The sequence below is a fragment of the Onychomys torridus genome, chromosome 14 (genome assembly GCF_903995425.1).
Source record: "Onychomys torridus chromosome 14, mOncTor1.1, whole genome shotgun sequence".
Classification (NCBI taxonomy): domain Eukaryota; kingdom Metazoa; phylum Chordata; class Mammalia; order Rodentia; family Cricetidae; genus Onychomys; species Onychomys torridus.
The window spans coordinates 45069683-45336454 of NC_050456.1; the positions used below are offsets into that span (position 1 = coordinate 45069683).

Below are 266772 nucleotides of genomic sequence, written 5' to 3' on the forward strand. Positions count from 1 at the left end.
TTGTTAACAAAGGTTTTTTGTTTATTTGTATGTTTGTTTGGTTTTTCCAGACAGGATTTCTCTGTGTAGCCCTGGCTGTCCTGGAACTCCCCCTCTAGACCAAGCTGGCCTCAAACTCAGAGACCCACCTGCCTCTGATTCCTCCCAAGTGCTGGGATTAAAGATGTACACCACCAGTGCCCAGCTTGTTTCTTTTCCTTTCTTCCTTCCTTCCTTCCTTCCTTCCTTCCTTCCTTCCTTCCTTCCTTCCTTCCTTCCTTCCTTCCTTCCTCCCTCCCTCCCTCCCTCCCTCCTCTTCTTTCTTTCTTTCTTTCTTTCTTTCTTTCTTTCTTTCTTTCTTTCTTTCTTTCTTTCTTTCTTTAAGACAGGGTCTTATTGTATGTCCCAGACACTCCTCAAATTCTCTGTCTTTTTTTCCTGTGGTGGGGGTGGGGTGGGGTGAGGTTGAGATAGGGTTTCTCTGTGTAACCCTGTCTACCTGGAATTTACTGTGTGGACCAGGTTGGCCTTGAACTCACAGAGTTCCACCTGCCTCTGCCTCCTGAGTGCTGGAATTAAAGGTGTGCGCCACCACCAGGTCAAAAATACGCTTAAGAGAAGAATGGAAATCTACCAGATGTAAGACTACAGCTGCATGAAAATAGCTAACATACAAACAAATGTACAGATACTTTCTTCAAGTCAATAAGAAAAAGACAGCCTGTCTAAAAGAGCAAAAGCCATGACTTGGGTGGGGACATTTCAAGATAGAATGTCAAAGTGGCCAGTGAGTCCATAAAAAAAAAAAAAAAAATGCTCAGTAGTGTTAGTAATCAGGGACAAGCAAATTAACCACAAGGAATATCACTGCACCATACCAGAATGGCCAAAGGAACAGGGCAGACAACCAGGCATTGCCAAGTGTTTGGAGCAGTTGAAATTCTCATGAAGTACTTGCAGTGGGAGGGCATGCCAAAGTCTATGACGACTTTAGAAAACTGTTTGGCAGTGTGTGTTGATGCTTTATGTACGGGCACTTTATGACCCAGAAATTCTATTTCTAGGTACATGCTCAATAGAAATGTACAAAGAGGTTAACCAAAGGGTGTATTCACAATCACTTTTTGTTGTTGTTGTTGTTTTTGTTTTTCAAGACAGGGTTTCTCTGTAGCCCTGGCCATCCTGGAACTCACTCTGTAAACCAGGATGGTCTCGAACTCACAGAGATCCACTTGCCTCTGCCTCCCGAGTGCTGGGATTTGTGTGTATGGGTACTTTGTCTGTTTGTGGGCCACATCTGTGCCTGGTACCCTTGGAGGCCAGAAGAGGGCATCAGACCTTCTGAAACTGGAGTTCACAGATGGTTGTAAACTGCCATGCGGGTGTTGGGACTTGAACTCAGGTCCTATGGTAGAGCAGCCGGTGCTCTTTAACTATTGATCCATCTCTCCAGTCTCCAGGGTAGAATGGCACCAGCATTAATTACCTGAGGTCACCCACAGGGCCATACACAGTTGCATGAGAGCAGTGGGGAATGCGGGAGTATGCAGGAAAAGGTTATTAGCTGAGCCTGCAGTTTGAATGGTGGGTTTGTGTGTTACATGACTGAGATCCTGCCAAGTTGGCACAGAGGCATGCGGCTGATGCTGTTGGAGGAGAAAGTGCTCAGCTCCTGCAGCAGACAGGTAATAAGGGCCAGCTTCCATGGGTGCTGTGAAAAAGCACGGGGTGGGGGGTGGGGAGGGCAAGTCCTTTCTCAAAATATAAGCTCTGCCACCCATGATCCAAAATTAGGTAAGGACTCAGCCTTCCATTCAGGGAAGTTTCTCTGGAGATGTATGTGATTCTTTTCCGCTGACAACAAGGCTTATTGTTATTGTCTTCTCTCTGTATAATTACAGTATCTGCTCTTGAGAGAATTTATGGGGCCTGATGAATAGCTTAACTTTTTTTTTTTTTTTTCTCTCTTTTAAACTCCCAGATGTTCTGACCAGATTCCAACTTCCTGAGTTCCCAGTGCTTCACAGAGCTTCTGGTGATTTCTCGCCCTCCCCGGGACATTCCGATTTCCCACTGAGAAATAAGAAAACAACACCGCTTCCCTGAGGGCGGTGGTGCGCTCCATCCCTGATCCCTGGGATCTCCATTTTAGGAAAACTGTTTACAGGGTGTAAGACTCTGAAAGGAAAGGCGCCTGCGAGTCTCCCGGGAAATAAGACCCCCCCAACCAAAGGACTGACCACGGGGATCTGCTGTGTCCCTCAGCTTCTGGGAGGCCAGTTCCGATTAAACTCCAGTTTGAAATGAAAGCATGTGTGTACAAAAGTCAAGGAGGGAAATAATAGAGGAAAGAGTGCCCTGAGCCACCACAGACCTGTCACCCAGCTTCAATATTTTATCATTGTTATCAATAGTTTACTCATTGTTGCCACCTCTCACCTCTCCTGGTTGGTTTTATTTTCTTCAATAGAGCTGAGATCGGCGAACCATAATTCCCTGGGCCAAATGAAGCCTGCTTCCTGTTTTGTAAATAAAGTTTTATTGGAATACAGCCATGTCCGCTCACATGCATATCGTCTATATGTGCTTTTGTACAACTGCCGCAAAGCTGAAGAACTGTGGCAAACTGCAGCCCTTTCCAGAAAAGCTTGTCAACTCCCACACTCAAATTTTAAAGTGACTAGTGCGCATGACATCATCTCACAAACAAATATTTCAGTGTCAGTCTCTAACAGATAAGGACTTTAAGAAGGCTTGACCATATAGAACTATACTCAACAAAATGTATAGTCACATCTAATATCAAATCTGTGTCTAAAATTCAGCTCCATAGGGAAAATGTATTCTCCAAGTTGACTTTTTCATCCCATGATCTAAATAAGGTCCACATATTATGCTCAGTTAACATGTTTTCAGTATTTCTGAATCCGGTCACACCTCCTGCATACCCTTTCTTCTCTTTTCTCCTCTCTTTTCTTTTCTCCATGCTGAGGATCAAACCCAGGCCTTTGAAAGTGCTTGGTCAATGTGCTCTCTCACTGAGCTGTATGTCCAGCACTTGGTTTTGTGACAGGATCTCACTATGGATAGTCTAGGCCAACCTCAAACGAACTCCTTAGCCTACCAAGTGCCGGGATTCCAGGCACACACCACAATGCCTACTTGGCTTTTGCTTTCTTTTTGTTACTTCTATGTCTTGAAGAAACTGGACCGTTTCTACAGAATTCCAATCAGGATATGACTGTGTTTTCCCTGCGTATTCAACATGGTCACAATGCAACTAAATTTTAAAAAATTCATTTTTAAGAGACTAGCTGTGCTGCCCAGGCTGTTGCCAGACTCCTGGGCCGACATTTTCTTCCTGCCTTAGCCTACAGAGTAACTGTGCCCAGAGGCACACACCTAGGATTTAGAAGGGAAATCTAATGCCCTCAAGGCACAGCTACAGCACTGAAGAGGTGGAATGTGTCCTCCTCTCTCCATCCCAGAGAGTTCCCAGCTTTGGGCCAGGGTGTTCTTCGGGAGAAATACCTGGAAAGGAGGAACAAGACTGCAGGGGTACTGGACCCTAGTGACAGCAGCAATGCCTGCAGGGGACAGTGGCCTTTCAAAAACCATAAGCAGCATTTAGTGAGAAATAAAAAACCAGCACTCTGAGAACATAGTCAGCTCCTAAATATACCTATCTCCTTTCCTCTCATTCACAAACACTTTTTACTTTCCTATTTGGAGAGGATGGTAGCCTCATGCAAGTTCCAGGTAGATCTTGCTTTGGCATTAGAATCAAGAGCCAGTGAAACCTGGGGATTGCTGGGTCCTTATCGTACCCATGACTGGGATGGCTTGGCTACATCTGTGTAACCTCACTAAAGCTGGCTGTGTGATGCCCAGGGCATAGTGAACGACCCCAAAACTTAAAGATTTACAAGCAGGGTTAGCATTTGCCATCTCACACAATTCTGGCATTTTGGGAGTGGCTCAGTTGAGCAGTTCTGGCTCAAGAGTGTCAGGATATTACCACAGGATGTCAGTTAGAGCAATTAGGATCCACTTCTTGGCTGGGGCCAAAGGATGTCCTCACGGACTTGACGAGTACTCTGGCTATGGCGGGAAGGCTTGCTTGCTACGGCATGGACTTCCCTATAAGGCTGTTCGAGTCTCCTTAAAACACAGCAACAGACTCCCCTGAGGGCAGGTGACCCCATAGACCAAGGTGGAGGCGTGATGAGAATGAGAACCTCAGAATTCCCCACCCCCTTTCTGCAAACACCCGCTCACAACACCCCCCCTCCCCATTCAATGCAGAAGGGACAGTGTGCGAGAGCAGGACACTAGCAAGCAAATTCATCAGGGCTTTCTTAGATGCTAGCTTCGGAACAGTGTGGTATTGCACTCAAAAGACATAACCACCTGCTGTCTAGAGCGAGGGGTAAATCAACAGAAGGCTTTACCGAAGTCTCTAGCCGAGGTATGGGAGTAAGGAGCTATACGGCAGAGTGCCCGGTAATAGTTCGGAGCACATCTACCAGTTTCCCCAGTTCCCACTCCTCACAGCAATTGCCCCCCAAAAGTCCCCTTTCCGGGCCTGTGAAAATCTGAGGCTATCATCCTCATCATGACCTCCACTGCGGCCTATGGGATCTCTTGTTCTGAGGTAAGCCTGTCACTGTGTGGTGAGGAGACTCAGATAGTCCTCAGCCTCCCACCACAGCCAGCATAACTTGACAAGCATGTGAGTAGATCCACGAAGTGGATCCTTATGGCTCAGTGGGTAAAGAAAGGTGCTTGAGGCTGAGTCTGATGGCCCTGATTACTGAGATCCACACAATGGAAGGAGAGCAAGGCCTCTCCTAAGGTGTTCACACACACACCATGGTGCACATACAGACATACAGACAAATATACACCATGGTATGTACATACACACACATACACACATATGCACACACAGACACACATCCCTTGGTGAGCACACACATACCATAGTGAGCCTGTACACGTACACATGCTATGGTGATCACACATAGATGCACACACACACACACACACACACACACACCACGGTGTACACACAGACATACAGACTAACATTCACCATGGAGCATACATACATATATACACATGCACCATGGGGAACACACATATATACACACTAACAAAACTAAACTTGCTCTTAAACCTGGAGACCTAAGTTCAATCTGCAGACCCACATGCTATAAGGAAAAAAAGCAATATATTTTTGTTGTTTTGAGACAGTGTTTCTTTGTGTAGCCTTGGTTATCCTGGAACTCACAGAGATCTGCCTGCCTCTGCTTCCTGAGTGCTGGGATTAAAGGTGTGTGCCACCGCTGCCCGGCAAAGAGAACCACTTTTTTCAAGGTGTCCTTTGACCTCCACACATGGACCATGGTATGCATGCACCCACACACATGTGTACATCATCAATTAATAAATCAATGTAAAATAATAATAATAATAACAACAACAACAAAGCATAGTGACAGGGTCTATCAGGCTGCTTCTAGGGAAGGTTGTTAGTGTGCACCAGACACACTGAGGGAGAACAGTGAGGAAGCCCTGTACACCTCAAGAACACATCTAAGGTGACTCATAGGAGGGAGTGTCGGTCTCTTTGAGGAGTTTGACTTAGGAAAAGAAAATGTGGTAGGGAAGAAAAAAAAAGGCAGCCAGGCAGCGGTGGCCTACACCTTTAACCCCAGCACTTGGGGAGCAGAGGCAGATGGATATCTATGAGTTCAAGGCCAGCCTGGGCTACAGAGTTCCAAGGGCAGCCAGGGCTACACAGTGAAAGCCTGTCTCGAAAAACCAAGAAGGAAAAAAAATGGCAACTAACTAAATAAAGGCAAGCAGCTGTATTCATGTTAACATCAAAACAGAAGGTCAGCAGCTGCAGCAAGCAGCCTGTAGATCTGTCTCAGTCTGTGTCGACGCAGAGCTGGGTAAATCTCTGGAGAATGCAGGCTCCTTAATGGCTGCTAATACTGTGCTCACCCCCACCCCAGCCCACCCCACTCCAAGCCTGGCTGTCCTGGGATCACGTAGGCACATCTGGGTACTAATCCTTAAACAGAAATTTAAAAATCATCCAGGGAAAGCAGGAAGCGACGCTTCTCTCTGAGGAAGCAACTGATGGGAGACTTTCTAAAATAAGCCACACGGTTCAGCACCAGGATTTGTGACATTTCTCCCCATCACGGCTCATGCCCCACCCCACCCCCCTTGCTCAATAGTACAGAATAGTACTTTCAGCCTGCAGGAGCATAAGGCTGAGTAACTGCTAAGATACTTCAAAAAAAAAGGGGAAAAAAAGTGTCTTTCTGCGGCCAGTGTGTTTCCCAAACAAAGTCTGCATAGCTGAGACAAAGGGGAACATGTTGTGGAAATAAGGTCTGTAGGACTCAGATAGAATAGGGCTGGTGTGCAGTGGTTTGAATTTCAGACTGCTGTGTACACATTCGTGTCTTTCCACAGGGCATTTAACCGCTTAAGAGTCTTCCTTTTCTCTTCTGGAAATTGAGAAGGTTGCCCTAGAAACGTCTATGGGTTGCCTGGTCTGAGGCCTGCATGCAGGAGAAATGCTGTGGGGTTGAGATCAGGCTGCAGCTCCCACTTGGTTCAAGCATTTTGAGGCTGGTACAAAGTGTTCTGTCTGGAGAGGCAGTATATGGCTGATGAGTGGAAATAGAAGCCCCTGCAGAGGAAGCATCCTGTGGAAGGCGTTAACCGAACGAGCTTGATTTCCGGTGGATTGGATCAGCCTGATTAAACACAGGACAGAAAGGAATCTAAGTTCGGATCCCAGCCCCTCACCCTGCAGCTTACAGCTGCCTGTAACTCCAGCTCCATCCAGGGAACTGGATTCCCTCTCTGGCCTGATGGCACCTGCATGCATGGGGCCTACATTCACACAAACAGACACACGAACGCACAAATAAAAATAAAATAAATATTTAAAGTAAAAACAAAACAAATAAAACCCCCAAAGCAGAGCCCCCCCATTCCCACCCCCAGACAACCAGAGGGGCTAGCAGAAATTGTATTTCTATGGGTAGACCTACGAGAACCAACAGCAAAGACTCAACATCTGTTCACCCTCATTCCTAGCATCTGTGATGGCTAGTTTTAATTAGCAACTTGACACAATCTCAGATCACTCGGGGAAGAGAGTCTCGGAGCAGCAGATCAAGTTGGCCTGTGGCATGTCTGTCAGGATTGTCTTGATTACATTAATTAAAGTGGGAAGATCCACCCCGTCGTGAGTACCGCCAGTCCCCGGGTCCTGGACTGTGTAAGGGTAGAGACGGAGGAGGCTGAGGACAAGAAACAGGCACTCTCTCTGCTCGTGACTGTGGGTGTGTTATGATGAGCTACTTCAAGTATCAGCTCAGAGCGGCAGGGAGAAGGATGGGCAGGGGTCACCAGGCACTGGAGACAAGTGTCAGGGGATCCTCTCATGGGTCTGGAGTCTTTGCTGGGGGATAATGAAAGGTTTTAGGTATATGTAATCATAGCAATTACAAAACATGGTGAACATCTTTAGTGACCGTGAATTGTGCACCTATAAATGATTAAAATAATAAATGCTACATTGTTTATTTTTACCACAATTTCATGCAGCTGTTTATTTATTCCGACCTGGCTTGGAACTCCTGTTGAGTCTCACACCTCATCCTACCTGAGCACTGGGATTTCAGTCCTGTGCCCCCCAATTCTGGCATTTTACCACAACTTGTTTGTTTGTTTGTTTTCAGACAGTGTCTGTCCAGCCTGGGGCTGTCCTGGAACTCACTATGTAGACCAGGCTGGCCTTGAACTCACAGAGATCTGGAGTGCAGTTTTCATAACCATGCTTTGGGGGCAGAGGACGGGCAGGGAGAGGGAGAGCTAAATCTGCAGATAAATCTGTCAGAAGTCGCCAAAAAAGAGAATTGCCGTTTTTAACAGTGTTCAGTGCTCAGGATAGATGGACTAAGAGGGACTATCTGTCCATGTGGCGTTCTTAAATCGCTTTCAACGGTAGTTTGGTTTTCATCAGTATAGCAGTCTTGTGCTTTTTGTTTTTATTTATTTGTTTGCTTGCTTATCTATCTATCTATCTATCATCTAGCTATTTATTTATTTATTTATGTTTTTATTTGAAACTGGGTTTCTCTGGGTAGCCCTGGTTGTCCTGGAACTCGCTCTGTAGACCAGTTCACAGAGATCCACCTGCCTCTGCCTCTGGAGTGCTGAGCCAACAGGCTTTATCACAACTTGTATAACAAGAATTGTGAGCTGCTCAGTTTTGTGCTTCTGTTAAAATTTTGGTTTTGAGCCAGAGTCGCAGGCTCTGAGTCTTCCTGCCCGTGTAGATGCCTCTGCTTTCTTCCATTGTTCTTTGTCTGCCAGCTTCCTTTGGCTCGTTGGTTGCACACTTTCGGTGCGCCCTTCCTTCCCTCCTGCCCAGCTCCCTGCTCTCTTGCCTACTTGCGAAGGCTGTGTGAGGTCTGCCCTCCTCTCTGAGTGGCTTACTAAGGAATTCCTTCCAACCACTCAAGGCTACTCCTGGGAGAAGGCTACAGAACACGGGCCTTTCTGCCTGGTGCATTTCCAGAGCAACAGTGGCCCTCTCACACATTGTCTGTCCTCCATCAAGCTGGACCGCTATCCATAGTTTTAAAGAATTTGTTGAGGGACGGAATTCCCAGAAGTTGTGGTTTTCTTTCTCAATGCACAATCCCAAGTGCTTGGTTAAAAGTCTTCAGACATTCACCAGTAATGATCCTAATAGATGTCACCAGCCTCAGAACATGACACATCCACAAGACAGACTACAGAATCGCTTCTGTGGCATTCCTGCCAAAAATACAAAAATCATGAGGAAGCCATTAGATGACTTCAAACTGGGGCACGCGCACACACACACACACACACACACACACACACACACACACACACACACGTGCTCTGCAGAATGTCAAGGTCATGAAAGATGGGAAGGCTTGAAGGGCTGTTCTAACTGAAGGAGACTAAAGTCAACTGCAGCCAGATGCAGGCTGCAGCCTGGGATCCCAGCTGGGAGGTCGGGACTGTATGAACAGTGACATGTGAATGTGGTTTGTGGAGCAGAGGGTACGCTTGAGTCGGCGACCAGTTCATGCTGTGGTGGTTGTGCTGTGGCTGAGTGGGAACCTGTCTTTGTGTCTGGGAAATCACAAATAGTGTTAGCCTGTCCCTCTGCCTTTGAGTGTGGGATAAGGCTGAGGTAGACAGGAGAACAGGCTTTGAACCCACTGAACTTAGACCAGCATTGAAGGCCAAGGCTATTTCATCTATGTGGTCAAGTTCATCCCGTACCCACTTCAGAGGATGTTTTAAGAGTTCAGCCATATATATATATGGCTCAGTCTGGTTCCTGGTCCAGAGCAAGCTTTCCTCAACCTCTTGGCATCTTCTTTACCCATACATTATATAAAGTAGCTCTCCCAATTTGTGGCTCAGATCCCTGCAGGTCCCCTCCAGGTTGTTCTGTATCGAGGAGGATATGTCACCATCACCGTGAACGTTGTCTCTGGAAACAGCCACTGACAAGAATTATTTCCTTTGTCCTGCAGCCGGAGTCCTAGACTAAAGTGCTGAGGTGTGAAGGAAAGTCCCAGTCTGGGGTCTTCACTCATAGTGTGGCCCTCTAGTTCCTTGTGGCGTTAGCCAGAGGTGGCCTTTCTCAACTGCCTCGTTTGAAAAGACCTGGGAGGCAGCCAGCAATGCCAGGCCTTTTTGTTGCCCTCAAGATGTTGGCGACTAGATGGATGTCACTATGAAGAAGGAAAGGGACATCCATCCAAGCCAGAGTGATGTGGTTTGGGCCCTCCTCTGTCTGATTTACCGCAAGTTCAAGATAGGTGGGGTATGGTGGTGCACACCTGTAACCTCAGTACTGGAGAGGTTGAGGCAGGAGGATTGCTATGAATTCAAGATCAGCCTGGGCAACAGAAGTGAGATACTGTCTCAAAAAGAAAAGCAAACTGAAGTAAGACTTGGAACACATCTGCTTACTCATCTGTAATTTGGCTTCTGATGGGTAGGACCACACACCAAGGACAACTGACGGTTCTCTGTTCCATGATGTCTGAGGCTTGGAGTGGCAGAGGCTGATGGAGGCTGGTGACTGAGTCGATGGCTCCTACAAGTCCAGGGACTGATGATGTTTCCGGTTGGGGGCCTCACTGCTCTTTCCAGAAGTATACAGCCAGAAAGAAAGAAGCAGGAGGAGGCTGGGTTACATTTTATGATCCACAGGTATTAGTCAGAGTTCTTCAGAAAAACAGACCCAAGAAGGTGAGGGGTAGCAGCGGGGGGTGGGGTGGGGGGGTGGGGGGTGGGGGAGGGGGCAGGGAGGAAGAGAGGGGGGAGAGGGAAAAAGAGCAAGACTTACTTTAAGGAACTGGTTGATGCCATTCTGGAGGCTAGAGAGTGCACAGACCTTCAGTGTGAGCTGACAGGCAGCAGGAGACTCAAGGCACAGACTGTTAGCAGTCTTGAACCTCCTCAGGGAGGTCGGTCTCTGTTTTATTTATTCCTTCCGTTGACAGAACAGATGAGGCCCATGTAGTTGGATTTTTTTTTAACTCTTTGCTCTTTGGGGGCCCACCACCCAGCTCCCAAATAAATACACGGAGATGTATTCTTACTTAGGAGTGCCTGGCCTTAGTTTGGCTTATTTCTAGCCATCTTTTCTTAAATTATCCCATCTACCTTTTGCTTCTAGGCTTTTATTTTTTCTCTGTTCTATATTCCTTTCTTTCCTTCTTTCCCCTGGGGTCCCCTCTCCTCCTTTTCTCTCTCCTCCTCCTCTCATCCTCTCTGCCTGCCAGCCCCCCCTGTTTCTCTCTCCCGCCTAGCTATTGGCTGTTCAGTTCTTTATTAGACCAGTCAGGTTCCCCTTCCTCCTTTGGTTTTTCAAGACAGGGTTTCTCTGTGTAGTTTTGGAGCCTGTCCTGGAACTCTGTAGACCAAGCTGGTCTCGAACTCACAGAGATCCGCCTGCCTCCGCCTCCCGAGTGCTGGGATTGAAGGCATGCACCAACCACTGCCTGGCCCGATCAGGTGTTTTAGGCAGGCAAAGTAACACAGCTTTACAGAGCTAAACAAATACAACACATCATTGGATCATTAAACAAATAGCATAAAAAAACGTAACACATCTTTAACTAATATTCCACAACAGGCCCACCCATATTATGAATCTGTTTTACTTTAAAAAAAAAAAAAAAGTCTGCAGATGTCAATGTTCATTCCACCTCAAAATACCCTCATGGAAGCATCCAGCTGTGGTCCATCCATAAAGTTAACTATGTCACCTGGTTTCAGCAGCTGTATATCATAATTGTGCCAATTTCTATTACCAGGGCCAATTATAAAGGTGGACTCCACATTTGGAGGTAGGATGTAGATAGATTCCTTTTCTCAGAGCAGAAATGGCAGAGTCACGCGGTAACGAGTGATGCAGAATGGAGCACGTATGCTGTGACATCTCTGGGAAATGCTATCTGTCACTCATGCCCAGCAGCAGCATAAGAAGATGTTTATAATGAAATTTTAAGTCTTTTCTTTTTGTTTTTTTGAGATAGGGTGTCTTAATGTCGCCCTGGCTATACTGGAACTTGTTCTGTAGACCAGGCTGGCCTTGAACTCTCAGAGATCCGCAGTACTAAGTCTTTCAGTATGAGTGCTCCCCACTTTCCATGGTGGTTGCATTCCTACCAGAGCTGGGCAAGAAACAAAGTGTTTGCGTGTGTGTAATGTGGAGTTGGATTTTAAGGCTCGGAGCATCACAGTTAGATATACAAATACCATAGGGCAATTCTTGCAGAACTTAACTGTTGCCGAAGGACTCAGGTGTCCTGTCTCTCCCATCAGAAGCCCATGGCAGCGTGTGCTGGGTGGTAATAGCGAAAAGCCACCGTGGATTTCTAAACTGCTTCCACGGTGAGCCACTGCAAAAGGGCAGGGGATGCAAGCTCTGAAGATTCCCGTGGAGAAAACAGAGACCTGGGGAGGAGGAGCAGGAACCTGCCAAGGATGTAACAGCTGGAAGGCAAAACGCTCCAGGCCACATCTGCTAGGAAGGAACGGTTGAGTATGGTGAGGAAGGAGTCCTACAGTCCAGAGACCTCAGAGGAGGTCCCAACCTGTGGCCTCAGGAATCCTGCATGAGCCAGGAGCAGTTGATAAGAGGAGACCCTGACCAACACCTGCTGGCCTGTGTTCAATGGGACCCTCAGCTTGGTGGCATTTCCCACGCCATGGGTGAAGCTTGGGAAAAGGAGCTAGAGGCAATATACTGTTTCCTTTATTCCATTGTACCCCAGTATTTGATCCTCTTAAGGACCACTTTTTTTTTTTTTTTTCTTTTCAAGACAGGGTTTCTCTGTGTAGCCCTGGCCATCCTGGAACTCACTCTGTAGCCCAGGCTAGCTTCAAACTCACAGAGATCCGCCTGAGTCTGCCTCCTGTATGCTGGGATTAAAAGTATGTGCCACTACCACCTGGCAAAGGCAAACTTCAAATTGGAAACTTCAAATGCAAAAAAAATAACAATGACAACAAATGAATAAATAGATAAATAAATAAATACAAACAGCTTACCAAGTATGATAGTTCACGCCTTTAATCTCTGCACTCAGGAGGCAGAAGCAGGCAGATCTCTGTGAGTTCAAGGCCAGCCTGGTCTATAGAGTGAGTTCTAGGACAGCCAGAACTACACAGTGAGACCCTGTCTCAAAAAGACAAAAACCAACCAACCAAACGAAAATTGGCAGCTTTAACTTTCTGAGGCCAAACCAATGTTTCATGTCACTGGGAAATAGCTAACATTTTCAGACTCCCTCCTCCCTTTGATTGCTGCTTTACATGATGAATGCTGGGAACAGGTGTAGGGAACTACAGCCTCACAGGTCTCAGGATGGAGATGGGAGGGCCAGGAAGAAGGGAACCAATTCTCTTTGGCCTTAAAGAGATGTGTGGCCTGGAACCCTTCACAACAAACAACAGAGAGCATGAGAGGTTCTTCAGCTGACACCTTTGGCTGGAGTGTGTAGTTCAGTGGTAGAGCATAGCATATGCTTAGCATCCACAGGGTCCTGGGTTCAATCCCAAACACTGAAAATAAAACAGAATATAATAATCATTCATGCTTTGTACCCCATATGTCTAAATATTTCTATAAATTACTTCAAAGATTGCCAGAGCCCCTAGGTAGAGTTGTTGTGCCCTCATATGGTGGGAACTTTCTGGAAACCACTAAATTAGAAGACTTTGATGTTAGTTGATTGGGATTGTTTTGTTTGTTATGGCATCTAGCCTTGGGGCTGATATTTCCAGAGTGTCTTTGCATTTATCCCAGAACCCCATCTGTGCCTTTCAGTGTTTTGTTAACTTGACACAAACTAGAGTCATCTGGGAAGGTGAACTCTCAGTTGAGAAATGCTTCTATCAGATTGGTGGAGGCTAGTCCGTGGAGCATGCTCTCAATCAATGATTGATGTGGGTGGTGTTACCTCTGGGCAGTGGTCCTGGGTTGTATGAGAAAGCATGCTGAGCAAACCAGTACGCAGTGTTCCTCTGTGGCCTCTGCTTCAGGTCCTGTCTCTGGGTTCCTGCCTTGAGTTCCTGCCCTGACTGCTCTGCCAGTGGACTGTAAACTGTAAGATGAATTAAACTCTTTTCTCTCCAAATTCCTTTTCCTCGTTGGCTTCTCCCCAGGATGATCATGGACTAACCCTCTAAAATGGTAAGCAAGCCCTCCACTAGATGTTTTCTTTTATAAGAGTGGCTTTGGTCATGGTGTCTCTTCACTGCCATAGAACAGTGATGAAGACAATGTCCAAGAGAACTGAAAACATGTCTACTCAGGCACTCACCCACACATGCTCATCTCATCACAGCTAACAAGCAGAAACAACCCAAATGTCCATCAGCTGATGAATAAGTAAAATGTGCTGTGTGGACACAGTGGGATGCTATTTGGAAATAAGATATAAGGTAGTGCTAGTACATACACAAACATGAACAGACTTTTGAAATGTTGTGCCAAAGGAAAATAAGCCAGATGCAAAATATCACTTTTTTTTTTCTTTGAGACAGGGTTTCTTTGTGTAGCCCTGGCTGTCCTGGAACTCACTTTGTAGACCAGGCTAGCCTGGAACTCACAGAGACCTGCCTGTCCCTGCCTCCCAAGTGCTGGGATTAAAGGCGTACACCACCACCACCCAACTAATATCGCATATTTTATGATTGCATTTTCATGCAACTTCCAAACACACAACTATATAAAGATAGAAAGTAAGAGTACTGGTTGCCAGAGACTGGGGGAGGGAGGTACCAGGGAGAGACAGGAGGAAGTAGGGAGTGACTGCTCGTGGTTAATGGCTTCTTTGTGATGATGGAAATGCTTAAGAACCTGAGTGTGGTAATGTTGGTATGACAGATTGAACGTATGCAAAACATTGACTTACAAACTTTAAAATGATAAATTTTATATCCTATGAATTGTCTCCTAGTTAAGAAGAAAAAAAAAAAAAACCACTGCCATATGTGTGTATATATTGGATGACTGAGTGAGTGACTCATCTCTGGAAAAGATAGCTAATCAGCGGCTCTGGATCTGCTCCCAGCCTTCCTGGATTCTCCTGCTAGCTCTGGCTAGTGAGAAAAGTTTGCTTTAAAGGTTGCAGTGTTGGCACCCAGTGTGAGAAAAGGGTGTGGCTGTGCTTATCTGTGCCTCTGTAAGGGCTGCCAACATCCCCTGGATTTGGTCCACCACTGACACTTTTATTAACCTTCAGAGAGGAAGTCAGAGGTGAAGATGGCCACCTCTGCCCCAAAAATGACTTCTGGGAGTGTCAGACTAACAAAAAGACCTTACATCATTTTAACCCCTGTGTGTGTGTGTGTGCATGCATTTGTGTGCATGTGAGTGTGCATGTGTATGTATGTTACACGTCCCAGTTAGAATCCTGCTTTACTTTATTGGAAGTTTCTTTCACACGGTTACCTAAGAAACTAAAGGAAACATGCTGGTCCTCTGCTCTAAGCTGCCAAGCACACCCAACAGAATAGCTGTGTACAGATCCAGGCCTGGAATTACAGATGTAAGGGTGGGGGTGGTGCTCCCATGTGGATGTATTCAGAGGGCCTTGTTTGATTGGTTGACACTTTTAGGGCTTATCTATTTGAATGTCTCTGCTCCGAGGCAGGGTGAAGAGGATGGATCTGTGGTATGTAACCTTCCTGAGAAGCAAAGAAACCATGAGAAAGTCTTGGGAAAAAGACAAACAAGGTCCTTTGAGATGGCTCAGTGGATAGAGGCACCTACCTACAATCTTGAGGACCTGAGTTCTATCTTTGGACCCACATGGTGGAAAGAACAACCAATTCCCACACAAGTTGTCCTCTGATGTCCATGTGAGACCATGTGTGAGCGCACATGTGAATGTTTGTGAATATGTGTGTATGTGTGTTAGTTGATGTTTCTATTGCTGTGAAGAGACACCATGACCATGGAAACTCTTATAAAGGAAAATATTTACAGTTTCAGAGGTTCAGTCCATTATCATCATGACAGGACATGGCAGCCTGCAGACAGATATGGTGTTGGAGAAGGATCGGAGAGTCCTACATCTTGAGCAGCGGGCAACAGGAAGGGAACTGTCTACCACACTGAGTGTAGCTTGAGCCAAGAAGACCTCCAGGCCCGCCCGGACAGTGATGCACTTCCTCCTACTAGACCACACCTACTCCAACAAGGCCATTCCTCCCGCTTTGGGAGTCATTCTCTTTGAAACCTCCACAGTGTGAGTGTATTTGCGAGTGAGTGTGTGTGTTTACGAGTGTAAGAGTGTGTGAGTGTATTTGTGAGTGTGAGTATATATGTAAGTGTGTGTGGGTGTGATGATTTGAGATAGGTTGTTATATAACCCAGGATGACTTCAGATTCCTATGTCTCTCTCGGCTTTAGTCTCCCAAATGCTGGGTGGGTGCTCAGGATCTACAAATAGACACTCTGGAATCTGAGCAGAGAGGAAGCTTGGGAGTATGTGCCCACATCCACTGGTTATTACAGACAAAAACTAACTAACTAAATAATAATAAAAAATTCCTGAGGTCTGGAGAGAAGAAGTAAAATCCCACTGTCTGCAAGCACAATGTGGGTGTCCTGGTTCCCACAGCATTTAGACGTTGTTCTTAAGCCCATTCTGCAGATGATGAAACCAAGCTCGTAGTGGGTAACTTGTTCCCAATCACATGGCTGTTAAGTAACAGAGCCAGGGTTTGAAGCCTGGCTTGATGTACTCCAGATCTCAAGATTTCTGGGCTCTAGAAATCCACACACACACCCTTTTTCTTTTAAGACAAGATAGTCCTGGCTGTCCTGGAACTCACTCTATATACCAGTCTGGCCTCGAACTTACGAAGATGCAGCCGCCTCTTTGCCTTCCGAGATTAAATGTGTGCGCCACCACTACCTGCATTTTCCTTTTTCAGTCAACTCTACTTTCTCCCCGGGACTCCTCTGAAATGAAAGTCCGTGTTCCATCCCAGACAGCTTTGAAAAGAAGGTTTCTATGGAATGGCTGGGAATGCCAACGACAAGGACACCTGAAACGCTGAACCTAGGAGACAGGGAGGCCACAGTTTCCAGCAGCTTCTTGAATTTGCAGGTACTGTTTGGTAGGAGGCAAAACTGCATATATATATATATATAACTGTCATCACAGAGCCTTCATCCAGTAACTGATGGAGGCAGATGCAGAGATGCACAGCCGAACACCAGGCCGAGCTCCGGGAGTCCAGTCGAAGGGAGGGAAGAGGGATCATATGAGCAAGGGGGAGGGGGGCTTAAGATCATGATGGGGAATCTACTGAGACAACTGAACCAAGCTTGTAGGGATTCACAAACTTCAGACCGACAGCTATGGAGCCTGCATGGGACTGGATTAGGCCCCCTGCATATGGGAGTTGTGTAGCTTGGTCTGTTTGAGGCAGTAGGGTCAGGATCTATCCCTGGTGCATGAGCTGGCTTTTCGGAGCCCATTACCTCTGGCGGGACACCTTGCTCAGCCTTGATGCAGGGAGGAGGGGCTTGGTTCTGCCTCCCATGAGAGAGCCCCTAACTTTTGGAGGAGAGGATGAGGGTGGGTTGGCAGGGGGGGGGGGGGGGGGAGAGAGCAGGAGGAAGAATGATGAGAGGGGGATCTGTGGTTGGTATGTAAAGTGAATAAAAAAAATTCTTAAATAAAAAAAAAGAAAAAAGGGCCTTTAATCCCAGCACTCGGGAGGCAGAGGCAGGTGGATCTCTGTGAGTTCGAGGCCAGCCTGGTCTCCAAAGCAAGTTCCAGGAAAGGCGCAAAGCTACACAGAGAAACCCTGTCTCGAAAAACTAAAAAAAAAAAAAAAAAAAAAAGAAAAAGAAAAAGAAAAAAGGAACTGCATAGGTATGGAGAGCAGCATCCTAGGCAGGTCACCTGGACAAATTTCCCTGAGGCCTCCCTGGGGGAGGGGGAAGGTTTAGGTTCTGCAGATAGATTTGATTGGAGTGGGAAGGGGGTTTAGAGAGGGACGCTCCACCGGGCGTTGGTGGCGCACGCCTTTAATCCCAGCACTCAGGAGGCAGAGGCAGGTGGATTTCTGTGAGTTCAAGGCCAGCCTGGTCTACAGAGCGAGTTCCAGGACAGGCATCAAAGCTACATAGAGAAACCCTGTTTTGAAAAACAGAGAGAGAGAGAGAGAGAGAGAGAGAGAGAGAGAGAGAGAGAGAGAGACTCCCTGGTATTACAACCGAGGAAACTAGGTCTGAGCAGACAGCATGTACGTCTGTAAACACATTGTGGCTGATGGACTCCCACACCATCTTGAAAAATGAGCTCTTTTCTGAGTTAGTAAGCTAAGTCTCTCAATCGGGATAACTGACCCATCCTCACTGGAACAGGGACCTAGACTCAGCTCCCTCAGGTGCACCACAGGCTACACATAAACATGTAAGCATGTGGAGGAGAGGTGTTCTTGTAGCTCTTGTAGGATGAATGGATGGTGTGTGTTTGTTTCCCACACCTGCCCTGGTCTAAGAGTGTTGGAGAGCGGAGGGCCTGGAGAGATGGAGAGAAGGCTCAGGGCACCTACATGATAACTCAAAGCCTCTTTCTTAACTCCAGTTCCAGGGGATTCAGTGCCCTCTTCTGACCTCTGTGGGTCCCATGCACACACATGGTGCACATGCAAAGCCCACAAACACATGAAATAAAATAATCTTTAAAAAAGAAAAAAAGAAGAAGAAGAACCATACGGGGCTTGTGCTAAGATGATGCTCCCAATTGGATGGTAGTGGCGCACGCCTTTAATCCTACTGCTCAGGAGGTAGATGCAGTCAGGTTTCTGTAAGTTCAAGGCCAGGGCTACACAGAGAAATCCTGTCTCAAAACAAAACACAACACAACACCAACAGAAAGAGTGTTCCCTGTCTGGCTATGGGTCTACCCTGATGTAGTGTATAACCTCAACCTGCTTCCAGCCTGCCTCCCTCTCCTGGAGGAAATGATGGTCTCCTCAGATTGAGTGAGTGGTTTGTCCTTGTTTCTGTAGGGATCTCTGAGCACATTTTTAGCGCCCTGTTTCTTCCTCAGTGTCCTCCAGGGGGCAGAAGTGAGCCGCTTGTCCATTCTTCGGGGCTGATCCTTGAGACTTGCCCATACTTGTGTGAGGAAACAAATGCCCAGAGACAGTCAGAAAAGCAGATCCTACATGTGCTTTCTCTTTAGGTTGAAAAAACGATCTAAGGGCCAGCGAGGTGGCTCAGAGGGTAAAGGCATCTGCTGTCAGGCCCGGCAAACCTGGGTTCAATCCCCGGGCCCCACGTAGTGAAGGAGAGAATTGACGAATATGAGTTATCCTCTAACCTCCACTGTGCTGGTTAACACATGTGTGCCCCATCCCCCACACAAGTAGTAAATAAAACATGTGAGAAATGAAAACAATATGATCCAGGGCTGGCTGTGGGGCATACATTTAATCCCAGCACTTGGGAGGCAAGGGTAAACAGATCTCTGTGAATGGGAGGGTAGCCTGATGTACACTGTAGCAAGAATCCTTTCGAGACAAAGTATTGGTAGGAACTCAGGCTAATTCAGTCTCCAATGTCAAACAGATGTCAGAAGAGTGCATCCCAGCAGGCTACATACTTTGTCTCAAGGCAAAAAAGAAGAGAGAGAGAGAGAGAGAGGGAGAGGGAGAGGGAGAGGGAGAGAAGAGGAGAGGAGAGGAGAGGAGAGGAGAGGAGAGGAGAGGAGAGGAGAGGAGAGGAGAGGAGAGGAGAGGAGAGGAGAGGAGAGGAGAGGAGAGGAGAGGAAGAGGGAGAGGGAGAGGGAGAGGGAGAGGGAGAGGGAGAGATATTGAACACAGCGTAAATAGCCTATAGAAGTGGTTCTCAATTTGTGGGTCATGACCCCTTTGTAGGTTGAACAACCCTCTCATAAGGGTCCCCTAAGACCATCTACATATCAGGTATTTACATTATGATACATAACAGTAGCAAAATTACAGATATGAAGTAGCAACAAAAGTAATTTTATGGTTGGGTCAGCACAACGTGAGGAACTGTGTTAAAGGGTCACAGAATTAGGGAGGCTGAGAACCACTGGCCTAAGGTCTCTCTGTCAAGAAGTCAATAGCCCTGAGAAAAAGTTATCAAAGAGGGAGCCAGTATCCCCAAGCTATATCCTCTACCCTTTGTTACTCTCCCTTCCCTGGGCCTCTGCTCTTCTCTCCTAGACCAAGTTGTCTCTTTGGCAGAAACCCAAGGAGACCCAGATTGTGTTCCCAGGTTGTGGCCCTTTGAAACGCCCATGGTAGATGGAGAAGGGCTGTGTACCTCCTGTGGGACAGTCAGTTGCAAAGGTTTAACACACATATCAAGGCAGATAAGATACCCTCCAGGTCCTCATTGGTCAAACTGTGCCTTGTCCCTAAGCACAAACTGTTTCCTCTAGCTTATCTCTCCTCTTTATTTCGTTACCATTGTGGAGGCAACACTCACTGGGGAGTGTGAGAGCCAGTCCTTGTCCTGAAGATGTGGAATCTGTCAGGATCGAAATTCCAGTGGTGGGGCTTCTGGCTTCCTCCTCACCAGGGAGAGAAAACACTCAACCAACAACAAAACCCCAAACCAATTGAGCAAATGCTGTGGGAGGCTGATGGACAGGAGCAAGGTGGGGCGGAGGCAAATAAGGTCTCAAGATATAGCCGGGTGGTGGCGGCACACACCTTTGATCCCAGAAATCATGAGGCAGAGGCAGGCGGATCTCTGAGTTTGAGGCCAGCCTGGTCTACAGAGTGAATAAGGGCTACACAAAGAAACCCTGTCAGAGAAAAAAACAAAAACAAACTCAAGATGTTTCGGAGCACAGATACCAAGATGACAGGCATTAATGGATGAGGAGAGAACACATGTGTGCAAAAGAGAGGGCATGCTTGAAGCTCAGTGGGAAAGGGCGTTGTGCATGGTTGGATTCCTTAGGCACTAGGCTGCTGAGGCAGGGGAAGTGGAGGAGAAGAGAGCCTGTGTCAGGAGTGATCTGAAGGCGGAGTTTTAGTGTTCCTTAAGGTGAAAGGAAACACCTCCAGAAGAAAAGAAAATGTGGGGCTAGGCAGTATCTTAGTTGTATGCAAAAAGCCCTGAGCTAGATCTCTCAGCACTCCATAAAACTGGGCGTGTGGATGTGACTGAAATACCAGCACTCAGTAGTGGAAGCTTGGGGAATCAGAAGTTCAAGGTCAGCTTCTGCTATTTAATGAGATGAAGGCCAGCTTGGGCTATATGTGGCCCTGTCTCAGAAAGGAGGAGAAGGAGGAAGAGGAGGAATAAAAAGAAGAATGTGTGTGTGTGTGTGTGTGTGTGTGTGTGTGTGTGTGTGTGTGTGTGAGAGAGAGAGAGAGAGACAGACAGACAGACAGACAGACAGACAGACATGTAGTAGAGAACGGCAAGACTGAACGCTAACACCACAGTTCTATACCATACTCTGACCCTGGGGACTGTCATCATACAAACAGATCTAGGCAGGGCTTGGAGGAGGCTGTCCCTGATCCAGGACTTGTCCATATAAAGCAATTGGCAGAGAAGGCTGAGTGGAAAAAGAGGAGGAAGCTGAGGCTGTTAAGGAAGTGTGTTTAAACATTTAGTATAAAGAGCTCCATAATCTATGATTTCATGTCTATCACTGCATCCTGAAAAAGCAAATGACAGAGTCAGAAATCAGATCAATGGCCTCTGGATTGGGCGGCTGCGGCGATCCTAACCACCCTTTTGGGTGGTGGAACTATTTCAGATGTTAATTGGGGTGAAGGTGATCCAAGTGCACACACTTGTCAAAACACATTGAAGTGTGCACTTTGAAAGGGTTTTACTGTATGTAAATTATAACTCATAAACCTTACTTAAAGTAAAGCTGCAGGAGTTGTCCAGCATCACATGCCAGAACTAAGCTGATTCTAAAGAGGGAGAGCTCTTTATCTCCAGAAGGGATGCAAACATTGTGTGCCTTTGCGTTGGTAGGAAGTGGGAGAGATGTGTGTATGTTGGTTTAATATAATATCTTAACTAGTATTTTATCATATTAATACACACATTTGTTGCTTTTTTTGGTGGGGGCAGGTGTGTAACAATCCTGGCTATTCTGGAACTCGCTTTGTGGACCAGGCTGGCCTCAAACTCACAGAGATCCACCTGCCTCAGCCTTCTGTGTGCTGGGATCAAAGGCGTGCACCACCATCACCTGGCTACATGTTAGTTTTTTGAGACAAGGTCAAATGTAGTCCAGAACAGCCTCCACCTCACTACTTAGCTGAGGATGACCTTGAACTCCTAATCTTGCTTCCATCTCCTAAGTGCTGAGAGTGAGGGTGTGTCCTAACACACTGAGTCTTTACTGGGAGAGTTTAAGCTTGACAATCAAAGAGAACCAGTCTCCTCTACTGTAAATTGGTTCAAGAGTCCTGCTTTTCTGGACAGATAAGTAAACCTCTGCCTGGATTAACCTCTTCTCTATCTTTCCTCTCTGGCTTGCCCTTCCTGGGTTTAACTCTGGGCCGTGGAGGAGATGGCAGGTTTGGGTGCTCCCCCTACCCATGATCTCCTGCAGACCTCAGTGGCATCCATGAGGCATCTCTCTCACACCTGGTCTACGGGTAGCCACAGTTAGGCATTGGGGGCACCAGATGGTTCATACAGCTCCTGTGTTGTGTTAGTTAGGCAAACTGAACCCATTGAGGGTCCCACTCACTTCCCATCCTCCTCCAGGCTAGAGCTCTTGGCAGGTCCCAGCTCTCAACTCACACCCACCTCTGCATTCCTAGGGACGATTAGGGACTTCTGGGTTTCTCCTGGGCCATACTTGAGCCAGGGGAAATTTGGGTAGGGTTGGAGGATTTCTAACGTCTCTCCCAGACTCATCACACCATGCAGGGCATAAAGACGCACATTCAAGAGGAGCGACTGTCTTATTTTGCCTTTCACACCTTATCTATCCCCTGGTTATTTCTCCTCACACATCTTAGTCACTGTTCTATGGCTGTGAAGAGACCATGGCCAAGGCAACTTTTATAAGAGAAAGCATTTCATTAGGGGCTTGTTTGCTTGCAGTTTCACAAGTACAGTATATTATCATCATGGCTGGAAGCATGGTGTCAGGCAAACACCGGAGCAGTAGCCAGGAGCTACATCCTGACTAGTCAGAGAGAGAGAGAGACTCTGGGCTGGGCAAAGCCCACCCCCAGGGACACACTTTCTCCAGCAAGGCCACACCTCCTAAATCCTTTTAATCCTTTCAAATAGTGCCACTCAGTAGTGCCATTCAAATCTATGAGCCTATATGGCCATTCTCCATTCTTATCCAAACTACCACTCACCAGAAGTCTTTTTTGTTTTGTTTTGTTTTTGTTTCCTTTTTTGTTTTGTTTCCAGACAGGGTTTATCTGTGTAGCCTTGGCTGTCCTGGAACTCGCTGTGTGGATCAGGCTGGCCTCGAACTCACAGAGATCTGCCTGCCTCTGCCTCCTGAGTTCTGGGATTAAAGGCGTGCACCACCATCACCCAGCACACACCGGAAGTCTTGCATTGCCTCTTCTCCCTCCTTAGCTTATGCTTCAGTCTTTCTTGGTGGCTGAGGTCATTTTTGGATGAGTCTTTCTGTCTCAGAGAAGCTGTCTTGCTTCCTGACCCTCCACCATCTGCCAACCAGAGGGATGGTTCTGAACTCACAGCAGAAGTAGCCAGACTTGAATCTGCATCCATATCTACCCAAAAAGGTTGGCCAAGCAGCAGCTCCACCCTGGAGGGTACTTAAGGTCTGGCCCACGGACTTCCCCTTTTGGTTCCTCCTCTGGCTTCTCCTCCTTCCTGGTACTGCCCGGGAATGTTTTGCTCCGATTAAGCCTGGACTTATTAATTTGGCTTGATCTGATTTACTGCATCGGTGGAGAGGCTTAATATCGGGGTATGGAAACTTTTCACTGCTTAAACCCCCTCTAGGTCTAGAGTCCCCATACCTGTGTCCACCTCCCCAGCTCTGCCTGGCTCTAAAAGTTCCTCTCTTTCTCCTTCATGCGCAGTCTCTGCTCCAGTCACCTTGGTTGACTTACAGATGCCTGGCTACGGCATGCCTGCCGGTCCTTACCTCTGCCTTTGCACACCGTTCTGTACAGTCCAAAGAATGATGAGAACCACGTTCACGGTTTGGGATGAGCGAGTTTCCCAAACGTATAGCAAACAAAAGTAAAGTCGCAGACAGGCAGCAAAATACCACCAAAGCAGGCACTGTAAGCATCCAACGGGGACAACTGAGTACCCCCCGACCGAGAGAGTAAACATCATCAAAGGCAGCCTCATCAAAGAGCTGGCTTACAACATCCAGGAGAAATTGACTCGGGAAGTTGAAGCCGTCTGCTGGAGCTCCTAATTGAGCTTTCTCTCCACGGCTGAACCTCCTGGCTTCCTGTTCCCACTGTGGACACGTTTATACCATGGGGACAGTTTACCACCTTTCTGTTCTCAGGAATGCAGTGTTGTTAATACCCTCAGCTACTTGTTTTTCCCTCTCTTGGTGACAGAGTCAGGTGTGCAGGTGTGTGTGTGTGTGTGTGTGTGTGTGTGTGTGTGTGTGTGTGTAAGGGATGGGGTGGAGGGTTGGGGGGCAGCCTGACCCAGGACATGGGGTGTAGAGGAGAGGAAAGTTTCCTTGCTGCTGGAGTCTGCTCTCAACAAGCTTAAACAGCTCGAGACAACTCTCCAACGGAACTCCCTTTACACACATGCTGCTCCCTCTGACTCTGATCTCTTCTTATTTTCCTGTCAGTCAACATTCACTCAGATTTCTTTCTAGTCCCTGCAGCAAGAAAGCCACCTCTGGTTGACACAGTATCCACTTGCCGCCATGGGACACTTGCCCCCAGAATTGCTTGGAGCCAGCCATAGGCAGAGGGTACCTTAGTTTTCCTAGCAGGTGCCACAGCCGGTCGGTCCAGTGAATGAGTGATGACAAGCACAAGCCCAGGAGTTAGAAAGAGACCTTGACATCGTTGGGTTCAGTGTATTCTTCAGGGCTCTGAGAAATTCACTTGGTCGGCCTCATGTCAATACTGGTGATAGCTAGGCCTGGTCTTTGGACGCCAGAGCTCCGTCACTGCTCAGCAGGGCCCTTAGACACAGCAGAAAGAGCCAGGTAGGTCACAGGGAGCTGGGCATGCGGGCCAGGTGTGGACAGGGGTCAGGGAGAAGACTCCAGAGGCAGAAACTTAGCTCAGGGCCTGGGTTTTTAACTTAGTCTCAAGCTGGGAAATGGGTCAAGTTCACAATGGGCTTTTTGTGAACCCTCTTGTTTCTCTGCCCGTGTGACTCTAATGATGTACACAGGGTCAGCACCAGCTGCCGCACCTGGAGCCACGCTAACAATGCGGCGGAACACATTTAAACACAGGCCCCACTCTCTGCGGCTTTGTTTGAGGCCCAGAGATTCATCTAGCCTGCTCTCAGTCCCGACATCCCAGGGGTCATTTTGCTGTTTGTTTTCTTTTGAACAAAATGTATGTTTTGTGGTCTAGAAAGCAGATGTTCTGATTTATTAAAGCCTTACCCTTTCACCTCCTGGAACCTGAGTGTGGCGTGACGGAGACATTCTGGATCCTGGAGTCACACAGGCGAAGACTGAACCCTGGCAGTGAGACTTCCTAGGGACAAGCTATGTCCTGACCCTAAGCATCAAGAACAGAGGCCACCTCCAGGTTCCCCACGGCTGCCTCGGGAATAAACGCAAACACGAGAGCGCTGGCCACAGATCGGACAAACCTGGTCCAGGAGCCACAGAGCCAGGTTCTGATTCTTGTTCCACTCGTTGCAAGGTGTGTGACCTTGTAGGGTCCCTAGTATCTGTATGGTACTTGGGATGGTAGCAGGGACATAGAAAAACCATGTGGAGTTCCTTCCTTCTGCATTTTCCAGAGGGAGCCCATTATTCCGCTCCTCTGTACAAGATCACGTTCTCTTGGTCACTGGAGACATCAGATGTCCACTCCCCTTGACCCTTTCCATGAAGACCACTGTTCCATCCCACATCCTCTGTGTCCTCCATCCCAATGATCAACACCTCAGGAATGATCAAATACAAGCCCAACCCAGGTAGGTTCAGGACAGCATGGTCTCCTACTCAGCTCAATGCCAAGAGCTTTCTTTGTTCATCCAGCACCGTGGCCTGGCCCATGGCTCCTGAAGCCTCCCTGAGGCCTGTTTGGACCTGTTGGAATAGCTCTAAAGTTCATTAGTCTCAGCTTACTTGCTAGATTCTCAGCTCTGTGAGCCAACTTCATCACCCTCCCAGCTTGTCTGCGACACCCCCTCCCCAACCCCCACCTCCCCCCCAACCCCACCTCCACTCCCCCCCTCCCCCAACCCCAGGCTCTGAGAAGCTCTGGTCCTGGAACAGGTGAAAGGTCAGAAGTAGAGCAGGGGGTCAGACCCTGAGTTCAGAAAAACAAGAGCCAGAATTCTGCTGCTAATAAACCGAACACAGAGACCCAAAATCTGCAGATCCTGTGTATCTTCAAAACCTCCCACCAGTGACAGCTCCAAGCTCAGGATCCCAGACATACAAGGTCCAGAGTTCACTTAGGCCCACTCCCTTATTGACTTGAGGGTGTCTGTGCCCTAGACAGCCTTGCCTCACCATCGCCCGGTAGCCTGGGGCCAGGAATTCAGCTTCTGGAACCCCGGCCCCGGGTGTCTAGTCTCTTCACTGTGTAGTCCTACGCTTGCACTGTTACCCTACCCACGTCGGCTCCTCCAGGCTCAGCGTCCTCATGGTTGCTCACAGGATTCCCATACTCCTCATTCTCTCCAGGATGGCCCATCTCCTCTCATGTCAGGAGGAAAGCCAGAAATATAGCTAGGGAGTAGCACTGTGTACCCACTGTGGGCAGGATGGGGACACGGTGGGGGTGGGGGTGCCACACCTGGTCTCGTGGAGCTGACCACAGAGAGGAGGAGTAGACAAGCTCATGTTCACACTTGCAGGCCACCACCCCAGAATATCCTGTCTCCCTCTGTCTTAATGTCTAGCCATTAGGGTGATGAAAGAGCGTGAGGTTTCTTTCTGAGGTCACGAACACGCTCCTGATTGACCAGTGATGCCATGCAACTCTGTGACTATTCTAAAAACCACAGACTGACATACTGCAAGCGGGTGAACTAGACGGTACATAAATTAGTCCTCAAAAAGTTGTTTACACGTTTGAAAGTTTGGGGGCTGGTGGAATGGTTCAATGGATAGCGAGCGCGCTTGCCACTGAGCCCAACGACCTGAGTTCAATCCTCAGGTCCCACATGGGAGAAGGACAGACCGATTCCTGTAGGTTGTCCTCTGACCTCCTCTGGCCACACACTCAGGAGTCCCAGCCCTGGAACAGGTGGAATGAAGGAGGGAGAGCAGGGGCCAGACCCTGAACGTCACTGGTGGGAGGTTTTGAGGAGACACAGCATCTGGGTTTACAGGCCTTCGCCGTTTTCTGTGTTCAGTTTGTCATCAGCAGGATTCCCGCTTCTGTTCTGAACTGGAGGCTGGCCCCTGCTCTACCTCCCTCCTGTCACCTATTCCAGAGCCAGAACTCTGAGTGTACAGTCAGAGGACAACCTACAATAAACGATCCCCCGCCCCCCCCCCCCCCCACACAATGAACTCAACATATGTAACTGAAATGTTCCTAAAAGTTTGCGCCAGGCATGGAGGATCACACTTGCAATCCCCACAACTGAGAAGGTGAGGCAAGAGGATCGCCTCAAGTTCGAAGCCAGTTTTGGCTGCATAGTGAACTTTAGGATAGCCTGGGCTATCGGGTGAGACTCTGTCCCAAATTAGTTGACCAATTAATAGTCGAGTAATGAGTAAAATATGTTCTTTCTTCAGACCTTAAAAAGCAGTCTGTTCTAGTCTCCCTGGAAGGCTGGGATTGACGTTGGAGTTTTAGCATCCACAGAGTCTCATGTCCCACTGGACAGCACAGGCAGACTAGGTTGTTCCCTTTTCCATCTTCCCCGGGGTGTTCTGAACCTTAAGGGTCACAAGTCCCAGATCCATCCACAGACTGCCTTTGTCATCCTGGGGTGTTGGGGTGTGTACCCTAACAGTGGGTTATGGCCCTAGGAATTTAGGCTTAGGCCAGATACATCACAGATCCAAGTGAGCTAGTGTCGTTTGCAGAGAATTCTGGGTATTGGTCCAGGGCAATGCTATCCTACAGAATATTCTGGGGTGTTGGAGATGTTTTCTTTGTTTGATGTCCAGTGTAGTAGTCATTAGTAGCCCCTTGACATTTGGCCAATGCATCTGAGAAAATCAATGAATAAATAGATTAGTTTGTATATTCAGATACAGTCTCACTACGTGCCCCTGGCCGAAGCTGAACTGTTTCCTGAAGTGATCCCCCTACCTTAGCCTCCCAAGCAGCAGAAACTATAGGTATGCACCACTATGATCATCTGGAACTTAATTTTAATTTAAATATTTAACATTACACGTAAGCGGTCACCTGTGGTTAGTGGCTACAATGGCATCTAGAAGGTGGGGGGGGGGTCTCTACCCAGCGCAGCCTGGCATCTTTGCTGGCTCCACTGATGGGGAGGGGCCTGGCTAAAGAAGGCAGAAAACAGTGGAAAGGGAGATATCACTGCTCTCAGAGGACACTGCCATATAAGGCAGCATGCTCCTGGAGCCTGGACCCTCCAATTGCCGAGGAGAGGGAAGGCAGATGTCTGGAGGAGGGGAGCAATTGAGGCACCCTTAGATAGGTCCTCCTGAGATTTTCACAAGGACCTGTTTCTCATAAGAGACCCGCTTTGGTAACTAGGGTCTGCTAGGACTCTGGGTCTCGGCAGAGGGAGAAGGCGCTGTTATTTTTTCTTCTGAGGCCATGTGAACAGGGCAGGCCGAGCACATAGTTTCCATGGCATAATCTGACTATAAAGCCCTGTGTGTCTGTGGGGGAGGGATAAGGAGAGGCCCTTGGCCCAGCCTGGCTCAGGACTGGGCAGGAGCCCAGCAGGCACATTCCCTCCCAATTCCTGCAGAGTCTGGAGCCGCAGGAGGGAGAGGCTGTGCCTGGCTTCCTAGGGCTTTGGGAAGCTCATTTGGTTGACTGATTGGGATGAGGGTGTTGGCTCTTCCAGGCGCCTAGACAGGAGGTAGCGGGAAGATAATCTCCAGAGAACTGGGCCAGGCAGAGGCTCAGAGAGAACTCTGGGAGACAAAGCAGAGGCAGGCAAAGGAGGGTCTCCTTGCGTACACTTTGTGACCCTCTCCCAGTGACAGAGACGTGACCAAGGGACAATTCCTAGGAAGGGGGAAAAAGTGACAGGGTCATTGTCTGGAACGATTTTAGGCAGTGCACCAAATATCTTCATCTCCTGGTAAAGATTCTTGCTGCAGAGAAGGTACCTGTGTGGAAGAGGTTTCTCTCCTCGCTTCCTAAAACTGGCTTCTTGGATAGAAGACCAGGAACCGGGTACAGGCTACCTTTTTTTTTTTTTTCTCGAGACAGGGTTTCTCTGTGTAGCTTTGCGCCTTTTTCCTGGAACTCACTTGGTAGCCCAGGCTGGCCTCGAACTCACAGATCCACCTGCCTCTGCCTCCCGAGTGCTGGGATTAAAGGCATGCGCCACCACCGCCCAGCTCAGGCTACCTTTAGTAATGAGGAGGTACAGGTCTCCCCCTAGGCCAGTGGTTCTCAACCTTCCTAATGCTGTGACCCTTTAAGATAGTTCTTCATGTTGTGGTGACCCCCCTCCCCCAACATAGCTGTTTTCATGGCTACTTCATAAGTGTAATTTTGCTACTGTTGTGAATCGTGATGTAAAGATCTGACATGCAGCACCCAAAGGGGTCATGACCCACAGGTTTGAGAACCACTGTACTGTTTTGGTTTTCTTCCCACATGTGGAGCAGAACAGACTCCGGACCAGATTATCAGTGTACTCAATCTCCAACCCGCCCTGTCTTCAGTGTGAGGGAAACTATGCTTTATCTGCAGTTCTGCCCTAAATCGTTAGTGGTTACTGCCTCGGGGGAGACTTTAACGCAGGCGCCGTGGTTCTGGGTATGGGTGTGGGAGTCTCTCCACAGCACTGGAATGGTCCCACAGCTCTGACTTATCCACAGCATCTGCCCCAGCCTGCTTCTCTTTGCTGTCTTGACTCCTCAAGGCAGCTGAGGCTGGAGGGTCCCAGGGACCCTGTCCCCTGAGAGTGACTGTCTCTTTATACATTTTCTGTAATGTACTGGGTGGAAGCCCCAGGCTGTGGAGGTTACCCGAGACAATCAAGCCTTTCTGAGAGGCGAGCTATGCCACAAGTCTCTGGACGCAGCTGACAGACACAATGGCCTCTGTCTCCACCAGGGCAGAAAGGCGTATTATTGCAGGTCTGGTGACTCCGGCTGCACTGACTGAGATGTTTATGGTCTGCACATCCCCCCTAAAGGTACCTCCCTAGCCAGGAGTTAGGGCCAGAGGCCTGGCAGGCTCAGGGTGTCCTTCCTCTTAGGCCCCCACCTGGCCTTCCCTCTTAGGTTGGTCTTCTTATGGTCCATTCCCACCAGCCTTTTCCCTGGACCACATCTCATTCTCGTCAGACTTTTTGTGTTTTAGAGATTCATTTTTATGTTATGTATATGGGTGGTTTTGATTATATGTCTGTATACCATAAGTGTAGAATTCCTTCAGAGGCCAGAAGAGGGCACTGGATCCTCCAGAACCGGAGTTACAGGTGCTTGTGAGCTTCCCTGTGAGTGCTGGGAACCGAACCCGGGTCCTCTGAAAGAGCAGCAAGTGCTCTTAACCTCCAGCCCGACTCTTTTTGTTTGTTAAAGATACATTTTTATGCTGAGCAGTGGTGGCACACACTTTTAGTTCCAGCACTCAGGAGGCAGAGGCAGGCAGATCTCTGTGAGTTCGAGGCCAGCCTGGTCTACAGAGGGAGTTCAAGGACAGCCAGGTCGAGACAAAGAGAAAGTAGGTCTTGAAAACAAACAAACAAAACAAAACAAGATGCATTTTTAGTGTGTGTGTGTGTGTGTGTGTGTGTGTGTGTGTGTGTGCACGTGGCACATGTGTTTGGGTACCCAAGGAGGCCAGAAACAGGCATTGGATCTCTTGAAGCTGATGGTGGTTGTGACCCACCCAACATGAATACTGGGATACATAGAACTTGGGTCCTCTGGCAACTCTTAACCACTGAGCCATCTTTCCGGCCTATCTACAGCCTTTTTGGCAGCTAGTATTTAAACTACTTGAGAAAGCACAGGCTGGTGCCTGCCCAAAGGCTCCCCCTGTATGACCTTTCTTTTCTCTTTGCCCTCTTGCCATCTCCTGTTTGGACTCTGCAAGTTGGAGGAATTTGGTCATGAGGAATTTTGACAAAGACCCTGAAAATGGCTTTGTTCTTAGTAACAACTATAGCACGGGTTATTAAGTCCTCAGCATGTGCTGGCTCACAGCCAGATGCTCCCAACAGTCCCACAGTTCAGCTCACTACTGGACAAGCCCAGAATGGGAGGTCTGGAACTTGATGGCAAGGTCAAGTGGTAAAGCCCGAGTCAAGCTCAGAATGCATTTTTATCGTGGTATTCTAATGTCTCCACTGCTTCCCAGACTCCAAACCTGGGGTGCTTACAGCAATACATGTTGACTGTCTCAAAGAACCAGACGGCAAAAGTTCAATGTCAAAGATAGGATATGGGTGGATCCTTCTGAGTATGTGGGAAAATCTTTCCCTGGCCTATTCCTGGGTATTTGTTGGCATACTGATGCCCCTCACCTACCAATACCCAACTCTTCTGGTCTAGAAAGTTGAGAGAGACCTTACTTGTGCATAGGAAGGTTGTTGGGCCTGTGCCTGAGGCATACCAGCGTCAGCAGGGCCAGGCACAGGACTGCCTGTCCGGTTTCTCCGAGTCTCTGGCCTTCTCTCCAGGCATCCAAGCTTAGCTCCACCCTGCACCTGACCAGCCTTCTTTCTATGACCCACACAGGTTCCCGTACAACTTTCTGTCATATCTTTTCCTCATCACAGTGGTTGGGTTCCTCCAGGTAGGCATAAACTTAGACATGCTTCGTTCATGAGGCTACACATTCCGTTGCGCATGTATACTTTTACAGACAGTCCTTGTTTGCTTGTTTGTTTGTGTACTGGGTTTAGAACCCGGGGCCCTGCACATACTGGCAAACTATTTACCACTGAAATACAATACCAGCTGGCCTCTGGCTTCTGATGGTGTGACTTGGGGTTTCCAGCTTTACAATGCTACAAAAGTAATTCTCTTTCAGTAAAATCTAAACTTAGAAATGTGATTCCTGCAAACCTGCCAAAAGGCTTGGGGAGGTCCTAGGCTCTGTGTAGGGAGGGGACCTGTTACTTTGTTTTGCTAAATGGATATGCTGTCAAGTTGCCTTCAAAATATTTATTGCACCTATAGATTAGTGCTGCTCTCAGCGTTGGCCAGAAAAGCTTCTCTTTGTACAGGGGTGACAGTTAAAGCGAATACTTGTTCTGGTCAAATCACTGAGAATGAGTTGACTGTTGAGTGCTTGGCCCTACACAGAACATTGATATCACCCTCTATGGTGGCTTGTGGGAGAATGGACCCCCAGAGTCAACTATTTGGTTGGATACTTGATCCCCAGTCGGTGGAACTGCTTAGGAAGGATTAGGAGGAGGTGTGTCACTGGGGTGGACTTTGAGGTTTCAAAGGACTCTGAGTGCCATTCTGTGTCCTCCTCTCTCTGCCTTGTGGTTGTGTCTCAAGCTCTAAGCTCTTAGCTACTGCTCTAGCATCATTCTGCCTGCCTGTGTGCTGCCATACTTCCTGCTGTGATGACTGATCATGGACTTTGCTCTGAAACTCTAAACTCCAAATAAACTTTTCCTTATTATAAGTTGCCTTGGTCACGGTGTCTCTTCCCAGCAGTAGAAAAGTAACTGAGGCACACTTCTGGAAGGCTCAGAGAACATCAAGAAAGTGGGGGCAGAAAAAAGCATAAGATCTGGGGGATGGGAGTGAGTGCCGCTACCTGCTGTCTTCTTGACATGATGTAGTCATGCTAATGAGTTCACAGCAGCAATGGTTACCAGCATAGGATCTGCACATGACCAACCCTCTCCACATCCGTGGGAGAAGAAGGGACTCATCCCTAAGCCTCCCCAAGGAGGCTTTTAATGGTTGGCAGTTAATGGTTGCTGAGGATGAGGAGTCATTTTCTTCACCACTGCTAAGTTGCTCTTGCTTAATAGCCTCCCACCCAGGCAAATGCAAGCAATCCTGATTAAACACAGTGAGTCACAACTCAACAAAACACAGGACGTGAGAGTGGGTGGGGGCAGGGAGGAGGGGGTTCAGTGGGAGGGGAATGAGAGAGAGAGCAATGAAAATAAAAATGACCACAATATATTATATACGTGTATGAAATTGTCAGATAATTTTTATCTATTTTATTTTACAAGTATGGGTGTTCTGCCTGCCTTTATGTCTGTACACCGTGTGTGAACACAGTGGCTTCAGAAGCCAGAAGAGTGTGTGGAATCCTCTGGGACTGGAATTCCAGACAGTTGTGAGCACCATGGGGATGCTGGGACCTGGACCCAGGTCATCTGCAAGAGCAGTAAGTGTTCTTAACTGCTCAGCTACCCCAAAATATTTTTTTAAAAGATTTATTGGTTTATTCTATGTATATGAGTGCTCTGTCTGCATGTATGCCTGCACACCAAAAGAGGGCATCAGATCCCACTACAGATGGCTGTGAGCCACCATGTGGGTGCTGGGGATTGAACTCAGGACCTCAGGAAGAGCAGCCAGTGCTCTTAACTGCTGAGCCATCTCCCCAGCCCCCTAAATATATAGATACATATTTTAAGTATGTGCAGCCAAGTGCGGACCATCTCAGACACTGCACTCAGGCCTGTGGTCCAATCATCCTCTCTATGCAGACCTGCTGGGTAAAGCCATGAGGAACCTGAAAATGGGCTCCCACACCTGTACCATAGGCTGTGCTGCTAAGTATAATGGTTGTAGACTAGGGCATTAGATGACTTTTGACTTTATGACATTTTCAACTTAACCATGGTGTAGCAGGGTGTAATTTCATTCTAACCAAGGAGCATCTGTTCTTTAACATGGTCACACTCATAATACACTTTTCCATGGCTTCATACTCAGACGTGTGCTATAAAGGAGGAGGGGTACATGTTGACTCAGGGTTCAGAGGGTACAGTCCAGATGGTGGAGGAGGTGTGGAGACTAGGGTGGACCCGTCATTAACAGTGAAAGCTTTCATCATAGCATGATCATAATGTGTATAAATGGAGGTGGAGTTTTCTTGTCCTGGTCCCAAATAAACATGCAGAAGCTTATATTAATTACAAAAAGCTCAGCCAATAGCTTGGGCTTATTATTTAACTAGCTCTTACTTTTACATTAACCCATTTTTATTAATCTATGTATTGCCACGTGGCCTGGGGCTTTACTGGTCCTCTGGCATCCTGCTTCTTGGGCGGCTTGCTCATGTCTCTCCGGCCCTGCCCTGCTTCATCCCAGTCCTCAGTTCGATTGACCTGCCTGACTTTACCCATCCAACCCAGATCCTTGGAGATATTTTCTTTCTTTCTTTCTTTCTTTCTTTCTTTCTTTCTTTCTTTCTTTCTTTCTTTCTTTCTTCCTTCCTTCCTTCCTTTCTTTCTTTTTCTTTTCTTTTTTTTTAGAAAGGTTTCTTCTCTGTGTAGCCTTGGCTGTCCTGGAACTCACAGTGATCCTCCTGCCTCTACCTCCTGAGTGCTGGGATTAAAGGCATGCACCACCACCATCTGGTTGTTATTGTTGTTGTTCTTCTTCTTCTTCTGATGATGATGTATATGGGCATTTGGCCTGCATATATCTATGTACATGCCTGGTGTCTAAGGAGGCTATAGGAGAGTGTTGGATCTCCTGGAACTGGACTTACAGACAGCAGTTCACTATGTGGGTGCTGGGAACTGAACCCAGGTCCTCTGCAAGAACAGTACCGACCCATTTCTCCAGCCACCACCATCCTTTTCAATTTCTTCCTTTTTTCTTTTCTTTTTTTTTTTTTTGAGATGGGGTTTCTCTGTGTAGCTTTGCGCCTTTCCTGGAACTCACTCGGTAGCCCAGGCTGGCCTTGAACTCACAGAGATCCGCCTGCCTCTGCCTCCCAGTGCTGGGATTAAAGGAGTGCACCACCACTGCCCAGCCCTTTTCAATTTCTTAAGGCATTTATTTACTTGTGTGTGTGTGTGTGTGTGTGTGTGTGTGTGTGTGTGTGTGTGTGTAGGCATGCACATGTCACAGTATACATGTGGAGGTCATGGACAACTTTTAGGAGATGCTTCTCTCTTTCTGTCATTTGAGTACAGGGCTCAAACACAGGATTGCAGGCTTGGTGGCAGGCATGTTTACCCACTGAGCCATTTCTCCAACTCAGATTCCATATTTCTAATAGGAGACATTTTCACGTACACAGGACACACACTATTCTCCCTTTCTCCGGAGATGTCCAGGTACTCTAAAAACTGTCCTGTGCCTTACTTCCCCCTCCCATTGACCATGATTCTTGGAGAATGATTCATATCAGCAGGACCAAAGGCTTCCTCACTGTTTTATGGCCATATTGAATTTCATGTTGTGAAAGTACATACATCATTTGTAAAACCAGTTCTCAGTGGGTAACACATTTAGGCTATTTAAAAAATTTTTTTCTTTTTCTTTTTCTTTTTTTTTTTTTTTTTTGGATATTTCAAGCAAAGCTGCAGAGAAATTTAATAGACATTATTCCCTGTACAAGTGATTTTGCCCATTAACACTGTAAGTATCATACAATGGACACTGAAACAGCTAGCGACCACCAAAGAGCGCAGAAAGTCAAACTCTGGACCCTTAATGCACTCACTACCTGTTAAAAGGATGACATGCTTCCATCTTAGTTCCTCTCAACAACTTTGTCATAAAAACCGACATCACATCACAAAGTCAAAAGTTTTCAGAGTGGAAGTCCATGATGAGTAAGCTAAACCCAAACTCCTGGGGTTCAAGATGGCCACACAAGTGACACACAATGACAGGGAAATGTCACCAAACAACAGACACCTTAAATAAGCACTCTAGTTTCACTCAGACTCAGCTAACTTAACAATCATGGATTTTGGAGGTCCCCAAGCTAACGTGCATATTTTTAATTTTCCAGGCATTTCTCTTCAGATAACAGTATGTGGGTTATGATGACTAGCCAGGTTGCCTTCGAGATAGACTCTGCTGGGCTTTGCACAAAGACATGTTGATCATTTGAGAAAGTGTAATACAGGGCTACCTTGGCTTGCTACCCACTGAAGCACATTTGTGGGGTTGTTTCTCTCTGCTCTGTGTCTACTTGCCTGCTCAAACATCTTTAGTTCTTCAGTCTTATGCTAGGACATAAGCCAAACCATGAGGCTAGGATATGATGCCAGCAGTAGGGGAGACGCCATAGTTTCCAACAAAGTCTAAGAGCCCTTTGGTAAAAACAGCCACAGGTGGAACCTAACAGTTCCTGGGCTGTCATGCCCATTAGCCCACCAAGATGGTTGCACACAAGATCTTTTGAAACCAAGGCTATATGGTATGACTCACGGCAATTATCAAATTTTATTGCCCTCAGAAAAATTGATAAAAGTCTGTTGTTCCCCTTGCTAAGCCAGCAACCTGGTCGATTCTGGTTAGTGCTAGTTGATTTGAGGGGACCAGCTACAGTTGAAGAATCCATAGAAGACACGGGCTAGGTATGTTCTTAATGTGCCGCTTGGTTTTGTTTCTACTATTTCCAGGCCTCGAGATCCCACCATCTGGTATCAGCTCTCCTGCTTCTGGGTCTTTCATTTTTAATTTCTACAACCTCAGACAGCCAGAAGTCTGATGAGCAGCATTACTACATATATTAGGAGGGGGGCAGCAGGGTGTCCTAGTCCCCCAAACCAACCCAAAGACACTTGCTTTGGCAGAAGAGGGGCGACTGTTCCCAGGCTTCTTAGTTGGATTCGGTGAGCTATGAGCTGTCTGGATGTGAAGGACTGGGAACAGTTACAGACCTGCTGAAGAGAGTCGTTTGCAAAGCTGAGAGCTGCCATCTGAGCATTTCTGTGCTCCATTTAGTCGCCAATGTTGCCAGACACATAGGCCCATCACACGCAGCGCTGGCGGGTGAGGGGACAGCAGAGACCAACAAGCAGGTCCCCCACTTTTCTGCAGGCATAAAGACCCAGAGCAAAGCATTGACACCTGATATGAGCAGCGGCGAAAAAGCAAGGACGGAACAAACATCCCCCGGCTTAAGCCGACCCCAGAATTTAGAAGCAGAGGAGAGCACCCGCCTTGACTCCCAAGGTCTTCTTGCTTTTCTTTTCCACCGTTCACCCTCCTCCCTCACTGGCTCTGGGCAGGTGGAGGCCTGTAGGAGAGATGCTGATACCCACGGCACACCTAGAAACACAGTTGGCATTTCAGGATTTGCCGCTGCCGCCTGATGCCAGCCGCAGCAAGTGATGGAGCGCTGCGCTGGCGGAAAGGTGGGCAACCATCCGCCGCTCTTCCCAGCATGGCTGTCTGGAGTGCTGGAAAACCAGGGGAGAGCTGGCCTCAGTGGATGCCCCTGCCTGGAGCTCCTGGTCTTCTGTGCTTCTGAACAGGCTCGCCCTTCCTGACACACAGGAAGACGGCGGCGGCGGGGATCTGATAAAAAACGGGTGGCCCTCCTGGGAATACACGTAAAGAGTTTTGCTTCACAAGCGAAGGAGGGGCCTGCTAATTAGAGAGGCAGAAAGACGGTGGTGAACGTTTATTTGGGTGGATCACAAGCGACCGTCCCACACCGCAGCATTTCGTCTTGTTTAGGAAGGCCTTGTCTATAATCTCAGCCTTGATTTTATTGCTGTTTTCACCGTGAGGAATCCGTGTAAATTAAACACCTGTCCCTCACCTTCATCAAGAGCTTGCAGAGCCTGCTGCTCGCTGTACTCGGTACAAGGACAGGCCCTGGCACTGGCTCCATAGAGAGGGAACGACATTGGCAGGGTCACTCCTACTTAGGTAAATATGCTACTTTTCGGTTTCTAGAACTCACCTACTGTCAATAAGGTAGAGGGAATAAAACATCATTGACTGTAATAAACGTAGATATTGAGCTGACTGAAGGTAGTGGTAGAGGGTTGTGGGAGGTTTTTAGAGGGCTTGCCTGGCATGCAAGAAAGCCTGGGTTTGAGCCCCAGAGATGCATAAACCAGACTTGGTTGCACATGCTTGTAATCCTAGCCCTTTGGAGGAGGAGGTAAGTGCTCCCATTCTACATGTGAGGAGGCCCGGTGAAGAACGGTCCAACCACTTTTTTGTTTGTTTGTTTGTTTTTGGTTTTCCCAGACAGGGTTTCTCTGTGTAGCTTTGCGCCTTTCCTGGAACTCACTCTGTAGCCCAGGCTGGCCTCGAACTCACAGAGATCTGCCTGCCTCTGCCTCTGGAGTGCTGGGATTAAAGGCGTGTGCTACCACCGCCCGGCGGGTCCAACCACTTTTAAGTGTGGTGTGGGCACACTCTTTACAATGACAAACTATCAAATGACTAAAAGTTATAATCGAAACTAAATATAAAATAAACTAAAAGTAAAAGATCGGGGGCTAGAGAGATGACTCAGAGGGTAAAAATGCTTGCTGCTCTTCCAGAGGACCTGGGTTTGGTACCCAGCATCCACATGGTGGCTTACATAGGTCTGTGACTCCCATTGCCGGACATCTGAGACCTTCTTTTGGCATCTGCAGGTACCAACTACTCACGTGATACACAGACATACATGCAGGCAAAATACTCATACATGTAAAATTTTTATATAAACACATTTTTTTTTGGCCAGGTATGGTGGCGCATGCCTTTAATCCCAGCACTTGGGAGGCAGAGGCAGGCCGATCTCTGAGTGTGAGGCCAGCCTGGTCTACAAAGTGAGTTCCAGGACAGCAAGGGCTACACAGAAAGAACCAAACCAACCAACCAAACAACAACAAAAAACAAAAAACAAAAAACAACCATGGAACTCTGTTCTCACTGAGGGCTGATTTCCCATCCCCACCTCCCAACAACTCTGAGAAACCATCCCACTTTCTGCTTCTTTGGGTTTGACTGCTTTTCTTTCCTCATACAGATGGAATCCTGCAATATCTGTCTTTTGTGACCAGCTTATGACACTTAGTATAATGTCCCTAAGGTTCACCATGTTGAATCCACTGGAGTTTCTTCATTTCAGTGGGAATGATATTCCATTGTATGCACAGCTGTGACTGTTTGGATTGTCTCTTCCTCTGGGCTGTTGTGAATAACGCTGTAATGTGTGTGGGTGTGCAAGCTTAATGTGCTTATTCTAAAAGGACACTGGGGGCTGGGGATGTAGCTTAACTGGCAGAGTGCTTGCCCCTTATACAGGAAACCCCAGCACTGTATAAACCGGGTGTAGTGCCACATACTGTAGTCTAGGCACTGGGGAGGTGGACACAGGAGGATCAGAAGTCCAAGGTTATCCACAGCTACATAAAGAATTGGAGATCAGCTTTCCCTGCACGAGACCCCGTTTAAAACAAAACGGTGGAAATTTACCTGAAGAGATAACTCCATAGTTAAGAGTATGCGCTGCATGATTATGAGACCAGAGACTTAACACCCACACCACAAACTCAACATTTTGCAAGCCTATAACACCAGCTCCAAGAGGAGCAGACATGGGGCTGCTGGAGCTGGCTGGCTTTCAGTCAACCAAGAAAACACAAGCCTTGGGTTCAGGGAGAGACCCTGCCTCAAAGAAATAGGTGGAGAGATTGAGGAGGACCGGGATAGAAGCCCTCTTCTGGCTTGTGCCCATGAGCAAATACGTACACAGACACACGCAAATAATTTTTTTTAGAAAAAAAAATACTCTAACTGGAATGTGGTGGCCCATGCATCTAATGGTAGCACTCAGAGGACAGATGCAAAGGGATCATAGTTTCAAAGTCTGGGTCAAATAGTGAGATTCTGTACAAAAAACCAAACGAACAAACCAACAAACCAGACACCAGCAGCAACATCTAAAGAGCCCAGAACTTGTGAGAAGTCCCTCCTGAGCTGGGACACGAACCCTCTCCCACCTTCACCTTCTTGATAGCCAGTCACCCCGAGCCAGACAAAGCCCACCCTCGTGAGATGGTTGGCTCTGGAAGCTTGAAGCAGTTTTATATGGGAGTCATGGAGTAAGACAGACGTGCACTGAAAAGACCAAGCTGGCATAAGCCTGGCATATGGTCCTCTTTGTGATCCACGGGTCTCTGTCATGGTTTCTCTCAGCCCTGCTTATTCCAACCTAGGCCCTCGACTGGCTTCTGTGAGTTTCATGGATATTGAGCTCATTTTTTTTTTTTAAAAATTAAAAACATTAAATTCAAATTAAAACTTTTTGTTTTTGAGATTCATTCTCTCTCTCTCTCTCTCTCTCTCTGGTTTTTCAAGACAGGGTTTCTCTGTGTAGCCATGGCTGTCCTGGAACTCACTCTGTAGACCAGGCAACCCACAACCCACAAAGATCCTCCTGCCTCTGCCTCCCGAGTGCTGAGATTAAAGGCCTGTGCCACCACCTCCTGGCTAAGATGGGGTCTCTTGATACAGCCCTGGCTGTCTAGGAACTCTCTATGCAGACCAGGCTGGCCTGGAATTCACAAAGGTTTGTCTGCCTCTGCCTCTACCTCTCCAGGGCTAGGATTAAAGGCATGCGTTCCTGGCCCTCAAATTTATTTATTTTTTTAAATTAAAAGTTCAACTTAAATGAATAAATAAAAAATCACAAGGCTGTAACTTGGTGTTCATGTACAGGGCTGGTCTGGGTCTCCTGAGTTACTGGAAGCCAGTTACTTCAGCCCTGACTGTGGGAACACAGCAGGTCCCTTTCTAGAAGGGAGGAGGCTGTGAGTGGAACCTCCTGCTATCTGGCTGGAGAGTTTCCCACTGTGTGAGGTGACAGCTTGTTCCTGGACAGGAAATTATATAAGTTCCACTTTTTCTCTGATGACCTGGAAAGCGTGCAATCAACACTTCTGGAACTGACATCCTGCAGGGACTTGACTTAATGGGCGGGTGACCGGAGGTCCTCCAACACCACATAAGATATTTTCCACTGCGAGGGATGAGTATGGGATGTAGGGTCTCCCAGCTGATGGTGGAGGGGGGTTGTGACCCCTCTGGGGCTTTCGGGAGGGGAGGGAGTTCCTTCCTCACCGGACAGTGGCTTTATGGCCACCTGGTAGCCTCAGATGACTTTTGGTGAAGTCCTTTCATAGGCAGTGGCTCTCAGAGCTGGGTGACTGTTGCCAGGGTCCAGCAGCTGGTGTCTGTGACCAGGAAGGAAGTTAACACCAGGGGTCTTCCTCATTTCCTAGTCTACACCATCTGCCTTTCCTGCCATCAACCACCAATTAGGATGCTGTATTCCAATTTATCCTAGTTTTTTTTCCTTTCAGAGTCTGGAGGTGAATGAAGGAAGGATGTTGCCTATGGCTTAGTGCCCACTCTATTGTCACTAGCTGTAGGTGGCTACTGAAGCCACGTGGTGTATGGCTATTAATTTCAATTAAATATGAAGACAAATTCAGTTCCTTAGTTGTACTAATCATATTTCCATGTGTGTGTGCATGAGTGCATTTGTGCACGTGATTTGCATATGTGTGTGTGTGTGTGTGTGTGTGTGTGTGTGTTTCTTATTTTTGAGCTGAGGCTGACTTTGAATTTATTATTATTATTATTATTATTATTATTATTATTATGTATTAAATTTTTCTCAAGACAGGGTTTCATTGTGTAGCCTTGGCTGTCTTGAAATTCTCTCTGTAAATCAGGCTGGCCTCAAACTCACAGCGATCCACCTGCCTCTGCCTCCTGAGTGATGGTATTAAAGACTTGTGCCACCACTGCCCGGCTGAGCTCACGTTTTAACGGCCCAGTAGCCACATGTGGCCGGTGGCTCTGTAATGGACATGGCAGGAACAGAACACTCCCATTGCATGGAAAGATCCACAGGGTATCGTCCTCAGCAGCTGCTCTATGCTTTCCTCTGCAGTCTGTCTGAAGTGTCTGAAAGTTGACACCCAGCCAGTCCCTCATAGTTCACAGTCCATTGAGATCCAAAAGCAGAGGTGAACAGCTGGATAACACCTCACCTTACCAGTCAGTATGAGCCCTGGGCAACTAGGTTCTGAAGGGCTGCTCTTCCTGAGAGTGACATCTATAGTCCAGAAGTCTCTATATCGTCTACGGGAATTCCGGCTGGTGGTAAGCATTCTGCTCTGCTCTCTGGCTGATCACCAAGCCCAGTTAATGGATTTTGGCAAGGGGAGACAGTCTACCAGCCTTACCTGCTTTTTTTCAGCTGATGCCTATTCTGACACCACATCTCCTTGGATGCTGGTCCGGAGGCCAACCCTTTCGCAGTGGCCTAGGGCAGATTAATAGGGTCTCCTGGCATTTCAATGCTTCTCTGAAAGGAGAATCTGGCCACCAGGTTTTCAAGGAAGCAGGGACCAGTGTCTATCTACAGGATCTGTAACAGGGATTAAGTTCCAGAACAACTCAGCAGGACTCCGCAGGACACACAGCTCTGGGACTCACAGACACATAGCTTTGGGGGCTTTCTCATTCAAATCAGTACAACTTCTAAGGCCAGATGGAAATGTACAACCCAGAGAGTAGTATTGACCACAGACTGGCCTTCCTAATACTGTCTTCTGTTCCTGATCATTCTTTTTCTCTGCAGCTCTAGTTAGGAGCTGGAGAGTTGGCTAAACAGTGAAAGAGTACTTGCTGCTCTCCCAGAGGACCTGGGTTCAATTCCCAGCACCAACATGGTGGCTCACAACTTTTGGTAACTCCAATCATAGAGTATCTAACACCCTCTTTTGACCTATGAGGGCATCAGGTACACATTCATACACATAAAATAATTTTTTTTGAGACAAAGTTTCTCTTTGTAGCCCTGGCTGTCCTGCAACTCAGTCTGTAGACTAGGCAGATCTTGAACTCAGATATCCACCTGCCTCTACCTCCCAAGTGCTGGGATTAAAAGTGTATTACCTCATTGCTTGGCATAAAATCATTTAAAATAATTATTTATTTATTTTTATGTGCATTGGTGTTTTGCCTTCACATATGTTTGTATGAGGGCATTGGATCCCCTGGAATTGGATGGAGTCACAGACAGTTTTGAGCTGCCATGTGGGTTCTGGGAAAGCAGTCCCAGAGAGCAGGTCCTCTGGGAGAGCAGCCAGTGCTCTTAAACTCTGAGCCATCTCTCCAGTCCCACATAAAATAATTTTTAAAAATCTAAAAGAAGAAAAAAAAAAACCACCTCTGTTGAGAGCCCTTTGCCTCAAAAGGCTTTCCTAACCATGTACACAGTGAGTTTCCTACCCTCTGCCCTCTGGTTCAATTGTCAAAGACACCTGCTTTCCTTGTCTAGAAAGAAACTTACAAATTTTGCTGTTCACAGTAAAATCCACAGGGTCAGTGTCAGAGATAGAGCTTAATGCTTTTTTTTGTGTCTGTGTTGGGTAACAGTTTCCTCTGAGTGTGTGACAGTTTCCTGAGACTGAAACATTTCAATCTGCAGGGAAACTCCTCAAACAGAACAACTTCAGGAAGTCCCTGAAACTGACCAGATTCACTAGCTCCTTCCTCTCAGAATAAACAAGCTAAGCTGCAAAGACTCAGAGAGAGGCTGAGCTGTCAGGAAGAAACAGAAACCAACCAGCACTGCCTGGAAAAGGGCTAGACCAGAGTCACTTGGAAAGGACACTCTCCAACTTGTTGAACTGCCTACAGTGAACTTCAGGTTCCCAGCTTTGGTGATCTGTCACCTGGGTTGGGGTGGGCTCTGGTGATGCAGCTGTCTCTCAATCACATCTGCTCCTATAAGTAACTCCTAACTCATAGTCCTCTAAGTGACCCCAGTAAAACTCAATGGTTGACCACGCTAGACTTGGGTGATACTTTGGTCAGTTGTGGGCTCCCCACCTGGGGTGAGTAGACGTGTGTGTTGCATCTCCCCAGGAAAAGTTTTGTCACACAATGCTCTGACAGGAGGCCAGTGTGATGTCCGGCACACAACAGACCTTGATGAATGTGTGGGGATCAGAAAATGTATGGAACATGACTTTAAGGTAGAAAGCAGCTAGGGTATCAGCGTGGGAGCAACTAGAGACAAGTTTCTTCCAGCTCTCCTTAGACGAAAGACAAGCATGCTATTCAAGTGCCCGATGACAATCGATTGCATTCCTGTCTTAAAGCTATCTGATGGCCTCATGCCAGGACCCATATCAGAGAATGAAGTTGAGGAAGAGAAGGAGCCAGAAGATAGGACAGGCAGGGTGCTGGACTCAGCTCTTTGGAGCTCGGAGCTGTCTCTCCCAACTGTGTGGCTCTGCCATGTCTTACTTTGATCAACACTTCTCTAGATGAAGCTTCTTAATTTTTTTCCACTTGTGACTCCATTTCACAAACTAAGAACTTTTTATATGACTCTAGGTATATCAGTATATAAAATAGATAAACCATTTTCTGAAGATAAACCATAGAGAAATTGATTTTGAAATAATTCTTTGGTACACATATCATTTTATTATTTATTAAATATGATGTAAAATTCCATACTAATAAGATGGTTGTGCTTCATTATTTTGAAAACAATTTTTTAAATTTTTTATTTATTTTTATTTTGTGTGCATTGGTGTTTTACCTGCATGTATGTCTGTGTGAGGGTTTTGGGTCTCCTGGAACTGGAGTCACAGACAGTTGTGAGCTCCTATGTGGTTGCTGGGAATTGAACCCTGGTCCTTTGGAAGAGCAGTCAGTGTTCTTAACCTCTGAACCATCATCTCTCCAGCCCCAAAAATATTTTTTTGAGGCGGGTTCCCACTATGTAGCCCATGCTGGCCTAGAACTTGCTATGTAGAGCAAGTTTTGCCTTGAACTCAGAGATCCACCTGCCTCTGCCTCCTAAGTGCTGAAATCAAAGGTGTGTGCCACCACACCCAGAAAAAAATTAATTCTGGGGGGGGGAAGAGGGGTCTTATGTCTTATGTAGCTCAAGCCAGCTTTGAACTTGCCAGAGAGCCAAAAGTCACATAGCCAAAAATGACATTGAATATCTGATCCCCTTGCTTCCACCTCCCAAGTGCTAAGATTACAGGGGTGCTCCACTAGGCCTGCTTATTTAGTGCTGAGGATCTAACCCAGGGCTTTGTGCATGCTAGGTGAGCACTCTACCAACTGAGCCACATCCCCAACGTCTAAGAGCTTAGTCTTGGCTGAATAGTTGCAATTTCAGGATATGGAACATCTACGTTTTTCAAGGTGGATCAATATTTTGATCTATGATCATCATTGCTGAGTATGCCACTTTTGCATGACTAGGTGGTACAAAATGGTAAAAGTATGTTTAGGGCTATTTCAGAAATTGTTAGAAAGTTTGTCCCAATCCTAAGCCAAATTCATTTAATGACTTAATTTTTTTCCCTTAATTTTCATTTTTTTCCCCCTTTGAGACAGGCTTTCTCTGTCTATCCCTGGCCATCTTGGAACTCACTGTAGACTAGGTTGGCCTCTGACTCAGAGAGCCATCTGCCTACCTCTGCTTCAAAGTTCCGTTTATTTTTATTTTATGTGTATGAGGGTTTGCCTGCATGCATGCATGTGTACTAGGTGTGTACCTTCTGCCCTCAGAGATCAGAAGAAGGGGGTCAGGTGCCCTGGAACTAGAGTTATGGATGGTTGTGAGCCACCATGTGGGTTTTGGGAATTGAACCCGGGTCCTCTGGAAGAGCAGCCAGTGTTCTTACCACTGAGCCATCTCTCCAGCCCTCCCCATTTGATTTCTTTTAAAAATGAAACTCAGGTCAGTTACTCAAACAATAATTTGGTGGCTGTTTTGTTTTGCGGTGCTGGGAATTGAACCTATGACCTCACAAATGCCAGGCAAGTGCTTTATCACCAAACTACATCCCCAGTCTTCAAACAGCAATTTTTAAAATCAAACTTCCAAACACAATAAAATCCAAAGACATACTAAGTTGATACTTCATGCTGGGGGAGGGAGGAGAGAAAATAGTACAGACCTTTCTTTGCCATAAACTCTCATGTTTCTATGAGGGCAGAAAACTTCGTATAAACCCTTCAGTTCATAGTGTCCAGTCTGTGAGTCTTGCACGGTGTGTGGGCATGTGCAGTATGAAGTACAAGTATGTGTTCAGAACTGAGGCTACGGTGACGTCATACCCCGTCAGGTGTGGAGTGCTGACAGAGTCGCCTTGGGTTCCTTAAGAGACTCATTTAGAATTAATTTCCCTATAGGGTTTCTCCCACCAGATGTGAGGCTGAATGACAGTCAGCCATTTCCCAAATATCCTCCCCCAACCTAAAATTGCCCAGGATTTGACAACATTCAAGCTATTAAAAATAATTTAAGCTGAGTGGTGGTGGCGCATGCCTTTGATCCCAGCACTCGGGAGGCAGAGGCAGGTGGATCTTTTTGAGTTGGAGGCCATCCTGGTCTACAGAGTGAGTTCCAGGATAGCCAGGGCTACACAAAGAAATTCTATCTCAGAAAAACTAAAAAAAAAAAAAAAATTGAAAAGCCTCTTGAGTGGTGAGAAGATCCTTGAGACAAGCACATACCTTGTTCTTTGAAAAGCAAACACATGCCTTCTGAGTCACTGCTAAACCTGGGGGCGGAGCTGGAATATCTCCCTTCCCTTCCCTTCAGGTACAATAAGAAACAGTCACACAGAAAATACAATTTAGAGAATAGAGACCAGCAAATCTTTTCTATTTGTGTTTGGTTTGCTTACTTGCTTTCCCCTGGAGCAATCATACCATGTCTTAGACTGAGTGTACAAGTTCTGGTCATCAGGACAGCTGACAAACGACTGTTGGGTGCACTGATGGATTGATGGGCGTGCGACTGAGTGGTAAGTAAGTACCTTCATAGACACAGAACTATGAACCGAAGTTCCCCGGGAAAGCCACATCTCTGGAAGATTCTTCACACTGACTGAGTAGAATGAGGGTCTCTTTTGGCTGTTCAAATCTCTGACCCGATGTGGCAATAAGGATACTAGGATATTGAGGTTGGGCTCAGAAAGCCAGCACTGGTGATCTGAAATTTAAAAAGAAAACCAATCGACCAGACAAACAGCAGTGGCAAGCCATTAGTAGCTAGCTGTGTGCTAAATGCCTTACCAATGCTTTCTCCTTCAAACTGAGGTACTGGGAGCTTCGATGGCTTGCTTAAGGGGTAGAGCTAGCAGGGTGTGGGGGCGCATGCCAAGAACCCCCAGCTCCTCAAGAAGCTGAAGCAGGAGGAGCCCACATTCAAGGCTAGCTCAGGCAAATTAGCAAGACCCTGTTTCAAAACCCAAAGGAGAAGAGGCAGAGGATTTAGGTTAGAAGCATCATGCTTGCCTGTATGCGGCCCTGGGTTTGATTCTTACTGACTGAAAATAAGGATATGACTGCTCCTAGGTGTGGTTGAGGAGAAGGTTTTTATTGTACATATGAGGGAGAGCATGGCCAGAGGCATCTGGAAGAGACCAGGCCATGAGGGGATGGGGGTGGGGAGGGTGGGGGGTGGGGGGTGGGGGGTGGAGGAGTTGAGGACCAAGAGAAGAACCAAGAGAGTACATGGTGGAAACAGCTGGATTATAAGGAGAAAGAAGCTGGGGGAACGGAAGGGAAGCTCAGGGGCTGGAGAGGTTTAGAGTAGGTGTGTATGAGAAATTTTGAGAGGAGCCAGGACTCTGTATCAGGTACTCGCCGTGCTGAGAGAGCGTGGCTGCCAGCATCCATCGGCCTCAGTATGTTCATCTTGGCCATTTGTCTTGGGTTTCTTTGGGACCTAACATATCTCATAAAGCAAAACCAAAACTTTCAAAAGAACTCTGTGGAGGTGGGGGTGGGGTGGGGTGGGGTGGGGAGGCGGGCGGCTCAGTGGTTAAGAGCACATGCCCTTCCAGAAGACCCAGGTTCAGTTTCTGGCACCCACAGAGTGGCTCATAAACACCTATAACTCCCAGTCCAGGAGATCTGATGTCCTCTTCTGACCTCTAAGGGCACCGGGCATGCTTGTGGTACACAAACATACATGAAAGCAAAACTTTTACACACAGAAAATAAAAATAGATAAACCTGAAGAAACAGAAACCAAGTCCTCCTGTGGCTCTCCTCTGGGTATTGATACACCGACCTTCCAAAGAGACTGAAAAGCCCTGCAGAGAAAAAGCAGGCCCTTGGACCGGACCACAGGGAGGTGGAAGGGAGCGATGCATTGGAGTAACAACATCCTCCCCGGAGAGGGGTACTGAACTGGCCGGGGCTGAGGAAGAGTCTAAGAACAATTTCAGGAGTCTGCAGGAGTCTCTAAGGCCCGCAGGAAGCCCACTCTGTTTAGGGGTGCTTGGCACACTCAGCTTTGCTACCTCAGTAGCTCAAGATATTCTCCAAGTTCCGTCAGCTGGACTGCTGGGTGACTGGGCTGCTGCTGGCTTGGGAACCTCATGTGTGTTTGGAGACTTGCTTTTTCAAGTCCCTTCTTTTGAGCTTTGTGACCCTGGACACACACTTCATTCTCCTTTTCTCATTCATTTACCAAGCCCTGAGACAGGTTTGTTACTCACTGTCGGGCACAGAGGTTCTCAAACTCCAGTCATTGGACAGAGCAGAGTAAGGTCTAGCTTTCCGGGGTTTCATTTGTTGAACTTTGCTCCCACTGCCCCTGCTCTGGCCTAGCACCTGGCTGTCAGGGGTAGGCAATTTGGGTGGCGAAGAGCACAGGTTTAAGCTGCAGAGGGCCTGGGTCATGTCTTTGCTCTGCCATCAAGGATCTTGTGACATGTGGGATATGTGACCTGACCTTCTAGATTCCATGTTTGTTCCCCGCTCCTCTCTCTCTCTCGTCTACCTGCCCTCCCTTCCTCCCTCCCTTCTTTCTTTCTGTCTTTGAGAAAGAGTCTCACATAGCCCAGGATGATCTAATATTCAAGGATGACTTTGAACTTCTGACCCTCCTGTCTTCTGCCTCCATCTCCTAGGTGCTAGAATTCCAGCCGGGTTTGTGTGTGCAAGGAAGGGAGCCCAGAGCTTCTTGCATGGCATAGGCAACTCTACCAACTGAGCTGCATCCACAACCCTAAGCTTTGTTTTGTTTTAATATGGCAGAACCCAAGGTTTTCAGGTTTGAAAGAGAACCTGGAAATTCTATGTGGATGAGAAGCCTCATTGCATACAGGAGGGTAACATGGGATGACAGAGGAAGGGCATCGATCCCACATGAAGTAGCTGTGGGTTTTGGTAGGCACACCTGGCAGCCGAGCATAGGACGGCCTGTGAGTCTTGTTACTGTGCAGGTGGCAATGCTCAGCTGTGCCATCCACCCCTGGGTTAATTCCCCACTTTCCTAGACAAGCTGCTGAGGAGTTTAGAGACCCTAGAGGCTGGCCCACAGTTAATCCAGTGGTTTAACCAACTCCTGATTCCTCTATGGTCTGGTGCAGAAACCAAGGGAAGGGTAGGCAGAGTGGGTTCCGTGGGTGTGCAGGTTTGACCGCTCAGGCATCTCAGTAAAGACAGAGGAGAGAGCCAGGGCTGAGAACTCACAGGCCAATGAGGAAAACACAGCCACAATTATAGTCAAGGAGAATTGCCTCCCTCATTAAGCTCTTGTTCATTGTTTTGGAAGGATCCAGTGAAGTCCCTGGAAGACCTGCCCTGCCCTGCTGCTCACCAAGGTGTTGAAGATTGAGAACCACATATGAATCAAGGTGGAACTCCTCTGTCTGATTGAATGTACAGCCAGACTTACTCCAAAGTCAGGAGGCCTCACAAGGAGGGCTCTTCCATTTTTTGGAGCATGGGGGGATTGTAAGTGTGTGTGAAGATGCATACATGCATCCGTGCACACCCACAAAAATAAATAAGTAAGTAAGTAAGTAAGTAAGTAAGTAAATAAATAAATAAATAAATAAATAAATGAACAAACAAGCAAACAAACAAATAAATAAATGTAATAAAAAGTTTTATGGGACTAGAGAGATGGCTCAGTAGTTAAGAGCATTACTGCTCTTGTGGAGGGCAGAGTTTGGTTCCCAGCTCCCACATGGGGAAGCCCACAGACACCTTGATCTCCAGCTTCAAGGGACTCTAATGCTTTCTTCTGGCCTCTGAGGGTGCCTGTACTCAAATGTGCATACCCCTACACAAACACACACATAATTAAAAAAATTCTAATTTTTTTAAAGAATGCACACACCCAGCCAGGCATGGTATCACACACCTTAATCCCAGCATTCAGGAGGCAAAGGCAGGTAGAGTTCGGATTTTGAGGTCAGCCTGGTTTACAGAGAGAGATGTAGGGCAGCCAGGGCTACACAGGGACCCTGTTTCAAAAACCAAACCAAACAAACAAATTTAAAAAACAATACACATTCTGAAGTTGGGTGTGATGTGCATGCCAGTAGTCCTAGCTCTCAGAAAGTAGGTACAGGAGAATCAGGGGCTCAAGGCCAGCCTTGGCTACATGAGACCTATCATACACCCACAAAACAACAAAAAGAATGTAGATCCACATCAGCCCTGAATTAGAAACTTCCAATGACTCTTATGAATCCCAGGCCTGAAAAACTAGGTACAGAAGGATCTAGAAGTCCCCTCAAACAATGCAAAATACCATTTCGCTCAGTAGGTCTATCCCGGACACTCGTTCACTCTGGCATGGGGCAGGGTACAGTTTGTCTACCTACACACAGTCACACAGACAGAGCAGCAGCCCACAGGCCAGAAGTCAGGGAGTAAGCAGCAAGCTGTGTCTAAAGCAAACCCAGCATCTCAAAGGCTGATGTGTGGGTGCCAACTCCCCGTCTCAGGTGTTGTGAGTGCTGACGAGGCCCTTTTATCTACTGATAAGGAAGTGAACACAAGTGATCTCCAAAAATGGTTCACACGGGCTCCCTGCTTCTTGAAAAACCGCAAGTGATTGGCAAATGCTTCTATTGCAGACAGAGTCAAACAACCCCAAGTTTCCTTCAGACTGCCCGTGGGGTGGCAGCGAGCTGCACATGGGCAGTTCATCCTCTCCCTTCCCCCACAGCCTCTTCCCCTTTCTGATGTCACATTTTTTTCTGAAACCAAGGACAGAGGAAGCTCTCAATAAAGGAGGGGAGCATTTCCCCCTAAGAGGCTGCAGCCCTCTCTAAGAGTTAGTTATAAACCTTCCCTGTCAGTTGCTTTGGGGAGGCTTGGGGCCACACGACTTTGAATTATTGTTTTAAGGCACTGAATTACAGTGAGCCTATAACTTCATACAGCTTTCTCCACTGACATGCAGAATTGAGTTTGCCCTGATCCCCTCACTCAGCCTAAGATGCTGATATGTTGACAGATTTTTGTTTGTTTGATTGAGACGGGGTCTGTCTGTGGCCCTGAAGACCTCACATTCATATGCCATAAAATTTTACCCATTTAATTAAAAAAATACCCTGACCTATTTTTTTCAAATCAATCAATTTATTTCATATGTATGAGTGCTGGCATGAATGTCTGTGTACCACATGCATGCCTGGTGTCTGTGGAGGCTAGAAGAGGGCATCAGATCCCTTGGAACTGGAGTTACAGCTGATTGTGAGCTGCCAAGTGGGTGCTGGGAATCAAACATGGATCCTCTGGAAGAGTAGCCAGTGTTCTTAACCACTGAATCATCTCTCCAGTCCCCAGTTTACCCATTAAAAGTGCATAATCCAGGTGGTGCATACTTTATTTTCTCCTTCCTTCCTTCCTTCCTTCCTTCCTTCCTTCCTTCCTTCCTTCCTTCCTTCCTTTTTTCCCCCCGAGACAGGGTTTCTCTGTGTAACTTTGGAGCCTTTCTTGAACTCACTCTGTAGACCAGTAGACCAGGCTGGCCTTGAACTCACAGAGATCCGCCTGCCTCTGCCTCCCGAGTGCTGGGATTAAAGGCATGCGCCACCACCACCCGGCTGGTGCATACTTTCAGTCTCAGCTACTTACTAGAGAGACCATGTTGCTTGTTCTTGGTTGTCAACCTGACTACATCTGGAACTAAAACCCAAAGATGGAGGGCATACCTGTGAGGAATTTTTGCTTAATTTCAAGTAGGAAGAGCTACTTCCTTTTTTTTTTTAATTTTTTTTCTTTTTCTTTTTTTCTTTTTCTTTTTTTTGGTTTTTTGAGACAGGGTTTCTCTGTGTAGCTTTGTGCCTTTTTCCTGGAACTCACTTGGTAGCCCAGGCTGGCCTCAAACTCATAGAGATCCGCCTGGCTCTGCCTCCCGAGTGCTAGGATTAAAGGCGTGCGCCACCACCGCCCGGCTAATTTGTTTGTTTGTTTGTTTTCCAGCTGAGGACCGAACCCAGGGCTTTGAGCTTGTTAGGCAAGCGCTCTAACACTGAGCTAAATCCCCAACCCCATCTTTTTTTGGTTTTTCAAGAGAGGGTTTCTCTGTGTAGCCTTTGGGAAGATCCACTTCTAGCCTGGATCTTTGAGGTAGGAAGATACACCTTAATCCAGATCTTTTGAGCCGGGAAATGGCAGGCCTTTCATCCAGATCTAATCTGGGCTTTACTTTCTGATGGAAGCCTGTATAAAGACAAGAAAGAGGGAAGCTTTTGCTCTTTGCCCGCTTATCCTCACCTTGCTAGCAAGTTCACTGACATTAGAGCCCATTTCTTCAGGATTCCAGCACGCATGGAAGACCAGCTGAGACATCTAGCCTTGTGGACTGAGCAACTACTGGATTCTTGGACTTTCTGTTTACAGCTAGCCTGTAAGTCATTCTAATAAACCCCCTTTTATATATAGAGATTCATTCTAAAAGTTCTATAGGGTATAAGTTCTTTTACTCTAAAGCAAGCTAGCTGTTCTCAACCTGTGGGTTTCAATCCCTTTGCAGGTTGAACGACCCTTTCCGAGGGGTCATCTAAGGCCGGCAGAAAACACAGATATTTACATTATGATTCATAACAGCAGCAAAATTAGTTATGAAGTAGCACTGGAAATAATTTTATGGTTGGGAGTCACCACAACATGAGGAACTGTATTAAAGGGTCACAGCATTAGAAAGGTTCAGAACCACTGCTCTAGAGGACCCTGGCTAATACAGAGATGGAGGCAGCTACTTATAAGGAAGACTGGAGGCAAGAGGGTCACTTACTTGGAATTCCAGAGCAGTGTGGAGCTGGGACTGGTGGCATAAGCTAACTACCCAGAAAGCTGAGGCAGGCGGATCGCCACCTTAAGGAGGCTCATGCCTAGTCACCTTAGTAAGACTCCATCTCAAAATAGGAGCCCTCAGCGGAAGGGCGTTTGCCCAGGATGCATAAGACTCTAGGTTTAAGACCCAGCCCAAACAAACAATAACAAGAAAACACCCCCACCACCCAAACCAACCAACCCAGCCTGACCCATCCGGTTAAATTGTAATTTCAAATGTACAATTCTGGCAAGTGTGTAACTCAGTGAGAGAACCCATGTTCAGCACAAACTCAACAGTGCAACTGCCACAATATTTTAGAGTCCTGAACTGATGAGCAGTTCTTCCTCATGTCCTCCAACTTCCTATGCCCGGACAGTTCTTACAAATGGAGCTGTACAATATTTGGTCTTTTTTTGATCACTTTATCAGCAATATGCTTTCAAGCTTACCCATGAACTGAAGAACTTCATTCTATTGTATTCGTTGTGACATTCTGTTTATCATCAGCAGTGGAAGGCCCTTTGGGTTTCCACTGTGAGTTTGATAGGAATAATGAAATGCTGCTATGTGTGGACAGGTGTTCTCATTTCTCTAGGTACATTCCTGGGTCTGGAATTGTGGGTCATAAAGCAAATTGATGTTTAACCTTCGAAGAATGGCCAGACTGTTTTGCAAAACAGATGCACCAGCAGTGTGAGAGGGTTGCGGTTTCTCCCCCACCCTCATGGACACTCACTTGTCACATGCTTCTGGTTACAGGCATCCCAGCGGATGAAGCAGTATTTCCCTGTGGTAATTTTTTTAATTTGCATATTCTTGGCTAATGCTGTTAGCATGTGTTTATCGGCCATTTATATAGCTTCTTTGAGGAGATGTCTATTCAGAGCCTTTGCATACTTAAAAAATGGGTTGTCTTTTTTAGAGCTTTTTTGGTGGATTACAGTGAAGTCCCTTACTGAGATATCATTTACAGAAAGTTTCTCTCATTTTTTGAGCTATCTTTTCATAATCTCTCCTTTTCTCTCCTGGGTCTCAATATGTAGTGTTGGCTGGCTGTCCTGAAACTCACTATGCAGACCAGGCTGGCCTTGACACCCAGAGATCAGCCTGCCTCTGCCTCCAGAGTGCTGGGATTAAAGGTGTGCACTATCATGCTGGTTTCTTTCTTTTTTTAAGATGAGGTCTCACTCTATGGTCCAGACTGAAGGTCTCCATGTAGTCCTGACTGTCAGGACTACCATGCCTGGCTTTTTTTTTTTTTTCCTTTTTAGTCCCAGTCCCAGACCCTCATACATGTTACCCAAGCAATCTACTGCTACTCTAGACCTTCTCTCTCTCTCTCTCTCTCTCTCTCTCTCTCTCTCTCTCTCTCTCTTAAAGATTTATTTATTTATTTATTGCATATACAGTGTTCTGCCTGCATGCCAGAAGAGGGCACAGGATCTCATTATGGATGGTTGTGAGCCACCATGTGGTTGCTGGGAATTGAACTCAGGACCTCTGGAAGTACAGACAGTGCTCTTAACCGCTGAGCCATCTCTCTCCAGCTCCCCTTCACTCTTTTAATACATGAAAATTTGATACTGTGAAGTTTTCTCTCTCCCTTTTGTTCTATGCACCTTATACTTTGTCTTGCTTGTTTTCTGTGGTTCTGAGCTTCGAACCCAGAACCTTGTCCATGCTAGGCTCTACCACACTTTGAGAGATCATTACTAAAATTCAGTTTGCAACTCTGAAGGCACTGAGATAATGTAATAGGGTCTCCTTTGAGAGGGATTTCTTCCATGTTTGGGGATGAATTCTCTGTCAGCAGCTGCAAGCCCGGGGCTCCTCCTCAAAGCCAGGGAACACAGCCCCTGGGGATCTGTCTCCTGTGTTTACATCCCTCCCTTTCCTGTGGTCCACAATAGAGCAGCTGAAATGACAGTTTGGAAATGTCCTTTATTGTGAAAACTCCATGGCCTTTGTCTATGGGATTTGAAATTTTCATTCAGAAGGAGGGGAAGGGATGAGAAGCCCTGCACTGGTTCCTCGTGAGTCATCCTGACTTTAGCTTGTTTGTTTTGCTCATCCATAAACTAGGGAGAGCAGCTCCATTCTCCCATCCTAGTGGACAGACTGTGAAGATGAATTAATTTGTATTTGTTAGACACTTTGAGACCTTAGATGAAAAGCATTACTGAGACTCGAGGTGTTATTATAATAATAAATGATTTAATAGCAGGGTGAGGCCGCTGAGGCAAGACCTGGTGGGAAGGCAGAGGCTCAAAGCTGCCAGGGGGCTGCTGCTAGAGACCCTGGTCCCTGCAGCGCCTCTTGGGTTCGGAGGCAGGGAACTCTGGTTTCTCATAAAAACCCTGGGTCGTTTCATCTGGCTGCAGCACAACCTTATCGAATGCTTCCTACACAAGTTCTGCTTCCTACATAAGTGAGATTACAATCTTTTCAGGAAACAGGCATATAAATTAAGGCAATTAGAAACAACGCAGGGCATTAGAATCAATTGCTGGCTGGTTGGAACATGCTTCTAGAAGGAAGCGGAGAAGGAGCTGGTTAAAACGCACTTTTCCCTGTTAATGACTCCCAGCTCTACCACCCACCAGCTGTATGACCAAGCCTCAGTTTCTCCTTCTGTAACCGCAATTGTTCTTGTAAAATTCTCCAAGTAAGGCTAACACAGTAACACTCCAGTGCTGACCGCTCAGGCTCTGGTTGGACTACGCTTTGGCTGATGTGGCAATCTTGGCCAGACTGCTCAATTCCTCTGAGCAGTATTCTTCCTGCAAAATGGGAGTAAGTGTATTCCTACCTTAGTGGCTGGGAAGTACAGTGCACTTGGTAGCCCTTTTTCCTGGCTAAGGAGTGAGGTGTGCATTCAACAGTTTAAAATCACGGGGTGGTGGGACGTCTTGGGAAGGTGGAGTTTAAAACAAGTAGGAAAGGACCGGTAAGATTTCAGAGATTGGAGAAGAAACCCGAAACCCAGAAAAGTGCAAGGCGGGAAAGAGTGGGACATCTCACTTTTCCATCCCACCCTGTAGTTTTATCTCTACGGTCCCTCTCTGGCAATCTTGGCTTTCACCTGTGCTGCCGTTCTTCAGGCCAAACCTGTAAACTAAGTAATGTGGGCCTAATTTTCTGGGCCGGCCAGAAGGATCGCCTGCTGCAGTCAGGGGCAAGCATAGGGCTTGTCTACTCCTTACTCTTCACAGGGATCCCGTTTCAAAGTCACCTGAAAGCCATTTCCTCTCGCGCCGCCCAGCCCCGCCCCTTCAGTAAATCACTAGGTGCTTGCATTTCCCTGGAGCAGCATTTTTCTTTTTAAGGGGTAGTGGTGGAGGGGATTCTATAAGCCAGTTAAGATTCTCAATTGTCTACACCAGCCCTTCTAAATGCTGGCGTAGATGCCTCATTCCTGTCCCAGGGACCTGGTGACCCCGTCTAACCCGGGACCCCATCTCTTCTTTGGTCTCACCCTGGGCTCCCATCTCCCACCCCTCTTCATGGTCGGTGTTGGAACAGTGTCAAACCTCATCTCCCCTAAGATCTTTACCGCTGAAAGATTTATGCTTAGTGAGGCGTAGTGACGAACGCACACCTATAATTGTAGCACTCTGGAGGAGCGCCTACAGTTTGAAGCTAGCCTGGGCTACGCAGCGTGGCCCTGTCTCAAATCAAAAAATAAAACCAGTAATTAGGACGTGGTGGTGCACACCAGTAATCCCAGCCCTCAGGAGGTAGAGGCTGGAGAATCATTACGTTCAAGATCACCCTCCGCCAGTCTGGGCTAACTGAGATCCTGCTTCAAAAAAACCAAGACGGATGTTCTTGCTGTAAACCCCACTGGTCCGTATTCTATGTCCTCCATCTCCCACCCCCTGTTTTCCCAGCGCATGCCTTTTGCTGATACCCAGATCACATTCTAAATGGGGTCCTCGGTCACTCAGGTTCCTCAATCTGTTTTTCTCACTTAACAGTCCCGCTGAGAGCCCCACCCAGGCCCAAGTTATGCACTTCTTATCTCTTTCTCGTCAGAAGGTTAAGATTTTTACAACTGTAAAGAGCCACCGAGACCTAGTTTCGGTGAGGAATTCGAGACGTGCTATTCTGACTCAGCGGCCGTGGTGACCTGCTCCAGTAGGACCAGGACGTCCTTCTCCATCTAGACCGGTGCTTCCCCTGGGAAAGCCTAGGTGGCTGGCTGAGCCCGGGGTCCTCCCCAGTCAGAACCCGGTTTGGAGGTTTGGGTCGCCCTCTCGGCGTGAGATCCAGCTGGCGACGCTAGGGTAACCCCACCACGTGCGTCTTGGGATCCCAGAGCTCCAGGTGGCAGGGGGAGGTGGCCAGCGGGACCCACATGGCCGGCGGCGCGCGTTAATCATTAGCCACCCGGGCGGCTGCCTGCAGTCGGAGCCCCAGCGCGCACTCAGCGCCGCGAAGGTTCCGGGGGCCCCTACAGAGCCGCCAATTGCTGGATGGCAGCCGCGAGCGCAGTCTCCACCCACTGGAAACATTCCTGGTCCGCCCCTCCCTGGCTCCCTCCCTCCCTCAATCCCTTCCTCCCGCCGCTGCCAGGGCTCCCTTTCGTCCGCAACTTCCTGCCGAGTGCTGGGGAGCCGCGCGCGTTTTGGGGACCCCCGAAGTCTGGTGCCCGCAGCGGGAGGAGGCTGGGACCGCGGGGAAGCCAGCCGTGGGCGGGAGTGGCCGGCGGCCCCAGCCGCTTCCGAGAGCGACTTTCAAACTCGCGCCCGCTTCGCGGCGGCGCCACCTGGGCAGCCCCGCGCGCCCTGCGCGACGTGAGCCGGCGGGGCGGCCACCGCTCGGTGAGTGTCCCCGGGCTTGTCCCTCTCCCTTTGCCCGTGCGCGATCGGCGGCACTCTTCGGGGACCCCAGGCTAGCCTTCTGTGGGCTGAGGACCTGGTTGGTGCAGGGCTTCCTCGGACGCTCTCGGAGGAGGTTGGAGCGCGGGAAGGTCGTAAGGGGAGTCACTTTTTGTCCCCACCCCGGAAACCAAAGCGGTATAGGCTCGAGGTTTGAAATCCGGGCAGCTCTCGACATTCCCGCCACCCGATCCCCCTTGTGTGCCCTGGCGCCAGTGGGTTAGTTAGTGCTTGCCCGGGACTGTGGGCCCTTCTAGAAGGACTCGCCTCTGGTCCCGCGAGCCCAGGAGTTCGTAGGCACTCAGCCTGTTCCGGGTTGGTGCCACACCGTGCTTGCTCCTGGGAATCTCAGCTGCCTATCTAGGCGGATTAGAGTGGATGCCAGAAACGGAGTGTCCACGACCTGCAAGCCTAGAGCGGCTTGCTGGCCGCCCCTAAAAGCCTAGCCCTCCCACTCCTTCACCTGGTTTGGTTATTTGCACCCTCCTCTCAGACCTTCCGAGTCGGGAAGCTTGGACAAGGCTTGCAAACTTCAGTTGTTAAAGGATGCTGCTTCGGTGGCAACGTTTATTCTGGAGCTACTTTTGAAAACAAAGAAAAAAACAAAACAAAAAAACGGAACGAGCCATGTAATGGTTGTAGGGTGGAGAAAAGCGCCTTTGCGAGGTGGTGCTAAAGACTAAGTAAGAGTATCCATTTCAGAGTCACTCACTATACTCTTGGTAGTTGTAGGGGCTATTAGGCTTCTCTCAGGGCCCCCCCCAGAGCCAACCGGCACCGTAGCACCTTCCAGAAAAAACTCGGGGCTCGCAGTCTCCCAAGCCGTGTCTCTTCATGCATTCCAATCACATGGCCCTTGCTCAAGAAATAATTAGCGTGGAGTATAATGACAGCTCTCAGAGGGAGAAGATGCTTCCTGCTGTGTCTGGCCCTCTGGAGAGTTCCTTCCAGTCCCTCCTTTGCTAGACTGGAATCTTGGCTCATGAGAGCCCCGCATAAAAACCTAGGGACTGGACACCAGAAAGTCAGCTCTTCTGTTACTATTATTATTCCTGTGTGGGTCTGGGCTCACTGGATGGCTCACAGACCCCATCTCCGGTTTGTACACGTATTTTCACTAGCTGGACCTCCCTTTCTAGATTTACCGGCGTGGTGCCGGGAATTGGGAATGAAGTAGGGGTGGTCTCATCCCTCCACGTAGTCTGGGCTGACCTGTCCAGGGTGGTCTGTCTTAGAGTGGTTCTGGAGCTAAGGTGGCCCAGCCAGGAGAGTGGAAGGGCCGCTGGACTGAGTCCAGCGGGTTTTTGACAGATGTTTAATGCTGGCCCTATTGCGTTACATCAAATATCGAGAGTGTCTGAGGCTTTTTGCGTACATGGTTCACCCATGGCCGGATCCAACCCTCTTCCCAATTCACTTATCTTTTGGACTCAGTTTCCATACAGAGTACCTGTTTTTCTTTATGGGGGATGCCGATCAGAAGAAGGTGCCTGTGTGAGAAAGACACCATAAATTCATATATATATATTTAAAGAAACGCTGTGTAGTGAGTGGCTACAAGGGGCCCATGAGTGTCGCCTGGGATGTGCCCCATGTGTAACACAAGAGATGGTGGACACCAGGAGCCAGTGGTGACCGTTTACTCTCTGGCTTGTAATATCTTAGCCTCAGAGTAAACATTGGCCTTAGCAACCCCACTGCTATCTCAGGGTCACTCACTGTGTTTACACCAGAACAGGCCAAAGGCCATGGCCTGGGAGATGACCAGACCTGGAGTGGGGGAAGGTGTGGGTCGCAGATGTCAGGCCTGCCGCCTCTCCCACGGCACTCTCAGAACCCTGTACAGGCTCCCGTCCTGAGACAGGGAGGGCACTACAAGCTGTGACTGGCCCTGGAGGCTAATTGTGAAGTTGTTCTCTGTTGTGTTGGGGGTGGAGGGGACTGTGGGGATGGAGGCGTTGCTCTTGCAGCTGCGCTGAGTGAGGGCTGACTTCAGTCCAGCCATCCTGGGCTGTCCCTCTGGCCCAGGCCACTGCTCTGTCCCGCCTCCCTGGCCAGCTGCATGGCCACAGGCCTTTGTTCAAGGGCCAGAGCCCGCCCTACTCATAACCCTCCTCCCCCAGTTTCTAGAAGCCATTGGGCAGGGGGTTTGGCAGCTAGGAATTACTACTCAGGGGGGGGGAACTTGGGCATTGGGGATGGGGGGGGACCTCTTCAGGAGTCCCCAGGGTCCTACAGAGCTGGCAGGCTCACCCTGGGACCTCCAACACTCCCCTGTACACACTCTCTTTCCCTCCTTAAATTCATACATCTTACATCTATTTTATGTAGTCACCCATTATTATTTAGTGTCTTCTATGTGTGAACACTGAGCATCGGGGACACAGCAGTGAACGGTTTTTAGTAATTGTTGATCTGGTGGAGCTGAATTCTACCGGGGGCAGATGACAGAAAACAAGATGTGCTGTTGGAAAAGCCTTAGAGTATGACAGGGAACGTCCATGTGAACTGTCATGCAAGGGAGGAGTTGTTCCCTAAGGAAGGGACTTTGGAGTTAGTTGATCAGCCAGGGCAGAGATTTTCAATGTGCTCTGGATGACTGTCCTTTGAAACCCAGGTCAGCATCCCGATGTGACATTTAAGATGGGGTTTGGAGTTGGACAGACCTGGGTTTAAATCTCAGCTTGACAACTTCCTAGCCCTGCAGCGATCTGTTGAAACACCTTCGAGTCTGTTTCTCACCTGTAAAGCGGAGTTAGTCATCATGCCTACCACTTGTGGCATCGTGAGAATGCACAATGAGATAACGTGTCTGCAGTGCTTAGCAAGCCCCGCAGAGTAGAGCTATGCACGATTAGTTCTCTAGCGGCAGATATTTCCTGCCCATGCTAGGACTCTGGATGAAAAGCTGTGCATTTGCATTTTAAGTACTGGGAAGGAGCAGGGAATTCCAAAGGAAGGCAGCTAGAAAGCTTGAGTCAATCTAGCCGTGAGTCTTTCTATGCTACCCTGGATTGCAGCTGGTTGGGGATGCAAGACTCGCATCAGATGTGTGCTGGCCATTGTCCCTCAGACAGACAGGGTGACCTAGGGCAGCCCTGGCCTGCCTGGCTTTGGAATTTCCCCACGTCCAGTCAGCTGGTGAATCGCACCTTTGTCCCCAGCCTCTACACTTGGCCTCACAGTCCTGAAGCCTTTCCATCCCTCTTCATCATCATTCTTGGCATGGATATGTTATCCTCGGGGTAGGGGGTGGGGGTGTATCAAGCACAAGGGGCGAATGGAGAGGGGTACACAACGTGAGCAGGCTGTTCAAGGCGAATGTGCAGAGATGACAAGACAGTCTGAGTTCTGAAGCACCCTGCAAAGACCTTTGATAAGGGTTCTCCAGGGACCAGAATGAGTTAAAAATGTAGAGGTCACCGGGCGGTGGTGGCACATGCCTGTAATCCCAGCACTCGGGAGGCAGAGGCAGGTGGATCTCTGTGAGTTCCAGGACAGCCTCCAAAGCTACAGAGAAACCCTGTCTCGAAAAAAAAAAAATGTGGATCAAATTTAGTCCATCAAGCTTGGTGGAAAATGCCTTTATCCACTGAGCCACTTTGTTGGCCCAGAATTAGTAGAGCCTTATGGTGTTATCTAGGCTGACTTCTCTTTCCTGGGCTCTAAAAAAATCTCAACTCTCAGAATTGCAACTGGCCGGACTACAGACAGTTACAGGCACCCTGAGAGCTCAGGGTTGGGCATGTGCAAATCCAAACTGTCTCCGCCCAACCCATGTGATGAGTCTCTTTCCCTCTCTTCTGGAACCACCATCCTCCTCCAGAGGGGTTTAATGGAAATTGCTGTTGTCAAGGCCTGTGGCCAGTGGTTTCCTGGGGGCCCTGCTCCTGTGCAGGAAGTGCTGTGGAGGGGCCAGGCCTAGGGAAGTGGTTGTTAGCCAGATCACTCCTCCAAGGCCAATGCAGGCACATGCATGCACAGGCAGGGAGGGCAGTCAGACCCGCCCTGTGACGAAGGAACTTTTGGAGACTGTCAGTTGATATAAAGCTTCAGAGGAAGTTAGAAAGAGGGCTTAATGTAGCCCCGAGCAAGTTTGTGACTTTGGTACCTGGAAGTCAGAAGGAAGAAAGCTGAGTCCAGTGATTAGTAGAAGGCTAGCTGGAGATGCTAACTAACCCCCTCCTCTGATGTGTGGGGACCAGCATGTCTTGCTAACCGGATCTGATTTGTTGGGTTATTTTCCGCCCTTTGAAACAGGGTCTGGCTGACCCAGAACTCTCCCCCCAACCCCAGATCATTTTCCTCTTAAACTTGCAATGATCCACTTGCTTTTGTATCCCAGGCACTGAGATGTGTGCCACCATGCCTGGCCTTGTTGGCTTGTTTTACTTAAAAGCTCTCTGGGAGCAGGAATCATCCTTCTCTCATCCTTCACTCATCCTTGTTCTCATACAGAACTGGCAATCGTAGAAAGCGTGATCTATAGGGCGTGACGGGCCGGGGCTGGGGCTCCACCTGAGAGGAATCCTGGCTTGGTAGTGTCATCTTTTCCAGTACCATGAGGAGAACGCACACACTCGGGGGTTGGGGTGGAGGGATGGGGGGTGTGTGTGGAGGAGCGCCCACACTGGGTGAGCTGTTGCCATCTGAGAAAGCAAATTAAAAGGAGACCCATACCTCCATAGCTGTTTTGGCTAGCGTTTGGTGAGAATGCTTGTATTTAATGTCAAGGACTAGGATAACTCCTATTCCATGCTGAACGGCCTCCAGAGCTGAGCATAGAGACTGAACGGGGTTCTAGAAGGTACTGGGTACGTGCAGCCTTTTTTAGAAACATAGTGAGAATCCTAGGAATTTCTCTGATGATTGCTGGAGTCTCAGCTGAGATAGGAGACAGGAATGTAAGAAAAATACTTAAAAAACAAAAATCACACTTTCTTTTGTGTATTCGGGGTGTGTGTGTGTGTGTGTGTGTGTGTGTGTTCAGAGGAGAGCTTGTGGGAATTCTTTCCTTCTGCATGTAGGACCCAGAAATTGAACTGAAATTGTCAGGTTTGGTGGTAAGTGCCTTTACCCACCGAGACATCTGATTTTGTTTTGCTCCTGATCCCAAGAGGGGATCTTCTGCTGTCTTTGAAGATGAAGTTGGCAGGCACTTAGGACTGCCTAAAAATTCATATACTTTAAAATTGATTTTGTTCTTTTTATCTCAGGCTAACATGGGACCTCCACATATGCCTGAGGATAACTGAGTTTCAGGCCTTTCTCCACTTCCAGAGTGCCTTAATTACAGGCACCTGACACCACATCTGGTTTATGCAATGCTAGGGATCGAACACTCGGCTTCATGTATGCTAGGCAAACACTCTACTGACTGAATTACAACTCTATCTCTCTCACCATTCTTAAAATTTTGAAACAGGATGTTTCTGTGTAGTCAAGGTGGCTTTTACTTTTATTTTTTTAAAGCTAGGGGCTGGAGAGATGGCTCAGTGGCTAAGAGCACTGGCTGGCCGGGCAGTGGTGGCTCACACCTTTAATCCCAGCACTCAGGAGGCAGAGGCAGGCGGATCTCTGTGAGTTTGAGGCCAGCCTGGTCTACAGAATGAGTTCCATGACAGGCACCAAAACTACAGAGAGACCCTACTCGATGGCTAGCAACGATACATAACTCCAGTTGCAGGGGATCTGACACCCTCCTCTAGTCTCCACAAACACTGCTCACATGTGACGTACAGATGTCTGTGCAACCAGAACATCTGTACACATAAGATAAAAATAAACAAACCTGGGGCTGGAGAGATGGCTCAGCGGTTAAGAGCTCTTACTGCTCTTCCAGAGGTCCTGAGTTCAATTCCCAGCAACCACATGGTGGCTCACAACCATCTGTAACGATATCTGGTGCCCTCTTCTGGCCTGCAGTCATACATGCTGCATACATAATAAAATAAATCTTTAAAATAAATAAATAAACAAACCTTTTTTAAAAAGCTCATAGCTTTTACTCTTAATGCTTTGAAGACACTTCTCTCTCTCTTCTCTCTCTGTGTCTCTGTGTCTGTCTGTCTGTCTGTCTGTCTCTCTCTCTCTCTCTCTCTCTCTCTCTCTCTCGTGTGTGTGTGTGTGTGTGTGTGTGTGTGTGTGTGTGTGTGTGTGTGTGTGTGTAAACCAGACTTGAGCAACAGATGACAAATATTTATTGCAGGAAAAGGGAACCAGTGTTCTTGCGGTCTCTGTGTAGGTCATTGCTACATCCCCAGTGCCTGTGTGTGGTAGGACTACAATAAATACTTGTCAGATGAGCTTTATGCTACTCTGTGACAGATCTTAGGAATGGAGTTTTCATGTTCATTTTTGCTTCTGTTTCTCTGATCTCCATCCTGGCCTTGAACAGACAATGCCCCATCTGCCCAGTGTTGGGGGTTACAGATGTGAGCCACCACGCCTGGTTTACAAATGATCTATTCTTGCCTTAAAGTAAGTGATCAGGACATCAGGTTCTAATTTTAACCCGCCCAGGCAAGGCAGTGAGTGAGTGATGCAGGCAGCCTGGTATTCTTGCAGCTTGCAAAGTGTAAAGAGAACCTGGAGTCACTGGGACCCATATTCCCAGGCCTTCTGCAGAGTAGGCATGCAAATTGGGTCAGAAGAGGACAGCAGGGTGTGCTTATAGCTTTGAATATATGCCCCATAATATCTTATAACACCACTCCCAGCTGCTTGGCAGCCTCCCCCACCATCCTGCTTATCTGCACATAGGCAGGAAAAGCATATAGCCAGGGATTGAGATGCCTATGAAATCCACACCAGCCTCCTCAGCCTGGTTAACATCTACCCATAGCCTGTGTCTTCTGTCTGAGCCCATTGCAGACAGGACAGGTAGCAGCAGTAAGTGCGAGAGCTTTGAGGAAGCCAGAAGAGAAAGAGAAAGCAGCTCTGGAGCGGTGAGTTTGGCAGTGAAAGCAGGCCCAAACAGAAACACCCGGAAAAGCCAGTCCTAGGGGAAGGACCCAGGGTCATTTGTTTGCAGGCAATGGCTGAACACACCTTCTGCCTGGGGATCATCGGCGTGATGATGGACGCTTGGCTAGCAGCTGTGACCTTGACTCATGAAGAAAAGGCGAAGCTATGCACCCTTTACTGTGTTTTGGGGAGGCAAGGAAATGTAAAACATCGTTTTTTAAAAGATTCCCAATCAGGTCAGCTGGGCTCTTGAAAGATGTTGAGAATTGGGAAGTGATCTCACAGCTCCCAAGTCCCAAGGTGTGGTGAATTGCCCAGGACCTCTGTGCTGACACTCAGAAAAGACAAAATTTGAACTTTCCTTACCCTTTAAAAGAAAAAAAAAATTTGTGTGTGTTTTTTGGTGGCATTGGAAATGAGCCCAGGGTCTTCTGTTTCTGCCTGCTGTGAAAGCTCTCTGTCTCGCCACACCCCAGCTCAGGATTTGAACTTCCTAATGACTCCAGAGGCGGGTGCTCTTAGCCCTCTCCTCCCTCCCAGTGTTCTGACACTGCAGGTGTGGTGTTTTGGACTGTTCTCTGTCCTGTCTTTGTGGGGCTGGAGCCCGGGTTTGGGTTACAGTAGACTTGGGATGGGTCCTTGCTAATTCAGTTCCATTGCCAGCTATCCTGGGCTGGTGCTTATCTCTGTCAGGACAAGAATGCTTCCCATGCATCTTCTGCACCTACTAGCATTTTCTGAGGCCAGAAAATGACAGGGAGGAACTGCCATCTCAACTATCCCTCAGGAATTTCCTCCTTTTTTTGAGTTCTGAGCTCTGTTGAGGATGCGGAACTGTGTGGTCTCGGTGCCTGATGATCCTGAATATTAACTTTTCATACTTATTTCTCCCATTTCTTTTCTTTCTTTTTTTTTTTTAATTTTTATTTTTTCAGAGCTGAGGACTGAACCCCAGGGCCTTGAGCTTGCTAGGCAAGCGCTCTACCACTGAGCTAAATCCCCAACCCCTCTCCCATTTCTTATAGGAATAAAACGTTACAGATTTTACCCACCATACTGCCATTTTAAATGTACCTGGAATGTATTTTCTGATCACTGGCTTTTGGTCCTGGCAGTACAGGAAAGAGCATTTGCATGTCTACTGATGCCCAAGCTTCACTCTGGATCACAGTCATGGTCACAGAATGCTTCCAGAACCTTGTATGGAAGGAACCATGGTCAACTTTGTAAAATGATTTTTTTTCAACACTAGCCAATTTCCCCCGAATTGCTTATTGGATGGCCTATACCTTCCCTACTGGCTTATCTTTAATGTTTTTCTTTGTTATTTAGGGTTTCACTGAGATATATTTCATATATATTAAAAGTCACCCATACACAGTGTATATAGTGCATTAGTTTTTAGTATAGTCACAGAGTTGCCCAACCATCACTATGGAATTTTATGATGTTTTTATTACTCCTAAGACCTGTTCCCATTAGCAGCCATTTCCCATTTTCACCAGCTTCTACCTCCAGGTAACCACTGAAACACCTCCTGTTTTTCTAGAGTTACCTGTTCTGGACATGTTGTATAAATGGAGTCATATACTGTCTGTCTTTATGACAGGCTTCCTTTGCTGGACCTAAGGTTTTCACTTCATCTGTGTCTCCTAACATGTGCCATGTTATAGAAAGTAATTCATTTTTTATTGCTAGGTAACTTGGCATTGTATGGATATATGTTTATTTATTCATTTCTGTTTCATTTTTTTTTTTTTTTCTGGTTTTCCAAGACAAGGTTTCTCTATATAATAGTCCTGGCTGTCCTGGATCTCGCTCTGTAGCTCAGGCTGGCCTCGAACTCACAGAGATCCGCCTGGTTCTGCCTCCCAAGTGCTGGGATTAAAGGCATGCACCACCACCACCACCACCACCACCACCACCACCACCACCACCACCAGCACCACCACCACCCAGCCTTCAGCTTTTTTCTGAGTAATGCTGTTGCCTGGGGCCATAGCTCAGTGGTAAAGTACTTGGCTAGATGCACAAGGCCCCTGGGTTTGACCCTAGCATTGCCAGTAAGTAAACACATTTTCAAAGTGAATAAGGCTGCTGTGAACATTAGGTCATGTAATGGATAAACATTTTGGTGTGGGCATATGTTAATGATTTTCTTTTCCTAAGATTAGGATTGTTGGTGACCCTGTGTTTAATTTAAACAAACAAACAAACAACTATGTGTGTCTGTGTGTGTGTGTGTGTGTGTGTGTGTGTGTGTGTGTGTGTGTGTGTGTAAAAGTCAGACAACAACCTTGGACATGGTTCCCTATCTTTGACCTTGCTTAAGAAAGGGTCCCTTGTTCATTGCTGTGCATGCACACTGAGCGGCCATCCCTCGAGTTCCTGGGGATTTACCTGCCTCTGTTTCCCAGCGAGCAGCTTTCTCTAACAAGACCCCACCGACTAAACTGAGTTATCTTGTTAAAAACCCATTGACTGTAAATGAAGGGTTATTTCTGTCCTCTCTTCTCTGTTCTTTTGGCTTCTGTGTTTTTACATGAGCACAGGCGCAGTCTTGATGACTGCGCTTTTAGCAGGGCAGAGATCAGGATAGCGAAGTCTGCAGATGCATCTGTCAGGAGTCGCCAAAAAAGAGAATTGCCTTTTTAAACAGTGTTAAGTGCTCAATATGGATAGAATATGAACGGCTGTCTGTTCACTTGATGTTCTTTAATTTCTTTTTTTCAGTGCAGGATTTCTCTGTGTAACAGCCCTGACTGTCCTGGAACTTGCTCTTTAGACCATGCTGGCCTCGAACTCACAGATATCTGCCTGCTCCTGCCTCTCAAGCGCTGGGATTAAAGGCGTGCGCCACCACCGCCCAGTTTAGTGGACTTTCTGTGTATCATGCCATCTAGAAAGAGATAATTTTACCTTTTACAATCTGGGTCTTTTCTTATTTATGTTTGGTCTTTTGTTTGTTTGTTTGTTTCGTTTGGTTTTTTGAGACGGGGTTTCCCTGTGTAGCTTTGTGCCTTTTCCTGGAGCTCACTTGGTAGCCCAGGCTGGCCTCGAACTCACAGAGATCCACCTGGCTCTGCCTCCCAAGTGCTGGGATTAAAGGCGTGAGCCACCACCGCCCGGTTTATGTTTGGTCTTGATAGCACAGTAAAACAGTTGGAATAACTTGGGGAGTGTTGGTCCCTTCCCTAGTTTTTTGATGTTTGTGAATAATTGGTATGGATTCTTTAAATGTTTGCCACAATTTACCGTTGAAGCCCTTTAGTCCTGGGCTTTCATTTTAATTTTTAATTTTTAGTTTTTTAGTTTTTGGTTTTTGGTTTTTTGAGACAGGGTTTCTCTGTGTAACAGTCCTGGCTGTCCTAGAACTCAATTTATAGACCAGGCTGGCCTTGAACTCACCTGCCTCTGCCTCCGGAGCGTTGGGATTACAGACGAGAGCCACAGCCACCAGGCTTTATTTTAATTTTTAAAATGAAAAATTGCTACCTGTCTTGTCAGATTTTGTTTCCTCCTGGACCAGTCAGTGGTTTGTGTTGTTCTAGAATTTGCATTGTTTGTACTATTTTATTCATTGGCATAGAGGGGTTGTTCATAGTTTCTTATGATCTTTTCTTTTTTCGAGTCAGGGTTTCGCTGTAGACCTGGTTGGCCTGGAATTCATTCTGTAGGCCAGGCTGGCTTTAGTTATTTTTTACATTTGTGTGTGTGTGTGTGTGTGTGTGTGTGTGTGTGTGTGTGTGTGTGTGTGTTGGGGGGGGGTATGCTCATGCTGTGGCCTGCATGTGGAATTCTAAAGATAACTTCCAGGAGTTGGTTTTTCTGGAACTATATGGGTCCCAGAGATAAGCTCAGGTCCTTAGGCTTAGCAGAAAACGCCTTTTCTCATGGAGCCATCTTGCCAGCCCCTTTCCATCATGGGATGCGGAGAGACGGGTGATTCAAAGCGAGATATTTTATAAATCTGTGTTTACTGGTGATGATCAGATGTGGCTTGTCACGAGTGGCAGTGGACGGTTGAGGTGGGGTAGAAGAAATTACTAGACGGTTTTGCCTGTCTGGCTGCTGTTTACTGTGTGTGTCTCAACAGACACCTCTACCTAATGCAGATCCCATCCTCCAGTCACACTATTTTTCCTGTTTTCTCCTCCTGCTTGGCACTCAGCCCTATCCTGAAATATGTTAACTGTTTGCTGGTGTGGCCGTCTACCCCACTGTCAACTAAGTTCTTTGAGAAGAAACCGTGTCTTGCTCATGTTACTGGTTGCTCTGTCCTCAGCACCTAGCATATGATTTAGACTGTGGTCAGACATGAGTGATCCTCTACCTTTTGCTGGGGGGGGGGGTGGGTGGGGGTACTGATTCCTGGGCCTCCCACATGCCAGGCAAGCATTCTACTACTGGGAAGTTATTTCAGCCTTGATTCTGTAGCATCAGCTGGGCTGAGTACGGCCAGGCGGCAGGCCAGTGAGCTACACCCCCATCCCTCATTCCCAAGCCTCTATCTGTGCCTCTGCCAGGAGGACACCTCTCTCCTTTCATCAGAGTACCCCACAAAATGCCCTCTCTCTCCACATTGCCCACACGGCTCGTCCACATCAGCCACCTTCTGGCGATTCCTTACACAGTTGCCAAGGCCTGGAGACCACTAAGGGCACAAGCTTGGGCCACCAGGACATGCCACCTGTGGTTGTAAGTGGGGCATAGTGGCAGGACGCTCACAAAAGTACTTCCGGGATGCTTGTCCCTCGCCGAGTGCTGTGTGCAGATGACTACCACCTACCACAGAGCGTGTGGGCAAAAGATGTGTGTTTGCCCTCAGCTGTCTGCTTCTGCTGGTTGCACATGTGATTTCTTTCTGGAAGCATCTATGGGTGAGTTATGAATTCTCAAGTGACTGTGTTTGGGCCTCTTTGGGAGGTTGTCAAGTGTGGGTACTTTTTCCTAGCAAAATGTTAACTTTTAAAAGGAGTCCCCCCCCAAAAAAAAAAGGTATCCTATGTGGGGACCTGAAGGATGGCCGACCAGGATTCCTTTCTTTCTCAGGTTCCTGGGTTCTGTGTGTGTGTGTGTGGGGGGGGGGGGGGTTGTGAATGAATTGCACAGGGATCTGGATTCCAGAAAGCCCCGGCTTCCCACTTCTCCAGCTGCGTGGCCTTGAGTGGGGGAGTGTTGTGAAATTGCATAGTGAATGTACCAGAGCAGTCAGTGCCTGGTACGACCTCCTGAAACGTTTACCTGAGGTTTTCCTTTGCTATCTGGGAACAGCTTGTGCCTCCGCTGTCCTGACCCGCAAAGCAAGGGTAATACTGGTGTCTACTGTCCCACCCTCCAGCTTGCTGTTGTGAGGACGGAAGGGTTAATAGCCTCGGGCTATCAGGGCTGAGTGGGGGAAGCTGCCCCATAAATGGAGTATTGTGTTGGTGACTGATCTGGCTTTGTCTGAGGCTTCAGTGTTTGACTTCCTGCATTTAGTGTCCTATGTGCTTAGTCTCGGGAGGTATTTGTGGTCCTCAGCTGCAGGGTGCTTACCCCCTGGGGCTGTGGCGTGGGTCCTCACCCATCAGGAACTTGCTGAGTTGTGGTGGGAAGCTACATTTCCATGGAGGTCCCCCCCAACCCCCCAGCAATCAGGAATGAGAGAAATGTGAGCAAGTATGACCCACACGCGGAACTGGTTCTGAATAGGACGTTTATTGAAGAGGTTCCACAGGAGGCAGCGGGCACTTTAATTCCCGAGGCTGTTGGTAGCAGTTTGCTGCTGGCCCAGCCCGAGCCTGTTAACTGCTGGGCTGCCGAACTCCCGGAGAGAATGCAGGTCCCCAGCCCCTGGCCACCTCCCCAGGGCTCCTCTTTGTGTTGGGATGGGAGCCCTTTTGAGGAAAGCGGTAGGTACCCTCTGGGACCAGGCCAAGGGGGTAGTGGGGTGCAGGAGTGGGGTGCAGGTGGGACTCTGGGACTCTAAGCCTTGCCTGGCAACCTCTGGGGAACGTGAACAGCCACAGGTTTTGGGGCACAAGGCAGAGTCTCCCCTGGAGGTTCAGAAATGGAGGACCCTACCTGGTTGAGGTGTAGATAAGTGGCCTCTACTTACTTTGCCCTGGGTGCTTCCAGTAGGTTTGGTCATGTGACTGGGAAACAGGCAGGCAGGCAATCCTGTGGCTTTTGGAGTGCTTTGCTTGGGGATTTCAGAGGTCTCTCCTCTAAACGTTCACAGTTGAGGGGCCTAGAGAAGATGTTGGGTGATCCTAATGCTCTCCTAGCCATACATGTACATGTACAGTGGGAAAAGCATAGTTAATCTCTCACTTCTTCCTGAAGCTTCCTTTTCCCAGAATCCACGGGGAGGTGGTTTGTTTGGGGTGAAATCAAGTGGCACCATTGGTAGAGGAGGTGAACAGTGGGTCCTAGGTAACCTCATGGGTGCCAGGCGGGATGGGGCCAGCACCTACCATTTGCATAGCTCTGGTCTGTAGGTGTGGGGAGCTAGGGTAGAGATCCCTGCGTGAACTTTGCTGCTTCTTTCACTTGGGTATCAAGGCCTCCCTCTTCACGGAGTGGACTGCCATCGGGGCTGTGCCTCTCCCTGCCCTGTGTGCTGTGTAGCCGCCAGAGTTTGGCCACAGGTGAGGGAACTGTCGAAGTTCTGGTCTTTGTGTGCTCTTAACTGAGGGAGAAGGCTCCTCTCTCCACCTGAAACTGGTTGGATGAGTTTCCTTAGCCCCCTTCCTCTGGCTGAGGCCTCTTAGCCAGGATGTGAGGGACTAGGGGGGATGGGAGCAGGTGCTGTGAGTGGAGGAGTTCCTCAGGGGCCTTAGCACTGTGGTGGCTGAAAAGTGTGTGGGGTCCCAGATCTGAAGATCTCGACACCTGTGAGGGTTTACACTTGCGCCTGAGTCCCTGAGGTCTGCCTTGGAAAAGCCACTTCCCCTAACCCTGGGCTAGGATCCTAAGGCCCCTGGTGGAAGCCAGGCCGAGGAAGGGGGTGGGTTGTGGAGAAGCCAGAGATGTGAAAGTTGATGGTTTAACTAACTGCATTGTCCTGGAAGGCGCTCTTGTGTGTCTGTTTCTGTACCTGGAGTCTCATGCTTAGAATTGGGAAGGAATCAAGACTGGGGGAGATAGCCTGGGGGAAGCCTCACCCACCCACCCACCCAGTTCTGACATGTGTGGGAAAGGAAGGTGGTGCGTGTCAGGGGAGTGATTCAAATGGACCCTTCCCCTGTCCAGATGAGAGCTATGGGCCTCTATTCCCAGAGGGAGATTCCCCTCCAGCTAAAACCTGGAATCACTGTGGTTGGTCTCTGTTGGGTAATAGCCCTAGGTCATGAGGAATTGCACCAGGCTGTTTGGGTGATAGCTCCCACAGTCCCTTTGTACCCCACCTCCTTTGAGACAAGGTCTCTTATAGCCCAGACTAGACTCAAACTCCCTACACAGCTAAGGATGGCTTTGAACTTCCCAATCTTCTTGCCTCCACCTCTGGTTTTATGTGGTGCTACCCATCAAACCCAGACTTTCCTGACAGGCAAGCACTTTGACACTGAGCTGCATCCCACTGAGCTGCATCCCAGCCCTTCTTCCTGCCTTTTGGAAACATCTAATTTTACACATTGCTTCATGTCACCTTGATCTTGGGTCACACATCTTCCCTCTGCTTGTGAGTTGCAGTAGGTCTTAGCCAGTGATCTCTGCACCATCCCCCACTCCTTCCATGCCTTCTAGAAATCTGCTGTGGAAAGTCAGCAGGTCCTGGGCCTCTGCATTCTTTTCCAACACTTCTTGGTCTTGTGGATACCTGCAGCCGCAGTCAGTATCCTAAGTGGTGGTTTTTTTTTTTTTTTTTTTTAGGGCATATATATTCTCTCCCCTCATCTCCTGGAGCCTGTTTCCACCTGTCCCGGTATTTGATCTTCCAGACCTGCCCTGCTTGTCCTTTCCCACAGAGCAGTTCAAATGCCCCCAGGATGCACAGGTTCCCAGGGCCTTTGGAGTCTGACTTTCTTGACCCCTTCAGATCCTTTCTTCATCTGGCTTACTCATCATCTGTCACTCAGCCAAAACACCACCTCCTCCTGGAAGGTTTGCAGGTCCCGGGGACTGCACTTCTGTTAGCATCTTTTGATTATTCATTGTTCATTTCTGGGCTAGCACTCAAGGCATTGTTATGTAGAACAATTGTATACATTCCTTTTTTCCTTCTAGATTTCAGGTTCCTCAAAGACAGGGGCAGTGTGTTCATTCATTTTGTGTCTCCAGGGCCTAGCATCATGCTCTGAAGTGTTAAATTCCTAAACTAGAGGTCTTTTGAGCTCACAAGTGTCTCATAACTCCACTCTCTGGATTTTTGTTTTGTCTTCATGGTCTGAGGCCTTGAACCCAAGACCTGGAGCATGCTAGCCAGCACTCCACCACTGAGCTGTGCCCTGGCCTAGGCTGCCACTTTACCCCCTGTTGATCTGATTGACACACTTGTTTCTCCTAATAGAACAAGCTCTTGTGAGTTGGGTCTGTGTGTGAGTCGTTGTTACGGCTGCCACAGTGTCTTTGTGCAAAGTAGGTGCTGAATAAATGCTTGAGAGAGTGAATTCTGAAGTTCACCCCTTAGGAAGGGCAGCTGCTGTTATCTCTGAGTGAGAGTAGGCATGGAGGTACATCCAGTGTGTTAGGGACAGAGATAGGGCCCCTTCAGAGGGATGCTGGTGTCTCAGTTACTGTGTTCTGCTGCTGTGAAGAGACCATACCCAAGGCAGTTTATAATAGAAAGCGTTTAACTGGGGGCTTGCTTACAGTTTCAGAGGGTGACCATATGGCAGAGAACAATGCAGTAAGCAGGCAGGCAGGGCACTAGATGTAAGCTCTCAGTTTACATCTGAATTATAGGTTGGAGGCAGGGGGTTGGGGGGAAGAGGGGGAGCTGGGCTTGGGTTTTTGAAACCTCAAAGCCTATCCCCAGTGACACACCCCTTCCAACAAAGACCACACCTCCTAATCCTTCCTAAACAGTTCCACTAACTGTGAACCAAGCATTCAACTGTCTGAGGCTCTGGGGGGCCGATCTCATCCAAACCATTACAGCCCCGGGCTCTTTCCTACTCTTGTGCTTCTTTCTGTTTGCTGTTCCCTGTGTCTTAGGAACACTGGCTCTCTTCCTTGCTGTGGTCCCCCGTCCCAGAAGTCCATCTGGAGCTGTACTTCAAACACAAGGACTGGTGTGAAGGATGGAATTGTTGGTCACTTATTGGTGCTTTTGCTCCCACAATGCTTTGACTGTCATTCCGCTTGGGCTGGTGGTTCCCCACAACCCGGCTATCTCACCCTATGGAATGATGAGGGATGTGTCCTTCAGCGAGAGCAGTGGGCCTCTGCCTGACCTACGCTTGCTGGTGTTGAGTATCAGCCGAACTGCTCTTAAGAGTGAGGTTGTGAGATCATGGTCTGAGCTGTGTTGGGACCCTAGATGGATAAACACTGGTTTAGTGGGGAGGGATAAGACAATCTGGTTCACTGAGTTTGACTTGAATCTCTATTATTCTTAATTTATGCATGTGCTCTCATACGTGCATGCATGCTCCACTACGTCATGTGGAGGTCAGAGGACAACTTGAGGAAGTTAGTTCTCTCTTTCACCATGTGGGTTCCAGGGATCGAACTCACTGTCACCTGGCTTGGTGGCAAAGCCTTTACCTGCTGAGTCATAATTTGAGGTATGGGTGGGTAAAAAATAAGGTCGAAGTCAGAAAAACATTTCATCCTGGTGCTCTGGGAGCGAGTGTTCTCTCTCTGGTTCTTGGTTGGCTTTCTGTATCCTGATGTGTGCAGGCTGCTTGTATGCTCCAGTCTTGGGGTGAGGTTGACAGTATTGGAACCACTCTTGCTGACGGACCAATGAAGCTGAAGGCCACATATAGTTGTGGGGAAGTAGAGGACCTAGACTTCCTGTCCTAAGTGAATTGGGTGAATTCAGTGCATTTTAACCTCTATCATGTAGGCATCATTTCTTTGCTGCTGAGGACTCTGCAGGCCCCAGTCGATTCCCACTGTACTCCTGTGTCTTTGAAGCTGTTCCAGTAACAAATAGCTCTGAAAGTGTGGCTCCTTTTCTCCCTTTGCAGTTAGCTCCCTATCCGCCTTTTCTAGGTGTCAAAACAAGCAGCTCCCCAATGGAGGGTTGAGGGGAGTGTGATGACTAATAACACGGGTAATTTTTCAGGGGATATGGTGTGTGTGTGTGTGTGTGTGTGTGTGTGTGTGTGTGTGTGTGTGTAGTGCTAGATTGAACCCAGACCTAGTACATGTTAGGCAAACACTCTACCACTTAACGACCATCGACATCCTCAGCCCCACCTTGATCCCTTTAAACCTAGAGATGAGGGACTGGAGAGAAAGCTCAGTGGTTAAGAGGTAACTAACTTGGGTTCAGTTCCCAGCACCCACATGTGGTTCACAACCATCTAGTTCCAGGGGATCCCATGCCCTCTTCTGGACTCCATGGGTGCCAGTTACACAAGTGGTGCACAGACATATATGTGGGCAAAACACACATGCACATAAAATCAAATACAAATAAAATAAAATAAAATAAATTTTAAACCTAGAGATGGGAGAAATGGTGGCTTCTGGGCACTTTAAATAGGTTTGCAGTTGCCTCTAGCATGGCCTTCTGGGACTTTGCAAGGCTGCTTCCAAGGCCTCGCCTGCTTCCTCTCTTGGTACTTTGTATCTTTTTCTGCATGGTGACAAGGTTGCCAGAAGCCGTACTGACTAACCCCAGCTGGGAGCAAAAGTAACCGCCCTCCTCTGTGTGTGTGTGTGTGTGTGTGTGTGTGTGTGTGTGTGTGTGTGAGAAACTTCTTGGTAGGTCGCTTCTTTTTTTTTTTTTGGAATATTTATAGGGAGGCCTTATCATTGCAGTCCTGTGTCTAGACTTGACTGCTCTCCTGTCTTTCCTCCGGCATCTTATGACTGATCACTGAGTCCGTGGCATGGCAGGGCAGCCCCTGCGAGGCGGAGTATGACGAGGCTGCTGGGGTGAGTGCTCAGTCACTGATGCTGGCCGCGTCTTGGCTCATGGGACTCTTGTTGGCGGTGACTAATGTGAGTGCTTCCAGGAGGAACTGGCTTAGGTCTTGATCTCAACCAGCTTTCTCTCGACTCTGGGAGTGGTGAGAGATGTTCTAGGTATGATTTTGCAGTTCTCCGGGTGGGCATTTATGGAGCACTTTCTGGTGTCTTGCCCTGTTACAGACTTAGTCCAGAAGAAACGCTTGTATCAACTTCATGGGCCAATGGGTCAAGTGATACCCGGAATCATTAAAGTGGAAAGAAGCATAATAGTTTCCTACTTCTGCTGTAAAACACACACACACACACACACACACACACACACACACACACACACTTTTAAGCATTAAACTTCGTTTTAATGTGTGTATAAGTGTTTTGCGTGAATGCATGTCTGAGGTCACCACACGGGTGCTGGGAACTGAACCTGGGTCCTCTGTATAAGCAAGTGTTCTTAACCACTGGGCCATCTCCCCACCCCCCCCCCCCCCCCCCCCGACTCCCCAGTCTTCAAGTTAGAGAGGTCAGATTTTACTCTGGGCCCATGGGGCTGTGTTCCAGAGGCTGCTGTACCCTTTGGCTTGTGATCAAAGGCCTCTTCATCTCGGTTTCTCACTATCCCACTCTCATCCTGTAGACTTCTGACCCAGGCTTCTGCTGGGTGCCTTTTGTGATTGTGCTGGGCCCACTGAGATAATCCAAGATCATCTTACTTCCTCAAAATTCTTTATTTGGTCACATTGTGGAGTACCTTTTGCCAGACAAGGTGCTATAGGTGCCAAGGCTTAGGGTGTAGATGTCTTTGGTGGAGGACAGTATTTGGCCAACAATAGAGTGTACGCCGCGGGTGGGGGGTGGGGTGGGGATTAGAAATGGTTGAAGCAGATAGATTCTGAAAGCAGTGACTGGGCTAATGTAGAGGGAGAGGGTCTCAGGAGGGACCTCCCAGTTTGAGCAGAAGCATGCTGAACACAGGCTTAGGTTGTGGGGGGCAGGGGCAGTAGGAAGTAGGAGAATCCCTCCCCCTGAAGCGAGATGCCAGGGGCTTTCCTTCTCTTGGAAGGCCAAGCTGAGTTTTCTGGACTTCAGTCAGAAGGCCCAGACAGGCTTCCTCTGGAATTCAGGTGGGAGTCCTCCACTGCCATGGCGACCACAGTCCTGTTCTTCCTGGCAACTGTGGTCTTGCTGCCCTCCAGCCAGCCAAGGGCTGCTGCTGCTCTTGGGTGGTGGGAAAATAGATTCTCCAGGGAAAATGAGTTTGAGCCAGCTGGGCTGGGTTTGGGTGGCCCAGAAACCCCGGTCACACTGTTCACACAACCTCTCCAGAACACGTTGCTCACATTGAACACAGTTACTCCCCAGAGAGCGTCTCGGGGCTCAGGGCCCCCCTGGGAATCTCTAGGAGGCGTGGAATGGATGGAATGAGCCCATGAGCAACACACACACACTGGGGATGGTTACAAAAAGCCTCACCTCCTCAGCGCCCTCCCTCCCGAGACCCTTGGAGGGGTGTGTGTGTAGCTTTAAGAACAGACTGGCAAAAGCAGGGCTTCTGGGAACACTTAGGAAGTAAGTATGGTGTGGGGTGTGTGCCGAGCTGTGGGGTGAGCACAGCCCAGTGGTTTGTGGACCTCGCTTGAGATCTCTGAGGAAGTTCCCACTGCTCCTCGCCCTGTTTGAGTGGAAAAGTTAGGGCTGTTCTCTGTTGCTTCCTCCTGGCATCCTCTCTAGGGAGGTTCTGAAAGTGGAGTTGGGATCGCTCTGGGGAAGGTCAAAGGTCCTTTGGCTGCCCTGATCTTGAGAGTTTGGGATGGGAGGCCAAGAAGGCCGGTGGATGGAGGCTGCACTGTTGTCTCCTGGGAAGGACTGCCAACTGTATGTGAAGGGGCTGGATGAATTCTTCCCCCACGGGGGCCCACGGACCAGTTACCTTTGGTGTTCCCCCAACTCCTTTTCCTGTGCTGCTGGGTAGGTATGGTACCTACCGTGGGGCTCCTGCTCTTGGGTGTAGGGCAATAGGTGAACGGGTGACATTAGCCTTTTGGAACCAGAATATTTTCAGGGAGTCTCCAACCTCTCCACCTGCCAGACTTGGGGTTTGTTCCAAGCCTGCACTTTATCTCTCCCGCCTTCTCCCCTTACCTGCTAGAGAAGGACAGTTAGAGGGAGTGTGTCCAGTTCTTGGGGCTCCCTCCAGGACCATCGACAGGAGTTCCAGAAGGCTCCAGGAGGTTCCTCTTTGGGAGGATCTTTTGTGGAGGGAAAGAGTGGGTCTTAATGGCCTCCGTGAGAAGAGGCCTGAGGACAACAGAGATACTGGGGATGTCTGGGGACTCGGGGGGGATCCCCCTTTTGGGTCAGATTGAGGGCACAGTACTGAGGCATAGTTGGAAGGGAAAGGTGTGGGACTTGGCTCCAGTCTACTACTGGGAATCCAAGGGCCTGTTGCAGCCTGCCTGCCTCCTTGCCTGAGGAGACTCAGGGGAAGGTCCTTGGGAGATGGAGCACACCCTTTACACATGTGCTGGTGGAGGAAGGGAGTAGATACATTTCAATTTAGATATAGAAGGAGGGGAGGAAGTGGAAGTGAGGGAGGGAAAGAAGAAGGGAGGGAGGGACGGACAGACAGACGGTGGGTGGATGGGTAGGCTTCTCTTCCTGTCCCTGGATTCTTTGAGGAACTTCTCAAAGAGGACTTCATAGTATAGGACTTGAGGCTCAGTTCTCTGGAAGGCTGGTTTGTGGATTGCTAGCTGACGGGGTTGACTCATGGTCTCTGCAGGAGATGCCTGGAGACTTGACGGTGGTGGGCTAGGTGGGCTTGACTCCACGCTGCTTCCTCTCTTTCCTCAGTACCTTGTCTTAAAAGACAAGTTTGAGCCTGGCAGTGGTGGTGCACACTTGCACACCTTTAATCCCAGCACTCGGGAGGCAGAGGCAAGCAGACCACTGAGTTTGAGGCCAGCCTGGTCTGCGGAGCGAGTTCCAGGGCTACACAGAGAAACCCTGTCTTGAAAAACAAAAACAGCCGGGCGGTGGTGGCACACGCCTTTAATCCCAGCACTCGGGAGGCAGAGGCAGGCGGATCTCTGTGAGTTCGAGGCCAGCCTGGTCTCCAAAGTGAGTTCCAGGAAAGGCGCAAAGCTACCCAGAGAAACCCTGTCTTGAAAAACCAAAACCAAAACCAAAACCAAAAACAACCCCCCCCACCCCAATAAAAACAAACAAACAGAAAAGATAAGTTTGAGGAACCAAATTCTTGGTGAATCTTGGATGGTGGGTGCTGCTCATGGGGTAGGAAGGAAGGATAGGTAGCTCTGCCCAGGGGAGATTTGGGTAGGATTTGGCTTTGTCTGCACTGCACACACAGGCCGTGAGTGACATGGGGTGGCCTCTTGGAGTAGGATGTGCCTTCTCTGTCAGTACCCTGTGGTCAGCCTAACTGTTCACTCTCAAATCCTGCTCTGCCCACTGACACTCAGGGTCTTTGGACCTTTCTTGGCTTCCTGCCTAGGAGAAAGGACCTTGGGATCATGAGTAGGACCCTAGGTCACTGCAGGTCTTCTTTTGTCAATGGAAAGTCCAACCCTGGGAATCCTCTGCTCGCTGCTTCCCTGTGGCCCATGACCCTTTGATCCAGAGTCTGTACTGTCCCATCTTGTTCCAATGCTGGAGTAATTATCAGAGGCCAGCCACGGTGGCTGTGGTGCAGATCCACACTAGCCTTCTCGGTCCCTTGGATGGGCACCCAGGCCTCATGCTTTCTCATTTTCCTATGTCCTTGTAGCGTATCCTACATCAAACAGTGACATCCAGGGGTCGTGACTAATGGCTTCGCTTGTGGCCTTGACAGGTGTCAGGTCCGATAGGAAGGCAGAGGCTGTGAGAGTATGGGGGCTGGAGTCCGAGTGCCCAAGTCTGGTATGGCTCCACACTCAGTGAGCGCCCACTGCAAGGTGTTGTTACGGGCAGGTGAGACTTAGCGCCCTACAGCGCTTAGACCATTGAGCAAGTGGCCGCTCTGTTTTGTTTCAGCTCCAGGGGATTCAGGCAGATACTCCTGCTTTCAACAGGACAGCTGGGTTTGCAAACAAGAAGCTGTATTTAGCTAGAGGAGTGAGGTCCTTGAGTGACTCTCAGAAGGTACCTTTCAGACACCACCCCCCTGATAGTGTGTGTGGGCATAGGGTGGGGCTGTGGTGACTCTTTTGCTTGAAGGCTTATTATGATGACCTGGCTGGCTGTGAAATCCTTTTGGGACTTGGGTCTTTTCCATTTCGACTCCCCACCGGAGCTGACATGACCCCAGGGCTAATCTGGGAAAGATCTCAGGCCATAAGTCCTTGCCTGGTTGTTTTTCCAGCTGGGACTGATGGGTGGAGGTCAAGGGCAGAGCAGAGTTTGGGCCCAGTCTCCATGCAAAAGAGTGCAGCTAGTTTACATGAAGGCTCTCTGTGAGGGAGGGAGCAGCCGCAGCACACAGGCTCCTGAGTGTTCCCCCTAAGCCTTAGCTCCCTGCATTGTAGACAAACACCAGCAACAATCCTAGAGCTGCTCTGGGCCCTTCCCCTGTCATGTGACAGGCTGATATAGCACACCTTGGAGTGCTCTGTATAAAATCCCTTAGCCGAGACACAGTGACAAAATGCTGACCTTGAGAAGGGCCTGGCTGGGTTAGTGTTGGACCATAAGTGGGTTCTGAACGTGCTAAACTTTTAGCTTAATAAAGCAACAGGCTGGGGTTATGTCTCCATCGGTAGAGTACTTGCCTAGCATCCCCAAAGCCCTGGGGTTGAGCCCCAGCACCCCATAAATGAGGTGCGGTGGCTTGTTCCTGTAATCCCAGGAGCCAGGAGGTACAGGCAGGGAGGATCAGAAGTTCAGGGTCATCCTTGGCAGTTGGAAGCCAGCCTTGGGTATTACAGACCCCGTCACGGAAAGGAGGAAGAAACCTTGTCAATAACATCAACTCTGTCTGCAATTGCTACTAACCAAACTGGTCCTAATGCTGCCTGCTTGTGTAACTGTTAGCCCCGGCAGAGGGTCTCAAGCTAATCACAGTCACGCTGTGTGCAGCAGAGCCCCCTCTCCAGGTTTGCTGCTTATGGGGAGGTTCCTAGAGAGAGAACCTCTAGCCCGAGAGGGGAAGGTTGAGTATGACATGGAGTAGGTATGGAGTAATGCCAAAGGCAGAGTCCAGAGACCCTGGTTTCCAGGTAAGGGCAGAGACGCAAGAAATCGGGCTGGAGTGACGGTGGCCCTTTCTAGATCCTGTTGGCCAGGGCTGGTCTGGCAGCCTGAGCCCTAGGTTAGAGTTGAGAACACACAGACAGTAACTAACGGGTGAGGGGGGTCCCTAGGGTCTCTCCGTCTCTTCCTCTTTGCCAAACTGGTCCCTAATGATAATGATCCCTGCCCCTCTTCTTCCTGCTCCTCCCCCGAGGAAAGAGCAAGCAAGGGAGAGTTCTGGCAGCTTTGGTCCCATGAGTAGGCATGAGGTGTTCTCTCTCTCCGGAGTGGGCTGTGAGCAGTGCCATCTGCTCGGGGAATAAAGTCCACCTGTGGCTGTGTTTGCCTCACCTGGGTGTAGCTTCCTGCCTTCTCTGTGGCTCTGCCCAGCTGTGCCGACAGGAGACTCAGCCCCGGGGAATTTCCTGGTGTGGCTGAGTCAGGGGCCCCTGCCTACACCAGGTACCTGGGAATGGGGTAAGGGGTCAAGGTGGCTGGTTTTCTGGCATCCTTTCTCTTCCCTCTCAGTACAGAGAAAGCGTCAGGTTCGGGTGGAGCCACTGGTGTGCCCCAAGATTTTGCAGTTTTCCGGCGAGTATTCCATGCCGGCTGTAACACTTTAAGAGCCTGGGCCGGTGGAGTGGCCCGTGGGTGGTATTTCTCTTCCCTCTTAGTGCGGAAAAAGCGTCCTTCTGCTATTAATTTCATGTCTTACATTCAAGACATGGAACCAATGGCAGAAAGAGAGAACCAACTTCCGCAAGTTGTCCTCTGACCTCCACATACACACACATACATATATTCACATACACACATACATATATTCACATACACAAACATAAACACATTTTTTTTTTTCGAGACAGGGTTTCTCTATGTAGCTTTGCGCCTTTCCTGGAATTCACTTGGTAGCCCAGGCTGGCCTCGAACTCACAGAGATCCACCTGCCTCTGCCTCCTGAGTGCTGGGATTAAAGGCGTGTGCCACCACTACCTGACACATAAACACATTTTTAAAAAAGAGCCTCTTGGCTCGTTCCTCTGCAGTGACCCCCAGCATGGACCCAGACAGGCAGGCACGTGGGATGCGCATTTTGATAACTACCATTATCATCATGTACTGATGGTGTTTGGAGCGTTCACTCTGCCATGCACCAAGCTCCGAGGGCAGGCAGCAGGTTGTATCACCTTGAGGATGTAGCTCCGGGGTACACTCTCTGTTATAGGTAAAGCCCCAGAGGCCAAGCACTTTACTCAAGTGGTAGTGCTGGTTTGTCTAGTCTCTCTCTCTCTCTTTCTCTCTCTCTCTCTCTCTCTCTCAAATAATAGATTTTTAGATAGGGTCTCGTGAAGCCCACGCTAACCTGGAACTCACTATATGGCTGAGGATGACCTTGAACTTCTGATCCTCTAGCATTTCCCAAGTGCTGGGATTACAGGTGTGGACCACCATGCCTGTGGGTTGTTGTTTGTTTTTGGTTTTTTAGACAGGGTTTCTCTGTGTAGCTCTGGCTGTCCCGGAACTCTCTCTGTAGACCAGGCTGGCCTTCAACTCACAGAGATCTGCCTGCCTCTGCCTCCTGAGTGCTGGGATTCAAGGTGTGAGTTACCATCACCTGGCCATGCCTGGTTTTACATGATGCTAAGAATTGAACTTACAGCCTTGTGCATGCCAGGCGAGTACTTTACTAACTGAGCTGTGTATTCTCAGCCCCTAGAGATGGGTTTTGAGTTCTTCGGAAGGTACCCTAGACCATCATGTTGGCTTAGGTGGTCTTTCTGCTCTTCTGGAGGATCCAGTTTCTGAGAACTTGCTGTCTCCTGGTGTAGACCACCTGTCTCCACCCTGGGAAAGACAGCTCGAGCTGCTGGGATCCAGAAAAAAATGAGCATCCTTGCCAGTCAGTAGTCATATTCTGAGCGAGTGGCCTTCCTCGGGCTTTGTTTTGTTTTTAAAATTACATTTATTTATGTGGGTGGTGGTTGTACATGCCCATGGCACACATGTGGAGGTCAGAGGACACCTTGCAGGAGTTGGTTCCCCTTTCTCATCATGTGGGTCTCAGACGTGGAACTCAGGTTATCAGACCACGGTGGCGGCTGCCTTTCCCCGCCATGTTATCTCACTGACCTTATTTTTAAAAGTTGTGGTAAAACATACAAAAGTGAAAATTTACCATCTTAACCGTTTGTAGACATAGTTCAGTGACATTAAGTACATTCATGTCCTCCCCACCTCACTATCTATTCTGGAGCCGTTTTCAACTTCTCAGATGGGACTTTGCACCCACTCTCAGTGACTTCCCATTCTGCGCCCTCCCTATCTCCGGCTACCTCCCTTGTTCTTCCTGATTCTGCAGGTACTCAGAGCTTGACCTTCCATCTGTCTGTTTTGCTCCAGAATCTCCCCGAGGTGACAGTCCCGGGCAGCGATGCCAGGATGCCCGTCTCTACTGCCCTCCACCAAGATGGCAGCCAGGAGCGGCCACCGAGCCTAATGTCCACCACCTCCTCATCTGGCTCCTCCCGTGACAGCCACAGTGCCATGGAGGAGCCCACCAACTCAGAGGCTTCAGCCCAGAACGGCACAGGCTCCCCTTGGGGCCGGCATGTTCCCAATAGCAACAACAACTCCAGTAGCTGGCTGAACAAGAAGGGACCCCTCTCCCCATTCAACGGCCATGCAGGGACAGGTCCTGCCCATCACAAGCTCAGCTACCTGGGCCGGGTGGTTCGAGAGATTGTGGAAACAGAGCGCATGTATGTGCAGGACCTGCGGAGCATTGTGGAGGTGAGTGCTGACCTTGGGAGGGGCTGGCCATCTCTTCAGTAGGCCCAGGATTCTGGCCTCCAGGGACCTAGCTCTTTAGTACAACCTAGCTCCACCCCAGGATGAAAGGCTGTCCCTGGCACATCGGTCTCTATGTATCTGCCTCCCATGAGGCCATGAGGAAGCTTTGGGGGCCTGCCTGGTGGGACTGTGGCCTGTCATGTTTCCTTATGATAGCAAGCTACATTTCACCACGCAAGTAGGATAATAGAATTTCTTATAGGTGTTTGGGGAGTGGGCACTGTGATAGCAATGGAGGGGCTTTAGCCTGACTAGGAGGGCCTAGGTGCTGTGCAGGGATTAAACCTGGGCAGGTACAGCCAGGTTCCCACTCTGCTGTTTCATAGCTGTGGAGCCTTGGGCATGGGCACAGTTTCTGGAGCCTCAGGTTCTTTGCCTGCAAAATGAACAGGGCTGGCAGAAGTACAATGTTTCATACTGTGAGGCACACAGGGAAAGGCGACATGTACCTGCCATTGAGGAACCCTCTGCCTGGTGGGGAAACCCAGATGTGAGTCCACTGGGGTTGTGCAGCAAATTACCACACTCCTAGTGGCTCAGAGCACCAGAAATGAATGCTCTTTCAGATTATTTGTTTTCATTAAGGAAAAAGTGTGGGCTGGAGAGATGGCTCAGCGGTTAAAAACAGCACTTACTGGGCTGCTCCTCCAGAGGTCCTGAGTTCAATTCCCAGCACCCACATGGTGGCTCACAAGTATCTGTAATGGGATCTGATGCCCTCTTCTGGCATGCATGAAGACAGAGCACTCATACATAAAATACATGAGTAAATAACTCTAAAAGCTGTGCGTGGTGGCCAGTGTCTTTAATTCCAGTACTCAGGAGGCAGAGGGAGTGTGTGTGTGTGTATGTGTGCACGGAAGTGTGCGTGCATGTGTGTGGCATGGATACGTGTGTGCATGTGTGCATGCATGTGTTGTGCCACAGTGCCTGTGTGGAGATCCAAAGACAACTTTGTGGAGTCACTTCTCTCCTGTCTTTACGTGGTTCTAGGGATTGAACTCAGGTCACTAGGCAAGTGCCTTTACCTGATGGACTATCTCTTGGTTGGTTTTGTTTTTGTTTTTGTTTTTGAGATAGGATTTTACTGGGTAGCCCAGGCTGGCCTTTAACTCAAGGCAATTTTCCTGACTTGGCAGTACTCTCAAGTACTGGGATTGCAGAAAACCAGAGCTAATTTTCTCTGTTGTCCTTTGGCTTGTGGCTGTGCTGTCCTAACCCCTTTCTGCCACCTGCTTTATATCTGTGCCCCTTTCTCTTAGAACACCCGCCATTAGACCCAGAGCCTCCTTAAGTATCAAATGATGTCATCTTGAGAGGTTTAACTAATGACATCTACAAAGACTGTTTCCAAATAAGGTTACATTCCAAGTTGCCAAGGGGATATGAATTTTTGGGTAAATACCTGCAGCTCAGTACAGTGGACACTGCCTGTGAAATCGTGTCATAGCCATAAAATGCAGTATGGATTAAGGTGTGATTAGGGGTGTTAGGTGATCAAGCCAAGAGGTTCAGGGTCCTCATACCTGTCTCCATGTAGGACTACCTCTTGAAGATCATTGACACTCCCGGGCTCCTGAAGCCAGAGCAAGTCAGTGCCCTCTTTGGGAACATAGAGAGCATCTATGCACTGAACAGGTATGTGCTTGGCCTGCTCTGCCCTGAGGCACACCTGGGAGCCTGGAGCGAATCCCTGGATGTCTGGACACTTGGGCTGTGACGTGTAGGCTTGACTGTAGAGGTGGGGAATTGAAGTCTACTATGAAGTCTCCTCAAAATCATAGTGCTGTGCTGGAGAGTGCCATGGAGGAGCCCACCAGCTCAGAGGCTTCAGCCCAGAACGGGACAGGCTCCCCTTGTGGCCGGCCTGTTCCCAACAGCAAGAACAACTCCAGTGTTTGGCTGAACATGAAGAGACCCCTCTCCCCATTCTAGCAGACATTTCTAGGGGTTTATAATTTGAAGTCATGTGTTTGCTGGTTCCCCAGCACCTTCTGGGTCGTGTGCACACTGCTGGGTCTTGCACACTTGTGTTCTTCCTGTGGGGGCTCTTTTTTCTATATCACCTCGCACATCTTATAATTTATTTCTCTTCCTTCCCACTGATCCCAAGGGAAGTAAGGACTCCTTGGAGGGCCGACCTGTAATAGTAGTTCTCAACCTTGGGCAAATCTCCATCTCCAAAAAAAAAAATATTTATATTATGACTCATAACAGCAGCAAAATTACAGTTATGAAGTAGCAACAGAAATAATTTTATGGTTGGGGGTCCCCACAACATGAGGGACTGTGTAAAGAAAGGGTTGAAGCACTGGGAAGGTTGAGAACCACTGTGTTAGAATGTCACACAGGCCAGGCCAAACAGGCTTGATGGGTCTGTGAGGGTTGAATCTGCTGCCGTGGGACCACAGATACTCAGACAAGGGTACTGTCAAGAGAAACAGAGCAGTGTTGACTCTTCCCTCCGGCCCCCTTGCAGCTGGAGGAGTCTGGGCAGTGTGTGGCGAGGAGGGAGGGTGCAGTCAAGACTAAGGAAGGTGTGGGGAAGGTGGCTAGGGGGAGAGGGGGGAAACAGGTGGAGGGGCAGAGGAGTTCTGGCTCCAGTATAGTCCTCAAGTCCTCCCGCCCCATCGGAACGCTCAGCCTCACCCTGTCACTCTGCTCCAGGCACCCTCCCGTCTGGGAGCGTTCTTTACTCTTCCTCTCCTTCTCTTTCTTTAATCTCTGCTTTTGTGTGTTTGACTCCTGCCCACAGAGGAGCTATGTCCCCTCCCAAGGTGGGTACCGGTGTCTCCTCTTCCGATGCTGCTTGCTGAGCACGTGGGTCTCCGTTTTTGTGGCATGCTGGGCGCTTTCTGTGGTTGCCGCCTGGGGTAGAGATTTCTCGGGGTGGGAGCCCCGACTCATAGCATGACACCGGCAGGACTGGCCGTGATCTGTGTCTGAGGAGGTGGGCACGGGGTGTGTAGCTACAGAGGCGGCTACAGATGTGGGGGTCTAACACCCTCTCTCCCCTCACCCAGCCAGCTTCTCAGAGACCTGGACAGCTGCAATAGTGACCCTGTGGCTGTGGCCAGCTGCTTCGTGGAAAGGGTAAGAAGGACCGGGTGCTTGCTCCTTGTCCTGTGTTTCGAGGATAGAAACTCCCAATGTAAGACGGCACTTGAGTGCTGGGGATCTCCGTCCAAGGCTGTTGGGTGGATGGGACGCCCTAGACAAACAGATGCGAAGGTGGCTCTGTAGGTTCTCAGGGATGACAGTGTGCTCAGTGGGCCAGGAACCTACCTACCTGTCCTTTGGTCCCACCATGTTTTCCGGTCAGATGAGACCCTCCCTGAAATCATTGTGTTTTTACTCCCTGATTTTTTTTCCCCTTAGAGCCAAGAGTTTGATATCTACACTCAGTATTGCAACAACTACCCCAAGTGAGTAACTGTGGGGAGAGGGGGCCATTTGATGAGTACGGGGCCTCTGCCTCCTCCCCAGACCTTGCCCAGATGGTAACTCCAACTCTTACCACTCCCAGCTCAGTGGCAGCCTTGACAGAATGCATGCAGGACAAACAACAGGCCAAGTTCTTCCGAGACCAGCAGGAGCTGCTACAGCACTCCTTGCCTCTGGGCTCCTACCTGCTGAAGCCCGTGCAGCGCATCCTCAAGTACCACCTGCTGCTCCAGGTAGCTCAGGCCTTCTCCCCAGGATGGATGCGGGCTGGGGTGCCGGGCAGAGCCCTGGCGTCGATTTTGCTCAGATGCTTGTCTTTTATCCAGGAAATTGCCAAACATTTTGATGAAGAAGAGGATGGCTTCGAGGTGGTGGAGGATGCCATCGACACAATGACCTGTGTGGCCTGGTACATCAATGACATGAAGAGGAGGCATGAGCATGCAGTTCGGCTACAGGTGCCCCGGGCTGGGAGGTGACAGGGCTTGAGAGCAGGAATATTGCCGCTGTGCTCAGCTGAGCTGAGGGGGTGGTATTGGCGGAAGCCTTTGGGGTGAGGTCTTTGTTACCTTCCTGGGGACAGTGGGGCCTGACTCTGGGTGTTGGGGGTGGTGGTGTCTCTGCTGCAGGAGATCCAGTCGTTGCTCATTAACTGGAAGGGGCCAGACCTGACCACCTATGGAGAACTGGTCCTGGAAGCCACCTTCCGTGTGCACCGCGTGCGCAATGAGAGGACTTTCTTCCTCTTTGACAAGATACTGCTCATCACCAAGAAGCGGGGCGACCACTTCGTCTACAAGGGCCACATTCCGGTAACTAAGCTCTCCTCACTTACGCTGCATTCTCTTTTCCCTACAAACCCCCGCTCCTCAGCTTCCTTCGGGCTTCATCGGGCTCCGGGGCCATCTCCTGGGACTGTCTCAAGGGTTGGGGTCCCCTTCTCTCCTACTTATCTTGTGCTCTGCCTTCAGTGCTCCTCATTGATGCTGATCGAAAGCACCAGAGACTCTCTCTGCTTCACTGTTACCCACTATAAGCACAGCAAACAGCAATACAGTATCCAGGTGAGGAGGGGAGACACAGGGGGCCGGGGGACCGAAACTATTATCAGCTTGATACAGTATAAATTGTTTTTTTAAAAGATTTATTTCTTTATTATGTATACAGTATTCTGCCTGCATGCCAGAAGAGGACACCAGATCACATTACAGATGGTTGTGAGCCACCATGTGGTTGCTGGGAATTGAACTCAGGACCTCTGGAAGAGCAGCCAGTGCTCTTAACCTCTGAGCCATCTCTCCAGCCCAATACAGTATAAATTCTTATCCTAATAGTGAAATGTTTCATTGAGGCTTGCCCAGTAATTGAGTAAAACCAAAACTTACTATAAGCCACAGTCATCCTAGGGTCCCCCCTGCTATGTAGCCTCCCTGGTTCTGTGGGTGGTAGTCTGATGTTCTTTGCTTTATATCTAGTATCCACTTATGAGTGAGTACATACCATGTTTGTCCTTCTGGGTTTGGGTTACCTCACTCAGGATGATTTTTTTAGTTCCATCCATTTGCCTGCAAATTTCATGCTGTCATTGTTTTTCTTCTGAGTAGTACTCTATTGTGAATATGTACTACATTTTCTTAATCCATTCTTCAGTTGACGGGCATCTAGGTTGTTTCCAGGTTCTGGCTATTATGAATAGTGCTGCTATGAACATAGCTGAGCATGTACAGAGAGAAACTCAAAGATATTCCACTAAAATCAGGAACAAGACAAGGCTGTCCACTCTCTCCATATTTACTCAATATAGTACTTGAAGTTCAAGCTAGAGCAATAAGACAACAAAAGGAGATCAAGGGGATCAAACTGGAAAAGAAGAAGTCAAACTTTCACTATTTGCAGGTGATATGATAGTATACATAAGTGACCCCCAAAAGTCTACCAGGGAACTCCTACAAAGGATAAACTCGTTCAGTAAAGTGGCAGGATACAAGATCAACTCAAAAAATCAGTAGTCCTCCTATACACAAATGATAAAAGGGCTGAGAAAGAAGTCAGAGAAACATCACCCTTTACTATAGCCACAAATAATATAAATAACACTAACTTAGGCAGTTTTGACCTGAAATAATAAACCCTGTTCCTTCTCCTTGCCCACCCTCCACCCCCCAGGCCAAGACAGTAGAGGAGAAACGGAGTTGGACTCATCACATCAAGAGGCTCATCCTGGAGAACCACCATGCCACCATCCCCCAAAAGGTTGGCTTCTAGGGTACTCTCAGATGGGCTTCAGGGAAAGCAAGTCAGTCCCCTGATCCAGCTCCCAAGAATCTGCTAGAGCTTTTCTCCCCGACTCTGGTGGAGAGCAGGTGTTGGTGTAGCAGATATCCATGATATGACATGACACCGTGTGAATCCTCTGGTGGGCAGGTGAGGCACAGTCAGGTGGTTACTTTGTGTGTCTCCTTCCCTTCTAGGCCAAGGAAGCCATCTTGGAAATGGACTCTTATTGTAAGTCACCTTTCTGCCCATTTTGTCCCTGACTTTTATATCAGGCAGTATCTTGGGCAAACCGTGTTTGGTACTTTTGCCTAGGAATAGGTAGGATGGGTAGATTCTTTTCTGTCAAGGGCTGGGGGTCAGTTGTGTAACTAGTGGCATGTTCCTGCTGAATGGCAGGACCCTCAGTGCCTGGAGCCCCCACTTGCTAGAAGATGGAAGATGGGGGACCTCCAGAGGCATGCAGGACCATCTGGGGTTGGTGCGGATAGAAGATATGTGGTCTGGTCTGGGCAGCATCTAGATAGGCCTCATTGTTTCTCTCCTGGCTACAGATCCCAGTAGGTACCGCTGCAGCCCAGAGCGGCTGAAGAAGGCGTGGTCCCAGGATGAGGTGTCTACGCATGTGCGCCAAGGTCGCCGGCAGTCTGGTAAGAGAACGGCTTTATGGAAAAGAACCTTTTTCAGAGGGTCCTGGCCCAGGCTGGGGATCATCTGCGGCCACATAGTGGGGTGCTACTCTTTTCAGAAAACTGGGGAACACGACAGGGTGGTTGGTGGGCATCTTTGGACCATTTCCTCTCTGTGCCCGTGCTGCCCTCCACCAGACACTTCCTGGGCTCACCGGAACTGTGCGCCGGCTCAGGGGCCTGGGGATATTTGTGCATTCAGGACTTGGAGTCTCTTCTTAGCCACCCACACTTCCTTGCGTTTCTGCTCAGCCAGGAGGAGAAGCGTTTGCGCCTCAGATGCTCCTGGAGTGACAGAGTGGGAGCTGGTGGGAGGAAAATAGCTCAGACCAAGTGGCACCAAATCCAGACGGGAAATATTTACTTTGGGCCATTCCATTTTCCTCTCCTGGGTTTTCTCCCATGACGGGATTTGCTAATGTGCTCTCGGGGTTATTAGAATGAAGTGTCTGTTTAGAAAGAGAAAAACCTTGCCCTTTTCTTCTTAGCCCCGAGTGATGGCGTGGTCGGGGGTGTTTCTGTAGCTGATTTTACTTTTTTATTTTTTGGCTACACTTTTCTCTGATTTACCAGTAAGTCTGGGGCCCAGGGACAGACCCGGATTAAGCTGTGCCGGAGTCTGGAAGTGAGACCCGTGCGACAGTAGTTTAGAGCAGATGGTTTCAGATTGAGATGTTGTTTTCGGTTGGATTCACGAGCGCAGTGGGTCTTGATGGGCCCCCACCTGCAGGGTCCTTCAGCACTTGGGATTGACACCTGACCTTTGGCCTTCTAGAAGCCGGAGCCAGGTGGTCTCTGGAGAGCTGTCATGTTTGCGGTGTTTGGTATTATTCCAGGTGGCTCCTTTTTAGACTTATTTAGTTTGGTTATATAAATTTTATGGTTAAAAACCTCAAACTGGGGTCTTGTTTTGTTGGTCTCTGGCCATCTGTATTTCTCTTCCCTTCTATAATGCTCTCCCTTGCTCTCTAACGTCCCCCCCTTACCTTGCCATAGCTCAGCACTGGGAGAGTCTGGCACCTGGAAGTATTCAGGCGGCAATGGTAGTTGTTCTAGTTTCTTTTCTGGGGTTGTGATAAAATACTGTGCCCAGAATCACCTTAGGAGAGGAGAGGATTCATTCAGCTCACACTTCCAGGTCATAGTCCATCGTTGAGGGAAGTCAAGGCAGGAACTTACAGCAGACCTGTTATTGCACACATTACCTGGGACCAAGGAACTCACTTTACAGCCGAGACCCACAGCAGGAACCGTGGTGGACACTGCTTGCTAGCTGACTCAATAAGGTTCATGCTCAGATAGCTAGGGAATAGCGCCTTCCCACAGTGGGCTGGGTCCCCCTACATCAGTTAGCACTCAAGACAATCCCCGCATAGATGTGCCCACAGACCAACCCGATAAAGGCAGTTTCTCGTTTGAGACTTTCAAATGATTGTAGGCTGTAACAAGCTGACAGTTAATGCTATCTAGGACAGTAGTGGTGGTGGTTATTAATACTATGGTTTGTCATGACTTCAGCATCAGAACTTTAGCGCTGAAATAGGGATGTAGCTCAGTGCCGGGGCACTTGGCTTGCATGCTGATGCCCTGGGTTCAAGTCCTCAAAGCACACCTACACCACACACACACACACACACACACACACACACACACACACACACACACACACACACACACGCAGCTCTGGGGTACAGCTGTGTGAATGTATTTAAAGCTGTTGAGGTGTATACACAGGGGATGTGTATGGTGTGTGAATTATAGCTCAATAAAGCTGTTGTCTCTCCACCTCAAGACTTCAGCCATCCAGGATGGTCAGGAAATGAGCAAATAGGCTGAAATGTCCATGTGGCCGAGATTTTAGCCTGTGCATACTAAGAGAGTTGGGTTCTCAAAGACTCATTCAGTTTCCTGCAACATGCCCATCTTCTGGAACCTTCTAGAAGAGTTGTGATTTTTTTTTTTTTTCCCTTTTCTGGAACTGATGCTTCTTCAATGCCACCGATGGCATGTGAGCTGCCCAATGTGGTGGTGGCAGCGGCGGTGGCCCTGTGGGTTGCCATGGCGACGGCCTGCCTTTGAGGTTGTGTTCATCATGATATTTCTTCCGTACCGGCGAGGAGCGTTCATCCTCTTGCTCTAGCATGTTCTGTATAGCGGCTCCTCTTTCTCCTGTGTGGTGGAGATCAGTTGGTGGGCTTGCAAGAATTGTGTGAGAAGAAGGATTCCAATCACATGCTACAGCCTAGATGCCCAGGCTGAGTCTTGGCGGGGCTTTGGCTCCTTCTCCTAGACAGCTGTGACAGGCAGACAAGTCCATTTTGGGATTAGTTAAACCTGTCATGGCTTTTAAACTCTTAAATATTCTACTTACAAGCTTTCAACAGAGAGAATAGAATATGTCTCGCTTTGTCTCATTTTACAATCTTTAATTTTTACTGCACATGTTTCTGTGTGCGTGTCTAATGTGTGTGTGTTCAGGTGCGATGGCATTTGTGTGGAGGTCAGAGGACAACAATGGGGGTCAGTTCTTTACTTCGACCATGTGTGTCCCGGGACCACACTCAGGCTGTCTGGCTCAAGCCGCAGGTGCTTACTCTGATGAGCCCTCTCCCTCATTTTAAAATCAGCTGAGTGGGGTTTGGGGAGATAGCTCAGTTGATATTTACTTGTCACACGAGAATGAGGACATGAACTGGCTCCCCGGTGCCCACGTGAAAAGTCAGACACAGTTGTATGTGCCTCTGATTCCATTGTCAGGGAGTTAGAGGCAGGAGGATCCCCAAGGCTTTCTGGATAGTCAGTCTAGCTGATTGGTGAGCTCTAGACTTAAGCGAGAGACCCTGCCTCAAAAAAAAAATAAGGTGGGGAGCCCCTGAGGAAGAATCTGATAGTGACCTCCGGTCCTTCGCATGTATACAGATAAATGCCCATGCGTACATGAACACAAAACAACGAAAGTTCAGTTAGGCGGGAGATGGGGCTCGGTGGGTGCAGTGCTCATCTAGCATATGCGAATCCCTGGGTTCAACCCCAGCACCACATAAAACAGGTGTGCTGATGTACTCCTTGGCTACATATCAAATTTGAGGCCAGCTACATGAGACCTCGTCTTTCAGAAAAGCAAGTAGGAGTTTACTTACGTGGATGTAGATCAGGACCATGCCTATTGCATTTGTCTCAGTGTGAGGGTCAGCTTTTCTACCTCTGTAGACTTTGCTGTGACTCTAAGTTTATAGAAAATCGGGGGCAGTCCTAAGCTGTCACATTTCTACCACAGGCAGGGGGGGTAGGGGTGGCCTGAGGGCTCTGTGGAGAGGAGACAGAGTCCTCTTATCCTGCCCCTCCTATTTCAGGTCTGTCCCCAGAAAGGCTGGAGCACAACGTGATGACACCATTAGCCTAATGGTTGTGTTTTGTGTCCCCAGAGCCCGGTTATACCCTGTTGAGCAGGGCAACACTTCCCAGCAGGCAGCAAGGATTGGAGATGCCAGGCCTTAAGGGCCGTAGAAAGTCGGGTGTGACCTCTGCTTCCCGGCTTGCACGCTGTGAGGGGCTTGGTGTGGGGCATAGCTGTCGTACTGGTGTGCTGCCTGTAACCAAGATCTCTAGAGGGGCTTGAGATGGAAATGTGGCTAGTGGCTAGTTGGTCTGAAGTGGGTAGCATGGGGCCCATCCCTTGCAGATGACTCCATAACCAAGGCCTTGCCTGGCATACTAATACAAGGACTGAGCAGTTCACTGCGTGCCACAGAGGAGTAGAGGCGGCTCAGGCCCCATCTGGGGCCTCAGTGACACTGTAGAGAAAGCCTCCCTGGGGCCTAGGGTGGCTGGGGGCCAGCTAGAGTGGACTTTGGGCTGGTGGTGATGGGCCGGTGGCGCTGTGAGCTTGGGACCCAGGTCAGGTGCATCTCTTTCTTGGCCTGTGCTAACTGCTCGTTTGTGTCCTTCAGAGCCAACCAGACACCTGCTCAGGCAGCTGAATGAAAAAGGTGAGTGTGTCAGAAGCCAGGCAGGGATCCCTAGGTGGGGTGGGAAAGCAGACAGTACACTCACTGCTGGAGGGAGTGTGGCTTCAGTTCTTCACCCCTGATGTCTGCAGGGAGCCTTGGCCCCCTGCTCATACCCCATGCTCGCCCTTCCGCCCTTCCTTCGGTTGTAGTGGGAGCCCAGCAGCTTGCACAGACCTGCACTACTCTGTGCTGAGCTCCTGAGCTGTCAGCCACTCCTTTGAAAGCCAGGACTGGGTGAGGGGTTCAGGAGTGTAGGCCCCCCCCCCCCCCCGTGAGGCTTCCCCAGGGACACTGGTCTCTCTAAAGCGGCTCTGTCTCCTGTTTACTGATGTCCTCTTCCATGCTTCTCCCAACCACGTGCTTGGACCCTGGGGTAGTGTACGCAGCCAGAGCAGCAGGAATGAAGGTGAGTACAGGCCAGGGAAGAGGGGCTGGAAGGACGGAGTGTGGGTGACGCTGCCCAGATCAGTCCCTAGGGATCCTTCATATCTTCCCCCTCTAGGTACAGTCTGTGGTGCCTGCTTGGCCTGTGCCCTCTTCATTTTTCCCTCTTGGGATATATAGGCTCCTTTGGGGGATTTTATTTCCCAAAGACCTCAGCCTTCCCACATAAAATGCCCCATTCCAGGGTTGGGCATTTAGGAGTAGTTTTGTTTTTTTTTGTTTTTTGAGACAGGGTCTCTCTGTATAGCCCTGGCTGTCCTGGAACTGCCTCTGTAGACCAGGCTGGCCTCGAACTCACAGAGATCCACCTGCCTCTGGCTTCCTGAGTGCTGGGATTCAAGGCATTGTGCCACCCCCCCCCCCCAGTCCCACCCCCACCCCGGCAGGAGTAGGTTTTTATAGGAAGCCATTTGTGGCCACCTCCAGGAGGGGGGGTCGCCCACCAGGCAGGTCACAGCGGGTTCTTGTGCCCCGAACAGCATGCAGGCAGTGCTGGAGCCCTCCTGGACTTTGAGCAGCTGCCCCGTGCACGGGGCCTGCAGCCAGAGGCTGAGGGGGCTGCCCCGGAGGAGCTGGAGGAAGAGGAGGAGGTAGTGGAGGAAGATGAACATCAGCGGCAGACCTTCCCAGTCTCCCTGGAGGACTTGGCAGGGCATGAAGGCAGTGAGAAGGTGCCTGGGCCAGAGCTCCCAGGCTCAGAGGAGGAAGAGGAGGAGGAGGAGGAGAGTCTAGCAGTGGCCGAGCAGGTAGCTGACTTTGCCAGCTCCCTGCTGGCTGCCCTCCACTGCTGGCACTATCGGGCCAACGCTTTACTTTTCTCCCGGGGTGCTATGGTGAGGTGTCTCTTTGATCTCCCTTCTTCCTTGCATGCTGCCTGGCATGTGCATGTCCTTCTGAGAGTCCTTTCCTCTGTCCTCACCACCTCCCCCACCCCCCACCCCCCAGCCGTCAGCACTTCTTAACTCACTCACTGTCACGCTCTGGTGAGCCCCTGGCATGCACTGTTCCAGGACTGGGTACCCACTGGTATACTACCCACTGAGCAGGACTAACCGGGTGGGGGCAGGGGGAGAGCCAGCATCCACTGAGTGAGAAGGTCAACTCACAGTATCTGGAAGGGAAGGTGGGCTGGGCTTTCCTAAAATTGCACACTTTGCAAGGATTTCTGTGGCCCCAGGCCTGGTAGTTCAGGTTGTTTGGAATGGCTTGGGCATAGGACTGGCTCTCAGGTACTTCCTGTACCTCTCTGGGCCGGTGTGGGAGGCACTGTCCACGTTGGAATGGAATGCAGAAGGGACCAGTTCTCAGTTGTCAGCTGATGTCTGCTTGCTACAGGGGAAGAGACACAGGGAGTCTGAAGACTCTAAAAGTTGCAGGAGGCCCAGCAACCAGTCTCCAACCAGCTCGGAGAAACGCATGAGCTTCGAGTCTGTTTCTTCCCTGCCAGAGGTGAGCAGCCAGCAGATGAGAGGGAGCTCGTTCAGGGGACCTGGAGTCTAGATCTCCAGATCTACGTGCAGGTGTTTTGAGCACAGGGACGCTCCAATTCCTAGCCCTTGCCCCTTCTTCCAGAGGCCTGGGCAGCCTGGGGTGTGTGGTTTGGCAAATAGCCAGCCTGCTTCTATGAATTAAACAAAGGTGACCTTCACTGGGTCCCCTCAGACAGACTGCCTGTATAGGACATAAGCCATGCCCTGAACAGTATGCTAGGTGCCTAAATCATGCCTGTGGCCACCAGGGCAAAGGGGCAGAATGTGCATTTCCATTGGGTACCTCTTGCTTTTTCCTTGTGTGCCCCATAACTGCTCCAGATGGAAAAGAGTCTTGGGGAGGTTGGTTGGCAAGCTGCACTCCAGGCATGAGGGGGTCCGTGGACCTAACTCCTTTGCGTTCTCCAAGTTAAAAGGATAAGGTCATGAGCTAGACCCCAGGTTGAGCCTCAGCTAAGACGGAACTGAGAAGCTAGACGACCCTAGATAGGAATATAGCTGCCTACTTAAGCTGTTATGACGCCATACCTTAAGCCAAGTGCTTATAAACAATGGAAGTGTGTCATTCAGAGTAGTGAGGCTGTCGAGTCCAAGATCAAGGCACCATCAGCCAGTTCACTATCTGATGAGAATTCCCTGTCCTCACATCAAGGAAGCTTCCTTTATCCTCTTTTATGAGGTATGAGTCCGGAGCCTTATGATGTCCCTTCCTAAAGACCCTGCTTGTTTGTGCTGTCACAGTGGACAGTGAGTTCCAGCAGGCGTTTTCTGGGATACCACTGAAGATTCAGACCATGGCGATTGTACCGTCTAGGAATGATAGAATGTGGTGGGCCCTATGTGGGACTTAAATCATCTAGAATCTGGTCACATGTGTTTCTGTTTGTGCTACTAGACCATTACATTTTCTAGTAACCATGTTAAGAAATAAAAAGAAGCCAGGCGGTGGTGGTGCATGCCTTTAATCCCAGCACTCAGGGAGGCAGAGGCAGGTGGATCTCTGTGAGTTCGAGGCCAGCCTGGTCTACAGAGTGAGTTTCCAAGACAGCCAGAGCTGTTACACAGGGAAACCCTGCCTCAAAAAACCACTCCCCCACCACCACCAAAAAAAAGAAAAGAAAAGAAAAGAAAAGGAAAAGAAAAGAAAAGGAAGGAAGGAAGGAAGGAAGGAAGGAAGGAAGGAAGGAAGGAAGCTGGGCAGGATGGTACATGCCTATAATCTTAGTACCCAGGAAGCAGAGGCAATAAGATTTAACGTTTTAAGGCTAGCCTCAGATACATAGCAAGTGTAGGCCATAGTGGGCCGAGAACCTGTCTCAAAAGAAAAGGGGGAAAAAGTGAAATTAATTTTAATGTCTTATTTTATATGTAGCCTAACAAATAATTTTATTATTTATATTATCATAATTTCTAATTATTTATGTTTATAATAATTTTTGCCAAAGTAAAATTACTGATACATTCTATGCTTTATATAAAGCCTTCAAAATCTAGATGTATCTTACCCTCCCAACAGGTGTTGGTTTGGGCCTCATCTCAGATGTCCAGCTAGAATGGCTGATGGCCACTGTGGTGGGCAGGGCAGGTCTAGATCATGAGTGCACCTCTGCAGATTACGGAGTTGGGTCTGGTACTTCTGAATTTTGTGTCTGTACTGATCTTCTCCCAGAGGACTGCTCTGGGAAGCTGCCCGTGCCAGCAGTTCCAATGACCAGGTGGTCAGGAGGGAGTTCTCCTGTTTGCTTTCTCCTTGCCCATCTGTTGGGCATATGCAGCAAGGCTGGGCTCTCAGGTGCCAAGACAGGTTGGCTGACAGAAGCCCAATTCTTTGCCCTCGCCTTTATTTATCTACCTATCTATTTATTTATTTTTGGTTTTATCGAGAAAGGGTTTCTCTGTGTAGTTTTGGTGCCTGTCCTGGATCTTGCTCTATAGACCAGACTGGCCTCGAACTCACAGAGATCCACCTGGCTCTGCCTTCCCGGTGCTGGGATTAAAGGCGTGCACCACCACCGCTCGGCCACCTTTCATTTTTAATTGAGAGAAAAAGTGGGGGCGGGGGACACGAGCCAGGAAGAGAGAAATAGAGAGTTTTACAAGTATAAGTGCTGTTTAAGTGCCGGTGTGGTTATATGGAGGTCAGTGAACATAACTTGGAAGTTGGGTGGGTCTCTCTTTCTACTCTGGGATTTGGGGATTGAGCTCACCTCCAACAATGATCTAGCACATGGTTGAATTGCCCTCTGGCCACTGGCCCCATGGATTCTTTGGTCCCTTGGGGAAGTTGGGGTATACATTCATAGTTTTGTTTTTTTTTTTTCGAGACAGGGTTTCTCTGTGTAGCTTTGCGCCTTTTTCCTGGAACTCACTCGGTAGCCCAGGCTGGCCTCGAACTCACAGAGATCCGCCTGCCTCTGCCTCCCGAGTGCTGGGATTAAAGGCATGTGCCACCACCGCCGGGCATACATTCGTAGTTGCTCATTCCTGGTTTGAATCCTAGAATCCCAAGCTGCCTTGACCCAGATTCCCAGTGGCCGTGGAATCTCCAAGATACTTCTCGGCTCTGTGGGGCCACTGGGAATCTGGGTTAGTGTCTGGCAATGTTTTGTATCTCCACATTGTGCCTGTAGTTTCCATGCAGGCTGCCACTGAGAGATGCTGCCTCCCTTCTTCATTTCTAGGGTTTTAAAGAAATAAGTGGACCTGTTGTCCTACTGTTGAGTCCTGCTCATTCTGATTATCCTAAGCTGCAGGACCTCTATCTAGCCTGAGAGCAGGCTCTGCCATCATGTCCCCCAAACATCATGAAGGATCACCACCCCCACCCGTAATGTATTCTCTGTTGCATCCCAGGTTGAGACAGATCCTGAGCCCGGGGCCGAGCAGGAGGACTTTACTGCCTTGGAAGGTCCCAGTACTGAGATGCCTTCAGACCCAGAATCTCCAGAAGCTCTGGAAACACAGCTTCATGGCCCCAAGGGGCTGCTGGGGGTAGACGACCCGGTTGATGCGGTGAACTTTGTGGAGTCAGAGGGCACCGAGGACCTTAAGGCCCTGAGTAGTGAGGAGGAGGAAGAGGAGGGATCCACCCAGGAGCCCGAGAGCCTCCTGCCACCCTCAGTGCTAGACCAGGCCAGTGTCATTGCTGAGCGGTTCTCCCGGCGGAGCAGCCTGGCAATGGAGGACGGCAAGTCCAGTGGTCTTGGGACACCACGGCTTATCAGCCGGAGCAGCAGTGTGCTCAGCCTGGAGGGCAGTGAGAAGGGCCTAGCCCGCTGGGGCAGCACTGGGGACTCCCTCAGCAACCCCCCCACCCCTGAAGTGGTCATCAATGTAGACATGGTCACGGACGATGGCCCTTCTGTCAATGGGACAGAATCCTCAAATGTAGGCTCAGGCTGCCCTACAGAACCGGACAGATCTTCCTGCAAGAAAAAGGAATCAGCGTTGTCCACCAGAGACCGGCAGTTACTGGACAAAATTAAGAACTACTATGAAAATGCAGAGCACCATGATGCGGGCTTCAGCATCCGTCGGCGGGAGAGCCTCTCCTACATCCCTAAAGGACTGGTGCGTAGCTCCGTGTCCAGGTTCAACAGCCTTCCCAAGCCAGATTCAGAGCCAGCAGCTCCGGCTGGGTACAAGAGGCCAGGGAGTTCTCGGCCAGCCTCATGGGCCTTGTTTGACCTCCCAGGACCCAGCCAGTCAGGCACAGGGGACCTAGCTCCTGTCACAGAGGCTGAGTTCCGCCCATCTTCAGAAATTGTGAAGATATGGGAGAGAATGGAGTCTTTGGAGAGGAGTCCACGAACAGGGCCGGGCCAGAGCCAGACCAATGGCTTTGAGCTACAAGAGCCGCTGTTCATCTTGGAGGAACATGAGTTGGGGGCCATCACTGAGGAGTCTGCCGTTGCCTCTCCTGAAAGCGCCTCCCCCACTGAGCAGCCCAACCCTGCCCACCTGGCCCGGGAGCTGAAGCAGCTGGTGAAAGAGCTGAGCAGTGGTGTCCCGGGGGAGCTGGTGACCCCACTGCATCCCCGTATTGTGCAGCTCTCTCATGTGATGGACAGCCATATGAGTGAGCGTGTCAAGAACAAGGTCTACCAGCTGGCCCGCCAGTACAGCCTCCGAATTAAGAACATCAAGGCAGCTAGGCCACCTCTGCAGTGGGATAAAACAGCTCCTGACAGGGATGAGCAGATCCCCGCCATCTCTGGCCTGCCGGAAGAAGCCAGAGAGTTGTCAGGGGACAAAGGTATGATGGGATGGAAGGCTTAGGGGTAGAAAAACCAATTAGAATCCAGTGTTTTGGAGAGGGTGGTGCGGGGGAATAACCTCTAAAGAGACCATGCCGTGAGAGGGCTGGACCCCAGGCACCACGTGGTATACAGTGAGCCTTGGCAAGCGGTTTTACACTCTGAGACCCGTCCTGTACTCCTGATAGAAGCCCCAGGCTTCCGCCAACCCCCTCCCCAGCTCTTGGAGTTGAGCAGAGAGAGCTTGGAGGAATGGCCAGGGGCTCATTCCTTACCAAGGTGAGAGCAGAGGGTAAAATGGGCTTTCTTTCTGCACACTCCAGCCTTCACATGCAGCTGAAGCTAGTTCCCATCTCTCCCTTCCTGGTTCCATCTTCCTTCACCGTGGTTCACACTTTCTCTCTCTCTCTTCCCAGCCAGGAGGAGGCCTGTGCTATCCCTCCTCAGCTATGAGCAGCTGATGACTCAGGAGCACGGCACCTCCAAGTCGTCCTCTGCTGCGGAGACCTCCCCACGCCGATTCTCCCTCAGCCCTTCTGCACTCAGCCCAAGAACCACCTCCCCCGGGTCCCGGCCCTCCACTCGGAGCCCCCTCAGCCCCTATGACACTGAGACCTTCAACTGGCCTGATGTCCGAGAGCTCTGCTCCAAGTATACGTCCCACGACAAGGCTGCCCAAGCTGAGAGCAGCTGGCCACGCGGCCTGCTGGTCAACCGGAGCCACTCCTTGCCTGAGAACATAGTCGAGCCTCCTGTGTCTGGCAAGGTGGGCCGCTCCTGCAGCCTGAACACTAAGAGGTGCCAGGGCAGTGGGGAGGCCTCCCAGCCTCCACCTCCCGAATCTCCTCCCCAAAGCAGGCTGAATGGAGATGAATCCCTGTATATCACCGCAGACCTTACCCTGGAGAACAACCAGCGAGTGGTTGTCATGGAGAAGGGGCCCCATCCTGGCTCCACTGTGGGGCTGGAGGATGGGGGCAGGAAGGAACCAAGTTCACTCGGAGCTTTGAAGGGACAGAGCCAAGGTTCTGAGGAGGCTGCAGAGTACCAGCCCAAGGAAGAAGGTCCCAAGGACCCAGCAGACACAAACAAGCAGGGTAGAGTGAGGAACCTGAGGGAGAAATTCCAAGCCTTGAACTCAGTGGGTTGACCGACTCCTGCAGGAGAGAACAGCCACGTTGGGGACTGGCATGCTTCCAAACCAAGCCTGGCTCACTACGGCTGTTCCTCCATTCTTCTGGAAGAGTGCTGTGGGGAACATGTGTGAACTCACCTGCTACCTGTGCTGACACGCCCTCACCTCCCCAGGGAGGTCCTACGATAACTTTCCTTAGGCCAAGATGAGCCAATTAACTTGTAAATACTTCTCTGATAAGAAGCCAAATCTTTTATTTAAGCTGACTCTGCCCAGAGCAAGCACGGTCCTGGCTTCCCTTACTGGCTGGCCACTGCCTGGCTGAGGACCCAAGGGGAGAGAGAACTAGGAAGCAGCCTGGACAGGCTTTGCTCTTTAACTGCCTTGTCTTAGGACCTAGGCAGGAATGAGACCAATAATTTATTGCTTTCAATCCTGTGGTGTATATGTGTGTGTGTGTATGTGTGTGTGTGTGTGTGTGTGTGTGTGTGTGTGTCCTGTAAAGAACGTGATGGACTTAGTTCAGGTACTCTTGAAGGTTGTCTTGCTGACCCCGTGGCTGTTGCTGATGTACACACATTTCATTCTTTGCCAATGGGGCAATAACCACTTCTGACCGTCCAACCAACCTGTGTGTGGCCTCCTTCCTGGGCACCACTGTGGGGAGGATTATTCATGGGTCAGGGGACATGGGATGCTCACTCAATGTCCAGGCACAGGAAAACAGCAGGAGACACCAGGGCGTTCACAGGTCCCGTCGGGTACAGACTGGGAGGTAGGAACTTTGTCCTCGGCCATGTCTGCCTCTGTGTACTGCTCTGTCCACGCACAGCCTAGTGTCCATTCTGGGGTGGGAATCCTACGTGCGAGCCTTAGCTCTTCTCCCAAAGACAAAGTTGTCTGCTTGTAGAGGGCTGGGAATGTGCCGTATCTGGGTGGGCTCTTTTCTCCATGGAAGACCAGCCTTACTTTGTCTGGTTTGTTCTGTCCGGGGCCAGAAAGGAGGGGACTGTAGGGCCCTGGTGATTGATATAGAGAGGTCAGTCTCTCGAGTGTGTCTGCAGAATTAAGACCTGGGGATCCTCTAACCTAGGAGGATGGATTGAATCTGAACATTGGTCTGTCAGGTCCCCCTCTGTCAGATGAGTGGTGGTCTCCTGAGCATGAGCAGAGCAGGATTGCAGTAACCCATGCCCTGTCAGCTGCTCTGAGTCTTCTGTGGCCATTTGCAGAGTTACTGAGAAGACAGCTACTGGTTCTGAGTGGGCCAGTCCCAGGATATGACACCTGGTAGCAGCTGTAAAAGCACTGGATAGGTGACTCAAAGGGCTTGTCCCCGCCTCGCTGTCAGTGAGCTGGGTCACCCAGCTCTGTACTGTCCTCATCTACAGATGGAAGACTGGATGAGTCACAGTTTCTCAACCTCCATGATGCCACTCAGGCCTGGAGCCTGGGCACTTGTAACTCATGTCTTTTGGGTGAGCCTCACAATCCGTCTCTAGGTGTGCCTGGGAACCTTGGACAGGGACAGTTGGCTTTCACTGGCACCTGTTGGAATTATCTGGTAGCCTCTAAAACCTGGCTGTCCCGTGTCCCACCTGGGCCAAACAACCCTGAAAGAGAATGGATCCCAGGATGGATCCTGCACCCTGTAGTTAGCAGCATGAACAGTGGTTGCTTAGAAACAACTTTGCCCAAGACTTGATGGAACTCATGAATGAGCAAGCTTCCTCGGGGTCTCAGAATGGGTCTAGGGCCTGGATACCAACAGCGTCATCCCATAATACTCAGGAACAAACTGAAATCCAGCTGTCCCTCTGTTTCCATGGTGCCTGCCCTCTGAAGGCCAGTTCAAAGGAACAGGAGGCTAGTCAAATAAGAAACAGAAACCTACACAGAGTATTACTGATTTATTAGAAAAACTAGTAAATGGGATTCTTCTGGGGAAGCACATTTGAGCAGGTGGAGGACGAGGCCCAGCCAGCCCCAGGACCAGCCCCAGATGGCGTGACCTGTGCCCAACAGGGTTGCTCTCCTCTACAGTCTCCTCCTGCGTCCTCCCTGAGCTTGTGAACCAAGCCATGTGGCCTGCTGGCCCCTTCCTCCTCTTGCTGAGGGAGGAAGGAGATTCAGGACCAGCCTAGGGGACCTGTTGCCCTCCAATGGGCAGGAAGGAGAGGTTGGGGCAGGGCTACACAGACTTCTGTTAGTACCAGTGGAGGTGGGGTGGGAGGGTCCCAGGACCCTCTCTTCCTCCTCAGCCTGTCTGCTGAGGCCCAGGACCAGGGGAGAGGGAAGGAGAACTGCCTGACCGTGCCCAGAGAGCTTCCTCCATCTACCCTGGGGAGGAAGCTTGTTATGCTGGTGTGGGCTGGAGCTGTGTTAACCCAGTTCGGGAGTACTGTCAAGGAAGACGGCTAAGTAGAAAACGCCAGGAGGAAAGTCAGCCTCACTAGGGCACCAGGAGCGTCTAGCCCTGGAGTGCAGAGTTCCCCCAAAGTTGGCCACCTGCAGATTCGGTCCAGTATGTTCCATGCTTGGGGCCTGGGTGATGTGGGTGAGACATGTGGAGGGCTGTTTGTGATGGTAGGTCACGTGCCGTTTACTAGCCTTGTGTGATCCTTTGGGGGTGAGATTCTGGCGCTTCCGTTGGAGCCTTCTCTTTCTTGGCCTTGTGGAATTACTGGAATTTCTCACCTCAGGTGCTACATGAGTACATGTAGAGGGGAAATGTAGACCCTCGTCCCTTGGTCCCCCGCCCCCCCAAGACCAGATCGGGGAAACTGCTTGAGGGAGCTGCTTGCCACCTAATGCTTCAGCAAGGAGCCCACTTCCTGTCCCAGACATAGACATGCCTTCCAGTGCACCATGGCTTTTGTTTTTATTGTCAGGGGTGCAGATGCCTCCCTGCATACTGCTTTGGTTTCTCCAGCTGGAAGAAGAGGCTGGTGAGTGGTGCTAACTATGTTCCCCACAGAAGAAGGCTGTAGGATCTCCGATAAACTGAGGCCAAGTAAAGACGCTGCGGAGTTGAGGAGATCAGGCCCCGATGGCCAAGGTCTTCCTTCAGTGGTTGCTGTCTACTGGAGTTGCATTCATACTCACATGTTGGGGGTGGGGTGGTCACAAGGTGCAACTGATCTCTGAGTTATACCTGCCTGGTCAACAATGAGGCGTTCTGGGGAGGCCCAGTAACTGGATGCTTACCACTGAGCCTTACCCACAGGGAAGGCAGTGGAAACTGGCTGGGAGCCCTGGGGACATGGATAGTCTCCTAGATGAAAATGCCTGTTACCTCAGCTCTACCTGACTTCAGCTGCCACGCTGGGCGGGAGCTGTGTTGCTTCTGGGTGCGTAGCAGAGAACGTCTTCAGGACCAGTGGTCCTGTTCTTCCACAGGCATGGGAAAGCACTCCCTAGGGATAGGCTGCGGAGCCCCTTTTGATGCTTGGAGAGGGGTAGTAGATGTTTGGTGATCTCTATACCATGTGACCCCCAGAATCTACGACTAGGCTTGCAGAAGCCAATCAAAAGGGGTCACACCTTTATGACTATGTCCCCAGCATCCATCCCTGTGTTCCAGGGGTAATTGTATCACATGCCTGCATTTGTCACCCGTAGGTAATAAACAGAGCTCTATGTCCAGCCACTGGTCTGGTACCAGCTGCAGGGGGTGGGATGGGGCGGGGGGGGGCAGTTGGCATTCAGCTTTGAGATTCTTTACTGCAGGAACTGGACATTCAGCTTGTATCTGGCACCAGCCCTGGCCACATATTGCTGGTTTGGTTGCAACTGGGAGTGGGAAGAGCCGCAGCACAGAGGCAGAGCCTTAAGCAGGGCTGGGACCTGTTTGTCCCTCCTGCGGCAGAGGCCTGAGCCCTAATAGGCTCTAGCCAGGGTTTCCAAAGGAGCGGTGTGAGGGCTTCTGGTCCTAATGCTCTCCTGATCCTAGGAGCGGCAAAGGGTGCCATAAGGAGGAAGAGCAGGAGGCTCCTTCACTCAGAACTCACCAAAACTCCTAGGGGTATGAGAAGGAGAAAAGAAGGGACATACTAGCCCTGAGGAGAGAGTCCCATTTCTGAGGGAGCCCAGTGGGGAGGAGGCTGGCAGTACTCAAAGCTTGACATCCCTTATTGTCCCCTTGGAGCCCCACCAGCCCCTTGCCCAGAGCTGGGACTCAGAAGGCCCTTCCTCCTGCCCCTTAGGGGCAGGACAGCCATTGCCAATATCCCCTTTCCTTTCCCTGGCTGACTGTAGTCAGTGACCCCCAAGAGGGAGTTGCTGTGGTCGTGGGCAGTGCTGGAGGAACCCCATCAGGCTTCCCAGCTTGTTGGGGGCAGAAAGAGGAGCGTATGTGCCTCACAGAACCCAGAACCGTTTCTAGCCCCAAAGGAGCTGGACCTCCTGTCCCTGGAGCCCAGCCAGCTACATGGGGTGGGGGAGGTGGAGAGGGCTGTTGGCAGGCATCGGGAAGGCCAGGGAGGCCAGGCAGGCAAGGCAGCAATTGCAGTGCAGTGTGGGCCCTGGGGCTGGCCCAGCAGGCAGGCTGCAGGCAGTGGCAGGCAGGCAGGAGGAGGACTGGCCACTGCAGAGGTCCAGGCCATGGGCTCCTGGTCCTTGCATGACCCGATGCACACCACAGTGCTGCCTGGCTGGCCCCACCCATAGGGGGGCCTCCAGCTGCTACTTCTTTTTGGGAAAGAAGCTAAACCTCTTCTCCTTGTCCTTTTTGCCGAGACTGGCATCCGGAGCAGCGAGGGAAGGTAGAGGCAGGCTCTGTGCCTTGACACGGATGCTCTGGGACTCGTTGATGGCAGTGCTCATGCCCTGGAGCCACGACAACATCTCCTCCTATAGGGTGGAAACGGCAGGGAGTCTAGAAGTACACAGCTCTCCTAAGGCCGTGAAGGGGTGGATGTGCTTCCGGCTGCTCCCTCCGTTCTGAGGGAACGCCCCGGGATCAAGTGTCAGATTTCCACCCACCCGCACAGTTAGCCTTTTGGAGTTAGGCCACCTATACTTACCTCATCCTTGCCATGGAAGAGCCACTCACTGCCATTGCTTAACCTAGGAAGACAAAGGGTTTTGCGTCCAGGTACTATCTCTGGAAGTCTTTGCCTGGGCCCAGAGCTAGCCACTATCCTACAGCCTCTGGGTAGGAGGATATCCATGCCCCTCTAGGGCAGCAGGACATCCAAGAAAGCTAAAAGTCTATGAGACCATGACTCTTTTAACTTAAAAACACCCAAGGAACAGCACTAGCTTGGAGCTGGGGTAAGGTAGGTCTCTACTTGGCCATGAGTACCCAATCAAGCCATCAGCATAAAGGTTCAAAAGGCATACAGCTCAGGCAGAGGTGCCGGGTGGCAAAGCTCACCTCAGCTTAAATACATGCTTCTTCTTCTTATAGTTGGCAGCAATCTCGCAGATAGCATGCCTCAGGGCCAGGGGCTCCTCTCCATGGTAGGGCACCCCAAGGGCCAGGTTTTTAGCATCCTTGTAGAAGGTCAGCTGACTGTTCCTGAGCACACAGTACAGGTTGTTCCAGGACCTGCAACAATGTGGACAGGCATGTCACCTGTATAGCCTTGAAGCTTGTTGGTACTGCACCATTTTTTTTTTGGGGGGGGGGCTGGATAAATAGTAACCGATTCTGTTGTTTAAAAAAGAGAGATTAGAAACCATCTGCATGTAATATCACTACCAGATCTACTCACAGAGATAACTAAAATTATATTGTATATTGTTCTCTCTGTCTCTGTCTCTCTCCCTGCTGGGAATTGAGCCCTGAACATCTATCACTGAGCTACATGCCCAGCCTTCCATATTCAATTTTATATTCAGCTTTTAAGCATAGCACTATGCCATGGGTATTTCTTCATAATCTCAATAATATTTAAAAATAATTTTGTGTAGCTGTATGGTATCCTATTATTGGCAGATCTTATAATAGTGTGAAAGTTATCTACAATTTAATAGTAATGTGATGAATATTTCTTTTTCTTTTTTAAAGCCTAAGAAACTACATTTATTGAGAATGTTCCTTTATCACAATGGGCAATTGCTTTCCTATTTTGTGGTTCTGGGGTTGAACCCAGGGCCACAGGCAAGTGCTAGGCAAGTGCTCTACTACTGAGCTATAGGCCTACCCTCAGCCCTGGACATTCCTATGTGCAATTTGTTGCTAATAATTCTAGTTTGTTTTTTTAAGATTGTTTTTTAATTTTTTTTCTTTCTTTCTTTCTTTCTTTTTTTTTTTTTTTCCGTCAAGATCTTACTCTGTAGTCCTGGCTGGCCTAGAACTCACTACAAAGACCAATGTTGCTTTGAACCCACAAAGATACACTACACTGCCTTTGCCTTAAAGGCAAGTGCCACTTACATGTATGTTTGCATGTCTGATTGTGGTATGTGTTCACGAGTACAGGTTCCCCTGGAGGCCAGAAGAGGGCACCAGATCCCCTGGAGTAGAGTTACAGGTGGTTGTGAGCCACTGATGTAGGCGCTAGGAAAAATCTTGAGTTCTTAACTGCTAGCCATCTCTCCAAGGTGTCCCCCCCCCCTTTTGATGCTGGAGTTAGAACTCAGGGTCTTGAACATGCTAGACAAATGCTCTGCTTAAGAGTTACATCCCTAGCCACTGTTTATTTAGTTATTTAAGTTGTACAGTGCTAGGGACTAAACCCAGGGTCTTCCACAAGCTAGGTGAATGCTGATTCTGATTGTTTCTCGAAGAAGAATTTCAAACTCTTTATTCTTTGCACATTTGATACGTCAGTGAGCAGAATTAAACAATGCTTTTTGTTTTGATTTTACATACATATGGTATACTCAGCATACTACTACCTTAGCCCCTTTTCTGTTGTTTGTACTTTTTTTTTTTTTTTTTTTTTAGCCAGGATCTCAAGTATGTAGCCTAGACTGGTCTTGAAGCTGATATTATAGACACACGCCTGATTCTTCTGTTCTATCATTAAGAAAAAAAGAAAAGAACAAAAACCCCTCAAACACCAGATTTCTGCAAGTCTAGGCTCATCTCTATGCTTGTGTCTGGAGAACAGGGTGCTCCTGAGCTCGCAGTGGGCTTGCCCGAGCTTCTGTACTGACAAAGGGGGGCATGTTGCTGCATTTTTATGGTAAGGAGCACTGAGAAGCTCTCGGCTTCTCCTGCATCTGGCCCTCCTCCCTCTGTCTGTCTGTGTTTTGAAGGCAGGTGGGGAACTTGGAGGGCACAGAGGGAAGAAGTACTGGCCAAAGAGAACCTGATTGAGACAGTGGTTGCAGAGCCCTGTTGACGAAGCCCTGGTCTCTGGCCACCTGGGGTCCTTCCGCCTGCAGTAAGGCAGTGGCTAAGTGACAGTCCTGCCCTGAGCATGACTTAACCTCTCTGAGGTGCTACTTCCCCATCTGGGGAATGGAAAGTGCAGTGTTCCATTGTAGATAAATAGATCTGACCAGTCCTACAAGAATGCCAAGCATACAGGAGGTGCCCAATAAATGTTAGTTTCTTCCCTTTCTCATGGACTCTGCGGTTGAGTCCCCACAAGGTTGTTCCTTTTTTAAATTTGAAATAGCTCTGCTGAGTCCGCTAGGGGACTGGAGATACCACTGGCTTCCACCTCCTAGTGCTGGCCCATTTCTTTTTCTTTGGTGCTCTCCACCTGAGCCTACTTCTCTTCTGCCCCAGGCTGCTGGCTCAGACCCTGCACTGCTCAAAAGGAAAAGGCCCCGGGGACCCCCGGCAGGGGCAGAATGTGACTGGCTCCATGGCATGAAAGGATGTCATCTTTGCATCAGTACTGAAGGGGCCTGCAGCAGGCACCCGGGTTATTCATGTTCCCCAATCATCTCCCATATTACAGCAGGGAAAGTGAAATCCAGGTGGGTAAAAAAAAAGACCATGTTGTCAGCACCAAGACTTCCTGTTGCCCACCCCTGGGGTAACTGGCCAGCGCTCACCATGAGCCCGCTGTGTGCCAGGCACAGCATCCATTCTGAAAAGACCAGCTGTTAGCATCATCCATCCTCATTCCATTTTACAAATGGGGAACCTAACAGGGATTAGGGGCATCTTTGATGAAGTCACAGTATTTGAACTCAGAACCCAAATCAAGATAGCTGTTTCCTATCATGCCAAGTAATACCAGGAATAGTCAAAGGCTCAGGTACACCTACGTCATCAAAGCTCTGCTGGCGGACTGAGCCCTGGAGCTGCTCAGCCTCCCCAGTGGCCCTTCCCCAACACACCTGTTAGAGGCCTTTTTGCTGGGTCCCTCCAGGTCATGCTTTCTGCCCAAGTAGCCCTCCATCTGCACAGTGTGCCCGAGGTCCCGCTGGGCTGGCAGCGTCGTGGGCTCATCCCCCTCACTCAGGGGCGTGTCCAGGACCTTAAAGAGGGGCTCTGTGGCAGGCCTCTCATCCCCAGCAGATATCTCCTGCTCTTCCTTGTGGTGTCCTGGCCGGGGGGGTGGCTGCAGGTCTTGAGGCCATGTTCCTCTTTCTTCCCCCTGCTCAGGGGCACAAGAGAGGAGCATGCCTTCATGAGGATTCAGGCCAGGGGTAGCTTTTTCACCTGGGCCCACTTCTCTTCTGCACAAGCTGCTGGACCCACTCTGGCTCTTCTATAATGCTTGCTTGCGATGGGTACCTACTCGTTTTCCTGGTCTCTGGCTCTATTTTCCCTGACTTCACAGTAGAGCAACCCCATCTCTGTCTTAACTGGCAAAAGAGCGTTGTTAGAGGAGATGGAAGGGTCTGGTGATTAACACGTCCTAGGTGGGTTTCAGGACTGTGGCTGAGCTCTCTAAGGCCTGATCCAGATGCCAACCTTGCTTCCTCCAGATATTTCCAACTAGGAGACACGAGGGGAGGGGGGGTGTCTCTCTGCAAATACCTTGTCTCCAGAAAGAGCCCGCTGTGTGGACACATTACAAGTCACCTGGATGCGAGTGTTGAGCGGATACTCTTCTGTAACCTTCACGTTGTAACCGAAACCCTAGGTCTCCCTCACCTTGTACTACGCTGGATCTTAGCTATTAAGGTGAGATGCGATCCCCTCACCTTATCAAACAAATGGAGTCTCTTCTGGCTCTGGCAAGTCCTCTCCTATCACCTGGTGGGAACTTGTTAAATAGGGCAGGGGTTCCTAGCCATCCCCGGTTGCTTGTCTTGTAGAAGTGCTGTGGTGTTTACCTCTGTGCAGGGTCCCTGCAGACCAAGGCAAGTGTGGGGAACAGCTCCTTGCTGTAGGTATCAGTGTGGATGAAAAGAGAAGGGCCATCCCGTTTCCTAGCTGGACATCTCACACAGGGCCTCTTTGACCTGCTCTTGTACTTGAGGCAGCCGAATGTGGGGGCAGCTAGCCTTCCATTGCCAAGTGAGGCAAGACCAACAGGAGGGTCTTCTGGATAGATACTGAAGAAAGTTTCACTTGGGCCATGGGGCTAGTGTCTCATCCCAGTGGCTGACTGCCGCTATCCACAGGTGGGAAGGTGTCCACAGCAGGCATATATGGAAGCCTGAGGAGTCAAGGCCAGGGACATGCAACCCTGGAGGACCAGAGTTACCCAAGCAGCAAAGGGATCTCTCTAGAGTCCACTCTATCTGCCCTATGCCAGCAACTGACTGGAGGCTCAGAAGAACACTGGGAAGGAGCTGGGAGGAGTTAGGAGAGAGAAGGCCATGTTCCTTTCATTGGGAGCTTAGCCTTTTCCTGACCTGAAGCAGAAGGTGGAGGGTTTGGGTACCACACTGGACATAGAAGACCAAAGCTTTCTGCTGAAGCTGGGTACTTTTAACAGCTGCAATGACTGGGCTTAGCCTGAGGTGGCGCTATGAAGTGCCAGGTTGGGGGAAGTTCAAAGGCAGTGGTGAGAAGATTCTGTGAGAAGAAGCTGTGTGTGTACCCATCACATTAGTACTGTTCAATAAACAAGCTCTTCAGCAGGGGTCTGGGAAGGTTCATTCAAAGAAAGGGAAACCTGGCTGGAAGCACTTGGAAACCACTGACCAAACATTTTTATAGATAATGAGAAAAACGATGCTCAGAGGTTAATGACTTTGGGGATGTCATATAGCTAATGGGTATACAAAGTAATTAGGAGAATATGCTCCGCAATTGGGCAGGCCTGCATTTTATTCCATTTCCTTTGCTTTGTTAGAATCCCTTGAGGGTTGTGGCCAGGCCACTCTTCTCTGCGTATGCTGAAGGATTCATATATCCGAGTGTGTGCCATGTGCCAGCATCGGCCCCAAGGCTCTGAAGGCCCTGACATGTCGGCACCGTTATTTTCTAGTGAGGAGAAAGAGCAGGAATGGCAGGGATGGGACCTGAAACTTCAGTTTGGAGCCCTGGGGCCCCTGTGCAGCCTACCTTGGATATAGAGACTTCTGGACGTGGTCGCCAACACAGAAAGGGAAGCCTCTTTTCCATGATCTACCTCTCAGCCCCAGACTCAAGTCTACAGGGCCTTTCTTATCCTCTTGGAGAGGGGTCTCTGTCCAGAGGGCAAATGTGTCAGCATGATACCTCACACTTCCTTATAGGCACAGGGAGGGGAGCCACAGCCTGTTCCAGGCTACGTTCGCTGGCCCTCTCCCAGCCTCTGCCCTCTTGCATTTGCTTCCTATGTCTTTAATCCCACCCCTTTTCACCCTTTCAGAAATGGGTCTTGGAAAAGCAAGGTAGATTCAGCTAGGGCTGACTTTTCCCTGCTGCAGCCAGGGCAGAAACTAGCCAAGGCTGGAGCTGGGGTGTTCCGAACATACTTGGCTGGGTTATGAGTTAGCTTTGAAGCATGGGGGGTTTCCAGTATATGCAAAGATTTCTTCTCTGGTCTTGCTTTTGGAGTGGGTTTCAGTGAATCCTGCCTCTCACCCCACACAAAGGTCAAGACCTGAGAGGGAGGAACCAAAATGAGGGGGGTGGGTGGAGGGCTTTGGCTTTGGGTGTCCTCAGTTTCCTCCTGGACCCGGGAGATACACAGAGGAAGAAGATTGGCTGGAAGGAAGATGGATGCGGGAGAGGGTGGAGAGGATGGAGAGGCTCTGGGGACTTTCCTTCTCTTCAGCTCCCAAGGAAGTCTGGCCAATTTTTGGAGGACTAGGGCAGGATGGAAGAGGGAAAAGAAATACCCCTTCCATAATAGCCCACCCCTTCTCCATCAAGCCATGCCCCACTGTACACCTACCCCCTTTCTAGTGCCCAAAGCCCATGTGTTGGGTCAGACAGACCTGAGGTTAAGTCCCTGGGTGGCCATCTAAGGAACAGGAGAGGACCCAGCAAGTCACTAAAGCCTACCTGATACTGTCTGCTTGTGGGGCGGTATTTGTGTCCACGTTATGGGTCACTTGAAGCCCTTCAGAGTAAGATAGCATCTGCAAATGTTGGCTGTTATGATCCTAACTCCTCCAGACCCATCTCCTGCCTCTGCTGAGCTGTTGTGGCCAGTGCCTGTGGGATCGGTGGGAGGACCATCTCCAATCGGGATGCCTCAGGGACTACTCCTTAACGGGGAATCTTAGCCGCTTGCTGGCAGGCAAGACCCTACCCGCTACTTCCTCTGCTGTTTTCTGTTGGGATATCCTGAGGCACCAGACAGGAACAGGGGCACTATGGTGAACAGGTAAAGCCTGTCAGGGCAGCTCAGGTTCATCCTGAATCGCGCAGAGCTTGAAGGGGAAGGTGAGAAGGTGCCTCCATCGAAGGCAAAGGCAGAAGTCAGGGGCAGGGCTGAGGTCAACAGTGTTCCTTAGTGGAAGGGTCTGGTAATTCCCACTAGGAGCCTTACAAAGATCTCACAACTTGGTGAAGAAAGACCCCGGGGGACACTTTACCTAGCCTTATATCTATCTCCGTGTTCAGAAGTAACGACAGTGCTTAGAAAACTACTCCAGGGATTCTGACTTGGAGATCAAGTTCACAAGATAGCAGGGAAGTCAGAGGGGCTGTCTCCTAGCTTAAGGTCAGTCCTGCACGTGGTGTGCCTGAAGCATGAGCATGGTTGTAGAAGTCTTTGCTCTGGAATTCGTAAGAGATTAGGCATTTCCCCTGGGACCTTTTACTTGCTGCTGTGCCTAAGGGCGGGAGGAATGTAGGTAGAGTCAGGAATGAAGGCCTTATTAGGAAAGCAAGTCCCACCGGAGAAAGCTGGAGGTGGCAGAGACAGATGGAGACCCCACAGGAGGCAAGAAGACATTCTTGAGACTTCTGGAGGCCGAGAAGAGGTCTTAGGGAATGACTCCATCAGCCAGTCCTACCAGAGATCGGAAAACTGGGTTCCAGAAAGTCCAGGGATGATCTGGGGTCACACAGCATGTTAGTGGATTCAGGGCAAGGGTCCACAGTGTTGATTCTCTGCCTGGAAAAAGGCCTTGCACATTTGAAAGGTAGACAGCACAGGACCCTGGGCTAGGCCTAGGCATGTGGGTGGTCAGGGAACCAAAGGGGCCCAATGGCTGGCCAGAGACTCACTCATTCCCTGGGCTGCCTGGCCCGAGCTTCAAATCTGCCATGAATGAATTTGAGGCCTGCAGTGTTGCTGAATGAGTTAGTTACTGCCTCTTTCTGGGCTGGATGTAGCAAGGATTTTCAGTAAACAGCTGGACAATGACCCCATCCAACAGTGGAACCAGAGGTCAGATTGGTGGATGGCTGGGGCAGAAGGACCTGTCTTGCCCAGGTCTCAAGGGTAAATAAACCAGGGAAGAAACAAGAAGAGGTGGCAATTCTCTTGATCTTCCTGGAAGCAGGCAGTGGACTGAGGGGGAGAGCACTGTGCCTGTCTGGCAGAGGAATCTGGTAGAAAGTATCTGAAGGAGATTCTGCTCACAGCTCCAGGAAAACTCGGGTTCTGCATCACTGAGGGGTGTCCATCATTGGACATCACCCAGAGGAGCTGCAGACAACCTAGAGGAGGATGCTTGAGCTACCTGGAGGAAATTTTGGGTGTCTGGCTGGGAGGTGGTAAAAGTGTCTAGACCCTAAGTGGGGGGCAAGTGAGCAGGGTAGGCCTGCAATATGAGGAGGCCCACATGCAGTGGACAGGCTGGTTCCTTTGCTGATTTATTTGCAAGATCAGTGAACCACCTGCTGGGATCATGTCAGAGAAGGACATTGTTTGCTTATGGAGGGACATTATGGGAAGAAAAGACCCCCAGAAGAGCCTTGTAGGACTTCACAGGATTGAAGCCAAACAAGGGGAAGTCCCAGGCTCCTGATGCCAGGGTGATAGCCACCCTAGTCTTGGTGGAAACTTGGCAGAGCCTTGCAAAGTCAAGCAGGTCACGTGAGCTTGGCTTTTAAGCACACTGCCTTGCCAGGAAGCTTGGTTGGGTGGTGGAAGTAGACAAGGGAGTGGGGATGTTCTTCACAGATGTTGAGAAGTGGGAAAGAAAAGTGGACAGAATGGGTTAATTTTTTTCTGGGGACTGACTTGAAGATGTAATCCCAGGATCAGCCAGCAGGTGGTGTGTGTGTGTGTGGGGGGGCTGCATGAAGACCATCAATTCCACAGGCCAAAATATCCTGGTTCAGGACCACAGGGTCTTCACAAAATTCTGAAGATGCTCAGTGAATTTAGCTGTACCCATTAGCAAAGAATCCTCTACTAACAAGAGTTTTCTCCCTAAAGTTAATGTTGGTGAGAACCAGGGCGCAAGGATGGACCTCAGAACAGACTGCTTGACGTTAGCAGTGTGGTATGTTCCATGACACAAGCCTGGAACCTATGTAGACGGAATCTCAAGGGTGGAGGCCTCCAGGCTGGTTGGTGTCTAAGGCCTTGGTAATGTTACAGCCCCCACGAGGGACAGTTCTTCTAAGCTGGGGTTTGGATGATGGGACCTAAAGGGCCATGTGCTAGGTGCCAGGTTCTCCACAAACATTCTCGCCTGCAAGCTTCACAGCCTCTTTTACAGATGAGGAGAGCCAGGAGTTAAGGGCTCTCCACAGTCACACAGCTAACAATGGAAGGTGGAAGACACAGGTCTGCCTGGCTCCACACACAGCTCTCTCCTCAGTCCTGTGTGTTTGTGTGTGTGTCTGATACTGTGACTCCTTCAAAAAATATCACCTGATGGGGTGCCCAGTCTAAGTGAGATGTGCCCGGCTTACATGTGGCCAGTTTGTTAAGGTGGTGTGACCACATCCAGGCTACACTGAAAGGGGCTGGAAACAGGGCTGGTGCTACAGAAGATTCACTGCTAGATGCCTTAGGCAACCAAACCGTAGCAGGTGATGGCAGGGTGAGTGGAGCCAGCTACTCCACCAGTTCAGGATATTACTCTCCCCGGTGTCTGACGTCATGGCCCCAGGCTCTGGGGGAGAAGGGCCTGTCTAGACAGTCTGTAAAGGCAGTTTGAAGACAGGTGTCTGCAGGGGAAGAAAGAGAATCAGTTTGCTAAGTTGAAAGAGATGGGAACTTGGGGTGGACACAGACAGCTCCCCCAGAGGAGAAAGGAGAGGTTGTGCCGAACAGGAAGTGCAGGGGTGGGAAGAAAAGGCAAACTCCGGGCGGCTGGCGAGCAGCCCCATGGATGGCAGGCCAGCGTCTGGATGGTGAGGGGCTCTCAGGAGAGATGGGTTTGGGAGCAGAGTGGCTTAACCCTATACCCCAGGGGCCAGCTGTCTGTCTGAGATAGCTGCTGGGGAGCTTCGGCGAGATGGGGGGAAGAGGTGCAGGCCACTGGACAAAGCAAAGGGAAGTGGGAAGACTGTCTGCAGACTCCTCTTGGACACAGAAGGAGAAAATCTGGTCCACTGCCGCCAGAGGAGAGCGAGGCTTCTTCAGGGGTGGGCTTCACCTGTGTTGATGTTACAGGAGCTGATGGCTGCTGGATTCCTTAGTGACCTGGGCCTCAGCACCAACTAAGGCACTAGTATCCAAGTAACCAGTTTCCTACCTATGTCTGTGGCACTATCAAACATTAACTGAGTCTCATCCTGACTCCATCAGTCTCTGGAACACTGGGACATATAGCTTGAAAGAACTAATTTGAGGAGATTTTGCAGCAGAGGGGCCAGGCACTGGCATCTGGCAAAATACAAAGAGAACTGGGCACACCCAGCTGTGGGTAAATGTCCAGGAGAGCAGGTTTCTCCAGGGAGCTAGGGCACAGTGCCAGACTGCAGACAGACACGCCCTTGCCACGCTGACTCAGGCATCCTGGGGAGACAGAAACACGCCCAAGTTTGGGGGCAACGCTGACGTTTGTTCCAGGCTGAGACTGCCCATTTGGAACAAACAGGATTTGCATTCGCTGCAAAAATGTCTGAAAAAGCCGCTGTTCGGGGGTGGGGAGGGGCAAGGACTGGGAAAGCTGTTGAGGCAAGAAGAAACACAGCTGCTGTTCCACACCCACAGCACCCACCAACGTCAGAGCCTCACTGCTGGCTGCCGATTAGAGCTCTGCGCTGATGGGGAGGTTGCTAACGGCAACAGTGGCCGCGGCCATCAGCCTGTGCACAAAGGTGGCCACGGCCCCCGGCCCCAGTGCCCGCACAGCCCCTGGGCTGTTGCCCCTCTCATTGGAGAGTGCTGGCCATTTCCCAACGCCTCTGAGACAACAGCAGGAAGAGACAAGGATCAGAGAGATTCAGATCACTCAGTCAGCTCCCCTCAGTCCCCAGGGAGTTAGTTGGCTGTGTCACCAATCTTGGAAGGTTACCCGTAAAAGCGGTGTCTGTGAACTGCCCTGGGCCACAATGCTTCCCTGACAGCCTGCTGAAGCCTGACCATGAAAAGCACCCCCGCAGTGCCACTTTCTGGAGTGGCCTTCATTCCCAGGGTCCCCCTGCACTGCACATTGAGTCTGGCCTGGGGACCTGGAGGCAGGAAGGGTAGTCAGTTCCAGACAGAGGAGACTGTGTCTGGTACAACCCCCCCCCCCCCCTCCGAGAATATCCATGTCCTTGAGGGGTCTCATTCATGCCATCACAGTAGTCCTGCAGGAACAGTGCAACAGCAGTGTGGAGGTCTTGAACCCGGGGAAACTCACAACCTCTTTAACACCACGACAGCCCACTTTCCTCCCTCCTGAGAGAAACCATCTTCCCACAAACGCTACACTGGGGAGTCTGGGGTAGCATTGCCTAGACGATGGAGCACACTCAGGTAGGTCCCCTGGCCTTTCCGAGGAGAAGGGAAGGTACATAAGGCAGAGGGGAGGGTGTCTGCCTCTTGCCACAATGTTCTCATGCATTGCACTCTGGGTAGACGCACCAGGAAGCTACCAGCTCCCCTCAACCCTTTCCTCAAACAGGGACAAGGGCACGTGTCCTAGCCTGTGACCTCTTCCTCCCCACCCTGGCCTCAGAATATCTGGTGGGGCCCCAGAGCTAGGAGCAGATGGCAGGAACAGGAAAGCCATCTCCCCCAGCCTCTCCCTTGAAAGGCTACATCGCTGACACATGGGAATGTAGATGTTCTGCAACCCTACAAAGGGACCTTTATAAGGCAAGAGACTTGGAGGGGGAAGGAGAGGGGGCGGGGAGGGCTCCAAACCCACACAGAATGTTCCAACAGAACCAAAGACCAGACCCCAGACATTCTGACTTCAAGCCTTGCTTGCTTCTTGTGATACCCTGACTTCACACTTACCTGCGGGAGGAACCTTTTTTTTTTTTTTTTTTTTTAAACTGGAATACGCTCTAACATGCAGAGGTGAGGGACAGCGGTGGCATCGCACAGTCATGGTTTGGCAGCTCAGTCATTGCATTGTACACACACAGGAAGGGAAAGACTGGATTGGGGCCCACAGGGTGCTGCCCTGTGGGATGCACTATCCAGACAGGGCAAGGGTGCTTGGCCCACTCCCGTGCGTAACTCCAGCAGGAAGCGGCATGCGTTAGTAAGGGCTTTTACACGAAGCAATGTAGCATGTGTCTATACTACAGGACCCGACACCAGACTGCACAGATAGGACCAGCAGGAGAGCCATGGCACCCCAGGCCTATTCAAGAGAAGGCGCAGCAGACAGCTGAACCTTCCTGTGATGGGCCAGAGGTTCTGTTAAGGGCAGGAAAATGGGGCTGCAGTGAGCATGGGAGGCGCTCTCTGAAACTGGGTTGGGCTTTCTCTGCCTGTACGGGCTCCATCCTTTTTCTCATATCAAAGATGATTTGGAGTTAGGTCTTCCCCGTGCATCTTAAAGGCTTGGAAGGAAGCTGCAGAGGAAGTCTGTCTCCAGGAGGCCCTGGGCCTGGTGCTCATTTGATTAGCAATCTGGCTGCTTTCTGGTACAGACATGGGCTGCTTTTCCCATTGGGTGAGTGGCTGGTTCCTCAGCAAGGGTCTCCCATAGGGGCTTACTCCTCCCCCAGAGAAACACTCAGATTTAATCAAATTTTATTCCTCCCAACCCAGTGATACTCAAGTATTGGATGGAGGTGGCTCAGGTACACACGTAGTTACACTTGCACAGACGTACACGTACATGACAGACAATGGTGTCGAGATGCTCAGGTGGTCATGAAGCCCGCACACCGGGGACACCACGGCATGCAGACACACAGGGATGCAGGGCAGAAGCGCAGGTGGAGGCAGGGATGGCTCCAGCCCTTGTCCACAGTCCATATCAGCCCCTGAGTTCTCTCTCCCTCTGGTGGGAGTAGGGTGAGGGTGGGGATGGGGTCAGGGGAGTTGGTGATGGGAAAAGGGAGCTGGAAGACAGTCTACTACAGACAGGGTGATGGGAACAGAGCAGGATCTTCAGAGATAGGTCTTCCAGCAGAGCCCAACAGTGCCCTCTGCTGAGCATGATGGGCTGGTACATCTCAGAAAAGGAGACCAAAGCCAAAGGAACTGAGGTGTGTGTGTGTGTGTGTGTGTGTGTGTGTGTGTGTGTGTGTGTGTGTGTGTGTATGTGTGTGTGTGTGTGTGTGTGTGTGTGTGTGTGTGTGTGTGTGTGTGTGTGTGTTTGAACAGGGATTTTGTACAGGGAAGTATATGCATCTTTCTAGGGGTAGCCCATGTAGCAGAAGTTCCCACCGAGGATGCTAATCTTTCTAAATCCCTACTCAGGTCACTCAGGTTCACCTGGCCTCTGGGAAAGAGGGGACATGGAGTATCTGCTGCTCCTCTGATTCCCTAAAGCCACAAGCCACAGGGATCCATGCACTGGTGCAATCACACATGGATTCTTGCATTCTTCCCAGCCAGCTACTCCCCACAGCATTTCCCCCAACCTGAGTCAGAGCTGCCCAGGCTTCCCTGAACAGATGGGCTCTCAGGGTCCAAAAGAAACTGTGCTGGGTAACAGCCTAAGGCTGTAGGTCCCGGGCCTCTGGAAGCCATTTTTCTTTAAAATCACTCAGATAAGGCTCTGGCTCAATGTTCTATTTTATAAATTAGGGGCTTTCCTGCAATGCTCAAAGCTCTGGGGTTCTCCTCCACACTTGCAGGACTCTAGTCTAGATCTTGCCTTAGGGCCATCTTTCTCCATAGTTGGACTCTATGACCCATAGCCTTGGGGGGGGTGGGGGATGGGCTCTGTGGAGAAAGGAAATCTGCTGAAAGGGTGGATATCTACACTTAGCTGCATGAAGTGCCTGTCTGTTGGTTCATGTGCCTGTGTACATATATGTGCCAGCATGTACATGAAGGAGGCATTGTGCTAAGGATGGCGTTTGAAGGAAAATGGGGAGACCATGTACCCAAAAGAATCACCTCTTTATGACGTGTTTCTCCTGTGCTGATGGTGATGTATTGATCCCATAAAATTTATTAGACTAGATAAAACTAAACTTGTGGAATCATGTTGGTGGGCTGGCTTCTGGGTTGGAAGGAGAGTACTTATTTAAGAAATAAAATCTAAGTATAAAAGTAGACTGATCTAAAGGAGGCTCCTTAGAGGGGCAGGGTGAGGGTGGGGACCAAGCAGATCACCCTGTCCTCGCCTTCCTCTGCCCTGGCTGAGCCTATTAGTTGTGACCAGGATCAGGCAGCAGAGACTCCCAGGAACTAGACAGGCGGGACATGAAACTGACCGGGGATGTTCTCTCAGTGGCAGCTTGGTGGACCTGGGGAGCCTCGCCAGCTGTCTCGCCTTCCTCCTCTTGAGGCCTAAGGAAGACACAACCCCTCTTTAGTGACAAGTGCCTTCTTCCAAGGCCTGGTTTTCTCTGGCTCTCCACCCAGTGGGAGTTCAGAGCATGTACAGTGCATAATCCTTGGCTCTCCTTCCCGGAGGTGCTCAGCAAGGACATGCCCCATGGCTTCATGGGAAAAGTGAAGATAAATTCTTCAGAAATGGATGAATTCCATGCAAGACAGACTAAGGGCAGTGTCCAGGGATTCCTAAGGGAGAGGTTGGCTTCCTTTCTGTATGGGGCTTCAGGCTTCTGTGCCTGGGGTAACACAACTCTCAAGCTCCGTACATTCCATGTTGTGTTGACACGGTACCCAGGAGAAGCCAAAAGTTTTTTGTTCACATGACAGCTGCTGATCAGTAGCTTCCTTCTCCTCCTCCCCAGTCACCCCCTTTACAGCATGCTTGGCTTCTTGTACACAGGCATACAGTGCTGACACTCACCCAGGTTCCTCTGTGGGTCTCTCTGGAGTCTGGCGTTCCTTAAGCTCAAGCTGGGGGAGGAAAAGGTAAAGCGGTCAGAGCAGCCACATAGGGGAGCTACAGTCTCAGATGATCTAAGTTTGGCCCTGAACCCCAACATTCCCTAATGTTTGCACCCCAAGTCACATCCTTTGTCTTTGGTGTTTACGCATCAGTACTTTCTTGTACCTGTTCACCCTCTTACCCTGACAAGTATATGACAGCTGGCTGAGAGTTAGTACCTTGTAATAGCCCATCCCAAGAGCTGCATGCAGCCCTCCCGGCCCCCAGATGACCTCAGCTCACCGTGGTGGGCTTCTCCAGGGCAGCAAAGCGCTCCGCCCAGCTCGCTGTGGATTTCTCAAAAGCCTCATGCCTCTTGATGAGTTTTTCCACGCTGTCCACTGTGTGTCCAAAGTCCCGGCTGGCCAGGTAGGGTTCCTGGGCAATCAGCCATGCCTCGGCCACAGAGGCGTCCCTCGAGAACTGGCACACCTCCAGCACTGTCAGGAGAACAAGCCACAAGCCCACCCGCAAGGCCCCAAGGGCCAGTTAGCACTCAGGGATCCCTCAACTACATGGGTACTTTGCTCAGTGGTGTGTTTCTGTGTAAATCATTCCATCCCCACATGAAAGACCTACCCTGTCTCCACCAATGGTTCATAGCTACATACAATTTTACATGTATATCTCACCCCGACTCTACCAATTGTTACACAGATACATAATATTTTACATGTATATAATTTTCCTTACATAAATGTCAAATTTTATATATGTATATTTTATTTTTATTTTTTGTGGTGCTGGGAACCAAACCCAGGCCTCCTCTGTGCATGTTAAGTAAATACTTTATCATTGACTGTCATCCCTAGCCCTTAGCTTTTGAAATGGGTCTCGGTGTTCAGCCTAGGCTAGCTTCAGACACTCAGTCCTCCAGCCTCCACTTCCCAAGTGCTAAGATGAAAGGCGCATGCCACCATGCACAGCCACAGCCATATATATATATTTAAAGTTTTCGAGACAGGGTTTCTCTGTGTAGTTTTGGACTTTGTCCTGGAACTTGCTCTGTAGACCAGGCTGGCCTCAAACTCACAGAGATTGGCCTGGCTCTGCTGCCTGAGTGCTGGGATTAAAGGCGTGCGCCACCACCACCCGGCCCACAGCCATATTTGTAAAGCAGCCATTGGGACCAGCTCCACAGTGGCTCACATTGTCTTGCTTTAGGGAGCAATCCCCTGCCTCCAATTCTTGCTCTTGTCTATCTCACACAGTGACAGACAAGCAAGCATGGATACCTTACCTGGGAGATTTTCTTCCCTCTCTCCTCAGCCTCTAGCTGCTAGAGGACAGAGCACCTCATCTCCATACAACAAACAACTAGAAGGCGCTAAATCCCAGGAGAAACTAGTGCTCCCTGACCCTCCCAAGCCACATCTCAGTCAGGGAGCCAAGCTGGGCACAGGCAGGGCTGGAGTGCATGGGAAGGAGGAAGGCAGGGCTAAGAGGTGGAACATGTGTCTGCACAGGCCTTCTGCCTGCCTCCCCTCAGGTCCCTGAGTACTGCCCCAGGCATGGTGTGGTACCTGCTACCTCCAGTAGGGGTCGCTGGCCCCTGACCTCAGGTTCCCCAGCCCTGAGCCATACTCACACATGTGGAGCCTGTCTGAGCGGGCCTCCCACTTGTCATTCATCTCCTGCCTCCTGGACACCACTTGCTGCAGTTTCTCCCGGATCTGTGGAGAGGAAAGGGGAAGAGTCCAGGCTCTGGCAATGCTCCCTTACCGTCTGAGGCAGTCCCAGACAGCTTCGAAGAGCAAGCTTGGTCACACAGTCTGGATTCAAGAGTTGCCGTGGCTACTTGCCCGGGTATATAGCCTTGGGAAAATCACTTCATCCTTCTGAGGCACCTGTAGGCGTCTCACCTGTGAAGTAAGGTCAACAACTCCCAAGTGCATGCACATGTGGGTACTGGGTAGGTATGGGCTTGCTCTCCTTTACTGAGTGCCCATCTCCTTAAGGCAGAGGACAGGCTTGTAAGGCTCTGATTTCTGGTCTGTAGGCACCTCAGTTCCTTGGAAGCATCCTCTCTTCCCACTCCCTGAAGCTGCTTGGCCAGCAAGCATGGGGACAGGGACATGGAGGGACCCACCTCTTCTGAGGCCTGGTGCTGCCGCTGGAGCAGGGATTCCCCGAGTTCTAGGCAGGTGCTAAAGTTCTTGGCCCTGGTGTTGATCTCGGCCTTGATGCCCTGGTGATACTTCAGGAGCAGTTCCACAGAGGAGACGTCCCTGGGGACAGGCGGGACCAGGGCAGAGATGCAGTTTGAGAGACAGAATCGGGCCACTCAGACCTGCCTCAAGGAGTCTGTCCCGATCCTTTCTTTTCTCTGGCTAGCCTGGAATTCCTCTTCTGTCCCAGTGCCAGCAGCAAGACTAACATTTTAGTGTCTTCAGAGGCCAAAGCAAGGGGAAGAGGGGCCCCAGTGAAGCCTGGGAATATTATTTGACGATAAAAAGGAATGAAGTACTGAATCATGTGACCTGGCGGAACCTTTGAAACAGGCTATGGGAAAGAAGCCAGTCACAGGAATCAATTACTATGTGATACCATTGATACAAAACATAGAGAATAGGTCAATCCAAAGAGACAGAAAGTAGAAAGGCAGCTGCCCCAGGGGCCAGAGAGGGAGCATAGTGAGTTGCCGCGCGTGGGAATGTTTTTTGTTTTGTTTTGTGGTAATGATGAAATAAATACTAACTTAGATTGTGGGCAATGATGGCATAATTGGGAATATATGAATACTACAGGAGGATAAACTTTAAATAGGTCAAGGATGGCGGGCAAATTAAAGTAACTGAGGGAGAGGCAGAAGGACAGAGATAGGTCACCGATACTTGCTGAGGTAGAGGTCCAGCCCCACTAGATTTCAACTGCCCATGGGTCTGACCCTGCCTCTTATGGACAGTGAACTTATACTGAGTTTTAGGCGAGTGACCTTGACATCCCAGTGCTGGAGAAGAACAGTCTTGAGCCTGTCCAGTTCTGGATATACAAGTCATGTACTTTCACTGATAACCATGGTCATGGTCCCCTGGGAGAGTCTATATGACTGATAGCTTTCTCCTCTTATTTTGAAAAAGTCAGTTCTCCCAGTAAAAGATAAACCACGGTGAACCCAGATCAGGTCTCTGGAACCCCTCAGGAATTCCCATGCCTTGGGCAGTCAGGGGCCATCCTTCAGGGGAGGAGCCTTGACTCTCCTGGGATGTCCTAGAGCAGTGGTTCTCAACCTGTGGGTCACAACCCCTTGGGAGTCGAATGCCCCTTTCACAGGGGTCGCCTAAGACCACCGGAAAACACGGATATTTACATTATGTTTCATAACAGTAGCAAATTACAGTTACGAAGTAGCACAGACATAATTTTATGGTTGGGGGTCACCACGACACAAGGAACTGTATTCTGGGGTCACAGCATTAGGAGGGTTGAGAACCATTGAACTAGAGCGTCCCTGAGGACACCTCTCACCTGGGTCTCTCCTGGGTCTCGATCTGCCGGATGATGCTCTCCATCCAGGAGAGAAGGTCACGAACCATGCTGAAGAAGCGGAACTTGTCTGCCGTGTCCACCAGCTGAGCTCGGCGCCCAGCACATGCATCAAGCAGTGCCTGCCAGGCCGCGGACACCTCCTGCTCCTTGCTCTGGATGTCATCTGCCTTCTCCCCTGCATACGCTGTCTGCAGTCGGGTGGCCACATCCTGGAACTGCTGCACCTGTGGTCAGGCAACATCGGATCTCAGTGTACGACTGGAAGGGTAACTGTGTGGCGATACTGTGTTCCCCAATATATTGTGCACCCTAATAAACTTATCTGGGGTCAGAGAACAGAACAGCCACTAGATACAGAGGCTAGAAAATGGTGGCACACACGCCTTTAATCCTAGCATTCCAAAGGCAGAGATCCTTCTGGATCTCTGTGAGTTCAAAGCCACACTGGTAACAGCCAGGCATGGTGACACACGCCTTTAATCCCAGGAAGTGATGGCAGGAAGCAGAAAGGTTTTTAAGGTGTGAGAACCAGGAACTAGAGGCTTTTTAGGTCCTGTTAAGCTTGTAGGCTTTTAGCAGCAGTTCAGCTGAGATCCATTCGGATAAGGACTCAGAGGCTTCTAGTCTGAGGAAATAGGACCAGCTGAGAAGTTGGCGAGGTGAGGGTAGCTGTGGCCTGTTCTGTTTCTCTGATCTTTCAGCGTTCACCCCAACATCTGGCTCTGGGTTTGTTTTTATTAATAAGACCTTTTAAGATTCCTGCTAAACAACTGTCTCCTTCAGAGTCCTCTGCAGGGTGCTACTGGAAAGCAGGATGCTACAGGATAGGGTCCCCTGCTCTAGCACCTCTGCCTACCCCTACAGGGCATGTGCTGGGCTCTGGCCCTGGAGCTGAGAGTGGGAGGGTCTGTCTCAACTCCTTTGGGCCTCCTCAGGAGTGCAACAGTGAGAGAAAGTACTGACCAAGCACAGTCCTGGACATTTAATTAACTCTCTTCACAGCCATCCATCAAAGAGGAACCATTCTATCCCTGCTTCTGTGATGGGGGAACCAACACACAGGGATGCGAAGTGGGCGGCTCCAGGTTCCTCCCACTGATCAAGGGGGCTAGAACTGCTCACCCAGGTCCCTGGTTCTTATTCCCCCTACAGGCTGCCTCTGCAAGGCTAGGTCTGCCCAAATCCTTTGACTGGGGTACACCTAGGGACAGTGAAGCCTCTCTCCTGAAACCTCAATGGAGCCATACCTGTCTCAGTAGCTCTGACACCCCAGACACAACAGTTACATACCAGGCCGCACCTGGAGGACAAGTCCCTAAGGTGAACCAGGGGTCCAATCTACCTCAGTGCTCCCTCCCTGAACCCTGCAGAGCTGGCTCAACTCTTCCTACTCCACGGGAAGCCTGGGGAGCTGGCAGCTGGAGTCCCTCACTTGATCCTATCTATCACATCAAGCTTAGAGAACCTAGAGTCTACACAGGTCCCTCACGGTATGCCTATGTGATCAGAGAGGGGATTCAGGCAGATCTTAGGGACTCTAGAACCCCATGAAAGCCAGACCTGTCTGACAGCTAACTAAGCCTGAGGGGTCTCGAGCCAGGGCACTAGTGCCTAGGTTCCGGCTCCACTTTGTATCTACACAGGCAATAGTGACCCTCTCTGCTGCACTGTCCTGGTCTGCAAACACAATGTGAGTGCCTACTCAGAGATGGCTGTGAAGATCCAGCAACTACGCACATCACTTAAAACAATACCTAGGACTGAAAAGGCACTGTTGTGCTAGCTAGTAAATAGTGCACAAGCCAGGAGACTGTACTTGAAGAACTACTCCTGAAGCTAACAGATTTCTGAGAGCTGCTGGGCTCTGTCCTGCGCTGCTGGTTGCCCATTCTACAGGTCTCCCCTCCTAGGAGCCAAGTGGGGTCCTGACACCAGGAGTAAGTGCTGGAGATGCCCACCGGTAAGAAGTGGGTGGAACGTACCTGCACACCCAGGAGGTGGAGCTCCCGCTCAAAGGCAGTGTGGACCCGGTGGAAGGATTCAGCCGTGCTGGCGTCCAGCCCCACATCCTCCGGCAGCTCTCTATGCTTCTCATCTATGAGGCCTAGGATCTCTGTGCCGGTGTAGAAGTAGCGGTTCAGGTCGTAGGAGGCAGCCAGCAGCTGCATGCGGGTATCAATGAGCTCCAGCAGATCGGCCCACATGTCATTCAGCCCGTCCTTCCACTCGGCAATGGTGGCTGCCTCGCTGTGGCCTGCATCGATGAGCCGCTCGATGATAGCGTTCACGTTGTCCACCCGCTCCTGCCCAATCGCCCCCGTCTCCCGGGCAAAGTCTCGGAACTTGTCACGGAGCATCTGGACATGGGGGTAGATAGAATGTGGTTAGCTGGGAGTGCAGGGGCATGGGGTCACTTTGCCAGGGGGCCACTCTGGCCACCTGGAGCTGGCCGTCCTACTCTCTCCAGCATCAACGGTCCTTTGGTTCCTCTCTCCACGGGTGTGGCTGCGCCTCTGTGCGATGTCTTGCCACTGGCAGGGGGGTGAGTCATGTGGGTCTGGGGTGACGGCTGCCTGTGTCTACTGAGTTAGAGGAGGGCAAAGGGACTAAGAGGCGCGGGTACTCACTGTCACGTGGTCAAAGTCTTGCCCCATCTCTTGGGATGAGGCCACCATCTCCTTTTCTGTAATCCACTGCTCCAAGTCGTCCGCCTCTCTCTTCAGCTGGAAGAGGTGGTACATGTTCTCCAGCTTTCGCCTCCGCTCTTCGGCCATGTCCTTCAGCCCCGCATACTGCTTATCCACTTGCCCCTGAAGTCTGATAATCTGCTCCCTGGGATTCAAACCAAGAAATGCCCCAAGGAAAGTGAGCAAGAGCCAGAGCAGGGCTTGGGGGTAGACTTCTTGCCTAGCAGGTTGTGAGGTCACACAGGCTCCATCCTCAGCACAACAAAACAAAACAGAGGAACCCGGAGTAGCTGGTTCTCCAGGCCCCAGAAATTACAATGGCTTTTCCAGGAAAAGAATTGGGGAGAAAAGGAATGCCCGCCCCCACTCAGGGGACAGCAGGATTGTGTTGGAATTCTGTCCTGGCAACGGTACCTCTCCCAGTGCCTCTCTTTCCGGGGAGGTCACAGGTTCAAGTACAAAGGATGAACCTTTTCACTACCCTCCCCAAGAAGCTGATGGGGTAGAGCCTGGATGGAGCTTCAGCAGGAGTGACCCCAATTAGCTCTCCAGAAGAAGACAGAACCAGAGACTCAGCTCTTGGGGCTTCCTGGGAGATATGCAGGGCGGCTGCCGAGGAAACACAGTGGGGAGGGGGCATGGCCTAATGGTAGCTGAGGAGAGGTCCATGGCTGAAGCAGCCTGTGAAGTCTGCTCAGTAGCTACCTGACTCCTACCTAAGGATTTGCTGTGAGGTCCTGAAGTACTTTTTTAGAACCATTAAAAAAAAAAAAAAAAAGCAGCAGCAGCAGTCTTGGTGTTCAGGGTCTCTCAGGACAGGCTAACTCTTCCAAAGAGCCGAGTTCTCAGTTCACCGGGGCACTCTGACTCCGACCTTACTTTTCTCTCTCTCTCTCTCTCTCTCTCTCTCTCTCTCTCTCTCTCTCTCCATTCATTCATTCATTCATTCATTCATTTGAGAGGCAGGGATTCTCTATGTAGTTTTGGAGCCTTTCCAGGAGCTTTTCTCATGCTGTAGACCAGGCTGACCTCGAACTCACAAGATCCGCCTGCCTCTGCCTCCCGAGTGCTGGGATTAACGGCGTGCGCCACCAACGCCCTGCGATTCTGACCTTCATATGCGCAGTCTCTGTGGCCTACCTTGTCTGACTCCTTCGCATAACCCAAGAATAAAATGGACAGCCAGTAGTTCGGAGACCTCTAGTCCCATGGAAACCAACCCCACTTCTTCCTCCTGGACCCGAAGGGATCCTGATCCCCACAACCGGCCCTACCAGCCCAGGAGGCGCACGTACCCCTCGGGGTGGCCAGCAGACAGCAGGCTCTGGGCGCGGCCCGCCAGCTGCTTGATATTCCGACCGTACTCCTCCACGGCGCGCTGCTGCCGCAGGTGCCGCTTGAGCATCACGATGGCGCCTTCTTCATCCTGCGAGGCGGCGGTGGTCAGTCAGCACCAGAGCCCTACCCCACCATACGCCTTCCTTTGGAAAGCTCTGGCTGAGCTCTGGGGAGCCAGGTTGAGGAGGAAAGCCACACACCTTCCCTGCCTGTTCCTCTGACTCCTAGGAGGGCTGTTCCCAGCTCCTCTCTCAACTCCTTAGAGTCTAATGTGTCTGCCCCTCCTTTTGAGCCCAACTCCATCAGTCTGTCCCCGTGAAAACATCCTAGGTCCTGGGAAGATGGCTCAGAGGAGGAGGTAACCTAGTCATCTGAGTCCCTAAAAATGACAGTGGCTTTTCTGGGAGAAATAATTGGGTTATTACAGTCTTGAGAGACGCCCCTCCCTTATATCCTCTATCACCCCACCTTGTAGCATGGCCACAATATAATATGAAGAGCCCTTGAGTGGAACACCCTACTGGTGCTAAGTGAGAAACCTATAGGGATGTTCTTAATGAGTTGGAATGCCCTAAGGAGGTATCTCAGGATAGCAGGAGGATTTGTAGATTTCCTGCATGCCCATACCTGGTCTTTTCTTCTCATACACCAGGACTTCGGGGCTCCCCAAGTGCTTGCCCACCCCAGCTCTGTCTACCTGCTCAGCACTCAGGCTAGTAGCCTCTGCTCCAGCATACCTTAGGGGGCTCGTCAGAGAACACATAGAGCTCCTGCTCGCTGATCCAGGCTTCGGCCTCGCCCGCATCCAGGTAGTACTGCTGTGCCTCATGGGCGTCCCGAAGGCGCTGCAGCCTGCCAGCTGCTGCCTCCCGCAGCGTGTCCCAAGAGCCCTGCAGATGCCCCAGGCGCTCCTCGATGTCTTGGCAGTCAATCTCTGCCGCCTTCACCAGCTGCTGCCCTCGTTGGAGCACATCTTCTACCCGTGGTGTGTGGCCTAGGATCTCATTCTGCAGGGTCTGTGGCCAGAGGAAAGACTCAGACACAGAACCCTTCCCACCGGGAGAGGAGGCAGGGCTACATACAGCGGGAGACTCTTCCCCTCCCCTCCTGCCAGAGCAGAGCAAGTGATAGCCTTAACACCACTGTGGTGGGATGCTAAGCACTCCGCATGTGCCCCCCTACACTTGTGAGCAGGTGGCCTTCTGAGACAAGTCCCCGGAAACTGGTGCAGGGCGGTGAAGTCAGGCCTGAGACTGAAACACAGACCTAGCAGGTTCCAAAGTCTTTGTGTCTTTTAAAAAAAGTTTTTAAAAAGATTTTTATTTATTAATTTACTTTTTACTTATGTGTCTGAGTGTATGCCACATGTACGCAGGTACCCGTAGAGGCCAGAAGAAGGTACTGGATTCCCTTGAATGGGAGATACAGATAGTTGTGCGCTATCTGATGGGGGTCCTGGGAACTGAACTCAGGTTCTTCAGAAGGGCAGTAAGTTCTCTTAACTGCCGGGCCATCTCTTCCTCCAGTCCACCCTCCCCCAACTGTAGCACCATACTTTTTGAGATAGGGTCTTGTATAGCTCCGGGTTGGCCTTGAACTCATGATCCTTCTGCCATTACCATGCCCAGAAACTTGGGTTACAGGATTCACCACATGCCCAGTGAGTGTATGTGGATCTGGCCCACGGCTTTACGCATGCTCGGCAAGGTTTGCCATCTAAGCTACATCCTCAGGCTAAACCGTGCGCTGGACCACTCCCTATCTGCATCCTTAGAGCTTTATTTTAGGTGTCTGTGCTGGGGGGAGGAAAACAACTTCAAAATGGCTGACTGCCATCTCCTGTGAGCGTGTTTTGTTGTTGTTCTGGGTAAAAGAAAAGCGGGGAGCTGATGCCTACCCCTCAGGGAAAGCTTTAGCTTTTATTTTTCTCTATTTCAATGGCTCAGATCTGAACTGTGTAGGATTATTTCTTGTCCTGAGTCCCTTTCCTCCCTCTCTGGTGACTGGGTTACCGTTTTCTTCAGGACACCCTGATACTTGATCCCCTTTCCGGATCCTAGAGGCCCAGCTAGCTGTGGCTTATGCGTATACTCTTGGGTTCCTTATACCTGTTTCCTCCTTCTTGACAATTCCTGCTGACCCTTTAAAACCATTTAAAGCCAGGAGCAAGGACAGGGTGTGAGCAGACCACCAACTTCCAGCACTTAAAACATACATGAGTAACAGTACGCACCAGGACCTACCCTGCTGGAGTGTGTATCGTATCTTACACCCTAATCTCGATTTCTAGAGAAAGGCCTGTGGCCAACCCCAGGCCAGGCATGAAGCAATTCCGCACAGCTGGCTGTTTTAGGATTTAGGCTCCCTCTACTGCCCCGACAGGGGAAGTGTATGGTGTCTGCCTACATGTAATTCATCTGGGAGTTCTAAGAGAGTGGATCAGTAGATGCTTGCTTCTGGGACTCAGAGTCCAAATCCAGTGGCTGTCTAATGGGATTGAGCCTCACGGGGATGGCCATATGTCCAGAAGAACAGGGTCTATATACTCTGAGGACACTGCATATGCCAAGCTTAGCCCCAGAAGAGGGCTAGGCAGTGCTTTGGTGCTGGTGGCATCCTCGTGGGAGGCTACCACAAACAGGACCATGCCAGCACATGGACCTCCTCCCCATACTCTCTCAAGCCAGGCACTCATTTGAGCCTGGTAGAATCTGGTGGTCCCAAATCTCCAAAATAACATGATGCTTGCATCCTCCGTGACTCTCCCAGAATCCTCTCTGCAGCCACTAAAGCCCTTTCTGCATTGCTACTTGAGATGAAGTTCGGGGACTGAAAGCTGCCATCAGGAGCAATAATCTGCTGTCACCAGCCTTCTGCACATCAGAGCGAGGCTGGACCCCCTGGGAACAAGCAGGGGCAGATGCGCTGGTGAGGTGAGACTCACCTGGTTCTTCTTCATGAACAGCTGCACGGTTTGCAGATTAGTGCCAAAGTCAGCTGACTGAGCCAGAGGCAGCCTCTCTTCCACCCAGAGCTGCAGGGACCAGAAGGCAGGAAGAAGGCTGATAATAACCACAGACAGCCACCCCTTTCCAGAACCCCCCAAAGAGCCAGATAAGGTGCTGCCCAGCTCTTCCCAACACCCCCATTTTATAGACAGATATTTCAAACTAAGTTTCCAAATAACCTGTTCAAGTGGGATCTTGTTCCCAAACTCTGACTGACCAGTACTAACAAGTGACTTGTAAATTACCATCCAAATGGTGCCCGCCCTGATTTTTCTATTTAGTGCACTCTCCAATGCAACCCTATGAGGTGAGGGGCAAGATGACCAGTCATCTGCTGCCAAGATTGCTCTGGACAGCAGCCAGCTACCCCCGTGGCAGCTGGCACCTCAGCTCTCGGGGTAGAGAGGCTGCAGCCCACTCACCGTCTCATCCTCCAAGTCCCGACTGATCTGTAGCTTGGCTTTGGATAATTCCAGCTGCTTCTTCCTCCTCCCCAGAGGTTCTAGAAGGTCTAGGAACCGCCTTTCGATGCTCATGTCTGTGTCTCCTGCCTCGGCTCCCAGCGAGGGGGCATCGGCAAAAAGTTCCTCCAGTTCCTCCTTCCGCAAATTCACTTGGTCCTCCACTCGCTGGGACACAGGAAACAGGGTCAGTACTGTCTGTGACACCTGGACACGGGCTGTCCCTCCACCCACCCACTTATTTTCCACCATCCTGTGAGGCCCTTTTAAAGTACAGCCTCCTCCAGGAAGTTTCCCTGGCTGCCTCTGCTCAGTCTTTCCCTCCTATATTTCTCATGCATCTTTTTACTAGATTCTTGTCCTACCCATTGCAAAAGGGTAGGAGATGGCTTCTGAATCAGGAGGCACTTCTGCATAATACCAACAGAAGGAACGCTTACTTTTAAAGTTTCAGGTTGGCTCCCTAAGATCCCTTCTACTCCAATACTCTGATTTTACAGCCTCCTGATTTCACATGCCTTCAACTTAGCCAACATCCGGTTGACAGTGGTCAGATCCTTGCCCAAGTCATCTGATCGTAGCTGGTCCTCCATGGCGCCGATCCATTTGTTAAGGTCAGCATGGGTCTGCAAGCGCAGGTCAGAGCTCCGGGCAGCTGAGAGCTGTTCCGTCTTCGCCTTTGTGGTCGCCTGTAGCTCATCCCAGAGCTTGTGCAGGGCGTCCAGCCTCTCTGACACCACATCCTTGAACTGGGGCTTCTCTCCCATCAGCTGCCTCCCTTCCTGTAGGGGAAGGAGGAGAGCTCACTCTCGGCTGCAGTGGCTTTTGAGGGGCCCCACTCCACATGGTTGCAAGAGAAGCCCTGAAGGGAGGTCGGTAAGGCCAGGAATTGACACAGACCTTAGGTGAGGCCCCACCCAAACACTCTGAACCTCTAAAGTTATCTACAGGGGAGTGTGGGGCAGGGAGAGCAGAGTTTTGGCAAATGACTCAGAGAGATCCTAAAAGAAATACTCTAGATTCGCTCAGAAGCCAGCCTGCTAACACAGGCCTATTACCCACAGTGAGTTGAAGGCTGGCCTGATGTACAAAATGAACTAAAAGCTAACTTTGGCAACTTAGTGAGACCCCGTCTCAAAATTAAAAATCCAAAAGGGATAGGGTGGGAGCTCCAACTGAATAGTAGACGTTTAATCCCTGGTTATCCCTCCCCTAGGAAAGAAATGAATAAAAAAAAAAAAATCAAAATCCATCCAGGAATCAGGTGTAGTGGTACACAGCAGGAATCTCCAGACTCAGGAGGCTGAAGCAGGGAAGATCATGAGTTCAAGGCCCGCCTGGGCTACAGAGCAAAACCCTGTCTCATAAAAACTAATAATAATGAATAAACTAATAAACAGATCAGGGCTAGGTACTCATAGCATGGGAACCTCTTCCAAGTTCTGGAAGAAGTATTTTTGCCTCAGGGATAGGCTGGTCACTGGGGCTGCCTGACCTGGTTTCCCTGCATAAAAGTCTGTGTTTCGGGTGTGGACAGTGTACTAGGACTTGACTCTAGGCATATAATCTATTAAGAGTGGTCAATATTATCAGTGGCCTCATAATCGTCAAACCCTGTCCTGAGTGTTTTATCTGTCTTCAAGCATGCAGTGCTCACAACTCAACTGGTAAGAGCTATTGTCCTCATTTCAGTGAGGAAGAGCTGAGAGCAGGGAAGAGAAGCCAGTCTGGCCCCAGAGGCTATGCCCTAACCACTTGGCTTCAGCGGACACTAGGCCTACTTCTTCCTAGACAGGCATGGAAAGGAGAGCAAAGGGACGTGATTCCCAGGTGTGACTCCTGCCCACTTTGACCTGTGCCACTGGAGAGTCTAAATGGCCCCATGGTTCCATCCACAAGGGCAATGAATGGCTGCTTCCGGGTAGTTTTGCCCATCGAAGCAGCAGGGAAGACAGTCCTGGAAGGCTAGCAGAGATGACTGCCTCCTGGCTACTGGATGCTGAACCCCAACTGTCCTCAGCGGGCTTTACGAGTCTAGGCATAACAGAAGCACTAAAGTTCTCATTACTGTTTAGAGGAGGTTTTTATCTTCACTGCCGAGTTCTATACAGTCCAGAAAGCTGCAGGACAGTGTCTGTGTCATGGATGAAGGCCCAGCCAGAGGAGCATATCTGAGCAGAGAACCGCCTACCACTCACCCCTCTACTTACCGCATCAATGTTCTCAAGCCACCCTTGATGTGAAGCCAGTTCTGCCATAAACGCCTGGTGCTTCATCCATTTGTTGTGAAGGTTGCGTGCTTCATCATAGGAGACATCTGGAGATGTCAGCAGCTTGTCATTGATCCAGAGAGTGAGCTGTGGGCAGACACAGGAAGCCCCGTGGCTTCTGAGTGTACCACTTTGGCAAGGCAGGATCATGAGTCTCCCACCGCTAGCTGCGGAGGGGGAAGGTCAAGGGGATGCCCTGGTCTTCCTCACTGGAGTGTGTGTCGTTGTGAGATCAGTTTGCTCTTTCCACAGCTCCAGGCCCTAGGACAAGGCCTGAGATGCTGGAGTAACTCAACACATTCTTAGTAGATGGGTAGGTGATAAATAATTAAGAAACACTAAGAAGATGTCACACGAAGAAGAGGTTAACAGCAACTACAATTAATAAGCGGAAAGGAGAGTTGTGTGTCCAATACTTCTAAGATGGTCCGGCACCACGCCAAGCCTGGCTTGTACCAAGGGCAAAGGTAGATGGAAACAGAGTTACATGGGCTGAGAAGAAACCCTAAAATGACAGCAAGTAGGGTGCCAGAGAGAGCCCCATTGCGTGTGGGGAGTCCCATCGGCAGACCTCTGCAAGGTTCTTATCCATCGGCCCTCAGGGGGCCCAACAGTCTGTTCGCCCTGGGGCTGAGAACTGTTCCCGAACTCCAGGGCTCGGGACAAAATGAAGATGCTCAAAAGCATTACGGATCCCAAGGCAGCATCCGCAAGGCATTGTTAGGGGCCCGTGTGTGTGCTGTGTAGACCCCACATCCTCGCCCAGAGCCCTGTCTAGGCCACCAGTCTTGGGTGAGACGGGAACCCTATGGCCTCTCACCTCTGAGCCCTTCTGACTGAAATCTGAGAAGCGCCCCAACTGTTGACCTCACCTCCTTGCAGTTCTGGAGGAAGTTCTGCAGCTCCAGGTTGTCTTTGAGGAGGACCGTAGCCTCCTGCGCCTTCTCACTGTTCTTCCTGTGCCTGGGGAGGCAAGGGAGGCCACACTAGCACCAGGTCTGGGGTACTTGCCTGGTAACCCCCTCCCCAGTGTAGCACAGGGTCTCGTGGTCCTAAGCGTGGGGTCATACCTGTCTTCAATCAGCTGCACCTTCTCCTGGATCTTGTCTGAATACAGGTTGCCCTCAGCCACCAGCTTGTTTCCAGAGTCCACAGGACTCAAGACCTTAGGGCGGTTGTTTTCCATAGATCCTAGGAAATCCTCAAACTTTCTGATCCCAGCCTCCGCAGCCGCCAGCGAATCTGGAGGCTCCAAGTGAGCCAGAGTGTATTCCTGTTAAGGCAAGGTTTCCAGAGGAGGCCTGAGGATGGACTAAGAAGGAGCGCCGGGGGGCAAAGAGTGGGTTTTGCTCCCCAGGCATGGCCTCCCATTCCCACCCGGGGCAGGGAGCCGGGGCAGTGGTGGAAGCTACGTGGAAGGGCAGTAATCCAGGGCAAGGCTCACTTCTCTAGCTCCAGAATGAACCCAAAACAAGACAGCTTGGGACTCGGGACCAGAAAGGGACATGATGAGGAAGGAACAGAGAGGATTTCCTTTGACTGGTGACTATGAAGAGTTCACCACTAGTGGGTCTTCTGAGGGACTCCTGTGCCCCAGCCCTGTGTGCATCTCCCTACCTGGTTGCTGAGGATGGCTTCAGCCTGCTTGGCATCTTTCTGGAACTCTTGGAAGCCCAGGCACTGGGTGAGGGTGTGCCCTCGGCTCTCCCACATCCGCCACAGAGCATCCCAGCCAGCATCTAGGCCCTCTAGCCGCTGGCCCAGGAGCTGGTACTCCGGGTCGCTCTGGCCTTCGATCACCTTCTCCCCAGAGGCCTTGACCTGGTGGTACTTGTCTTTGTGTGCATCAATCTCTTCCTTAATGGCTGCATGCTGCTGTAGGAGCTGCTCAGCCTCTGGGAGTGACTCAGGCATGTCCTCCGAGGCCACTGCCTTTTGGGTCATCGACAGCCAGGTCTGGAAGTCATCCAGCTCCTGCAGGAAAGCCTGCAGCTTGCTGGCCTCCCCTAAGGAGAGCTCCTGACCCTGCAAGGCATCTTGCAGGCCTTTCCAGAGCTTCTCAACATCTACTTGCCGCTGGCCAATGTCCTCCTTCTGCTCGGGGTGTGACTCCATCAGATACTGTGACTCCCGTTCCAGGGCACTCACACGGTCCCGGATGGCCAAGACATCCCGCTCCAGCCCCGACAACTTGCGCTGGATGGCAATGACACCCGCCAGGTCCTGCCCCAGGTCCTTGGTGGACTCCACAACTTTTGTCTTGTCCATGATCCACTTGCTGGTCTCCTCACAGTCCACACAGTAGTTGTTTACTCGAAGAGCTGAGTCCACAGCCTCTCTTTGCTCAGACACCACTGCCTGGAAGGCCTGCCATCTGCCAGAGGAGACACAGACCAAGGGGAAACAGATACCATGCTGTTCCTTAACCCTTCTCATATTTCCCACGAGTCTTCCCCACACACAGACCTCCTATGTTACAAAAACAAAAAACAAACAAACAAAAACAAAAAACAAGCCAACAAACCCCATATCTACTGGTGGGTAAACAAAACTAACTTGTCCAATTTTACTTAAGATATATGTAACAGAGAACCAGATTTTCTTGGTTCTCAAGAGTCAAATAATGAAATGATCCTAGCCACATGCAGTGTTCAACTGGACTTCAGGCAAATGTGAACAGTCTTGGATCTATGATGGTTAGGCTTTTGGCTAGTGTGAAGGCGATACACATTTAGTAGGAATTGTGCTCTGATGTCATCCCTTGCCTGAGCTGGAAGTATCAGGTATGACACTGTGGTGGTACTGGGCAGTGGCAGCAGGTTGCAGCTCCCAGTCAGCCGTGTGACCACAGGACGAACAACCAACACTACACTGTGCCGGCTGCTAAGCGAGGTGTGTGGCAGCTTTGAGATGCCAAGACTGGTCTTTGACTGGTGGTCACAGTGAGCGGCCACACGTGTGTGTGTGTGTGTGTGTGTGTGTGTGTGTGTGTGTGTGTGTGTTATGTGCACATGTGTGTACGGAGGCATGCCCCCCTGTGTGCATATGTGGAGGTCACAGGATGATGTCAGGTGTTTTCCTCTGCCACCCCCTTTTTATTTTTATTTTTATTATTTATTTATTTATTTATTTTTTTGAGACAGGGTTTCTCTGTGTAGCTTTGGAGCCTGTGTGTCCTGGAACTCACTCTGTAGCTCAGGCTGGCTTCGAACTCACAGAGATCCGCCTGCCTCTGCCTCCCAAGTGCTGGGAATAAAGGCGTGCGCCACCACCGCCTGACCCTTTTTAGTTTTTGAGATAGTCCCATATTAGACCTGAAGCAGTTCTGGCTAGACCAGTTGCCTGTCTCTGTCCCACTCCATCCCCATGCTTGGAATACAATTACACTTAGCCTTGCCTGGCTTTTATGTGAGTGTTGGGGATTTGAACTTGGGTCCTCTTGTTTGCATAGCAAGCTCTGTTACCCATTTGCCGCTGCAAATGCATTTTCTGCTTATGATACTAACAATATACAATGGGTTTATCGGGTTGTAACCCCATCACGACTCAAAGAGCACCTGCATACAATTTCCCTAGAGTTTTAGAAATGTTGGAGATATCTAGAACGCTCACATTATTAAGAATGCTTCAGGATAGTCCCCAGCTTCCCTAGAGGAAGTTTGAAAATGCCCAAGGTCATATTCAAAGTACCCTAGGGCCTGAAAACAAACAGGGAATCGGGCTGGCGAAAAGAGAGGAAAGGGAGGAAGGGAGAGAGGAAGACCCCAGATAGGACTATGACAGAGTGCAGCCACATGGACCTTCAGGTGCGACACAGCTATGAAATGGGAAGTAGACTGAGGTCTGGCGAATGGCCTGGAGTCCTTCAGTTAGTCCGAGGCAGCCAATAAACCTCTTTAGAAGAGGTGCCCATCAGCCAGGGCGGACCACTGGTCCAAGCTTACTCACTCGCTGTACACCATAAGAATATGTAGCTCATGAGAGTAAACTGAACTCTTGTGTGGTAGTTTGAACGAGAAAGGCCCTCCCTAAGCTCAGGGAGTTGAACACTTGCTTCCCTGTTGCTGGCACTGTCTGGGGGAGTTGTGGAACCTTCGGGGATGGGGGTAGAGCCTTGTTTGAGGAAGACCTTGGACCCGGTTCGAGTGTTTATAGTCCCACCACACTTCCTGTTCACTCTTTCTGCTTTCTGCTTAGGGTTTAGAGTATGAGCTCTCAGCTTCCTGCTCCACTGTCCTGCCTTCCGCTTGCAGCATGCCTTCCTACCATATCCCTCCTTCTTATCCCTCTGGAGCCGGAAGCCCAAATAAACCCTCCCTTTCATACGTTGCCTTGGTCATGGTGTCTTATCACCACAATAGTAGCAGAAATCGGCTGTTTCTCTGAAGAACCCGACCATGGCATTTTTTGGAGGAATATGAAGGGAAGACTTTGGAACTTCAGACTAGAAAAGCAGTTGAATATTGTAAGTAGAGTTTAACAGGGCACTCTAGTAGCAGCCTGGAAGACTGTGCTAAGAGCAAATTCGGACCTGAGAGGCCCAACTCAAGAGGTTTCAGAGGAAAGCAAGGCCATTAACAGCATCTGGCTCAGAGACCATTCCAGTAATATTTTGGCAAATGCCCATGTCATGAGAAGTTGCCTGAGGCTAAATTTAACAGTAATGACCTAATTTCTTCAGTGAAGGAAATTTCAAGACTATATAATGTTTGTCCAGTCTGTGGCCTGGGTATTATTGATAGTGCTTATGCAGGTTTACAACGAAAGTCAGCAAGTGGGGCAGAAAGAAATACAAAATGTACAGTTCAGAGAGAAAAAAAGAGCACCATGAAGTTTAATCTTCCAGCTAAGGCATGTGCTGGGAGAGGCTGGTAAGATTAGTGCCATGAAGGAGAGGCTTTTTCTGCACTGGAATAAAGGGAAGTGTGCCCTCAGGGCAAGACCCCATCCAACGAAGTCCCCAACTTGTGAAAGAGAGCATAAAGCTTGTGTGTGTGTGTGTGTGTGTGTGTGTGTGTGTGTGTGTGTGTGTGTGCATGTTTCTAATTGCAAACAAAAGCCGCTGCTAATGCAGTTCAAGGCATCAGGGTCCATCTCAAGCTGCTAGCCTAACTTAGCAGTGTCCTCTACATGGTGCTGACCTGAAGGGCATGAGGATATAAGAATGAAGGGGTCATGGATTCTTCCTCCATTGTTTCAAAGAGCCACTGACTCCAGGGAGCAGGCGACAAGGGAAACCCTACATGAGACCCTGAGAGGGCAAGAGGTTTAAGAGGTCATTACATGAAGCTGGAAGAGTGAAGCCTGGGTTGTAGTGGAAACCCCAGGTTGTTGGTGATGCCAAGAGCTACCCACAGGGTGTGGAACCAGCCCAAGAGAGAGAAGTATGCAGGCAGCAAAGCCAGAGAGGTGGCGCCATCCAGGCCTTTGACGTGGGACCTGGAGCTATGGGATTTGGAGTCTGCTCAATGAGCTTCGCTTTGGTCCGGTATTTCTTCGCTGTACCCCCTACTCCTCCCTTTCAGAATGGAAATGCATATTCAGTGCTCTACCACTGAGCTAAATCCTTAACCCAAGACTTAGGACTTTTAGACAGTCTTGAGACTCAGAGGCTGTGGGACTTTGGAAGTGGGACTAAATGCATTTTGCATTGTGATATGGCGTGAGTCTCTGGGGTCAGGGAGTGGGATGTGGTGGTTTGAAATAGAAATGCCCTCACAGACTTGGGCATTCGAACACTTGGTCCCCAGCTGGGGGCCCTGTCTGGGGAGGCTGGGGAGCCTTTGGAGGAGTGGGTCTTGCCCTACTTCCTCTTTGCTCTCTCTGTTTTGTGTTTGATGAGGATGAATGAGGATATGCTATTGGTTTATGTATTCACTACACTATGCTTCTGACTGTTATTTTGGGTGTATATTTCACTTAATTTTTTTTTTTTTTTTTTGTAAACAGTATGCTGTGTTTGCCAGACCCTGCTTTATACGCTTATGTTTATCTGCATCACTTTCCTGATGTTTGACAGAATCTGGATCTAGTTTTTTAATGGTGGTACCGGGGATTGAACCCAGATCCTTGTGCATGCTAAGTACACTGTACCGTTAACTTACATCCCCAGCTATCTTATGCTGTTTTGTTCACTATGGTCTTGAAGCAACAGAATATGGACCACACAGCCCAGGCATGTAGCATTTATGCCCCTGAGGTTACATCAGTACAATTCTATGATGCTCGCACAGTGGCAAAACTGCCTAATGACACATTTCCAATAAGGTATTTCTGGTGTTAAGCATTTCAGAACTGTTAATTATAAATACAAGGTAAGAGGGCCTGGAGAGATGCCTCAGTGGTTAAGAGCACTGGCTGCTCTTGCAGAGGACCTGGGTTCAGTTCCCAGCACCCAAATGGCAACAGCTCACAACCTTTTAGAACTCCAATTCCACGGGATAGAATTCCCTCTTCTGACCTCTGAGGGAACAGGTGTGAATATGGTACACATATATACATACACACACACAAAAATGACTAAATCTTTAATAAACACAAGGTAGGATGCAAAGCCCAGAACCAGAGGAAGGCAGGAGTATTTTCAACTGGTAAATAAATGAGCCTAGCCTGGGCTAAGCATGGCCAGGATTTGGAATATGTAGTTGGAAGAATAAGCACATCCACAGAGAGGAGCGGAGTTGGGGAAGCGGCCCTGAGGTGGGGGTATAGAGTGAATGTGAGATGGATTGGGACATGTCTTGCTGTCTCCGAGGAGCTAAGCCAGAATCCACAACACGTCAAAATTCCAAGGAGACAGATTTCCACCATTCAACATCAGTCCACACAGTCTAACCAAAGGAGTTGGTCCCAAGTGGGGTGAGTTACATGGTTGTCGAGAAGTGGCCTTCCCTTCTCTGCTGGATGGGATGGGTTTCCAGGCCTCTCAACTCTTAGACTTAATGGAAACTATCTCATCATTCTGTGCCTCAGCTCTTCTCTAACCTGAGAATGGCAACCGCCTGGAAGTTTTCCAGTTGAGGTGGGTGGGGCATGGCTTAGCCTTTGCAAATGTCAGCATGCTGGGACTGCAATGTACTGCATGGCTGGCAAGTTCTTCCTGCCTGGGAGTTTCTCTGGTTTAAACTGATCTAATTGTTTCACTTAAAAAGCAGCTCCAAAAACCTCTCTCTCTCTCTCTCTCTCTCTCTCTCTCTCTCATACATACTTACATACATACATAGACAATAACTATACGCCTAATAAAGAGGCATCCTTCTTTGAATCAGACTTGCAGACCCCAGCCTTGGATGCTAAGATAGATGGTGAGCCCCATTCCAGTGGCTCCAGAGCATCCCTTTCAGCTTGGGGTTCCCAACAGGCTCTCAGCAGTCCCCACGGCTTTTTTTTTTTTTTTTTTTTACAGCTGACTAGCCCCTAAGTCTACATTCTGAACTGCCTTAAGCAGAACAAAGCTCATGCACAAGTACCTGGAAGGGGCGAGCAAGGGTTAGGGAGAGGGAGTGAGCGTGTGGCGTTGCATGTGCAAGTCGAGGTAAAAGCAGAGAATGCAAGCATTTGCTCTGTCCTCAAAGATCCTCCAGGAACTGATGAGCAATTATGCCCTGCTCTGAAAGCAGCCCCTCTCTAAAGGCTCCTTGGGGCCTGCTTTTTGTTCCAGTCCTGAAGCTCGCTCAAGGCGGCCTGCTAATTCTCTTTGCTCAAGCCAGCCTTATAATCGATGCTGCATTTTGGCACAGGCAGGGACGTTCTTTTATGGACAGTACTTAAGAACTCTGAGAAAGCAATTTCTCATGTCCAGGAACGTCTAGGGAAATATGGCAAAGTACCACGTGGCCTACTAATGGTCTGCGCACTCATTTCTGTCCCTTTCATCATAGATGCATGGACACCCACTCTCCTCCTTAAGACACTCTCTCCTCCACGACACTTACAGTAGCACCGATTTCCCGCTTACTTCTGTAGCCCCAATACTAGCAAACGAGATTGGCAGAGAAAAACAGGGACACTTAAAGCTGGGGCCATTTCTCTAGGTGTATGTCGGGTGCTAGGAGAAAACGCCCCAGAGCCAAGCCCTGCCCACTCCCCACCTCTTGTTCAGGCGATCCTGGTACTGCTTCACCTCCCCACTGCGTGGGTGGCCACTGTCTACCAGGTTGTTGGCAGCAAGGTTCACACCGTCAATCTGAGCCATCAAAGTCTTCATCTCCTGGTCCAGGATGTCAAACCTGATGAGGATGGAGAACACAAGGAGCAGTGAGTGGCAGTGGAACCACTGGTTTCCAGCTGTTCCCAGTCTCCGGATGTGCAGCCCTTGGTTCCTCACGCCACATCCTGAGTGTTTTGTCCAGGGGAGGGAGCGAGGCAGACAGGCTAGTACACCCTAACTTTTGGTTCAATAGGTTCAATGTCATGTCTGGGTATTTCTGGACCAAGTTAGGAGATGCTTCTTTACTCTCCAGGTAACAGCTCCACCGAAAAGCCTGTAAGGGGTTATAGTGTTGGGGTTGGCAAAGGAGTCAGTCACCCCCAGGACCATCTGCCACACCTCCATCGTCTTGGTTTCTGTTCTACCCTCATTCTGGTGCCCAGGAATGCTGGCTGAAGCCATCCTTCCCTCAGATGCTTCACTGCTGGGATGGGGAAGGGATGGCTGCTAGGGAAGAAGGCCAACTCCTCCTGGTGAGAGTCCAGCATCCTCCAGCACAGTGGTGCCCAGCCTGTGGGTCGAGACTCCTTGGGGGTTGAATGGCCCTTTGTCAACTCATAACAGTAGCAAGATTACAGTCATGGAGTCACAACAAAACATTTTATGGCTGGGGGCCACCACACCATGAGGAACTGTATTCAAGGGTCGCATTAGGAAGGCTGAGAACCAGCGCTCTGGCATGAGTGTAGGAAATACCTTGGCACCACTCCAGGGAGTAGCTCCTCCTGCCCCATGACGCTTGGATTACATGCTAGGCTGCGAAGATGCTGCCAAGCCTGAACGCCTGCCCCCCTCCACAGCTGGAACACACCTCCTGTCCATCATCTGACCACTCCTCCATCCACAGACACGCCCCCTCCACAGCCTGAACATCCCACTCACATGCAGCCTGAGCATGTCCCCTAATCATAGTGGGAACATCCCTCCATCTACTTCCTTAAAACCAGCCACCCCCATCAGCCTGAGCATGCCACAACGCCCCCCCCCCCAACACACACACAGGGTGAACTTTCCCCCACCCCTATCCAGGGTGCTGATGGAATCAGAACACCGGAAGTCAAAGTAGTTGCCTCAGAAACTTGTTTATCAACTGGTGACTGTGACCCTTGGAGTTCTCTGGCTTAGGGACTAGCATAGAGTTAGAGATGACAGAGTCCCAGCCCCCTCAGCCCCCATGTACACGACACCTCCATTTTGCCTGTGTTCTACGCTCAGAATTCACCTGAGCAAAGGCTGCTATAGCTGAGGAGCAACTGAATAAAGACAAATCCCCTTTGTCTTAGGAACTTTGAAGGCACCAGTGGATGAAGTATTGGAGCCGTTCCCCCTAACTGCCCTCCCCAAGTCAGACCAAAACTCAATTCCTATGCCTGCACTTTAAGTACTGGTCTCTCGAAGAGACCCCTGCTGGGTCTAGTGGTGGGAGGCGAGCAGAGACCTCTGACCTGTGCTGCACCACCTCCAGGTCCTCCAGGGTGTTCGGGATATCCATCTGGTTCAGCCACTTCTCCTTCTCGCTCATCCACAGCTCACAGGCATCCGACTCCCCAAACACCGTGTACAAGTCCAGGGCATCCTGCAGCCTCTGTCCGCGCCGTTCTGCCTGAGCCAGCACCTGCTCGTAGAGCTTCCTGAGGGTCTGAAGACGGCTTGTGACATCTGGGGAGTCTCTGAACTCCTCAGGGAAGCCTTGGGCTTGGCTCTCCAAATGCTCCATCACCCCTCGGCTCTCCTCCAGCTCCTCCAGAAACTCCTTGTGCTTCTTTCCCAGGGCTCTTGTGGCGCCTTCGTCTTGCCCGACATCTTCACCGGAGAGCAGCCGGTGAGCACCTTGCAGCCAAGTCTTCAGGTCGTCTGCATCGCCTTGGAACTGGAAGAAGTCCTCGGCGTTCTGCAGGTCCTTCTTTCGAAAGTTGGCCAGCTCTTTCAGGTGGTCCCATTGGGCCGATACCTCCTTGACGCGGTTCTCGATCTGTGGATGCCCAAACTGCTTTTGGGCCACCATACCCTCAGCCTCCTGGAAGATCTGCTGCAGATGGGCATCCAGCCCACGGAGCTCATCCTCAAAGGCCTTGTGCTTACGCTGTAAGAGGAGCACACTGGTCAGATCCTTGCTGTAGTCCAGGGAGGAGTAGATCTGCTCCTTCTCCTTGATCCAGCTCTCGGCCTCATCCATCTCCCAGAAGAACTTCCAGAGTCGCTTGGACTGCTCCAGCTGCACCTTCCGGCCGGTGGCCATGTTGCTGAGCTCACTGAAACACTGCTCCAGGTGGCTGACACGGTCCTGGATGACCTGGGGGTCACAGGGCTGGTACCCTGGAGGAACAGGAGGAGGAAGATGAAGACAGGGAAGAGATTCATTGACTGCTAAGTGGGAGGTCAGAACCACACAGTCCTAAAGCTTCCATCTCTTAGGGTCTCGGGGACCTGGTGTGCGGTAGGCAAATGCTCTACCCGTGAGTTGTGTCTCCAGCCCTTCGAGGCCCTTTGGCATGGATTCCTAGCCAGTTACTTGGAGGACAGGCCGGATTCTTTTTGTTGTTGTTGTTGTTGTTGTTGTTTTTTAGAGACAAGGTTTCTTTGTAGCTTTTGGAGCCTGTCCTGGACTAGCTTTGTAGACCAGGCTGGCCTCAAACTCACAGAGATCCACCTGCCTCTGCCTCCCGAGTGCTGGGATTAAAGGCGTGCGCCACCACCGCCAGGCCAGGCCAGATTCTTTATAACTGGCTCCCACCAAGCTTCAGGAATGAGGGAGATTAAAAGTTAAAAGTTAAGTCAGTTCTTAGTAGTAATGTACAACATAGCATGAGGTTTTTAAAAAGCTCAGTTCAAGATTTCCAGGAGGCAGTGAACTCTCTTATTTAAGACAAGAAACCAGAAACACAGTGTCAGACACCAGCAAAAAGAAGAGAAGACAGACGACAGCTTATGGTGCTTATGGTCATCTGTCTGACTGTGGGCTGCCAAAACAGCTGGCCCTCTGGAGAGCACCGTCACCCTTCAAGTTTTGCATGACACCACCCAAGGAAAGAGGCAGAATCCTAAAGGTGGTTCTAGATTTACCCAAGTGGGGAGAGGGGCCAGAGGACAGGATCTAGCGTCAGAGGCCTCAGCAGAGGGGACACCCTTGGCCTCACCTTTCCCCTCAGTGAACTGCAGGGTGGCTGCTGTGATGGCCTTCACTTTGTCCCCCTGGATAGCAATATCGGCCTCCATTAGCTTGTGCTTCTGAAGCAGGTCTTCCACCTCTAATAAGTGCTTCCCGAACTCAGCAGACAAGATGTGAGCCTGGCAACGGGCAACAGCAAATGAGGAGAACGGACCCTCCAGAGGGTGTGTGTGCATCTTAGCCTGGGGTCGTGGATACAGCGGGGAGGCGCCTGCTGCTTGGGACAGGAGATGCCGCAGAGGATTTCCTACAAGAGGGTGCCCTCTGGAATCTTCCATGGAATGCCCTACAAAATCTCAAGCTTCACACTCATCTATATCATCCTCTTCGAGGTCTGTTGCCTGGGCATGTTTATTTTTAGAAAGCCCATGGTCAATTTCATGCTTACTTTCACCCAAGACCTCCTGGAGCAGAGGGAGATAATTCAGACTTCTTTGGTTTCCCCTGTGCAGAGGAGTCTGGATTTGAACCAGAGTCAAGTCCCAATTACTTGGAGCTGGATTCTCCAGGTTTTCATTAACACTTAATCTCTTCTAATTCCCGTAGGATGGAGCTTGTGCAATCACTACCCCAAGGTTCCTGGGTTATTGGGGATATTGTGAACATGGGCTAGTGACATCATTGTCCTTTCTCATTGTGACTTAGAGATATAACCAGAGGGCAGGTATGGAAGAAAACACATGCTGACTATAATGGGGTGGCTACGGGCAGCCTCAGGCCCACCTTGATCTCATCCATCCAGTCGATGCTGTGTAGCATGTCCTGGAAGAGCTTCTGCAGCGCCAGGGTGGCCTCGAGCCTCTGGCGCCGGGATCGCAGCAGCTCCTGCAGGTAGCTCCACAGACGGAGGATGTTGTCCTTCCGGGCTATGATGCGCTTCTGGTCATGGTAATTCTCTTTCTCGAGCTCCTGGGCCAGATCCTCCAGGGCCTTTACCCGCTCCTCATAGGCAGCTGCGTCGGTCTCAATGGCTTCATGCTTCTTCTTGGCGGCCTCCACAGCTGCCAGGTCGTACCCAAAGTTATCCTGCCCCCAGGAGGAAAAAACAATCAACAATCAAACAAAAGAGCAGCTCAGTCAGAGTCCCCCAGGCTCAGAAGCAGCGGGTCCCTGAAGCCCAGCTGCCGGATGGGAACAGCACATTTCTACAAAGCCGTTATCTCTGCCTTCCCCTGCTGTCTGTCTATCAGAGCAGTTTCTGAATGTCTCACAAGTACCTCTAAACACCCCCACTTTGACTCTCTGCGCCACACATGCAGGTGAGGCTATGTGTTCATTAGAGTCCTCTGGTGACCTGCTGGTACTTCCCACCCTGCCTTATGAGGACCGGTCCATTTCTGGGCAGGCAGGGCGGCTTAGACTAGCATGTCTCATCCACGCAAACAGATGGTTTACCCACACACTATCTGGGGCGCACGTACACTCTCCAATGCTCTTAGAACACTCGCTATCCCCTTAACAGACAGAATTTAATTTGATTCTAAGCTCTAAGTGGGAGGGAACAGATGCTCTGATGAAGAATCAGCCCTGGGGTTCACTGTTAGCCCGTGAAATATGTCCCCAGACCTGGAGGCCAAGAAACCAAAGGCACACTCTGATTTAATCCTGTTCCCAGAGAAGAATCATTAATATCAACTCTGACTCCTGGGTCTATTGATGTTACAGCCTACACAAGACATGTTGGGGGGCCCGTTCTAGTACGTGAGGTTCTATTCTAAGATGGAGACTTAATATGGGTTGGGAGTGTAACTCAGTGCCGGAATGCTGCTTTTTGTGTTGTAAGGTCCAGGGTTGGACCTCTAATGACAGATAGATAGTGGGACAAAGAGAAAGAGAGAGACTTAATATATCCTAGGGGTTCTTTTCACATGTAGGTTTTATCCAACCAAACACTTGCAAGGCTGAGGAGGGGCTTATGTGGCTGCTGCTAAGACTGGCTTGGGCTCCAGTGCCATTGTGGTCAGTGGTCCAAAGCACGTCCCCTCTCCTGCCCCGGCACGCCCCCTTACCTGGGTCACCAGGCGCTGGTTTTCACTGAGCCACGTCTCTCTCATGGCTGCCTTTCGATCAAAGCGCCGCGCTAGCTGTTCCAGTTTCTCCTGCCGAATGAGCTCGCTCCTCAGGGCCAGCTCCCTTTGGTACTCTGCTTCCTCCAGGCTCTCCCAGGCCTGCATGGGCAAAGGAGAATTCTTGGGGAATGGGAAGAATATGTGGGCTTGGGGTCGTCTCTTTCAGTTGATACTGGGTGACTGTATGAATCCAGGGAGATCCTGCCACTATGGGATACGGTGGTTGCAGATTAAAGTTTGATAATATCCTTTGATTTTTTTTTTTGTCCGGGCCAGACCAGTTAGACTTCCCAGTTACACCTCCCCTAAGCCTGCCTCAGACACTGGCCTAATAAGATAATGGTTTCCACCTCTGTAGATGCTCAGCAAATCCTTGTGGACTAAATAGCCACCTCCATCCTGTTAGAGCTTCCAGATGGTGCGAAGTCTCCAAACCTCTGAAATGTCCCACAGCATTTCCCCTCTGTCATAAGTAATTAACATTCTAGACTCCAAGACAAACTCAAGGTTCGGTAGAGGACAGGCTACCAAAAATGGCCCCAAAGAATGGTTCTGGGTACCTAAAGAGACTGTGAAGGGTAGAAAGTGAGTCTGAACTCTTTTTTTTTTTTTTTTTTTTTTTTGGTTTTGGTTTTTCGAGACAGGGTTTCTCTGTGTAACTTTGCACCTTTCCTGGAACTTACTCTGTAGCACAGGCTGGCCTCAAACTCACAGAGATCCGCCTGCCTCTGCCTCCCGAGTGTTGGGATTATAGGCGTGTGCCACCACCGCCCGGCTGAGTCTGAACTCTTACAGACACCTTCAAATGACTCTCCCAGCATGTAGTTAATGCCAAATCAAGTGGCCTGGTCTAGCCTTGCTCAGTGACTACTCCCATATCCTCCTCAGGAATGCAGACGGGCAATTGACACTGTCCCAGTACCCGGTTGATGTCGGACACTAGCTTCCCATCATGGGGCGTGTACACTTTCTGGTTGTTGGCTCTCATCCTGGATTGGATGGTGAACAGGAGGACTTCCAGATTCCCCTTCTCCTGAAACCTGTGGGGAACAGAATTGGGGATACTGGTGTTGAGGTTCCCTTAGACACACTGTTTGCTGCAGTCAGTACGAAAACCCTGACATCCCAGATCTTGGAAAGCAATGCATGTCCCTTAAAAACAAAGAAGGAAAGACACAGACAGATCTACTCCCCTGCTAAGACATCTGCCACTCCCTGGAGAGATCAGATAAGAGTTTGCATCTTTACAGCTCAATTCAGAGAAGATGCCATGCCTATCAGAGCATTCGTGTGCTTCCATTGGGAAAGCTAACTGGAATATTCTGGCAACTCCAATAAATACCAAGTTTTACCAAGCCCCACCAAGAAACCCTTCTCTGTCCTACAAATGAAGGCTTTCCAGACCAGTTGTTTTTAGTCAATAAAGCCTTAGAAGCAGCATGGTTTCCTCAAGAACATAATGCATGGAAAGCAACCTTGACTCCAGTCTCTATAAGCCGGATCTCCCAGATCCTATAGGCCAGATGTGTTCAAGGGGCCAGGAAGGGCTGGGCTTTGTGCATGGAGAGGACAGGGTCCAAATAATGGTGCACTGTCATACTTCTTCATGTACCAAGAGTCTGCCCTCTACTCCTGAACACAGCACTGAGGACTCATCTGTGAACATAACTCAGTGCTCAGAGTGCTCAGGAAGCCTTAGGCCCTGAGGTCACATACCCTGTTTACTGGGCCTCATGTCGGTACTGAATTTAGGACTTTAAAAGTGGGTTAGTGTCAGACCAGAAACCAGATCCAGAGTTACAGAACATCCTGGGCTCGGTGTCTCATTTTTCCCTATCTGAGAGACTTGAATGCTAAGTGTGAGGTGAGACAGGGAGGAAGAAACAGAAGGCATCATTGATAAACTAGAAGCGTCTCTTCAGAGGTAGACGAGCAGAGAGCCTGGAATTCCTGATGCGTATATGCATGTGCATGTTTACAACGTGTGTATATTTGGAAATGCACGCATGTGTGTGCGTGCGCCTGCATACCTGTGAGCACTCCCACCTGTGTGCATGTGTTGCATGGTTGTGAATATTTGTATATACATAGATGCATGGCTGTATCTGTATGTGCCTGCACACCTGCGTGTGTGGTTGTATATGTGTGTGCTTATGTTCATTATATATGCATGCACAAGTGTGTGCACGGTTGGTTACATGTGCATGTGTGGATGTGTGTGCACATATGTGGTGGCGTGGGGGCAGAGCTCCTCAGAAGCAGGCTTAGTGCTTTGCTGATGAACAGTAACAGGTGGAATGGAGAAAGATGGATATACTTGATGCTCACAAGGCCCAACACAGGGCACTCAGGGGCTGATAACACAGAAGTCATTACCTGAAAAGAAACCCATGGCTCAGGCAACAGACTAAGGAGTTATCCAGCACTGGCTCTCCAAAGAAGCCTTCAGAGGCTCCTCTGTTGGCCTTGGGAGTCTAGAAAAGCACTTTCTTTGTCTATAATCAAAAGTTAACTCATCAATGTCCATAAGCTATGGATGGTATGGAAGTGAGGTGGCCAGGTAAGACACAGAGCAGAGGACAGATGTCCAGCTATGGAACTCAAGGACGTGCCTCATAGAAGGACCCACTCCCCAGCTCTTGACTTTTTCAGCTCCTGAGGACTGACCACCCTCCTACGTGCCAGGCCCTTACTTGGGTGGCTTCTCCACAGTACGGTAGGTGCTGAAGGCCTGTAGTTGCTGTTGGACACCGCTCAACGAGTTGGCAAACTTGCGGCTGTTCAGGACGTTAATGGTTTGCTCGATCCAGGTGAGCAGGTCTGAGGCTAGCCCACTATACTTTTCAATCATCTTCTCGGTCTCGATGGCGTGGTCAATGACCTAGGGAATCGCCTTGTTACTCATTCTAATCAGAAGGGATTTGCCACCAACGATGCCACCAACAAGGCCACCAACGATGCCAACAACGAGGCCTACCATCGGTGTGGATTATCCTGGGGCTCTTGTGGGTCTCGAGGTCTGTTAGTGTTCTAGGTTGGGTTTGTTCCCCAAGATCCCACATTGCTAAATGAATGGACGAGAAGTGGATGAAGTCCTCTCCTGCACTGACTGTGCTGAGGTTCAGTGGTACCCCACCCCCTGCTTAATCCTGCAGGACAGTGGTCTCAACCTGTGGGTCTCAACCCCCTTGAGGTCACATATCAGATATTTACATTACCACTTCTTATAACAGTGGCAAGATTACAGTTATGAAGTAGCAACAAAATAACTTTATGGGGGTCCCCACACCATGAGGAGCTGTATTAACATGAGGAACTATATCATGAGGTCGCAGCATCAGGAAGGTTAAGAACCACTGCTGTAGAGCAGTAAGCTTGCTGAGCCAGGATGCCAGCCTCTAGCGGTTGGTGTCTTCCCCAGTCACTTTCCACCCTAGGTTTTGAGACAGAATCTCTTCACCGAACCTGAAGTTGGCTGTTTTGGTCACAACTGTCTGGGCAGGAGAGGTGCTTTGTTTATCTCAAACTGTTTATTAGGAATCAAGGGCATCCGGGCAGCCTTCGTGACACATGGGCACACAGAGATGGATGGGACCTGCCTACTCTTGAGGAGCTGAAGAACCAGCAGGGGAAAGGAACCAGGCATGGCACTCCACTCCTGGTGTACCTCGGGAGCCTGCGAGGTCTGATGCTACAATCAACAGGACAAATTAAGAGCTTGTGGTACTTCCTGGGGGAAGTCTGGGAGACACAGGCTTCCAGGTGGACTGTGAACCCAGCCCTGGGGCTGATGCCCTTCAGGACAGACATGGCCACTCTTTGGAGTCAGCTTGAGGGTTCCCCAGAGGACTTTAGAGGGTCTGGGGAGTGTTCTACATACCAAACTGTAGCTAAGGGCCCAAACACAAAGCTTTTCTGCTGGACAGGGAGCTCACACTCAGGGCAGGGGGCCGGCAAACAAACAGCTCGATACCTTGCCAACTCGCTTGCCCTCCACCGCCAGCACCTTCATCTTGGAGAAGTAGTGATAAAACGCCACCACGTAAGTGATGATGGATTTCTCGTCTGGGTTTTCCGTGAAGACATCTGTAAGAGAGAGACGGTACATTCTGAGCACCAGAACTGGAGCCCTGGAAAGCCATGCTTCTAGCATCTAGCTCCATCTAGCTAGGTGCAGTGTCAGAGGCACGAGGGAGGATCAGAAGTTCAAGGACAGCTTCAGCTACATAGTGAGTTCTAGAAGAATCGAAAAACTGAGCAGAGGCCTTTGATTTCAGACAGTGATAAGATCCACATTAGAACCATGAACTCCAAAAGCAGAATGAAGGAGGACCCAAGGCCTCAAGGACCCTCCCCATAAGCCAGGTGTCTGCTGAAAACTTCCTTGCCACTGAGGAGCAGAGCAGGGCCCTGACTTAGCCCCAACATCTCCAGGGCTGCAGCTTATCAGGCACCTGGACCAGCCCTGGGAAGGAGTAAAGTGGGTGTGGCTCACCTTCAGGGTCAAGGAGTGGGATGATGCCCAGCTGGCGTTCAGCCACATCAAATGCATGCTCCAAGTTATGCCGGGCATTGGAATCCTTCAGCTTGTCAAAGTCGATGAGGTCAGGCCTGGGGACAAGGGCTGAACTGTTAGGATGGAGTGGCCAGGGCGGTCCCACATACGGGACAGGTGCAGCATGAAGTGAGGATGCTGGGCAGATGGAAAAGCAGGCAAGAGAAATGAGACAGGAGAACAGGAGACAGGGGAGCTGTGAGCAACAGGAAGTGGGCAGCAGTATGACCGGAAGTGGAGGGAAACAGGAGCGCTTGGGGAGGCCAAGGATAGCAGGAGAAGCAGCAGAGGCAACACCTCACCCCACCAAAGCCTCTAGTTAAGGGCAAGGTATCAAATCCTCCCCCAGCACCAGGGAGGGCTCCCCTTACCGGTGTTTGTGTATCAGGGCATTGAAGGCCAGGCCATCCTTCCAGCTGGAGGTGAAGTTGGTGACGTTGACATGGGGGTAACTGCATTCAACAGAAACATTAAGACTAAGAAACAAATTCTTTTGAGGTCACGGGCATCTGAGCTGAGGGCACATATGCCAGGAGAGGGACAGATCTGTCCCGTCTTGAGATGCTTCAACATAAGAACACACAGCTGAGCCACACAAAGACATTCCCGTTAGCTGTGGCTCATAACTCAACACACTCCACAGTCTGACCACGGGGACTTTGGAAAGGAATCTGGAGTTTTTAAAGAATCATGTCCGAAAAGACTTGAATCCGCTGTACCAAAGCTGCTACAGTTCTGGGGGACCGGTGTCTAGTGCCCCTTTGGGGATTGGCATCCCTAAGGCGGTGGAGGGGGTGGGGCGTTGATGATCCTTTCACAGGGTCACATATCAGACATCCTGCATAGCAGATAGTTACATTACGATTCATAACAATAGCAAAATTATGGTTATGGAGTAGCAACGAAAGTAATGTTATGGTTGGGGGGCGGCCCACAACATGAGGAACTGTATTACGGGCTCCCAGCATTAGGAAGGTTGAGAACCACGGGCCTAGGGAAAGCAGGGGGCCATTAGGGAACACAGTAACGGCAGGTTTCCAGGGCATACACACCCTGCCGTCTTCATCTGGCACCACAAGAGCAGCGCATCCTTGGCTGAGCGTGTCTCACGACCTTCTTGAGTTTGGACAACGATGTCCTGAATCTGGGAGAGGCAGAAGAAGGAGGAGAAGGAGAGTAACTTAGTGTCTGGCTTGATGCCTGCCTGCTTTCCTGGGGGGGGGGAACTCTTTCCCTCTGCCCCTCCATATATCTGCAACACTCATCCCTATAGCACCCCACACCCTAAGGTCTTGGGTCCTAGTTGACTACTTTGCCTCTGTCAACCAGAATGGCACCCTGTATCAGAGGGGACAACATCAATCCGATCCCTCTAACAGGAGTTTAAGAACTGACAAGATGGCCTGGGACCTTCCTTGAAGGGACAGTGGCTCACTGGGTGGTACAACATGAATGTTGGCTGGTATTGTTAACATGGTTGTACTGACTTACAGCTAGCAGACTAGTAAAGCATAAAACATACTTCTGGGTATGTCTGTGAGGGTGTGTCCACATGTGGTTAACTAAGGGAAGAAGAACCTTGAATTTGGACAGCATCACCTCCTAAGGTGGAGGCTGAGAACCAAGGAGAGAGCCCTGAATTTTAGATGAGAGAACATTTCTAGTTTAAAAAGTAGAAAGGGAGGTTTTTTCTCTGTACTATTTTTGCAATTTCTAACCCATACTATTTAAAACATGAAGAAGGTACACAGGAAGGGTGAGAGGCCAAAAAATCCAGTCCTGCAGCAGATTTCAACTTAGCTACAAGTCAACTTCTACTTTCCCCCTCAAAAGACTATAGCTGGGCAGCTTTCTTGAGTGTTAGTGCTTTGGGATGGTACAGGATGTAGGTCCTCCATCCCATGATCACTGTTCCCTTCCAGCCTCCCTAGATGTACATCAACATGCTCCAGCCAGCATTTTGTAAGGCTCTCAGTTCCTTACCAGCTTTGAGAGATCCCCTTGGTTTCTTCTACCCACAGGACCCACCTGGAATCGGAGGATGATGGTCCAGATGAGGCCAAGGACCAGGCGGTGGTTGCCATCCACGATGTCATGGGAACCCATGTTCTCCAGGTGCACACGCTGCTCCTTGAGGAACTGCAGAGCTTTGTCCACGTTCTCCAGGCAGTGGATGCGCATCTTGCCTTTGGTGGGCCTTGGCTAAGGGACGGGAATGACCTCATGGGCATGACGGGGCTTCACAGTCACACCAGAAATGGCTGCAACCTATATCCGCTGATGCCATCAGCTCTACCCGTCATCCTCCTGGTCAAATCCAGTCACTCCTGACCCTTTTATTTGTTTACATTGATTTATTTTCAATTTTATGTTTATGGGTATTTTGCCTGCGTATATGTCAGCGCACCATGTGCATGAAGTGGCCACAGAGGCCAGAAGAGGGCATTGGATACCCTGGAACTGGAGTTTGAGGCTGCCATGTGGGTACTGGGAATGGAAATTAGGTCCTCCGAAAGAGGAGTCAGTGCTTAACGGGCTGGACACTCGCTCCAGCACCTCCTTCCTGTTAGCAAAATCCAGGTTCAGAAACACTCAGCCAGGCTCGACAGGAGCCCTCTTGGGTCTGACCCAGCCTTCCGAGTGGGCGCTGAATGGCAAACTGGACAGCAGGACAGACAGTGAGCTGGGTACTTGCTGTGCACCAGGCACACGTCTCAGAACTACTCACTGCTAGTCAGCATTGAGAATGGAATTTTAGATTGGTGATGGACAATGTCCCCACCCCCACCAAATCTTCTCCCTCCCCAGAATAACCCAGCCAGAACCCAAGGGCTAGAATGTGGGTATATACGCATGTGTGTGCAGACATGTAGGTGTGTGTGTGCATATGGGGGCCAGAGGACAGCCTTGGGTGCCGTTCTTCATTCACTGCTCACCATTTTGCTTTGTTTTGTTGAGACAGTCTCTTACAGATCTGGAACTTGCCAAGTAGGCTGGACTGGCTGGGCAGGGAGTCCCAGGGATTTCCCTGTATCTACCTCCCCTGTGCTGGGATTGCAAAAGCACACATACCCCCATGCCCAGCTTTCCTGCGTGCATTCTGAGGGTCAGACTCGGGTCCTGAAGCACTGTACCAGTTTGCCCTATCTCTCCCAACTGTCTTTTGAAGGGATCCTGGGGCAACTCTTTCAAGTGTGGGTAAGGAGACAAGAACTTCAGCCTGGAATTGAAAAGGTAGAAGAACACGGTGCCTTTTCCCTTAGACCCCGAGGCTCTCACAATACCTCATTCTATACATGGAGGGAGTGAAGGTAAAGAAGAACCTACCTGATAAGCCCAAGGCCACTGAGGAAGTGACGGAGCAAAGCATACACCCCACCTACTACAGTGCTGGGCAGGGCCAGCCAAGGGGTCTCCTAACAGGCTTCCACTTGGACCTGTGGCAAAGTACACAGCAACCTTCCTTCCACACTTTCCCCTTGGTTCCAAGAGGAATGCAAATTTGTCCAACAGCTCACACGTCTAGGCCCATGCATCCCCGCTCCGGACTGCCCAGGCCCCAGGGAGAATGGCAAAGCTCTGCAAAGCTTCTGGGAGGAGCATGAAGGGGCAGGAGTGGTCAGAAGGGGCGAGACAGTCTGGGGAGAAGCCAGAGAACCCAGTCAGCCACACAGACCCTTGACTTTGTAAGGATGGAACCTCAAAGAGAAACAGGGAGAAACCCTGGCAACTCGAGGGAACCCTCTGCACTCGGCAAATGCCTTTCCTGAAGAGAGGTTGATGGCATCAGCCACAGGCTGGGAGGGGCCTTACCAGCATCTCTCCGGAGAGCACCTCCAGCAGCTTGATGAGCATGCGTCCATCCCGCAGGTCCTTGTAGAGATCGCTGATGCGGCAGGATACTCGGGCCAGGTGGGAGTTGACCCATTTTGTAAAGGTCTTCTTCTGAACAACTTCCCGCTCATCTGGGTGAGGAGAAGAGCCTTGGGTGAGCTGCCCGGAGTCGGGAGGGCTGGTGTACCACGGAGCCGAAGGGCTCTACTCTAATTCTAGGGTCATTCTTGCCTGGCAGAGGAGGCTGTTGCATCCATTCCTCCTCATTTCTGGGAGTACATGCCTACCTTGGCAACATGGGAGCGTCAGAACCAAGGCAATGGAGCAATCACCACCACCAGCACCTTCACCATGTCTACCACCACCACCACCACCATAGCACCACCACCATAGTGTCACTACCATACCACCACCATAGCACCACCACCATCACCACCACCTATGCACTGTAGCAAGATACCCTGACCCAGCCTCCTGTTTCCTGATGTCAGGCAGTATATTCTGCAGTATTGTACCACTGAATTCAGATTTTAATACCAGCTCTATCAATCTCTCCATCCATCATCCCCCTTACCCCACCTCCACCCCTCCACCCACTCCCTCTGCCTAGAATGCTCTTAGCGTCTTCCTCCATGCCTTTCACTTAATTCCTATTCATCCTTTAAAATCACGGCAAATGGACTTCTCAGGAGGGCTTTTCTCCACTCCCTCTCTGGGCTCCTCACGTGTGCTGTGATTCCTAAGTTCTCACTGGGAAGGATTAGTTGAATATATATGTCTTTCCTATAAGACTGGCTCGTGGGGCTCATAATAGTCTGTCTCAGTGGCCTCTCCATTCTCAGGCCTGGAGCTTGATGCCCGGTAGGTATTCTAGAGCTGTATCATGGGGGACCAGTGAAGCGTTTATCCAGTTCTGTTATGTGCCAGGCCTGTGCCAGGCCTAATGACACGTTGTATGCTCTCAAGCAGTCACTTCCTGCTGTGTAGAAAACAACAAGAAGAACCGAGATGTGCAGATCTCCAATGCACAGAGGTCAAAGGCTGTGAACGAAGGCTTGGGCTGGAAGCTATCCACTGCATATGTCACCATCTCACCCCCAGAATGACAGACAAGGGATCCTGACTTTCAGCCCTGTGATGCTGACAAGGTACCTCCGTGCTAAATCCACAAACCAAGCCCCCAGCCCATGTTAAACTAGTCAGATGAGAACTGACTAGCTCCTCTGTACAAGTAAACACTGCTGAGGCATCCAAGCTAGGGACAGAGAGGAGAGACTGGACAGCATAAATAAAGGGGAAAGAATGGCAGAGAGGAACAGCGAGAGGAGGGAAACCACACAACAAAGCCAGCAGGAGAGAGGACAGTGTGATTCTGAGAACAGTGTGTGACTACGGGCATCCAAGCACTTGCCTTTGAAGATCCAGGGCAGGAGCTGACCTTGTAGTAAGTCTGGGCCTGCGGACCAGCGGGATCCCTGGGCTGAGTGTGTGTGAGTGGGTCACAGCCAGGGCAGTCACAGGGCAACTCAGCCAGGAGGGAAATGTCAATGCTGGGAGAGGAGCTAGACGTACGCTCAACCTAGTCCAAACCGAGGAAGGGTTGGCCTTTTAAATTAATAAATATCAGACTTGACATAATATAAAGAGGAGTTGAGCCCTGGGGTATGATGCTGGCAGCTCCCGAGGGCTCACAGCATCAGATTCCTTCCTAGTGTTAAGAACTCAGCCTCTCTAGTCATCTGTTCATCCGTTCAGCAAATGCTTACTGCACACCCACCATAAGGTGCTCAGCACTGAGTGGAGGCCGTAGGGAACGCAAGGACAAGCCAGAGGGTTCCTACCCTGAGCAGACAGACTCTCTGAGGATTATGATGGGTGTGAGAGCCACATGTAAACACTTCTAAGGCAGCCACTTAAATGAGCTTTTCCACGAAGTGGAGGGGACTGTGCCGACTTTAAATAAATGTAAAACTTAAGTGGCATTCACTCATTCCAGGCCTCTGGGCCAAGGAAATCCCCAACGTACCCTTCGTCAACAGCAAATTAAAGTGTTTTCTTGATTTCAAGGGCTGCTTCAGCAAAAATGTAAGTAAAGTTTTGATGATACCCTGGACAGAACGCATGGTATTTATTCTGGGGTCTGCTGGGGTTTAGCAGAGCCAACTACAATGCCACCCCCACCCCTACCCCCACCCCAAGGCCTTCCCTAGACCTGTTCCTTAAGTCAGAGGTGAAACCTTTGACCAAGGGACTAGAGGTTTTGGCCACTACAGAGGTGAGTGTCCTCAAAAGCTAACACCCTCTTTTTGTCTCCTAATTTTCCTGCTCGTGAAAATCCAAAGGTTTTGTGCCAGGTAATCTTTAATATCAATACCTCGGGAGGCAGAGACAGGCAGGTCTCTGCGAGTATGAGGCCAGCCTGGTCTAGTTCTAGGACAGCCAGGGCTACACAGAGAAACCCTGTCTACAAAACAAAACAAAAACCAAAAACAAATAATCCAAAGATATCATTGCATGGTAATTCAAAGATATCATTGCATGGTGCTAACCCCTGTTTATTTGTGCCTGGCAAAGAATAAAGCCATGTTTTTAGCTAGGGACACAGAGTTAACTCCAGGCTGCTGGGCTGGCATAAACATTGGCACAGAAGTCTCCTAAAGCACCCTGAGCCCTCCTCTGTTTTCAACACACGATGATGCTGGAGTTGCAGGCTTGGAACACAGCGGACGGCCTCTCGGCTGCCTTAATTTAAGGGGAGAAGATTATGCAGAATCCCTAGCACTGTGGAAACACTTTGCAGTGTTGAGACATGGGAAAGATTCCGAGGCTAATGATGATCGAGAGCGGAGTAAGGGCCCGGGGGTGGGGATTAATTTCCATTAGCTGTTCACTCGGCTCCGCACATCTACGTGCTCAGCACATTCTTCCCTCAAGACCTAGACACTCCTCTGGAGCCCTCTGAGTGCAGGAGAGGCCAGTGGCCCTGAGCCAGCTGCACCGGGAACCATGGCAGTATGAGCAGGAAGAGGGGAGACTGTGTATGAGGTCTGCTGTTCACAAGAGACCCAGCAATCTTAACATTTGAAGAAGAAGAAAGCTTCAGCGAGGCTTTGGAGGAGCTAGTGCTTATTTCTAGAGCCCTGACCTTGCCCATGTGGAATGAGGAGCATGGCGAGAGGGGGTGGGGGGGAAGTGAGAGGTTGGGGGTTGGGGGGTAGGGTGGAAATAGGGAGGGTAGGAGAACATGGAAGTCGTGATTGTTTGAATGTAACTGGCCCCCCATAAGCTAATGGGGAGTGGTACTGTTGGGAGGTGTGGCTTTGCTGGAGTAGCTATGGCCTTGTTGGAGGAAGTGGGGGTGGGTTTTGAGGTCTCATATCCGCTCAAGCCACACCCGGTGTCTCAGTTGAGTTCCTGTTGTTTGTACAAGATGTAGAAGAACTCTCAGCTACCTCTCCAGCACCATGTTCCACTATGAATGACAATGGACTGAATCTTTGAACTGTAAGCCACCCAACTAAGTGTTTTCCTTTATAAGAGTTGCTGTGGTCACCACCAGGATGGTGGCAGTGCTCGCCTTTAATCCCAGCACTCAGGGAGGCAGAGGCAGGCGGATCTCTGTGAGTTCGTTCCTTCCTCGCTCTTGAGCTGGGGCCACACTCATTTGCAACTCCCTGCAAAAGTTTAGCTTGATGTCACATATACCCACGACACTGAAACCCTCACACAGCCACCCACTGACAGGCAAGGTTGTACATGAAGGGTGCCGGCACACAGAAGGTGTCATCCATCACCACCATCCTGGATCCAAGCTGTCCCAGAGGCTGTTGTGATATGAGACAAAGAGCTCACACTCCCTTAGTAAGGATCTGGGTCAGAAGAGACACAAACTCACTAACAGCTCATTTTGAGGTCACGGAAGAAATAAATTGAATTTTCTCGAGACTGTGGTGGCCAGTCACGGTGATCAACTTGACTACATGTGGAATCACCTAAAACCTAAGCGAATGGGCATGTCTGTGAGGGACTGTCTTTTTTAAGATTTATTTATTTTATTATGTATACAGCATGCATGACCAGAAGAGGGCACCAGAACTCACTACAGATGGTTGTGAGCCACCATGTGTTTGCTGGGAGTTGAACTCAGGACCTCTGGAAGAGCAGCCAGTGCTCTTAACCTCTGAGCCATCTCTCCAGCCCAAGGGACTGTCCTGATTGGCTCATTTGAGGTTAAGTGAGTTACTCTAAATCTGGACCATACCTTCTGGTGGTAGCTCACAAAAGGACACTGAGGAAGAAAGCTTTTGCCTCCTTCCTGCTTGCCCTCACTCTGCCTGGCAAACTAATCATAATCTGTTCTGTTGGTGAGGCATTACTGTGTCAGTATTAGGAACTGCTTCAGGATTCCATGTAGACGGAAGCTCTCTAGGAATCCTCCAAGACTTAGTCACCAGATTAGAACTGCTGACCTTCAGTCCACAGGCTGAACAACTACTCAACTGTTAGCCTTCTGTTAGGAAACAGCCACTGTTGGATCAGCCAGATAAACTTCAGCCTGTAAGCCACTCTCATAAATGGCATGTCAGCCTGCATGCACACGCGCGCACACACACACACACACACACACACACACACATACACACACAATTCTATCAGATATGTTCTTTTAGAGTAGCAGTTCTCAACCTGTGGGGTGTGACCCCCAAGGGTCGCCAAAAGACCGTCTATCTGCATATCAGATATTTATATAATGATTCCTAACAGTAGCCAAATTACCATTATGAAGTAGCGAAAATAACTGTATATTTAGGGGTCCCCACAACATGAGGAACTGTATTAAGGGGTCGCAGCATTAGGAAGGTTGTGAACCACTGGCTTAGGGAATTAGAGAACCCTGACTAATACAAACATGCATGCTACACAAAGCAATACTGGATTGGTTTCCAGATGAATAGCACCTACAACAGATGCTCATGGAGTCAATGCGGAGAGAGGCCATTTTGACAGCTGGAGTTGTCCTCATGAAGGTCCTCATGAAGAAAAGCACTTTGGAAGGGCAAGAGGGAGACGGAATGAGCCCAAACAGACAGGTGTAGAAGGTTGTTCACAGGCTACCCAACAGCTACAGGTGAGGAGACTATGTCTGGAAGACAGGCTTGACGATGGACATGGAAATCTCTGGAATGAGAGCCTTAGAAATACAGACTAAGAGCTGGAGAGATGGCTCAGCTAAGAGCACTGGCTGCTCTTCCAGAGGACCCGGGTTCAATTCCTAGCACCCACATGACAGCTCACAGCTGCCTGTAACTTGAGTTCTAATGAATCTGGCACCTTCACATCCACATACATGCAGGCGGAACACCAATACACATAAAAATAAACAAAATCTTTTTTTTTTTTGGTTTTTCGAGACAGGGTTTCTCTGTGTAGCTTTGGAGCCTGTCTGTACTGGAACTCACTCTGTAGCCCAGGCTGGCCTCGAACTCACAGAGATTTGCCTGCCTCTGCCTCCCAAGTGCTGGGATTAAAGGCATACATGCACCACCACCGCCTGGCATTAACAAAATCTTTTTAAAAACAAGAAAGAAAAGAAAGAGAGAGAGAGAGAGAGAGGGAGGGAGGGAGGGAGGGAGGGAGGGAGGGAGGAAGGAAGGAAGGAAGGAAGGAAGGAAGGAAGGAAAAAAACCTAAAAGGTCCTGGGTTCAATTCCCAGCTATCGAGAAGGCAGGGACAAGGGCTAGCGCCCTTATGGAAATGGGAAGGAATATTTTAACGCTTAAATTTAACTCTAGAGGCAAAAGGAACTAGGGAAGGTATGGCAGAGTCATCCTAAAATATTAATTTGCAAGGCCCCTAATGATAATAAAGAGACAAAATATTTTGTGTTACATCTTAAAATAAGTATTTAAAATAAAATCTACATAGAGACAACCTTCAAAGATCCCTGAGGCCTACAAAAGACATTTTGAGCAAACGGGTCACACAGACTTCAAGTGTAACCTTACGATAAAACTGTGTCATGTCATCATATGAAAGGCAGACACAGCAATGAAGAAGAAACAGTTCTAGCATTTGACACCTCATAAAAGCACATTTCAAATATGTAAGAAGAAGAGAGAAGGATTATTCAGTAAAAGCTTTTGCAAAAGGAGATGACCACTCAGGAAAAATGAAATCTGTACTTCATATTCCAGGAAGAATTTTTTAAATCAAATTCACTTGATTTTTTTTTTTTTTTATGGTAGGCTCGTTGTTTAAATAAGGCTAATGGAGGGTCAGTATGACACCAAATCCAAAAGACAGAAAATGAAAGACTGAAAGTTCAAATGCATTAATAAGTTTTGAGTGTGTTTTTTTGTTTGTTTTGTTTTGTTTTGTTTTTTTGGTGGGGGACACTATGAGCAAAGCAAACTAATGAGGAGAATTGCCATTGATTCTATCACAGAGATTAATCTGCTTAATATGTGAAAAAATGCTGCTATAGTTTGGACCTGGACTGGTCCCCAAATGTCCATGTAATAGATAGAGGTTCGATCTGGTCCACAACTGGTTGCTCTTGGAAAGCAGTGGAAACCTTAAGATGTGAGGTCTTCAGGCGACTGGGGCCTGTGGTGGCCTGAATGAGGATGGCCCCCATATTTGAATTCTTGGTCCCCAGTTGGTGACTATTTGGAAAGTTTAAGAGGGGTGGCCTTGTTGGAGGAGGTGTGTCACAGGGACCAGGCTTTGAGGTTCAAAAGCCCACAGCATTCCCAGTGAGCTCTCTCTGCATCCCACCTGAGGATGAGGATGCAAGCTCTCACCTACTGCTCCAGCACCACGCCTCCCTGCCTGCCTGGCGGTCATGGACTCTACCCTTCCCGATAATCCCTTTCTTCTATACGTTGCCTTGGTCCGGTGTCTTATCACAACAACAGAAACATAAGTAAGACAGGGTGGGTTCTCAGAAGGGCTACAGGACCCCATCCTCTGCTGCCATCCTGGTTCTTCCCACCTTCTTGTGTGCACACCTATATCTTAGCTCCGACCTTCTCTGTGTTTCCACTGTGACATGTCACCTCACCAAAGGAATGCAGTCTATACATTCAAAAACTGTGAGCCAAAATAGACCTCGTCTCCTCAGAAGTTGACTAATTCGAGAATTTGTTATAGCGAGAGAATCTGGCTAACACAACCATCCATAAGTTAAAAGGAAAATGATTAACACACCATGAACAAAGAGTTAACAGAAGAAAAAAACCATATGTAAAAATCTTCCAAATATATAAAAAGCTACCCACGATGCCTGTAGAAGTACACATTAAAAGCACACACGTCATCGATGTGAAGGGTTGGCTCAGCAGTTAGTTCATAGCACTTGCTGCTCTGACAGAAGACCTGAATTGATTCCCAGCACCTCTCTGGTGGCCCACAACCCTTTTAACTCTGGTTCCAGGGGGTCCAATGCTCTCTTCAGACCTCCAGGGGCACCAGGCACACATGTGGTGCACAAGCACACAGGCAGGCAAAACATTTATAAACATTAAATCTAGAAATAAATGAACACACACACACACACACACACACACACACACACACACACACACGTACACCCAAATATAACAATGAACTGTTCTTCTTAGAAAAGGCAATCATGAGACAACTGGGGAAACATTTCTCTCAGATTTAATTACCAGGGAATTGTTGCTAATTGTGTCGGGTATAAGAGTGGTGTAATGTTTAAGTGGAAAATGTTCTTGTTTTTCAGAGACACAGACAAAGGGAATTGGGGGAAACTCTCATGAGAGCCTTTAATTTACTTCAGAATAATTCAGCCCCCAACACACAGGCATATCAATAACACTACATTTGGATGGTGGATTATTTTCTCTCCACCTCTGATATTTTCATGTTTGGAATTTCTCATATTAGAAGTTAAAAAAGCAAAAGGAAGGCCCATGAAGACACGTACGCTTTATTCATCAGATGAAAAAAGATCGGAAAGTGTGATGAAATTGAGTTCTGGCCAGAATGTGGGAACACAGCATTCACAGGTTCTGGAAAGTGTTTAACTAGGCCAGCCTCTGTGAAAGGCATTTTGGCAAGGATGATCTCAAACACACATACTTTTCCTGGTGATTCCATTTCTAGGAATTTACCCCACAGGCACAGACATTTACATCATGTAGGTTCAGGGTTATTTACTGTAGTTTTGCAAATAGTTAAAGATTAGAAATAACCTAAATACATACAATTGGGGGACTTGTTACATTAAGATCAGATGTTCTTACAATGGAAAATTGTTTAACTGCAAATATAATGAAGAGACTCTATATTAATATAAAATAATTTCAAGATACATTGGGTGAAAATGTGTAGAACTGTGCAAAATCTTTTTTAAAAAGCTATGAAAAACTAATATAGACTATATGTTTAAATATGCATAAAATATTCTGGTAAACGTACATAAGACGTGGTTAACTCTGTGACCCAACTATTTATTCCTCCTATGCCCATAAAATTCCTTGAGTGCTTTATACCTCTTGCCATTTTCTCTGTTTGAAATGTCTTCAAACAAAGGATGATGAGCTAGGGATGGAGTCCAGTGGGAGACTTTGCCTGATATGCATGAGCCCCAAGATTTAGTCTCTAGTTCCAAAACAAACAAACAGAAGAGACTGGCAGCCCACAAAGCAACAATGGGATAATTGGATATTTTGGTTACATTGATGAGGATATCAGGAAGGTTACACAAGAAGTTTCAAAGACAAGAAAGGGTAAGCTATATTTTAAGGAAAAATTCAGGCTCTCAAGCTCTATGCATAATATGACTTTATAAATAAAAAAAAATAAAGCTGGGTGCTAAGACTATGGGTGGTATTTGTTTTCTTAATTGGCCATATAAATAGTTTTTACAATGACCAAAAAAAAGCTAAAAAAAAAAAAAAAAAAAAGAAAATTTCTGCTATGAGCATATATTGCTTTTTTAAATGCAGTTTGGTGCTTTGCCTACATGTATATCTGTGTGAGAGAGTCTGATCCCCTGGAACAGGGGTTACAGACAGTTGTGAGCTGCTGCCATGTGGGTACTAGGAACAGAACCTGGGTTCTCTGGTAGAACAGCCAGTGCCCTTAACAATGAGCCATCTCTCCAGCCTCCAAGCATATATTACTTTTAATAATAAGAAACAACAGATGTCACAGGGAATAGGGTAGAAGTTCATAAACCCCGAGGAATAAATAATAAAAGTTTAAAAAGGGCAGCCTTTTGAAGGAGTCTGCATTTTAACCAGTTCACAGGCAAAATTAGGTAGAAAGACAAGTGGGATCAGAGGCCCCTGAGAAGCAGATGAGAGGCTGTGAGAGGGCCGAGGTTGGCCTGTGCAAGAGAAGCCTGTGATTGGCTCATTGAGCATGCGCCTGGGCCAGACCTGCAAACAGAAAGCGGATTCCCAGCTCAGGCTTTCCCTCCGCTTCACTCCTGGAAGCCAAGGCTGAGGCAACCGGTGAGTCATGCTTTTCACTCCCATGAACTTGGGACTAGCTTTGGGGACACAGAAGCCAATCCTTTGTACATCAAAGATTGGAAGCAGACCCTCAGGGACACATCATAAATGGTGTTGGTGGCATGAATTCTATTCTTGTTTAACTCCTAGGGGAGGAATTTCCCTTTCAACCAGCTCACTTCCAGTGTACTGGTACAGTGAACAGCTGAAGGCAGTTCCCCTGCCCTGAAGGATTCACAGTCTAGCTGGAGTTGATACCAAACAGGAGCTTTAGGATGTGACGGCAAACCTGGAAACACAAAGGTCAGAATAAAGCACATAGAAATGTAAGAGTTGGACACAGTAAAGTCGGCTAACTAGCTTGGAGTAACTGGGTCTGGGTCGCAACTCCTTATGTGGATCAAACGACCCTTCCACGGGGGTCGCATATCAAATATTTACATTACAATACATAACAGCAGCAAAATCACAGTCATGAAGTAGTAACTAAAATAATTTTATGGATGGGAGTCATCACAATATGAGGAATTGTATTAAAGGGTCGCAGCATTAGGAAGGTTGAGAATCATTGCATTAAAGTGATAATCTGCATATTTGCTAATGAGAATTGATAATAGTGTATTTAGTGAAAAAGATTTAGAATTGTAGGTAACATTATAATACCTGTATAACCATGTATCTACAGGCATGAACCTAGCTTTATGAGACCTTAACAATGTCTTTAGTTCTTTTTTTTTTTTTTTTTTTTCCTTTTTGTGGTTTTTCGAGACAGGGTTTCTCTGTAGCTTTGGAGCCTGTCCTGGACTAGCTCTGTAGACCAGGCTGGCCTCGAACTCACAGAGATCCACCTGTCTCTGCCTCCCAAGTGCTGGGATTAAAGGTGTGTGCCACCACCCCCTGGCAGGTCTTTATCTTTTCTTTATCTTTTCTATGCTAAAATATATTCTGATTATAAAGTGCTTAAAAGAAATAATTGTCCTGAAGTTCTCTGTCACAGCAAAAGAAACCAGTTTATCATAAATCAGTTGCAATCAAAATATTTTTATCTTTGAAGGCTAGCTTTGATCTGAGGGTCAAAGACCCCTTGAAAATGAAGGAAAGAAAAGGGGGTCCTGTTCAAAGCTCCTTGGGTGGGCATGTGTGCATGCATGTGAGCATGGGTGCATGGACTCTAACAGGTACTTGCAGTGCTGAAAGAGCCTGGTATGCACATTGGTGTGCTAATAAGCACCACAGTTAGCCATTTGTCCTGGATGTCTTTGGATCTGACAGTTGTCCCCTGGATTATTCAGGGTTCTTTAGAGGAACAAAACAGACTGAATGAATTTCTGAATATAAAGGGGATTAGAATGGTTTACAAGCTGTGGTCCACCTAGTTAGTCCAACAATGGTGTCTACCAACAGAGGGTCCAAGAATCTAGTAGTTGTTCAGTCTGTGAGGCTTGATGTCCCGTAAGTGGAGCTGGAGGAACCTGGAGCACCATCTAACTCAAGCTCCTAGTGTTCAGGTGAGGAACCAGAGGTCCGGGGAGCAGAAAAGTGGAGGACCGAGCTCCCTCAACTACAGCATCAGGTCAGAGCTACTGCCAGCAGGCATCACTTTCTCCCCACGTGCGGTGGCCCCCCAGCTCAAGAAGCCATCTGCCCTTCCAAGACTTCTACATGGCTTCCCCACACCTGCTAGCCCCTTGAAGTCAGAATAATCACCTCAAACCCAAAGCTAACCACACCACCTACCTGCTAAAAGCGCTCTGATGAGTGGAAGCGGCCCTGCTCTCTAGCCCTCTACTGAAGGCCACGGCTCTGATCCCGAGGCCACGGGGCCTTCTCCGCTAACAGCCTCTCCCTCTGACCATTCACTTTGTCATTCCTGTTGCAAACAGTCTCCTTTGCCACCTTTTTTGGGCTCTTGTAGCTTCCTTCCAGGATGCCTCTACGGTCTCTAAGGCCCTCTAGGCGATGATTCCTAAATGCCCCCCTCCTTCCTCTACCGTTCAATTATGCAAGCTTAACGGGTGAGTTATAAGCTATGGGTGATGTTATAAACGTATACAGTTTCCAGGAAACCTCCCCAGTGTGTGTGTGTGTGTGTGTGTGTGTGTGTGTGTGTGTGTGTGTGTGTGTGTGTGTATCGGGTGTATGTATGATTATTTGATCCTCTCTCGCTCCACGGTAAGGTGAGATTTCCTGGCAGATCCGGTTTCCAGCATCTGAAAGCCAGTGTTGGGATGCAAAGCGCGCCCCCAGCCTTCTGCCAGAAGCCTGCCTCCCTAGCATTCTCTCTTACTGACACGATAAAAGGAGAAGAATGAGCAAAGTGAACAGATGCTCTGAAAACAACACCCCGGCACCTCTTCAGCCAGGCAGCGTACACGGGAGCCCTCGGGGAACTGGGGGTGGGGAGATGGCTGCTCCTAGGAGCCCTGGCGCTGGAGCCTGCCCTTGGGAATGAGGCTGACAACCCACAGGAATGTCCCAAAGATGGAGGAGGCTATTAATGTGGCTCACTCAGACTGCACGGCACAGGAGGGAGCAGAATCTTATTATTATCCTCAGTGCATTAATATTTGATAAAGCTTCTTCACAATGATAGATAGTAGCCACCCATGTGAGGGGAACAGCCTGGTTCTGGAAAGAGTCTCAGGAAGGACGAATAGCTTTCATCAAGAGAGGAGAGGGGTGCTGGGAGCAGCTCGTCAGTGAAGTGCTTGCCGTATTAATATAAGGTCCCGAGTCAGATCTCTGGAACCTACGTAAGGAAGTCAATATGGTGGCATACACTTGGAATCCCAGTTCTGGGAAGGTGGAGAAAGGTATCACTGGCCCGTCAGCCTCACTCCCCTGGTGAGTTCCAGGCCAAGTGAGAGACCCTGACTCAAAAAACCAAGGTGGACAGCATCTAAAGAATGTTACTCAATGCAGACCTCTGGCCTTTACGCACCCCTGCATACACACAAGCATCTGTACACACATGCAACACACACACACACACACACACACACACACACACACACACACACACACACACCACATGACAGGAGACAATGGGAGGAAGCATTGTACTGTCCTGGGCAGGGAGCTCTTCCTGGGACCACACAGTTTAGGTAGCATGTTGCCCTCTCTTGCAAGTTTCCTGCACAGGAAACAGCAGCTTCATCCATGCAGAGGCCTGCCTGGGGTGGGGCTCAGTTTCACAACTGCCCACCTCCAAGAGGAAGCCGCTGATCCAATTATTTTTCTTCCTCTTGACAGCACGTTAAAATGACTGCTGAGGAGTAGATATTTATCCGAATAATGTTTTCCCAATATATAATTTCTAAATGTTTTGAACTCTGAGAAGACAAAACAAAACGAAACAGAACCCCCAAACCTTAAAAGCTGTCATTAGTGTCACACCCTCACAGATAGCTGGAGGGATGCTGTGACCTGAAAGAGTTGATGTCTTGGTGGCAGCTGCTGCTTCTGAATCCATCAACAGGCTGTCATGAAGCAGTGGTTGCCCACCCGCTGAGGTAAAATCCTGCTCCCTCGGGAAATCAGACACCCTCTGGACGCAAAGCCCTTTCTGGGTCAGTAGGAACAACGGGATCCTGGCATCAGTGAGGAAAAGCAACCTGAGCGAAAGGTCTTCAGGCATCTCTTAGGAGACTTTGAAAGCCATTGGCTACGAGAGTCAGGACAGACCCATGCTGCCCTCTTTGAGGGAGCCCTGAACAGCCATGGAGGAGCCTGGAGCACTGGTCCCTGAGGGCTGACACCCTGAGATTTGGATGGACTATCTGCTAGTTACAGAACTTAATCTCAGGGCCTGCGGTGCCTCCACCACCCTCGTGGCCCTGTCGTAGCCTTTAAATTGTCATCGTTCACTCTCCCTGCTCAGCCTCACCCACTGCCAGGAAGAAGGCGACAAAGAGAACACAGAGGAAGCCAGCCTCCCTTCTGAAGCACTCTGGAGATCCAACATCAAGGCAGAGCGAAGCCAGCTGCATAATGTCCATGCCCTTGGGTTACAGGAGGGGCTCTGTCTAGTCTCTCCCTTAGGAACTGTTCCACTGGGCAGTGCACAGGAAGACGGAGACAGAACATGGCAGCCTCTCGTCAGCCTCTCTTCCTCACAGGCCCCTCAGGAGACTCTGGACTGTTCTCTGTGTTGCAACCTTCGAGATGCATCTGTGTGCACGGAAGGGCCGTAAATCACATAAATCACACAGTGAGTGGCATACGGGGGGTGCGGATGCCAAGCTGCGTGCCTGTAAGACAGGGGGAGTGGGGAGGAGGAAGGGTGTGGGAAGACAGAGCAGGGAGGGAGGCCCTGCATGGAGTTCTCTTCTGGGGACATCTTTGTGTTGCTCTCTTTCTGGTCCTCCTCTTGACCTGGGCCGCGCTTGTCCCCAGGCATCCTCACTGGGCTACATAACCAAGTGCAGGGAAGGGTGTGTGGGCAGGCAGGGGTGATGGGAGAGAGAGTACAGGGGTCAGCATTCTAGCTGTTGTAATTCTCTGCCATCCTGAGCACTTTACCTCCCCTTCAGTCAGCCACACAAGTCTGTGAGTAATTTCCAACCCAAAAAGGGGGAGAGGGAACAGGATCCAAATGGCAGGGAGGGTTGGCTCTAGGACCCTGGGAGCCCACCATCCGAAACATGAAGGCTGGAGCCTTGGGAAGGACAGGGACTTTGCCTTTTCAGCTGTCCCCTTCTCTAATCCTTAAAGCAGACTCCAGAGGGAGAAATGTAGCTACACCACAGACAGCCATCACAGACTGGTCAGGAGGAAGCCTCCAGGCTACCCACCACTCAGCCTGGTAAATGCCACCGGTCAGAGGCTGATGTTAAGAAGTCAAAGTGTGCTTCCAGACCTAAGGGAAATATTCCTTCTGGACACCTCCCACTTCCCACTCTCTACCCTCCACCAAGGTCAAATGCATCACCTCTGCAAGCGGTCTCCCCTCCCCATCTCCCCCTTCACTTTAGTCAGATATTTCAAATCAAAAATCAGTTATTCTAGAGCGAGCTCAGGTTTTTACACACAAGGGCAGGGTAACCAGATGGCTTGTTTTGAGGGAGGCCTGGGGGGAAGAACCAACAATCACACACACACACACACACACACACACACACACACACACACACACACACACATGGGAGGGTGTTCTCTAACCGGGACAGCAGGTGCACTACAGAGACAAAACATGGAGTCTGCTGACCTGAGGGTCAGCAGGAGGAGGATCTATCGTGCTGGGAGGGGATCTGACCAAGCCTATTACAGTCTGGTCTTGGGCCCCCAAGGGCTGGAGGCAAAGCAAAGGTCTTAAATTCGATGGCCTCATGGAGAGAGGCAGCATGGACACGCAAGCTGGAGGCTAATTTCTATCATCCTGCGCTACCCAAAAAGTGAGCGAGGAAACCAGATTCTGAGTGACAGCGAGGGTAGTTCCAGGAGATGGCAGGAGCCTGTTGGCTTTTTCTTCCAACTGCGGCTTCCCCAGGAAAAGAGTGTGCGTGGAGGGGCTGGGTAATCAAGAAGGAAGAAACGGGTCCTGAGACAGGCCAAGGTGACTGAGCCGACGATCTTGGGCATTTGAGGTTGAGAAAGGACAGAAAGTATTTATAGAGAGCTTATAAAATCTGCCATTCACTAGTTTTTTAAAAAAAAATTATTGATTTTTCATTTTTCATAAACGTTAGTTTGTTGGATCTTCACAACCTTGGGAAAGAACCACCAACCACCTTGTAGACTGGGACGGCAATAGCAACAGAAGGAGACTCATGACTCTGGTCTGGATCTTGTGATATTTTCCTCCACTCCAGACCTTCAATAGCAGGAGGAAAATGGCAACCCAATATACCCAACCCCACATGTACACCTGCAAAGCAGACTGCCACCAGCATGGAGAAGCCTTCTGTGCACGACTGCATCAAGCATGGCTTCCACTTCCTGAGGCCCGCCAGAAAGGGTGGCCCCTGCCTGTCCTGCTAAGATGGTTCCAGAGAGTACTGAAGATGAAGATTTTCAAGAAGTTAAAACTGAAGAAATCTGACATGCTCCCCTCTCTGTCCACCCAGCAGAACAGACCTTCCCAAAGCCCTAGCTAGCTTCAAGCAGCGATCACTCCACATCACCTCTCAGGAGAAAGCCAGCAAACGTCTGATGTTATTGTAGAGACAATGCAAGGTTCCTAGGTTGGCAGGTTTCCTTGGTAATGAGGTTTCTGAGTTAAGGTCCAGGCATGGGGTCCTCCACTCTGGGAGGGGCAGTGTTCCCTCCCCAGGGGGAGCCTTCCTATCCTTTTGAAGGTAAGAGGCTCTTGCTGGTGAACAGACTTCACCAGGCTCAGCCAACACTAGGGAAGGCTGCTTCCTGATCAACTCTGACTGACTCTGAAGTGTCTCCTATGACCCTCCTCCTCCTCTTTGCCTCCTAACCCATCTCTACCTCTTCCCCACCAGCTTGCCAGACCTAACTGCTTGCCGGTACTCCCCCAGCCCACTGGAGACACCCCAAACCCTTTCTGATTTCCCAGATTACACACAGGCTTCACGGCTAATGCCCCCAGTTCATGGCTCATGCCCCCATAAACTATTCTGATTCTCTATGTATCATCTCCTTTGTTCCCTCATTGCTATTTAATTTATGTGCCTTCCCCACAGTTCTTCTCCAGTTCCACTCTCATGCTAATTAATTGTGAGCACAGTTCATTTTCCCCTAATAGATTATAACGTCCTTAGAGACAGATGCTGTATTGAATTTATCTCCGTGGTTCCCCGCTCTCCTTTCAGGTCTAGTTGGGGGGTTAGACTTGAATTTTTGTGAGCATACAACAAATAATTATTAAAATGAAATTTACCTAGGTTTCCTCTCTGTGGTTGATATATTATGCACCCCAATAAACTTATCTGGGGGTCAGAGAACAGAACAGCCACTATATTAAACATAATGGTGGCACATGCCTTTAATCCTAGCATTCCAGAGGCAGACATCCATCCGGCTCTCTGTGAGTTCAAGGTCACACTGGAAACCACCAGGCATGGTGACATATGCCTTTAATCCCAGGAAGTGATGGCAGGAAGCAGAAAGGTATATAAGGTGTGAGGACCAGGAACTAAGTTTGTTAAGCTTTTAGGCTTTCAGCAGCAGTTCAGCTGAGATCCATTTGGATGAGGACACAGAGGCTTCCAGTCTGAGGAAACAGGATCAGCTGAGAAGTTATCAAGGTGAGGTAGCTGTAGCTTGCTCTGTTTCTCTGATCTTTCAGCGTTCACTGCAATACCTGGCTCTGGGTTTGTTTTTATTAATAAGACCTTCTAACAATTTGTGTTACACCTCTCTCTCTCTCTCTCTCTCTCTCTCTCTCTCTCTCTCTGCATACAAAAGATGTGCACTTGTTATCTGTGAAACAGATCCAAAAAATTTGCACAGGTCAGTCCTGCTTCTCATTCTGTCCCACAGGAAGCATTATGGAACATGGAACATGGAACATGGTTACCCTTTCCCTGGGCATCACTAGGGCCATTACAGTCCAATGTAGCCGCAGAAGGACAAGCCAAGTGTTTCACGTTGGTTTGGTTATTTGGAGAAGTTCAAAGTGTTTAAGCAAAAGGAAAAGGGCATTGTTATTCCACATCCCCAAGGGAAACCAAAGAAGGATTTTGTGGTGTCAGGGAAGGTAAGAAGATGAGGGAAAAAGTGTTTCCTACAATACACAGGACACAAACGGAGATGACCAAGTCCTGTGATGACAAAGGACATTGAGACGCCACGGCCCCTTATTGGAATGAGAAGCCATTCCCACGGGGCCCAGGTCCCTGCTCATGCCTCCAGGTTTCCCAGGAACCAAGGTATCTGGGAATAGAGCGGAGGGAGGCAAGGAGGAAGACACCTCAAGCATGACTGTAAGACAGGGAACTACCCCCAGAATGCACTACGGGAAGGGCTGAGACTTTCTTGCAAGGTGGAAGACAGCAGCAACCAAGGATGGTGTTCAGGTCCAATCAGGTCAAGGCCAGCTCTACCCCTGTACCCCCACACCCCCACACAGTCCATATCCACCCCCATACCTCCACACCCCCACATAGCCCATATCCACCCCTGTACCCCCACACCCCCACACAGCCTATATCCACCCCTTTACCCCCACAACACCACACAGCCCATATCCACCCCCATACCCCACACCCCCACACAGCCCATATCCACCCCTGTACCCCCACACCACCACACAGCCCATATCCACCCCTGTACCCCCACACCACCACACAGCCCATATCCACCCCTGTACCCCCACACCACCACACAACCCATGTAGCTCAAAGTTTCTCTATGGACCAAAGATTTAGGGTCAGAATATACATCCCCTGAGTCAAATTCCAGGGAGACAATAGAAACAGTTGGTTTATAAAAAAGGGGGTGATGGTGGTGGTTCCTAAAGACTCAGATTTCAGCCAGCAGGGAGACAAGCCACTTCTACTAGACATGAAAGATATTCCAACACACACACACACACACACACACACACACACACACACACACACACACACACGGGGTTGGGGGAGAAAGCCTCATGAGCTTGCTAAGTACTAATCCCACTTTAAGGATGAGAGGCTCCATGCAGCAAACTCTCCTTCCTAAGGCAGACTGGAAAGGATGCTTTCTGCTTTCAATGTCTCCTTTTCATCTGGACCACAGAGTCAAGGGTGCTAATTCCTCTCTCCATGGACAGGCAGGGCGCTAAGTGCACGGGACAGCTCTTGAACTTGTGCCTGTGTGCTCCTCTGGGCCCTCCTTCACCCAGAGTTTCCTCACACTGGGACTTTGGTCCCAGGTCCCAGAGACAGATGGCAGAACCCACCCACCACCACTGCCAGCATTCTCCTGCCTCTCAGAGTGCTTAGGAGGGAGTGAGAGATTCTGGGACAAACTGCTGAGAAGCCTGTAGTCCTCGGGGAAGGAATGCTCTCTGAACTTGGCTTACTTATTTTGGTTACCTCCATACCAGGACTCACGTACAGAGGCTCCACCCTAGCAAGAAGGGACATGGACCTGATGCGGATGGCAAGGGTGACCTTCTGACCCCCACCGCCCCAAGTAGTACCTGCCAAGGCCTTGATCCGGGACCTCTCAAAGAGCCTGGCCGAGCTGTTGTCATTATCCAGCTCATCATCCGGGGCATCCCAGCGGGCATTGATGCGGCTGTAAGGTGGCTGGTTGCCTACGTTTTCAAACTCTGTGGCCGATGTCATGTCAGCAGGCTCTTCTTAGCAGCTGTGCCTGTCTCAGTCTTCATGGAAGGGTCCCTAGGGGACAGCAACACAGTCAGAGGGTTAGCTTCCCCTGCTCGGTGTCTCAGTGGAAACTTATGAGGGACTCCAGCAGAGGCGGATCCTACAGGAGCCACGCACTGTCTGCCAGGGCCTGTTGCTTCCCCTGGGGTCTCGGGTCCTGTGTTACAGGGTAGTGCAGCAGAAGTCACGGTAGCAGCAGCAGTTAAGAGTGTCGGGGACAGAGACTAAGAGCTGCATCCTGCGGCAGGGTCGGGGTGGCCAGCAGGTGGAGACACAAGTCCCCGCCAGCCAGTTTCCTTCCAACCTGCTACCAGGGCTCTGGAGAGCAGCAGCTTGAGAGACAGCTCCCCGGGGAGCCAGAGGCTGGGGGTTGTTGGGTGGGTAAAGGAGGAAGAGAAACCCCATTCCTGGACTGAGGTCAGAAGCCTGCCCGGTGGTGGAGGCAGAGAGAGAGGAGAGGTTGAAAGGCGACTGAGTCTCACTTACAGGGAACCGGCGGTGGGGGACGGGGACATGGAGCCCATCAGGCTGCCACTGAGACCCCAGCCCTAACAACTGGAAAGCCAAGCTTTTTCACCCGCTTCTTGACAGTGTGAGTAGTTGCTGTTATATGGTCTCCTGTTGAATCACCAGACCAAGCAGCCCAGAGGAGCCTGGTGTCCCATCCAGGCTGGCAGCACCAAGCGCTGTATGCCAAGACAGAGGGATGACTGGGTATGTGAGGGACTGAGTGCCAAGGAGAAAGGAAATCAGTGTGGCTGGTAAATGGTTTCCAGGGAAGTTTGGAAGTCCTCATGGAAGGACGGGTGGAAAGGGGCAAGAGCCCAGATGAAAAGGAAAGAGAGCAGGGGCCGTATCAAAAATAAAAATGAGAAGCAAGCAGCAAGAATGAGGGAGCTGATGAGCAATTGGAGGGCGGGAGAGGCAGGGGAGAAAAGTGAGACAGGAGCTGGAGAGGCCATCTTGGTTACCAATGTCCCTGGCCTTTGGAAAATGACATTCGGGCATCTCCCTGGGAAGTCGGGGAATTCCAAGTTCCAGTCTGTATTTCAGAATGGGGGCCCGGAGCCTTCAAGTTCAAGAGAGTAACAGCGGGTGGAGAGGCTTTGGAGGCAGGCAGGCAGTCACGTGACAAGTGCCATTACTATTGAACTCTACATCACATTCTCACATACCCCAACACTCGGGCTCACGCCCCTGACGCGTTCCCCAGGAGGCCCACGCAGGCAGAAAACAGCGCATGCTCACCACTCGGAGCATGATTTGGTGTTGGGGCCTTACTTTTTAGACTCTTGTCTCCTGGGCTGATAAATCAATCCCACCACATCCCTTTTGAGGTAAGACAGGAGCCAGAATTATCCACCTTAACAGCACAAGGGAGCAAGGACACAGGATGAGGCCTCCCCAAGGTTGTCTAGGGAACTACTGTGGTGGTTCAGACCAAAGGCCCTATGGTAACCCCGTTTGTCCCCCTTGACTGGACTGGTCTTAGGGATGCATAGTGATCGGGAACTTGGGGCCAGTGTGCTGCAGCTGCTAGGGCTGAACAAAGGTTTGCCACTCAGGAGAAAGAAAGAGTGACACCTGGGAAAGCCAGCCACTATCCTGAAGGCAGTATGTCCCATCATGCTGTGCCTGTGTTCAAGACCACTTCTGTCCCTTTGAACAGCCCGTTCTCCATAATGAACCAGCTGAGATTTCCCCTCAATTGTCTGAGCGGAGAGAGCTGGGAAGGGTTTCCGACTCCTCCCGCCTTTACATCCTCCTTCAAGCACAATGACAATGAGTCAGACCAAGGCTGAAGGGCTGACCATCATCTTCAGGGCCACAACTTATCCAGTAGCCCCCAAGAAGGGCCAAGCTGCCAGACACGGAGGTGAGGTAAGAGCACCAGAGGTAACCAGACCCCTGCTCACTCTCTTCATCCGGGGCTATTTTTAAGAGTGGCTGAGAGAGGCCCGGGCTGCTGCGGGGCTGGAGAGTGAGATTACCTTAGCTATGGCTCCGTAAATAAGTCTGTCCCAGAAAGATGAGCTTAAAGCGGGCAGACCAGCAGAACCAGGGTGCAGGACAAGATTGATGGCCCTGGGTGAGCAGCGACACAACAGCAATTCATCCTGCTTAAAAATGCCATCCTTCCTGGGACCGCAGGAATGCGGGAAAATACACGTGTGTTTCCGAATACAGGCCTCTACTGTGTCTGTCTGTGGGCTTGCTAATGGAAGGACCAGATCCTTGGAGATAGATACCACGTAAAGACGGCACAGAAGAAATGAGAAGGAGGCTCCTTCCTCCTGCCACCTACCCTAGCCCCTGCCCAGGTGGCACTTCACCAGGGTCAAGGGGTGGTGAGGTGCGCCTGCATGCTCAGGCAAGGGATGGCCTCAGAGAATCAGATGTAAGAGCACACAGGAAAAAAAGTAGGAAGTTTACTGATGGTTTTCTAGACATAGACAACACCCCTCGCCCCAGGCCAAGATCATGAGCCTGAAACCCAGTTCAGCCGGTGCTTTCTCAGTGTCACCCATGCCTCCTCCCAAGGGTGTCACCATGACCCTTCAAAGGCCTGACTAAAAGGAACCACTCTGACTAAAGAGAATTGTGCATGTTGAGGTCTCGCAGGGGGCACCTAATCAAATGAGGAGCCACAGGAATGGCATTCAAGTTACATCTGAGGGGAACTTAGAAAGGGATGATAAGATCTCATAGCTTCAGTGACGTAGGTCATCTGTGCATAGAGAGTGACCTTCCATGACTCACAAAGGGCCCTAATACAGGTCTGAAATTGGACCTCAGGCCCTTGTCTGCAAAGAGGGGGGTCCTACGGGTAGTTCCTAGTGCATTCACTTCCCAGTCACCCCCAAGACCTTCTTAAACCACTAAGCCTCTTTCTTACCAAAGTATAGGCGGGTCTTCCCTGTCCCATTTCCAGAGTCCCCTTATCTGACAACTGCCACCCCATCTCCAGATGATATTGGTAGGACAGGTCCTAAGAAGCTTACTCATTCACAGCTCGGTACCCAAAAGCCCACAGGCCTATATCAGCAGAGTGCTCGCTCGCTGAGGGAGTGCCCTTAACTTTGAAAATGTCCCACACAGCCTTTCATGGCCACCTCTCACGCAGACCCAGAACCCATCTGCTCCTGGGATGGGGGCTAGGCCTCAGAATCCCAGCCTCGCATGCTTTGCCCAGCTCATCAATGAGGACCCGAGGAATGCCAGGGGCTATAGCGCTCACCCTGTGGGTCTGGGCTGTTTTGTGTCAGCTTTCCACCATCCCCCAGCAGAGAGAACGCATTTCCCTCCACCCCCAGTCTCTCTTCCTCCTCTTCTCCTGGTCCCTCAAAGGCACGAAGCTGGAACATGGGGCCACATCAGGTAATGCCACTCTTCCTCAGTGGGGCTGGGGAGGAGGCTGATGCAGGCCCTTGGACAATGACTTCCCTAACTAGGACTGGACACTTGAAGTCTGTTGTGACTGATTGTACGGTCTGCCCTTAAGTGTTTTCTAGCTGCTCCAATCTGCTTTTAACCTATTTGGTACTATGGCAACCAAGGTCAGGAGATTAAACCCTGCAGTTCCCTTGGTTACTTGTCTTCGAATGCATCACCAATGAGGGAAGGGGTTGTCTATCCTCCCAACCCCCCCTCCCCCATAACTGGACTGTGTATGCACAGACAGCGTAAAGAAAAGTCAAGTACACAAACACACACTCGCTGAAACGGAATGAGAACCAATGAGATGCCATTGCAGGCCATTTACTCTGTCACCCCCCCCTCCACACACACCTTCAACCTGACATCTTCACCCGTGTAACACAGTTCAGTGTCAATGTGGCTACAACTGTGCACACATAGCGCTCAGAACAGCAGAACCTGGGGGCTGGGGGTGTCAGCACCATGGGGCCGCGGTGAGGCCTAAGTAAATGCCGCCTGTGAGTGGCCTTTCAAGCAGGTGACAACTACCAGGATTTCTCATCCCAGAGCACACTCCGCCTTACCATACCGTGCAGTTCACATGCCAACACAGCCCGGCCACACTGACAGGGTGTGGCGTAGGATTCTTGGAGCTCCAAGACTGTCTGCAGTTGCCAGCATCAAGGGTCCCCATGCATTTGCACTGCACTGGTCACCCTTGACTGTCACTATTTGGTGAGACCTTTCAAAGTCCCTGCTGGGCAGTTTCTGTCACTGGGCAGGAGCTTCAGACCTACATGTTACAACCTGCCTGCCATCATCATGGAAAAATCTATTAAGAACGGTCTCTGGCCGTATCGCAGCTGCTGCAGCAGGGGTGGGGTGGTAAGAGCTCAGCTCTGCCCGTCCGTACGGGGATTTGGTTGGGAACAGGTGCTGCTCGGCTCTGTGCGGGGACTGGCTTTTAAGAACAGTGTGGCTCAACACTCCCATCCCGCTCCACTGGGGACAGTTACAGGGCAGAAGGGAGACACCTGTCTTACATGAAGAAGGGTGAGCATCTCTAATCGGCAACACTCCGGACTCTGAAGCCTTTTCAGCTTTACATGATACCGCAAGTGGAAAATTCTATGTGTGACCTCATGTGATGGGCCACAACCCACAGTCAGGATCATGGACAATACTACATAAAATTACCTAAGGCTATGTATGTAAGATGTACATGGATTTCATATGTAGACTTGGAAGCCCCTAGGAATTTTGTTATGTATATGCAAATATTCCAAAGATCAACAGAAAGATAAAAAATCCAAAATACTTCAGGTCCCACACCTTTGGGACACCAACCGGCACATAACCTTCAAAGATTGGTGTTTCCAAGCTTGGTAGCAACAGTTACAGAAAACTGATATTACGCGGCCTTACTTCTTCTTCAGACACATTTCTGTTGTTGTTGTTAAGATTAACACTGACTTGTACTCTTGGGATAAGTAGTAGGTGTACTGAAAAGGTAAATGTACAGTTTTTCTTTTCTCATTAGGACCCCCCCCCACCCAAGAAGAAAACATAGTCACTTCTCTCTTCTCTGAGGAGAGCTGTAGGAGGTGATGAAGGAGTGAGGCTTCAGCAAAAAAAGATCTGAGAACAGGTTGAAGTAAGGAAATTCAATGAATTATTTCTAATAAAATAATTGATCCACAAAGGATCAAATTAAAGGACTCTTAGTATCACAGAGACTGGGGCTAGACCTTGTGTGCCACAGGAAGGACCTTCTGACCTGCGATTTTCTTGCCCAAACTGTGGAGCCTCAGACTCTAATCTTTAGAACTGACTTTCCATTTTCAGGATTTACAGGAAATCAAGAGACAAGGAAGCCAAGAGACAAATCCAGAGCTCTGGGCATCCTGAAAACAACTGACTCAGTTTCTTCTAGTTCCTGTCGTTGAAACAAGGTGGGTTTGTTCATCTGTTTATTTGCTTGTTTGGTTTAAAGAGGAGGGCAGTGGAGACTGCTGTCAGCTAAAAGAGACTTAGGAGATGGAACAACAAGGACAATGTGTGTTGTTTTGTATCTTAGGGCAACCAAAGCTATTTGAATTACAGGCTCAGTTTTAGATGATAACCAGGTCTAGTCAACAGTAATAGGTATGATAATGACGTTATGATTATGTAAGAAAACTAAACTATGGTGGTCTGAATGAAAATGGCCCCTAGAGGCTCATACTGAGTGGCACTATTAGGAGGTGTGTCCTTGTTGGAGTGGGTGTGTCCTTGTTGGAATGGGTGTGGCCTTGTTGGAGGAAGTGTGTCACTGGAGGTAGGCTTTGAGTGCTTGCTTGCTTGCTCTCTCTCTCTCCCCCTCCCTCCCTCCCTCCCTCTCTCCCTCCCTCCCTCCTTGCTGCCTGCAGATCTGGATATAGAACTCTCAGCTCCTTCTCCAGCACCATGCCTGCCTGCATGATGCCATGTCTCCCGCCATGATGGCAATGGACTAAACTTAAATGTTGTCCTTTATAAGAGTTGCCGTGGTCATTGTGTCTCTTCACAGCAACAGAAACCCTAGCTAAGACATAAACCTTCTGTATATTTTAGTGATGCTGAAGAACACAGTGGCGAGCAAGACATGAGATCTGGGATTTGCTTAACCCCGTTTTAGGAAAGTAGAACACAGAAAGCAAATGAGAGACCTCTAGTCACTGACTTGGGGTGAGAAACACATGGGGGTCTGTGATGCCATCCCCTCTGCTTCTGCATGAACATTCTTGTAAGAATTTTGAAGCCAGCTATGATGGCTCATACTTGGAATCCCAGCATTCAGGAGGCTGAGGCAGGAGGATTGCCATGAGCTTAAGGCCACAGTAAATGTCAGCCTAACCTGGGCTACACAGTGAGGCTCTGGGTAAAAAAAAAACAAACAAAAAAGGTTTTAATAAAATTTATACTTAATGATACACTAAATTTATAAGATATAGTAGTCTATCTTTCATGAGAGATATAGTCCTAGATCCTCAAGTAGATCCTTAAGACTTCAGCTAGTTCTGAACTCTCTCTCTCTCTCCCTCTATCTATCTATCTATCTATCTATCTATCTATCTATCTATCTATCTATATATGAGTGTGTTTCTCTATACATACAGATCTATAATAAAGTTTATAAATTAGGCATAGCAGATCAACACAACTAATAACAGAATGAAACAACTATAACTACATAGTTTAATAAAATTGCCAGTACCACTACTCTTGTACATGGGTCCCGTTGAGTAAAATATGAGTTACTTAAATTCTAGACTGTGACTCTAAGAAAGCCAATCTAATACTAGAAAGGGACACTAAGTGAGCAAATATATTTCTGAAGTTTTCCACTAATACTTTCAGCTTGCTGTAACCATAGGCATTGAAATCATGAAAAATGAAGCCACCGGTGGGGGACCACTGTCTAGCAGTCACAGCCTGAAATACAAGCGGTGCATAGAATGCAAGTCAACATTGCCGTGGCCTTAACATCTGGCACGGTCTGGTGGCTTCTGCCTCCCTTTCTGAGCTCACCTTCCACCTGTATGACGTGTACCCTCCAAGCCTTCTTCCATCTCTTCAAACTTGCCATGTCTGGACCACCTCTGGGCCCTTGTGTATGCTGGATCTGTGCCAGAGACACTTTGTGGAGTGACCAGCATGTCTGTCTCTTGCCCATTTCCCAATCCTCTTCTTAGGTATCACTTCCTTGTGGCAATCTTCCCTGGGCATTCTAAGGTGAGTCCTCCCTGTCATCCTTGGTCTCGGCACTCTGACCCACTGCTGGAACTGCTCCTACACATCTGTCTGTTGACTTCCTCTCTCCTTGCCTAGGCTGTGGGCTCCATGGAGGCAGGCAGTAGCCATGTCCATCTTGCTCATTGGATCCTGGCACTCAGTGACACACCTGGGACACAAGTAGGTGCTCAATAAAAAGCATCATCTTAGCGACCTGCTGTCCTTCTGGAGCCCCTCCACCTCCACACTCTTTGTTCCATGTATTCATTTCCCCAGCTCTCCTGCTCTCGAGCACGAGTCGCTCATTTGCCATCTGTCACCACTGTCCGGTTGTTCGGCATCTGCAGAGCACCTTCCCTTCACCATTCCTTCACGTCCCCAAGCTTTCTCTTCACGTCAGGGTGTCACCACTTCTTGAGTGCCTGTGGAAAATGCTCCATTTCTTCCTAAGCTCAGGCATTTCAACCTACCCCTTATAAGGGCACACCCTTCTCTGGAAGCTTCCAACAACACGGTCTGACCCAAAACTACGGCATCTGGGGCTGAGCGCATCTTCTCCCTGTGCTGACTCTGCTCAATGTATCCTGAGCCTCCACATTACACCTGTCACATCCTGTACACTGAGATCAGCTCTCTCTCTCCTCCCGATGGGCTTTTGGTGGTGGTGGTTTTTTGTTTTTTGTTTTTTTTTACAATGAATATATCTTTTCATTTAGAAACACAATATAGAGCAGTTTCTCAGAATTTAATCGGGGTTACCTTTTCCCTCCCACCCACCTTCCACTGTTTCTAGGCCCAAGAGGAAGGGGCAGTCAAAATGGGATTAAGGAAACTGGTCCACAGAATCCTTCCTCCTGCCCATCTTTCACATCTGGGGACGAGTGCTGGACTACTTAGTTTTTTGTTTTTGTTTTTGTTTTTTGTCAACTTGACACAAACTAGAGTCATGGGGAAGAGACAACCCCAGTTAAGGAATTGCCTCCATTAAATTGGCCTGAGGGCATGTCTGTGGGACATCCTCTTGATTAATGGTAGATATGGTAGGGCCCTGCCCACTGTGGGCAAAGCCATCCCCTAGGCTGCGTAGGAAAGCAAGCTGAGCAAGGCATGGAAAGCAACCCAGTGAGCAGCACTCCCCCACAGCCTGTGTTTCAGTTCCTGCCCTGACTTCCCTCCGTGATGGACTGCGACCTGTAAGCTGTAAGATGAAATGAACTCTTTCCTCCCTGAGAGTTTTGGTCATGGTGTTAATCACAGCAACAAACGGTAACTAATGCAACTGTCTAGACCTTTCTCTTCCTGCCTTCATTTTAACACGCTCAAGTCTGCCATCTTAAGCAGAAATTCTTTGCCATGCTCTGCCTCCTCCCTTTCATAACCAAACTCCTTGACAGAGTTACCAAGGACATAAACAGGTAACTGACATGAAAGGAAACCCAGGAGGCTAAAACAAGGCCAAGAGACAGTCAAGCCTTTCAGAACTGAGGCATGTATATTAAAACAAGGCCAAGAGACAGACAGTCAAGCCTTTCAGAACTGAGGCATGTATATTAAAACAAGGCCAAGAGACAGTCAAGCCTTTCAGAACTGAGGCATGTATATTAAAACAAGGAGTTGACAGCAAACTTAGCAAGCTAGAGAACGCCAAATGCAGATGGTGAGGTAGAGGGATGCTACTAACAGCAGTATGAACTGGCCCGGCATAACGCCAGACACACCAAATGGCCGAGATGCCACTTGCTGAACAAATGCACAAGATTGAGAAATGGCCTTAAGAGGACTGGAGTGACTTCTAAGAGACCTACTATTTTAAGGTCAGGGAGACCGGGGGCTGGAAACATGGCATGTGCGATCGTGCTGAGGATTCGTCTGTATCCAAAGTTGTCGCTGTCGCTCCTGCTGCCTCAGCCCCAAGCTCCCAGCACCTCTTCTGTTGCTGGACAGTGTGGCTAAGGGGATGGGCAGTGACACTGGGGCCCAAGCCCCTGCAAGTCTCTGGGCATCTTAAAACCTCGGATCCAGTCCCCACCCAGTGTCCCCATTCAACAGACTGACAGGAGCGGCAGCCTCTCGAGATGCTTCCGGACAGGAACGCCTTCCCCATGTCACACAGAAGCCTTTCATGTCTCCTTCATCATGCCACAGAAATGCCAGTCATGGAATGCTTTCAATCCCAACGTCTCCACCACACAAACAAAAGCAGCTATTTTAAAAAGACTGACTTTTAAATAATGCAGAAGTTATGGGTGCCAATTTATTCATTCATGTTGGAGCTTTTACAATAATTCAATTAAAGCTCATCTTTTAACAGCAGCTCAGGCCCACAAGGACTCCTGAGGGAACAGGTGCTGGCCAAGGGGTTTTCCCCATCCCTGGCCAGGGCACTGAGCCTTGACTTCATGGGGACATCCTCTGGGGACATTTGGAAGCTGTTGTCTGCAAGGCGCAGCTCCAGTCTCAAGCAGAGGTAACTGCAACTCCTCAAGGCCTGGCATCAGTTCTTGCTGTGCCCAGGCTCCCAGGCCTTCACAGGAGCATGTGGCCACTTGGCTCTTCAGCCCTTGCTTGAGCTCTGCCGGAGGGGAAGCAAGCCACGCTGTAGGCCACACTCCTCAGGAACAATATCGAACTCTGAATGACTGTGAAGCTACTGCCTCGTCTGTTGCTAGGATGAAATACCCCAACAAGAGCAAGTCAATGAAGGGAGGGTTTATTTGAGCTCATCCTTTGAGGGCACAGTCCATCATGGTGGGGAGGTCAGGGCGGCAAGAGTGTGAGGCAGCTGGTTATACTGCATCCATGGTCGGGAAATGGGGGTTGGTGGGTAGTGGAGGGAACGGATGGTACTGATGCTCGGCTAACTTTCCCCTTTGTATTTAGTCCAGGACCCAACCTCAGAAAATGGTGCCATCCACCTTAGTGAACCTAAACAAAATAATCCCTCACAGGCTGACCTAACCTAGCTAATTCTTCCCATGCGTGTCTGGAGGCTTGCCTCCCAGGTGATCCCAGGGCCTGTCAAGATGACAATCAGCACTAACCGTCACAGAAGGGAACCCAGAATGATTAAGTTCCCAATATGTACAGCCCCACTTGCCGCATGCTCCCTTGGATCAACTGTTACATCGTATTGTCGTTACTATGCTTATCATACCATTCGGTCAAAATAAAAGACCTCGAATGAAATCCTAACTTCCGTTCTTAGTAGTTATGTATCCTTCTACAAGTCACGTAACCACCCCGTGCCTCAGTTTCCCTGAGCTGCTGTGGCACAACTACTCGGCATACCCATACCTTGGTGCCCCATTTTCTGCTCACACAGTTCAGACACATTTTTCGGTCACCCCTGCTTAGGTGAGGCCAGGTGACCACACGGACGTGACCTGCATGTCTTCAAGGTCTTAGCCATAAAACTCTTCCCATCCTTCTCTGATGCTTGCCCCTGCGTTCCTAGAAATCAGGGCCACAAGGAAACTGCCTTCTTAGCTCACCTGGGAGTAAAGCTTCCTCCTCGGCTCTCACATCACTTTCCTCATCATAATGTGAGCAAGAAATAAAAGTTCACTTTGCGGTTCCCTCCAGTCCATTCAACAGCCGCCACACACACTTGAAGAACAGATTATACGGAGTTATCCAACTGTGATGCAGAACCTGTGTACTGCCAAATGGCCCAAGGTGTAACTAACAAAAAAGATGCAGTGTATCTCAGTTTCAAGTTTGTGACTGTGGTCAGTGTGTTCTCATAGTGAAAAGAAAAGGATACAGGACGTAGAGATCACTACTGCCATCCTGCTGTTCTTTCTGAGACCTTTTCCTGGTCACCCTTCCTCATGTAGCAACCACACTGTCCTAAACTGCCTTAATGCCACTCCACTGAGTAGACCAACCCTTCCTCCGTCCTCAGACCTCCTGACCTTCCACTGCCAAGCGAGACCGACCCCACAACCTAAGTCCCGACCACGGTAAGCGACTCAAAATCAAAGGAGCTGCTTTTGCTTTACTGGAAAGGAAGGAGCGTGAAAGAGGCAGGCTTGGAGCCACACCAGGCCAGTGGGTGCCAAGCGGTCGGACAAGCTACTCACCACCTTCAAATAATGAAGCGGGTAGTTGCCTATGGATCTGCAGAGAAAGCCAGCTCTATCCTGTCTGCCCCTGGAAGGTATGGACTTCTCAATAGACTTTGTGCTAGAACACTGTTCTAGTTACTTTTCCCATAACTGTGATTAAAAACAACTTCAAGGGCCAGGTGTGGTGGTACACGCTTTTGTGAGTTCGAGGCCAGCCTGGTCTGCAGAGTGAGTTCCAGGACTACACAGAGAAACCCTGTCTTGGAAAAAAACAAAACAAAACACACACACACACACACACACACACACACACACACACACACACACACACACACACACACAGAGAGAGAGAGAGAGAGAGAGAGAGAGAGAGAGAGAGAGAGAGAGAACCACCATAGAAACAAATCTCTGGTTCCATCTGAAGATTATTCAGATTAGTTTAATAGAGGTGGGAAGACTCACCCTAAGTGTGGGCAGTACCATTCCACTGGCTACTGTCTGCGCTGAACCCGCAGGGGAAAGTGAGCTAAGCCTAAACATTCAACTCACTCTACTTCCTGATTACAGATGCAGTGTAAACCAGCGGCCTCAGGCTGGTCTCCAACTCAGAGATCCACCTACCTCCGCCTAACAAATGCTGAGGTTAAAGGCATGCGCCACCTCTGCCAGGCTCCATGGAGATTCTAGATTCAATCAGGTTGACACTAAAGGGTGGCCATCGCAGAGGAAGCCCCTGACTGGACAGGAGGAGTTGTCCGAGGTTTATGTGGCTGGGAGGTGTCAGCAGGAAGGCTCGAGTCCCTGCCTCTGAGTTCCACCAGGACTTCTTAGCTTTGCTGCCCACTTATAAACAAAAGATCTGATGAACCCCACCCCTACTCCAGCACCTCGTATCTTCCTATGGGTTCAAGACGAGCACTCACAAGTTGGCAGCAACTATTTATTCACGAATTCAATGAATAGCTATGAACTATAGGATCCCCAAATCTATTACTTAGATATAAATATTCAAAAATACATGACATTTTTAGAATGAAAACTATAAAGCATTCATGGAATAAATCAAATCATATATGGTAAACCACCATGTGGGTGCTGGGAGCTGAGCCCAGGTCCTCTGCAAGAGCAGCAAGTGCTCTAACCACTGAGACGCTTCTTCCAGACCCTCAACTGATTTTTGAGAAAGATGTAAAAGCAACTCAAATGAGAAAGGATGATAGTTTGTCTGATTTCCAACAAATGGTGCCAGAACAGCTGTCCATCCATAGGCAAAACTGTGAACCGTAGCCCATAACTCGAAAGAACATGGTCAAAAGTTAACTCAGGATGAGTTATACACTTAACTATAAAGCCTACAACTATAAAACTTTCAGAAAAAAAAAAGAAATCTTAGAGACATTAGACTAAGCAAAAAATAATTTAGACACACCAAGAGCATAATCCACAAGAGACTAGATATAAAAGGGAAGTTTGATAAATCTGACCACTCAAATTAAAATCATCTCTCCTCAAAAGGCACGGCCCAGAGTGGAAATACAAGCAGCAGACTGGGAAGAAGTGTTTGCAAAACACACATCTGATAAGGAACTTCCATCGAGAAACATAAAGAACTCTCAAAACTCCTTAACAGAAAACCAAACCCTCCTGAGAAAGAGCAAAAGGTTTCTAAAGACGCTTCCCTAGAAAAAGCATGTGGATGGCAATTAGGCACAAGAGAAAGTGCTTAATCTCATAGGGGGGATGCAAATCAAAGCCACAATAAGATAGTGGTATATGCTTATTCAAATAGCTTATCTAAAACCAAAAAAAAAAAAAGCCCTTGACTGATCAGGATGCAGACGCGGAGACTCCCACATGTCATTTGTGAGATGCAGAACAGTCCAGCAACTATAGAAGGCAGTGGGACAGAGATTAAATATGCGTTTACCATACGACCTAGCAATCCCACTCACAGGCATTTGCCCAAGAGCAATGAAAACTTCTGTTCACACAAAAAAGTCTGCAAATATTTATGGTGACTTTACCAACTAGAAATTGGAAACAACCTAAATGCTCATCAACTGAAGAATGGCTAAGCCAACTGGTACATCCACAAAGGAGAATATTACTCAGTAATTAAAAAAAAAGACTTGATATACACACAGCATTGATGAGTCACAAAAGCATTATGTTAAGTGAAAAAAAAAAGAGTCAGAAGGCTTCATGTTATATAATTTGATGTATGTGACATGTTGAATAAAACAAAACTATAGGGACAAAAGCAAATCGATGATACCAGGGATTAGAGTTGGGATAAGAGGCGGGTCCCAAATCAGTATGAGAGAAAGCGGGGGGGGGGGTGGGGTGTGTGTGTGTGTGTGTGACTGTGGTAGTAGTTACATAACCATGCATATTTACCAAGCCTATAGAAATGTAACCCAAAATTTAGGCAGTGTATGTAAATTACACCTGAATAAACCTAAAGATAAAATAATAAAGCTAAAATTATAAACATAAAAGATAAACATATAAACATAAAATAAACATATACATTTACGGAATACTTACTACTTGCAGCCCCACTGTTATTAATGGCCCTGACAACAATAATTTGGAATATTTATTACAATTAATTTTTATGTAGAGGGTTTTTTGAGCAAGATACTGTGATGTGAATACGTATAGAGAAGAATTCTAGGGATGGGAGAGACGGCTCATGGGTTAAGGCACTTACTGCTCTTGCAGAGGACCAGGGTTTGGTTCTCAACACACACATCGGGGCAGGGACTCACGTGGTCGGGAATCATCAGGCTTGGGAAGCAAGCTTTTACCCACTAGGCATCCTGCCTTCTTGTCCACCTTATATTTTGAGACCTGGTCTCTCTCTGAATCTAGAGCTCCCCAGTTCTTCTAGACTGCCTAGCCAGCCAGCACCAGTGTCCTCCCTCAACACCCCCAACCCAGAGCACTGGGATTACAGGCGTGCCTGGCTTTATGCAGGTGTTGAGGATGGAATTTCGGAACTCAGGCTTGTGCAGCAAGCCCTTTACAGACAGAGCCATCTCCTCAGCCCAGAGCAGAGGTTTTTTTGAGGTAACTAGTTACATTTATGGTTTAAATGTTTCAAACTATCTTTTATAAATACAAAAAGAAAAAGAAAGAAAGAAAAAGCTTTGAAAGTCACAAGGCTAATACTGACTGCCTCAATGCAATGCACATTCTGCAATTATTTAATATCCACCCTGGACTCTGGTGAAATTCAGAAAGCTGTGTTTACTCTTCGGAGAGATCAGTTCCCAAAAAGAACCTCCTTGTGACTAAGGACAGCACATGTTCCCAGGGCTCACCTGCCTGAGCTGTAGCCCATAGGATCCTTGGTCCCATTCCTGCACACACTGGATGCTCACACACTGAGCTCCTTGCTTCTGGGGCCTGTCCATACGCCCAACTCTAAGCAGAAGGTTGGTCGGACATAGAGCAGCCCTTCTCTGGTGCAGAAACTGTTATACTAGAGGAGCGACGTCTACAACCTGCACATTTTGCTGTGATATATATCATTTTGACCACCGATCACAAAATGACATAGGGTAGGACTGTGATGAATATCAACTATTTCCTGAGTGGATGCTAAACACATGTCCGTAAGAAGATGGCCTTTCCTTGTCCCCAAAGGAGTGACAGTCAGCCAGGGATTGAAACATCCTTATAGAGGGCTGGGAACATTCCTCTCTGCTCCAGCGGTCTCTCCTGGCTAACAGGGAGCCAAAGCCTCCTGCTATGAAGCTGTGACCACCAAATATTTATTGGTGATTCGCCTTGGGCCAGGCATGGGGTTTTGTAAACCCCATCACATGGGAACCTCAGAACAGGCCTGAGAGGCAGCCATTCCCTTAATCCCCATTTGATAGGTCAGGAAATGGGGGCTTAGAGGATCAGCCTGTGAGGGACAGGGCTGGGATTCAAACCCAAGCAGTCTGGCTCAGAGCCTCTGCCCTTACTCACTGTGGTCACCACGACATTGGCCCAACCTGACCCCAGCCCTGTGCAGGAAGGAATATGGACATCAAAGGGGCGGCGGTGGGGTGGGGTATAAACCATTTTAAAAGCATCAGAGATGAATTCTTCCACGTCCAACTCAACACCAGGCAACAAGAACTTCCAGAAAGGCAACAGGAAAGAAAGACGATCTCCACAGGGAGGCTCCAGAGGCCTCTTAGGGTCACAGCTAATCCACCCCGGTATTTCAGAACACAAGCACACCAGGCCTCTAGCCTGCACCAGATTGATGTCTTACAAGGATCACCAGCTACTTTGACCCCACCCGCCCCTCCGCTTGCTCACAGACAACAAGAGAGAGCATTCTAGGACAGAAAAGAAACTGAGGCAGAAGAGAAATGTTGGTAGCCATTCCCGGGCCTCCCATCTGAGTCCGCCTTGCATTTTCAGAGGCTTTCTTTAACATGGCAGGCATCCACCTATCTGCAGGAGGGAAACCCCAGTGTGTGGCAGACAAGAGGGCTTCTAGCAGAAAGCTTCACAAGGTGTTGTGGGTTGATACCGGCTTCCCCGTATCTGTTAAAGAACGCGGCAAATTATATCATCTGAAGGCAGCCGGAGCAAGACTACCCCTAAATTCTGAGCACCGTACATGGGCTTCCCCAGAAGTTCCTGCACTGGACTTCACATCAGCACCTCTTCCATCCCATAACCAAGCTGAGCTGCTTGCTAAGTAACCAAGAACACATTCTTCTCTTAAGGTGGCCTGCTTCCAGACAGCTCCCATGGAGCAAAGGCTGCAAGACTACAGAGGGCCACCTGTTCCTGGGAAGCATGCAGGCGTGGCCAGAGTGGTGGACACATAAGCCAGGCTAGGCCATTTGCAAAGCGTGGAGAAATGAGCGTGTCCTGCTAAAACTGTGTACAAGCAACTCCAAAAACACCAGCCCAGTGTCAGTGTCCCCTGACACAAGGCAACAGGAATCTTCCACTCAGGAAGGGCTTGAGCTAGTTTCCAGAAAGAGTCAGAGGGTAGCAGATGAGGGATTTAGGGTGAGAAAGACTAGATTTTTTTTTTTTTTTTTAAAAAAAAAAAAGGTGGGCTTGGGGATTTAGCTCAGTGGTAGAGTGCTCGCCTAGCAAGCGCAAGGCCCTGGGTTCGATCTTCAGCTCAAAAAAAAAAAAAAAAAAAAAGGTGACTCTGACCTAGTGTTTTGAACCAGGCAGTACTTTGTTGGGGGAAGGGATAGGCACATCTGGACGTAGACTACCTGGAGAAAACTAGATACAGTCGCTTACTGGCTGTACTGCCTTAGGCTGTTTAAGTTCTGTGAGCCTTTAATTCTTCATCTATAAAGTGGAGTTAATAACCGGCATCATCACCCAGCACTGTTGCCTGGATCAAATGAGACAATGTGTTAAAGTCCTTGATGGGTTGCCTGGGCACTTGGCACACAAGAGAATGGGTTACTAACACTGCCCTGTCTCCAAACCATGTGTCAGCCCCTCCTTGTGCCTCAGTTTCTCCACTGAGTAACTATTCTTCCCTCTGTTCACAGCGCTTTAGAAGAGAATACATACAGAAGTAGAGTCTTCCGCTCTTTTCTCTAATCACCAGAAGCCTATTGTCCCGTGTTCACAGGGTGCCTCCCTGCCCTGTCTGGGTGTCCATGCAGAGCCCCTAACTAACCCGAGGTGCCAGATTCCTGTCAAGCGGGCCATCTATCCTTTTGCACATCTCGTGGTTTTGTGGTGCTGGGAACAGGCAGGAGGCAGCATCATTGCACCACCAGGATGTCTGAGGCGAGTCCCTAAAAGTGACACTGTGGAAAGTGCTGACACTGTGTAGTCAGCCCTCAGGATTCCTTCCCAACCCCTTCCCCCATCTGACACAAGGAAACTTGGTTTTAGTACACTAGAGGGGGAAAGAGACAATATCCAAACGTTTGCCACAATTCTTCACAATAAAGGCTTGCCTTCCTATCTCTTCATGGCTGTGTGGTCACAGTACCACCACAGCTCCATTCCTATGCCAGCGCGTAGCCTCTGATGCTAAGGAAGGCCCAGCTGTGACATCCTGTCAGCCAGGCTTCTTCAGGCTTCAGGCTCCAGGCTTCAGGCTTCAGACTTGGCTCGGTGGCTCCTTTCAGACAAAGTCCACCATAAAAGCTGGGCTCTGAGGGAGGATGGGGTTTGCAGGGAGGAATGTTCCCTGGCTCACCTCAGCAGCACACCCATCAACCAGCTGACAGGCCCAGAGAAACCATCACTGTTCTCCTTGGCATCAGCCTGTGGGCCTTGACCCAAACCATTTAGATTTAGAATTTTGGATTTAGAAACTGCCCATTCTTACCTATGAACTCAGTACTCTGGAGGTCAGGTAGGGGGCTCATGAGTATGAGGCCGATCTGGGCTACATGTTGAGCCCTTGTCTCAAAAAAGAATAAAAAACGAAACAAACAACAAAAAAGCCTACAGACTTCCAGTCTTTGACAGGACTCTATACACATCTACCACCACCAGGCCCCTGTTCCAGAACAGAACTGTTTAGCCTGTGTTTATACAGGAACAGTTAATTTGATGTATCCCCTCCCTGCCAACCTAATATACTTTATTAGGTTGTTTTTAATTATAAATGTGATGTATGCCAAGCCCTTAGAAAATCCCATCCAAAAAAGGCTGCAATTGAGATCCAACAGCAGTGGACTCTATCCACACTCAGAATGGTGCCTCCCAGTTGAGGAGAGAATACACATGATGAACAGCAAGGGATAGCCTCTCTCTCCAAGAACTGCTTGGCCAGAGTCATGGCATAGACATGACCAGCTGGAAAACCCACTCTGTCTTTATATTTACACTTGCCAACGATACTGCCAATAAACGAATGGCTATCTCTATCATAACTACTCACATAGGCATGAAGGGATGGAGCACCCATACTCAGCAGGAAGTTGATCTCCAGCTAAAGAACACACCACTGACAGCAATCTACTCATAGTTAGTATACGGGTGGAAGGCCCCTAAACGCCTAATATACTTTCTTTTCATTATTTGTGCACTCCTTTGAGTGACTTTTGTCTGTTTTTGAGACAAGGTCTCATGGAGCCCAGTCTAGTGTCAAACTCATGTAACTGAGAAGGACATTAATCTTCTGATCCTCCTGCCTTAGCTCCGGAGTGTTGAAAATACAGATGCGCACTACCACACACCTAGTTTATCAAGGCAACCTGGGGATCAAATCCAGGTCTTCGTGCAGGTTAGACAAGCACCCCACCAACTGAGTCCATCCCCCATGAGTGCCTTTCTCTTGCTCTGTTATATACATACAGACACTAAGGCTTACAGAAGTTAAAGAGTTTGTCCCAGGCCACAGTAAAAGGAAAGGGTGAAGTGGGACCTCCACCCGCCTGCTGCTGGCCTCACAGAGTCACTTGGGGATGAACTGACTCTATTGATAAATTTCAGTTTTATTAACAGTACGATAATTCACATTAACACTTAGAAGGGCTTTAATAGACAAGAAATGTAAGGGGAATGCTGCTTGCTGTAAATACCTCCTATGTATAAAAATCAGACTTACTCTTCTCCTCCCTTGCCCCAACACCATTTCTATCAAAAACAACCAAATGTTTCTAAAATACATCCAAATAATACTCTAGGGGATCCACCTCATCTCTGCGGTGGGAAAGGTGCCCAGTTCCTTTGGTGACCACAGGATGCTACGTCAGAGACAGAGAGGAAGCCGTTGTTCCTAAAAGACCCGGGTGATTCATGTTACTAGCCCAAAAGAAATAAGACCCAGAGTCTGTGCCCTTGAACTGTTGCTCTCACACCACATGCCTCTTGTTAAAGTGACAGGCCGTGGTAGAAAACAAATAGAACAGTGGGAACCCAAAGGTCCGAGTCATCCCCAACCACGCCACTAACCAAGCCAGGCTGGGCAGTCAACATGTATTAAGATTCTCCTGAGCCCTCTCCATTATCTAGGCGTGGCAGAACTGGCCTGCTCTCCTTGCTTATCTCTTTGGGCCCCACACGGTTTGCTACACCCACTACATGTAGACATCTTTATCAGGAAATATCCAGAGCACTAGGTTTGTGCTTTTGAGCACAGTGGCCATTTAGCCCGCCAAAACATTGGTAAGTCTGTGTGTGCCTATTGGCATATACATTATGAACATACAGGCAGCTGGTGAATACGGAGTAAAAGCCGTCTGCAGGGTACCGTGGCTTTGTGGCTTTGGAAGCTGCAAACCTACTCACAAAGCCATAGTCCCAGCCTTTTCCCTAACGTGCCTGTCATTCTCCTTATGCCTGACAGCTAGAAACAAAAACAAAGCTCACCAGGCTTAAGTGATACGAATTCAGTCCATAAATGTCCTCTAAGCTCTGAGCCGAATTCCCACATAGGAAGTGTTACCAAACTGCAGGGTTCTAGAGATGAAACCAAAGGCGTCCTACAGCCCTTTTGTGACACCAGTATTAGGAGATGGCAGGATCTCTGAGATTATAGGCTTGCCGAGCTGCAGCAGCCTTTGACAACATGAAATGAGATTTTTTTTTTTTTTATGACTCAAAAGTTCTCATATGTGCTTTTGACACTGTGAAACAATAAGCTTGCCACAGCCTCATTTACGTTCTTTGCTTCTGAAGACTTTTTTTTTTTTAAATTGTCACTTTTATTTCTAATGCATGCAAATAATTTATTAAATACTCATAGTCAGGCATTGGGGCCAATATGGATTTTTTTTAAAAACGCACTTCACATTTTATGCATGAAGTAGGTAGACTGCGGAATGTAGATAAAACATGTAATGCCTTCCTGATCTTTGAGAGATTGAAAGCCACCACTGTGTAAGCATGGTTGCCAGCACAGCCTCGGGTCCCTCGTGAAACACTAGATGCCACGTCCCTGTATCACCTGGGATCAGAATGAAAGCAGAGAACTGTTACTCCTGACTTGTGGTAAGTAACTTGACTATAATGCAGCAGGCTGACTGGAATTCCCTTCTCCCTACACAGAGAAGCCTGATCTCAACCACAGAACAAAGACCTCACAGTAATTAAACACCCTGGCCCAGAAGTGGGGCGGGGAGTGGACCTTATTCTCCAGTCGTCCTTGCAAAGAGTCAGTAAACACCAGGGGTGGGAGAGGCAGGAGGAGTTAGAAAGACCCTCAGCACTTAGGCTACCTGCACCAGACTAAGGAGAGCTCACACTCTGCAACAGACAACACACGGCTGCACTAACTGTGCAGTTTCAAAAAGAGGGCAGGATCCAGGTTCCTGCAAGGGTGCCAGTCGTCAGTATCTGTAACTGGATGAGAAGCGCAAAGCAGATGAACGTGTGCACCTGTGTTGTAGCCGCTGATTAATTCAATTAATATTTATTGAGCACCTGTGAAGTCCAGGGCTGAATGTTGTGGGCGAAAGTAGACGGTATCCCGTGCCCTCATAAACTCACAGCCTCGTTATAAAATGACAATGACAGGGAGAGGCTATGAGGGAGTCTATTCAGGTCCTGTGTGGGCCACATTCATGACTCCTTCCAACTGGGTCCAAACATATGTCCGGGGTAGGCTTGGTTCCACTGATCCTTCACATTCTTGCACAGTGACAACAGAAAGAAGTCAGCTCACCCAGCAGATTTCCAATCTGGTCTGCAGCTTTGCTGATAAGGTGAAAGGGACATCAGGGTCTCCCCCACAGCCGGAGAGGGAGTGTACTGGCAGTGTGTATGTTAAGGTAGAGAGCCCACTGAGCTATCAGGAGCCAAACACCCGCCCATATGCCTCCATTCTTTAAATTCTTCATTTTGATTTTGATTTTAGTGTTTTTGATTTTATGTGTTTGTACATGTTTTGAGACAGGGTCTTGCTACGTAGTCCAGGCTTTCTTAGAATTTTCTATATAATAGCCCAGGCTATCCTAGAACTTACTCTCCGCCTGTCTCAACCTCCCAAGTGCTGGGATTGCAGGTACACCACCATGCGGGGCTATCTTCATTTCTTTCTCTTTTAAGATATAATTAATTAATTTTAATTATGTGTATAAGTGTGCATGTCACGTGCATGCACGTGTCCTTAGTGGCCAGATGCATCAGATTCTAGATTTGCAGATGGTATATCCCACCTGCTGTGGGTGCTGAGACCCCAACTCAGGTTCTCTGCAAGAGTAGCAAAGGCTTTTAATCACTGAGCCATCTCTCCAGGTTCTCTCCTTAATATTGCTTAACAATGATAGAGTCATTTGTCTGTATGTATAGTCACTTCAGGATGTGATTTCTCCCACGCCCAGCAGCATGTAGCCTAGTCAGGACTGGGTTGAGTATTTCATCTTCAAAGCCCAGAAAACTAAAATGGAATTTCAGTAGGAAACAGTAATGTGACAGCCCAGTGAGGAAACATTGCTGGGCTACCCTCTAAAGTCTTCAAGTCCCAAGACCTAGCTGCATGAAAACACGTGTCCCATGGGCAGTCGGTAACCACAGACGTTCTCTCCCAAGCACGGTATAACCTCTCAGGCTATGAGGATGCCAAAAGCAGAATGGAAAAGTCTATTCATCTGTCCTTCAGACACTTCCAAAGCTGGCAGCTACTCCTCTCCAGACGCAATTGCAATGGCCATGCCTCAGACCTCAGATTTACACATCAGAGTAGCCGGCGGCGTAGGAGTTCAGGGGTCGCCTCCCCCAAGCCCAAACAGCAAGCAGAACCTCTGAGATGAGAGCATTTACCACCATGAGGCAGACACCACGCCAGCTGGTGGGAAATGCTGACTTGTTGTATTCCCGTCCTTTTCCGGGCAGATTCTAAATAAACCACTTGAAACTGACTGCAGCGTCCATGCCTAGGAGAGCACCGCCCCCCCCCCCGGCCCCACATTGCTGCTGTGGCAGCCAGCACAGAAGCATGCCCTGTTTCCCCCATTCTCTTGGCCCCCCTGAGCACTCTGTGGTGAGGGAAGGGCTGACACTCCCCAACCCCCACCCCCGGCTCCCCCCACAATCCACAGGCGGCCCGAGCCAGATGATCATCAACTCTGACGCGCTTTTCTCCTTCTTGGCTCCTGATATTTACACTGATCAATCATCCAAGGTCACTTTTAAATATAGTCTGAGAATAGAGAAGCCCATGCTTCCCTTTGATAATCTCTTCTAGTGACTCACAGTCCTCACATTAATGTTTTATATTTGGCTTTCATTCCTTCCCTGCCATTAAAAAAAAAAAAAAAAAAAAAAAAGATGATTCCTCCTATTTTACCTTCAACAAAAGTCGGAATCTGATTATAAGCATTCGGTTTTCCCTCTCAGATGCCTTTAGATTTTTTATTGTGGATCCCATTACAAAGAGACACATTCATTTTCCTAACACTGGCTCCTAATCCCCCTCACTTCTCTCCAGCAGGAGCTCCCTAATAAGACAGGTCTATGTAGGGAGCAGGTGTTCTGGGAGGATGACCACTCTGTCTCTCTCCTCCTGTGGGGCCATTTTCAATACCACCCATCACATCACTTGATCCTTTGCTGGTTTAAATAAGTTTAGAACTAAGACACGATCCGCCTGCCTCTGCCTCCCAAGGGCTGGGATTAAAGGCATGCGCCACCACCGCGTGGCCTGATTTTCATTTTCATCGGTATTTCTAAGGCAATTACTATGCACATGATGGAACTGGAAAACCACAAGCTACTTCGACCAGTAGACTAGCTTACCATCCCTTCCCTCACCAACACGGGGAGTCCAACTGCTTTCAGTTTATTTACCATGCTCCAACCTATGATCCATCCAAGTTGTTTTTTGGCCTAATTATACCTTATAGAGGAGTTCCTCCATTTTCTTTTTATATATTTTTATTACATGTATTTATTTTTGGGGTCAGGAAAATTGAACTGAGGTCTTCAGGCTTTGCAGAAAGCTAAGCCACCTCTGTAGCACCTCAACAATCTGTCTATCTATCTATCTATCTATCAACTATCTGTCAACCATCTATCTGTGTGTATGCATATTCATATATATACATATATATGCATATCTTTTTTTCAATTAAAAGTGACAAGGGAAATAAAGGCTAGTTATTTAATAGCCACAGTGAATGCATCTTTGGAATAAAGGAAGAATATCTTCTATTTTCAACCTTTGTACCCACTGTAGACAAGAGGTCTAGAAAGGGGGCTGTATTCACCTCCAGTGTAGCCAGATGTTCCTGGGCTCCAGATGTGACCCACAATACTGCAGCCTGAGAATTCTAATCCGGAGGATTTCCTTTCTCGTACGCTATGTGCCATGAGCTTAGTATTGAACACCAAAGTGCAGCACACTCTGGACTGGATCCCCTTCCTTTGCATGTATGGTGGAGCCTGAAACCACAGTTGGAAGGCTGACTTTGAACCCAGATTCCCCTAACGGCAGTGCCCAGCCTGCTTCTGTTCAGCCCGCAGCACAGAGTAGAATCTAGATTTTAATTTTTATTATGTTTATTTTATTTTATGTGTATAAGTGTTATGCCCATCTATGTGTACTATATGCCTTCCTGGTATTAGATTCCATTGGAACTGGAGTTATGGGTGATTGTGAGCCGCTATGTGGGTGCTAGGAACCGAATTTGGGTCCTCTGCAAGAGCAACAAGGGCTACAGATCACTGAGCCATCTCGCCATCTCCAGATTCTAGATTTTTAAGGGATTGTAAAAATAAACGAGAATATATAGCAGAGACCATGTGTGGCCTGTACTCTCCAGCCCTTCTCAGGAATGGCTTACTCCCCCTGCTTCTGTACCTGTTTGAAGCCTATGAAGACACTGTGGGATGGCTTCCATGGGAGGAAACAACAGATGGGTAGACGAGTAACTTCCAGAGCAGTGGTAAGAGGACTTTCAGACACCCCGCCATACTGATGGCTTCTTTGGAATGCCACCTAGGAAATCTCCGACCTGATCTCAGAACTGGTTGACTTAACCTCAGAGCTATTTTTAAAACAGCACACTTTTTCTTACAGTACCTTTCACCCATTATGTCAGCAGAGAAGCATCTGCAAATTCCCTTAAGTTTCAGGCCCTTCACAAGGCTCCCTCCCAACCCTGAGCTTCTTTCAGAGGCAGAGACTGTGCTGAGACCATGGCCTGAGCTAAGGCACTAATCCTCCACCCTCCCAAATGAACAGCCCGGTTCTTTGAAGAAGCCGCAGAAGAAGCAGAATAGCAGAATGTCTGCATTTTTTAATTCTTACTTTTAATTGAAAAATATTATTGTGGGGGTGTGTGTGATGTGTCTGGGTGGGTAGGTGTGGGTGCGTGCCAGGACGCATGGGTGGGGATCACACAAAAACTTGGCGGAGTTGGGTTTTCCCGTCAACCTCTACATCAGATCAGGTCGCCAGACTCATCTGACAAGTGCCTTTCCCAGCTGAGCCGTCTTACCTCCCATTCTTTAGGATTTCCATCAGTGTGAAAATTGTGCAGGAGCTGTAGTTATTGATATTCTGACCCCAGTGTTCCATTCTGGCCCTCCCTCTTGTTAGGGTCTCTATTTGCCCTACCTAGCCTTGAACTCTTGGCCTCAAGCATGCCTCAACATCCTATAGAGTGGAAAAGCCTATTCCACTGTATCTAAGCTTTTAAAATTTTTTTATTTATTTGTTTGTTTGTCTGTTTATTTTTGGTTTTTCGAGACAGGGTTTCTCTGTGTAGCCTTGGCTGTCTTTGAACTCGCTCTGTAGCCCAGGATGGCCTTGAACTCACAGAGATCCGCCTGCCTCTGCCTCTAGAGAGCTGGGATTAAAGGCGTGCGCCACCATCGCCCAGCTAAGGTCCGATTTTTAAAACAATTTTTTATTAATTTGTTGAGGATTCCGTAGAATGTATTTTGAATCTATTTACTGCGCCCCAGCTCTTCCTCTAACTACCCTCTCCAACATTGCATCCCTTCCTACTCTAGGTCCTTCTTGGATGGGCCCTTCTCCTGATGATTCAGTAATTCCTTCTGCTCTCTTGCTTGCCCCTTTTTCTTCCAACAAACTGGTTTTGGGGGTATCAAGATGACAGCCAGTTTAACATATTCTCATCCTCACTTAACAGTCTGACAGCTGAAGGACCAGATCACTAAATACTGTTTTGGGGAATTAGAGGTTAGAAGTATTGAACTATCTACCTACATGTCATATTCTTTTTTAACTTGGCACGGCTTTCCAGGCAGAGAAACACCCAGAGAGACCCGGTACCTACTTTAACATTTTGACTCTCCTAGGACACATAATCCAATAAGACCTAAGGACACAAAGAAATAAATTCTATGCATAATTTTAAAAGTGTGTACATGTTATCTCTGTTGGTGGAAAATAGTGCAAGGACCAAGAGCCAATGCTCAGGGCAGACTGTGGGCTTCAAACCCAGCTCTGTCCCTTATAAGCTGTAAGAGCTTGGACAAAAGAATTTAATTCCTTTGTGCCTTGCCATATTTATCTCTGAAATGAGACCATGATGATCACCCACTCTATGGGACTGGTGTAAAGATTAAAGATTTCATATATGTAAATGCCTAGCCTAGAATAATGCCTGAGACCTAGAAAGAATAATGAATACCTGTTAATATCAACAGTAGTCATCATATGAGTCTATGTCTTGATTCCATTGCTGGGGATATTCATTCATTCATTCTTTAAAGGGTGATACATCTTGCCCTTTGCTAGGTAGGCATGGGAGTTAGAAAGATTATTATAACCCAGTCCCTTCTGATCCACAGATATTGTCCTCCCCCCAACACACACCAAAAAAAGTAGTTGTTGTTTTTTTTTTTTTTTAAACTATTTTCCTAGCCAGGCAGTGGTGGTGCACACCTTTAATCCCATCACTCAGGAGGCAGAGGTAGGAGGATCTCTGAGTCCTGGTCCAGCTTGGTCTATATAGAACAACTTCCAGGATAGCTAGGGCTATACAGAGAAACCCTGTCTGGAAAAACCAACCAACCAACCAACCAACCAACCAACCAACCAACCAACAAACAAACAAAAACCATGTTGTCTGGAAAAACCAACCAACCAACCAACCAACCAACCAACCAATCAACCAATCAACAAACAAAAACCATGTTCCTGTGTTTGAGATAGCTGTAAAAACAGACTAGTCTTAGAAATCCCATGGTAAGACAAAAACAGATAAATACCCAGGGTCTGTGCAGCATAGCAGAACATATGAAGGGTTGACAAGGGGGGGTGGGTGGAGATAGCATTTCAAGGAGGAAGAATAGGAATCAGGGATGTAGCTCCTATGTGAGGCCCTGGGTTCGACTAATCCCCAGCACTTCATAAACCTGGTGTGCTGGCACCCGACTGAAGGTCCAGCTCTCAGGAGACAGACGAGAAGGATCAGGAGGGCAATGTTTAGATGCGGAGTGCATTGGAGGCTATCCTGGGCTACACGGATCCTGTCTTTAAAAAAGAGAAAGAGAAAGAAAGAAAGAAGAAAAGAAGGAAAGCAGGAAAAAGGAAAGGGAAGGAAAGGAAAGGAAATAAAAAAGAAAAGGAAAGGAAAGAAGAGAAGAGAAAAGGAAAAGGAAGGAGTTATCGAAGCACACTTGAGCAAAAGAGAGCAGAGACAAACTGGTGAGGGCTTCCTGAGGAAGAAGAAGTCAAAGCAACACAAACCACGCATGGAAGGAAGGGGCAGCCCGAGTCACGGAACTGGGGGAGACAGGCAACGTGCAGGGCTTTAAGTGGAATGGTATGGGTAGGTTTGGTTTTAGGAAAATTGCTTTGGTAAGTAGAGACAGAAGTTCATTTAAAAGGGAAATGGCCAAGAGTACAGGCAAGGGAAATGATTAAGATATTAGTGTGGCCCGGGAGGTGGAGGTGCACGCGTTTAATCCCAGCACTCGGGAGGCAGAGGCAGGCGGATCTCTGTGAGTTCGAGGCCAGCCTGGGCTACAGAGTGAGTTCCAGGCTAGCCAGAACTACACAGAGAAACCCTGTCTCGGAAAAAACAACCAAACAAAAGATATTAGTGTGGTCAAGGGGATGAGGCGGTATAGGCAAGCTAAGAAGGTGAGGGTTGTTTACAAAACGGTTGCAAATACTAGTGGGTGGCTGGAAACAGCGAGTGAGAAGGAGGGAAGAGTGATGAACAACTTGCCCATCACCAGTCTGGAGATAACAGGAAAGGAAGTCGTTCACTAGAAGGGATGATGGGTCTAATGGGTCTGTGTGAGCCATGGAGTTGGGCGCTGGGAACAGAACAGTGAAGCAAAATACAAAGGCTCTTTGTTTCTTGTGACGCTTTCGGTCCAGTGAGGAAGACTAACAGACAATGAGTTATTAGGAATAATTGATAATTTACCAACTGTGGAGTGCTGCAGATATGCACAAGTATTAGGGGATGCTAACTGAAAATCTTCCCCTTTCCTAGGGATAGAGGAGGCTTTCCTGGGCAAGTGGCCTTTCAATGGTTACCTGTGGAATCAGTAAGTGTTGGACAGGCAGGGAATGGGGAATGAGCATGCGCATCTTGGACATGCTGGGGGATATCTGGGTAGAAACGTTTAGCCTGCAGCTAGGTACACAAGAGCCTGGAGAAACAGCTGAAGACTAGAGTTACCAGAGTCATGTGTCCCCAAGCAGTAACAGCAGAAACACCCAAAGTCGGCGATATTGCTCCACAAGAGGTACAGGATGTCCAGGATGGTAGCTGAGCGTGGACCCTGGAACTCCTTCTACAGCTATGCCACAAAGATCCATAGACAAGCAAGGCAGGAGAGGATGTTTTCAATAAGCTGCCAGCAGCAGGGGGAAACAATAGGGTCTGATGTCCAGAGAATCTGATCTATTCCCAACTGGGACCACAGTAAGGGTTAGCTTCAGCAAACCATGTGGACAGATGCCCAGTGGCTTATGTAACAATGGAATGGTGAACGGGGCCCATTCCTCCAAAACATTTGATGGAAGTATGGGAAGATGGCTAGACAGGGACAAGCGACAGTTTCTGTCGGTGGGAAAAACAACATCACCATCAACAAAAACAACAAAACTAGCTTTGTCTAAAGACTAGAAGAAAATAGCAAGTCAGAGGAAAAGACTGAAGACCTGAGTCTGTGTGTCAGGCCTGAAGAGTCTGTGAGCAGCTCTTACGTCTACTATCCGAGAAGCTCAGAGTGGGTACTTAAGAAAATGTAAAGCCTGGGCAAAACCATGCCATAGCAGTGTGTGTGTGTGTGGGGGGGGTACTCTCTCCAGAGGGTATGACTCTCAGTAACGCTACAGTTGGCTTTGTAGAATTAACAAGAAAGCCACACAGATGTGAGATTATCTCCTCAAATTACTCCCCAGCCCATTTCATTCTCCAGGATGCTGGGAGGCTCAACCCGACTCCAGCTCAAGGCTTTGCATTTCATTAAGGGGGAGACTAAGAAATTTGGTACCATTTCCTGGTAAAGAAACAGTAGCGGCATCCCTCCCCAGAACCACTCCAGCCAATGGGCCCAATGGGCACACAGAGGCTGGCAAAGAGGGCTGCTGGTGTCACTAGGACAGAGTTGGCTCCTCGACCATCTCTTCCGTCAGTGGCACCTGAATGAGATCATCCTTGGGTCCTCTGCCTTTGACTCAGGGCAACTCTCCAGAAGGCAGGTGCCCTTTACAACCACTCTGGTCAAATGAAGCAGGGGTACCTGGAACCAGTGGGCTCTAAGGAGGAGAAGAGGAGGCAAAACTCTCTCTACCTACCAGGTAAAGGGCTTCCAAGTCAACAGAGGAGCAAGGCATCACATCAAAGAGCGGCAAAATCTTAGAAAGGCCGAAGGAGAGGGCAAATAAAAGGGAGGGGAAAATGGTCAACCAAGCATCTACACGAAGAAAAAAATGAAGATGACGTGATAGGGGAGCCTGCATGGGGATCTTGGCCCAGCACCAGAGGAAAGTACGTTATAATACAATTCCTTGTGAAATATGGGAACTAACGCTCTAATCAGTGTGTGTGTGTGTGTGTGTGTGTGTGTGTGTGTGTGTGTGTGTGTGTGTGTGTGTGTGTGTGGTTTCACTGCTAGGGATCAAACATCAGACATGCCAAGCAAGCACTCTACCAACTGAACTATATCCCCATCCCTACTAACCACTGCTAACTAGTTTTTCTTTGGGATTTGGTGAGATAGAAAAGTAGGTGCCAAGTAGCATTAGATGAAATACTTCTCTCACCAGCTCCCAAATATTATAGTCTCCCCAGATCTGGCTCAACACAAGAAAAATGAGAACTCTTCTCGGTGGCCTCCTGGCTTGAATTCCTCCACACAATTCCTGGAGCTATTTAGGGGTAACAAAATGCATGAAACCGAATATACAATCAAGAAGGCAGGAGTGGAAGGTCTGTCTGGGCACCCACAGAGGAGACACGTTATTTGCTAATTCTCCCTGGTTCCAGGGGGGGCCTCCTCGAGCTCCCCAGTTCCTCCTGTAGTGCTGCAGCAGGGGCTGATCTCAGGGTGCCAGGCCCCCCCAGGAGGACACCTGCTCAGTGCACCAGAGAGAGACTTGCAGGCTGGGACACAGAGCTGCAGGAACACTGGCCATCGCCCAGGTCCCAACCCGAGGAGGGAGGCCTGGCAGATGGCAAGGACACTCATGCCCCAGCTGGCCTTGGAGCCTCCTTGCCTGGTTCAGGGGAGGAAGGAAATGAGAAAAGGAAAGCGGCGAGGAGAAGAATCGGCGTTTCCAAAAAGAAAGTGGTGTGTTGACGCTAGGTTCTGCAGCTCCACTGGCTTAAGTGGGAACACCAGGTAAAAGCCAGAGGCTGGCTCTCCCGGCATCTCACTGCAGGCATGGAGGGCACTGCTGTTGTTTCAGGGGAAGCTCCATCCTAGGGAAGGAAGCTTCCTGACACTCCAAAGTCTACCAGGTCAGACTCCGAGAGCCCTTCCTGACCCCCCCTCATCAGGACCCTTCCCAGCGGCCTGCCACCTGAGAGGGAGCGTCCTGCCCACCAGACCACAGCCAAGTTCCTTCCCTTTCATGAGAAGTCCAGCTCTTACAGCTCAAACACATTGCTACCCGAGTGGCCTCGTCTGGTTCAGCGAGGAGGTAAGAGCTCCAAGATTCTGAAGGGAAAATTCAGACTAGTCAATAACTTTGGGATCCATCTCCTGGGCAAACCATTCCGAGCACTCACAAAGCCTTCTATTCAATTTACCCCCCAAACCATTAGCAGAGGCAGACTTTGCAAACCATATGCCTTGAGGTTATCAACACCTCCCAAACAAAATACTTTGTCCACGCTGGGCAATTACCTATTCCACAGAATGTCCACCTTGACCAGGGGTTCAAGATCCCTCCAGCAGTGAGGGAGGTAGCTCAAAGGAGAATTGCTTGCCTAACATGCAAAATCCTGGGTTCAATCTCCAACACTGGGAGGTATGGGGACAGACTGGCCAATGAGATGGGCTCTGTTAAAAAGCAGATGTTCAGATGTAGCTCAGATGGTACAATGCTTGCCTAGCATGCGCAAAGTTCTGGGTTCAATCCCTAACATCACACAAACTGGGTGCGGTGGTACAAACACCTGTGATCTCAGCAACTGGGATGTGGAAGCAGGAGAACCAACACTTCAAAGTCATCCTCAGCTATACAGCAAGTTCCAGGCCAGCATAAACTACGTGAGACCCTGTTTCTGAAGCAGGTATGCATGTGGCCGGGGAGACATCTCAGTGGGCAAACCGCTTATTGTACAAGCATGAAAACCCAACTTCACCTGCATAAAAAGCTAGACATCGTAGAACCTGCCTGTAACCCCAGCAATGTGGGAGAGAGGGTGGAAACAGGGATGCTGGTCAGCCCCATCCAGCTGAAATGGTGAGCTCCAGGTTGCCCAAATAATAAGGCAGAGAAGTAATGGAGGGAAGCATCCCAACATCAGCCTCTGGCCTTTACACATGCCTATACAGGTAAACGTATCTGCACATCTATATACATCACATACATATATAAATAGATGATAAAAATCCACATATACACACACACATCACGTACTACACACACTACATACCACACACACCACTCACATGTGTACACATACCACACCACACATGCACACACGCTCTCTCTCTCTCTCTCTCTCTCTCTCTCTCTCTCTCTCTCACACACACACACACACACACACACACACCACTCACTCACACATTCACACATACACAGAGCAGGGATAACTCAGCCTCAGGTACTGCAGAGCTACTGTCAGAGGTCACTGACTCAAAACAGTACATGCACTCTGAAGCTGTTGTTGACATGTTGACACCTGTGTGCAGGGAACAAAGTTCTTCATTTCTGAAACCAGTAAACAAACATTGGACCTCCAACCAAGCAACTCAGAGAAGCCAGCATGAACCTCCAGCATGCAGCATGATTTCTGCAAGCAACCAGGGTACACACAACCAATGCCATACTAATCTATGACAAACCCTGGAATGAACGAGCTAAGTTGCTGCTTAGAAGCGCCATGTGCACATTTGTGTCCATAATTAAGTCACAAAAAACATCTTCTAACAACTGTTGGACTTCAAAACAAAACTCCAAAAAGCCCAGCTCAGATTCTGGGAGCCATTAAGTATAAAGGAAAAGCTAATCTCTCTCCATCACAAATTATTGCTGGGTGTGGGGGCTCCCACCTGTAATTCTGGCATTGTGGAAGCAGAGGCAAGAGGGCCACCATGAACTTGAGGATAGCCTGGACTGTATAGTGAGTTCCAGGCCAACCAAGGCTATCTAGTAAAACTGTCTAAAGATTAAAACACACACACACACACACACACACACACACACACACACACACACGGGACTTCAGATATCTTAATTCTCAACTGAAATTTTTGTTTTATTAACCACTTTATTTACTATTGCCAGAAATAAGAGTAGCTCTGGTTGTCAAAGTGTTTATGACAAAGGACCTGGGACACATTGAGCTTTTGGTCCTTTACGACACAGGAGGACATCGGCGCCACACTAGCAAATTTGATAACGACAATCCAAGCCACGGGGACAAGGGCAGCTAGCATCGTGGCTCACTGACCACGTTCCAGGCAGGCATCTGACACACATTTTCCTCCATTCCATAGCGTACACCTACCTGCCAGGTGGATAGTGTTACTCCCCATTTTACTTAGGAGGAAAACAAAGCTTTCAAAGGTCACATGACCTGCTGTGGCCACCCCGCTGGCAAGTGCCGGAACCCGGACTCAAAGCCAGCTAAGACTGTGGCCAACACATGCACTTTTTCTGCCATGCCACAAGGCAGGAGCGTCTACTAGAAATGAAGTCGTCTCAGGAAGAATGGAAATTTACTACTCACTGTACCACAGACAGAGGGCGAGGAATGCTGGGTGACATCAGACAGGGAGGCTGCTTGGGCAGCTGTGTTTCGCTGGGCTTTTATTTAAATCTTTTGAAAGGCAGGCAGGGCAGGCAACGTGGGGAAGCAGTGGGTTTAATGTGTTTTACAGAGGAGACTGTGGAGAGAAACCACCAGTCTCTAACAAGGGCACCATCTAGAGAAATCTAGAAACACAGGCAGAGTGAAAAAGGAGACCAAACAGGGGTCGTGGGAGGCCTCAGTGCGGGGTGGGCCGAGGAGCCAAACCCAGACACCCACTGGTGAGTAGGGGATAAGAAGGGAGCTCCAGAGAAAGCTCCAAGGGGACACCAAGTCAGCAAGAGCAGGCAGGAGAGAGGGCTGGGAAGCCAGGCAAAATGAGGTCACTCGGGCTAAGGAGGCTTGACAAGAAAAAGTCCATGCCTGTCTCCTGCCTGGGAGAAGGGGCAAGGACTGCCCTGGGTCCTGGGAAAAGTCTTTTAATTTGCCCGTGGGGAGAGAATGGCAGAATCATAGAGATCAGCCTTCTCCTTCCTCTATAAAACATTTTACTAAGCCCTCTCAGCCAGGGCAAACCACATCCATGCCTATCAATCAAACACCTGCTCTATGTTATTCGTTAAAACCAAGCCAAAATGAAACTAAAACAACCCAATTAGACATCATTTCAGCATCAGCTAAACGAAGTACGGCTCTTCTATACAACGGAGCAATTGGGTATAAAGTAGATCTATAGTTACATAGAGGCAGGAAGACGACCTTTGTGTAATGATAAATAAATAATGTGCCGGGTGGTGGTGGCACACACTTTTAATCCCAGCACTCGGGAGGCAGAGGCAGGTGGATCTCTGTGAGTTCGGAGTCCAGCCTGGTCTACAGAACGAGTTCCAGGACAGCCAATGCTACACCAGGATAGAGAAACCCTGTCATGACAATAAACAAACAAACAAACAAAATATTGGTGTAAAGTATGAAGTATTAAAGTGTTTTCTGTAAAAATAAGTAGCAATTGTTTTATAAATATCTGTTCTAAAGTTGTAGAACAACCATTAAGGTATAGTCAATAACTTAGGGATAGGAAAGGTAGATGATGCCAATTTCCATTTTTTTATGATCTCTATATAAGTATAGTACTTAGTATTTTACATTAGTAAAACACTGTATTATATTAGTAGTCAAAAAAAGTATTCCTGAAATAGTCACCAATTAAAAAGGTGACTCCTACCTCATCTTAATGAGAAAAAGACAAAATAGCCTCAAATTTAAAGGAATTAATGTTTCTCACCAACAAAATACTTTCAACTCCTCGAAACTAAGATAATTACATCAACTATGGCCTGATACTTGGATTCCTCTCCTTCTCCAGCCCAGAATTTGGGGTGATCCCAGGAGCTGGGCTTCTTAGCAGAGAGCCCACCCACCCCTGTTCACTGGGCAGCAGGGGAACCCGCCAGTGAGAGCACCAAGCAAAGAAAGTGCATTCACACCCAGCGAGCTCTCCAGAAACAGTATCTGCTCTTATCACACGCCACCAGGAGACTCATCTTTCACCCACTCCTTGAATGAGCCCTTGTTTCCCCTAAAGGATCATCATATATTCACTCAGCTTACAGAACACCGAGAAGCTCGGGGCGAGTCCCGGTGAAAACATCCACAGTTCCAGGAGAAACGTCCACAGTTCCAGGAGAAACAGCTGGAAGAGAGGGTTCCCGAAAGGGGGTGGAGCCTAGGCAGGTGCAGATCTGTGACAGGGAGAGTGGTGCACCTCGAAACTGTGCTTTGACTTGAAACACATTACCTTCTTTATCAGGTGTCTCACGATAGACCCCAAAAAAGAAAAAGGATGAAGCCCTCCCCAGGATGCCGAGAATGGGCGGAGCCCATTGGTCTGTGGACAAATACAGCCTCTGGCCATGAAGAACAAACAAGGAACAAAAAGCCCCTGCCCTTGAGTGTCTGTGGACAACCCACAGCCGAATGGAAGTGTCCATGGTCATTGTGCTACCAACCATGGTACCTATCCCCCCAGGCTGTTACTACTATGCTACATAGTGGTAGGGAGCTTCATCCACAGCAGAGTTGTAGACAGTGAGCTGATAGGCTTCCTCACCACTTGATGCTTTCCACCCCCTACAGCCACCAGCGCTCACCCCTCCCCCAGCCATCATCTCCCTGCCCCCCACGCCCCACCCCAGTCATTGTTCACTAACCCTTTCCCCACGGCTAGTCACCTTTTCATCTCTACTTGCTCCCACAGGCTCTTAACCCTCTCTTGTTTGCTACACACAAAATTTCCCTTGACCTGTCTCAAACCATCTCCTTCCCTCAAGTTTTCAGAAAAGCGGTTGGAAATTACGTGGGCTTTACTCTGTCATTCCTGATAATCGAATTTAGATCCCCCTCCACCACTTTCTCGAGGGTCACTGAAGCCTCTTTTAAAGCTAATGGTGCTCTTATTCCCTTCTGGGGTGATCTTTCACCTGCATGCAACTCCATTTCTTGATTGGATTCCCAGTGCTCCCATCTTCCCAGGTTTTCACCCTCAGCATGTTGTTACGCCATGGTCATATTTACTGGGTCTTCTGCCTCAACTAATACGTTACATGGAGGCGTTACTCAAAACCAAGGCCTCTGGTTCTGTTTCTCACGTGATCCCATCCCCTTCTTCATGCTAAGGGCTGGTAAACTGACATCCCATCCAGTCCCAGCCTCTCCCTGGCTCCACAGGAACACACTGCTGAGACTTCCCACCAAACATGTCAACACAGAATTCTGTCTTTGTACCTCCGTCCGGTGCCCAGAGCTACTGCCTCTTTTTAGGATTAAATCTTCAGAAATTAGCAATGCCGAGCTCTTGGGTACCAGAACTGGAAGACTGACTGTTCATCTGCTCTATCACTTCACACCGGTACTGCGACCAGCAAGTTCAAGCCTCTCTCAAGGCTCTTGTTCTCCTCCGATCCCCTTCTAAGGTAATGATTTCACACTTGTAAAAAAAAAAACAAAAAACTGCTTTAATATATTTTTTAATAGGGAGAGTGAGGCTCCCTGGACAGTAAAACAAATTAAAAAAAATTTTTTTTGGGGGGGGGTGTCAAAATAGGGTTTCTCTGTGTAGTTTTGGTGCCTGTCCTGGATCTCGCTCTGTAGACCAGGCTGGCCTCGAACTCAGAGATCCACCTGGCTCTGCCTCCCGAGTGCTGGGATTAAAGGCGTGTGCCACCACTGCCTGTTGCAAACTAAAAATTTAAAAATCCCCTCCACCCCCCCAAAAAATTAAATTTTTGTTTTATTTGGTTTGGGTTTTTAAAGATAAGCACAGGCTAGTCTTGAACTCCTGATCCTACTGTCTCTCTTTCCCCAGTGCTGGAATTACAGGTGTGTGCCGCTATGCCCAGTTCTTTCGAATATTTTGGATGGCAAAATACACTTACTATAAGACACCTCTAGCTTGTAACCTTTGGTCCTTTGCACAATGAAGCCTATAAAGACGGACACTGGGACTCCCCCCCCGCCCAACACAAAGTCCAGACACTGGCTTCTCACAACTCTTGGGTTCAGCTCTTCTGTTTAAGTCTCTTGAGCCCTCATTATATTTCTCCAAGACGTCCTAATATACACCCAACCCCTGTTCAAACCTTCACAGTGGATGCGAAGGTGACCTGACAGTGACATCTGTCTGTCGTTGATCATCAGGGTTGACTCAACTGCTCCAGCTGGTTACACAGGTGTCTCCTTTCTCCCTCACAGGTCCAGAAGATGGTGACCTCCCTGATAAAAAGGGGTTCACTCTTCGGCCAAGGGTATAAGAGTAGCTGTGCTCCCCTGCTAAAACCTCAAAAATAAGCTCTCAAAAATTCTGGTGCTACCCCCCCAGGATCTATAAGCTCTTTTATGGTCAACCCTGACGTCAAGGGCTGTCACAGTCTAGCCTCAACGTACCTTCGGATTCCTCCATCCGACATCATCCCACTCATCCTTGGGCGAGGTCACCCTGTTCTTCAGATTCCATTTGACCCATGAAATACCAGCTTCCCTACTCATTTCTCAGGCTAGTGCAGATGGCTTCTCTTTGGCAAAGGCTGTGTCCTCTGAGTCCCTAGCCCAAACCAGTCTTGGCTTCCTGGAGTCCTGGAGTGTGCTGCAGCCCCGCCACGGTACTTGCCCGACTCTCTATCCCACAAGAGCAAGGACTGCACCTCAATTACCTCTGTCTTTCCCGCACAGCCTAGTGCTATGGATAAGGTGCCTGAAGAGCGGCTGCCCCTTTGCCTCCCACATCCTTACATCATCATATCCATCTTGGCTCCATGTCATCGCTGTGTTCATGGTGAACTACTATCTTTAAAACAACCAACACTAAGGAACCAGGTTTTAAATGCTTTGCGTTTTACGTAGCAGGAGTCTGGCATTCAACTGACGGTGTGACCTTAAATAGAGCTGGCCTGACCTAGACTCAGCTTCTCTGTCAGTAAATCGGGAGTGATGACAGCTCTTTCTCTGACTGGCTGGAGAACTGAGGAGCCAAGGCACTTGAGGCTCCCAGCAGGCCCAGGCACATGAGTTAGGAGTTAGTGGCAGAAAGAAAGAAAGAAAAGCAGAAATTCAGAGTTCTCCAACCATGTGGGCCACGCGACCTTGTCAGAAGTATCCTTCTTGGATGCGTCTAAAAATAGAGACTCTTACTTCAACATCATGAGTCTAGGACTCAGATTCTATAGTCCTGCTTAAGGTTCTAAAAATTATCACCAAGAAATAGAAGGATCTGAATGTACTATGTACCTGTTAAGAATGAATACGTAGGGCCAGGAATGGCGCACTCCTTTAATCCAGGAGGCAAAGGTTGGCAGATCTCTATGAGTTCAGGGCCAGCCTGGTCTACAGAATAAGTTCTAGCTAGCCAGGGTTACACAATGAGACCCTGTCTCAAAAAAAAAAAAAAAAGAAAGAAAAAGAATGAATACACACACACACACACACACACACACACACACACACACACGTGCACACAGACATCCACCTACATAAATACTCACAGACCTATAGCCATGAACATATGCTTAGCAAAGAAATACAAGACATTGCTAGTAGTGGGCATATCAAGTAAAGCATTTGTACTGCTCTGCACTGTCTGACTTCTTTTTATCATGGGTATCTGCTCATATTATAATTTCTTTAAAAAACGAGTTTTTTATTTTTTTATTTTTATTTATGTATTTTTATTGTAAAGGTAAGGTCTGAGCAGGGCCCAAGAGATGGCTCAGCAGCTAAAGCCACTTGCCACCAAGACTGATCATCCGGGTTCCATTCCTGGAGACACACAACAGAAAGAAGCAAGTCCTACAAGTTGTCTCCAACCTCCACATGAGCACAGTAGTATGAGCAACACCCCCAACACACACACACACACACACACACACACACACACACACACACACACACGCACGCACACACGCACACCAATGAACAAACAAATGTTAAAAATTGTAAAGACAAGCAGGTGGTGGTGGCGCATGCCTTTAATACCGGCACTCGAGAGGCAGAGGCAGGCGGATCTCTGTGAGTTCGAGGACAGCCTGGTCTACAAAGCGAGTTCCAGGACAGCCAGAGCTACACAGAGAAACCCTGTCTCAAAACAAAAACAAAAACAAAAACAAAAACAAAAAACCCACAGAAACAAAAATTGTAACGACAAAGAGGGAAAAAGACAGAAAAGCAGATCAAGAGGAAGGCCTAGCTACAGGGCCTGAATCAGAGAATCTGGGTTCCTTTTAAGAGTCCTAAAACTGCTAGGTGGTGGTGGTGCATGCCTTTAATCTCAGCATTTGGGATGCAGGCAGATCTCTGTGAGTTCAAAACCAGCCTCGTCTACAGAGGGAGTTCCAGGACAGCCAGGGCTACAGAGAAAGCTTGTCCTGAAACACCAAAAACAACAAGAGTTCTACAACCAATGTGTTTGGCAATTTCAGGCAAACTACCTCCCTTCTTATTAAACATTTTACACTAAGGGGCCAGAGATGGCTCAGCAGTTAGGAGCACTGTCTGCTCTTGCAGAGGACCCAAGCTCAATTTCCAGCACCCACAACCATCTGTAACTCCAGTTCCAGGAGATCTGACACCCTCTTCTGGGCTCCGTGGGCACCAGGCACACATGCGGTGCACAGGCACACAAGTAGGCAAAACATCCATACACATAAAATTAAAAATAATAAGTTTGCAAAATAAATAGAAAATTGAACACACACACACACACACACACACACACACACACACACACACACACACACACAAACCAAACAAACAAAAAGAACCTAAAGAGTGGAATCAGATGTTTTTCAGGGATGGTTCTGAGGTTACTGATAAACGGGCAAGGTGCTTTGAGTACACTGTATCCATAGAACATCTTTCTTTGAGGAGTTCTGATACCGCAAGCATCAGGTTTTGAAAGAGGAAATGCGGATGCAACTTCATCTCCATCCTCTTGGCAATTCAATGAGAAAGCATCCCTGCTGTTTTATAGACAGAGAGACCCAGTGTAGTTTGAAAAGATCACTTGCCAACCGAACGCGCTGCTCACTAGACTCTGCTGTTTGCAAAGACTTAGGACTGCCAGGAGTTTTTAGCCTCCCAATTCATTCTGTGTCTCTTCTGCAGAGGAGGCGCAAGGCTTATGCAAAACAAGCAGAAGGCGCTCTTTGCTGGTGGAAGCGGGGTGAGATGTAAAATGACTTCCTCTGGGTCACAGTATAAACAAAGCTGGCTCCCAGCAGAGGCAGGAAGTCTTCAACACTGGGGAGCAAGTCTGCATCCCTCCCCCACCTGGACTAGGCGCTTCACCTTGAGATGAGTGCTTCACTGCGGTCATTTTCTGAGTGTTTTCTGGGTCAGAAGCAATGCGGGCAGCCGAGCTCAGGCTGCCAGTGGAATTGCTACATTAAGAGTGTGGAACCTTAACTTCTCTACTATACACCCCCCGCCCCCCAGCACACACAGCCCTGGTGAGAAGAGCCCAGCTGGACTAGACCAGCTGAGTATTTTTCCAATCTCTGGGCAAAGTGACTTCACCCAGTTTTGCAATGCAAATGACCTGGTTTGTCCTCGTAGGTACGCATGGGTTTCTGTCTTGGAGGATACTCGCCCACTTCCTTTCCCAGAGTTCTTGGCTTGGATTCTAGGATGGTACCTCACTCCCTGCACCTGTAAACACCTCCTTTCTCAGAACTCCGCAGAGCAAAGGACCCTCTCCCACCCCAACGGTTTCAGTCAGCACACACAGAAAGGCAGAACTTGATCTACTAACTATATGCAGGAGCCCAGAATTTAAATGAGGAGTGAGACCAGAGAGCAGCCAGAACACTACAATGGAAACCATCTCTAAACATGAAAAGGACCGTTCCCCTCAAAAGGCATACAGCCGAGCCACCAGCAGCCAGTGACCTCTGCTGTGGCACCTAGTGTCTTGCCACAGGGTGATCACTGGTCTTCATGGCTTCCTAGACCTTCTAGAAGCTTTGTGAGTTTTAGTCTTCTCTCACTGTGCACTCTCAAGTGTGTTGACTGCTGTCTACTATCCCTGGCTTCACTATTACGCCCCCTCAGAACACGTTGAGGTTCCAACTAATTATCCCGGCTGCGTCTCTTCTGCGTCTACCTCTCTGCTCTCCACTCCATCCGAAAGCCTGACTTTGTCCTCTGCCTTTCTTTCTCCTGAGGACATCTTTCCAAAGCCTTTGAGGGCCTTCTGCGTGTCGGTTCACCTCAGACCCGGCACACATTTGCAGAGGCTCCCAGCTCCACTCACTGACTAATGGCATCCAAACACCAGCTCCTGTCTATCACCAGACACAGAACAGGCCGAGAGTGGGAGTGTGCCCATGACAGAGAGTTTTGTTAAAGAAACAAAAAAGCTCTCAAAGGCCTGAGCAAGCAGAATGCTAGCGAGTCCAGCCATTGGTGAGACTCACTTTGTATGGGTAAGGCAGAAATGGAAGCAGATTTAACAATAAGCAACTATGACATCACCCAACACAGCCTCCACTTTGTGTGTCTACGGAGGAGCAAACAGCCAAGCAGGTTCCATGTACCCAGAAAATCAAAACTTCTATAAAGGCATCTTGGGAAGTTTTTGTTTGTTTGTTTGTTTTGTTTAGTTTACCTGAAATGGTTTTTTATGAACTCTTCCCCCTTACAAGACAAATCTTATATATAGATTTAGCTGAAGCAACTACCAGAAAGCTTTCAGCATTGCATTCTGAGGGTCAGCACCAGACATCCGCTAAAAAATGAGGTGGGAGGGCTGCATGCTGGATGAATAAATGTTTCTAGCAATAGGCCTGTTCTGGTGATACCTGTTAAAAATCAGTTCTTAGTTTTCCTTCCAATAAGTGCAACACAGCTGGAGGAGGCAGAGGTGGGAAGAGGCCCCACTCACGTCTTAGACAGTCCTCATTCCTCAGCCTCATTCACGAACAGCTAATATCAGAGACTTCTGTGGACGCCTATTTTGGTTTAGCACAGTGCTGAATACTCCAGAAAGTTCCTCCATCACTCCACTCGGTCTGCAGTTCTAGACTATCATCCAAGAGCCAGGGAGTGAATCGGGCATCCGAGTCTCCATGGGAACAAGACACTGTCCGTTCTACAAAGGAATTTGTAACCTAGCAGAGTCCTACACGCGACCCAGCAGTGTGAGAACCAACAGAGGAGAAAAACATGTCTCCCTAAGTTAGGGCGGAGAGACCGGGCTTCAGGGTATTTTCACGGTTTTCTCTGAGGGTTTTCTCTGGGTGGGGTCTTCAGGCACACAACACACAGGGTCTGTGGCTGACAAAAGAGGGATAGGCATTCCAGGACTAGACAGCAGTAGACATCCAGGCACAGAGGTATGTAGACACATCTCAAGTGTGGCAAAGTCGCAGGCATCCAAAGTGGGGAAAGGGAGCGAAGACGGATCTGGGAAAGGCAGGCACAGACTGTGAAGGTCCCTGTTGGTCACTTAACTTTATTTCTTCAATGGGACTTGAACTCATGCCAGGTAAGTCTCATCACTGAGCTACAGCCACAGCCTTTTCTCTTTAAATTGTATTTGAGGGCAACAGAGAACCTAAGAACTATAAAACAGTAAAATGGCTGGGCGTGGTGGTGGCGCACGCCTTTAATCCCAGCACTCGGGAGGCAGAGACAGGTGGTTCTTTGTGAGTTCGAGGCCAGCCTGGTCTATAAAGCAAGTTCTAGCTAGGGCTCTTATATAGAGAAACCCTGTCTCAAAAAACCAAACCAAACAAACAAAAACAAGAAAATGACTTGATCAGACTCATAAAAACCAAACCAAACAAACAAAAACAGGAAAATGACTTGATCAGACGCCTAGCTTTAAGAAAAATTCTGAGGTCAGGGTGTGGCATGGATTGAAGAGGTAAAGATGGAAAGCCAGTTATGCAAACATAACCTAACTTAGGTGGATACTGGGAGACAGAAACTAATTTGGAAATTCTGGAAGAAAAACCAAACAGAAGTCGGCAGCCAGGTGGATTCGAAAGCTTGAAAAGAAGAAATAGCAAAATGCTGCTGAGGTTTTCATTTGGGGAGAAGGGGAAAGAAGGAGCCATCATCAAAAGGCAGAAGAGTAGGACTGGGGATAAAGCAGAGAGCTACCACTGTGACAGGGAGAGAGAGACATCTTAATACGAGCAAATGATGACAGCCAGGAGAAGGCTGTGGTGCACATCTGGGACAGAGGAGGGAGGCTGGGGCTAGATCAGGCTGTAGATGCACTGGCAATCCTAACAGTAATAGCTCATAGAAAGGAATGGGCCAGAAAAAAAAAATGTTAAGAATAAGTATGATAGCCAGGCAGTGGTGGTGCACGCTTTTAATCCCAGTCCTCGGAGGCAGAGGCAGGATGATTGCTGAGTTTGAGGCCAGCCAGGTCTGTAGAGCGAGTTCCAAGACAGCCACGGCTACACAGAGAAACACTGTCTTGAAAAAGAAAAAAAAAGAAAGTACTATAAAGGAGGAACAGGGAACCCAGGTGGCGGAGTCCAAGGCAGGGCCCAGTTTCAGAGTGAGAATACATGTGGGTTATGGGGGGAGTGGGGGGATGGGGGGGGGGAACTGGACACTGCCTGAACAATAATTCTGACTTTTCCAAAGCAGCCTTACTGCTTCAGTGGCCTCACAACTGCACGTATGTTGTAGAGTGCTAATCAACATCTCTATCCTCAGATGTCAAGGAACCATGTCGGAAGTAGGACTCAGAACATTCATTATTTATTAAAAGCTAATAAAGCGATTCAAGCCTATGAGGTTAAATCCTTGCAAATATAAAGCAGCATGTGGAAGTATGCGATTAATTACCTATCTAATTTCAAATGATTAAAAATGCAGGACTTTAAAGAAAAGAATCCTTGAAATGGAGAGTCTTGTAATGTTAACCTCCACCCAAATATGGGTAGACACAATGGTTCAAAGGCAGCACTTTGGAATGAAAACATGTGGGTTCAAGTCTGGCTTTAACCTTAGCGGGCAGAGAGTTGGGTAAATTAATTGCTTGATTTTTTTTAATCTATTGAATTAGGATAATAATAGTACATATATAATATTATAAATACACATGAAAACTTCTAGCATAGTGTCTCGACTAGCACATAAGTTCTCAATAATTGTTGACTTGTGTTACTACAAGTTCATTTCCAAGTTAAAATATGTATTCATTTGGGGCTGGAAAGATTGGCTCATAGTACTGGCTGCTCTTCCAGATGACTCAAGTTCAATTCCCAGCACCCACATGGGGCTCACAACTGTCTGAAACTCCACAAGATGTACAGAGATGCGTGAAGGCAAAAACATAGATACATAAAATTTATACATACACACACACACAGGTACCCATAATGCCAAACATCCCATCTTTTCATTTAGTCAATAAAAAATTTTAAAGCACTCCCTTCTGTGTGCCAACCATGCCTTTAGGTGCTAGGAATGTTTTTAAAACTAGAAAGAAGGAAAAAGAATTGGACTCAGTTTGCCATCTCAAGAAACTTGGCCAAATAATATAGAAGGCAAGTTGACAATTAGATGGTAAATAATTCCTCCTGCAGCTAAGGAATGAGAAAAGTGCCCTGAAAATAAGGAGCAAGCACTTGGTGCTACCCTAAGCCCTAGCCAGGGAAGGGAGCAATCCACAAAGCGATCAAGACGAGGCAATGTGTAGGCTTGAAAAGAATCTGTAAGGAAAATTTTGAGGGTAATAATAAATATTAAGGTGACACACACATGCACCTTGGGAATATCAGAGAAAGAGGGAGTTCTTGTCCAAGGGCAAAGACAAAGAGAAAAGGAGCTGGAATCCGCCCAGATGCTCATCATCTGGCTCAAGGAGACTTCCAGGCTGACGTACATCTTCCTATAATATTTACACCTTCCCCACCTGAGTTTGGCTACATGATCTAGGAAGCCAAGTAAACGTGTACCTGCCCTCTAAGTGTTCAGTCTAAAAATAGACAAACTGATCTATGGACACATTCGGGAGCTTGGACAAGTTACTCCCCAAAGAGAGTGAGCTCAAATAATATTTAGGTTCAGTGTGGCCACCAAAGTGATGCTATTAATACATTTTTTCTCTTCCCCTTGGAGATATTAAACAGTGGAAGGTAATATTAAAACTGATGGATGGATTCCTTAAAAACAGAATATACCATGATCCAGCAACTCTGTTTATATATATATATATATATATATATATATATATATATATATATATATATCCAAAAGGGAAAACAGGATCTTGAAGAGATATATGCATTTTTCACAGTGACATCTTGTTTGTAGCAGTGTAATTTACAAAAGGCAGAGGTTGGAAGCCACCCAAGCGTCTGTCTGTGGATGGGGAGGAGAGACAATTGGAGTTAGCGGATCCAGTGTTTGGGTTTCGGAAGATGAGAAAGAGCTCAGAGATGGATGATGATGATGGCTAGAGAGCAATGTGGATGCAATTTTACCACTGGACTGTATACTTAAAGTTATTTAAGTAACAAATTTTAAGTCAAGCATATTTATCACCATTTAGGAAGAAAAACATTTTAATTGCATGGTTGCCATGCCCATGAAATAACTATTCTTCATCATTTAGGGGCAAAAAAAACAAAAACAAAAAACAAAAACCCAAACTTTGTTTCTGACAAGCAGATATAGAGCCTTGGAGGTGTGTGTGGCTGAAATGCAGAATGTTCTTCCTAACAGGGAAGAGGCCCTGGGTTCCAAACCTGGCCACCTGAAGACAGGGAGAGCTCGAATCGGGGTATATTAGAAAGTTCTTCATCTACAGCAGTGGTTCTCAACCTTCCTATCACTGCAATCCTTTAATACAGTTCCTCATGTTGAGGTGTCCCCCAACCATAAAATTATTTTCTTTGCTACTTCACAACTGTAATTTGCTGTTGTTATGAATCATAATCTAAAACATCTGACATTCAGGGCATCGATCCCCTTGAAAGGCCCACAAAGGGGTAGTGACCCATAGGTTGAGAACTTCTCATCTAAAAGGAACAATCTCCAGTTACCACTCCCTGGGAAAGGACACCTTTGTAACCCACTAGAAAGAGAGCATTGTGGGTAGCTATCACCTAGCAGTTTTCAATTCATCTAACCCTGTGTACCAGCACCATCTATCAAAACTTCCTAACAAGCAGTTGAACATGGCTGCACAGGACTGTGACACCAGTGCATAGGAGGCAAAGGGAGTAAGACTGTGAGGCCACACTGGGCTACACAATGAGATTGTGTCTCAAAGGCACAATCGAAAAGTGACTAGTTGGGGCTGAAGAGGTGGCTCAGGGGTTAAGAGCATTGGCTGTTCTTCCAGAGGTCCTGAGTTCAACTCCCAGCACCCACATGGCAGCTCACAACTGTCTGTAACTCCAGTTCCAGGGGCTCTGACACCTTCATATCAGTGCACATAAAATAAATTTTTAAAAAGTGACTAGTCAGTATAAAACTTAGATCAATTATAAAAAATTGTAAAATAAAAATAAAATAGGCATTTTTTTTTTGAAGTTACAAATGGAACTTCTACTTCCAAAAGCCTTAGTGGGAACTTTATGTAAGACCCAGGACCACAATTCATACATAGTTCCTTCCCTGAAGAGTTTATTATCAGCTGAGTATAGTGGGACACACCTGCAATTCAAGCAATGGAGAAGCTGGGACCGGAGAATCATAAATTCAAGACCAGCCGAGGCTCCATAACGAGAGCCTGTCTTAAAGATACAAAGGAAGACTTCGTGAGTGAAGCCACTTCCCACCAAGACTGACAACAAATTGAGTCCAATTCCCTGGCCCCACGTGGTGGAGAAGAAGAACTGACTCTCCAGTGTTGTCCTCTGACCTCCACACTCATGGCATGGCATGTAAATGCCTTTCCGCTACACACACCCAAATAAATTTAAAAATAAAAACGAAACGAATCTCAAATCAACAAATGGCTGATCATAATTCAACACTAATAACAAAAGGAGTCTGCAGTTACCTTCAGGTCAGTCATCCAAGTAACAAGTGTGAGTGAGATTCCACAGCCAACTGCCCGTGACATCAGCACGAGGGAATCCAACACTCTTCTGGCCTGGGTAGGAACCTGCACATATAGGCATACACACACACACACACACACACACACACACACACACACACCTGCTCAATGAAACCAGAAATCCAAAATAATAGACTCGTGTATGTTTGATAAAATGTATCACCATCTTGGGGGTGGTGATTTAGCTCAGTGGGGGTGGAGCACTTGCCTAGCAAGCTCAAGGCCCTGGGTCCGGTCCTCAGCTCCGGTCCAAAAAAAAAAAAAAAAGTGTATCACCATCTCAATAAATGTTTTTTTTTTTTTTTATTTTGACATTTGTTCAGGACCCAAACAACTGCATCATCGTTGACTTATTCTTTTTTTCTCTTACCCTCACTCTCCAAATCCCATGAAGCCTGTCTTCCGAATACACCCAGAATCCAACAACGGAGTACCACCCCCCTCGCCCCATACCTCCCCTGTCACATGGACCGCAGTCGTTTTCACTGAGCTTCCACATCCACAATCAATCCTCTGGATGCCTGATAGAACCTCTTTAAATACAAACCTGAACAGGTCAGTTTTCTGTCCACAATGTCCAATGACTTCTTATCTCACTCGGACTAAAGTGAAAACCTGAATCTCCACTCCTAAACACCCCTTGACCTCCTTTCTCCTTTCTTTCGGATCTCTACTGAGATGAAATCCCAGCAGTCCTTTGCTAACTACCCACCTCACCCAACAGAGCTCGCTCCCTCCTTCCCTCCCCTCCCTCCCTCCATCTATATCTCCCCCCCTCACACTCATTTGTTCTTCAAGGCAGGGTTTCCCTGCTCTGGCTGTCCTGGATCTCTCTTTGTAGACCAGGCTGAGATCCACCTGCCTCTGCTGGGGTTAAGAGGTGTGCCGCCACCACCACCCCACCCCCCCCCCCACCCACCCCGGCTCAACAGAACCATCTCTTGCTCCCTTTTGTGTTGCTTAATTTTTCCCTGTAGCACCCGATATTATGATGACCTATTTGCTGCCTGTCGATGTGATTTAATATGTGTCTCTCCCAGTGAGGATGTGCGCTCCATGATGTCAGAAGCCCACCCCCCATGCTCACTGTTGTACCCCCTTGAACCTAGAATACGTTTGGTAAGTAAATAAGAACTCACTATTTTTTTGGAGATTAAAGGAGGTACAAGCCAAAAGCAGCTGACATCACTGGGAAAACAAGGAAATGTTGAGGTCCCAAATGAGGCAGAGGTATAATGGTGCGCAGCACACTTGGGATAAGGGGTTGGAAAAGCCAACGCACCAACAAACATTGAAACCCATCATTTTATCTATCTGTGGGATCTGCTGGTGGGCCATTACCTTGTGCTTTGCCCCATCATTACCGTATACTCTGCAGGGCCGATCTTGAGGTTTTGTGGGTATGTCAGAGTGTAAATACTGCCACTAACTTCTCTATGCCTCTCTCCAAAACCAATAAACTCAGATAGAACGTTCCTCTGAAGGAAGAAAGCAATTCCTCTTGGCCAGAAAGCCCAGAATATATTCAGTTCTCCCGTGGAGGGAACCTGGAGAAGGCTCCAGTGATGGAAGTGGGAAACTGGGTGATAAATAGGTTCAGCTGTCAACCACTGGGGTCATTTCTAATTCAGCCCCCCAACTCTAAAGGACAGATAATGAAATCTTCTTGTGTGGTCATTTTAAGGTAAAATGAAGTGATAACAAAGACATCCTAAAAACTGAAGGGACTCAACATTGAGGGCTCATCCCCTTGCTTGAGGATAAGTGCACCTCGAACCACACTTTAATTTACTTTCTCTTCCCCCTGTTAAAGAGCTTTGTCCAAACCAGGATCTGGTCAGGTCCCTGTGACACACACATCTCCAGGTAAAAACATACACTGATTTCAACATGAAATTGTGAAGTTCTTCAGCAAACCAACCCTAAATCATCTCCATTGTGTGGTCACATTCCAGCCACACAGAACTACTGATTCTGGAATGTAATTATGCTCTACCGCCCATCTGTGTGGCACCACATACTTACAGCCTTGCACCGTGCCCTTCCTAGCCTCCCTTTTCTATAGCCCTTGATGCTTTTTAAAGCCTTCCTGAACACCCCCACCTGACTCAGTTCTTCCTGCCATGGCCTTTGCCTGGGAATACCATTCTTCCCCCTAAGCAGTCTACCATGTCATCGCCTGTTTGCAGGTCTGCCTCCTAGTAGTGAGTGGACCTCCATCTGCTCCTTCTCTGTGTCCTTGAGCATAGACCAGTGTGAGGTGCACAGTACCTGCCCTACATTCGCTCTCTTTTAATATATCTCAATTGCTTTCTCAGGCCTTTCCAGTGAAGGCTCCATAACCTCTGACTCAGGGTTAGGAAAGGTCTTGTCTTTGTGCTCCTGAGGGAACACGCTGGAAGATGAAGCTGATTCACCAGTCCTAAGGGAAGAGTCAAGAGCTGAGCATGGGGACAGGATGAGGTCCCAGACCTCATTCCCCATCCTCATAAGCTAAGACTGTAAATGCACCTTGCTTCCTCTGAAATGCCATGAATCCTCACATGGGACACGCCCATATTTATGTCTGGTACAAATAGAAAAGATCTTCAACTTATTCATTTCCAAGACTATCCAAGCTTCTGCTTCTTTCACAATAGTGAAAACTTCAGAACTGACTATAATTCAAAGCAATTATTGTTCTTTGACTGTCAAGGTGCCCTGTTCCTCTTTTCATAAATATGCTGCAGGATCCCCGGCCAATTCAACGCAAAGTCTTTTTCCCTAGGCCCCGTTCCTACTCATTTGCTAAATTTACAGCATTCAAACGAGAGAAAGGGAACCTGCTTTTGCCCCACTGTTAACATGATATATGTCTGAGTCTTAATTGCCCTTTAATTATACCCTCAGCCAGGTCTACACCGATATAATAGAAATAAAGCATTATAGCAAAGCCTGAGAGGGCCTTGCTGAGGTAGCAGGAAGACAGCTTTGTAATATTTCCTGCAACCAGAAGGGAAGAACAAAATAAGAGGTGGCCTGGGGATGTCAGAAGCCAGCCAAATAATTCACTGAGAAAGCACTCTGTCTGTGACTGTACTTTTCAGCCTTTAAACTCTGTGAGCTAAGCTGCAAGGCTGGTGGTCCCCTGGTGATTTCGATGCTCAGCCAGGGCTGGCTGAGAATGGAAGAACTCAGGCTGCTCAGCTGTGAATGAAGAAGTAAGCAGAGCAACCAAAGGAAACATGTTATGACATTTGCTAAATATTGAGCACCGGGAGTTGACTATTCAGTGAGAGGAGCCAGCTCTGGCAATGAAGTCCCTTGACTGCTTCCTACATTCCCCTTTGATCTCCAGCTCTACCTTCCAAGTCAAGAGACCTACACCTCCTGAGGCTGTCAGAGGGGAGGCACAGGTCTGATAACCCCAACAAATGCAGAGTGGTGATCTAGTGCACATAGCAAATGCAGAGTGGTGATCTAGCACACATAGCAACATATGCGCTCTTCCTCCTGCAACAGAGTAACCAAAATCATCTGCCCATCAAGCCCGAAAGTCCTAACTACTCTATAGACAAAATACCCATGCACAAGTATCCTTGTCTGTATTTCTGTCTTACCACATCTGCCTGCCTGACTTTAGAGCCCAGTATCCACAGGCTTCCCTGCCAAGCATCATTATAAAACCAAATTTCTCATCAGCCCACATAATAGCTATTTTCCTTCCTGATGCTCCCAACTCAATTGGTAAGTGTTAATCTGAAGGTTGGGAGTGATGGAGAATGCATCATAGACGATGAACAAACATAATTAACTTCCAACTTCCCACTGGTCATGTTTTCTGCCTTTTCATGTCTTGGGCAGAATTTGATTTTGGACAGAGTGTTTAATTTTGAAGTAATATTCTTCAAGAGAAATTTGGTGATTCTGTTAGATTAAAAATAGGTATCTGGGGACTAGAGAGATGACCCAGCAGTTAAGAGTGTGTATTGCTCTTGCAAAGGACACAGATTCTGTTCCCAGCACCCACAAAGGCTCACAGTCCTCTGTAACTCCAGTTCCAGGGGATCCAACGCTCTCTTCTGGCCCCGTATAGTACCAGGAACACAAGTGGTACACATATAGAAATTTAGGCATCTATAGTTCTTTCTCATCCTCCAGAAATGCTACATAATAAGACTTGCCTTGAGATGTGTACTGCCTATGGATAATGTAATGTGCATACCTGTTATATCAGATAATGCACATATACATCTACATATGTTAACAAGCATTGGGGAAATTAGAGATCAGCTTAGCATTTAATGATCATAAAGCTATTCCCCTTTCCCTATCCTAGGATGTTTTCATTTTCTTTCCTGGTTTTGAATTTCACTAAGCTGTAAATATTGGATATTGAAGAACATTCTTGCTCATCTTCCCCAAAGGAATGCAAACCTCCGTGGTTTGAATGGACAGAACTACAGGAAACAGACCTTATTTGCCATGGGAAAGAAAGAAATACAGGGAAGAAATGGGTTAGAATGGCAAAAAGCAAGGAAATAACATAAATGACCAGGTAAGCAGCAGCAAGGCTCACCTTTAAGCAAGCGATCACATAAACAGAAGGCTAGATTCAGTGACCTCCAAGGTTCCTTCCAACCCCAATCCCGTTTGCCTCATGAATTTTTTATAGTCACCCTCTGTCCCATTACACTGTCCCTGCGCATCATCAAGCCCTTCTGGCCACTTCCAGGACTCAAAGGAAAATCTGTTTGGTTTTGTTTGGTTTTTAAATCTGTGTTTGACTATTGCCAAAATTATAATTCTGTCCTTGAAACAACGACCTGAAAACAATGAGCCAGGCTAAAGAACTTTCGAGCAAATAAATGCTCAATACTGCCTTGAGGTGATATATTTTAGACTTCTCTGATATAAGAACAATTATGGTTTGAGGTCCAAGGAATGAAGAATGCTATAGCAAATCTACCCAAGTTAATCTGCATCCCCTGCCCAGTGTTTAACACCAGAGCAAGCAACAGAGCCTGAATCCTGGCCTCACCTCATCTCACATCAGCTATGTGATGCAGACAAGTTATTTAATTCCCTGAACCCATTTCCTCACTTTAAAAAAAGATGTATTGTTGTGGCATGTGTGCACATGTGCATGGACACTCGTGGAGGTCAGAGGGCAACTCTGTGGGGTCCATCACCAGACTTGTACAGCCAGCACCTTTACCCTCTGAGCCATCTCACCGGCCTTGTCTCTGCACTTTTTAAAACAGGATAATATGAGTGACCTTGGAGAATTGACAATTAATACAACGATATAAAGAAATCTCTGGTCATTCACTCTTTCTCTCATTCGGTCCACAAAGACTACTACCACTACCAGCCAGCCACAACTACGTAAAAGATAGACAAAATGCAAGCTCTTATTCTCTCTATTTACCGAAAACCAACTATTTCCCAAAACTGTGCCAGACAAGGTTCCAAGCTTTCACTCACACCTAGTTCACCTGAAATAGTCGTGTTTATTGTGTCGAATGTGATGGCAGGTGGGAGTCAGCCTCCAGTTATGCCTTTTCCCCCCAAGCTAACAATCCAACAGGTGTTGCTTCTACTACTGGACACCTTCAGAGCACTTGGAAAAAGCAATGGCCGGAGCAAAAGGCGGTATCCCAGCTCTCCACTGGGTAGTCACTCGGGAAAACTTGATAGGCCGGTGCTGCAAGGCCCAGCCTGAATGCCTGGAAGTTTTTGGGTGCTTTCAATTCCATGAGTGGACTCTATGTCTTCCGGGAACTCAAGATTAACAGGACTGGCTCGTTCCCAGCCACTACCACTGGGCCACTGATAAACGGAGATGCAACAGTTAAGGGGTCCATGTGTGCTTTACTCAACACTAGAATTGGGTAACACTTTGTATAAGTGGCCGGCCTTTGGAGTCAGTTCATTTCAAGGTGGGTGGGCTCTTCTCTGTTGTAAATTTCCTATTCCTTTCCTTAGCTAGTTCCCAAACCTCTGGGGGTGCTGGGCAGCATATATTAAGCAACATTTTGCATTTGTAAGAGTTTCCCAGGGCTCATTGGAAAAGCATTTAAGTCTGATCCTGGAATAGGAAATGACTACCCTGGGTCATTGTCACAGAGCAGTTAAAAAGGGAATTCTAGAATAAAATTCTGAGCGATCTGTGAAGCTAAGGGTAGCCTAAGAGAACAGCTTAAATGACGTGCCTTTTTTTTTTTCCTTCCTCTCCCTCTGAAGGCGCCTCTCATTCTGGAGCTGCCTGAATCACCTCCCCTTGGAAACGGAACTATATACATCCCGATTGCCACAGGCAGGGGTTTTGCGTGGCTGCCTCAGAGCGTGGAGGTGACAGCCATATCCTCTCCCCACTGAAGTTCTCAGTAAAAGAGACCGTCACTGTATAATCCCATCCCACCGCGCCGGATGCATCTACAATAGTGGCTCCTTTGCATTTTTCCTGCAGTGAGTTAGGGGTGTTATTAACTCCCAGCACCTCTAATTGCTCACTGAAAACAGTGGTTTGGATATTAATAGGCTATAAATCAAGGCCCTACCTAAGGCTTGTTGTCACGGAAACTGTACTCAAGCCTCGGAGCTATTTCCCCTTTGGGAAGTCTGAGTAAGTTGGTGGGACTTGAGGATTGTGTTAAAGCTCTTGTTTCTTCCACTTTCTGCTATTTCTTCAGGCCAAGTTGTTGGAGCTGACACGAAGGGACGGATAGAGTGGGCAGTAGACGCTTGGAGAACAGGATCTCAAAGGGCATGGGACGGGTTTGGGGGAGTCTTTGACAGTTCTGAGACACTTGATCTTTCCCTTCTCGGTCTACACAGGGCCACTCTGCACGTCCTGCCCGGCATCCGGAGGCCCGGCCCCCTCTGCTGCCCTGAACTGTCCTGCCAGCCTTGGCGCTGGGCAGCCGGGGAGCGAGCTAGCCAAGTTCCAGAAGAGGATCCGACACGCCCGGAGGTTGAGAAGCTAGGCAACCGGAGGCACAGGCGCGGGCAGTCGTCGGACCAGTGATAGGCAGGATCACCCCCCCCCCCCCTTTTTTTTTGCTTCCAGGAGAGAGTCCTGGGGGAGGCGGCTGAGAACACATACACCCCCAAACCCACTCCCAGCGCCCCGGGGCAACACTCTACTAGCCAGCTTCCCAAAGCTAGCGCCCCGCTCGCCCAGCGCCTGCGAAGCCCACGCGGATTCCCGCGTCCCGGGGTGACGACTGCCGCAGCCGCCAGGGCCTCCCGGGCTCCGCGCCCCTCCCGCTCCACGCTTGGCACCCAGGGCCAGGCCCCCACAGGGCCGGCGCGTCACCCGCCCCCTGGGCCCTCGTGCTCCCCAGCGCTGGCTCCCTGGCACCCAGCTCCCTCCCGCCGCGCGGCCCTCGGGGACTCACCTGCGCTGGGGCTGAAGCGGCGGCCACCCCGAGCCCGGGGGCGGCGGCGCAGGGGGAGGAGGGCAGCACGGGGCTCCTGGCACAGTGGCCGCCGGGCGCCTGGTGCTGCGGAGCCGCGGACCCGCCCAGAGATATAAATAACATTATCTGAGGAGGGACATTCCTGCCGGGGGACATCGCTGCTGCCGGGACCAGATAGTCCCGCGGCGGGGGCGGGGAGGCGGGGCCGCAGCCTCCCGCAGCGCCAGGCCCGCCTTCCCCACCCACTCCTGCACCTGCCAATCAGCCTGCGCGCCCGGGGGCACCTGCCCAGCCGCTAGCGCCGCCGCCGCCGCCGCCGCCTGGCCCAGGGGCGCCCCAGTCCTCGCTCACCTCCCCTGATCCCGCACACCCGGAGCCCCTAGCCTAGGGAAAAGGGCTCGACTCTGCAGCTCGGGCCTAATTCGTGCGCCGGGAGCAGCAAGCCTGGCGGCTTAAAGGAGTCCTCCCAGCCTTTCCCGCCCTGCGTCCCCGCAGCCTAATGATCTGGGTTTGAAAATACATCGAACGACCCGTTTAGGCCGTAGGGTGGGTGGATGAAGAGGGCTCCCGAGCTGTTGCGCCCCTCCTGAGATGGGTTGGAAGGGACAGATTGTTCCCGTGGGCCGGTTACGTTAGAAAGCGCGCTCCCGGCCGGCTACAACCCGCTGGTAGTAGGAGCAGACGCTGGGAGCGCAGGGGGTGGGCACTGGGCCGAGGCCCCTGCCCCCAGCCTGCGGGCTCGAGGCCGCGATCCCAGCTTTCAAACCTCGTACTGTCCGGGAGAACCAAGCTAGGCAGGTTGGTGGCGCGCAGCCTGCAGTCACACATTGCAGGGGCCGTAATCAACAGGCAAGCGGGCACACCAGCCCACCTGAACCTTCCCGTGAGCCCGGGTCTCTGGACAGGACTTGGCTTTCTCAGTGCAAGATTGGGTGGGGTGGGGTCCAGTAGGCCAGAACCAAGGGTGCCTAGGAAGAACCGTCCGTAAGGCATCTAGGATCGGCTAGGGAGAGTGATACAGACGAACAAGGGCGGCTGGCAGTGCAGGCTGTTTCCTTGACTTCTCAACAATACAAGGTCATTGCTCTGTAAGGTTTGCTGTGCGCCTTGCTGTACCTTTCATCATTTTCTTGTTTGGGGTTTTTTGTTTTTTGTTTTTTTTAATTTTTTTCTCCGCACACTGTGCCTAGGATGATCAATCTCTCACGGACCATCAGCCCAGGTAATCGCTGGTGTAATGGAGGCGGCAGTGGCGATTAAAAAGGAGCGTAGATGCAGGAGGAAGTTTTAACTCTGATGCTCCCAGGAGTTCTTAAGAGCAGCCTTACTCTTGACTTGTTGGCTTGGGTGTATAATTATGCTGTTTTCTAGGAGTCATCTGCAAAGGGTGTTCAATTGCCAGATGTTCAAGCTTAGCTTGAGTATTAAAGGTACGCAAAAGAGATTTCACTGCCTGCTGCAGTCACGCTTTTTTGAAAGTAGGTATTTGGACAGCAAGGAATGCTAAATAGTACAAAATCCACAGGTATTACAAAGCCACAGGCCTCTCCACTGCCTTTTTCCTGAGTCCTTATGACATAGCGATTTCCCTAATGGTGGTACTATTTCAGGGAAGAGGACACGATGGCCATGGTCATCCTAGAGGTTAGCACTGACCCTCCTCCCCCTTTCCCACCGTTGGATGATATCTAGAAGCCTTTGTGGGGAGCTGGGGCTGTGACTCTTCAGTAGAGCCCACAGTTAGTACTCCAAAGGTCCTGGAGCTCCTCAATAATATATATATCCTAATAATAAATATCCCAAATAATTTGCTTTGCTTGTTATTGAGTTAAAAAAAAAACAACTGTCCTTTTAAGAACCAAATTCTGGCGAAACCAAAAAGCAAATACAGGCCAAGTTCAAAAGCTGAGACTTACATATCACAAGTAGAAATCCTTGATCTATTTTTTGAAAGGAAAAAGGGGGAAATTATGTATTTATATTTTTTAAACCCTGTGTGGCTAAACTTATTAAATAAATTCATGAATCCCAGAATTGCAGCTTTGCTGCTACATAATTTTACATTACAGGAAACAGATAATTCTTAGCTATAGGCCTGTGGCTCAGAACTGAATGGTTGCACACATATTTTCCTTTGGAGCATTCAAATTTTTTAATTTTCAACCACAAGAAAAAATTAATATCATGAAAGCTCCAAAGCAGCTGACAGATTACCCCAAGATTTTACAAACCGGCTCGTCTACTGTGCCTATCTCCACTTTAGCTGAACGATAAATAATTCAATGCAACCTCATTTGCTGCAGATCCTGTTATCCTGACAGAATCCCCAAATGCATCTCAGCTAATAGAGTTACAGTGAAATGATAAATCAGAACCCGGTGAGAGAGGAAGTTTAGAGGTGTAGAAGGAAAGGGCATTGCCTAAAAAGGGACTGTGAAAAGGAAACACTGATAGACCGGCTCACTATCAAGGTCATGATTGAGAAGGAGAGCCCTCAGGGAGCTTCTTTGAAGATTATAGAGTATCTTTAAGAACTTCCTACATGAGATAAAGATAGGCACTCAACTCCATTGATCAGGGGACTGTGCCTGCCCATGTTGACACCTTGTACTACTTCATTCCAAGCTTCCCAGTTAACCTACAGCTTTGGAAGAGTTCTGGGACCAGATGGGAAAGCATGTACTTAAGACTATAGTAGAAACTGTCAGTCAAGGAGTGGGAGAGAGCCTCAGAGCCTGGGTCCCCAGCTCTAGCTGAAGGCAATAGGTGAGGCCCAGAGGACGTAAGTAAAAAGTAAGGACACTAGAGGCATCTAACTACAGGGGAACTTTCACTGTTCTCATTCTCATACTCTCTCTCTCTCTCTCTCTCTCTCTCTCTCTCTCTCTCTCTCTCTCAGTTCTTTAAGAGTTTTTTACATGTTTGGATCATACCCCCCCCCCAGCCCTTCTCAGATCCACCCCCTCCTTTCCCTACCCACCCAATTTCATGCCCACCCCCAACCCTTTACTCTGTGCTGCCCAACTAGTCTATTTTTAGTGAATCACAAAACCAAAGCTATTTAAATAAACCACTTTGAATTAAACATGAACATGTATATTAGAAAGGTACTCAAAAGCAAATATCAAGCCAAGCCTGATCACTTCAAATCCCTAGCAACAATAATGAAGAAATGAAGAACTCATGAATCGAACATGTATTTTAACTCAAGATTCTAACATGTACTTTAACTGAGCTTCATTTCAGGAAACGAAACTGGGTTTTCCTTCCCATGTCTGGGATTACCTACGGGCACTACATCGTTCAGAACTTACAAAGACAAAGAAGCTGTAAGGCTAATTGAAAAAGCACATTGTTGAGAATCAAGAGAGGCTACGGCCTGGGCATCAAGCCTTTGACTTCAAGTGCCTCAGTCACAATTCCTGGTTGCCTGTGTGGTCTCCTAACTGCCCTTCCATTCTCCCATTCCATTCTCCTTCCACACAGCAGCCAAATTCTTCTCCAAGAAGGAAATCAGATCAAGCCATTATTACTTTCCAGATATAGTTCTAAGCACTCAGCATGGTCCATGACACATGAAACAGACTTAGTAAAGATACGACAACTGAATAAATTAACAAATCAATCAACTTAAAAGAAAGGTTGCCAGGCTGGAGAGATGGCTCAGAGGTTAAGAACACTGGCTGTTCTTCCAGAGGTCCTGAGTTCAATTCCCAGCACCCACATGGTGGCTCACAACCATCTGTAATGAGATCTGGCTTCCTCTCCTGGCCTGGGAGGATATATGAAAATAGAACATTGTATACATAATAAATAAATAAATCTAAAAAAAAAAAAAAAAAGAGGTTGCCATCTTGGAGACCAACCAGAGAAGTAATTAAAAGACTCCCCCCGCCACTCCCACCTCTGCTTTTATATATATATATATGTGTGTGTGTGTGTGTGTGTGTGTGTGTGTGTGTTATATGTGATGTTTTTTTAAATGAGATTTCCTTTCTATTTATGTCAAATAAGGTTATCTACATGAATTCACATCCTCTGAGAGGTAATTGACAAAACTGTGGCTGAATTTTACCAGCTCCTCCACCACCTCAGCACATCCACACCTAACTTACTGTCTGTGGGCCAGAAGAGAGGTTGGTTAATTAAAGAGTCCTTCTGCTTATTACCACCACCCAGTTCACTTACAGGTCTTTCCTCTTCTCATGGTAAAGCAAACAGTGATGGTTCAGGCGGCGTTTGTCTCTTCTTGCTCTATTGTCTCGATACCATAACCCACAGACAGTCACCCCATTCCAGTCCCCATGCTCCAACATTCCTAGATCTTGAGCACATAAGACTAAGGCCACAGGAACATAGATCCAAGTGTGTTATAAGGACTTTGAGTTAATGTTTTGACATTGACCACCTTGCATATTCCACCGATAATCAGGAGAACCTGATCCCCAAATCTATGTCTTCATCCTTTATTAATATTTATCAGACAGGAACTCAGACCACAGGGAGAATTTATCATTTGAAAACTGACTTTGAGGTGGTTGGAGAGATGGCTTAGTGGGTAAGAGCTCTTGTTCTTACAGAGGGCCCAGGTTTGCTTCCCTGTACCCATGTAGTGGTTCACAGGGTGGTTCACTTCTGTTTTAGGGGAGCCAATGCCTTCTTCTGACCTCTGAGAGCACCAGTCATGCATGATCATACAGGCAGGCAAAACACTCGTACACATAAAATAAACAAATTTAAAGAAATTGCAATTGAGTTTATACTAAAGAATGATAGCTACCCCACCGTTCTAACAATTCAACTAATTAAACAATTTTCTCTAGATGTGATAATTGTTGCCAACATAAATGGTCTTGTTAATTGTTTTGTTTGCAAGTAAGCAGTTACCAAATTCACAGTATTTTTTTTTTCATAATATTAACCAAGACCTTTGGGAAAATTTCAATAAAGTTTGGAAAGAATCAGCCATAAAAAGCTCCATTACCTCTGCAAATTAATTTCACTTTCTATTCTGTGGGTTATTTCTACAGCTGCTCAGCTTCTGTTTGAATATTTCCTCAATGTTTTTGGAGTCTATAAGAAACAATAATTCAGCTTAAATATGATGTATTTTGCCAGAACCAATTTTTTTCTTTTCTTTATCATTGACAAGTTCTATTTATTTATTTATTTATCTATCTATCTATCTATTTATTTATTTATTTACTTATGTTTTGATTTTTGTTTTTCAAGACAGGGTTTCTCTGAGTACCCCTGGTTGTCCTGGAACTCAATCTGTAGCCCAGGCTGGTCTTGAACTCACAGAGATTCCCCTGCCTCTGCTTCCCTAGTGCTGAGATTAAAGGCCTGCACCACCACCTGGTGGCAAGTTCCATTTTTAAAAAGTTATCATTTTCTTTCTCTCAAAGGTTTTATTTGATTTCATGAAATAAATTGCTACTGTTCTGTTCATTGTTGGGTCAAGAATCTTAGAGTTTAAGTAATTTCCCAAAGACAACATGAACTCCAAATCTCATGCTTATTAGAGTTGTTTATTCAGGAAGTAGTAATTCAGGTTTTTTTGTTTTGTTTTGTTTGTTTGTTTGTTTGTTTGTTTGAGACACAGTTTTACTCTGTTCTCCGTACTGGCCTGGAACTTACATCAGTCCTCCTGCCTCAGCTTCCAACCTGCCTGGGTTATAGATGTTGACTCATATGTGACTTTGAGTCTTAAGTTAACAGGTTCTCATGACACTTAATTCAGAGGATCCATGCTATAGTTTCCTGCTTGACGTCAATGGTTCATTCAGAAATTCAGCCCCAAATTATGCTGAGCACGTGCGCAGTAGCAGCTCCGTGCTGCACATTCTCTTCTTACAACCATCGAAATTATGCAGATGTGCTTCATTCAGCCTCCAGGGCCACATCTTCCAGACAAACCAACCAGAAGCTGGGAGCCTTCTCTTGGAAGGCCTTGGAAGCTGTAAATAAGCACTGGTCTCCCACCACTGACCCAATTACTGCCTATTTTCTTGACTGTCCTTCACCTCCACCAAGTGCTGCCAGAAATAAGTAGATATTTGCCTCATAGGACTTCAGGTGCCTGGGACATTTCCTGCTGGCATCCCAAAGACTATAATACTTTATTGCACAAATAAAAACAAACCTTTAGAGGCAAATGACCTTAGGAGGAGTTAGCTTTTAACGGTCAGCCTTTTGGTAGAGGAATAAGAAAGAAAACTCAACGCAACTGATCATTTAATGGCGTTTTATAGTCAGTATCAGAGTAGGCTCAAAAGACAGGTAGATGAAGACTCAAGAGGCTCTGCCCCCCCCCCTTAAGCTTTTGATAAATGCCTCCATTTTTTAGCCACAAAATCATGACATTGAACTACCTACACTCTGAGGACTCTCTCAGCTTGATCAAGCTTTCAATATTTTACACCTATACTGAGAATGTATGAAATGTTTATCAATGAAATTGTTGAAAATAATGAAAAAGTATATGCAATGTCAATATTCTTCAAAGTGGAATTTTTAAAAAATTGATATCAAAATTGGTTAAAACAATGTTTAACACAATATATGGGAGCCCATGAACTTGGGGTGGATACCTGTACTGGGCCCAGCATTCTAACCAATGTAGAGTTGAAACAGCTTTGGTTGGTCGCAGGAAGCCTTGTAAGGAATAAATTGGTTAAACTAAACCTTTGGCTGGCTGAGTGACCAAGCTGTAGCCAGTTGTTTTCTGTGCCTCACTTCTATTGTATCCCTGTGCTTGCTGGCTAACAGCGTCATGTGGTGGTATTGTGTTCCCTGAAATATTGTGTGTTCCCCGAAATAAACTTATCTGGGGTCAGAGAGCAGGACGGACACAATATTAAACATGAGAATAGGCAGTGGTAGCTCACGCCTTTAATCCTAGCATTCCAGAGACAGAAATACCTCTGGATCTCTGAGTTCAAGGCCACATTAGAAACAGCCAAGCTTGGTAACCCACACCTTTAATCCCAGAAACCCAGCCTTTAATCCCAGGGAGTGACCGCAGAAAGAGAAAGATTATATAAGGCGTGAAGACCAGAAACTAGAAGCATTTTGGATGGTTAAGCATTTGGCTGGTTTAGCGGTCAGGCTTTGGAGCAGCACAGGTCAGCTGAGAGCCATTGGGATGAGGACTCAGAAGCTTCTAGCCTGAGGAAACAGGATCACCTGAGGAACTTGCAAGGTGAGATAGCTGTGGCTTGTTCTGCTTCTCTGATCTTCCAGCATTCACCCCAATAACTGGCCTCAGGTTTGATTTCATTAATAAGACCTGTAAGATTCATGCTACAGCGTCGGCTGGATTCTCAGAAACTTCTCTGGTCCTTAGAGCTGCCTAATTTGTGCATCAAGTTTGTTTTGTTTTGCACCGATGAACTCTGCTAAATTTAATTGGTCTACACAAGTTCCCCTTTAAAACCAATTATGGTACATGCACACACACAACGAAATGTTAATTTAAGTGGGGGTGTAGTTTTATAGTCACTGAAAAGGGGAAATGTTATTAACTTTTTTAAAAGGGCTCCAAGTGGGAGCTGGAGAGATGCCTCGGTAGTTAAGAATATTTGTTGCTCAGTCATGAGGATCAGCGTTTGGATCCCAGCACCCATGTACATGGCTCACACATGCCTCCAACAACAGCTGTAAGGTTTTCGACACCTTCTTCTGGCCTCCATGCACACATACACACACACACACACACACACACACACACACACACACACACACACAGAGAGAGAGAGAGAGAGAGAGAGAGAGAGAGAGAGAGAGAGAGAGATTTTTGTTGGGGACGTAGTTAAATATAGCCACTCCTGCAGCTGTCATTCAAAAGTTGTGGCAGGTGGTTGCACTATCCTGTAGGAGGTCTCCCTGTGGGACAAAAGGTCTGTGGCTAAGCATCTAGCGTGCTCTGAGGGCTACTTCTGTGACTGACTTAAATTATTCATCCTTCGGTGTTTGCTCTTCACCAGCTGCATCATGCCTTCCTTATCCAAAGAAATACCATCATTCATTTGGGGGATCATCAGCTAGACAGAGCTAGAGAAAGCACTTGCAGAATGTCTACAAGGAGAATTTCCAAGACTCAGACTCAGCAACTCAGAAAGTCTACTGGCCCTGTGTACTAATAGCTGATCACGGCAGGAAATAAAAAATGAGGCAGTATAAGTCAAAGACAGCCCATATATAGGGCAGTATCTTTATTAATTTACTATGTGTCTTCTCTGAAAGGCTTTTAAAGGAAATTTTTTACCTTTTATTTATGAGTAAAATCCAGAACCAACTTTCTCAGCTGGCTTATATAATGTCTAACACTCAAAAATCTGTCCTAAGTTTCTTCTCTATGGCTCGTAGTGTCTGGTATGGTGGTGAACATTGATACACACACACACAAAGATAATACTGGGGAGTTTAATGTCAACACAAGTATGTGGTCACTTTCATTTACTCTAGTTTACTTAGCAAAGCCATGTTACAGTGACTACAGTGTGACCATACATCCCCTCTGCCCAAGGCCGTTCTGGTTTGCCTCTGTTATTCCACCATAACCATTAAGTGTTGCCTTGCACGCTCAGATGTATGATGTAATATATAATGACCTTGTTCGTTAGCTGCCACTCAGAGGCTCCCTAGTAAATTCTTGTATGTAGAAAGTGATTTGGCTTTAGTCATAAATGAATAACAAGAAGACAACCACTCAGTACAATGCTAAGATTACTTTATTAACTAGTTGCTAGTCCTAGCAAGAACAATTTATCTCTACATAAATTTAAGTCAACTCTGCCCTCTACTGTCTTCTGACAGTATTATGACGCTGTTCACAATGGCTGCTGGCTGCTTCTGTGGATGTTTAGAGTGGTGGTCCCCAACTTATCTACAGCTATAGTAGCTTTTTAAAGTCTCCAACTGCTTGTCCTGAACCCCACCCCAGTTAAATCAGCATCTCTGTTGGGAAGACCCACATACCAAGTGTTTGGAAGCCCTCTACCTGGCTCCAGTGTGCAGTCCAGGCTAAGAACCATTGCTTTAAAATGTCAGATCAAATAGTCTATGGGTGGGTTCGCTTAGCTCTTTGATTCTATAATTCAGATTCTACTATATGCCTAATCAAATCTAGTTATATTTTGAAGATTTGAGAAAAAAATAAGAACATTGGGGCAAATCAAATCACTCCTGGGAAAGTGACGTTATTTTCCTCCCTAAGGGATGATGTTTTCCCTGGCATAAGTTTTTGTTTTTTCTTTTTTAAATTTGCAGTGATGATAAGATGGAACCTACTTTAGAAGATGAGCCTATTCTGGCATCAGCCTTGGTGCCACAGCTCGGCCCTAATTCTTTACTGATGAAATTATGTGCTGAGGAAGCTCCAGGATAGTCAAGAAAGGCAAAGCAAAAGGACGGAGGTCAATGAGGATGGAGATGGAGATGGAGGCCCATTGCATTAAATGCCTGCTTCCTTTTTCTGACCATTCTGAGTCCTGTTAATGGGGTATTGTCATATGGAAAAGGCACTGATGTGAACGCTGTCGAAATCTGCTGCAGTGGAAGCTGCACTAATTAGAACTTTAACTAAATGAAGTCACAGGGGAGGGCTGACTCCAAAGGGAATAAGAGAAAGATACAGAAAAATCATTAATAGTCAGCAAGGGAGAGGGAGAGCGAGCAAACGTCTGCAGAAATGTAACCGGAAAGGAGATGTTTCACAATAAGCTAGAAGTTCACTTCTCACTCCTTAGTCCTCAAGTTCACCTCCAAAGCTACCGGCTCCAGGGTCTGAGATGTGTCCTGCGGGAAGCAATGCCATTCTTTCTCAAGCAGACTAATAACTGTGGGAGGCACCAGAGAGTCGGTGAGAGACAGGAGGGCTCCTTTTAGAATCTGGACACAGAGCACCTGGGTAGAAGCCATCAACATGCGCCATCAGCAGAGGCCCTCGATGCCAAATGGAGGAGAGCAGAATGGGATAGAGGGGGCACAGGGCTGGGCCTTCAGACAGCCTTGTTTTGCTGTTGCACCATGCCATTCTGTCCAGCAAAAGGCAGGACCTGACATGAGTGGGATGGGGGTGAAGACTTGGACAGAGCATCAGGAACTAGCTTGAAAGGTGCCCTCTGTGGCCAATTCTGATGTGGAATAATTACTGAGGCTTTCGAAGATTCCTTTCCAAGTAGTCAGTAAGCACAAAGGGGAAACAGCTCCATAGACGTACTTACAAACTCATAAGAACTCCCAGGCGTGGGGGCTCGTGCTAACATCACATGACTTGGGAGTATGGATAGCATTGCCATCGAGTCAAGGCCAACTCGGGCTAGGAGACCTCGTCTCAAAAAGTGAAAAATGAATAGCTGGTACTCTTTTCTGGGTGACAGACACCATGAGTACCTGATGAAGGTCAGGAACACTCTCCACCAAGAATTCTCTCCTGGCGTGTGGATGGGGGGAGAAGAATATTTATACTTAAATATATAGTTTTAAATATAGTTATGTCATTTTGCTATTAAGAAGTCTTGATTGATAAAATAGCCCATAAATGAACTTAACAACATTCCTGTAAGTATATATTAAGATCATAAAAGCACATAAATCTGTGAATTGAGCATTCAGTAAACTAGGTTATATGATGAAACAAGCCTTCCCCTAGCAATTTGTAGTGAAAACACAAAGGTTTGCTTGTTTTTGTGGGGTATTTTTTGTTTTTGTTTGTTTGTTTGCTTTGTTTCACCTTGCTATATAGTCCAGGCTTGTTTTGAACTCAAACCAGGTACTGGATTACAGGAATGTGCCACTGTGATGGGCTTTAGCATATATTATTCTCCTTTTTAATGATTTATTTCTATTTTTGTGTGCATTGGTGTTTTGCCTGTAGGTATGTCTGTGTGAGGGTATCAAATCCCCTAGAATGGAGTTACAGACAGTTGTGAGCTGCCACGAGGGTGCTGAGAATTATATCTGGGTCCTCTGGAAGAGCTGACAGTGCTCTTAACTGCTGAGCCATCTCTCCAGCCCCAACACATACTATTCTTAGATCCTTAAAAAGGACACTGATATTACAGTAAAAATAAAAGTGAGCCGGGTTCGGTGACACATGCCTTTAATCCTAGTAAATGGGAGGCAGGAACAGGTGGATCTCTGTGAGGTTGAGGTAGCCTGGTCTACACAATGAGTTCTAGGCCAGCCAGGGCTGCAAAGTGAGACCATGTCTCCAAAAAACAAGAAAGAGAGAGAGAGAGAGAGAGAGAGAGAGAGAGAGAGAGAGAGAGAGAGAAGAGAAAGAAAAATAAAACTGAATAAATAAAATAAAAATAAAAATAAAATATTTGGGGCTGGAGAGATGGTTCAGCAGTTAAGAGCAGTTTGGTTCCCCACACCTACTTTTTGCCCAAAGCTCCAGTTCCAAAAGAGCCGATGGCTTCCTCAGGTACCACACCCATGAGGCACACTTACATACATGCAGGCAAAACCCTCATACAAATAAAGTAAAAATAAATCTTCAATAAATCAAAACATTGGGTCTGGAGAGATGGGTCAATGGTTAAAGCACTGTTGCTCAATCCTGAGAATGGGAGTTCAGATCCAGAACCCGCACGAATGGTGGTTATGGAGGGCTGCCTGCAATTCTCAGCTTCCACAGGCAGGGATTCACCAAGACAAGCTACTAGCAAGACTAGCCATACCTGTGAGCTCTGGGTTTTGTTGAGAGAACCTGCCTCAAAGAGTAAGGTGGAATAGAAATCAAGAATGATTCCGGACAGTAGCCTCGAACCTCAACATGCATGTGAACCCACATGTGCCTTCACACATGCACACCACGCACACACAGAAAAATTTAAAAATGAATTATTTTTGGATTTTTGAGACAGGATTTCTCTCAGTAGCCCTGGCTGTGCTGAAACTTGCTTTGTAGCCCAGGCTGGCCTCAAACTCAGAGATCTGCCTGCCTCTGCCTCTCAAGTGCTGGGACTAAAGGGATGTACCACCATCACCTGGCTAGCTATTTTCAACTGCTGTCTCAACAGATCATGCCCTTACAGCCCACAGTCATACTAAGGGTTACACTCAATATAATGTAACCTGTGCTGCTTCCTCCTCCTCCTCCTCCTCCTCCTCCTCCTCCTCCTCTTTTTTTGTGCAGTGTTTGCACAAATACATCCCTGTGTATGGAGGACAGAAGACAACCTTTGATGATACAGTCCTCAGGAATGCAATCTCCTCTTTAAAGCTCACTGATTAGATCAAACTGGCTGCCAAGGAACCCCAAGGGTCCTCTTGACCCTGTTTCTCCAGTGTTGGGATTGCAAGCATGTGCCACATCTGCCATTTCCACATGGGTTCTGAGGGTCATCTCAGGTCTCATTCTTACAAGAGAGCACTTTCCTGAGCCTTCCCCTCAGCCCCTTCATATGTTTTAATATCTTCCTGTGAGCTATATTCCTGCTCTTCACTTTTTTCACTTTTTTCTTCTTCTTTCTCCTTCTCCTTCTCCTTCTCCTCCTCCTCCTCCTCCTCCTCCTCCTCCTCCTCCTCCTCCTTCTTCTTCTTCTTCTTCTTCTTGCGTATGCCCTAACTCTTCCTTTGGGTACTGACTTAAGTTCCGCCAGATCCCTAAGCTCTCCCCCATGTGCCCTCACCACAGAGAATCGTCCTTGTCCCTAAGTTGCTAAATGTAACGTGTACATGCGGTAAGCATATATCACCTAGGTGGTGGTGTTTTGATGTTGAAAGGGACACAATTATACCTAATCCATCAACTTGGAGCATACATGACAAACTAGGCTATATGATTATGCTACCCATATAGTATTTATTTACTACTCTGAGTGTGTTACTTGGCAGTTTTTGTTGGGTTGTTAAAATGCATGTATGTATTTAAGTGTGTACACCCTTTTTCCTCTTGGCCGTAAGTCATCTGAATCCAGACCACGTATTTTCCCTGTTACCTAGTCCCTGTCTGGTTTCTTACACATATGATACACTAAAAACTATCCATATGATGGTGTCTTGAATCTGTCATTTAGGAATGGAATGTGAGTTATGGGTTTTCAGAGGCAGTAAATTCACCATCCACTTCTCATGCTGATAGGAAGTGAAAACCCCTGTGTTCCTAGAAACACCCACACAAAAAATGTCCTCAGCATTTTGATGGAGACTGGGCTGTGGCCGCCAGCACGTGGTCTGCCTCGATGCTGGTTACTTAGTAATATCCTTGTTCTCTATCTCAACAGCACCCTCTTCCCGTTGCTTATGTAAGTCACATCAAAATAAAATCATTTCTAAGGAAATGCTACTAGTGTAGCTAATGAACTCCAAACCAAATATTGGGGAGTTTGATTTGCTTGGCTTATTTTGCCTAATTAACAGCTGACCCCCCCCCCCACACTCAGTGTCATTCTTGCTGAAATACCAGTAAGCAGGGAAGGAAGGGGATAGAAGACCAGAAAAAAGACAGCAGACAGAATAGTGTAGGCTCTGAAAATAGACTAGAACACAATCCAGAAAGGGAAAGAGCGTGGAGAGAGCTAGTTGGGACAGAATTATGTCTTAGGAGCAAATACTCAACAGGAAATGAGAAGATCATCAGATCAAAATCCAACATGAGGTAAGCCAAGACTGAACTCTTGGAGGGAAAATCTACCAATGCCTTAGCTTCCTCGAATCCCCCTTCAGAAGATGCCTAAAGAGCACTAGCATCTACCTTTCCTGGGGACAACATTCGGAGGTTTGCTTTCCTCTACTCCAGACTTCAGTTCCCAGAGAGATTTCATCTGCAAACATCCGGCCCAACATTTTTATTTCTGTGTAGTAGAGCCTCACAACATCAGCAGGCTCAGTAGACACTCCAGTCTAGTCAGATATTCTAAGCACCAGCCTCTGGAACTGTGGAGTGTGGCCCTGTGTGAACGAATGTTGAGGGGCACAAATAATTTGGCAACAGCGAAGGGTTGCTGAGTGTGCAGTGAGCAACTTTTAGCTCAAAATCAAACATGTGGGGCTGGAGAGATGGCTCAGTGGTTAAGAGCACTGACTGCTCTTCCGGAGGACCTGGGTTCAATTCCCAGCACCCACATGGTGGCTCACATGTAACTCCAGCTCCAAGGGGACCCGACACCCTCACACAGACATACATGCAGGCAAAACACCAATGCAAATAAAAATAAATTTAAAAAAATTTTATTTTAAATCTAACATGTAATAAATCTGGGGTGTCGCTGGCGGTGCTAGGCTGTGTTGTATCATGTGACTTCACTGCATTGCTGGTTCTCAGGTTCGAGCAGACTGCATGCTTTGCACCAATGCTGCCTGAAACACAGCTGTACGTCACTGACTGCGGCGGCGTCTTCACTATCCATAGTTTCCTGACGTTGAAACATAATCGTTTAATTACAGCAAACGAAGACTTTAGATATTTTCTACTGTCATTTTCAGAAGGTGAGTATGAAATTAGTATGTCATTGGATTTTATTGTGACAAATGTTCGGTTTTTCTTCTTAAATCTGAGGGTTGAGGTTATAGCTCCGTTGGGAGAGTGCTTGCCTAGCAAGCAGAAAGCCTCAGACTCAATCCCCAGTGCCATATACATTGGCAGTGGTGGTGCATGTGTGTAATTCCAGCTCTCAAATCATCGAAGGCAGGAAGATTGGAAGTTCAAGGTCAGGCTGGAGCGATGGCTCAGAGATTAAAAGCACTGGCTGCTCTTCCAGAGGATCCGGTTCAATTTCCTGCACCACAGGGCAACTAACCAACTTTTGGCCTCTGTGGGTCTTGCAGGCATGCAATGCACAGATTTAAATGCAGGGAAACATCTACTCACATAAAATTTAAAAACAAAAACCAAACAAACAAAAAAAAACTAAAACAACAAAAAAAGGAAGTCCAGTGTTACCCTTGGCAGCAAAGGGAATTCAAAGCTAGCCTAGATTACTTTTAAATTTCTGCCCAAGCCAGGTGGTGGTGCACTCCTTTAATCCCAGGAGTTGGGAGGCAGAGGCAGGCAGATATCTGTAAGTTCGAGGACAGCCTGGTCTACAGAGTGAGTTCCAGGACAGCCAGGGCTACAGAGAGAAACTCTGTTTTGAAAAGCCAAAAAATTCAAAACATCAGTCACTACAATATATTGTGATCTCTGGGTTTTCTTCTCCTTCCCTAGAATCTGAGTCTCTTGAAGATAGTACCCCAAACATAAATTATATTAATTAAATCCTCAATTTTTTAAAAAAAAATATTTTATTTATTTATTGTCCATACAGTGTTCTGTCTGCACACCAGAAGAGGGCGCCAGATCTCATTACGGATGATTGTGAGTCACCATGTGGCTGCTGGGAATTGAACTCAGGACCTCTAGAAGAGCAGCTGGTGCTCTTAACCTTTGAGCCATCTCTCCAGTCCCTAACTCCTCAAACTTTATATTACCATATCACTTCTTCCATGTGTATTTATATTTTGAATATCATATATTTCTGGAATGGAGCGCTCTCAGATGCACGTGTCTCAGATATTAGCTGGCTGGTACAGGAGAACTGAAAAGCCTCTCTCAGCAGTCACCGACACTCCTTCAGCTCCAAGCAGCCAATGGTTTTTCTCAGTTTGTTTCTGGTTGCTGTAACAAAACACCCAGGGCCGGGTACTTTCAATGAAGAGGTTTATTTGGAGATCCAAGAACAGGGTTCTGGTTATCTATTCATTTCCATGGTGGGCCTTTTGGCGACATCAAAACATGCCAGATGCCATCATTGTAGAAGTGTATGTAAGCAGGAAAGTTCACAACATTACAGGGAGCAAGAGATGCAGGGTCCAGGATCACTCTTGTTTTGTAACACCCATGGGAACGCCATCTTCCAAAGGTGATACTCCAATGACACACCCGCCCGCTTATCCTCACTTCCTAAGGATTCTGCTGCCTTCAGCGTCTCCACACTGGAACTAATTGAAATCAAGAGGTGTTGCTAACCTTCTAGGAATGAGGTGACAAACTAGACTCCAGGTTTATAGATCATTTCCTAGAGAGCGATAAGGTGTTGCATCACATGACATCAGAGCATACTGTTCCCCTGGCCTTGGGCAGAACCTTCCTTCCGGCAAGTAAAGCACAAAGACATGACAGCAATACATTCTCATTCTCAGTGATTTATTGAAGTTTCATTGGACTTTAATTCTTTTGTTGCTAGGCTTTTTTTTAGAGGTGGGGTCTTACTAGGTAGCTCAAGCTGGCCTGGAACTCACTGTGTAGCTCAGGCTAGCCTCCAGTTTGTAGCCATGTCTCAGCCCCCCAAGTTCTGATATTATAAGCATGAGCCACTATGCCCAGCTCAAGCATTTTGTTGTTGTTGTTTATTTTTTGCTTTTCAAGACAGAGTTCTCTGTGTAACAGCCCTGGCTGCCCTGGAACTTGCTCTGTAGACTGGCCTTGAAGTCAGAAACCTGCCTACCTCTGCCCGGAGAATGCTGGAATTAAAGGCATGCACCAGCACCACCCGACTCAATCATTTTAATAAGTATTTTATTAGTTTATAAAATGAATTAGTTGTGTGGGGGGTGCACATGTGGGGTAGCGCATATGTAGAGGTCAGAGAACAGCTTTCAGAAGTCCTTGCCTTCACCTTAAGACAGTGTGTCTTGTTTCTACTGTTGCTGTGAAGCCCAGGCTAGCTTCCAGCTGATTCTCCAGTTTCTGCCTCCCATCTCACCAGGGGATTGCTAGGATTCCAGAGTCATATCACAGATCTGGAATTTTATGTGGGTTCTGGGGATTGTACTCGGATCACTGGGTTTGCAAGGCTAATGCCTTTATCCACTGAGCCATCTCTGGGTCTCCTAAAAAACAACAACAACAAAAAATACATATATATGCATATATACACATATATGTTTTTTATTTCAATTCTTTTTACAATTTATTTTCCTTCTGAAATTCAAATCCACTTTGAGAACAAGGATCGGGAGTGAAGTCTAAATGAGACATGTGGAATGATAGATAGCTATGGAGTTTGAGGCCAGATGGTAGGATGTGTGAAACCACATTCAACTTTTGTAAACAATGAGAAAAAAATAGTTACTGCGTACTGGCTATGTGTCAGACATCACGAGGAGAGCTGGGAAACAAGCTTCCATTCTCCTGGAGTTCACATTTATGTGGTGAGCATGATGTCATAATAGGACAATGAACGAGTGTTGTGCATCACATAGAATGGAATATGTACCATATTTGTCTTTTGGGGTCTGGGTGATCACACTCAGGGTGACTTGGATGCTCAGACCCCATCTGTGTGAAAGAGCTGATGTCTGAGCCGTGACTGAGAGATTGGCTAGGAGTTCGAAGCAGAGGGAAGGGTTCGTAAAAGCCTCGAAAGGAGACTTGTGAGCATTTGGTGTGGGTAAGGCCATGAGAAACTTGACTAGACTAGAAGCAGAAAATGAGGATGGTGGTTTGAACAGGAGCAGCCCCCAGGCTCATCTATTTGAATGCTTGGTCATCAGCGAGTTGCACTCTTTGGAGGTGTGGCTTTGTTGGAGGAAGTGTGGGTGGGCTTTGGGGTTTCAAATGCTCAAGCCAGGCCCAGTGTCTCTCTCCTTCCTGCTGCCAGTAGATCCGGTTGGTAGAACTCTCAGCTCCTTCTCCAGCACCACCATGTCTGCCTGCATGCTGCCATGCTTCCCACCATGCTGATAACGGACTAACGGTGAAACGGTAAGCAAGTGTGAGAGCCCAAGTTGCATGTTAAGTTTTAATGACTGTGCCTTTAGAGATCCATGAAACAAAAATGCCTCTGATCTGCAAGGACAGACAGTTCCTGAAATGCTGGAGGCTATTGTTTATAGGAAAAAACAAGCCACATGTTTTCACTCCCCTAAACAAGTGTGTTTGACCCATATGCACCAGATGTATTGGATCGCATGTGGGCAGGAGGTAGGTACGCAGAAAATATGTCAGGATATATGCTTACTGCTGATTGGACCTGACGGAAAACACAATGAATTAATGAGTTTTCCTTCTTAAGCCCTTGCCATACCTGATTCTGGACTATTTCTCGGGAACCTGGCCAGAGCCCATTCACCTGGCCAGTATTTAATTAAAGCTTGCTTCAGATTTGGCTTTGAACTGTGGTAGTGGTTTTATTCTCAATCAATGGGGTTAACACAAGCCCCAGTTAAATGTTTTCCTTTATAAGAGTTACCCTGGTGGTCTGGTATCTCTTCACAGCAATAGAATGGAACTGTGGAACAGCAAGACATGGATGGGGCTGCAGAAGTAGATAGGTCAAGTCTTGTTTTGTTTTTGATTTTTATTGTTGTTGTTTGTTTGTTTGGACAGGGTTTCTCTATGTAACAGCCTTGGCTGTTCTGGAACTCATTTAGTAGACCAGGCTGGACTCAAACTCACAGAGATCTGCCTGCCTCTTTTTCTCCAGTGATGGAATTAAAGGCATGAGCCACCACAACTGGCCACATCTTAACAGCCTGTAAATGTGTAGCCAGGAATTTGATCTTTCTCTGAGAAAATGGGGAATCTTGGGATTTTAATGTGGGACAATGAGACTTATAATTCTGTTACATTCTTGGTGCTGTCCACCATGGTTACATAACCATATACCTCAGTCCTTGCAAACCTGGCCATGAACTCCCTCTGGTTCACAAGGAGGATTTTGTCAGGAAAAAGATACTCAAAGAGCAGTGTTGTGAACCTGTGGATATTTGTGAACGCCAAGTAACATTTTCAAAGGTTCTCTGCTTTTTCTGGACCTGAGGTAACTTTCCAAGGCCATGCCCTAGAGGAGAATAACCTCTCTCTCTCCCTCTCTCTCTCTCTCTCTCTCTCTCTCTCTCTCTAACCACCTCAACCTTAAAACTAATTTTAGGGGTTTTTTCCCCTTGAGAGAGAGAGGGTTTCTCTGTGTAACAGTCCTAGCTGTCCTGGAACTTGCTTTGTAGACCAGGCTGGCCTTGAATTCACAGTGATCCACCTGCTTCTGTCTCCCAAGAGCTGGGATTAAAGGCATGTACCACTAATGCCTGGCTAAAGTTAATTTTTTAACATCTATGAGTCACATGTAGATTATCATATACCTAAACATTTGTGAATCTTTTAAAAAAATAACCCTGGGAGGGAGGTCCGTTTTATTACTGTGATTAACTTTACAGACAAAATAACTGTAGTTCAACCACTAAACAAAAGTATAGTTTTTCTGTTATTACAGTACAGCTAAGGGTTGGAGAAATGACTCATGGACCTTCTAGAGGACCCTGGTTTGGTTCCCAACATCCACAATGGGCAGCTGATAGATGCCTGTAACTCTATCTTCAGGGGATCCAACATTCTCTTCTGGCCTCCTCAGATACTTGTACACATATCTCTCTCTCTGTCTCTCTCTCTGTCTCTCTCTGTCTCTCTCTCTCTCACACACACACACACACAGAGACAGAGATAGAGACAGACAGACAAAGAACAAATCTGAAGAAAAGTAAACTTTTAACTCTGTATCACATTACTTCTCAAAGACTTGCACCTCTCTCCAGTTGAAGTCAAAACCACTCCTTTCTACCCCACCCTCACCTCTAAATTCTTTTGAATTTTGTGCCACAGAGCTGGAGCCTCTTAGCTATACTCTCCCGGACTCTTACACCCCCAGATTCTCCAACAATTCCAGACTCCTCCCTCAGAGTCAATACAGACAGGATTTTAAAAAACGAAAGCAGAGGCTGGAGAGATGGCTCAGAGGTTAAGAGCACTGGCTGCTCTTCCAGAGGTCCTGAGTTCAGTTCCCAGCAACCACATGGTGGCTCACAACCATCTGTAATGAGATCTGGTGCCCTCTTCTGGCCTGCAGGCACTGTTATTTATTAAGGGGTGCCATTTACCACACAAGAGGAGCCATGAGGCACAACAAAACCCACCATAAAAGTTTATTGAGGGAAGGGAACAGAAAAGATGTGCATAGGCCTATGGAATGACTGTGCAGGAAGAGAGAGAGAGAAGGAATAGATGGAAGCAGAGTTTACAGGTTCCCCAGCCCCCACACATGTGCATATAGGCTTATGAAGCTACACCACACATGTGCATAGATTACGTGATCACACTGCACACAGATTACATGGTCACTCAGTGCATGGATTACATAGGATGTAAGTTCCTAGGATGATTAAGCATCTTGCCTGGCTACTGGACAGCTCATGTGTGGTCATGTAGCTGGGGGAGTGGCTAGGAATTCTAACATTCCAGACTCTTTGTTCTTATTAAAAAAAAATGACGGGTGAAAAGGAATGGGGTACCATGTCTCCTGAAACTGCTCCCAGCTGACTCAGTGGGCATTGGTTAACTGACCAATGTCCCTCTTGGTGGCACTTTAGACAAGGACCATACCATACAAGGCTCTGTTCCCAGTGTAGCCTTGAACACACAGAGATCCTGCCTGCCAAGTGGTAGGATTAAAGATGTGTGTTAACATTACATGACTTCTGTGTTGTGGCTGGCTTTTTCCTCTGATCTCCAGGCAAGCTTTATTTATTAAAGCACAAATAAAATATCACCACATTTCCCCCTTTTTATCTAATAAAAAATAAAATAATAATAAAAAAGTTATAACTAATATAAGAACAACTATATATAATAAGTACAATATCCATATACAATATATACAAGCAGTAAATACATCAACAATGTCTAGTCCATTTGCATTTGACAAATTAAGAGAAAATATTCCATTATCTATCCTATTTTTGTTGAGTCCAAAATGTACCTAATTCACTTTCTATCCTATCTTGTATTACCAACAGAAAACTATCTTATGATGTCTTTAAAACTTCTACACTTAACACCTCTTAGTGAGTTCCTTTTCTAAATTTCTTAGCAAGGAAAACTACAACTAGATAGTTATCTAATCTTCAGTTCCTTCTAAGGACTGAGGAGGAAATAGTATTACTTAGTAAAACAGGAAGTGCAAACAGGCGATTTCCAAAAAAATGAGTTATGACAGAAACAGCCAGCTTCCTGGACAGTCACCCAAGGTTTCTCTCCATTATACCATCAGCATAGCATACAATTACAATTTTTGGAATTAATTATAAGGACTTTGGACACTTTATTTAAATTTTCTGATTTGTAGCCTGCCTTTCCTTGTTTGTTTGCATCTGTTATAAAATTTACAGGCTCCAGATATGGGTGTTTTCTGTACAATGTGAGACAGAATCCAATCAGCTCTTTTTATAAGTTGAATTCTATCATTTTTTGGATATGTGCAGTTAATCTCTCCCAAAAAAATTACTGCAAGCTCTTTGCCAAGGTTCACCTTCTGTCTGTAACTTGTCAATGTCATCCTCAGTTAAAGGTACTACAATTTCTGCTGGGTCTATTCCTGCTAATTGACAAAGTCTCAATTTTCCTTTTAAAATCAACTCAGATCTTTTCCACATAAGCTTTTAATTTTTTACTCTTTTTATTTGGTAGAAATATTCATTCCAATATAATATTTTCCATCTGCATTAAAATTCCTTCTTAGAGGGTAAAATAACCAAAATGCAATCAAGCTTTGGAGCCCCACAATCCATATGTCCTTCCTGTACTTCATTTTCCACCAAGACCACTTCTTTCTCAGCTTCAGCTGGTAATACTCTTGGACTGTTTAAGTCATTTTCACCTTCTAAGGTTTTGAACAAATTACTCAGTTCATGATTCCCGCCCCCCCAATAACAGTCCATGGATAGGAAATGTCTCCAAATAATTTTTGAAAGTCATTAAGAGTCCATTATCTATCTCTCCTAATTTGTACCTTTTGGGTTCTAATTTTTTTGTAGACCTATTTTATATCCTAAATAATTAATAGAATCTCCTCTTTGTATCTTTTCAGGAGCAATTTGTAATCCCCAACAAGGCAAATTTTTCTTTACTTCTTCAAACATTCTTTCTAAGGTATCTGCATTTGAATCAGCCAGTAAAATATCATCCATGTAATGATAAATTATAGATTTACAAAATTGTTTACATATTACTTCCAATGGCTGTTGTACAAAATATTGGCACAGTGTTGGACTATTTAATATTCCCTACAGTAGGGAATTGATATCTCTTAACTGGCTAGGAATTATTATAAGTAGGCACGGTGAAGGCAAGTCTTTCTTTGTCCTTTTCTTGTAAGGGTATTGAGAAGAAACAGTCTTTTAAATCAATAACTATAAGGGGCCATCCTTTAGGTAACAGAGTAGGCAAAGGAATTCCAGATCATAGAGAGCCCATTGGCTGAATTACCTTGTTAATTGCTCTTAGGTATGTTACCATTCTCCATTTACCAGATTTCTTTCTTTCTCTTTTCTTTTCTTTTTTTTTTTTTTTGTTTGTTTGTTGTTTTTTGAGATGGAGTTTCTCTGTGTAGTTTTTCGTGCCTGTCCTGGATACAGGCTGGCCTCGAACTCACAGGGATCCACCTGGCTCTGCCTCCCAAGTACTGGGATTAAAGGCATGCTCCACCACCACCCAGCAACCAGATTTCTTTTTAATAACAAATACAGGGGAATTCCAAGGGCTGGTTGATTCTTCAATATGCTGAGCATTTAACTGCTCTTGTACCAGTTCTTCTAAAGCCTGCAATTCCATTGTTGTTAAAAGCCATTGATGTACCCATACAGGCTTGTCCATTAACCATTTACAGGTAGAGCTGTTGGTGTCATTGAAAGATCAGCAGTTGTTGTGCCCTGCTGGATGGCCAGTGACTGTTCTTTATAAAACCTCTGAATACTTCTCTCAGAAACATGTGTTAGTTTATGATTTGTTTCTGAGGTTGGAGGAATGTTAATCAGGGTATTCCAGTGTTATAATAGATTATGACCCCATAAATTCATAGCTATATTAGTCACATATGACTTTAATTTTCCTCTCTGTCCTTCTGGCCCTACACATTTGAGCCATCTTTTGCTCTGTTTCACTTAAGATAATGTTCCAATCTCTAACCGCTGAACATTTACCTCCTGAAGAGGCCAATATGGATGCCAAAATTCTGGTGCAATTATTGTGACATCCACACTGGTGTCTACAAGACCTTCCAAGAAAATGTCATTTATTTGTATTTGTATTTGTATTTTTTATTTATTTTTATTTTTATTCTTCTTTTTCATTTTTCTTTATTAAGATATTTTCTACTCTCTCCATATACTATCCACAGATCCCCCTCCTCCCTCCTCCCACCTCCCCCATTTGTATTTTTAATTTTGATCTTTGCTTATTTATAAAAGTTTGCTAAAAAATTAACTTTATGATTTCTCCTGAATTTGCTGTTCTCTCTGTTATGGATGTTTTATCACCCTGATCAGTCTGGTTCATTCCAATTTGGTGATTTAATTGCTCTGAGAAGGGGTTTCCTCTATTATGGCAGGAAAGGGATAAACTGAATTTGCCATGGGGGCCTGCATGAGGCCCCTCAGGGAGTTTCCCAGTGGCAGAGGATTACCTTGTCTATCCCATGTACATTCATAGAAATTTATAGTACAATATGACAGCAATATCCTTAATTTGTATCAATATATAAAATATCCTAAACAGAGGTAGAATAAACATATAGTATGACAAATATAATTTTACATTTGTATCAATATATAAAAATATTTCAAACAGAAGTAGGAATGTATGTATAATATGACAAATATAGTTTTGTATCTGTATCAATATACAAAGTATCTTAAACAGGAATACAAAAATAATTTTACATTTGTATCAATATACAAGAACCCATGACAATGCAAATTATCTAAAGCTGATAGTTCCTAAATTAGTTTGCAGCTCTGGCTATCTTGGATCATTTAAAAAAGTTTAATTACATTGATTTATTTATTGTGCATATATATGTGGATATATGTATGCTATGGTGTACATATGAAGTTGAGTGGAAAGCTTGTGGAAGTTGGTTCCCTTCTACCATGTAGGTCTGGAAGATTAAACTTGATAATAGATCATTAAGCTTCCTGAAATGTGTCCTTACCCACTGAGCCATCTTGACAGCTATGTTTTTCTTGTTTTTATGCTCTTCCTGAGTGATCTGATCCCTATATCATACACTTCACTTGCCCTCCACTCATTAATTTTCAAGGTTCACAAGGAAAAGTGAAGAGTAGGAGGAAGAAGCAACAGCTGTAGAGAAGTTGGAAGATAAATAAATGGAGGGAGATGAAGGTCTGGAGACACAACAAAAGAAATTGGAGAAAATGTTTTCCAAAAGGAAGAATTGATAGGAGAAAATATGAAATTAAAATGGATAGGTGCTAAAGAAATCATGGTGAGGTAATTTGAAGTCTGTTTAAAAAGCCAATGAATGTCTCAGATGCACGCAACTGTTACAGAACTCCCTAAGTAATGCCAAAATTGGTAGTTAAATCAGTACTTGGAAAAAATTTATAGTTTTATGAAAACTTCTCAAGAAAATTAATGATCTGTAAACTAACTGTGAATTCAACTTAAAAGCACAGTAGAAGTATCTGTGGAGTAGGATGATATGTCTTTGGGCATATGCCAAGGAGGGGCATAGCTGGAGCATATGATGGACTTAATTTTGTTTTTTGATGATTCTTCATACTGATTTCCAGAGTGGCTGTACAAATTTGCATTCTCAGCCACAGTGATGAGGATTCCTCTTTCTCTCCAACCCCACCAGTATCTGTTGTCAGTTGTTTTGATGATCTTAACCATTCAGACTGGGCTGAGATGAAAATCTCAAAGGTTTTTTTTTTTTTTTTATATTAACATTTCCCTAATTGCTAAGGGTGATGTCTTACTTTTGCATTGCTGTGAAGAGACACCATGACCAAGGCAAAGTATTTTAAAAAGCATTTAATTTGTGTCCTGCTTACAGTTCAGAGGATGAGTTCATGGTAACAATACTTTCATCTCTGAAAAGTTTAATATGGTAGACTGATATCTATCTAGACTGGCTAAAACATAAAGAATGAAGATTATAACAAAGTAAGAACATAGGTAAAGGGGAAACATTACAGATACTGCTCAAAATAACGAAATAGTATAACTTCAGGCAATAGGTTTAGAAATGAAGATTTATTTAAAAAAATATATGCTTATGACTAAATGTTAAATAACCATTTAATATTCTTGAAATATCTTTGTATGAAACAAAGTCAATAAAAGCAGAGCAATTTATTTTTCAAGGGCATATAAATATTGTAACAAGAAAAACAATTTACTCAAGATGTGTTTTTGAAAACAACCATTAACAGGAGAGCTACTTGATGGTATGAATGCAAGGACAGTTTAACAATTGAATATGTCAGTGTGAGTGAACACATTGACAAAACTAAAAAGCACACTTAACCAAAATGTACAAATAAAAATATCTCATTGAATCCAGTATCAATTATGAATAACTAGAAAAATCTCATAAACCAGAGTATAAAGATACTTCCTTATCTTAAAAAGTCAATAATTATCAACACATAGCAGCCATACTCAGTTACAACCTTAGATACATTCCTTTTAAAGTTATGAACTAGACAAAAATATCATATATTACAAATATTATTCTGTATTTTATGGATAGCCTACTTGAGATTTTCCTAGCTATATTTATGACAAACTATGAATTTAGTACATACATACCATCTACATACATGTTGTATATACATACACACAATACACCTACATGCACACACACATGCATGCATACACACCACACAATTTATTTTCTAAACGGTTTCAGTGAGAATATTTTAGAAATTCAGATTCATTTGTTTTGGGTAACCACTTAGGGGACCTACAATTTTATGTTTAGGAAAGGGAGGTGTTATTCATGACTCTCCTCTTACAACCCCAAGCACAAATATGTATGTAGCCTACCTTCTAAATATTGTGAATTCATCTACTTTTTCCATGTTATTGTAGTGTTCATAATTCACTCTGATGTTACTAATCTTCTCCATTACCACAAAATATTTCCATTCTCCCTACTTCTAGGTTTACCACACTCCAAATGATTCTTCACAGAGAACGTTAAACTCTAGCTACTTGTCAGAGAATTAAACATTGTTTTATGTGTAGCGTATGCACATGTATATGTGTGTGCATGTGCACATGTGTAACTGTAGAGGGAGAAGAATGGGCCAGAGATTGACATAGGATGTCTACCTCAATTGCACTCCACCTCATTTTTGAGACAGAATCTCTCACTGGAGCTCAGTGTTTCATTTAGACTGGCTGGCTGGCCAGGGAGCTCCAGAATCTGTCTGCACATCCCTTGTCCCAGCCCTGAGAACACAGACATGTATGTCACCATCCGTAGATTTTCCATGGACAGGGATCTGAACTCAGATCCTTATGCCTGTGTAGAGCACATCATTCATCACACCATCGCCTTAGCCCTTGTACAAAATGTAAGACAAAAAATGGACAGGAATTCCTTATATCAAATCCTCCAATTACTTCTCAACACTCAGGCAAATTCCTTTTTTTTTTTTTTTTTTGTTTCTGTTTTTGTTTGTTTGTTTGTTTGTTTTAAGACAGGGTTTCTCTGTAGCTTTGGAGCCTGTCCTGGACTAGCTCTGTAGACCAGGCTGGCCTCAAACTCATAGAGATCCACCTGCCTCTGCCTCCCGAGTGCTGGGATTACAGGTGTGCGCCACCACCACCCGCCAAAGTGTAAGTAGGTCCCAGTTCCTGGGGGTAGTTGTTATTTTTTTGTTTGTTTGTTTTTGTTTTTTGAGCTGAGGATCAAACCCACGGCCTTGTGCTTAACAAGCGCTCTACCACTGAGCTAAATCCCCAACCCCAATTTTTTTTTTAATTGTATATTTTTATTTATTTATTTATTTTTGAGACAGGGTTTCTCTGTGTAACTTTGTGTCTTTCCTGGATCTCTCTCTGTACACCAGGCTGGCCTTGAACTCATAGAGATCTGCCTGCCTCTGCCTCCCGAGTGCTGGGATTAAAGGCTTGCACCACCAATACCCGGCTAAAATACATTTTTTTTTTCTGAGCTGAGGATCTAAACTAGGGCCTTGTGCTTGCTAGGCAAGCGCTCTACCACTGAGCTAAATCCCCAACCCCTCAAATTCCTTAAAGGAAAGAAGATGCCCTTGGTGTCCTACTCATTTTGACATTTTCAAGGCCTCACATAATCAGCATTTAGCAGTTTTCTATATATTGTACATTATGAATTATAGTTGAACAAATTAATTTGTATTACAAATAAGATGAATTACCTCATGTACTTCACCACTTGAGTTGTATTTTTATTTCATACTATAGTAATGTAGGCATTTAAAAAAAGCCTACATTGAGTGTATTAGTCAGGGTTCTTTAGAGAACCCTGTGTGTGTGTGTGTGTGTGTGTGTGTGTGTGTGTGTGTGTGTGTGTGTGTATGTGTGTATAAATGCAATTTATTAGAGTGGCTTACAGGCTGTGGTCCAACAATTCCAACAATGGCTTTCTCCTGATGGAAAGTCCAAGAATCTCTTGGATTCTTGTTCTTGTTCAGTCTATGAGGCTGGATGACTCAGCTGGTCTTCAGTATACGATGGAAACCCAAGGAAGCAGGCTCTAATGCCAGTAAAGTACTGGACTTGCTAGTGAGAACGAGGGCAAGCAGGCAAGGAACAAGAGCTACCTTTTCCCATGTCCTCCATTGAGACCACCACCAGGTATGCCCAGATTTAAGGTGAATCTTCCCATCTCAAAAGATCTGAATTTAGGGTAGGTCTTCCCACTTCAAATGATTTAAATAAGAAAAAATTCCTCTTCAGTGTACCTAGCCATTTTGGTTTTAGCTAATGCAGGATGTAGGTAAGTTCAAAAGCAAGAACATCTACCACCTTGGTCATTATTATGAGAATAATCACAAATATAAATCTTAATCACCACTAAAAAGTAAAACACTAAGTATTGTTTCATTAGACTGAGAGGCCTGCAAAATGACGTGGTGGAAAATGGTGCATGACTCTCAAGGATGTAAAATCAGTTTAGTCCTTGGACCAGAATCTGATCTCTAGGTTCTAAGAAGATATAAAAGGAGAGAATGCATGCAATAAAGTTATCTGTTGATCTTCATGCACCAGCAGCGGCAGGCAAGCCTCCATATACAGCTGTCAGACACATGATAATTTTTTAATGAAAAACACTTCTTGTGCTTTAATTTTTATTCATTTTAAATGTGTGTATTTAAATTTTTCAAACAGCTTTCATTTGCCAAATCCTTTAGTTCTTTCCAATTGCTAAAGAAATAAATGGACTCAGCTGTCCATTCTTCCATATCAGAAGCACAGACAGGAGCAGAGGCAACCAGGCACTCTATGGCGAGGGTACTGAATACACATGAGTACTAGGTCCATGTATGCTGTGGGATGTTGTGTATGTCAAATGTGTTGCTCTGATTGGTTAATAAATAAAACACTAATTGGCCAGTAGCCAGGCAGGAAGTATAGGCAGGACAAGCAGAGAAGAGAATTCTGGGAAGTGGAAGGCTGAGTCAGAGAGGCCCTGCCAGCCTCCACAATGACAAGTGACATGTAAGGTACCTGTAAGCCATGAGCCTCATGGCAACTTATAGATGAATAGAAATGGGTTAATTTAAGATATAAGAACAGCTGGCAAGAAGCCTGAGCCATTAGGCCAAACAGTTTAAATAATATAAGCGTCTGAGTGATCATTATTATTATTATTATTATTATTATTATTATTATTACTACTATTACTATTATTTTTGGAGCTGAGGATCGAACCCAGGGCCCTGAGTGATTACTTTATAAATGGGCTGTTGCTGGGCTTGGTGGGACCTGGAGAGAAAACTGTAGCTACACATGTATATTGGCTCAGGCTGGATGCCAACCAATTGGGGCCACCTTGTGATCCAGCTGTAGGGAATATTCCACCATGGACCCTCGCAACATCTTGTAATCTGACTTGGCTCCTTCCTGCCAGAGGGATGCCATCACCTAGGCTCACAGAGCATGTGCCAACCCTTTGGCTATGCACGTTAGCTCATAGTGAGTGTCAATTTGTGGGCACCACCCCATGAGCTGGAACATTCCACCATGTGCCCTCATTCCCTGCTGGCTCCTTCTTAGACTGGGATGGATTGGGGTTGAGGATAGGAAGAGGGCTGTTACAGCCTGGCTCCCTGAGCAAGCCAGCAGGCACCACACAACGTGAGACGCTCATAGGTGAGGTGTGTTATCATGCCCTGCTAGACTTGGTGGCTCCTGCTTTCACCAGTGTTCCGTCACATAGGCTCACTTTACCACATGAGAAATTATCAGTTAAGTTGTGCCCGCATGCCCTGCTGGGATCAGTGAGCCCTATGCCTGCACAGAGCACACACTGGGTCCCACTGCAGCAAGGCTGGTTACTACAGTGATCGTGCAATTACACAGGTGAAGACTGGAAGTATTGCAGGAGCCTAGCACTAATGGGAAGCCTCCTGCTGGGCAGTTGCAGGAGATGCCCACCAGCAGGATTGCCCCTACCCAAGGACAGCCTGCTGCTGCAAATGCTCAGTACCACTTAAGTCGAAGCAGCCCTATTGAGGCAGGAGAAGTTTCCCACTTAAGGGGAGGCCATAGGTTGTGTTAGAGGAATGAAACTTTGATGTTCAAGATATGCTGGTTACGGTGGCTTGAAAGAGAATGGTCCCCATAGGCATATAGATTTGAATACTTGGTCCTTGAATACAGGGAATGACACTATTGAATTGATACTGAGATGTGGCCTTATTGGAGGAAGTGTGTCACTGGGGGGTGGGCTTTGAAATTTCAAAAAGCCTGTTCCAAGCCCAGAGTTTCTCTCTTCCTGCTGCCTGTGGGTCTGGATGTAGAACTCTCAGTTATCATGTCTGCCTATGTGCCGCCATGCTCCCTGCCACGAAGAGAATGGACTAAACCTCTGAAACTGTAAGCAAGCCCCAATTAAATGCTTTCTTTTATAAGAGTTGCTATGGTCATGGTGCCTCTTCACAGCAATAAAATACTAATCAAAACACTGGTCTTAAAAACAGAACTGGTCTTTGTGCATGACATGTCTCATGTGCCTTGAGATCCACCTTCTATAGCCTTTGGACTGCATGAATAGCAGAGGCAGTGTGAACTGTACAAATTTAAAGTCTCACAATGCTGGTGGGAGATCTCCAGGAAGTGGCGATGGTGGGAGCTGGGAAGAGGAACCAAGCAGATCAAAGACCAACAATTCCTTATTCACTGAGGCTTCCTGCAACTTACTTCCCCAATATCTACAGCTCCCACCTTGCAACTGCCTCTTCACTGGTATCCATGAGAAATATGCTCAACAAATCAGAAAGCTCCTGTTTTGGATGGTGACATCATTAGTGTGTTGTCTGGGAGCACACACCCACATTCATCTGCTGATGACTCTCACCCCTCCAAATGCATCTCACCTGAGCAGAGACTGTTTTCTGTTCTTTCATGGAAATAACTCTATAGAACTGCCTTTAAAATAAAAAAAAATACTTTGTGAAGATCAAAGGATTGGGGAAACAGGACAAAGGTGGTTACCCAGGGGGTGTGGATTTTCTGAGATGAACCTGCATGTTCAGAGTGTCACTCCAGAATCTCCCTTTTAACCTCACCCTGCACATGCTAGACCATGGCTCACTCTTGAGCCGTACGCAGAGAGATTTTAGGTGAAAGGAGCAGCATAGGTGAAGTATACACAGGACCCAAAATAAGGTTTCTTCCTTCTCCATTATGCAAGGAAAAAACTATTTCATGTTTCAATTTATTTGAAGCATGCAATATAATATTAACTGTATTAAAAACGAATACTTAATATGTGACAAAGAACTGTTTTTATTTTTTTTACACTATAATTGTTCTATTGATTGATAATGTATGCGATTCATCCATTAATTAAAGTTTGTCATCAGGATGTAAGTATTGGAGAATGGTGTCTAAGAGGGCTCAAACCCATGGGGTGTCAATCACCTGCTGTGGGTAATGGAATGGATTCATCAGAGATAAGGAGACTCTTGAACACTGCATTATATGATTATATTTCTCATTATTTACAGAAAATAAACTTGGCACCAAAGACCTTTAACCAATGTGGCCCAAGATTTGTTTGTCAGAAGAGAATATTCCAGGTCTCTGTGGTCACAGGAAGAAAATCTTAGATGTTCTTGTTTATAGGGATTATATATGAAACTTCATGAATAGCTTGGAAATATCTGTGGGATCTCGGCCATCAGAGTTATTTCTGAAATTCCTTTAGCAAAAAAAGAAGCTTCCTGGGGCAGAAGCAGAATGCCTAAGGATCTTCATGGCCTAGGAAGATTCATGGGGCCCTTATAGCCACAGAGATAATTAATTACAGAGGCCATATTACATAGAGGTGGAATTTCTGTATCACCCTTTAGTATCATGGGAAAGTTTGAAGTTCCATTGGTTCTAAAGCCCACTTTTATCAGAGACACAAGATCTTAGGACTACTTCTTCTTCTGTGTAGTTTTGGTGCCTGTCCTGGATCTCGCTCTGTAGACCAGGATGGCCTCGAACTCACAGAGATCCACCTGGCTCTGCCTCCTGAGTCCTAGGATTAAAGGTGTGTGTCACTGCCGCCCAGCAGGGCTACTTCTTATCAGAGGTCTACTTCAATAGTCTCCATCAGAGAGGATGCACATGAAGCTCCATAGGTACAAAGGAAAAATCTTAGGGACAAGGGCCAGTTTATGGGGCCATGGGTTCAGAAGGCTTATGAAAAGCTCACTGGACAGAAGACCCAGGCTGAGTTCAACTTTTTAAAAGGGTATAGTCTTTGACACCTTTTAACACTAAAGGAAGAGTTAGATCCTTTGGGCCAGACAAGGAAGATCTGAGGCCACACTGTGTTGGGACTTACTCATTCCTCTTCTTCCTCGTACCAAGGAGGACTCAGACCTATCCCTCATGCACAGGTAAGCAGAAGATCTTCACTTTCCAGTCAGAGGTGGGAGGTCTGATGGCCTTTTAGGAAGATGGGGGATGTAAGAAGGCCATTTCAAGTTAAAGAATTTTCTGAGCACATCCTGAGTAGAAGGGCCAGGTCAGAGAGCCCCGAGGCCAAGAAAGAAAATATAACACCCTTTTTTTCAAAGAGAAAATGTTAGAGGTCCCTTAGGAAAAATGAAAAGCCTTGAGACTTCTCTGTCACATGGTGAGACTCTGAGGTCCATGGGTAAAGGTTTAGGTCTAAATCCCCTTAATAAGAGTGAAAACTCCTGGACTATAGTGTGCAAAATCAGAAATTCCCATAGCCTTTGGGCCCAATGTGAATATCTCTAACCATCTTGCACACTGCAAGGACCAGACACTGCCACCTCAGCTACCACATCTTCTTGGCAGCAGGAAATGTCCCTATCATGAGCATTGGGTTCCCTATGCCCTCATGACAGCCCTAGCCACACAAAGATTTGGATCTTCCTGGCCTCTGCAAAGCATTCAGTAGTCCATCAGCCCTGGAGAGTTACCTTATCCTTCTCCTACCAAGACCTTGGCTATCAAATCATACCTCTGATTCCTCCTCATGATAGCTGCACACAGTATCTTTGTCCTAGTGAGGTCTGTCCATCCCTTCCGAGACCCTGGCCAGACCTGCTCTTTCTACCATGCAGAAGTTTTCCAACCCACCAAGAGCTCCACCTGCCAACCCTCTCTCCTCTGTTTCAGCTCAGTGTTTCTACGTCATCATTGTTCTACATGGTCTCAATGCCCAAAAGCTCATCCAGCCCCCATGAAGGCTTAAGCCAGTTCCACTCTAAAGCAAAGTGTCTTGTACATATCCATGCTTGTACCCAGAGAGGAAAGCCTCTCCCGGCTTTCACCAGAAAGGGCTGATATTAATCATTTCGTCTTTCTTAATCAGAAAATGCTTCCCAAGCTGTAGAGGAAAAGCTAAGATATTAGGAGGCTTATTTCTGAATAAGGAATTTACAACACCCTTCTAATCTCAGGGAACAACATAGAAGGAGGGGCCAGAAGCATGTAAAAGCCAGAAGATATGGTGAATTGCTATGAACAAATAATTTTCTAGTCTCAATATAACTAGTGAATTACTTGCAACTCTATTGATGGCACTGGGATCATAGAAAAGAAGCACCAATAATAACTTAAGCCTGGCAGGGTGGCTCCTGGGACCCCACATTTTACCTACGAGGTACTGGATTTCGATGGATTCTGAAGAGGAACCACCGGTCTTCAGTTGTGTACCCAATGCTGAGCCCACCAGGCTCTGACAGATATCTATAAACCCATGGTCACACAGAAAGCCCTGGTTAATTTCAGTGAGTCACAAAACAATGATAATCATAAATGTGGTATAAGATCATGGGGAGGCTGGGTGGATTGGGGTGTCTTAAGGAGCTGGAGAGTGAGAGTGGCCAGTATGTATTGTTTACAGCTGCAAAACTATCTGGAAACAAACTTAATAAAATATTTAAACGCAGAACTAGAAGCCAGTATCCTGGAAAAGGCTGTTGCAGAACCAGAAGGGAAAAGAATGAGACAGAAAGCCAGAGGGGAACCGCACTGCAACAGAACCCACTCCATTGATGACAGTAGCAATTCACTCCTGAAAGCGAGTCTTCATAACCCTCTGGCTCCGATTAGGCCCTGCTCCCCACACAACAGATGAACTTAAGCATTCCATTCAGTGAATAACAGGAGCAATAGTGTTAATATCATGAACACTTGACAATAAGAGTTTAAATATCCTTTAAGTAACCTTTTAAACACAGCATTAGGATTGGTGATTTGGCTCAGAGGTATTTGTAGCTATTCCAGATAAACTGTGTTAGAACCCCTAGATGCACATGGTAGAAGAAAGACACATCACAACATGTACTTCTCACTTCCACATGTATGTCAGGGCACATGCACACTGCACCAACATGACAGATAGATAGATGGATAGATAGATAGATAGATAGATAGATAGATAGATAGATAGATGGATGGATGGATGGATGGATGGATGGATGGATAGATAGATAGATAGATGATAGATAATAGATCATACATACATACATACATAGAAGCACACTGCACCAACATGATAGATAGATAGATAGATAGATAGATAGATAGATAGATAGATAGATATAGATAGGTAGACAGATGATAGATGGGTGAATGGATAGATAGAACCATACATATATACACACACATACATACATACATACATACATACATACATACATACATACATACAGATATGATAGGTGACAGACAGACAGATGTAATGATAAACACTAAATCACGGTGTTCTTACTTCTCATACCCACACTGAGCATAGTTGTATGCTCTTTGGGGAGGCCTGCCCTTTTCTGAAGAGAAAGGAGGAGTGGATGGGTGAGAGCAAAGGTTGGGGTGAGTACCTGGGAGGAGGGGAGAGGAGGGGAACAGATCAGGCTGGAAAAAATAACTAATTAATAAAAATAAATTTAAAAAGAACTGTTTAACTAAAAAAGATGTAAAGATTGGACATTCAAACTACAAAATCATATACAAAAAACCACTGAATTTCTTGTTCAATGTCCATTTGATATACAGATTCGATTAGTAGCTGGGATTTCCTTTGTTTCTGGCTATTTTCAGGTACTTATACCTGGAAACTCTTCTGTTGTTTGTTTTTGCTCTTTTGAGAGCCACCCAAGCCCCCAAATAAATCATACACAGAGGCTTATTCTTAATTATGAATGTCTAACCTTAGCTTGGCTTGTTTTTCGCCAGCTTTTCTTAATTTAAACTATCTCATCTACCTTTTGCCTCTGGTCTTTTCCCGTTCTCTTACTTCTGTAAATCTTACTCTTACTCCATGGCTTGCTGTGTAGCTGAGTGGCTGACCCCTGGAATCCTCCTCCTTCTGTGACTACTTCTTTTTCTCTTCTCCCAAATTTCTCCCTCTATTTATCCTCTCTGCCTGCCAGCCCTGTCTATCCTTTCTTCTGCCTTTCTATTGGCCATTCAGTTCTCTATTAGACCATCAGGTGTTTTGGACAGGCACAGTAACACAGCTTCACAGAGTTAAACAAATGCAACATAAACAAAAGTAACACACCTTAAAATATTTCCGCAACACTCTTCCTTAACCTTTGTTATTGCTTCAATTATTACTGTGTACTTCTAATTGGCACTATAGTCAACTAGATAGCAAGGATCCTGAAGGTATTTATGCTGCTGAAGATATTAAGTCATACACCCTCTGCTCTAAGATCCATCTTTTTAAGACATGCCAAAAAGAAAGGATCTTTCTTTTTTTTTTGTTTTGTTTTGATTTTTGTTTTTTGTTTTGTTTTGTTTTTTTTTGAGACAGGGTTTCTCTGTGTAGCCCAGGCTGGCCTCGAACTCACAGAGATCCGCCTGGCTCTACCTCCCGAGTGCTGGGATTAAAGGCGTGCACCACCTCTACCCGGCCTAAGAAAGGATCTTTCAAATGACATAAAATGATTTTTTTCTGCATATGTGTTACAGTTGTGTAGCTTGGTCCTATTGTGGGACTCTTGACTATGGGAACAGGGCCTATCTCCAACAACTTTCACAGGCTTTGGAACCCAACTCCTCATTCTGGGTCCCCTTGGCCAGCCTTGGTGCATGGGGGAGGTGCTTAGTCTTACTGCAACTTAGTATGCCATGCTTTGTTGACATCCATAGGAGACCTGGCCTTTCCTGAACAGAGACAGAGGAAGAGTAGATTGGGGGAGGTGGGAACAGAGCGGGATGAGGGAAGACTGGGAGGGGAGGCTGGGAAGTCAAGTAAATAAATAAATTTATTTTTTAAAATTGTCATTAGGTGGAAAAACAACACACCACAGGAAACAGTTTTGCACATAAAATAAAAATTCATGTGACTATTGATTAAAATGATTACATTTGTAAAATAGAATTACATAGCAGTATGTCTTTGAAACAAAAGGTTGGAAGATATGCATACATTGTGATTCCCAAATAGAGTAGAAAGTGTAAAGCATTTAAGCATTTGGTTGCTGGATTTTAATGCCAGTAGATGATGAACTTAAGAAAATATCAAGATGTCCTCTTTTAAAGTTAAAAGAAAGCGACACCGCCAAGAAGAGAACATGAGCAATCAAAACAACAACAAAGTAAACCATATCATCTATGGCATCTTCAGGAGGAGATGCAGTAATCTGAACATTGTTCCAAGAGTGTGGCTGGTGTCTGTGGCTTTTTCAGCCTCCCAGGTTGGCGTTCAGCCATCCAGGTCTGGGCACTAAAGTTGGGACCACTCCATTTCTGATGTTCTGTTGAATGCCATGAAGACTGATGACTATTATTCCAGCCTCTCCTTACTGGTGTTGAGCTGAGAGACCTCAAATCTGAGGAGAGGAATGTTATATTGATGAGCTTGAGAATCCCCAAAGCCTCTTTGTCCACATTATGTAAATGTGATGTCTCTTTGATAAGAGTGGGAATGTTGGACACCTGTTTGGGCAGAGGGTAAAACCAGAGGCCATTTGGATGTTAGTATAGACATCTTACATAATGGGAGAGGAAAGTCTGAAATTCTGTTGGCCAGAGGTAGAGTTGGATACTCCATTAGTCAGAAAGAGTATGTGTGAGACTCCCTTGGTCAACGGGAGACCCTGAATGCCCCCAACACTAATCAGAGATGTACAACTAGGGATCAATGGGTCAGAGGTGAGAGGTCTGAAGCTTGCCAAGAGGCATGGGGAAGAAATGAGAACTCAAGAGCCCTGGGGAAAATCCAAGGCACCCAGAGACAGAGAGGAAACATTTGAGGGCCTCTTAGAGAGAGAGAGTAGAAATCTGAGGCCTTTTTATAGAGCTAGACTAGTATATTTGGCTGGGTAGAGGTGGAAATGTGCATACCCACTTCTTGACATGAGATCAAGGTCCCAGCTCACCTCAAGCAGTGGGGCACATTCCAGGTACTGCCCTACCAGCTTCCAGCTCTTTGTTGGAGACTCAAACATCTGTCCACTGTAGTGAATGTGTAGCAGAGCAGGCAGCAGTCTGAGATTTTGTCCAAAAGTCTGCACGATAGTCTCAAGTTGGTTCTCCTTCTCAAGAGTGTGTTCAGCTGCTCAGGTCTAGGTATGAATGATGGAGGCCACATTATATTGTTTTCTGCCTTAAGGCAGTGGGCTTTGGTTCTAGACTCTACTTGCTATTCTTGGGCTCTGATACTTTAAGACTAGCTGGTCTGAAGAAGTTATTGGGAAAGAAAAAAATGTTCTAGGACCCCATGTTTGTGTGGGGAATGTCTGAGGCCCCTGAATCAGAAGAGAACCACATGAGGCCCTCCTTGAGCAGAAGGGCATATCTGAAGACAACTTGGGCAGAAAGAGAAGATCTGAGGCCCCTGGTAAAAGAGAGACAGTAGATTGAAACTCCTTTGGTTACAATGGAATGATCTGTGGCCTAATTACACAGACCCAGTAAGTCCACTCCCATAGGGCGTATTCAGGTCTGAGAATCCTTTGGATATTGGTGGACTGTAGTTCTATATTAGAACAGCCAGGTCTGAGGACCATTTAGTCAGAAGATAAATAGTTGGGGTATATAATTGGGGAGAGGGGAGAGTCTAAAAGCCACTTCAGTAAGAGAGGATACTCTTAGACTTCTTTGGGTAGGTGGGGCATATCCAATTTCCCAGTAGGCAGAAGAGGAATTTCTGCTATCACTTTGGGAGCAAGTGAAAGATCCAAGACCCTTTAATGTGGAAGGATGAGATAGGAACTCCCCAGGACTGAATGGAATGGTCTCAACCTCTCTTGACCAGATGTCTGCTGCCCTATTGGGCAGAATCTGAAGGTTGAATGATACCTTGAGAATTGTAAGAAGTTCCAGGAACTCACTCCTTCATCAGCACCAAACTTGGAATCAGACTCTAGATTACACATCTTCTGAATGTCCATGTCAGCACTCTTAGAAGTCTTCCTAAGAGGCTGTGTGGCAGTAGTCTCTAACTCGGTGTCTTTGTCTGGTATATGTTCACCCATCCATTCCTCTGCATGTAGAGCAGGACTTGTCTAAGGACCAGAATGAAGACAGTAGTCTGGGTTACCATCATCTTGCTGCTCTTGTGTTCTGGGACCTCAGTTCAGACTGCCCTGAGATCACTTTGGTCAGAGCAGTACTTTCCAGGCTACTCAAATTAGAAGTTGT

General features: G+C 48.0%; 2 protein-coding genes across 7 annotated transcripts; one reads left to right on the forward strand and one right to left on the reverse strand.

Moving 5' to 3' along the window:
- The first annotated feature begins 57474 nt into the window (after nucleotides 1-57474).
- Plekhg3 (pleckstrin homology and RhoGEF domain containing G3) lies at nucleotides 57475-102279 on the forward strand. Of its 6 annotated transcripts, none has more exons than XM_036205937.1 (18): nucleotides 57475-57737; nucleotides 83460-83849; nucleotides 85450-85547; nucleotides 86933-87002; nucleotides 87288-87334; nucleotides 87436-87586; nucleotides 87680-87811; nucleotides 87983-88165; nucleotides 88325-88417; nucleotides 89520-89606; nucleotides 89825-89858; nucleotides 90182-90277; nucleotides 94267-94305; nucleotides 94704-94732; nucleotides 95250-95603; nucleotides 96106-96219; nucleotides 99114-100515; nucleotides 100933-102279. In XM_036205937.1, exons 2-18 carry the CDS (start codon nucleotides 83499-83501, stop codon nucleotides 101664-101666), a joined length of 4014 nt encoding a protein of 1337 aa, XP_036061830.1. In that variant the 5' UTR covers nucleotides 57475-57737; nucleotides 83460-83498; the 3' UTR covers nucleotides 101667-102279. The 6 variants fall into 6 exon arrangements, with proteins under 6 accessions (XP_036061830.1, XP_036061832.1, XP_036061829.1 ...); XM_036205939.1 differs by lacking the exon at nucleotides 57475-57737 and adding an exon at nucleotides 69623-69640; XM_036205936.1 differs by lacking the exon at nucleotides 57475-57737 and adding an exon at nucleotides 70519-70654.
- A 1267-nt stretch (nucleotides 102280-103546) lies between these two features.
- Sptb (spectrin beta, erythrocytic) lies at nucleotides 103547-229252 on the reverse strand. The gene is made up of 36 exons (XM_036206600.1): nucleotides 228630-229252; nucleotides 174928-175129; nucleotides 156331-156482; nucleotides 154546-154719; nucleotides 153570-153661; nucleotides 152889-152969; nucleotides 152458-152573; nucleotides 151936-152048; nucleotides 150656-150843; nucleotides 148885-149002; nucleotides 147903-148061; nucleotides 146617-146919; nucleotides 145862-146012; nucleotides 144170-145040; nucleotides 142606-142743; nucleotides 136133-136889; nucleotides 135586-135788; nucleotides 135388-135478; nucleotides 134456-134602; nucleotides 132764-133027; nucleotides 132207-132413; nucleotides 131721-131810; nucleotides 129514-129792; nucleotides 128734-128864; nucleotides 127379-127583; nucleotides 126734-127108; nucleotides 124731-124975; nucleotides 123352-123490; nucleotides 122851-122935; nucleotides 121506-121702; nucleotides 121182-121231; nucleotides 120637-120712; nucleotides 109899-110158; nucleotides 107029-107202; nucleotides 106676-106718; nucleotides 103547-106502 (listed from the first exon to the last, which is right to left on the reverse strand). The coding sequence occupies exons 2-36, from the start codon at nucleotides 175073-175075 to the stop codon at nucleotides 106335-106337; spliced, it is 6990 nt and encodes a 2329-aa protein (XP_036062493.1). The 5' UTR covers nucleotides 175076-175129; nucleotides 228630-229252; the 3' UTR covers nucleotides 103547-106334.
- Nucleotides 229253-266772: the final 37520 nt, after the last annotated feature.

What these genes read in the sequence shown, in the direction of transcription:
- Sptb (XM_036206600.1), bottom strand. Translation starts at nt 175,075, where the DNA reads ATGACATCGGCCACAGAGTTTGAAAACGTAGGCAACCAGCCACCTTAC. An exon ending in TGCCAGATGAAGACGGCAGG is followed by an intron (nt 152,970 to 153,569) that starts GTGTGTATGCCC and finishes TGTTGAATGCAG; the next exon opens with TTACCCCCATGTCAACGTCA. An exon ending in GGATGTTGGCTAAGTTGAAG is followed by an intron (nt 132,414 to 132,763) that starts GCATGTGAAATC and finishes CCTGTGTCCCAG; the next exon opens with CGAGTGGAGGACCAAGTGAA.
- Plekhg3 (XM_036205936.1), top strand. Translation starts at nt 70,631, where the DNA reads ATGGGAGCCCTTTTGAGGAAAGCG. An exon ending in GAGCCCTTTTGAGGAAAGCG is followed by an intron (nt 70,655 to 83,459) that starts GTAGGTACCCTC and finishes GTTTTGCTCCAG; the next exon opens with AATCTCCCCGAGGTGACAGT. An exon ending in ATGCCACCATCCCCCAAAAG is followed by an intron (nt 89,607 to 89,824) that starts GTTGGCTTCTAG and finishes CTTCCCTTCTAG; the next exon opens with GCCAAGGAAGCCATCTTGGA.